The sequence below is a fragment of the Pseudorasbora parva genome, chromosome 14, assembly GCF_024679245.1.
Source record: "Pseudorasbora parva isolate DD20220531a chromosome 14, ASM2467924v1, whole genome shotgun sequence".
Lineage (NCBI taxonomy): Eukaryota > Metazoa > Chordata > Actinopteri > Cypriniformes > Gobionidae > Pseudorasbora > Pseudorasbora parva.
The window spans coordinates 7,293,448-7,569,150 of record NC_090185.1 but is presented as its reverse complement, the minus strand read 5'-3'; the positions used below and the strand labels follow the sequence as shown (position 1 = coordinate 7,569,150).

Below are 275,703 nucleotides of genomic sequence, written 5' to 3'. Positions count from 1 at the left end.
CATCCACATTGCAGTAATGACGTGGATAAGACCTTGAAAACGGTATAACTGTTGGGACAATTGTATGTACGATAGGGCGAGGCAACGAGACGGTGAGAGAGGGAGCGCGGCCTACGAACTCCTTGTGAGACTTGAAGCTGGCTTCTGCTTTTGAAACTGCAAACTATTCTTAAGTAAATTTTTCTTTTAAGTAATTACAATCCTGACTCTGTCTCCATTTCTTCACTACTGGTCCTGGGTCATAAGCTGTTAACCCCTAACAGTTTTGGTGGAGGATGCGGGCAATGATTCCTTGGTGACACCCCTGGCAAAACAACAAATAAGGTAGTAGAAAGCTTTAATTATTTGGTTAGGGCTGTCTGACTGGAAGAGATTGGGTACGGGGAGCGAGAGAGCTTCATTTCGATAGGAATGGGGATTAATTATACTAAGTGTTTGTTTTTTGGGAACAGCATAAGGGTATAAGAAGGTCGCTGAGAGCACGCCACGTTACTACGGGCAACGGCTAACGCGTAGCAGAGAGCGCAAGACACGTGTCTAATACAGGGGAGAGCCCATTGGGGGCCACTGGTGTAGCACCACCTCTACAGGGGCACGTCTCTCTGGTCTGTGATCTGTTTGTCTGAGTTAGAGTCTTAAGAGACGGTCACATGGACCAGGAGGCATCGCAAACCTGCTCTCTCTCTTCCATCTCAGATAGGGGTACCCCGAACTTAGTGAATCAGGCAGTCAGGGAATAAAATATTAGTTATTAGTTAAACAAAATAAAAATTGATTCAGGAGTTGTTTTGCCAGTGATGCATCTGGAACGATCCTGAGTAAAATAAAAATTGTGACCCAAATTGGCACGGACCAGTATGTGTGACGTTTTCGTACAAGTGTCCTTTGCAGTTTCATCACGCAGAAGCCACAGCTGTGTTGGGTAAAGATCGCCGCCTCCATCTCTTGCTGTTTCGGTGAGTATGAACTTTGACTAAAATATGGCTGATAAATTGTGAGATGATCAGTAACTTGATCAGTCTTGATAATATGTTGAAATGAAAGAGAGCAAATGCTGTAACTAGCTTTGCTCTGAAGCCCTCACTTAAAAGAAATTTGCAGAACATAAAAATATAAAAAATAAACATGGCAGTAAGGTTTTAATTCAGACTGAAAAGTTAAATAGCAACTTGACTGGCTACAAACAAAGAGTGCTTATTAATGAATTGGTAGAATGGGTGGGGTTTAACCCCTGAAAGAAAAATCCCAGAAGATTACTGAGGGATAGTATAGTCTAATTGCCAAAAGTAATAAATTGTCTGAAATTACTGGAATTGAGATATAGTCTGAAAAAAAAAGGGCTTGAGATTGTTTTTGAAAAAGCGAAAACACCAAGATGTGTGAGCAGCCAGTCTTATCTGCCCCCTCCCCTCTCGCGCGCTCTTCTCTGACTGTCCGAGCGTTTGCCGCTTTAGGCACCGCCTTACAGACTGGGAACTAGACTGAAACATGCCAGTTGCTAAATGACAGAGAGTTTTAATTGTGGTCAGGAGGGCCATTTTGAACGTAACTGTAACCACCCACCCATAAGGTGTAGAAATGGTGGCAAATCAGCCCATCAGACTTAATTTTGTAGATGAAACAAAGTAAGAAAGTAACAAAGAAGTGGCTTACACTCTGTCTAACAAAATAATGAAAAATGAATTTATCGACTTTAGTTATTATTTTTGAGGGAAAGATCTATGATAATTAATTAAAATTATGAGGTAAAATTAAAGACATTGACTGAAAAACGTGAGGCAAGAAAATGTATAAATAGTAACGTAGAAGTTTACATGACAAATGTATGAAAAAGGTGGTTCCTGTTACTCTAACTCTTGAAAAATTCTAATAATGTTAATTTGCCTCAATGCTGGTAAAAACAGTTTTTATAAGATAAATTGGTGTTAATATGTTAAAAAACCCTAGATGCTGAGGTTTTGGTTTCAAAAGATAAGCTGGTGCAGAGCTGTAATAAAACAATTCGCTTATCTGAATCTGGCCCCCACCATTTCTGGTGCTATGGCCGAACTTGCAAGAGTAACAGAGACTTAATCTGAGAAATTTGTAGTTTCTAAATTAATTGTATGGAAAAAAGACAAATATAAAATTAATTAATGGAAAATGTGATCTCTGTCTAAGGATAGAGTTTAAAGGAAATGTTTGATGTCTTATTTGAAAACAATTTTAATTTCTAGCCAGATCTTATGCTGAGCTAGTGTGAGTATAAAGTTTATGAAAACACAGTGAACCATCCAGAATAACTCAGAGTCTCTCTCTCATTCAAACCCAGCTCAATGCTGTTATCTGAGCTGTGTCATAGGTGATAAGAGATTTATAGTAAAAGCACAGTGCATCAGTTGAAAATCATAGAGACAGTGATTTGTTAAAAAGAGTGAAAGTGTCATTAGGAGGGCAATAATAAAGGTATCAAATGTTTTTAAATACAGAAGTTTAATGAACTGAAATTTTTTAAATAAATTATCCCATGACCAGTAACATCTTTGTCTAATCTGAGCCGCCACCATGCACAGGACCAATGGATCAGGTCAGAGTCAACATGCAGGACATTAAATTGAGTGGACAGTGGTTATGGCTAAATTCACTGAGTATAATCTACGCACTAATATGTTGCGGTTTGAAGGATGTAAAATGGTATCAGTGATTAAATAGTGTTATGATTAACCTGTCTCCATGTTTTACCTATAGTAAGCAGACTAAATGGCTCTGGTGACTCTTGAATGCACTTTCCCCAAGGCTCCAGAAAAACATCTGATCCATTTTAAGGGTCAAAGATTTCAAGCGATGACCAATGTGAATGAGGGTGATTCGCCGAAGACGGGTAAGATCCTCTTTTGGCCAGCGGGGGACGACCTAAGACATGGGGGTCACCGCCATTGGGCACTTCCAAGAAGGGAGGTGTTTTTATGTGAGGTGTGTATGAGAGTTGAACCGATGACTGTGAGGCCAGCAGCATCAGTAAGGGGGGACGCTGTGGTTGTAGGGGCCGAGAGTCCAGACAAGACACAGCATGGCCTGCCCTAATAATGGCTCCTCTATACCGCTCACTCAAGTACCGCACTGTTTGTGAATGCCAGGGAAGACCCTGAGTGAAAGATATGATGGTAAAGGTCATTCAAGAGCCAGGTGAGACCATGAGGTGATTGTCATTAACTTTTGTGGAGACCAGAAAAAAATGTATTAATTGAATCAGTAAAACTGTGATATTGAACTAATATTTCCATATCATGAGTTTAATCCTGCAGGTCATTAGATATGGCAGAGGAGAATTTGGAGGCATGGTGGTGTCTAAAGATAAGGACAGCTGTTGAAGTTTAAACAGGAGGTCTGGATAACAAAAGGTATTTAACTAAAGTAACTTGAAGGAAAAAAAAATCATAGCATAACTTATTTTGAGATGATTATATAGCTCTAATTTGAAAGTTAAACATTTACATTTCTAAACTTTGTAAAGGTTAAAGGTTAATGAATTTAATATAAGAGACTATCCGTGTAAGAGAGAAAGAGAGACTGCTTGAGAAGGAAGAATGGTGCTCTGTCTGTTATCGTCGTGCTAAAGCTGAAACAAAACAAAAGTAATGATATCAGAGCCAAAACAACCCAGCTGACTTCTCTAAAAATGAAGGAATAATGAACAGACATGATTTGAAAATTGGTTAAGAAACCATGTAAGAACTGAGTTTAAATATTTTTTAGTTAAACACTAAAAGCAAATTTTGAGAATGAGCAATTCAAAATTATATGTTTAATGTTTCTGTTTGTTGATGACTGCACTTTATGTTTTGTATGTGTTGGTTTGTGAAACTGTTCTGTCCTGATAGTGTGTATGGGGTCATTAACCTCTGGAATGAGTGTTTATCATTACAGATGGGTTAAGGCAAACGACAACTTTTAAAGAAACTACTAATTCTGAAGGAATCTGGAAAAGTTGATCCAGAACATGGGACGAGCTTTAAGTGGACTGGTATCCAGCTCTGTCTGTTACTGGTAATTATGACTAATTTTGTCATTTATGATGCTGATTTGAAATCATCTCTGGATTAGTTGAAGTGGAATTATAATGTTAAAGATTGCCATTTCTTAATGGGTTAAACACCCGTGTCCAACTTTAACTGAGGGTTTAAATTGAAATAATGTCAATTGATTAGAAATGGTAAACATAAATGTTAGAAACTTGACGGCAGAGACAAAGTGACAAATTGGCTGAAGTCACTATCTAAATTATCCAGAGATTCCCTCATATTTCTGAAGGCAGAAGGGCGACCAAAAAGATAACTTCTAAAAGAAAAAGTTTGATTTTTATTTTTCATCCCTTAAATGGATGCAGGACATTAGATGTCTAGTAATAATGTTAAAGGAGCATGTGACTAAGTTTTTCTGTGTGACTGGGATTGAGAGATAATGTAAAATTATATTTTGGTTTCTGTAGAGCAGTAGAGATAAGACTGAAACAATAATGATCACATGGTGCATCAGCAGACTGACTATTTTTGATAAAGAATAATGTGACAAGTTAAATCAAGAGAGAAATAGCCCTAAAAATTAATGTTGTGAAAATAAAACTTCTGACAAAATTTATTTTACCTGAAGTCAAATTAAATACAATGAATGATTTTCAAAATACAGATTGTTTTAAAACAAAATTGTTTTAAAGAAATTGATGATGACAGTACAAATTTGAATACTTTATAAAGTAATATGGGAGATTATGGAAATGTGTAAATTCTTGGGAAAATTATAACAGTTTTGGTGTAAGTGGCAAAGGAAGGCTAGTGAGGATCTGATGAGAAGTATCACTGCCAGATGACATGAATCAACAGGGTTAAGATTTTGGTCATTTGGAGCTTACGCCTAAAGAGTTTTAATGGACAAGACATTGAAAGAAAAATGTTACTGTAAAGGAAACCCTAATGAATTGATTTTGAATGGTATACTAAATAACATGGGTTTGGAAATGTATTTTGAAAAATAATTTGTATTGAGTATGATTAAGCACAATGTCACAAGATAAAGATGTGAACAAGCTGGTTGAATGTAATACAAATGGATAAATATGTCATTTTGATGAAGTTTTCAACATTAACAATTTTATGGTTATGTTCATTTAAGTTAAATATGATGTGGGCTATCATGAGTGAAAACTGGATTTGATGGAAAAAGCAAGTTTGACAAAAAGGTTTGAGTATGTGGAAATCTATGTGGAAAAGAAAAATATGAGTTATGACAATGGGTTTAACAAGAAGGTTCTTGAGTAAAATCAGGGAAAGCGATTGAAATGGATGTTATGAACATGTTTGGGAAAGAAATGAATAGGATGTGTAATTAAGATGGTACATGTATGTAGACTGTAAACTGAAGGATGTTTTATGCAGAGACTGAATGTAATTGGATGGATTATTATGCCTATTTATTTTGTTTATTTTTATTTCAGACCACTGTTGTTTTTGAAGATGAAGAAGGTCTGTGTTTAAAAGAAATGTATTTAAAATCCCTATTTTTAGATGAGATATCTTGGTATTTCTAATGGGGTGGTATTTAACATGGGGTGCTAATGTAGTATGTCCTCTTGAGGATGAATGTGTGCTTATTGTAATCAATCAAGCCATTGATAAAACCAAATTGGATAAGATTAATAATGGTTGAAGTTAAATCCCTGAGGGGAAAAGAGAATTTCTTTTTTTCAAAGATTATAAACTAAAAAGTGGGGGGATGGAACATTATGAAGCGGCCTAAATTGGTAGACCAACTTTAGGGGGGTCATTGGGACCCTAAAATTGGCCTTTAGGAGGGAGTGAAGGGGGGATTTTGAAATCCACTGCCGCTTCAATATACCTGTATATATTTATATCCTATAACTTCATAATCAAAACCTTAATTAATATTCATCTTCCTATATTACCTATATTATTATAATGATTCTATCCAGATTGATTTTGTTTTAGTTTCTTGTTTTCTAAAGTGTGTATTTGGTCTCTGAGGAGTGACTGAGGGTCTGGCCTAGAGATGTGTGATGTGTCACTAAACACTGGCAACAAGGTCGTGTGTTTGGATTTGAGGTATCACACACCCCTAACATGTCAGGAGTGCAGTAACAGGGTTTGCTCACTTAGCCCGGCTTCCAGATATGAAATATGGATTTGTCTTTCATTTAATTTTATTCCTTTTATATTTTCTTTTACTGAAACACTAAAGACTCAAGATGAATATTGCCTGTACTATTGTGTGTCCCTCTCACTAAAAGAAAGCACATGTTATCAGTATGTTTTGGTAAGAACTGGAGCTTAATCAGCTCCAACCTTGGAGAGACTGTGTATCTGTGTATGTGCGCAATATTCTGTGTTACAGATCAGAATGGTGTACAATGGGCACCCTAAGCGATGGGTGGACTTGTTGTTCTGGGCAAGCTGGCGCCTGCTCCAGATCTGGAAGGTCACTACGGGCCTAATTCTGGGTGAAAGCATCAACAAGTGACACGTCAGTGGAAACGTGCATCAGATTAACTGACATGAGTGGAAATTTACCATGACTGTGCATTGTCTCTGAGCCAATCAGAACCATCCACATTGCAGTAATGACGTGGATAAGACCTTGAAAACGGTATAACTGTTGGGACAATTGTATGTACGATAGGGCGAGGCAACGAGACGGTGAGAGAGGGAGCGCGGCCTACGAACTCCTTGTGAGACTTGAAGCTGGCTTCTGCTTTTGAAACTGCAAACTATTCTTAAGTAAATTTTTCTTTTAAGTAATTACAATCCTGACTCTGTCTCCATTTCTTCACTACTGGTCCTGGGTCATAAGCTGTTAACCCCTAACACATTATACTTCACAACAGCTGCACAACCTAAATAAACACTCCCGCTTGAAAACTATTACATTTGATTGGTGCACTACCCTTGGTATTGCTTGTCGTGCTCGCTATATCCATCGGTCTACAAAACAACGATGGTTCTATGATTACATGTTCTCTTTGTCAATTCCTGTGATTCCTGTGATCTGGTCGCGGAGATCGAAGCGTTACCATAGCAACGTGACTCCTCATCGCGTTGAGACTCTCATACCTTTAGCCAGAGATAGCGTCTATTCGTCGCTCGCTCCCCATCGACACAACTGCGCTCTGTTGAACACTCGTTCCCTGTCTGGCAAAGGTGCGCTGCTGAACGACATTACAACTGAGAGAAACCTGGATTTGTTATTCTTGACTGAAACCTGGCAAGCACCTGATGACTTCGTTGAACTGAACCTTTTAACCCCTCCTGGATATAGTTACCTGACAAAACCCAGACTTGGTGGCAGAGGAGGTGGTCTGGCTGTGATCTTTAAGAACTATTATAAAGTGACTAAAATGGATGTTCTTGGTGTTTCTAGTCTTGAATGTCTATCACTTAAACTAGCTGGTCCTGCTCCACTTCTGATTATGCTGATTTATAGACCCTCGAGATAGAAAGTTCCTGTTATATCTGAATTGACTCAACTTCTCACTCTCGCCTGTGCCCAGCATGATAAAATAATGATGCTAAGTGACTTTAACATACATGTTGATTCTGATTGTACTCCTGGGGTCTGTACCATGATGGTAGATTAACAAACTCAGGGTTACAGGATTAGTTTTGAGTTGACAAAACCAAACCAATCTTTTCAGGCTTTGTTGGTCCCATGATGCTGATCATCAGTTTTCTCTGTCAACTCAGGCTTTAATCCTGAGTTCAGGTGACATCAGCAGTGAACAGCCAATCACACGCTGTGGATCACCGAGATTCACTTCTCACGAGAGAAGCAGCAAGATACATTTTGTTCTTCTGCAGAATATTACATGATTGAAATATATTAAGAATTTACATTTAATTTACACAGCAAGAAGAAAATTACATTTAATTTACACAGCAAATTTACACAGCAAGAAGAAAATAGCTATTTATGAGAGAGGACAACTAAAAGAAAAAATATTATACGTCAATGCAAGTAAAAGTTATGCAGATAGTTTAGTTGATATAGAGAGAGAATAGAACGTTTACGCTCAGTCAGCTTTTTAATAGATTTTTTTAATAGCTTTGTTTATTGATTTTAAAGCTTATTTGTGTGACTATATAGGCTATTAATATTAATTTTAACAAAGTGCCTATTAGTTATTATTTTACTAAAATTATAAATGTGTAATTGATTAAGAGTATAATAATTACATAAATTATATCTAAATCATTCAAAATTAATATTATTATAAATAAGCATTGTTAAAAGCCAGACATTTTACTCTTTAAAAATCATTTGTCACGAAGTGGCCTTTAATTTGGAGCAGAAACAGGGGGAGTGGCTTTACTGAATCAGATGTGTGTAACTTTACTCACAGCTGATTGGTCCAATTTCAGTTTGAGATCTCTTATCCAGAACATAACCTGCCCTGGAGCAGGTTAGCCGTGGAGCGTAAGTTACTATGGCGATGAACACTCCTAAAAGCCAAACCACTTTAATGGTACCTAAAACCCAGGATTGGCACAAACTAAGCTTAAAAATATCTGGCTAGCCAGCTAAACCGGCTTCATGGTATAGGCCCCTGGAAAAGGAAAAAACTTTATGTCTGTTCTGGACTGTTTTGAAGTGTGTCAGCATATTGATTTTCCCACACACTCCCACTCTCATACTCTTGATTTGCTTTGTACTGTTGGGATCGACAATGTGCATGCTCAGGGTCATGACTTGGGCATTTCTGATCATAAATTGATTGACTTCAACTTCTCACTCCTGGTTGTAAAACTTAACACCAAAACTATGATATGTTACCGTAACCTGAGATCTATAACTGCTGACAATTTCTCTGCTGCCATTGCTGACTCTGTTCTTCCGTCTTCACTCAACCTCCTGAATCCTGATGAGATAGTCTCAGCCTATAATGAATCTATTTGTGATGTTTTGGATGATCTTTCACCATTAAAAACTAGAACTGTTCCTTCTTCTCACTCTTCTCCTTGGTTCACTTCAGAACTAAGAGTTTAAAGAAAAATTGTAGGCGTCTCGAAAGACTTTTCAAAAAAACCTCCCTTCTTGTGCATTCCATGGCTTTTTCGGACTCGGTAGTGGAATATAAGGAAGCACTTAAAATTGCACGCTCTGACCGGACCAAAAGCTCTCTTTTCTGAAATAAGCAAACTGGTCAAACCCTCATCCGTAGCTATAATTGGCTCTGTTAATCTGTGTGAAAGTTTTCAGTCATTTTTTAAACAAAAAATTGATAACATTTATAAATCTTTTTCTCCAATTTCGTCTTCCTGTTTAGATCCATGCCTGATAGGTCATTCACTAGACACTTTTTTACTCACTAATACATCTGTGGTTGAACAACTGATTATCAAATCAAATTCTTACACCTGCACACTTGATCCTATCCCCACTTACCTTCTAAAAACACTTCTGCCTTCACTTATTCAACCCATAACCCATATTATAAATAGATCTCTCTCCACTGGTTATGTTCCGCATGATCTGAGATTCAGGCAGAGCAGGAGGCCAGAATGGAGCAGACCGGGCAGATGACCAGGGTGGCGCAGACCACAGAGATGACCAGGGTGGCGCAGGCGACCGGAGCGGAGCCGGCGGTCTTGAAGACCCCCATGGTGGAGCAGACGACCACCACAGCAAGGCAGACGGTCTTGAAGACCCCCACGGTGGAGCAGGCAGAGCAGGTGGTCCAGCCAGAGTCCCCTCTGGACTCGGGGCAGGAGGCGGAGCCCTCTCTGGACTCGGGGCAGGAGGCGGAGCCCTCTCTGGACTCGGGGCAGGAGGCGGAGCCCTCTCTGGACTCGGGGCACGCGCCGGAGCCCTCTCTGGACTCGGGGCACGGGCCGGAGCCCTCTCTGGACTTTGGTCAGTGGCTGGAGGTTCTGGAAGATCCGCTGAGACGACACCAGGCTCTGGAAGGCCACTTGCACGCACTGACATCAGCGGTGAGTCCTCCAGGCTGGATGCCAGTCTCACTTGCATTGGGACCACCTTACTGGTTTCATGCGTGCCGTTTATGACAACCCGGAACTCTGCATTGATGTCCATGATGGCTGAAGGTTCTGGAGTGGTCTCCATCTTGTCCAAAGACACAGCTTCGGCTGCTATTTTGTCAGAGGACACTGGCTCGGCGGCCATCTTGTCAGAGGACACAAGCTCAGCAGCCATCTTGTCCAAAGACACAGGTTCGGTGGCCATTTTGTCAGAGGACACTGGCTCGGCGGCCATCTTGCCCGAGGACACAGGCACGGCAGGTGCAGTGGAAATGTCACAATCCTCCTCCATGACACCCACTGTGAAAGCAGAGCCGCTTACCTGAAGGGCATAATCAAGGAACTCACTCAGGGACCCTCGAGGACCATCACGGACGAGTTTGCTTTGTAACTGCATATTGAGTCCATGGCAAAAAAAGTCAATCAACATAAAGTCCGGGAGGTTGGTGAGGTTTGCAATGTTCAGAAAGTCTATGATGTGGTCCTCGAGTGAGTGAGTTCCCTGGCATAGACAGACGAGACATACTGCTGGATCCATGTTGGCGAAGTCTTCTGTAACGAAACTACTCTGAGACAGAAGGTTAGTGATCCAAACGCAGTATTTATTGAAGGGTAATCCAAAGTCGTAGTCCATAGAACAGGCAAAAGGTCATAACAGGAAATCAGTCCGAAAAGGCAAACAAAACAGAAGGAACAGGCAAAAGGGTAATCCAAGGAGAAGGCAAGAAATCAAAGACCAAGATACATGAAAACAGGGAAACGCTCGCTGGTGATCACGGGCACTCACACTGGTGAATTGTGACACTTTCACAGTTATGCTGATGATATTCAGATTTATTTCACAGTTTAACCCAATTTAACTCATCCTTCTGCTTCTGTTAACTCATGCCTTCAGGAACTTAATACCTGGATGACTGATAACTTCCTACAATTAAATACTGATAAAACGGAAATCTTGTTGATTGGCCCTAAATCTCAAAATTTGCAACATGATGACATTTTCGTTAATATTGATGGTGTACGGATAAACCCTTCAAAAATTGTGCGTAATCTGGGAGTATTGCTTGACTCTTCATTATCTTTTGACTCACATATTGGTCAGACAGTTAAGACATGCTTTTTCCACTTGCGAAATATTGTACGTATCCGCCGATCCCTCAACTTTAATGATGCTGAAACCGTTATTCACGCATTCATAACCTCACGACTTGACTACTGCAATGCTCTATACAGCGGCTTACCAGCAAAGGCTATACATCGCCTCCAAATGGTACAAATCTCTGCTGCCCGAACACTAACGTTTAATAAAAAATCTGTTCACATCACTCCCATCCTCAACCAACTTCACTGGCTTCCTGTGGCCAGCCACATCCAGTTTAAACTGTTAGTTTTAGTCTACAAAGCCATTCATGGCCCTACACCACTATACCTTGCTGAGTTAGTTCACAAATATGTTCCTGCCCGGACCCTCAGATCCACTGATAATCTGCTTGTTGTACCAAAGTTTAAACGCACTACTATGGGAGGTAGGGCTTTTAGTGTTGCTGGCCCTACATTATGGCACAAGCTGCCCTTGACTATCCGTAACGCACCGACTCTACAGTTGTTTAAATCCGAACTTAAAACTCACCTGTTTTCTTTGGGCAGTAAATAATTATCTCTCGCACCACTTCAGCCTTTAAAGTGATCTTACATCTTTTCATGTTATATGACTAGTTGCTGTTAATTGTTCAGTTTGATTATGTAACTTCTTTGTTGTTGTTGTCTATCTGGAGTTGATTGTTGTACACCTGCTTGTTTATGTGTTATCATGAATAGGCCGATTGTTTTTGTACTACATTGTAAAGCGACCTTGGGTTCCTGAAAGGCGCTATAAAAAAATAAACATATTATTATTATTATTATTATTATTATTATTATTATTATTATTATTAAAATAGCCGTCATTAAATGTGTGGTATGAAAAAACGAACAGTGAACTATAGAAAAGTTTGCTTACATCACGGAGCCTCAGCACCAACACATGAACAATAACAACTCAAATTCAGCTTCCTTTTTTAAAATCAAAAATATTGACAAGACAACCAGCAAAAAGGGGTGCCATGCTTCGTCTCATGTGGTTCCGTCTAATATTGAATTCTTTACAAACAGCCACAACTTCATTGCAGATTAGACACACCGGCTTTGCGTTCACAAAACCAGGTAGGATGAATGCGCAGTTGCCCAATTTTCGCTGTTGACTTTCCTCTTTAGACTCTTGGATAGTGCTAGCTTAAATGTTAACATCACTCTGAGTCTGCACGCAAAGTAAGTGTACCTCCAGCACGCAAACAATTAAACAATGCAGTTTAGTAGTGATGCCATGGAATAATTCATAATTCTCAGTGTAACAGTAGGCTATGTCAAAAAGTTATGCTCCATTGTGTAACAAGTTAATTAAAATACACATTTATTATTCACATGAAGGGGTCGTGGGCCGACACCCTTGCCTCTTCATCATATGCCTCTTATTCTTTTGAATGGTTTTTAATAACCTCATGAATTAACTAATCAGTTATTATCCTTTCAAAATGAATAATTATTGACAATCAATTTTATGTGATCATTAATACATTTAACTATTATTTAATATGATTTCGACTCTTATGTCTACTTTGCTTTCCAGAGACGGTCTGACAAAGGCCCCGTCCACACGGAGATGCGTTTAGCTGTATATGTATACATTTTGTACCGTTATCAGCGTTTCGTCCACACGGAGCCGGCGTTTTGGAAGCATGAATCCGATATTTTTTGAAACCGGGTCCCAAAGTGGATAAATCTGAAAACGACCATCTTCAGATTTCGTGTGTACAGTGAATCCGTATATTTTCTGAAACGGTGATGTCATCACACTACGTCCGGCACGGTGAAAGAGTTAAGGGATACAACTATGGGCACTGGGCATGCGCACATCAATAACGCATCATTTAATTACCGTATCTGCATTATTGTAAGGGTATGTTTTGGGTTGGGGTAGGTGTAGGCATTAATAAAATGCTCAAAAAACCTGTCATGCTCAAAAAACCCGTCTCCGGCGCAATAATTCTGATCTTTCATGTATTCATACTCTAGTGTAATCGACGCCCCATCCGAAATAAACCCGTCTCTTCCGGGATACCCTGAAATTTTGAATATTCCGATCTAATATGATTTCTGACCTGTAAGGTTGCCAGAATAATAATCTTACACGGTGTGTTAATAGGCCAGAGGAGAACTGGCACCCCGACTGAGTCTGGTTTCTCCCAAGGTTTATTTTTCTCCATCATGCCCTGATGAAGTTTTGGTTCCTTGCCACTGTCGCCTTTGGCTTGGCTTGCTCAGTTGGGGACGCTAAAATTATGATTAAAGTTATTCAACTAGTTATACAAATAAAATTTATGAATTAGGTTTTATTTAATTCTATAAACTATAATACTGATCTGCCAACATTGTCGCTATATGACAAATTAAAATAAGCGGATAACATCACAGTTTTCTCCAGAATGACTGTACAGCCAAATCTAATTTTGTTGCAATATTATCCTGTTTGACACTGTGAAGCTGCTTTGAAGCAATCGTGATTGTAAAAGCGCTATATAAATAAAGTTGATTGATTGATAAAACACATCTGTTAAGTAACAAATGTATTTATTGTTATTTTATTGTGAGATTTTGGCTCACCTCCGACCACTGCTATACCCCTGCTAGCCACAACTCTTCTTCTCCGTTTTTAGTGTATTTATGTGGCAGAATTACAGCGCCACACACTGGCCTGGCATGCAAACTACATCGTTTTTAGTTGGTTTCGGTAATCTTGTGTGGATGCATATATTTCTTGAAACGAGAAAAAAAAAGATTGGATTGGGAAAGCTCTGGCTTCGTGTGGACGGGGCCTAAGATAGCCTGACCAACAGGGCCTTGGAGAGAAAGTTAGAACTTCCAAGAGGTGAATCCTGCCTGTTGTTAGTAACCCCAGGACAGGAAGGGAAGGGGTGGGAGTATTTGAGTCTCCCAATTGTGATTTCTTCCCATTTATATAGTGTGATTTTTCCCATTGATAGAAGTACATTTTTGTCTTTATATTTCTCTATAGAATGGGTTAGATGATATTAGTCATACTTTTCTTTCTGGAGATTCGTTTGTCATGTGGTGTTGATATCTTGTCCTGTTGATTAGCTCACAGGACGCACCAACCTTGGAGGAGAGATGTGCCCTAGAGACTTGTGTGTGTGTGTGTGTTACATGTTCTGTGCAGGCCTTCCGATTGGATTGGACTGCTTTTTCTCACACCCTAGACCTCTTGGCATCTTTCTAGGACTCCCCCGAAATCAACACTACCCCAATCTTGGAATTGTCTGATGTATACATCCTGATTAACAACAACAACATCTCCTATCTATTCTCACGTGACAAATTGTTTAGATTTTATGCCAATCATTAATATTCCATGTGTCCATAATAATAATAATAATTTGTTACATTTATATAGCGCTTTTCTAGACACTCAAAGCGCTTTACATAGAAGGGGAAATCTCCTCAACCACCGCCAATGTGCAGCACCCACCTGGATGATGCAACGGCAGCCATATTACGCCAGAACGCTCACCACACACCAGCTGATTGGTGGAGAGGAGACAGAGTGATTAAGCCAATCAGGATATGGGGATTATTAGGAGGCCATGATGGACTGAGGCCAATGGGCAAATTTGGCCAGGATGCCGGGGTTACACCTCTACTCTTTATCGAAGGACATCCTGGGATTTTAACGACCACTGAAAGTCGGGACCTCGGTTTAACGTCTCATCCGAAGGAGGGTGCTCTTTCACAGTATAGTGTCCCCATCACTATACTGGGGCATTAGGACCCACACAGACCACAGGGTGAGCACCCCCTGCTGGCCTCACTAACACCTCTACCAGCAGCTACCTGGTTTTCCCATTTGGTCTCCCATCCAGGTACTGACCAGGCTCAGCCCTGCTTAGCTTCAGTGGGAAACCAGTCTTGGGCTACAGGTTGATATGGCTGCTGGCCATGATGTAAATCATGCCCTTGAAATGGGTATAATTGATGTGGTAATGTTGTGTAAGGTAGAGTCAGGCCTGCCACTGCCCTGAGAGATTCTGAAGCTGACTTTACAGATGAAACTGCAAACAATTCTTCAGTAAAATTCTCTCCGAAGATTGAAAATCCTGACTCCTGGTCTTCATTTCGCATATCTGGTCTCTGGGTCTTAAACTGTTAACCCCTAATACACAATATGGAAAGAGGAAATAAAACACAATTTGTAAAGAGCATGAATCAAACATGCCATTAATTGGCTCATTCAAGTCATTTTCTATGTATTTTTTGTGGTTATTATTAGCCATTCTGCATCTACAACATATGTGTGTTTTAGCAAGGCGGTCTGTGTTGGAAGTTAGTGCATGAAGAATGGCCTACTTGCCAGGTTACATGTCACTACTGCTTTATTCATTTATCCAATTTTTAACAGAGTAGACACTGTAACAGTATGTCAGGCAATTCTAGTTGTATTTTTCGTCAATTAATATCTTATATTATCGACTATAATTATTCATTATAATCTGGCCCGCCATCTGGTGGCAACATTTTCTTTGGCCTGCGACCAAATGTACTTGCCGACCCTGGCCTAGAGGAACTCGATGTTGCAACAGAAACTATTTACTCTCTCTTTCCCAGCACTTAAGACATAGTTGCTCCCAGGCACTTAAAGAAGATTAAAGAAAATAATCCAACACCGTGGTACAACGAGCACATTCGGGCCCTTAAAACAGCAGCCAGAAAATGGAACGCAGCTGGAAGAATACAAAACTGGAGGTTTTTCGCAATTTGTGGAAAGAGAGCATGATTGCATGCAGAAAGGCCATACAAACTGCAAGATCTGCTTATTTCTCAACTCTTTTAGAAGAAAACAAACACAACCCTAGGTATTTATTTGATACAGTGGCTAAATTAACAAAAACAAAGCTTCAACTTCTGATGTTTGTAAACAGCACAGCAGTATATAGAATAAAATAAAACCATGCAGCTGTCTACTACATTATTACTTCAGATAGAGCATTGTAGTGTCACTGAGGAAAATTACACTCACTGCAATAGGAGGAGAAGAATTGGCTAAACTTGTTAAATCATCAAAATCAACAACATGTATGCTTGACCCTATACCGACTAGGCTATTAAAAGAGATACTTCCAGAGGTCATAGATCCTCTGCTTAATATCATTAATTCATCTTTGACATTAGGAAATGTACCAAAAACTTTTAAGTTGGCTGTAATTAAACCACTTATTAAAAAAATGCAACTTGATCCTAAAGAATTAGTCAATTACAGGCCAATCTCAAATCTAGCATTTCTATCAAAAATACTAGAAAAGGCTGTGTCTTCACAATTATGTTCCTTTTTTAGAAAGAAATGGTATATGTGAGGATTTCCAGTCAGGATTTAGACCGTATCATAGTACTGAGACTGCTCTAATTAGAGTTACAAATGATTTACTCTTATCATCTGATCGTGGTTGTATCTCTCTATTAGTGTTACTCGATCTTAGCTCTGCATTCGATACTATCCATCACAATATTCTTTTGAATAGACTCAAAAATTATGTTGGCATAGGTGGAATTGCATTGGGATGGTTTAAATCGTACTTCTCTGACCGTTATCAGTTTGTAGCAGTAAATGAAGAGATGTCACACCGATCACAAGTTCAGTATGGGGTACCGCAAGGCTCAGTGTTAGGACCGTTGCTCTTCACCCTGTATATGCTACCACTGGGAGATATCATTAGGAAGCATGGTGTTAGTTTTCATTGTTATGCTGACGATACTCAGCTCTTTATTTCCTCACGCCCTGACGAAACCTACCAATTCACAAGATTAACGGAATGCATAGCTGATATAAAAAATTGGATGAATAGTAATTTCCTGCAACTTAATTCAGATAAAACAGAATGTTTGATTATTGGATAAAAAAGTTCCACAAGTAGTAACCTAGAATACTGTCTAACACTTGATGACTGCTCTGTCAAGCCCTCATCGTCAGTGAGGAACCTGGGTGTGCTCTTTGATACCAATCTTTCATTTGAAAGCCACATTTCTTGCATCTGTAAAACCGCATTCTACCATCTTAAAAATATATCTAAATTACGACACATGCTTTCGAAGCAAAATGCTGAACAGTTAGTACATGCGTTCATGAGCTCAAGGCTAGATTATTGTAATGCTCTACTGGGTGGTTGCCCTGCTCGCTTAATAAACAAACTCCAGCTAATTCAAAATGCAGCAGCTCGAGTTCTTACTAGAACCAGGAAGTATGATCATATTAGTCCAGTTCTGTCAACACTGCACTGGCTCCCTATTAAACATCGCATACATTTTAAAATCATGCTTTTTACTTATAAAGCACTAAATGGTTTAGCTCCCCAGTACTTAAGCGAGCTCTTAACACATTATACTCCATCACGTCTATTGCGGTCTCAAAACTCTGGCCAGTTGATAATACCTCGAATATCTATATCAACTGCAGGCGGTCGATCCTTTTCATATTTTGCTCCTAAACTCTGGAATAGTCTTCCTAGCATTGTTCGGGAAGCAGACACACTAATGTTAGTCTCTCTGTTTATCCCGAGGTTTACTGCAGTCAGCCGGATCCAGGCCATGTCCGGATCGGATGGTGGACCTGCGTCTGGACATGACCAGCTCATCCTGGAGTGTCTGCTGAGATCGTGACAATTGGTGTCTCTTCTGAATTTGCCTCACATCATCCTCAATAAACCCGTCTCCGGCGCAATAATTCTGATCTTTCATGTATTCATACTCTTGTGTAATCCACGTGCCATCCTAAATAAACCCGTCTCTTGCATGATACCCTGAAATTTGATAATATGATATGATTTCTGACCTGTAAGGTTGCCAGAATAACAATCATACACGGTGTGTTAATAGGCCAGAGGAGAACTTGCCCTGATGGCGTTTTGGTTCCTTGCTACTGTCGCCTTTGGCTTGGCTTGCTCAGTTGGGGACACTAAAATTAATATCTAAGTTATTCAACTAAATATACAAATAAAATTAATTAATTAGGTCTTATTTCAGTCTATAAACTATAATATTGATCTGCCAACATTGTCGCTAAATGAATGAATGAATGAATGAATGAATGAATGAATGAATGAATGAATGAATGAATGAATGAATGAATGAAAGAAAAATATCATCCCTAGTCAGGGCCGGCGTTTGCTATAGGCAATATAGACAATTGTGTTAGGGCCGCGAGCGTGCTCTAGTGCCGCCCATTACTTCCCATTAAGCATAGAATCGGAACAAGCGAAATACAACATAATGTTTATTAAACATGATCATCATAGGGCGCCCCCTCAGCCACACGTTTAATTACTTATCAACCTGATTATTAGATTGAACTGATGTTGATTATTGATTATTGGTTCAGGCGTTAGCTAAAGAAAGAAAGAAAGAGAAAGGAAGAAAATCAATAGAAAGCCCAGTATAGAGGTTAGTCTACTTATCTCAGCCAATAAGTTGTCAAACTAAATAAATTTACTTAGTATTATCAATATTATCAACTTATAATCATTTTATAAATATTATTAATATTGTCACTAAGCTATCACTTTATAATTGTTCTACGTATTACTACATATTGCAAACATAACTTCACTGACAAATATAGCTGAGAGCAGCCATTATCGGGGCCATGCGCAAGAAAAGCAAACAAGGAAGCCAGCAGCAGACCAACTGCAAAAAATAAGTAGACATTTGGAGACAATTTATAAGCAAAAAAAGAGATAATTTCATGTTTTGTTTATTTATAGCGCCACCAAGTGGCACAATCATACCAATTTTTTTGTGTGTCCTCAGAGTGAGCCCATAGAAGTATGTGTCAATTTTGGTGGAAATATATCATTTTGTTTTGGAGTTCTAGACATTTATGTGAAAAAACACATACAAAATGACTGACACATGACTTTGATTGGATTTTACTACCCCTTACTATCAATATTTTGAGATTTGGGCATTGGCGTATAGCTATTGACCTATGTTTTCGATTTTCTGACGCTGGTTTCGTCTCGATCGGACTAGCGGTTTCGAAGATATCAGCTAATGTTTTATAAGCACTTAATTACCACACTGCACAAACCGTACATCGAAACCTGACAAATTTGGTATCGTTGGACTCAGCAAGGATTCAGGAGTACAAAAAAGTTACTCTCATCAAAATATGTCAACCACACCCAAAGTTATAAGCGTTTGAAAAAAAAATCTCCACTAGGTGGCGCTGTTTCGAAACTTCTCAGGCTACTTCAGGGCATCGTGGTGATGACCCATACCAAGTTTCGTAACGATCCATTCATGCATTAATAAAATACAGCATTTTAGCACATAATTCAAAATGGCCGACGCCCAAAATGGCCGACATGGTAAAATCTGATATCATTCAACTCGGCATGATGCCCTGAATCTAATGAGACCAATTTTTGATTTTTGGATAAACGGTTCAGAAGTTATAAGCCAAAATAGCCATTTTTGCTATCTCCTGACCAAGCGCTGCATGTTGCCTCAGGTCATGCTTGTGATGACATGTACCATGTTTGGTTTGAATGCGACAAAGTGTTGCGGAGATATAGCCTTTAATGTGTTTTTGCAAGCGCTACATAAAATTTGTTCACACGTTAATCAAAAACGATTTGACGAATCAACTTGAATTCCATAACTTTTTGTCATCATGGTCTGAGAATGATCTGGTTCAATTTTCGTGTAAATCGGACTTATGGACTAGGACGAGTTTGAAAAAGTTGGTTTTCAGTTAATTAAAAATGGCAGGAAAATTTACATAATGGAAAATAACGTGCAATCGAATCGGCTTGAGCCAAGGAATCAGATGAAAAAAGAATTCTGTTTCTATCCCTTATGGTTCAAAAGTTATTAGCATAAACATGAGTGAAACTTTGGACAGTTGGTGGTGCTAGAGTGAAGGGTTTAGAGACTCCAAATTTGGTCTGTTTACTATTGGTACTGACCTCTATCAGTGTACCAAATTTCATAACTTTCCCTCAAACGGTTCTATGGGCTGCCATAGACTCCCATGGCGGAAAAAAAATAATAATAAATATAGCTGCAAGCAGCAATTGTCGGGGCCAAGCGCAAAGAAGAAGACAAGACATGCCAGCATGGCTGGAATTGTCAAACCAACTGCAACAATGAGCCATTAAAGAATTATTAAGTTGATTTTAGGCAAAAAAGCAGTACAATTTTAAATACAGTCAATAATAATGATTTAATGGTTTATCATTTTCGACCAATAGGTGGCACTGTTACTAAACTGATGTGGTGTAGTCAGATTGAGGAGACAATGACACATGCAAAGTTTGGTGTCAATATGTCAAAGCATTGCAGAGATACAGCCTCAAGAGTAATTTTTGCATCAGAGCTCAACTGCGTTGCAGTGGTATATGACAACTGTTTTGTCTATCAACACGAAATCCATAATTATTTGTTCACATGGTCTGAAGACGATACGATTTAATTTAGGTGAAAATTGGACAAACGGTCTAGGACGAGTTTGAAAAAGTAGGTTTTTAACCAATAACAAGATAGAGGGGAGAGAGGTTTGCCAAATATGGGAAAAATTGGTATCTATGTTCTCGGCATGAGCCATAGAATGATTTATAACCAGTCTCATTGCAATAGGCTAATTTAATCAAAAGTTATTAGCATTTTTGTACACTTTATTACAACTTTTGACCACAAGGTGGCGTTGCCCGAAAACTTTTTGAGTACCTTCAGGACATAGAGCGGAAGACACATACTGAGTTTTGTAATTATACACTAATGCATTCGTAAAGTATAGCATATGCATTTTATACCCTAATACCGCATTGAAGTCAATGGGAATTTCATGTTTTGTTCTATTATAGCGCCACCAAGAGGCACAATCCCACCATTTTTTATATGTCCTCAGAGTGAGCCCATACATATGTTTGTCCAATTTGGTGAAAATATCTCATTTTGTTTTGGAGTTATAAACAGTTGTATGAAAAAAACACGTAAAAAATGACTGACACCTGACTTTGATTGGATTTTACTACCCCTTACTATCAATATTTTGACATTTGGGAATTAGTGTATAGCTATCGACCTATGTTTCCGAACTTCCGGTGCTGGTTTCGTCTTGATCGGAATGAAAATATAGAATGAACTACTATTAGATATTACATATTTTAAGAAGTAAAATGAGTTTTAAAAGGAAGGGACATTTAATGGGATTTGTATGTTTCATTTTATTGTTGTGGATTTAATTAGGGCCCGAGCACTGATGGTGGTCTACATGTCAATTTTTAGTCAGTTATATTGTCACCTGTGGGCAAGAGTAAATTGTGATTAACTACTAATTAAGATTGAACCAAAACAACATCATATTTGGTCAGTCTAATAGTTAATAGACTTAATGATGTTAAATTTCAAAGATCTTGAGTTTTGTTGAACATGTCCGTGGTATCCTGACAAAGTCTGATGTTTCGGCAAAATTTTAGTTATTCATAGTGCCACTAGCTGGTCAAGTCGCCTTTATTTATATAGCACTTTTAACAAGTCCAGTTTCAAAGCAGCTTCACAGTTTTAACAGGAAAATAATGCAACAGATTTTGTACAACTGCTCTATTGAAAATGGTGATGTTATCCAGCTAATTTCAATTATCATGTAGTGTCAATGCGGGCAGATCAGTAATATAGTTGAAATTAAGGTGTCCCCAACTGAGCAAGCCAAGCCAAAGGCAACGGTGGCAAGGAACCAAAATTCCTTCAGGGCCAGGATGGAGATAAAAAAATCTTGGGAGAAACCAGGCTAAGTCGGGGTGCCAGTTCTCCTCTGGCCGACGAACAAACAGTGTATGATTATTATTTTGCGTATAACAGTGTATGATTATTTTTTACCTTTTAAACTGGCAACATTACAGTTCAGAAGTCATATTAGATAAATAGATATTCGTAAGATCATTTGATAGATTGGAGTTGTCGTGCCGGAGACAGGTTTATAAGGATGTCTTTTCGAGTCTGCATTTACAGGGCAGAGTTTAATTGACACACTCTCTTCAGATATTTCAGGGATGCATTGGTCATGTCCTGGCACAGGTCCACCCTCTGATCAGAGTACAGCCCAGTAGCAGGAAGTGTGGCAAATACAAATGATTGATATAGTCCTCCTATTTTTATATACTTAAATTCATATTGCCCACCGTGCTCTGTGTTCCTACAACCACAAGGTAGTGGTGGCACAGTTGCGAGGACCCTTTTATTCCTCTTGCAGCTTCAATGTAGTTTTGTATTTTTTACTTTTTGGGACCTCAGGAAGAGTAGTCACTGCCTAGGTATTGGCTAATGGGGATCCAAACAAACAAATAAACTTAGATCATAGATGGGAAAGAGCATTCATGGGTAAATTAAATAAGGAAAAATATAATATCATAGCTTTTTTAGGTGTCCTCAAAGGGGTCCATAAATATATGTCAAATTTGTTGTAAATATCTAATTTTCTTTTAAAGTTATAGCAAAATATATTTGAGAGCATGGGCTGCATTGATTGGATTTTTTTTTTCCTCCAAAATTTTGGCTTTGTTTTGGTCTTTATTGTTTAGCTATTGACCTATGTAAGTATTCAGAATTTCCTATTGTGGTTTTGTTTTAATTGGACTAACTGTTTCCTACATTCGCAAAGGTTTTTTAGGTGCTAAAGTACACCTTTTTACAAACCATAAGGTGAAATCAGGAATGTTTGGTATTATTGGACTCGGCAAGGATTCAGGAGTCTAATGAGGTGAATACTGTGAAAAACACTGGCTTGAAAATTCTCAGGCTCCTTCAGGGCATTGCGCCAATGAAGTATGCTTTGTTTGTGATACGCCATTGTCCTCATAGACTATCATGGCACCAAGGATAAAGACAATGAATGCCCATTTTCATCTGACTAATGTTTGGGTGCGTATATTGCCAGTTTCATGAGTTTTTCCCCTGTTATAGCGCCACCAAGTGATCAATCGTTGCGATTTTTTTCATGTGATCTCAGACTGATCTCACTCACACGTGACCTTAATTTGGTGGAAATATCTCGTTCTGTTCACAAGTTATAGCCATTTTATTAAATAAGGTCCCGGTCACATCAAACATTTTGGCTCCCCTTAGCAACCATAAATCAAAATGTTTTAATTTTTTTGATAATTATTGATAGTCTCTCTCCAGAGAACATTTCTGCAGTGGTTTGGTTCCGATCAGTCAAATAAGCTGGGAGAAATTTGCAAAAGTAGGTTTTTCAAAAAACCTAAAATATCTCGAAATTGGCGCCTGAAGGGTGAGCAAATCCGAGATATGCATTTTGTCCGTCTCGAGCCAAGGATTCCAGCAATATAAGACACTCGAGGCTAAGCCTTACGGTTGAGGAGTTATGAGCCGTTTCGTACTTTTGGTCGCCGTTTCGTACTTTTGATCGCTGTAGCGCCCCCGTCAGGCCGATCGGGGCGGGCTTCGGTGACGTCTGCAGTGGTTGTGAGTACTACCAGCCCTGAAAGTTTCAAGTCTCTACGACTTACGGTTTGGTCTGCCCGAGCAGTTTTAGCTGGAAAATGATGCATCATGGGGAAATGAACAGTTCCAATAGGGTTTCAGCCTGACGCCTGACTTTGATTGGATTTTACTACCCCTTACTATCAAAATTTTGAGATTTGGCCTCACGACTGTGCCTAGCGACCTATGTTTCCGAACTTCTGACGCTGGTTTCGTCTCGATCGGACCAGTGGTTTCGAAGATATCGGCTAATTTTCTTAAAGCGCTAAATTACAACGGTGCACAAACCATACGTCGAAACCTGGCAAGTGTGGTATCGTTGGACTCGGCAACGATTCAGGAGTCTAAGGAGAGGAGTCCCGTGAAAATAAGTCAACCACACCCAAAGTTATAAGCACTTTTAAAAAAAAATCTCAACTAGGTGGCGCTGTTTCGAAAGTTCTCAGGCTACTTCAGGGCATCGTGGTGATGACCCATGCCGAGTTTCGTAACAATCCGTTCATGCGTTCATAAAATACAGCATTTTGGCACATAATTCAAGATGGCCGACAGCCAAAATGGCCGACATGGTAAAATTGGACATCACTCGACTCGGCATGACGTCTCGAATCTGACGAGATCCCTTTTGTGATTTTTGGGCAAACGGTTCAGCAAAAAAAAGCAAAAATAGCCATTTTTCCTATCTCCGGGCCAGTAGGTGGCGCTGTGCCGAAACGCAGCAGGTTGCCTCAAGACATGCTTGTGCCGACATGTACCAAGTTTGGTCTGAATACGATAAAGCGTTGCGGAGATACAGCCATACGTCTGTTTTCGCAAGCGCTACGTAAAATTTGTTTGCGCGTTTAACGGAAAAGATTTGACGAATCAACTTGAATTCCATAACTTTTTGTCGACACTGGCTGAAGATGATCTGGTTCAATTTTCGTGCAAATCGGACGAACAGTCTAGGACGAGTTCGCAAAAGTAGGATTTTGGGGAAATTCAAAATGGCGGGAAACATATAATGTCGGAAATGACGGCATAGGGTGCTTTCGGATTGGCAGGAGCTCAGAAATCTGAGGAAACAAGAATTTTGTTTCTAGCCCTTAAGGTTCAAAAGTTATTAGCATAAACATGAGTGCAACTTTGGACAGGTGGTGGCGCTAGAGGGATTGAGTTGGAGACACCAAAATTGGTGTATTTAATGTTGGGACTGCCCTCTATCAGAATGTCAAATCGTTACAACTTTCCCGCAAACGGTTCTATGGGCTGCCATAGACCTCCATGGCGGAAGAAGAAAGTGCGACAACGGTTTCAATAGGTGCCTCCGCACCTTCGGTGCTTGGCCCCTAATAATAGGAATACTAACGATTTCAATAGGTGCCTGCGCTAGAGCCAGGTAGCCTAGAAATGTAGACGCACCCTAGCAGCAGCAAATCTAATCTGCCGCGAGTGTCGTCTAGCAACTCTCAATGCCCTTCTGAGCTGTATTCGCCTAACTCTTGCTGGGCCAATCACATCGTGTATAGAGTCGGTGGGCGGGGCCATAATGACAACGGCCGAGTTGCGCTTGCGTGCTTCTAGTAAACACAGAAACCAGCGAACTGCGGTCTTTCAAATCAGCTTTGACCGCGACTCTGGAAGACTTGGAGTTAAGCTTTTCTCTGAGAAAAGAACAAAGAACGGCACTGAAGTCATTCTTAAAAAGGGAAGATGTGTTCGGAGTTTAGCTGACCGGATACAGCGAATGTTTAATCTTTCAACAAGCTCTGTTTCACCTTCGTTGCTCTGGTTGGTTTTAGCGCTATCCTATCGCGTGCAGAGGGAGTTTGAAAGACAACCGTTTATCCCGCCCCTCGGATTGAGCTGTCAATGGTGATTGATGTGGGTCTGGCTTGTCAGACTAAGAGCCATTGCCCGGTTGCATAAAACACCTTAAGTTTTTCCCTTAAGTATGATACTTAAGGCGTGATTTCCCCTTATCTAAGGGAATGATTTAAGGGTGTTGCATATAATCCCTTAAACGGTTCTCTTACGTAAGGGAAACGGTTAAGTGTTTCACGACTGCGACCCAGGTTTTACCGTTATAAAATTCTACTGTTGCCCTAGACACACTACGCTGAGAGGCGTATACGTATACGTAGACGTTAGAGAGTGAAGCTGAGATTCAACAAGAGGAATATTACACGGAGTGAGAGAACATTATTGTCTTAAATCAAATAAAAATTATCACTGCTGAGGATAAACGATTTGAAGATTAGACCTTCTCAGCAATCAAATCAGCTTCAACACCGGCAGAGCGCCAGCAGCACGCCAAACCATGCAGCAAAGTGAGGTTTTATTGCTTCTTTGTTAACAATTATTTTAGTCTATTGTTAATTTTACTTAGAACAGCCTCGATATTATTTTTTTAGATTTTTTTCATTATTCCTTCAAAACACTTTTGAATTGCAGAAAGACGCAAATATCGTCTCCAACCGCGACAAGAGAAGAAGTGCTAGAACTGCAAAGAGACGTCCTACAGCTTCAAAAGACAAAACTGCAATTAGAGATCGAAAAACTTAAAAAGGAGAAGGAAAATCAAGACCTTTACAACTTCATTCTTAATAACAAACTAATGCAGCTACAAAGTGAAGGAAAAATAACAATCACATCAATTGACCAATACATTTTTTTATGACAGATCTGACAGGTTTTGTATTTATTTATGAATTTATAATGAATATATTAACAAAATACCACAAATATAGCTAATTAGCTACTAATACATTCATATATAATATTACTACTACTTTAAATTAAATTAGGCTACTACTATAAACTGCTGTAGGCTACATGTTACCATTAACATATCTACTACTAATAGGCTAATAATACATTATTATTACAATTATCAGTATTATTAATATTACTACTACAACTATTGTCCATAGGCTACTAGCTATACTATTTAAAGAATGCATTTACGATGGCATCTCTGACAACAAATCCAGCCCGTTGAAAATCTTGTTGATTTTCTTCATGAGCCTCTTCTGCTTCTGCTTCTTGAGCCTCTTCTTCGACATCATATCATCTCCCTCTTCACAATACATCTTTGACATGTTAAAAAGAACAACGCTGGTGACAATAATTTTGCAGGCCCTCGGAGGCTCAACGCGCAGCTCGCTGTGGAGACAGTGAAATCTGCGTTTAAGCTGTCCAAATTGTCCTCTCAATTATAGACCGTGTGTGTGTCAACGCATTGTTGTATCTTTCCTAGGATCAAACGATGACCATAATTATCAACAAGTCAAAATACATTTTAATACATTGAAAAAATATGTTCAATAAGTTGACAATAGCCTAGCCTATATGTTTTTACTTAATTTTCAACTTTTTAAAGTTAATAGGCTATAGTCTAAATATATATTTTTTTTAAACTCAAGTCAGTTAAAATGTAATTTAAGTTGAAATGATTTGTAAATCTAAGTTGTCTGTAACATTATTAAATACATGCCTGTGCAGCGTTAAGGGGATTCATGAAGGGTGTCATGAGGCACGGTCGGCAGGGGTAACCACTGTCCCCTAGCAGAAGACCACCCCAATAATAACCAACTGCAGAACCGCAGAACCCATATACGTCACTCACAACGGTCTGAGGGCAACAGTGCCACGCCACAGTCTCATGCCGGAAATGGGTGGAGTTAACGAAAACGAAACAATCAGCACAGCGGAAGAAGAGAGCACGGTAAACAGCTGTTTTGTGTTGTGTTTTTAATCTATCAAGTTTATTTGTGTTGTGTATTTGATACGATACAGAACGTGGCTCTTTTTTTCTAATGTGCTCTGCTTTACGATGTCTATCGCATCTGTTGATATGGCCTTGCTTTAAGTAACATAATTGTTTGTGATTTTACTTTTTTTTGGCGCCGTATTTTTTATTTGCTTTTATCTGATACTGACCAGTGTTTTATGTGTTTTTCCCACTAATTAATAGAGGCATTACGATTTGGAGAGGATCAGCTTTACTTCATGTACATCAATGCAAGACATTCTGCAACAGTTTCTACTGCCCAGTGTTTTAAACTGACCAGATGACACAGTACACCTTCAAATTTACTTCAAACAGCAGCTGTCCATGGAGGTATGAAGGTTTTGAGTTATTTGTTTATACACAGTGGCAAGAAATAGTATTTATTTGTTGTCCCTTTTGAATTAGTTGGTTATAAAGTTTCAAGTGTATATATATATATATATATATATATATATATATATATATATATATATATATATATATATATATATATATATACAGTCCCTGACAAAAGTCTTGTCGCTTGTGTACAAATTGACCTAAAGTGCCGCTGAAATTTCTAATCAAGATTTTTTTTTACAAGAAATGGCTCATTTTAATCCCACCAGCTTTTGTGATAATGTTTCAGTGAAAAACTAAACTTTCAAAAAGTATTCTAATATTCACAGCTTGGTAAAGCCCATTGAGTCAATTTTTGCAAAGACATAAGTGTTGTCACCTTGTCATATGAGCTTCATGTAGCAGGTTTATTTGTATACTTATGAATTCCACCCAAAAATATTTCTTTTTGTATTACTGGCAGTTTCGTTGTGGGTTCATTCTGCTTGCGCGTCGGGTTAGTGCAGTGTGTGCGAGTGACGTCATCAGATTGCGCAAGGCTTACCTCAGTCAGAGCAATGCTGGATTTGACTGAGGTGAGTTCACGTCAGGTTTCTCCGATAATAAAACGGATATATAAGTTGTTATTATCACTTATATGTTGACATATCACTGTGTAAGAATGTCTGTGATGATGAGTGAATTTTGCAGTAGTCTTAATGAACTACGAGCCGCAATATTGTGTTTTTATATGTTAAATGCAGTTCGGTAGTTGCTGCAGCACATGGTGAGCTAGCGGTTCTGCAGGCCATTAACATTGTATTGACGTGATGCTATCTTTTTAGATGCTAACCTGATGTCACGCAACACTCATTGCCATATTGTTTATGACCGCAGGTATGTTTTTTTGTGTTTGTGCATATTTGTTTGAGATGACTTAATGAATATATGTGTAGTTTATGTAATGGAATTTTACAATGTGTTTTTCTATTGGGAATATCTGTGATATTTTCTTTGTATTTGTTTTGATTACAAATGTATGTAGCTTTTCTGTATGAAAAGAGGTTAAATGTGGTTAATGTGAATTCAGTCAGAGCAATGCTGGATTTGACTGAGATGCTAGCCTGATGTCACGCAACACTCATTGCCATATTGTTTATGACCGCAGATAATAAACAGCATTGTGACAGCCCGTGCCTCGGTGTCTACTTGAGAACAACCCAGAACACAACGCAGAAAGACAAGGCGGGTTACATTGGTGCCGTGACCTTTTGGATTCTTCGAGTATCGACGCCACCTCGATCGCCGTGGGGACTGCATTGTTTCACCCAAGTATTGCACAATGGACTCAGTGAATACACCAGTGGGTACGGGGGTTTTTGATCAGGATGTGTATGATACTGTGGGGTTTGGGCGGGGGAGGTTATTCAAGGATGAGGTTCAGTCGCCTGATGTGGGAGGGTTGAGAACGCCCATGGCGTGTTCCAGTCGTGTCCAGTTTCCCCGCAGTCTTTCCCCAAGTGAGCAGCGTACCACGTCAGCCTCTAGTGATGATGTAAGAGCCCTCATTACAGAGTTAGCCAGCCAAATTGGCCAGTCTATCGCAGACCAGCTGCAACGTAATAGCGATGTAACAGCACACGACACATCTGTAAAAAGGGGGGGTTCACAGCCGGAACCGCAACCGACAGAGTTTAATTTGTCCGGTGTTAAGCTAGTAATGCAATCTGATGCTAAGGAGCCGCCTATTTATAGGGGTGATAGCAGTGATAAATGCTCTGTGCGGGAATGGGTGGAAATGGTAGGGGCATATTTTCGTAAGAGTAATGTTCCAGTACAACAGCAGCCTCAGGAGATATTAGCTAAACTAAGGGGAAAGGCTAGAGATGTAGTGCGGGTTACTCTACGACATAACTCTACTGACCCGACTCCCGACTTTGTCTATGACATACTGAAACAACACTTTAGTGAGTTGACCTACTCATCCATGCCAATGGCTGACTTTTACAACACCAGGCCACTACGAGACGAAGGGGTGATGGACTACTGGATCAGGTTAAATAACGCCATTGATATCGCTGACGAGTGCTTAAAGAGACAGAGACGAAGTGTTGAAGATCCGGGACGGGAGGTATGCATGATGTTCATCAAGTTTTGCCCAGACCCCATACTCTCTAACAGACTTAGCTTCAAGGCGGCTGAGGAGTGGACCACAAGCGAGGTTCAGGAACGTATTGACGCCTACCAGAGGGAACTCAGGATGCGCACGCTGGCCAGTTCGCATGCTCCACTGAGACACATAGTCACGCACACCCAGTCAGCCATGTCACGAGAGCCAGAGCTGTCTCAACCAGCGCCAACAGAGCCCCAGTTTCAGCTGCCTTCTTCTCAGGGGTTCGTTCTGCCTCAAGCCACTATGTTTGCTAACGCATCAGTTCAGACACCAACATCACAGCTCTCACCTTTAGCAGAGCAGTTTGTGCCCAATTCCCCAGCCGTTCATTTGCCTCAACCATCCCATGCACAGTCTGTTCCACAACATGCACAGTCACCAGCATGCTTTCAGGCTCCCCAGTCCAGTCACGCCACTCCAGCCACTGCCGCAGCTGTTGGTGTGAATAGCATGAATGCACTGATCAATCTCCTAGATCACTTGGTGGTGCGTCAGAACGTCCAAGCCCCTGCACAAGAGCCATCATATGGTCCAATGACCTTTCAGAGGAGGAGCTGTAGAGTCTGTGACGATGTCAGACATTCCACGCTCGCACACTGCAGGAGAGAAAACCTGTGTCTCGCGTGTTTTGCTCCTGGTCACTGGAAGAAGGACTGTGACAAGTATGGACGGAAGCGGGTGGGCCAGGCTGATGCCAGACGAGGGCCGCCGGCGGGAAACTAGGGAGCCCACACTTGGAGAGGGGCAGTGTGGGGGATCAACACGAAACCCTCATTGGAGACGAGGACTTGGAGTTACTTTACGTTAATGCCTGTTCGGCCGTACCAGAAGGTCTTCAGGTCGTGGTTCAAGGGTCTGGAGAGGTGCCAGCTTTCAGTGATTTATTCTACGTTCAGGTTGTGGTTGATGACAAGGTAGAGCTGAAGGGCATGATTGACTCAGGATCCATGGCTTGTACGATGAGTGAGGGGGCTGAAGCATTACTCAAGGTGGCAGGAGTCCTTATTAAAGAGCCTGAATCAGCCGAGAGAATTGTGCTTGTGGGTTGTGGCGGAAAACAGACACGTCCCAGAGGTGTTTATGACTTGACGCTGTCTGTGTATGGAGTGAAGTGTGTTGTTCCTGTTTTGCTTGTGCCAGGCCAGCATGATGAACTCATCATCGGTTCAAACGTCCTCAAACACCTCGCACGTACCATGAAGAGCGATGAAAACTACTGGAGGCTTATATCAGCTGGAGGCAAGAAAGTACCGTCAGACTGTGACCAGTTCCTTGATATGCTGTCCTGCACCACAAGATGGAAGAGCGAGGATGTCCCAGACAAGATCGGCCCTTTGAAGCTGTCTCATGCTGTCACACTGGAACCGCAGCACGAACACCTAGTGTGGGGTAGGCTGTCCAGCAAGGTGCCGATGTCTCCAGGCAGCACAGTCATTGTGGAACCATGCGGTTCCAGGTCAGGTCCACGGGATGTCCTTGTGGGTCGTGTCATCGCTGCAATGTGGGCTGACAGGTGGGTGCCCTTGAAGATGACAAATCTTTCGCCGAAGCCAATCACATTGAGACGTAATGCCATCATCGCTGATGTTTTCCCGTGTCTTGCTGTGGAGGACTTCAACGTTCAGCAAGGTCTGTGTGAGATGGAGGGCTTGAAGCCAGAGAGTGTTATAGTTTCGGCTGTCACAGATGCTGACCTCAAAGCACGCCTGTCCAACCTGGGGTTGAGCGATTTGGACATTGATTCATGCGAGGCCAGCTTTTGGGCAAAGAAACGTCTTGTCGAACTGGTTCAAGAGTATGAAGACATCTTCTCCAGACACTCACTTGATTGTGGCGAGGCGAGAGAGTTTGTGCACAGCATTCGCCTGACAGACGATCGCCCATTTCGCATGCCATATAGGAGAGTTCCTCCTGCACATTACCAACAGCTACGACGCGTGCTTTCAGACATGGAGGAGAGGGGGATCATCCGCAAGTCCATCAGTGAATATGCATCCCCTCTCGTCATGGTGTGGAAGAAAGATGGTGGGCTCAGAATCTGCACAGACTTCAGGTGGCTGAATGCACGGACTTTAAAAGATGCTCACCCACTGCCTCATCAGGCCGACTGTCTAGCAGCACTGGGAGGTAATGCTGTCTTCAGTACAATGGATTTGACTTCGGGCTTCTATAATGTTCCGATGTGTGAAGACCACAAAAAGTATACAGCCTTCACGACACCTGTTGGGTTGTATGAGTATAACAGGATGCCACAAGGGCTTTGTAACAGCCCAGCATCGTTCATGCGTATGATGCTGAGCATCTTCGGCAGCCTTAACTTCACCAGCCTGCTCTGCTACCTAGACGACCTACTTGTCTTTGCGCCCACTGAAGAGGAAGCACTAAACAGGCTCCAAGTGGTCTTCGGTAAGCTCAGAGACAACAACCTCAAGCTGAGCCCCAAGAAATGCCACCTTCTGATGAGGTCAGTAAGGTTCCTTGGTCACGTCATTGACCAAAGTGGGGTTGCGGTGGATCCCAATAAAGTTGATGTCATCTGTAAGATGCCAAAGGAGGCTCTGATGGAGGTGGATGGTCGTACCCCTTCTGTAAAGAGGCTGAAGTCATTTCTTGGAATGGTGTTCTTCTACCAGTCTTTCATCCCTGGCTGCTCAGCCATTGCCAAGCCCCTGTTTGCTTTGACGGCAGGCCAGAAGAGGAGAGGCCGGACTGGTCGGAGTGGTGGAGGTGCGGGTATGTACAGGAAACTGACTGCAGCGGATTGGACTCCTGAGTGCGAAAAGGCTTTCCGGAAGCTCAAGACAGATCTGCTTAACTGTGCTGTATTGGCCCATCCTGATTTCTCAAGACCATTCATCCTGTCCGTTGATGCATCCCTGGACGGGCTTGGTGCTGTGTTGTCACAATTGCCAGCAGGGGAGGACAAGGCTCGCCCCATTGCTTTTGCCAGTAAGACCCTCAGCAAGTCACAGCAAAGATATCCCGCTCATCGTCTTGAGTTTATGGCACTGAAGTGGAGCGTCTCTGAGAAGTTCAGTCACTGGCTGAAAGGGCATGACTTTACTGTGTGGACGGACAACAACCCGTTAACCCACATCATGACCAAGCCCAAACTTGATGCGTATGAACAGAGGTGGGTAGCTAAACTGTCTTCATACAACTTCGACCTGAAATACATCCCAGGCCCAAAAAATATTGTAGCAGACGCACTCAGTCGAGATCCCTTTACCACTTCAGTTAGCAGGCGTCTGATCCAAGAGCCATATGGTAGACTAGTGCAAGAGGCTGAAGGTGCGGAGGCTGAGGAGGTGCAACAGACATTCAGACTGGGCGTCCAACACCTTCAAGCGGTTCAACAGCACGAGCCAACACATTACACAACAGGCTCCTACAGTGCAGCTGAAGTCAAAGCTGCTCTAGCCGCTCACAGCTCCTGGAGGAGTGGTGTGGAGAACAGGGCTCTTTGTCTTGGCCAACATGTCCAACAGCTGCAACCCGCAGGCCAGTGTACTTTGCCCTCACTCACTCTGCGCGAATTGGAAGATAAGCAGCTTCAGGATCCCACAATATCTTCTGTACTCCCGTTTGTGGTCCGCAGACGTCGCCCATCCAGACGAGAAAAGCACAATATGGGCCCCAGTTCATTGGCATTACTGAAACATTGGGAGAGGCTAGTCATCCGGAATGGTGTCTTGTACCGAGAAACGAAGGACCCTGTGAGTAGGATGAAAAGATTACAGTTGCTACTGCCAGCCAGTTTGAGGGGTGAGGCCTTGAGGGGAGTTCATGACTTGGCAGGACATCAGGGACAGGCGAGGACGCTCCATCTGGCAAGACAGCGCTTCTTCTGGCCCAGTATGGAGAGGGACACAAGAGAGCATGTGCGATGCTGTGAGAGGTGTGTACTTGCAAAATCTCCAGAGCCCTCAGCACGAGCCCCCTTGAAAAGTATTAAAACTTCCGCTGCCATGGAACTGGTCTGTATTGATTTTTGGTCAGCAGAGGATAAGAACAAGAATTCTGTTGATGTGCTGGTTGCGACTGACCACTTCACGAAAATGGCTTTTGCCTTTCCATGCAGGAACCAGACTGCCAAGCAAGTGGCCAGGAAGTTATGGGATTGTGTCTTTTGTGTCTACGGGTTCCCTGAGCGCATCCACTCTGACCAGGGCCCTAATTTTGAGAGTGAGCTGGTGTCTGAGTTGCTGCAGCTGTCGGGGGTGGCAAAGTCTCATACAACGGCTTATCACCCAATGGGCAATGGGGGCACAGAGCGCTTTAACCGTACACTGGGCAACATGATACGGAGTCTTCCTCTGAGAGCCAAGCGAGAATGGCCACAGCAGATCCAGACGCTGACGTTTGCATATAACGCAACTGCTCATGAAACAACCGGCTATGCACCCTTCCACTTGATGTTCGGCCGCGTTCCGAGGCTGCCAGTTGATGTTGTCTTTCAGTCTGTTCTGCACGACTTCACTGTGACAGACTTCAGCAGCTACTCAAGGACCCTGCTATCTTACCTGTCTGAGGCAGCCAACATCGCCCAGCAGCATGCCACTAAAGAGCAGGAACAGCAGGCTCATCAGTACAATAAAAAGGTCAGAGGGGTTTCCTTACATGTTGGAGCCCGAGTGCTGCTCGCGAACAAGAGAGAGAAAGGTAAAAAGAAGTTAGCCGACAAGTGGGAACCTGCAGTGTATACGGTAGTGGAGCGGAACCCCAAGACTCACATCTACAAGATCAGCGATGCCTCTGGCCAGAGCAAGGTTGTGCACAGGAACCTTTTGCTTGATGTGAGTTTCCTTCCTATTCAAGACACCCTGGAGAAGCGGTCTCTGGTCAGCTCGTTGGAAGTTGAAGACTCAAGTGTCTGTGGAGATGCGGATAACCTGAGCAATCTGGAACAAGAGTCTTCACTGGCACGGACATCCTCGTGGGTTCTGTCAGACCCAGATCGATCTGCTGAGGCTTCAGCAGCCGAAGAAGCTTCTATTCCAGACCTTGAGGATGAGTCTAACGCTCATGAAGTTATGGCCAGTCCACCTGAAGCGACTCTGTCTGGTCCAGACCCTGTTCAGTCAAATGAACCTACTGACGTTGATACAAGTCTGACTGACTCTACTCCCACTCAAGCCTGCTCATCTGCTGACTCAACTGTGACTCCGACTGCTGTAGTTAGTAACAGAGTTCAAGGCAGGGTTGTCACTAGAACTGGGAGAGTGGTTAGGTCTGTCAATAGGCTTATTGAGAGTATGGTTCAGAGACCTGTTATATGGGGCCTCTCTTTGCCTCAGAAAGTTTGATTTAGAGTGCACATTAAGTTTTTTCTCTTTTCATCTAGTTTCTTTTTGTTGTTGTTTTTTCCATCCTTGAATGTAAAACTGTACTGTGGGGTTTTTCAAGCCAGGGGACCAGATGTTTAGGGGTGTAGGCTGCACCTTTATGTTCCTGAGAGGATGAGGGCCTGATCAACCTTCTTTTTTCTCTTGATCTGTTTTACGGATAGTTTTTTACTGAACTTTGGGATTCGATCTCATTGTTATTTGGTCCGGATACGAGTGTATTTACATTGACGCATCTTTGGTGCTAATAATAGAATTCAAGGGTGGTTTTATTTTGGTGGAATTCAGGGGGGGTGAATGTAGCAGGTTTATTTGTATACTTATGAATTCCACCCAAAAATATTTCTTTTTGTATTACTGGCAGTTTCGTTGTGGGTTCATTCTGCTTGCGCGTCGGGTTAGTGCAGTGTGTGCGAGTGACGTCATCAGATTGCGCAAGGCTTACCTCAGTCAGAGCAATGCTGGATTTGACTGAGGTGAGTTCACGTCAGGTTTCTCCGATAATAAAACGGATATATAAGTTGTTATTATCACTTATATGTTGACATATCACTGTGTAAGAATGTTTGTGATGATGAGTGAATTTTGCAGTAGTCTTAATGAACTACGAGCCGCAATATTGTGTTTTTATATGTTAAATGCAGTTCGGTAGTTGCTGCAGCACATGGTGAGCTAGCGGTTCTGCAGGCCATTAACATTGTATTGACGTGATGCTATCTTTTTAGATGCTAACCTGATGTCACGCAACACTCATTGCCATATTGTTTATGACCGCAGGTATGTTTTTTTGTGTTTGTGCATATTTGTTTGAGATGACTTAATGAATATATGTGTAGTTTATGTAATGGAATTTTACAATGTGTTTTTCTATTGGGAATATCTGTGATATTTTCTTTGTATTTGTTTTGATTACAAATGTATGTAGCTTTTCTGTATGAAAAGAGGTTAAATGTGGTTAATGTGAATTCAGTCAGAGCAATGCTGGATTTGACTGAGATGCTAACCTGATGTCACGCAACACTCATTGCCATATTGTTTATGACCGCAGATAATAAACAGCATTGTGACAGCCCGTGCCTCGGTGTCTACTTGAGAACAACCCAGAACACAACGCAGAAAGACAAGGCGGGTTACATTCACCTGTGACTAATGATGGATCAATTAGGTCTAAAGTGTGTATAAAAAGAACCCCAGTACACTAGACCTTCACATCAACTGCAACTAGACCTCTGCAAACATGCCTAAGATTCACCCTGAGACTTAAGTTTTGATTATCAAGAGGCTGAAGACCAGATCCACTGCTGATGTGGCAGACACCTTCTATGTGTCTCAGCTTCAAGTACAGAGGATAAAAAAAAAGATTTGAAGAGACTGGAGACGTTTTTGACAAGCCCAGGTCAGGCAGACCCCGCAAGACAACTGCTCGAGAGGACTGTTTGTTGGCCCGAAAATCCAAGGCCAGCCCATTTTCCACTGCAGCAGAGCTCCACGCCACCTGGTCACCTGAAGTCCCTGTGTCAACCAGAACAGTTTGTAGGATTCTGTCTCGAAATGGCCTCCATGGTCGAATCAGTGCCCAGAAGCCAGCAATAAACAAAAGACAATTGAAAAACCGTGTGGCATTTGCCAAGGCCCACAGCCTGCTAAAAGGATGGACGCAGGAAAAGTGGCAGAAGGTGGATTTTTCAGATGAATCTTCTGTTGAATTACACCACAGTCGCTGCAAATATTGCAGGAGACCTACTGGAGCCAGAATGGATCCGAGATTCACCCAGAAAACAGTGAAGTTTGGTGGCGGAAAAATCATGGTCTGGGGTTACATCCAGTATGGGGGTGTGCGAGAGATCTGCAGGGTGGAAGGCAACATCAATAGTCTAAAATACCAAGAAATCTTAGCTACCTCTTATTCCCAACCATAAAAGAGGCCAAATTCTGCAGCAGGACGGTGCTCCATCGCATACTTCCATCTCCACATCAAAGTTCCTCAAGGCGAAGAAGATCAAGATGCTCCAGGATTGGCCAGCCCAGTCACCAGACATGAACATCATTGAGCATATGTGGGGTAGGAAGAAAGAGGACGCATGGAAGACGAAACCAAAGAATATTGATGAACTCTGGGAGGCATGCAAGACTGCTTTCTTAGCTATTCCTGATGACTTCATCAATAAATTCTATGAATCCTTGCCAAACCGCATGGATGCAGTCCTTCAAGCTCATGGAAGTCATACAAGATATTACATTTGGATCTCACAGCACCACAACTAAATTTGCTGACATATTTTTGTATTTGCAGTAAATTTGTTACATTTCTGTATAGGCGACAAAACTTTTGTCTTGCCAAAATTTGACCTTTCTGTCTTGGTTAAATGATAAATATTTTTTCTGTGAACATTATTTATTTCAGTGCATTAAACATCATTTGGGAGGGTTTTAGCTTTTCATATGAGCTATTTCTAACACCAATGAATTAATTAAAAGTCAGGTTAATATCAGGTATTTCTAGAAAATAGATAAGCGACAAGACTTTTGTCAGGGACTGTATATCTGTTTGATTTTGTTGCAGTAAATTGATAATCAGAATGTCACCCCAGGATAATGGAAGCTGATCAAAAACAAGGTTAGTTTTAAAAGGCTCTAATAAATACATAAGCTACTAATACAGATAGTGTGTTGTTATATGTCACATTTTCCAGGAATGTTCTTCTATTCTATAATGTTCGAATTGTTTTAGACTGTTCCACAACAGTTGGGTGGCTCTATTGACAGTAGGATCTTCATGTTAACGGTAAGAAAAAGAAGGGAAAGGTAAAACTTTTTTAGTTTAAGGTAAAGGTAAAACACAAGCTTCACTTCATTAGGATAAAAAACATGAGGGCTTGAAATAGTAAACTCCGCTTATACAGAATCCTGGGTTATTTTGCTTCATGTTTCACACTGATCATCATTTACCCAAGATGAACAATTAATCCTGGGTATTCATACACTGCCATTCCACACTGTACTTTAATAAACCATGGGATAACATATGTGCAGTATCAGGGTCACTGACAGACACTGCACTGCACACAATATGTTTTCATAAATGCTCAAGCTTTGCATGTCCTTGTATTACAAGTTTATCCTGAATGGACATTTCAGACTAGCCTATACAATAATTTAAAATGTCTCTTCTTCGCTGCAATTGTTGCGTTTTCTGTTTGCATTTGATGTTTTTCCTCTTCAACGCTGAATTTATTATTTATATAGAGTGCACAGTGTTTCAGTGACTGTCCAAAGCAGGTAAATATAAAAGTGTGAAATGTTACTTTACCCGAGGTTAAAAGTGTGTTTAGAATGACGATAAAAAGCCCTATGAAGTGCTTGCCTTTGATTTCTGTATACATTTTGAACTGAAAATGGTTAATTAATTTGATTGTGACAGGGTATCATTTATGTCAGAAATTTAAACATGAGAAACTGAATTTCACAACTTTATTATACATGCTACATCCTGACTTCAACACACGATATTGTTAAAACACTTCCAACATTTCATCCTATTTTTTTGTACCCTTGTCTCATGAAGGAGTCGCGGATCACAGAAGACCTCTGCACTGCAGTGGAAAGACTGTGGAACAACCAAAAGTTTTCAACAGTTTAGTGGAAGAGCCCTGATTTCTAAAATTTGAAAGTGTAAGACTAGGAAAAAGCCCTTCAACTTTCACAGGCTGAATGGTTGACCGACAACTGGCCAAAGAGACAGTTGTCAATGTTTATAGAGGTTACATTTATTTTAGATTTAATTTATCATGTACCTGCTGTGCAATAACTTTCAACTTAGTTCAATTTATTCCCCTTGGTCTGATTGTGTATTTTTTAAAGTAAACCCAAGCTAGTATACCATTGCTACTTAAGGGGATTTTTTAAGGAACATTTTATAAAATTAAACAATTTCTGTGTGTTTTGGGGTTTGATTAAAGGTGCACTATGCAGCTTTTGTCCACTGGAGGGCGCCTATGCAAAACAAATGTGTGAGCGCAGCATCTTGGGAGATGTGGTCTTCTCATCACAGCCGGTGGAAAATAGGACTCGGGCAGGAATCACGTTGATGCATGCGGTTATTAACGTTACTGTAGTGTAAAGCAGAGCAGGACCGAGTGTTATGGACCTGAGCAAAGCTGCTGTAGCGATTGTTAAACAAATACCCGCATTGCGAATACCGGGACTTTTATTATGACTAGGGCTGCACGTTTTCAAGTTTTTCATTAAAGGGATCCCATGGTGTTGAGACTTGTATGGCTTAATATAACATAAATGATGTCTCTTACTGAATTATGTAGTAGAAAACCCATGAAAGATCTACGTTATTTAAAAAATCGATTTTATATTTGGACCATGGGCGGCGCCATTTTGTTTGCGTTCTAGGTTGATGACGTAGTTTGGTTGAACTCCTCAATCAGCTGGCGTTACCCGTAGCTATTTTTACCACAACGCAACTCGAAAATTGTTTCAGAGTTAAACAAAACCAATGAATTGCTTTGTAATTGTACTTAAAACACACTCAAACATACATGTGCACACAAACTCACCTACACAAACAGATCGGCGGCCGGGCACACACCTGACAGACTGCGTTGTGTCTCAATCGAGATGTTGGGCTGCTCAGTCTCCACGACAGGGGCTGAATCCGAAATCGACCCCCTATACCCTGAAATAGGGCATTATTTGAAGGGACGGCCATTTGTAGTGTTGTCCGACATCATAGTGGACATGTTCGAGTGCAGTCATTCAGTCTCACGTTGCACCGCAGTGTACAGCCGATTTACAACAGCTGTCCGACTTCACGCACCCAAACATACATGTGGACACAAACTCTCTCGCTCACACAGACTCACACACACCCCAACAGATCGGCGCGAACACACACACACACACACACACACACACACACATATGAGGCGCGAACAGATCGGCGCGAACACACACGCACTGCGTGCGCGCATACATCACTATTCCCTGTGTTGATATCATAGATAGACTGTTGATATGCAGTAGATTAACTGTAATGCCTAATGTATCCAGCAGAGGGAAATATCTAGGTAGGATGATGGGATAAGTTAACGTGAGGAAGAGAGGCAGGATGTTTTGGTGATGAAGCATGGGATTGGTTTGTGCATTAAAGTTTGAGCACGCTCAGTGAATTAACCTCAATCTTTAAACTTTCACTTTTAAGACACAAATTACTTTCGCTACTTTTGTCCACTAATACAACTTGAAGGAGTGAATGAAGACGATCGAGTGCGTGAAGTCGGACAGCTGTTGTGTGTAAATCGGCTGTACACTCGGTATTGCGGTGCAACGTGAGACTGAATGACTGCACTCGAACATGTCCCTATAGTGTCGGACAACACTACAAATGGCCGTCCCTTCAAATAATGCCCTATTTCAAGGTATAGGGGGTCGATTTCGGATTCAGCCCCTGTCGTGGAGACTGAGCAGCCCAACATCTCGATTGAGACACAACGCAGTCTGTCAGGTGTGTGTGCCCGCCCGCCAATCTGTTTGTGACTTGTGTAGGTGAGTTTGTGTGCACATGTATGTTTGAGTGTGTTTTAAGTACAATTACAAAGCAATTCATTGGTTTTGTTTAACTCTGAAACAATTTTCGAGTTGCGTTGTGGTAAAAATAGCTACGGGTAACGCCAGCTGATTGAGGAGTTCAACCAATCTACGTCATCAACCTAGAACGCAAACAAAATGGCGCCGCCCATGGTCCAAATATAAAATCGATTTTTTAAAATAACGTAGATCTTTCATGGGTTTTCTACTACATAATTCAGTAAGAGACATCATTTATGTTATATTAAGCCATACAAGTCTCAACACCAGGGGATCCCTTTAAAGGGGGGGTGAAATGCTGTTTCATGCATACTGATCTTTTTACACTGTTAAAGACTTGGAATCCCATACTAAACATGGACAAAGTTTCAAAAGTTAAGGTGGACGTTTGATGGGAGTATTTCTTTGTCAAAAATACTACTTCCGGTTAGTCATAAGTTTCGGCAAGTTTTTTGAGATCATGCGTCCCCTTTGACGTTAATGGGGGCGGAATTTCCTTGTATGGGCCTTACGGACAATTCTACCGGAAGCGTGTGAGAGAGAGAGAGGGAGAGAGAGAGAGGGAGAGAGCGAAAACAACAGGCTATGCCCATCAAAGCGATCGTAGGCTGCGCTGCACAGGTAATGTGCACAATTAACAATGACATCAAAAAGTGCGTTTTTGGTTGCCAGACCAAGACAGTCCTGCACAGATTCCCCCAAAACCCGCGGTAAGGCAACAGTGGATGTAATTTGCTTTTCCGGATCAGCAACTGAGTTGCGCGAATGTTTATATGTGTTCGCTGCATTTCGGTGCCGACTGTTTCATAAACAAGGCCCAGCTTGACGCCGGATTTTCCAATCGCCTAATGCTGAAGGATGGAGCAGTCCCAACGTTAGAACCGCGGGCGGTGAGTAAGACTGCTTCAAATGTCTGTGTCTATGCTCATCAAGTAGCCCAAACATGATCACGTATAGTTACTATATATATTACTATATATAGAAATTGATCAATGGAGCATGCGATGTGTAGTGCGTGTACATTTGTTTAGCTGGCCACTATATGTGTAACTTTATGTTTGTGTATTGTAAAAGCACTCAACAATACACAAAGAGGGGGGAAATATGTTGAACTAAATAAGCGCGCTTCTTCATTCAAATGCGCTACTATTCCGTGTCTTTCTATGTAAACACTAACTTAACCTGTCTACACAAACCACGCGTAAACACACAAACACACGTGCACAACTGCACTTCCCACATGTACACCTTCAAAGACAAAAATACGACGATATAATTCAAGTATAAATATGTAAATAACACAAGTCGCTAAGCATATTATATAGTTAGTGTATAACTTGTACCACATAGAGACGTCCTGCTCTAGTCGTTTTTGCTGCTGCTCCTGTTCAACTGCAGCCTCTGGGTCTGATTCCGGATCATAGATGTATGGCTGTATCTGATTAAAAGCCATATTTTTATTTTGAATAAAGTTTTTTTCCCGCTGTTAGGGATGACACAGCTTTACGACGCACTCGACTCAACTCAACACAATAGCAGCAGCGAGCACACGTCATTATTTAGCTCCGCTCACACGACACGCCACCCCGTTGGGCTTTTTTCGGAAAGACTCGGAACAGCGCATCTTTCTTATATAATTATAAAAAAAATAAAGACTTTTCGGAGATATGCAGGATGCAATGCTACTCTATAGGTACTCAAGATTGACATGACACTGACTGAAACTGAGTGTTTCACCCCCCCTTTAACCGTTAACCGAGGCCCTTAGCGGTTAATACTCGGTTAACCATAGTGTGCGTCAGGGTTATTTTTATCTTATTAATTTGACGACCCATCTCCGTAGTGAACGCGCCTATAGAGAGAAATGCACATCATGGATTACACAATCAGAGAGTAGCCTATTTCTTTTCGTTTTAAATTGTTAAATGACATTTCAAGTTTCTTAAGATCTATTTCATGTCTGCGAGGCGTACGCTGAGTTTCGTTAAATTAGGATGAGATGCGCTCCAGTTCACGAGCAATGCGAGTGGCCGCGAGGGCGCCTGCATGATTAGGGCATGTAACGTTAGTAAAATATGCAGCCAAGAAGGATTCACACAGACACAGCGTTTGACTCGCTGTTGACTCTAGTTTGACTGAGCCTCTCCCGGCAGAGAGTTCAAGCATCTGTGGACTCGTTCCTTCAGCTCTGGCCATCTTGCTCTTAGTCCGCGATTAGCTTTTTTGTTTTCTTCATTACAGTTAAAGTAACATCTGCTTTTCTCTAGTCCCTCACAAGTTTCTCACTTCAAACTTTCTTTCTTCTAATCCGTTATGCACAGCGCGCGTGGCTCGCGCTCTGCTTCTGCCCTAATGCGACTTTTAGTCCAGTGCGACTTATGTTATTTTCCTCTTCATGACGCATATTTTGACTGATGCGACTCATACTCCGGAGCAACTTATAGCCTGAAAAATGCGGTAAGCACTGCATTGCAATACTTGCATTTTGCCCCGTCACTCTCATTTTTAAAGTGCTCCCACGCTTTCTTTGCCCGCTTAGAAAGCTGGTCATGACTTCTTCTTGTGGGTATTACACATGTCTGGGAGCGCTCTGGTGGTCTCTAGGGGTGCAAACATATATTACAACTAAATTCAAGGCACGTCATTGACGCCACTTAACCGAGCAAAATGTTTCACTCGGTTACGCAATTTTTAACGGTTAATCGGTCAATCGGTTAACCATGGACACCCCTAATTATGACGGGACGGGACTCATTTGCCGGGCGCCTGCACAGATCCGCTCTTCCGGTTATGATTTTGAGGTAATGGAGCTCTGTTTATCATATTAGATACATTTAAGTGTGTTTAAAACAATGTTATGACGTTACTCCGTGCGTTCACTTGTTCACACTGCTAAGAGTAAAGCGCTCCTGCCAAATAAAAGCCGAAACCGAGGGTAACGCAGATATGACGCAATTGACAGGCGACTCTCTCAAATGCAATGCTGCAACGTCCCAGTCCTTAGTTAAAATAGCAATTTTCTCACAATTTACAAATAGTTGGAAACATCTGGGATATTGTAGGTACTCAACTGAACAAAATATATAACACTGGCCTAGTGGTTTTTGGATATTTTACTGCAAAAATACTACATAGTTCACCTTTAATCTGAATCATGCATAACAGTGTAGAATTGTGTAATGTATATTATGTACTAAGAAAAAAAGGTTTATTCTAAGATGCTTGAGTAAAAAAAATGTATATTGTGTCATAAAAATAAATGTTCAAATGCTCAATCTTTGTTTTCATTTTTTGTGTGTTAAGATTTGTGTTCAGTTTATCTAATATAATATTTAAGACATAATATAAATAATAATAATAATAATAGCAACTTTTTACTTTAAAAACGTTACAATGTTTTTTATATATACATTTTTTTACATAAATTATTTTATTTTGTATTAATATCCAGTATTGTTTATTTTAAAACATATTTATATGATTTAACTATGAGTGAGTATATCTATCTATCTATCTATCTATATCTATCATCTCTCTATCTATCTTCAATTAGAACTTATTAATTAAATACTTGACATTATTAACATAGTTTAAACTTTGGGCTTGAAACGCTCCAAATAGAGCAATGTATACGAAGATAAATCAGCTCCGTCCACTTCCGGCATGAGACTGTGCCGTTCTGCGGTTCTGCAGTTAGACCTGTCTCGACCACCGTGCATCCCAGCCTCAAAATCTCTTCCGATCTTGCTCTCTTTCAAAATCCAAGAGTCATGTGTACTCCCTGGCCATGATGCAACAACATTTCTAATTCTGCACAGATGGTCTAGCTGCACATTAACAGAATGGTAATGTTTTCTGTTAACATACTGATCTTCATGCGTGCGGGGAGCCTGAATTCTGACATGTGTGCCAACAATAGGGCTTGGGCACCGCGTTGCATTCTGGGACGTCGCGGCCATGTTGATGGCCTCGCGAATGTAAACATACAGCAAGTCGAATGAGGAAAAGCAGAGTTGGGAGAAAGAAAAAACATGTTAAAATCCCAAAAGGGATGTGGAATTTACCGGGATACGTTAAATAGGGAAGGCAGGGACCGCTATAGAGACAAAATCGGAACTATTAAAGTTTTGGATCCACATGAATTTCCAAAGAAAGAGCAGAGCACCGACGACGACGAAAACTTTATTTTGTTGGTCCCCAACAGACATTCTACTGACTATAAGTAACTTTGCAACTACAATTCAACTTATTCTACTAACCCGAACCCCAACACATATAACCATAACCTACAAGTCAACTAATACTCTAATTAGTGTTAGTTGACATGCTGTTGAAAACGTACAGTTAGTAGAATGTTTAAAGTGGACAATCGAAATAAAGTCTAACCGAAACGTATATTATTATTATTATTATTATTATATAAGAAATTGCTCTGCCTCTGTTTTTATTTGTTATTGCAGTGTTATTGTTTACTATATTTATAATTTGCACTTCCTCCATTTCTGTATCTTTTGTTGTTATTTTATAGATACCTATTTATTTGCTTATATAGTATTGAAATAATTTATTTTTTAAAAAGTGTATTTATTATTGTTATATAAAGTGCACTCCGTTATATAAAGTGCAACAACTTGCACTCCGTTTTCTGTGTTCATTTTTTATTTGTAACCTTTTACCTTGAAGCATTCCACATTTCTGTGTTCTCAGGTTGCACTACTTGCAAATAAACACTAAAAAACCATCTGATTGTGTGACAATTCTTGCTTTTTGCACATCGTACTGTTATTACTTCTTGTCCGTGGTTGCGCCTCCAAACATGAAAGCGGTGGAAAGTTAATCCATTTTCGACATTTCCCATGGTGATTATGTGTTGCGCTGTTACACCCCAAAATGCAGCAACGGTTTACCATAGTTGAAATAACGCCAAAATAATCAAATTAAGACACACGACTGAGAGGGAGTACGTCTATAAACAGTGCACAGTAGTCCGAGTAGTAGTAAAGGATGCCATCAACATGGCCGCCACGCCAAGTAATGACGTCATGACGCCCAAGCCCTATTACACCACTTATTCGAGGAAACCCCGCTTTCCGAAAAAAAGGTTTGAATGGCATCCAGTTCAACACGCGATGGAAATGTCACAGTTTGGCTTAAATGACGGCAGAGAGCCCCTGCAACCCGGTGAATAACTCTACTAACTGACGATTTATGAACATGGAAAACATCTCCCACTACAGACTGGAAACTCCCAGTTGCAAAGAACCGAAGTGCTAAGCAACTGTAACAGGGTAGTGGTTGCGCTGGGTAACATGATCAAGATCGCCTTCCAGTTTGTTAGCGATCTCATATATCCCGCGGCGATCAAATCTATATTCGCGAAGCAGTTTTTCATCGCTAAGATGGTCCAGAGGATTCTCTCTATCGTGAAAAATTCGCCTTGAATGTTCGTCAACTCTTAAGGTAAAGTTTTCCTAACCCTAAACTATACTTAGGAAAATGACAGTTAAGGGGCTTTATCAGCTTTATGCAACACTTAACGGTTTTTAAGGGATCACTTAAGTGAAAAATAGACATTTGGGGATAATTCTAAGGGTTTATGACGTTTCAGGTTAAGAAACCCTTAAGTGACACTTAAGGGTTATTTTCTGCAACACCCTTAAGTTTAAGGGAAACCTAAGGGTGATCTTAAGGGACATTTTCACTTAAGGTGTTTTATGCAACCGGGCACTGGCCTTTCCCTAGTAAATATCATCTATTGCTGTGCAAATAGAATCTAGTTGCTATTAACACTTGGTGTAAGTGGCATCTATCGCTATTTGCATTTAGTGTAAATAGCTGCTGCCAAATCTTTAAGTCTAATTAATGCAGCTGAATTTCAGGATCTTTACACAGTTAACAGTGATACAGTAAGTTGTACCTTCAGATGGACTAATATGCCAAGAAGATAAAAGAAGACACCTGACAGTGACAATGACTCAAACAATAAAAACATCTTTATTACTCACCAAACAGATGCCAAAAGCACGTACAGCAAAAAACAAATGAGAAAAACATTTTCTTCATCAGCAGGCTCTGAAATCCTTTCTCTGAAGACATTTGCAAACACGATATGAGACCTTTCAACTGTGTCAGTTAACCTAGCATGTGTGTGTGAGTGATAGTGCATGTGTGTGTTTCACAGCTGTTATTTTTTTAGCATTATTCACACCCTGTTTTTTTTTCTCACATATATATATATATATTTTTTTACAGGCTGCTGTTGATAGAGCATCGCATTTAGACCTAAACTCTTGTTTAGACTGGATTGTATATGTAGAATAGAAATAGGCTACATTCTCACATGCTGCTGCTTTTAGTGTCTTTCTTGAAAAACTACACAATAACTGAAGATATTAATGTAAGTTATCTAAACTGTAAACACTATAGCATATTTGAGACATGTGACTTTCCAGTGGTCTTTCTATAGTGCTTGCTCCTCCTTTTTACTTGTTTGTGATTCCATTTATTGATTTCCACCATATAATGCATTATTTACTTTTTACGTTTTTAATTCCTACTCAAGATGGTGTCAGCGCCATGTCTCTTTGGTTGATCTTGATCTTATGAAAGCATCCTGTCTCTTGTCTTGTTCTTATGTGAACAAACAGTTTTAAGGGTTCTTCTCTGGGCCGTGTGCCCAATATCTTTGTTTTGTGTGTTCAGGGCATGGTTTCTGGGTCCTGGCCCACTGTCTTGTCTTCCTGTCTGCCTTGCCAGATTGTTGTTCCGTGCTCCAATCCTGCTGCGGCCAGCTAGGACTGTTTCGCCCCCTATAGGTAGATGTGTTTTCTTTTGACCTTACAATAAAGACCATTGCTCACTCTGCATTTAAGTCTTTGCCTGTATTATTATTTATATTTGAGACTGACAGCTGTATGCACAGGTGTGAACTCATATCTTCTTAAAGGAATAATTCAACAAGAAATGTAAATTCTGTCATTTACTAACCATAGTGTCATTACAAACCTGTATGAGTTTTTTTAATTCTCAGAAGAAGAAGACCATGGTGGATCTGCCAGTGTATCCACCTTGGCTCTTCTCTATGCCAACAGATGATCTTAAAAAAAAACAAAAAAAAAAAAACAAGTCATTTCCTTACTATCATGTTTTTTGACCAGTCTTTTTTAGGCCCCGTCCACAAGGAGACACGTTTAACTGTATACGTTAAAAAAAAAAGTTTTGTATTTCGCCCAGATGGAGCTGGCGTTTTAGGCATTTTTATTTTTTGAAACTGGATAAATCTGAAACCAACATCCTTCCGTGTGTACAGCCAATTCGTATATAGTGCCACGTGAAATTCAAAATAAGATTCAACTACAAAAACGTAATTATGGTGTACCCTTGTCAAAAAATCCTATTGGAATTTCACTTTGTCTTGTAGGATCTTATTGGATTCTTAAAATCCTATAGGACATTCTGATTTATTTTAATGGAATTTCACTTTTCAATGAAAAAACACTGAGATTGGCTTAATACTGTTATGTAACCAAAGCAAAGCGTTTGCATAGAAAAACAATCACACTTTCAAATGAAATAATTAGGTTGCGTGTTCCTATAATAATACAAAATACATTCATATAAAATATATATAAAAGTGCCATTTTGTCTCACTATATAGTGGGTGGCATTTTGCACCTATGAATGGCTCATATATGACTAAATTAATTTTAAAATGGCACTTTTATATATATTTTATAAGAATGTATTTTGTATTATTATAGGAACACGCAACCTAATTATTTCATTTGAAAGTGTGATTGTTTTTCTATGCAAACGCTTTGCTTTGGTTATATAACAGTATTAAGCCAATCTCAGTGTTTTTTCTTTGAAAAGTGAAATTCCATTAAAATAAATCAGAATGTCCTATAGGATTTTAAGAATCCAATAAGATCCTACAAGACAAAGTGAAAGTCCAATAGATTCTAAGAATCCAATAGGAATTCCAATAGGATTTTTTGACAAGGGCAATTAATGGCATCTTATTGGGCAAATTTAAAAGGACAGAATGAGGATCACGCAATAAGAAAAGTAATTAGTCCTAGTTGGGAATTTGAGGGGGAAAAAAAGAATGTAATGTTTTGGATGGAGTGTGGGAAAATTAGTAAGAGATACGAGATTGGAAGAGGTTGGATATGCTCCATTAATTTAAAAATAATACATTTAGAAAAAGTTGGCGGTACATATCTGTTTGCGATCCGCCGTAAAACAAGAAGAAGAAGAAGAAGAAGAAGAAGAACAGCAAACGTAGGATGGGGCGGATCATAGGGGGCGATACGCACACAAGATGCAAAGCGCCAAAAAACTGAAGAAGAAGAGGAGGAAGACGAAGTAGAAGCTGCGGCCATTGTGTCCCTGCGCTTTTTTACTTTCACTGTATTGAACGATTCAGACTCGTGATTAGTGCAGATATAATCAGGAAAACACTCCAGTAGACTAGATCCTGTCAATATTAAGACTCTCTGTTGATCTGCAGTCGGCGTTTAGTGAGTTTTTCTCCCGTTAGTCGGTTCGACGAGACTCTGACACACCCAGAAACACAACGGAGCAGATTATTACAATAATACACACGGATAACGACTTCTATTAAGATCTACAGCAATATGAAGAACTTTTTGTTGTTCTTTCTGTTACCACTTTTCATTGAAGGTATGTTTTATCATATTTATCGTCTTAAAAATTTTGGTTTCACTTTGTAAAAACCGGAAATGCTCATTTGTGTTTCGTTTATAGTCTTCCCGCTGATGTGACAACTTACATCAAAATATGAGACAGAATACGTTTTCTTGATATAGCATTTTATCACGTTTTTAAAGTTTATGATACCTATGACTGGATCATAACTCGGTTAATAATAATAATAATACATTTTATCTGTAACACACTTTATATTAAAGGTGCCCTAGAATGATTTGAAACAATATTTTAAATTGTTTTCTGCTATCTAAATAGAGGGCATGTGGCTTATTTAAAGGTTCCCTAGAATGAAAAATTGAATTAACCTTGCCATGGTGAAATAATAAGAGTTCAGTACATGGACATCACATACTGTGAGTCTCAAACACCATTGCCTCCTACTTCTTATGTAAATCTCGTGAATCCATAACGCAACAGAAAAAAAGTGCTTCTCAGGCCATCCTTAAAAATATTTTGGTTTGCAGTAACAGTAAAAAAAAAAAAAAAAAAGTAGGTAGGTCTATATATTCCCCTAAATTTTTATTAAAAAAAAAGAAGTACATTTTTGGTGATGGTGATTACGTAGGTATGAATTTAAACTGACTGGGTCTTCAAGCCGTGCCTTCGGGCGCATAGGCTAATTGCAGGCTATATAGACCACAAACAAATTGAAATATTTGTCAAAACATGTTTATTGCATAAATTTCAGGTGCAATCTTTAAGAAAAGGTTCGATCCAACCACCAGCTAGCTGTCATTGACTCAAAGCTGTCAACCCTCCCTTTTTTTTCTGGGTTTCTTACGTATTTTAGCTCTTTTCCCGCTGTCTTCCCATTTTAGTATTTTCCCATGATATGTTTCGTATTTTTACGCTCGATTGTGTTCACTCAGAACACGCAACTATCTGTGTCTCTGAAGTGGCTTGCACTTGTTGCCAGACCAACGCATCTTCAGGGGGATATGAGGGGGGAAAGCACAATCATTTGAATATTCTCCAGGGTTTCTACTGATACAAAGCCATATGCTAATCACTGAAGTAACCCTTTAATTAAGTAGCTATAACCAACTCTTTACTGGTAAATATTATAGTAAACAAACATCACAGACAATGGCAGACCATTTTTTTCAGACGTTATTTTATTTTTGTAATATTATGTATTGTCTCTCAGTTTTTTTGAAGAGACACTGCCCCTCTTTCCTCCTTCTTGGCAGCCTACATTTAGAATAATAGATTTGATTAACGTTAATGATGAAAAAGGTTAAAAAATCGTGATTGTTTGGATTGTTTTTCCTGCTGTCGAGCCAGAGCCGTTCACTAAATCAGTGTTTACCAACCTTTTTTCAGTCATGGCACCCTATGAAAATGTTCTAATTTTGTGGCCCCCCCCATACATACGTTATGCTAGCGGTGTAACAGTACAGATTGATCACGGTTCGGTTTGTATCACGGTTTTAAGTTCACGGTTTTAGTACGGTTCGGTATTTGCCATGCTCAGGGACAGAAAGAGCTACTGTCAAATAAAAATAAAGAAAATAAGAACACAAAACTTAAATACAAGCAGCAGCACAAATAAATTCTATTGAGCAAAGATACTAATAAAATAAACAATGCTTTTCAGATTTTTCCGGTAGGTCTAACATTAGTTTTTAGGTAGAGAAATTGAATAAATTAATCAAATGTAAAATAACTGCACATTTAACTGTTTAAATTAAAAATTAATCCTTATTAAACTTTCAAAAGCTATTCAATCAGAGCAGTGAGTGAGTCCTTCTCTTTTGTTTGACAGACAGCAGTAAAGGCTACTGCCCCTTTAAGACCTAATACAGGGATATGCTCATTTGTCTTGACTGAATACAGTTCACTTAAGGCATCAGACTATGTCTGCTTGGATACTCATCAAGATCAACATGTTGACAAACTGTTTGTGTGAGTTTGTCCGTTCATGCGGAAGACTTGAAAGAACTCAATATTTGCGCGCTGTGAGACGTGTGCGCGCTTTTGGACGAGCGCAAAGAGACAGTTTCTCACACTGCAGAGAGTTCTCATTCGCGTCTTCTGCCGAATATACCCGGGTGATGAAAATTCCCTCATTTTTTTTCCAAATTTGTTTAAACTTTCTTTATATACTTTATATATTCTTTAAAATAACTGTGTATTTAACTGTTTAAATTAAAGGTAGGGAAGGTAGGAATGATCTAAAACACTTGTTCAAATTTGTTTAAACTTTCTTTATATATCAATACATAATTTTAATCAGTGATGCCAGTAATCTAATCTGACTACTTTTTTCCAGTAACGAGTAATCTAATGCGTTACTATTTCCAAAAAAGTAATCAGATTAAAGTTACTTATCCAAGTCACTGTGAGTTACTATTTTAGTCATTTTCCTTAGTAAAAACCGACAGCTTATCAAAATTCTCAGCCCGAGGGCTGGAGCCAGTGTTTTTTTAGTTATTTATTTACATTGTTGCAGCCATTAAAATAGTTCAGTTTTGTTTTTAATGTCAAAGTAGTTATTTTTCGTTTCGTTTCTTTTTTAACCTAATTTAGAAAAATGTTCAGAGCAATTTTTTGTTTGTTAAATTAAAGTTTATATAGGCAAGACAATTCAAGAGTTGGTTTGAGAGACTAGGCTATTAAACATGGGGTTAACTCACTGGGTCGTTACATAAAAAAATTAAAACTTTAATTTAACAAACAAAAAATTGCTCTAAACATTTTTCTAAATGAACTTAATAAGAAACTAAAGCAAATATAACTACTTTGACATTAAAAACAAAGTAGGCTAGCTATTATACCACCACTAAGGCATTTTTGACGAGCTGAGGCAGGCTGATAGATTAGCCTACTGCTCGCAACGGCGCTCAAAAAAACCGAAACGGGCTACACAATCTAAAAAAAAAAAAAAAGTGCATGCAGGTTGTCTTATTGCCTACCTTACACTTCAGCAAAATTAATATAAATCCGATCTTCAATTCCCACGGTATATGCTCATTTAACGGAGTTCACATCAAAGCAAAAGATTCTAGCATTTTATTCAGCAGCCCATTTCAAATTCAAAGATCGCAATATGAGAGAGAGTGACCTAAGCACTGGTAAGATCATTTAGTCTCATTAATTTATATTGAAGATGATTGTGTTTTGTGTGACTTATTTTAAAGTTTCATTTATGGCCATATGCGTTGGCTTGCTTTACTCATTTGCAGCGATGTTGCAGTATAGCACCATCATATCTATCTGACTACAACATAACACGCTCTCACACATTTATTTTTTAATTATTTGCCAGGAGTAAAATGTACACATGTGGTTTAAACAACCAGATACATTTACATTTGTCCGGTTTCGTCTGAAATGCTTTCATACACCTTCTGAATTGGTTTGTTTGAGTGATCGGAATTAAATACGTCTCGAAAGACTCTCGGAAGGCATTTAGGCCTAGCTACTCCTGGTCATTTCGCAATCAGATAGATACCTGGTCAGAGAAAATGAATGAAGGAACCAGTTGTAAAAAGGCCATAACTCTAGCAGCTGCACTGAAGAAACGGACTCTTTAACCCTGCGCGAGCCATATCTTGACAGTGGCGCAAGCTATCATGGTCTCATGTTGTTTCCACCAGCACATCTCATTGTTCCTTTTAATTATTAAAATAAATATAAAACGAAGGAGAAGCCTAAAAAAAGGGGCGTAAAAAAGTCGGGCCGTCAGGCTAGGGCATAAATGCAATAAAGTGTGGTGCCAAAAACGGTTGTCATTTCTATGTTGAGGCGGCAGGGGTGTTGTCGGCAACTGCTGAATGTAACTAATAAAGTAACTTGTAATCTAATTTAGTTACTTTTAAAATCAAGTAATCTCTAAAGTAACTAAGTTACTTTTTAAAGGAGTAATCAGTAATCAGAAATCAGATTACTTTTTCAAAGTAACTGTGGCAACACTGATTATAATGTAAGTTGAAACTCTGAAAAAGAAAGTATAAAAATTGAGTGTCTGTAGACCTCTCACGACTGTTTTAAAGACAGCTCATTATTTCCATTCACTCCACCTTCTCCCTTCTGGGCTCTTTCCAAAGCCACGCCCCCAAAACACATGAACACACTACACCGGCCGCTCTGGAAGACGCATTATTGACCTCAGACGAGCGTTGTGCATGTAGTGACATGTCAGAATCACATGTAATAAAACATCTAACTTTATCAGTATGAATATAAACAAATAAGATGTCTTTTAGTACTCTCTATCAAGCTAGAATACCGATACTGGTAAAGTGTAAAATATATTTTTGTTTGATTTGGTAACGAGCTAGTTATATTTATAAGGCAAAGAAAACGGGTAGCATCATGTTTTTTCAATAACATCAGTTATACTGTCATGAAGATGAATTTCGTGTAAGATTCATAACATACACTGTGTTTTGTATGTAAGAGTTTCCATGATGAAAGCATTGTTGATTAGCAGCAGCTAAAGCTAACTTAGTTCTTAAAAAAGTTCCTGAATGCGGTGTACTAGCTTTTACACATGCATTTTGTTATCTAAAGTTAAATTTTGCGAAATTCAACAAACAGCGATCAACTTTGAGTATTTATCATCTCTACTAATGGCTAAGTGTATAATATTGTAACTTTATGCTAAGTAATGTTATGTTAGCTATATTAGGCAACTTCATGTGCTCTTGATACATGCTTCATTAAAACATAAACCAAAAAAATGTATAATCAAAATGAAAGATTACTTGTCCAGCAGAAATACAGCCAGCAATGAGTCGTTTTTCAGGTCCCTCAGTTCTCGCCATTGTTGAAAAGCCACGCAGATATTTACTCGTGTTTGATTTCTTTGTTTAGCCAAAGACTTTCTGTGCATTGCCTTTTCTCGTACTGTCTTCCTTTTTTTGCATTGTTTGCCTTCGCTGACTGTAAAACCCTGCACTGTGAAGTTTGAATGCTCTTTCTCTGCCATTATTTCGCCTGGGTGTCTTGCCTCTTGAACTGCTCAAATCAAACGAGCGCGCGCATGTGGGCAGATCCTGTAGCGAAAGCGGTGGTCGCCATGGTAGCGAGAGAGAGTGACAGTCGCCCAAGCCAATCATTTGTTTCGTCCCGAACGAAAATAACGAGCGGTGTTTACTGCAGATTAAAAAGTCTAGAGTCACTCGGTTTTTATACTCTCCTTTTCAGAGTACTTACATTTTAATTATGTATTGACATATAAAGAAAGTTTAAACAAATTTGGACAAGTGTTTTAGATCCTTCTTACCTACCCTACCTTTAATTTAAACAGTTAAATATGCAGTTATTTTACATTTGATTACTTTATTCAATTTCTCTACTTAAAAAGTATTGTTAGGCCTACGCCTACCTGAAAAACCTGAAAAGCATTATATATTGTATTAGTATCTTTGCTCAATAGTATTTATTTGTGCTGATGCTTGTATTTAAGTTATTTGTTCTTATTTTCTTTATTTTTATTTGACAGTAGTTATTTTTTCCCTGAACATAGCAAATACCGAACCGTACTGAAACCATGAACCTAAAACCGTGATACAAACCGACCTGTGAGCAATCTGTACCGTTACGCCTCTAGTGTAACGTATGTGAGGGGCTGCCACAAAATTTAAAACTTTTTGAAAGGGTGCCATGACTGAAAAAAGGTTGGGAAACACTGTTCTAAAATATGTTTGGCGCCTGATAGAAAACAGACCACAGGTCAATATATTGTGTTTCTTATTTCTTCAGTGCTATTATGCGCATAGCCATAGTAGCCAGCTATGAGGTACCGAGGTCCGGACTTCGGTAATTTTTGTAAAGAAAGTGTTTTTAATACAAAAAAAGTCAACCTTCAAATAATTATGTTCAGTTATGCACTCAATACTTGGTGGGGAATCCTTTTGCAGAAATGACTGCTTCAGTGCGGCGTGGCATGGAGGCGATCAGCCTGTGGCACTGCTGAGGTGTTATGGAGGCCCAGGATGCTTCAATAGCGGCCTTAAGCTCATCCAGAGTGTTGGGTCTTGCGTCTCTCAACTTTCTCTTCACAATATCCCACAGATTCTCTATGGGGTTCAGGTCAGGAGAGTTGGCAGGCCACTTGAGCACATTAATACCATGGTCAGTAAACCATTTACCAGTGGTTTTGGCACTGTGACCAGGTACCAGGTCATGCTGAAAAACCAAATCTTCATCTCCATAAAGCTTTTCAGCAGATGGAAGCATGAAGTGCTCCACAATCTCCTGATAGCTAGCTGCATTGACCCTGCCCTTGATAAAACACAGTGGACCAACACCAGCAGCTGACATGGCACCCCAGACCATCACTGACTGTGGGTACTTGACACTGGACTTCAGGCATTTTGACATTTCCTTCTTCCCAGTCTTCTTCCAGACTCTGGCACCTTGATTTCTGAATGACATGCAAAATTTGCTTTCATCCGAAAAAAAGTACTTTGGACCACTGAGCAACAGTCCAGTGCTGCTTCTCTGTAGCCCAAAAGTGTCTTGACCTGAGGAATGCGGCACCTGTAGCCCATTTCCTGCACACGCCTGTGCACGGTGGCTCTGGATGTTTCTACTCCAGACTCAGTCCACTGCTTCCGCAGGTCCCCCAAGGTCTGGAATCGGTCCTTCTCCACAATCTTCCTCAGGCTCCGGTCACCTCTTCTCATTGTGCAGCGTTTTTTGCCACACTTTTTCCTTCCCACAGACTTCCCACTGAGGTGCCTTGATACAGCACTCTGGGAACAGCCTATTCATTCAGAAATTTATTTCTGTGTCTTCCCCTCTCGCTTGAGGGTGTCAATGATGGCCTTCTGGACAGCAGTCAGGTCGGCAGTCTTACTCATGATTGCAGTTTTGAGTAATGAACACTTTTGTGAGTTAAACACAATCAACTAAATACAGACTTCATTATAAAGAAAAACAACAAATAACAAAAATATATAAAATCACAATCTATGACAAAAATAGCCTACTACTATAGATGGTGAATAAATTAGATTAGTGGATAATTCAGCAGCAAAAGTTACAAAATCACGAGTGCACAATAATTGTATAAAATCTAAACATTTTGTGGGGGAAAAATAAAGGAAACCACAAAAGTGAATAAGTATAGCTCTAAATCTGGTAAAATGTTACACAAAATATATTCATGAAAAACAAGGCCTATATACTAAGAAATTACATTTATTTTAAATGTATAGCACATCTTTTTAATGAGGCAGCAACATATTAAAGATAGGGCAGAACAAGAAAGCCTTATTAATAGCCTTTCATAACGCAAAATATTATAATATAGAGCGGCTCAAAGCGTGCATGCGCATCCCGTGCGCAGGACGATGCGCTTGAAGCAACACGGAGTCACATGCTCACAGTGCTCCGCGCTCCGTCCACATTGAGAAGTTTACAACGATATAGATGCGTAGTATATCTATTCAGTATTCTTATAAGCCGTTTATTTTACCAGTTTAAAATTTTAGTTACTCTGTGTGAAGAACAATACAATAACTAGTCCAGTGTTGTGATCTAACAGACACCCGGTAGAAGGTAACACGGTTTACAGCAATAAACTCCAGCAAGATAAAGTCATTTTATGAGAAACCATAGAGCGTTATCTACAGATCAAGCATAATAACAGAAACATTGAATAATATTGAAAATAACATTTTTAGTTAGCCTATTGAATCCTCTTTTTTAAAATATGTTTTTTGTTTTGCTATTATCGTTTAATCACTGAGAAAACTCGGAGCACTTCAGTGACTCTCTCTCTCCTCACGTGACATCCTGAGCTTGCGCAGCATCCTGAACGTTCTATAGCCTAACCGTTATATCCAAAGCCGTTGAAAAACAGAGTTACGACACTCTCATAGACTGCCATAGGAACTGAGGAATGCGGAAGTAATGCGTGCACAGAGCGACCAATAGTTCCAAACAGCCAATAGTTCCAGCACTGAACCCCATTCATTTCAGTGTATCTATTGACATTAAGATATGTACCAAAAACTTTTAAGTTGGCTATAATTAAACCACTTATTTAAAAAAACACAACTTGATCCTAAAGAATTAGTCAATTGCAGGCCAATCTCGAATCTACAGTTTCTATTAAAAATACTAGAAAAGGCTGTGTCTTCACAATTATGTTCCTTTTTTAGAAAGAAATGGTATATGTGAGGATTTCCAGTCAGGATTTAGACCGTATCATAGTACTGAGACTGCTCTAATTAGAGTTACAAATGATTTACTCTTATCATCTGATCGTGGTTGTATCTCTCTATTAGTGTTACTCGACATCCAGCAACAATATTCACAAATATTCTTCTGAATAGACTTGAAAATGATGTTGGCATTAGTGGAACTGCATTGGCATGGTTTAAATCGTACTTATCTGACCGTTATCAGTTTGTAGCAGTAAATGAAGAGATGTCACATCGATCACAAGTTCAGTATGGAGTACCGCAAGGCTCAGTGTTAGGACCGTTGCTCTTCACCCTGTATATGCTACCACTGGGAGATATCATTAGGAAGCATGGTGTTAGTTTTCATTGTTATGCTGACGATACTCAGCTCTATATTTCCTCACGCCCTGACGAAATTTACCAATTCACAAGATTAACGGAATGCATAGCTGATAAAAAAAATTGGTAAATTAGTAATTTCATAACACTTAATTCAGATAAAACTGAATTTTTAATTATTGGACAGAAAAGCTCCACAAGTAGTAACCTAGAATACTGTCTAACAATTGATGACTGCTCTGTCAAGCCCTCGTCGTCAGTGAGGAACCTGGGTGTGCTCTTTGATACCAATCTTTCATTTGAAAGCCACATTTCTTGCATCTGTAAAACCGCATTCTACCATCTTAAAAATATATCTAAATTACAGCACATGCTTTCAATGCAAAATGCTGAACAGTTAGTACATGCGTTCATGAGCTCAAGGCTAGATTATTGTAATGCTCTACTGGGTGGTTGCCCTGCTCGCTTAATAAACAAACTCCAGCTAGTCCAAAATGCAGCAGCTAGAGTTCTTACTATAACCAGGAAGTATGATCATATTAGTCCAGTTCTGTCAACACTGCACTGGCTCCCTATTAAACATCGCATACATTTTAAAATCTTGCTTATTACTTACAAAGCACTAAATGGTTCAGCTCCCCAGTACTTAAGCGAGCTCTCAACGCATTATACTCCATCACGTCTATTGCGGTCTCAAAACTCTGGCCAGTTGATAATACCTAGAATATCTAAATCAACTGCAGGCGATCGATCCTTATCATATTTAGCACCTAAACTCTGGAACAGTCTTCCTAGCATTGTTCAGGAGGCAGACACACTCTGTCAGTTTAAATCTAGACTAAAAACACATCTCTTTACTATGGCATACACATAGAACATTTTTACCTTTCATTATTCAGATCAATTGACTGATTGTTAGGCTGCATTAACTAGGTCAGCCAGAACCGGGAACACTTCCCATAACACCTGATGTACTCGTTACATCATAAAAAGAGTGGCATCTATGCTAATGTTAGTCTCTCTGATTTTCCCGTGGTTTATCCCGGATCCGGGCCGTATCCGGATCGGATGGTGGACCTGCCTGGACATGACCAACGCATCCTGGAGTGTCTGCTGAGCCGTGTCAATTGGTGTCTCCTTCGAATTTGCCACACCGGCACGTCATGCTCAAAAAACCTGTCTCAGGCGCAATAATTCTGATCGTTCATGTATTCTTACTCTTGTGTAATCGACGCACCAGAAAAGAAAAGTTTGCACAAAAGAAAAAAAACAGTAATAGCTGCCATACAGTTCCAGTGACGCGTTACACTAGAAGGTCTGTATGCTCTAGTTGCTTCCAAGTTCTTAAAGAGATTCAGGACAAATCCATCTACAGATTTGAGGGCATACATCACTTGCCATTTTTCTATTGCTGGATGTCTATTGTCTATTTGCATATCAATAAAGAATTTAGTACAATGCACATTGAATTTGTCATTTTCTCTAACTTTTATAGCACTTAAATTGTAAAAATTGTGTGCCTGACTTCTTCTTCTTATTATTATTATTAGCACTCAAAGTTTTAGGCCTATTGGCTGACATCCATTTAAAATGTAGGCAATGGGATATGTTTTCCATATCCACTTAAGTTTCTCAGCTTGCACACTTGTAACACTTTGTGTGGTTCAGGTAGCTTTACATAAAAAATGGTTGTTATTTGTAAGGCTACTTTTACTTTTATAATATAAGTAAGTAAACCAAGTCTGTACTTTGTTACTTTTACTTAAGTAAAGAAGTTAAATCATTATTTCTACTTTTACCAGAGTATTTTTAACACAAGTATCTGTACTTCTACTTGAGTACGGGGACTGAGTACTTTTCCCATATCTGTTGACTCCTGTTGCTTTTTCAAATGCATGTTATAAGCGACTCATACTCACAGTCTTTCAGATGGAGCAGTGTTTGCTCCTGAGCCGCTCTTCGCTAACACACTGGGAATTTATTTATTTAATTAAAATCACAGCCTTTGAGCATTCATAATCGCATTTTACCCAAATCACGATTGCGGTTCGATTTCAATTAATCGTACAGCTCTATGGTCAATGTCATTGATTTATAAGGTTTGTCATGCTGACCAGAAAGACCTTCTTTTTTAATGATATTTTTGTTTATTGACAAACATTATCTTAAAAACACTTTGACTTTTCTTAAGTCACTATAGAGCCAAATGTTATATCATTTGAGTTCTAGATTTTACTATGGATATTTATTTTATATATTCCATTTATTTTAATAATATTCTACTCTATTAATATTGCTTTTATTAGTAATAAATAAATCTACCTCAGTTTTAATAAATTGTTCACTTGTTTGGGAAGTGTTTATGTTTTGACAATAAAGGATAGTTTACGACTGTTTTCTACATCTTTCACTCAGGAGCAAAAATATGCCTTTAAACTTTAAAGAAATAAAGATTTTACATTTATCATGATATATAAAAATATACTGTGATAATTCTTTTGGGCCTTAGTTCCAGCCCTAGTTCTCCCTGTAAGATAAGAAGAGAACCAGTTGTGGACAGAGTCAGAAAGACTGATGGTGGAATGTAAACGGTGAAGGAGGATGTTAATTGCTAATTAATGAAAAATGGTGGTCTTAATTGTTAATTGTGTTTAATTTTTTATTCTACAGTTAGTTCTCTTTCATCATCTCGTTTCGAGATCCACCTATGGGAAGGGCATCCGTACCTGACCTCTGCAGAAGCATCCAATTGCACCAAGTCTGACAAGACAGGCAGGAGCGCGCAGCCAATGCCCAGTAAGGCCCCACCCCTTACCAGCGGGCATATATGGGCTGCATACGCTACTGTACATCAGTTGACATTCGCTTCTCGCAATCTCTGCACTGACACAGTTCAGTTAGATTTGCGCTGCTCACTTATTGTCTGCAGGAGGAAATATCGCCAGATCAGCCTCCACCGGGCGTGACAGTTCTATTCTGCCACATTCTGTGTCTGCATTCGGAGCCGCTCGCGCTCTCGTCCGTCTTCCTGTTCCACGGCTGCCGCCACGGACCTTTCTAAGTTTTTCGCGGGTATGTCGCTCTCTCAGTCTTCTCCTTCTGTGTCTAGCCTATTACGGGCCTGCCCGGCCGCGTGTGGGTCTCTTATCGCCGCTAAGGATTTTCACCCTTTCTGTGTGGTCTGCTTGGGCCTCAAGCACGCAGAGGAGGCAATAGAGAACCCGGAGAACTGCAGTTACTGCCTGGTACTGCCTAAGAAACTCCTGCGACACCGCCTTAAAGTTGCCGCTACTCAGTGTGGCGAGCTCGACTTGTCGTACTCGGATATGGAACACGGTGACGACAGCGCGCTACCGGGGACCTCCAGGGGCGCGCCGGCTCTTGTTTTGGCTGACCAGCCCAATCCTGAGTTCCCCGAAGAGGACATCTTCACGGGTAACCTCCCGCTCGCCGACGATCTTGCCGGGTCCGGTGATTACGACGACGCGGGCCTTCTTGAAATTTCAGAGGACGAGGAGGCCATCCCGCCCTCTGTTATTCCCCAGGCTAGCGCCCCCGCGGCCTTGCCTCAATCCATCCTCCTGGATGTGTGTGAGCGAGCGGCCGCTCGTCTCAACATTAAATGGCCGGCTCCACAGAGCGCCACCCACCAGGAGAGGGATATTTATGACGGTAAAGTGTTGGGAGCCCCCCCCCGGCCCGAGGAAAGAACTCTTTCCCGTTCTTCCAGCATGCGCTAAGCACATGAGGCACTACTGGAACGACCCGCTCGATCTTAAACACGGTCTCGCGGGGCTGGAGGTTAAAGATATGGCGGCTCGCGGCATGGGCGAACCGCCTGCCATTGAGCCCTCCATTGCCAGACAACTCAACCCAGTCCAGGGAGGGCTGCCCGCCCCCCCGAAGCCGGTCCTCCCTAACAGGATGGACCGTTTTTCTGCCTCGGTGCACCAGGCCGTTTATAAATCCTCGGCCTTGGCTGTTAGGACTCTGAATGTCTCCTCCATCCTTTCCGCTTACCAAGCGGAGATCCTGGACGATCTGGGCCAGCAGTTAGATAAGGGATCTTCTCCCTCTCCTGCACTGTGGAAGTAGATCATCACGGTTAACGACCTCGTTCTCCGTAATGCTCGTCAGGTCGTCCAAACCTGCGGGCGCTCTATGGCGCTTTCCGTGGTAGGAGAGCGCTCGCTCTGGCTCAACCTGTCTGGTCTCCCGGATAGCGATAAGAAACGTATCGCAGGCGCCCCGGTAGAGCCCGGCCGGGCTCTCTTTGGCCCCGCAGTTGCTATGATGCAACAACGATGCGACGACAAGAAGGAGCACGAGGCCTTCATATTGTATCTTCCCAGGAAGACGGTCCCACGCCAGGGGATTTGTTTGCCTAACCCCCCGGTCCCGGGACGTAATTTTAATCAGGTCAAGGAAAAGCCTCGAAAGAAGTTTTCTGGGCTTTCTTCCTGCCCCAGAATGGGTATGGAGCGGGCGAGTTTTCCTGTCGTTAAGGCGCGACTCATGTTCCGGGAATTCTGAACAGAGGTGCGGATCTTCTATCGAGGGGGAACCCGCTCTTCGGAGATTGGCACCTCCACCCTCAGATAGTAGACATGATATGGATGAGGCTACGGGCGCCCGTAGATCTGTTCGCCTCGCGCGAAAACAGCCATTGTCCTATGTTCTTCTCGCTAAAGGACTTGGACGCGCCCCTCGAGGTGGACACACTAGCCCACCCGTGGCCCAGAGTGCTGCTGTATGCCTTTCCTCCCCTGTGCCTGATAATTCTCACACTGGCCAGGGCGAGAGAGGGGGGTTTTTCTCTCATCCTGATAGCACCCAGGTGGCCCAAAGCGCCGTGGCTGGCAGAGATAATCCCTCTGTTGTATGCCCAGCCGTGGTGACTCCCCCTCCGCACAGACCTATTGTCTTAAGCGAACGGGGAGATTTATCACCCACACCCGGACAGGGTAGCTCTCTGGGCTTGGCCCGTGAGAGGACGAACCTAAGCGCGTTAGGGCTTCCCCCGCGTGTGGTGGCTACTATACAGAATGCCAGGGCCGTTTCTACACGGTCCTTGTATGGCTGTAAGTGGCAGGTGTTCGATGAGTGGTGTGATGGGCGGGGTCTCACGTCATATCAGTGCTCAGTCGCTGATATCTTGTGTTTCCTCCAAGACCTTATGGATAAGGGCAGGTCTTTTTCCACTATTAAGGTCTATCTGGCAGCTATCTCTGCTTGTCATGTGGGTTTTGAGGGCTCAACGGTTGGGCAGCATTCTCTAATCCGCAGATTTATGAAGGGCGCCCGTCGCTCCTTGCCAGTCATTAGGAGAACGATCCCTGAATGGGATCTCTCCATGGTGCTGGAAGCTCTGTCTCAATTCCCTTTTGAGCCTCTGGGGAATATTCCCCTTAAGTTGCTGTCCTTCAAAACAGCCTTGCTCTTGGCCCTTGGCGTCAGCCAAACGTGTCAGTGAGTTACATGCACTCTCGGTCCACCCCTCGTGCATCAATTTCTCTCTGGGTGGAGATAAGGTTTTCCTCAAGCCTAATCCAGCATTCATGCCGAAATGTTTCCCTGCGTTCACATCGGAGGTGTTGGAGCTATCCGCTTTTCACACTCCGCCCTTTTCCTCCGCAGAGGATCAGAGGCTAAATGCCCTGTGTCCAGTCCGTGCGTTACAAACGTATGTGTCTAGGACCAGCACGTTCCGGAAGAGTGACCAACTCTTCGTTTCATGGGCTCCTCCTCGCAAAGGGGATCCCCTGTCTAAACAACGCCTCTCACATTGGCTTGTGGACACTATAATCTTGGCATATGAATCAAAGGGAGTGCAACCCCCAGGGAACATCAGAGCTCATTCCACGAGGGGCTTGGCCGCCTCTTGGGCTCTGTTCAGGGGAGTATCACTGCAGGATATCTGTTCTGCGGCCAGTTGGGCTTCTCCCCATACGTTTGTGCGTTACTACAGGCTGGATGTCACCAGAACCTCAGTAGCACATTCGGTCTTGGGGGTGGGGTCTTCCTAACCCTGCCTTCTTTATGTGTGACACACATAGCCTATGTTTCATGTCCTGCTTCACACCGCAGTTACGCGGTTGCGTCGGTGTGGCGAGTTCATGATTATGAGACGCGTCGTGCACCGCCCCTCGGGGTGACCGTCTTTTTCTGGCTAACAGGACCTCACTGTGAGTGTATTGGGCAATCGGGGAGCTGTCCATGTCTCTCCCATAGGTGGATCTCGAAACGAGATGATGAAAGAGAACAATAGGTTACTGTCGTAACCCCGGTTCTCTAAAACATCGAGTGGAGAGATCCACCAGCTTTGCCCCGCTTACCGCACGAGAAGCGAATATACTTACTGATGTACAGTAGCGTATGCAGCCCATATATGCCTGTCTTGTCAGACTTGGTGCAATTGGATGCTTCTGCAGAGGTCAGGTATGGATGCCCTTCCCATAGGTGGATCTCTCCACTCGATGTTTCAGAGAACCGGGGTTACGACAGTAACCTATTGTTATCTTAGTGTATAGTTTTGTTTTTTGACCTGAATATGAAATGCAGTTCCACATTAAATATATCACTTCACCTTTATTAATGAAATAAAACTGTCTTAAAGAGATGAGGTTTTTTTGTCAGTGTTTTGTCACTAATATTATTTTTTGTTTGTGTGACTGTTGCTCTTTGTTCTTCAGGTATGTTTGGTGAGTCAGTGACAGTGACAGTGACAGTTGGAGATTCAGTCACTCTTCACACTGGTCTCATTGAAATAAAGGAAGAGGATTTGTTAGAGTGGAGGTTTGGAGCTCAACGTGACCGCATAGCCAGAGTAAGAAAAGACAGTAAACCAACAACATATGATGTTCCTGATGGGAGATTCGGAGACAGACTGAAAGCAGACGGTCAGACCGGGGATCTCACCATCACAAACATCACATCGGAACATGCTGGACCTTATGAAATATCAAACAACACCAAAGTCATTATAACGTTCAAATTCGTAGGTGAGTATTCAATCCATTTTAGTTATTATTGTTATGTTTTGGCTGCACAACGATAACAAAGAACAGTCTCTAATTCATTGCATCTGTCCAAACAGGGGGATTTTGAAAAATTGTTTTATTAAATTAAAATTAATGGAAAAATCATTTTGAAAAATTATGAAGTTTGTGTATTATTATTCATAAAATGCTAACATAGTAGAGATTATAAACAAGAAAGAACTTAAGTATTGAAACCGCCAGTAGACGGCAGCAATTCACTGTTTAAATGAGAGAGCCACCTAAATCGTTCATCCATCCAATTTGTTCAAAAGTCAGATTAATTTAGGAAGACAACAAACACTATGTGAATACTATTGTCATTGATAATTACAGACACTATTGTAAAATGAACTAGCAAAACGGACGGCTGCTTTGGTAACTTATACTGATAGTTATAGCTAAATACATTGCAATGGATGAGCTAGCTAAAATATATGTGGTGTGTAACGTTACTTAACTATTACACAATATTCTTATACCTCATTCTCAGTACATGCTTTTTTTGCATCCCTCTCTGACCAGCAATTAAATATAATCTGCTGTGCAGCACTTCTCTTCATTTTTGGCACTAACGTTACCCGTGTGCTCTTCCAAACATCACTCGTGTTGTTTTGGTGAAAGTGCGACTCATTGGTTGGGCGTTACCAATTGGTTCAATGGAGGGGGAGTATTTTTTGTCAGATTTATTATGACAAACTCATATTTGATTAGGAACAAAATTATTGTTACAAAATAAATGAATTCTACATATTTTTCATTTGATCTACTGTGATTTTCATGTTGAAATATTAGGGGGTTGTAACTGATGGATTTGAATCCATATATATTCCTGGTGTCTATAAAAGCTTTTCTTTGACTAACTAGGTAGTTTTCAGCTCTGAAATTTAGAGGATATTCTTATATTACCATGACATTTAATTAATCATTAAAATTAAAAGAAATAAACATTTGAAATATATCAGTTTGTGTGTATTGAATGTATATTATATACAAGTTTCACTTTTTGAATGGAATTAGTGAAATAAATAAACTTTTGGATGATATTCTAATTATATGACCAGCACCTGTATTTTTCGGATTGGTTATTGCAGCATTTTGGGCAGTAACTAAAGTCTGATTGGTTAGCGTTAAGCTTGGAACATACTTTGCAAGAACAAAAAAAAATTGTTCATTTTATCAAGGTGGCAAGAACAAGAACAAAGTTCGTTCTGGCCAGTGCATTCCATACTTCACGCCGCCCAAATCGTCCCAATGGAGGTTAACGATCGGCGGGTGAAGGTCGCTGCGCGTTCTGTTTTCAGTTGGGCATTAAGGATTGAATTCCAATTCTTCTTAATCTGGCTACATTTAATCATAATTTAGAATTTAGGTTAGAATGCCAGTTGGTTATTTGGTCATTTATATTTAATAGTTTAAGTACACATTTAATTATTCCGTTTAACCCATTGTTGAAATCATGTCCGTTCATAATAATTCCAGAGCAAGTCAGAAACAATCAAAGTGTAACAATTTATTAACAGTCAGGTAAATGTATAATGTCAATTACAATTCAAAGGTAATCCATCAAATACTCTGAAGTAAAAAATGAAATGTATACCTGACTTATCAAGGTTACATAATGCTGCATGGGTTAAAACGTCCAGCATTACGGGCTGACCTGAATACAGTATCGAGCCCTGAGCTCTTTGCAACATTTCCTTAAATACCCAGAACCAGATACATACCCAGAACCATTTGAAACTCTTTCAAATGGAAACACCAGTTCACAATAGGAATTTGCATTAATCAAGTCCTGTAGACTTGAGAAGAAGAGAGGCCAAATGGCTGAAAGCCACACCAACCATATACCAAGGAAAGATATCTTTAAACTCTTAAAACGTTTAGGATGTTCTAGTTAACTTCTGTGGAGTAGAGATATTTGTACCAGTCGCACTGAGACATTTCAAACGATATCAAACACATATAATACTGTATTGTGAGGATTGACATTGTAACAAAGAGATTTCTGGTGCATTTCAGGTGATCTCAATATGAGGGGCATCAGGAGTTTGGGGGAATTTTCATGTGAAAGGAAAGACATGTAAATTAGAGTCATTCATAGATGGTTAACTCAGTGTGATGTCGTCTCGGACAGAGACGCTAACTGTATGAATGAGTTCAGTTGCTAATTTCCTTTGTTTTCTCAGAGCGATTAGACATTACGGCATCTACTAGGTTTTTCCAGCCTTACAAAAGCGTCATCTGCGTTTCTCCGCATTAACCCCATCAACTTTAAGTGTATGACCAATCACACAATAGTTCTCGGACGCTCGCAAGAAAAAAGTTCTGCTCAGGCGATGTGTCAAGAACAAGCTGCGAGAACTCCCAAACCAGGGCTGCGAGAACAAACTGATGTAATTTTGTTCTCGCAGCCCTGGGTGCGAGAACTTTTTTTCTCTGTTCTTGTGTAGTATGTTGAAGCCTTTAGACAGCACGCCTTCCAGACCGCAAAATAAAGTGAAACTGAAGCGCGCAGTGATGCCTGGAAGCACGGTGAATTATCATGAAATGCAGTGCAAGATGTGCAGGGCCAATCTGTCATATACACAGCATTACAATGAGAACACACACACGCTCAAATCCTACGCCAGCTCAGGAGGTGGTGTACGCACACACACACACACGCTCAAATCCTACGCCAGCTCAGGAGGTGGTGTACGCACACACACACACACACACACACACACGCTCAAATCCTACGCCAGCTCAGGAGGTGGTGTACGCACACACACACACACACACGCTCAAATCCTACGCCAGCTCAGGAGGTGGTGTACGCACACACACACACACACACGCTCAAATCCTACGCCAGCTCAGGAGGTGGTGTACGCACACACACACACACACACACACATACACACGCTCAAATCCTACGCCAGCTCAGGAGCTGGTGTACGCACACACACACACACACACACACACACACACACACTCAAATCCTACGCCAGCTCAGGAGGTGGTGTACGCACACACACACATGCTCTAATCCTACACTAGCTCAGGAGGTGGTGTACGCACACACACACACACACACACACACACATGCTCAAATCCTAAACCAGCTCAGGAGGTGGTGTACGCACACACACACACACGCTCAAATCCTACGCCAGCTCAGGAGGTGGTGTACGCACACACACACACACACACACACGCTCAAATCCTACGCTAGCTCAGGAGGTGGTGTACGCACACACACACACACACACGCTCAAATCCTACGCCAGCTCAGGAGGTGGTGTACGCACACACACACACGCTCAAATCCTACGCCAGCTCAGGAGGTGGTGTACCCACACACACGCTCAAATCCTACGCCAGCTCAGGAGGTGGTGTACGCACGTTTGGAGTGAGTGTGAAAATGCTCAGAAAAACAATTCCTAACACCACAAAACGCACTGACAAAGATATGCTAGCCTATATTATGACCCACTGTAAAAAACAACAATATGGTATGTATTCCTCCAGTTTGTTGGCTCGAAAATCCAAGGCCAGCCCATTTTCCACTGCAGCAGATCTCACAAGGCCTGGTCACCTGAAGTCCCTGTGTCAACCAGAACAGTTTGTCGGATTCTGTCTCGAAATGGCCTCCATGGTCGAATCAGTGCCCAGAAGCCAGCAATAAACAAAAGACAGTTGAAAAACTGTGTGGCATTTGCCAAGGCCCACAGCCTGCTAAAAGGATGGACGCAGGAAAAGTGGCAGAAGATGGATGTTTCAGATGAATCTTCTGTTGAATTACACCACAGTCGCCGCAAATATTGCAGGATACCTACTGGTGCCCGAATGGATCTGAGATTCACCCAGAAAACAGTGAAGTTTGGTGGCGGAAAAATCATGATCTGGGGTTACATCCAGTATGGGGGTGTGCGAGAGATCTGCAGGGTGGAAGGCAACATCAATAGTCTAAAATACCAAGAAATCTTAGCTACCTCTTATTCCCAACCATAAAAGAGGCCAAATTCTGCAGCAGGACGGTGCTCCATCGCATACTTCCATCTCCACATCAAAGTTCCTCAGGCGAAGAAGATCAAGATGCTCCAGGATTGGCCAGCCCAGTCACCAGACATGAACATCATTGAGCATATGTGGGGTAGGATGAAAGAGGACGCATGGAAGACGAAACCAAAGAATATTGATGAACTCTGGGAGGCATGCAAGACTGCTTTCTTAGCTATTCCTGATGACTTCATCAATAAATTGTATGAATCCTTGCCAAACCGCATGGATGCAGTCCTTCAAGCTCATGGAAGTCATACAAGATATTACATTTGGATCTCACAGCACCACAACTTAATTTGCTGACATTTTTGTATTTGCAGTAAATTTGCTCAATTTCTGTATAGGCGACAAAACTTTTGTCTTGCCAAAATTTGACCTTTTTGTCTTGATTAAATGATAAATATTTTTTCTGTGAACATTATTTATTTCAGTGCATTAAACATCATTTGGGAAGGTTTTAGCTTTTCATATGAGCTATTTCTAACACCAATGAATTAATTAAAAGTCAGGTTAATATCAGGTATTTCTAGAAAATAGATAAGCGACAAGACTTTTGTCAGGGACTGTGTATGGTCTCAAAAATCCAAATGAATCAAATAAGATAGACTCACAAGTCAATGAATGCATGTGCAGCACCGTTTCCACAAATGCACATCTTACTTGTTGCACGCACAGATTAATCATCTTAATACTAAAATCATCTCATAGATGAACACCTCACATCAAACGTTGTACAAAAAAAAGGAAAAAAAAAAAGAGTTGCACGAGTCAGAATTCGGATCAAAATCGGACGCAATTCCCAGTGTATGCCAATCTCAAGAAAAAAGATGATTACAAATATGATACGGTTTGGTGAAAAACAAACTGAAACTCAATGTATTAAGATTATCCTGGCCGTTGGTTGTGTACGAGGGCGTTGACGTGACTATTATTAACATTGCAGTTCACTCTGACTCGCTCAGGAGAAGCACACAAGTTGTAAAACATAAAGATGAATAAAAATACTAAATTAAAATTGAGATGCATTTTATAATTCATCCCAGGCCTACTTACCTCTAAAAAACACGGTTGTTGTCCTGTGTCTCTTTTTCACGATTGAAGTCTGTTCAGCTCCGCTTCCTTTGATCTGATTGGTGGTTGTCTTGAAGGTGCATTACCGCCACCTACTGGATTGGATTATGGCGCATTGGATAATACAGGTCCTACTAAAAAAAATAGGATATTGTGATAAAGTTCATTATTTTCCATAATGTAATGATACAAATTAAATTTTCATATATTTTAGATTCATTGCAAACCAACTGAACTATTTCAGGTCTTTTATTGTTTTATAAATTCTCAAAAAATTAGCATATCATGAAAAGGTTCTCTAAACGAGCTATTAACCTAATCATCTGAATAAACTAATTAACTCTAAACACCTGCAAAAGATTCCTGAGGCTTTTAAAAACTCCCAGCTTGGTTCATTACTCAAAACCGCAATCATGGGTAAGACTGCCGACCTGACTGCTGTCCAGAAGGCCATCATTGACACCCTCAAGCGAGAGGGTAAGACACAGAAAGAAATTTCTGAACGAATAGGCTGAAAAGCTTTATGGAGATTGTTTTTCAGCACGACCTGGCACCTGTTCACAGTGCCAATACCACTGGTAAATGGTTTACTGACCATGGTATTACTGTGGTCAATTGGCCTGCCAACTCTCCTGACCTGAACCCCATAGAGAATCTGTGGGATATTGTGAAGAGAAAGTTCAGAGACGCAAGACCCAACACTCTGGATGAGCTTAAGGCCGCCATCGAAGCATCCTGGACCTCCATAACACCTCAGCAGTGCCACAGGCTGATCGCCTCCATGCCACGCCGCACTGAAGCAGTCATTTTTGCAAAAGGATTCCCCACCAAGTATTGAGTGCAGAACTGAACATAATTATTTGAAGGTTGACTTTTTTTTGTATTAAAAACACTATTCTTTTATTGGTCGGATGAAATATGCTAATTTTTTGAGATAGGAATTTTGGGTTTTCATGAGCTATATGCCAAAATCATCAGTATTAAAACAATAAAAGAAATATTTCAGTTGGTGTGCAATGAATCTAAAATATATGAAAGTTAAATTTCTATCATTACATTATGGAAAATAATGAACTTTTATCACAATATGCTAATTTTTAGAAAAGGACCTGTATAATCGCGCCAGGATTTTGACCTTCTTCGACGGAATGGCGCTGGGAAATACTAGATGAGATTTGGATGATATGAGGTAAAAAATAACAAATACTGTTGGGTTCCTTGCAGAAACCCCTCGTTTCGTGTCTTAAGACATCAATGTGTCGCCATGAGCCACAGGGTTTAATATGAATCCGTATGTCTGTGTGTTTGAGCAGTGTGCTGGAGGAAGAGAGGGCAGGCAGGCAGCCTGCTGTTAGACATTTTTGAGGGAGATGCTCATTTTATTATTAAAAAAACAAGGTTTGAATTTCTCTGTGACACTTTTCTCCTACTTTGTAAACAGTAAATATATTAAAATAACAGTTGAGTCAAATAATGTAGCCGCAATGTGACTTTCTGGAAAACGCTATCACTAGGCGGATGCCAGGTGGACACAGCATTGAATAGAAGCGAGAGCATGAGCGCGGGTGTTTATGCATATACAGAAATGATTAGTTCTTAATCTTTGTGCTTTCGCACCACATGTCGATGAAAGTTGGAAGTTGTTCCCTTTGCTTCGGTAATTGATGTATCGCCGAATTTACACATCGCAGAATGTTTTTTTAGAGTCTTAGTACATATGAACTCTTTGTGGCTCTTATATGCAAACTGAATGTCTTAAGACATCAATGTTCAAAAAGTTCAATTTTGGTTTCATCCGACCAAAGCACCTTCTTCCACATGTTTGGTGTGTCTCCCAGGTGGCTTGTGGTAAACTATAAACGAAATGGCTTTCTTCTTGCCACTCTTCCAGAAAGGCCAGATTTGTGCAGTATACGACTGACTGTTGTCCTATGGACAGAGTCTCCAACCTCAGCTGTAGATCTCTGCAGTTCATCCAGAGTGATCATGGGCCTCGAGGGTGCATCTCTGATCAGTCTTCTCTTTGTATGAGCTGAAAGTTTAGAGGGACGGCCAGGTCTTGGTAGAATTGCAGTGGTCTGATACTCCTTCCATTTCAATATTATCGCTTGCACAGTCCTCCTTGTGATGTTTAAAGCTTGGGAAATCTTTTTGTATCCAAATCCGGCTTTAAACTTATCCACAACAGTATCTCGGACCTGCCTGGTATGTTCCTTGTTCTTCATGATGCTCTCTGCACTTTAAACGGACCTCTGAGACTATCATATTTATAAGGAGACTTGATTACACACAGGTGGATTCTATTTATCATCATTAGTCATTTAGGTCAACATTGGATCATTCAGAGATCCTCACTGAACTTCTGGAGAGAGTTTGCTGCACTGAAAGTAAGGGTTCATCAAACCAAAAAGTTCGATTTTGGTTTCATCTGACCAAAGCACCTTCTTCCACATGTTTGGTGTGTCTCCCAGGTGGCTCCATTTCATCAAACCAAAATTGAACTTTTGGTTTGATGAAATTAAGCCCTAATAATATATATATGTAAAATATATTATTAGGGCTTAATTTTAACCACACTTATTTTTGCACCACGGAACGTTTTTCAATGAATGAGTTTCGACGGACCGATAATACTGAAATACCAACTAGCGTTCATGAGTCACGACAATCATGACCAAAGAAGCTGATGAGACCGCTTTGCTTGGCCCCGTGGATGGGAAATTTTGTTTTAAAAAACGAGAGGATGGAAGCGTCGTCAAAGAGCATGGTTATGTGCATGCTATACAACAAGGAATTCGCGTATCACCGCAGCACATCGAGCCTCAAATATCACAAATATGCTTTTGCTACACTTAATGGCTAACATTGCACTGCTGGACTGAAATAAATAAACAATATTTTGTTGATTAAGCTTATGTATTCAGTCATTATTCAATGGTATACTAAAAATCCATGTGAAAAATTACTTCTCACTGTTCTCAGATCAAATATTTATATGCAATTAAAATGCGATTAATTTCGATAAATTAATTACAAAGCCTCTAATTAATTAGATTCATTTTTTTAATTAAGCCCAGGCTTATAATTATAACCCAACTAAATGGGTTATAACCAATACCAGTAGGTTAAGACGCGATGCTAGCGGCACTTCCATGTGCGTCTCACATGGCGAACTAATAATCATAAAGATCGCGAAACACCCGCGAATAAGAGGCTTAATACTAGAGACAGTCTCTGCAGTATAAACATCTAGCATTACCAATAATACAGTCAGGAAATGACCTTACGGCGTCAATAACTTTGTCCTGCACTCAGAGATGCTGCACAGGTGGAAAATGCGTCATATATTTACAGCTCCGTGCACGTACCGAAGAACGCATCACTTTTGCCAAAAACGGTATCCACTAAAAATTGCATAGTACGTTCCTACCTTATGTATTAAGTATTTTACATAATAACCCCGAATATATAAAATACAGCTGTATATAATACTGAAACCCATATAAGTAAAGAATTCACAAAAACACACACAGTGCCTTGCAAAAGTATTCGGCCCCCTTGAACTTTGCAACCTTTTGCCACATTTCAGGCTTCAAACATAAATATATAAAACTGTATTTTTTTGTGAAGAATCACCAACAAGTGGGACATGACAAGTCAATCATGAATTGGAATGAAATGTATTGCACTGTAAAAAATATCTAGTGCTTTCAACTAATTATTATTTAGTAACTAGTTCCACAGATTTTTTACGTTCAGTCAATTTTGTTCTAGAAATTTTTACCTGAATTAATATTTTTTAATTGGCTCAATCTTGACTTCAACATTAAAATGTACGTTTGCTCAATTATTTTTAAAGTTAATTGAATTAACAATTTTTAGTTGGCTCAAACTTGACTTCAACTTTAAAATGTACGTTAACTCGAGCTGTTTTTATAATTAATTCAACTAAAACGTTTTAATTAGGGGTTTCATTTTGAAATGGTTTTAATTGTTACTAGAAATTGCAGGTGAACTAGTTACATGTTATAGCGAGGATAAAAATAAATTAAAGCACATTGTATCATCTGCATTTATAACATTTGGCATACAAACAATACATTTTCATAAGAATTCATTTCAAATGAAAAAAAATGACCAAAGCCCTTGTCACTTTTCTTTAATATCTTTAATATACCTGGAAAAGGGATAGTTCACCAAAAATGAAAATTCTGTCCTCATTTATTCGCCCTCATGTTGTTCAAATCCTGTTTAATTTTCTTTGTTCTGCTGAACACAAAATAAGATATTTGGAAGAATGTTTGTAACAAAGCAGATAGAGCAACCATTTACTACCATAGTATTTTCCCCCTACTATGGTAGTGAATGGTTAACCATCTGCTTGGTTACAAACATTCTTCCAAATATCTTATTTTGTGTTCAGCAGAACAAAGAAACTCATACAGGTTTGGTACAACATGAGGGTAAATGACATAATTTTCATTTTTGGGTTAAATATCCTTTTAAGAAGAACTGACTGGCTTGGATGAGAAACTTTGCAACGACAAGGCATCAATGGATATCTTGGTCACACCCTGTTGGAGAAAGAGAAAAATGAATAATAATAAAAATATATATTCTTTATACATCTAATCAATATTAAGAATTTACTTGCATGTGTAACTAAACTAAAGTTTAGAATTCGTCCCACTTGTGAGGACGATGAAATGAGCGCCATTTTATCATAGTATTCATGGTTATGTTGTTCCCTTAATTTACGGGACAATTTCAAAAGTTGGAACGCGAAAAAAATCACTTTCAACACAACCACGTAACCCTAAATAGCGTACATTATTTGGCCAACATTAAGTTACACGTTTGACATGTTTCAGTAAATTTGCACGTATAAAAATCACCACAGCACCTTGGCCTATAGCTAATGAGAGAAAGTTTGTGTGACACAAAAAATAGCACACAACACGCTGAGATTAAATCTAAAATACATTATATAGTATTATAGTTTAAAACAAAATTATGTATTATTACTTAAACATGGTTTAAGACCACATTAACGTAACGTAAATCATTTATTCAATGAGGAGTGAACTTGACGTTGACATCACTTAGGCCTAAATAATCCCTATTTCCCTTGGATATATTTACTTCTAATTTACTTCTTAATTCACGTCTAATGTTAAATATCCACACACAAGCCTAATATGTTCGACATATTTGTCTGCAGTTTAATCATTAACACTTACCTGACGCGTGAACTGCATCCTCAAAATAGCTGCTACTGCCTCTCTGGTGAACCTCGCAAAGTCCTTTGATCTCAATCCTTCCGCGGATCAAAGTACTCCAGAGATGCTTCCGCGAAATCAAACGAGCAATACAGATCCTTTCGCGTAGACAAACAAGCTCTTGTACGTATTCATTAAAATTAGGCAGATTAAATGCCACAATTAACTACATATGTTCATGAATTATATATGTATATTAAATATGTAATATGTAAGTGTTGTAGGATCCATCTTCTCATTATAATGCATATACCCTCATAAACAAAACATCGAAAATACATCTTATTTCACAAATATTGTTCTGATATAGGCTATTTTATCAAATGTTTCCAACAGCCCAAAATAATTTTGTGCCATTAATTGCAGCGGAATATCATAATTCAGCATAATTTTGTCTGATATTAACATTTGTCAATGTGTTTTTTATAATTATTTGAAAATTAGAAAAGGATATGTTTGCTGTGCTGTGTTAGTAGTACCTGTTTTGTCATGGTATCACACTAAAACTGCAGTTAGCATCAAATATGTCTTGTTGAGTGATTTATTAACTTATTCATTCAAGTTCAAAACTGCTGATTCTCTTAGAAACAAAGCAAGTGGCGGTTTTAATAATAAATTATTAAATCGTTCACTCAAATGATTCGTTCCAAAACAGATTTATTCAGGAACAAAACACTGCAGTTTCGCTTTAATAAGCTCTGCTCCGGCTTTGTTAAAACGTTTTGTTTTTGTTTGTTTTTGTAGAAAAAGAGCAAAAACAGACACACTCATGTCTAAAGTGTAATTTTTCACTTTATGTAATTTATTAATATTTTTTTGGACTGTTGTTTAAAATCAATTAAATTATCATCACATTATTGGGGGAAACATCTCCCTCGCTGTTGTGATATCACGCATTTTAAACTTTCAGTGCGTCCCCCACCCACTTGAGTAACCAAGTCAGAACAACAATTACGATATTATAGCAGACAATAATGTAAATGTCACACCTAGCTTTGTCTTTGGACAAAAAAAAGGACTTTTGAACGCTTCCCTCAGTCCAGATAGACTGAGGTAACCTTAAAGGACAACTCCGGTGAGAAATGAACCTAGGGGTAAATAACAGATGGTTACCGAGTAGATCGTTCTCTGGGATGCGTTTTAATGAAAATCGAATGTAAAGAGTTTTATCTTTAAAAACAGATTCGCTTATAACACTAGTCTATGGGGCACAGAGTAGACACAGGGTGGTAAAATTAAATCTCTAGTTAATACCACTAACAAGGCTCAAAATAGCCTCACACTAACACGGCAGCATAATGAGGGTCCCTACATGCAAACCGAAGCATTGAGAACTTTGTAAGAGTACAAACAGTTTAATAAGAAGATACTTTATAAACATAGTGCCTTACGCGTTCACGGACAGGCGCCATCTTGGAAAACAGTCTCGACTAATCGATCCACGAGCGCTGTGCTAAGTGAGCTGGTCGATAGGAATTAAGTTTGTGAAATGTAATAACATGGACATTTTTAGTTTTATTTATTTATTTTCTCTGTTGTGTTCAGTGTTTTCTTCCGGAAACAACGGACCATATGAGATTCAGTCACAGTTCATCACTTAGCAGAGCGCTCGTCGCTCGATGAGTCGAGACTGTTTTCCAAGATGGCAGTTCAGGTCATTAAAGACGTACAGAATAAAGTTGTGATTGAGTTCTTCATAAAATGGCAGCTTGATGTTATCTTTCGCGGTCATTTCGTACTACTGTATTTAAATGAACAGTATCATGTTCCGAACTACATTGTACACAGCGTATAGTAAAATGTTGAGAAATAAATTCAATATCTAAATCGTGGTACACCCCAGGAAACATTATAAAACAATAAAACAACCCATGCCATTGGACCTTTAAAATTGATGGGAAGATGGATGGAGCCAAATACAGGACCATTCTGGAAGAAAAATTGATGGAGTCCGCAAAAGACCTGAGACTGGGACGGAGATTTGTCTTCCAACAAGACAATGATCCAAAACATAAAGCAAAATCTACAATGGAATGGTTCAAACAGTCAGACAGTCTAACAGTCAGACAGTCAGAGCTACAATTGGGGCTGTTGCTGATTGCTGGCAGCCACTGAGAGGACGTTGTTCGTCGTTTCAACCGCTTCTCTAATGTTTGTGTTTGAATTGCTGCGGTTGGTTCTGGTTTGGAGGACATTTGATGTTTCTCGCCGCGACTGCTCACTGGTGGTCTCCCTTGGGCTTAAGCTGCATGGTGGCTGAAGTTTGCACCAGGCTAGCGTCATCCGGGCCATCGTAATCGGCGTCCGGCATGATGTTGGGATGTTCCGCTTCTCGGCTGCGCCGCTGTTCCGTCCTGCATTGCGGCCGTGGAGCGGCTTGGACTTCTGCGCCGACCCCGGTGTGTCCACAGAAGTGCCCGGAAAAATGTTCTGCCTCCTGCATGGTGCTGCGGCGATCCCCATCGTTTGAATCATCATGAAGACCCATCATCTGGTCTTCAGCTGTCATGCCTCGGCGATGTCATCGGGACACTGCCGCTGGGAGAAATCTGAAACATGGAGTGGACAACAGTGTGCTGCGGAGCTAACAGAGACTTCCACCATCAGCTGTTTTCTGTTCACCATCAGCTCTGTTTCTGTTCACCATCAGCTCTGTTTCTGTTCACCATCAGCTCTGTTTCTGTTCACCATCAGCTGTTTTCTGTTCACCATCAGCTCTGTTTCTGTTCACCATCAGCTCTGTTTCTGTTCACCATCAGCTGTTTCTGTTCGCCATCAGCTCTGTTTCTGTTCACCATCAGCTCTGTTTCTGTTCAACATCAGCTCTGTTTCTGTTCACCATCAGCTCTGTTTCTGTTCACCATCAGCTCTGTTTCTGTTCACCATCAGCTCTGTTTCTGTTCACCATCAGCTCTGTTTCTGTTCACCATCAGCTCTGTTTCTGTTCACCATCAGCTCTGTTTCTGTTCACCATCAGCTCTGTTTCTGTTCACCATCAGCTCTGTTTCTGTTCACCATCAGCTCTTTCTGTTCACCATCAGCTCTTTCTGTTCACCATCAGCTCTTTCTGTTCACCATCAGCTCTTTCTGTTCACCATCAGCTCTGTTTCTGTTCACCATCAGCTCTTTCTGTTCACCATCAGCTGTTTCTATTCACCATCAGCTCTGTTTCTGTTCACCATCAGCTCTGTTTCTGTTCACCATCAGCTCTGTTTCTGTTCACCATCAGCTCTGTTTCTGTTCACCATCAGCTCTGTTTCTGTTCACCATCAGCTCTGTTTCTGTTCACCATCAGCTCTTTCTGTTCACCATCAGCTCTTTCTGTTCACCATCAGCTCTTTCTGTTCACCATCAGCTCTTTCTGTTCACCATCAGCTCTGTTTCTGTTCACCATCAGCTCTTTCTGTTCACCATCAGCTGTTTCTATTCACCATCAGCTCTGTTTCTGTTCACCATCAGCTCTTTCTGTTCACCATCAGCTCTTTCTGTTCACCATCAGCTCTTTCTGTTCACCATCAGCTCTGTTTCTGTTCACCATCAGCTTTGTTTCTGTTCACCATCAGCTCTTTCTGTTCTGTTATGTGTTGGTTGATTGTTTGTAGTATTCTAGTAGTATTTAATATAAATGTAGTATTTTTTTTTCCCTTTGTTGCACTTTGAGATTCTTCGGAATGAAAAGTGCATTATAAATAAAATCTATTATTATTATTATTATTATTATTATTAAGGTGGACACCCAACGTATTGTATGAAACTTACCATCTCACTCTAACCATGCCATGTCAACAAATGGAAAATTCACCCAGATATGTATCATCATGTTAAATAGGGTGCCTTTTGCCCGAAGAGCAGGGGTGCCTTTTACCCCAGATACCTTAAAAATATTCTTCTGTTATTGAAAAAGTGTTGCTTAAATTACGAAACAGTCAAACATTAACAGTACACAATCTGCCAGCAATCACTTCAAAGATTAGCCAAATTTCCACGTGCATCTTGAAAAGCCCCAATTGCTGAGGCAAATCAAAGGAGCCTTTTACCCCATGGAGCCTTTCGCCCGGTTTTATAGATCCGTAAATTTCCCCTGACATGTTGAAATATTCTTATGTCTTTAATGTTTTATTTAACATGATGACAGACATGAGAAATGAAAAAAATCTGCACTATTGATTAAGCTATGTTTTTACATCACTGGAGATTAATAAATAAACACTCAACATTTGATCGCAAAATAGAAAAAGATTCTCATATATAAAATTAAGTAATTAAATAAGCAAATGAATGAGTAAAGGAACAATAATATCGCATATTGCCGATCTCACAGGCTGACGATATGACTATGGAGCATAACGCCAGACACTAGCACAGAACTATATGAGGAACTACAAAATTTGTCATTTTGGAAGCTTTGTTTTAATAAAGATAAATGTAAATATTAATCTTTTTATAGTAGACCTTTTATATGTCAAAAGATCAAAGAACATATTATTTCTCCATTCATAACCCCTTTAAAATATTCAAATAAAAAAGTAGGTACAGGCTATTACACAAAGTATACGTAAAGATGCCTTATACATCACTCTTTTGACGAACTGTTTGTATTTCTGGTGTGTTTGTTTGATTCGACCAGATTGGAGTGCAAATTGTCAAGCTGACATTGTTTAAAGCACTTCTCATTGTCTCCTTAGGGTGAATGTAACTCGATCACTATGAATCCATTGTCTTCTAAATGTTGTGTATTGTCACTTTATCAAATCTCCTTCCAGACTCAAAATGTGATTTTGGACTAATGAAGATTTGAATAGATGCAGTATAAGTCTTAGTAACTATTCCTGTTTCTTCTCCAGTTGTGTCTGCTGATAAACACCCGTCAGTGCTCGTGGGAGAGTTTGTCACTCTACCCACTGGTGTTACTGATACAAAGACATATGATGTGATGCGCTGGAGGTTTGAAGATCAAAAATCTCCTATAGCTGAAGTCAATAGAATGACTGGAAACGTCTCGTATGATGGTGCTGGTGAGAAATTCAAAGACAGACTACAGATGGACTATTGGACTGGATCTCTGACCATCACAAGCACCAGAAACACAGACTCTGGAAAATATGAAGTTGATTTAATCAAAAGCAGCAAATACACCATACACAAGTCATTCACTGTGACTGTCCGCGGTGAGTCCATCTTTTCTTTCAGTGCAATAATGCATTTATTCAGGTTAGCATTGTGTGAACAATTTAGATTAAAATCTGCCGGTTTGTGCTGAATTACATTAATAATAGTATCCTACTGTTTCTTCTAAGAATATTAATGAAAATATATTATTAAATTACATTAATAATAGTATCCTACTGTTTCTTCTAAGAATATTAATGAAAATCTATTATTAAATTATTGTCATAACAATCTTCAAAAATAATGTGTTTGTTTAATGCTTGTTCTGTATTTAGTGATCACTTGATCACCTGCACTGTCATATGATCTTATGAACACATTTCTCTCTGGGAAATGTCCTGTTAGACCTAAAAATCATCTTCCTCAGAAGGAAAAGTTGCTATTGAATTTAATCTCAAACAAGACTCAGTGAGAGTAAACTAAAATTATGTGTGTGTGTGTAATTAACCTCTAATGAGTAGCTGTTCATCAATGTTCTATGTGTGTTTGTTGTTTCAGGTGAAATAAAGTCAGTGTCAGTGAAGGAGGGAGAGTCTATCGCTCTAAACACTGATTCTGAAATACAGAGGCATGATAGCGCAATGTGGATGTTTGAAGATAATATCCTTGTATCAATCCAAAATAATTTTATAAATCTTGGTCCTGATGAGAGATTCAGAGACAGACTGCAGCTGGATAGTCACACTGGATCTCTGACCATCATGAACACCAGAATCACAGACTCTGGATATTATACACAGACGATCAGCAGCAGCAAACGCATCATACACAATAAATTCAGGGTTACGGTCAATGGTGAGTAGATCAAATCTGTCAATAAAATAATGATCATATTTAATATTTTGAACACATACAGTATTTATTACATTTAATTGTTATTTTAAGGGGTTGACCAATACTTTTACTTACCTGTATGTGGTTAAAAGGGGATCCATCAGATTTGGGTGTCAGTTTCTCAAAGAGATTTGGCCAAAATACTAAAAGATATTTGTAAAGGAAGAACTAGTTTAGGGTTAACTAAAACAGTTATCTGATTTGAGAAGCAGAGAATAGTGAAGATAAAGTTATTTCTCTACCTTAGTGGGACCTCTGGCACTGGGAGGAGGCAGCTAGTTTTCTCGTAGTCGGAGTTGGTTGCAAGCCTTAAGCAGGCCACAAGGTGGTCATCATTCATGTTTATTATGTATTTAATTAATCGTAACTAGTTATGATCAAATTATAAATCTCTAAACCTAACCTAGGTATTTAAGCTATATATATATATATATATATATATATATATATATATATATATATATGGTTAACAACAATGGATTACAATTAACAAGTATGTGTATATATATATATATATATATATATATATATATATATATATATATATATATATATATATATATATATATATATATATATATACATATACATACATACACAGTCCCTGACAAAAGTCTTGTCGCTTATCTATTTTGTAGAAATACCTGATATTAACCTGACTTTTAATTTATTCATTGGTGTTAGAAATAGCTTATATGAAAAGCTAAAACCCTCCCAAATGATGTTTAATGCACTGAAATAAATAATTTTCACAGAAGAAATATTTATCATTTAATCAAGACAGAAAGGTCAAATTTTGGCAAGACAAAAGTTTTGTCGCCTATACAGAAATGTAACAAATTTACTGCAAATACAAAAATATGTCAGCAAATTAAGTTGTGGCGCTGTGAGATCCAAATGTAATATCTTGTATGACTTCCATGAGCTTGAAGGACTGCATCCATGCGGTTTGGCAAGGATTCATACAATTTATTGATGAAGTCATCAGGAATAGCTAAGAAAGCAGTCTTGCATGCCTCCCAGAGTTCATCAATATTCTTTGGTTTCGTCTTCCATGCGTCCTCTTTCATCCTACCCCACATATGCTCAATGATGTTCATGTCTGGTGACTGGGCTGGCCAATCCTGGAGCATCTTGATCTTCTTCGCCTTGAGGAACTTTAAAGTGGAGATGGAAGTATCCGATGGAGCACCGTCCTGCTGCAGAATTTGGCCTCTTTTATGGTTGGGAATAAGAGGTAGCTAAGATTTCTTGGTATTTTAGACTATTGATGTTGCCTTCCACCCTGCAGATCTTTTGCACACCCCCATACTGGATGTAACCCCAGACCATGATTTTTCCGCCACCAAACTTCACTGTTTTCTGGGTGAATCTCAGATCCATTCGGGCACCAGTAGGTATCCTGCAATATTTGCGGCGACTGTGGTGTAATTCAACAGAAGATTCATCTGAAACATCCACCTTCTGCCACTTTTCCTGCGTCCATCCTTTTAGCTGGCTGTGGGCCTTGGCAAATGCCACACGGTTCTTCAATTGTCTTTTGTTTAGTGCTGGCTTCTGGGCACTGATTCGACCATGGAGGCCATTTCGAGACAGAATCCGACAAACTTTTCTCGTTGACACAGGGACTTCAGGTGACCAGGTCTCGTGGAGCTCTGCTGCAGTGGAAAATGGGCTGGCCTTGGATATTCGAGCCAACAAACGGTCCTCTCGAGCAGTTGTCTTGCGGGGTCTACCTGGGCTTGTTAAAAAAACGTCTCCAGTCTCTTCAAATCTTTTTTTAATCCTCTGTACTTGACGCTGAGACTCATTGAAGGGGTCTGCCACATCAGCAGTGGATCTGGTCTTCAGCCTCTTGATAATCAAAACTTTAGTCTCAGGGTGAATCTTAGGCATGTTTGCAGAGGTCTAGTTGCAGTTGATGTGAAGGTCTAGCGTACTGGGGTTCTTTTTATACACACTTGAGACCTAATTGATCCATTATTAGTCACAGGAGAAGCTCATATGACAAGGTGACAACACTTATGTCTTTGCAAAAATTGGCTCAATGGGCTTTACCAAGCTGTGAATATTAGAATACTTTTTGAAAGTTTAGTTTTTCACTGAAACATTATCACAAAAGCTGGTGGGATTAAAAGGAGCCATTTCTTGTAAAAAAATCTTGATTAGAAATATATTTCAGCCGCACTTTAGGTCAATTTGTACACAAGCGACTTTTGTCAGAGACATATATATATATATGTGTGCGTGTGTGTGTGTTGTTTATCTGTGATATCAATTTCTTAAAGTCTGTCTTTAATATGAAATATGAACCTCTTGTGATCCACTGTGGGGGGAAAAAAACTCCTGTACATTGAAGAAAAACATGGATTGTCCAATAAATTTATATATTTTTAAGTTTATTAAGTTTCTTATTATTAATTACCCAAAAGTTTTAATTCATACTGAAAGCCAGAGGGCGCCCTCGAGCGGAAAACGCCACATTTGCCTCAGAGAAGTAATTGACGTTCGTTTTCAGGAAATCCATGATGTGAAGCTAGACGTGCCGATTTTCGATAATGCGATTTATCACGATAATGAAAATGCACGATATTGTTATGGTGGGCACTTTAAAATATCGTAAATAATAATTTATTAACAATTTATCATTTTTTTATAATGCACTCAAGAATACTTTGCCCATCAACCGTATAAATGCTCAACACCACTGTATTCTGCGTCAAAGGGACACGCGCTCAGATATAAACAAGCCCAACGTGCGTTTGCACATGACTGAGCCGGTGAAGGAGACGCGCTGCTGAAGTGCCGCTCAGCGACAGCAGAGGGCGCTGATGAACTGCAGAATGCAGCCGGTTACCCCGGAAACCAGCAAACAAACAAAAAAAGGCGTGTAGTTTTTAAAATAGCCGTTCGTTTTTGTAATCTCAGTGTTGTTCAGCACAGAATACTTAATAATTAAAGACTTAATAGGCTATTTATTTTCAAATTTAAACAATTTTATGTTTTAATCTGGACTACAACATGCCCTAATAATTAGAACTGTTCTAATTATTTGTTATTGTTCAGTAAAACTTTGAGATACAACTTCATTAGTTAACATGTTAATTCATTATTACCAAACTGACAATGAAAAATACTTAAAAAAAAGAATTCATAATTCTATGTTAATTTCTTAGTTACTTTCTAATAACATTAAAATCAAAATCAAAATAACTTTGTTAATGGACCTAAGATAAAACTAACAATGATCAGTATTTCTTAACTAACATTAACAAAAACATTATACTTTCTGTGCCAAATGTAGCTATTGCTCAATCTTAGTTAATGCATTAACCAATGAGACCTTATTGTAATTTGTAAGCCTACCTGTTGTTCTTTATAGCCTAATTCTTTTGCACTTTAATCTGTTTGAAAATTGTACTTTTACAGCTCTGAAAAAAATTAAGAGACCACATAACATTGATTTCTCAAGAGGGGTCTCTTAATTTTTTTTTCCAGAGCTGTATATATTTTTGGTGCATTATTGTATTTAAATATTCAGTTATTTTTGTTCTTACAAAAATAGTTCTTAAAGCTGTTATGCTATGGCAACACTTTTTTTGCAACTTTTTCAATATCGTGATAATATCGTATATCGTGATAAAACTTCATCAATTAATCGCAACATGAAAAATTGATATCGGCACATGCCTATGTGAAGCTAACGCTGTAAACAGAAGATAGAGACGCTTTGATAAACATGACGACAATAAACACAACTGCAGCAAAATATGGTGTATTTGAGTTCTTCAAGCCATCAAGGGTATTTTCATAATAACAAAGTGTATTATAATGCAGTGCTGATTGACATAGAATACTATAAAATAACGCATCGTCTGCCTCACTCTGTGATGAGAAGCCACATCAGCTCACACACACACTCGACTGTCGATATGAAGTGAGGTAAAACATGTTATTAAATGTTGTCTTTTGTTGAACAGGTTTATGAACGCTTCACTAGTTTGTGAAGATGTTTGACTCGTGTTGTTTTTTTAAACACACGTTATAAGTGACTCAAACTCGCAGTCTTTCAGACGGAGCAGCTTTTATCACAGAGCCGCTCTTCGCTAACACACTGGGCATTTATTTATTTCATTAAAATCGCAGCGTTCGAGCTTTCATAATCGCACACAAGCCAAATCGCGATTGCGGTTTGATTTCGATTAATCGTGCTGCCCTAGTGAGCCGCAACAATGACAATCAAACGTGGATACAATGGTTTTAATAATTGATACTACGAAAACATACGACTAAATAAAGAATACAAGTATATACAGGATAACAAAAAGTAACGAAAGGAAGAGAAAGAGAGAATGAAGATAAAGGAAGGGTCCAGAATGCATGGGTCAATGAATTGCATGGGTTGCTTTGTGTTGAGTATAAAAGAATGCGTGAGTCCTCTCAGAGCGTTCTGTAAGCTGGAGCACTCTCTCTCAGTTCTCCCAAGTGATCGTGTCTCTGATCCACGGGAAGTTTGAAGGTAGTTTGAGGGCAAATGTTGCCAAAAGGGGGAGGAGAAAGGTGACGAGGCCTCATGATATTCAGGTGTGATTTATCACTCGGCGCCGTTTCTCATCATTTCAGTGTCCCTCCTCTGTCTCTCACCCACACCAGTCGAGAACCTGGCGAAGGATGACAATTTCAGCTAATCAAGGTCTTATTATGCATACTAGAAACTTTCAGATATGGGTGTTGAGGCAACTTGGAGCTAGACTGCAGGACAGTGACCCTTCAGGACTGACTTTGGACACCCCTGGTCTATAAGCTCAAAATTAAATTAGATATGTATAACAAATTTGACATGCACACATATGAACATACTCTGAGGACACCTAAAAAAGTTGTGGAGATTGGGCAAGATCTGGTGCTATAACTGCCAAAAAACGTATACAAATTTTAATAAAAAAATATTCCTTAGTAAATTGCCTTTAACCTCTTAACCCTCGCCCTGTGCTGAGAAATAAATAAAAAAATGACATACTCCAAATAAAAATGTCTGCAGCTCTTAAACCCTATGGTCTATATCCATAAATGTGGTCTTATTTTAAACTAGACACTTTAAATTATGTTACCCAAAAGTCATAATAACTCAAATAGTATAGGGACAGATTAAAACAAGGGGAAATATGCATGTAAGTGACTCACGTTTTTATTTTTTTATTATTCCCTTATGGAAAAAAATATTAGATTTTAATTTTTATGCCCTGAAAATAACCTAAATATAAAACTGAATGTCTGATCATGCTTTGATTAAAATTTGAGGACGATTCTCTCAAAAATGTAGCTTCTGTAAGCTTTTATGTCAAAAAAGACTGGGCGTCCTTTCAATAAAGTCCAATTATATTAGAACATTTGTGTAATAGTAAAGAGTAGTTTTTATTCAAATAAATCTGCAATAAACTGCTAATTATAATGCATTTGCAGTCCCTGATAACTAAAACAACTATTTACAGAATTTACAAGTGTAAAAAAACTCATTTAGTTGATAAAAACAGTCTCTTATTTAGTCTGCGCGTTGTGTGTAAGTGTGTGCGCTTACACTGGCAGGCGCTGGATACGATGAATGAATACTGTGGAGACGACGCTAAGTAACAGCTAAGTAAGCATGAGGTATTCACCAATGCTTCTTACGACGTCTCTTACAGAAACTACGCAAAATATTGTCTTTTGATTCGTTACTACATCCATCAATCAAATCTATGCTGGCTATGCATTGGCTAGGCATTGAATGGCTTATCCAACTAAAACAACCGGCGAGTTTGACTGACAGATGCATCACCCAGTGACGCGCTCCCTTTCTATTTATGTGTCCTAGTCAGCTTTTGATTGAAGGAGAGAGACCTGGGAGGGTTTAACAAGACCGGAACAGTCCACAGTACAAGGGAGATTGTCAAAATAAGGCTTACAATCGCTATTTCATTGAAAATGGACATGATTGATTACTCTTAACACAAAACGCTTATGCAAACAACGGAGGATTTTTAGTTTTTTCCCCTTATTTTTTCGTTGTTTTGGATTAAAAGTGGGATGCATTTTGAAGAGTGGACTCTTACACAGACATGTATGCTGTTGTTTCGTGGATTCGTCCGATCTGATCTGAACGTCAGGAGATGAAAGATGAGTACCGCGTTCATTATGCTAATGTTTAAATAGCCACTGCTTTAGCATTTAATTTAACCCTTTCCTCTCTGGTGTATTTATTGCAAAAACGAGTTCAGAACATGAATCTTGAGTGTTTTAGCTTTCAAATGATGCATAGTTTGTGATAGTTGATTGAACAGTTTGTATAAAACAAAAGTAATTATAAGTAGAGACACGCCCACTTGCGTCAGACGCCCCGCCCACGATCCGGTGCGGATTAAGAAGTTAAATGGTCTTTTTTCACCTATGATCTAAGTTTATTTATTTATTGTGATACCCATTATCCAATACCTAGGGCAGTGGCTACTCTTCCTGAGGTCCCAACAAGTAAAAATACATTAATCCATAACAATCAAAAGTGAATGAAACATACAAATCCAAAATTCATTCCAAATATCAAAATCAACAATTTGCTATTGTGTCATTAAATGTCCTTTAAAGATTTTTGTTTAACTTATTTTATTTTTACTTTATTTTACTTCAAATATATTATATGTAATGTCATATGTTATATGTAAATCATTCCATACAGGTCCTTCTAAAAAAAATAGCATATTGTGATAAAGTATTGTGATACAGATATTGCACTGTAGTGAGTTTTACTTTTGTCCACTCAAGGACACTAAGTAAGAGAGTGATTGGTACTCACATCACCGCTGACGTTGTGAATTTGGATCACATGTCACCTAAGGTGTGGTTATGAGTACATCAGATGACCACCTTCCCCCCTCTTAGTTTGGGACACTAGTCAAGGCCTTTTACTTTGGCTGTATGAGAACACTCCGCACAGGAGGCTGCCCAGTCATTTACAATGAATGTAAAGGGGGGAGAGTTGGTCAGCTGATTTATCTGAAAGATTGGTGAGATTTCTAACTTGTAGAGCCTTTTCTACTTTATCAGCACAAGGAAGACACAATTGTAATAAAATAGATTTTATTAACAAAAGATAAACAGAACAATTAACACAACTACTAAATTAATACAATGAATGATAAAGGAATAAAGTGCGTAAAATGCATAAAATACATGTGAGTAAGTTAAGTGTGGCTATAGAAGAGTTGTTTCTCTGAAACTAAGGTGAAGAACCTTATTATGCATTAAACAAATAAACGAAAGATTATTTGTTATTAGCTAGCATCAGTTATATTACCGCTAATGTAAATTAGAAAATCATACTGATAATATACAATGCCAAGGTCTCTAGAAAGAGGTTTGGTTAAGTGATATTTACGTTCCACGTGGTTGAGTAAGCAGTCCGATGGTGATGACTTCTTCCACTGGTTTTGCTGGGAGACAGTGCAGTGAAGAAAGGAGCTGGAATCTGTTTCAACAGCCTTGAACACGAAGATCTGTTGGATGCTGATCTCCTGGGGCACCAAAGGGTCCTAAAATATGGAACACGCAGATGAGGCCCTGAAGTAGGTGCAGAAGGTCCTTAATCTGGAACACGAGATGAGGCCCTGAAGTAGGTGCAGAAGGTCCTTAATCTGGAACACGCAGATGAGGCCCTGAAGTAGGTGCAGAAGGTCCTAAAATCTGGAACACGCAGATGAGGCCCTGACGTAGGTGCAGAAGGTCCTTAATCTGGAACACGCAGACAAAGGATCCTTGAACTGAAGGTTTGCTCTCCTGAGCTTAACCTTGTTGCAAATGTCTCTGTGTGTCTTCTGCCTCTTTGGACCAGACACTCGGAAGTTGGTCAATCTGCTCTGGTCTCTTTAGCATGGAGACTCGGGACGTGCTGTAGTCGTCTCGCTGGACTATAACTCTGAACGTAGTGTTGGTTAATGTCTCTTTCCTCACAGGCTGGAGGCTCAGAACGTTGTCGTATCTGTCACTGCCTCACAAACTGTAGATTCAGATCCTCGGATCTTGTGTTGTCTCTCTGGTTAAACCCAAGGCTCAGAACTTGGTTGCTCTGTCACAGTCTAATCCTCGGCGGACAGACTCAGAACTTGGTGAACTGTTTGTCTCTCGGATGAGGCGACTCAGAACCTGGTTGCTCTGTCACAGTCTAATCCTCAGCGGACAGACTCAGAACAAGGAGTGTCTATTGAAAGGGTACCTTTATCCTTTTCCGAATAGGAGGAGATTGCAATGTGCCGCTTCTCCGTTCCAGTGTTGCTAGTGGCTGCTGGCATCAGAGAGGGCACACAGTGTGGCCCACCCTTCTTTCCCCTGTGGAACTCATTTGCATACTGTAGAAAGTTCGAAGTCTTTAAAGTGTCTTTAAAGTTTATCAATGCATTTCTCACTTTCCAAACCACCATCAGAATACCCTTGGCAATATACTAAACAAATAGAAACCAAACATGATGGAAAAAGATTGAACTGTCATGTATTCATTCATTTGTTCATTAACAGCTGAATTTGTGGAAGATGTTGCATTACAAATAGCTGTCACTGAGAATACTTATTTCTCTGAATAAGTATGAGATGGATGTGTGTAGTTTACACCAGAATGGATTTGGATGGATCAGTTTTGGTCTTTCTTCATTTCACCCACTTCTGCTGAGGTCCTGAGGAATGTTTATGGCAGTCACAAATCAGGACATTAGGGATCAGTCTCTAGGTGGGTGAAGGGCAGAAACTGCATGTGGACCAATGAGAAGTCCTGTCCTTCCTGGGCTTGGTACTAGAGGTCTTCTTCTTGCCCTCAAAGAGGTGTCTGGATGTTGTCCAAGCATCTTTATCTGATGGTGTTGGACATCTTTTTTGTGCTAGTCCAACAAGATCCAATCAAAATGCAGCAAACCTTTGTCCACTGTTACGGGCAAAGAGGGGCCCGGCCATAAACTGAAATATTTCACCAACTGAAATATTTCAGGTCTTTTATTGTTTTAATACTGATGATTTTGGCATGCAGCTCATGAAAACCCAAAATTCCTATCTCAAAAAATTAGCATATTTCATCCGACCAATAAAAGAAAAGTGTTTTTAATACAAAAAAAAGTCAACCTTCAAATAATTATGTTCAGTTATGCACTCAATACTTGGTCAGGAATCCTTTTGCAGAAATGATTGCTTCACTGCGGCGTGGCATGGAGGCGATCAGCCTGTGGCACTGCTGAGGTGTTATGGAGGCCCAGGATGCTTCGATGGCGGCCTTAATCTCATCCAGAGTGTTGGGTCTTGCGTCTCTCAACTTTCTCTTCACAATATCCCACAGATTCTCTACGGGGTTCAGGTCAGGAGAGTTGGCAGGCCAATTGTGCACAGTAATACCATGGTCAGTAAACCATTTACCAGTGGTTTTGGCACTGTGAGCAGGTGCCAGGTCGTGCTGAACAACCAAATCTTCATCTCTATAAAGCTTTTCAGCAGATGGAAGCATGAAGTGCTCCAAAATCTCCTGATAGCTAGCTGCATTGACCCTGCCCTTGATAAAAACACAGTGGACCAACACCAGCAGCTGACATGGCACCCCAGACCATCACTGACTGTGGGTACTTGACACTGGACTTCAGGCATTTTGGAATTTCCTTCTCCCCAGTCTTCCTCCAGACTCTGGCACCTTGATTTCCGAATGACATGCAAAATTAGCTTTCGTCCGAAAAAAGTACTTTGGACCACTAAGCAACAGTCCAGTGCTGCTTCTCTGTAGCCCAAAAGTGTCTTGACCTGGGGAATGTGGCACCTGTAGCCCATTTCCTGCACACGCCTGTGCACGGTGGCTCTGGATGTTTCTACTCCAGACTCAGTCCACTGCTTCCGCAGGTCCCCCAAGGTCTGGAATCGATCCTTCTCCACAATCTTCCTCAGGCTCCGGTCACCTCTTCTCGTTGTGCAGCGTTTTTTGCCACACTTTTTCCTTCCCACAGACTTCCCACTGAGGTGCCTTGATACAGCACTCTGGGAACAGCCTACTCATTCAGAAATTTTTTTTTGTGTCTTACCCTCTTTGCTTGAGGGTGTCAATGATGGCCTTCTGGACAGCAGTCAGGTCGGCAGTCTTACCCATGATTGCGGTTTTGAGTAATGAACCAGGCTGGAAGTTTTTAAAAGCCTCAGGAATCTTTTGCAGGTGTTTAGAGTTAATTAGTTGATTCAGATGATTAGGTTAATAGCTCGTTTAGAGAACCTTTTCATGATATGCTAATTTTTTGAGATTTTGGGAATTTTGGGTTTTCGTGAGCTGTATGCCAAAATCATCAGTATTAAAACAATAAAAGACCTGAAATATTTGAGTTGGTGTGTAATGAATCAAAAATATATGAAAGTTTAATTTTTATCATTACATTATGGAAAATAATGAACTTTAGCACAATATGCTAATTTTTTGAGAAGGACCTGTATTTCCATTCCTCTGTTACAGTATGTTGTTTTACAGTAGTTTTTGAAACAAGAAGTAAAAAACATCCCTTTGATTCATGCCTAGTGTTGAAATTATGACTAGTACTATATAAAAGTTGGCATTACAGGACATTAGGAACTCTAAATTATTTCTAATAAAACAAAGCAGAGAGGCAATCTTTAATTATCTTTAATTAATAATCTGAAATAGTTATTATAATAGTATTACTGGCTTTGGGGACAGATATTACGCTGATTTATGGATCACCCAAATACTTTTGGTTTTAGTCAAGTTTACAACCAACTTATTATTCTGTACCACTTTGATCAATTTTAATTCCTCATCCAAAGCTGTAGACAACTGCTTAATTGATGTTGCACTTAAATATAATGTTTCATCTACATACATACCTGTCTGTGCACACTTTAAAACAAGAGGAAGTTTATTGGTAAAATAGAAAATAGTAATGCTCTTAAACCACTTCCTTGAGGCATGCCACATTGCAACTTTCACATCTGAAAAACATAAAAAATTGCTATGTGCTCCATTAAATACAAGTGCAATACTAGGCATGGATCTACTCAGACAAGTACATCTAACTTTAGACATGTCCTCAGAATCTACTAGCATAACAATTTCCTCAGTACAAGTTTCTACCAATGGTTCAACCCCTCTTGAGTATGCTTTCTTACAGAATCACCCAATTTGGGCTAAAGATAAGGATGATTGTGGGTTTTTGACAGGCGTAGAACCAGTCAAATTGACAGGAACTCCACCTCCTGTAACCAAACAATATCCAATCAATAAGGAAGCTATACAGGGAATCAAACCTATTGTAGAAAAGTTGTTGCAGCAATGAGTGCTAGCTAAAACCAACAGTCCCTGTAACTCACCTGTATGGCCCATAAAACTCACCATAGACTACAGAGTAGCCAATAAACATTGATAAAATCACCCCTCTTGTAGCAGATCCATCTACAATTTGTAATGGCTTACCATTAGATTGTAAAGTTTTTTCAGTAATTTATATGTCTAATGGATTCTTTTCTGTACCCTTGCACTCTGACAGCCAGTTATGGTTAGCTTTCACAGTTGACTATAAACTATTTAAGTGGACACGGTTGCCACAGGGATTTCAGAATTCCCCAACCATATACCATCAGGCTGTCAGATGTGATTTGTGTGACCCAGAATGTCCAGTCAAACAGTCCACCATGATTCAATATGTTGATGATATTTTGATTGCCTCTACAGATCACTAGGTACATCAAACTGACTTGAAAGCATTGTTGAACTATTTGCAGGTAAACAGGGCACAAATGTGGCTTTCACAAAGCTCAAATTGCTAAAAACCTAGATCAGCCTGTCAGATTCACTCACACTAATGGCTGTCTTTATCTGTTTCAGATTCAGATTCATATTGATATTTATCAGACTGTCAGATTCACTCACAGTAATGACTGTCTTTATCTGATTCAGATTCATATTGATATAGATCAGACTGTCAGATTCACTCACACTAATGAGTGTCTTTATCTCTTTCAGATTCAGATTCATATTGATATAGATCAGACTGTCAGATCACTCACACTAATGACTGTCTTTATCTGATTCAGATTCATATTGATATAGACCAGACTGTCAGATTCACTCACACTAATGACTGTCTTTATCTGTTTCAGATTCATATTGATATAGATCAGACTGTCAGATTTACTCACACTAATGACTGTCTTTATCTGTTTCTGATTCATATTCATATTGATATAGATCAGACTGTCAGATTCACTCACACTAATGACTGTCTTTATCTGTTTCAGAATCAGATTCATATTGATATAGATCAGACTGTCAGATTCACTCACACTAATGACTGTCTTTATCTGATTCAGATTCATATTGATATAGATCAGACTGTCAGATTCACTCACACTAATGACTGTCTTTATCTGATTCAGATTCATATTGATATAGATCAGACTGTCAGATTCACTCACACTAATGACTGTCTTTATCTGATTCAGATTCAGATTCATATTGATATAGATCAGACTGTCAGATTCACTCACACTAATGACTGTCTTTATCTGATTCAGATTCATATTGATATAGATCAGACTGTCAGATTCACTCACACTAATGACTGTCTTTATCTCATTCATATTCATATTGATATAGATCAGACTGTCAGATTCACTCACACTAATGACTGTCTTTATCTGATTCAGATTCAGATTCATATTGATATAGATCAGCCTGTCAGATTCACTCACACTAATGACTGTCTTTATCTGATTCAGATTCATATTGATATAGATCAGACTGTCAGATTCACTCACACTAATGACTGTCTTTATCTGTTTCAGATTCATATTGATATAGATCAGTCTGTCAGATTCACTCACACTAATGACTGTCTTTATCTGATTCAGATTCAGATTCATATTGATATAGATCAGACTGTCAGATTCACTCACACTAATGACTGTCTTTATCTGTTTCAGATTCAGATTCATATTGATATAGATCAGACTGTCAGATCACTCACACTAATGACTGTCTTTATCTGATTCAGATTCATATTGATATAGACCAGACTGTCAGATTCACTCACACTAATGACTGTCTTTATCTGTTTCAGATTCATAATGATATAGATCACACTGTCAGATTTACTCACACTAATGACTGTCTTTATCTGTTTCTGATTCATATTCATATTGATATAGATCAGACTGTCAGATTCACTCACACTAATGACTGTCTTTATCTGTTTCAGAATCAGATTCATATTGATATAGATCAGACTGTCAGATTCACTCACACTAATGACTGTCTTTATCTGATTCAGATTCATATTGATATAGATCAGACTGTCAGATTCACTCACACTAATGACTGTCTTTATCAGAATCAGATTCATATTGATATAGATCAGACTGTCAGATTCACTCACACTAATGACTGTCTTTATCTGATTCAGATTCATATTGATATAGATCAGACTGTCAGATTCACTCACACTAATGACTGTCTTTATCTGATTCAGATTCAGATTCATATTGATATAGATCAGACTGTCAGATTCACTCACACTAATGACTGTCTTTATCTGATTCAGATTCATATTGATATAGATCAGACTGTCAGATTCACTCACACTAATGACTGTCTTTATCTCATTCATATTCATATTGATATAGATCAGACTGTCAGATTCACTCACACTAATGACTGTCTTTATCTGATTCAGATTCAGATTGATATAGATCAGACTGTCAGATTCACTCACACTAATGACTGTCTTTATCAGAATCAGATTCATATTGATATAGATCAGACTGTCAGATTCACTCACACTAATGACTGTCTTTATCTGATTCAGATTCATATTGATATAGATCAGACTGTCAGATTCACTCACACTAATGACTGTCTTTATCTGATTCAGATTCAGATTCATATTGATATAGATCAGACAGTCAGATTCACTCACACTAATGACTGTCTTTATCTGATTCAGATTCATATTGATATAGATCAGACTGTCAGATTCACTCACACTAATGACTGTCTTTATCTCATTCATATTCATATTGATATAGATCAGCCTGTCAGATTCACTCACACTAATGACTGTCTTTATCTGATTCAGATTCATATTGATATAGATCAGACTGTCAGATTCACTCACACTAATGGCTGTCTTTATCTGTTTCAGATTCAGATTCATATTGATATTTATCAGACTGTCAGATTCACTCACAGTAATGACTGTCTTTATCTGATTCAGATTCATATTGATATAGATCAGACTGTCAGATTCACTCACACTAATGACTGTCTTTATCTGTTTCAGATTCATATTGATATAGATCAGTCTGTCAGATTCACTCACACTAATGACTGTCTTTATCTGATTCAGATTCAGATTCATATTGATATAGATCAGACTGTCAGATCACTCACACTAATGACTGTCTTTATCTGATTCAGATTCATATTGATATAGACCAGACTGTCAGATTCACTCACACTAATGACTGTCTTTATCTGTTTCAGATTCATATTGATATAGATCACACTGTCAGATTTACTCACACTAATGACTGTCTTTATCTGTTTCTGATTCATATTCATATTGATATAGATCAGACTGTCAGATTCACTCACACTAATGACTGTATTTATCTGTTTCAGAATCAGATTCATATTGATATAGATCAGACTGTCAGATTCACTCACACTAATGACTGTCTTTATCAGAATCAGATTCATATTGATATAGATCAGACTGTCAGATTCACTCACACTAATGACTGTCTTTATCTGATTCAGATTCATATTGATATAGATCAGACTGTCAGATTCACTCACACTAATGACTGTCTTTATCTGATTCAGATTCAGATTCATATTGATATAGATCAGACTGTCAGATTCACTCACACTAATGACTGTCTTTATCTGATTCAGATTCATATTGATATAGATCAGACTGTCAGATTCACTCACACTAATGACTGTCTTTATCTCATTCATATTCATATTGATGTAGATCAGACTGTCAGATTCACTCACACTAATGACTGTCTTTATCTGATTCAGATTCAGATTCATATTGATATAGATCAGCCTGTCAGATTCACTCACACTAATGACTGTCTTTATCTGATTCAGATTCATATTGATATAGATCAGACTGTCAGATTCACTCACACTAATGGCTGTCTTTATCTGTTTCAGATTCAGATTCATATTGATATTTATCAGACTGTCAGATTCACTCACACTAATGACTGTCTTTATCTGATTCAGATTCATATTGATATAGATCAGACTGTCAGATTCACTCACACTAATGACTGTCTTTATCTGTTTCAGATTCATATTGATATAGATCAGACTGTCAGATTCACTCACACTAATGACTGTCTTTATCTGATTCAGATTCATATTGATATAGATCAGACTGTCAGATTCACTCACACTAATGACTGTCTTTATCTGTTTCAGATTCATATTGATATAGATCAGCCTGTCAGATTCACTCACACTATTGACTGTCTTTATCTGATTCAGATTCATATTGATATAGATCAGACTGTCAGATTCACTCAGACTAATGACTGTCTTTATATGTTTCAGATTCAGATTCATATTGATATAGATCAGACTGTCAGATTCACTCACACTAATGACTGTCTTTATCTTTTTCTGATTCATATTCATATTGATATAGATCAGTCTGTCAGATTCACTCACACTAATGACTGTCTTTATCTGTTTCAGATTCATATTGATATAGATCAGACTGTCAGATTCACTCACACTAATGACTGTCTATCTGTTTCAGAATCATATTGATATAGATCACACTGTCAGATGAACTCACACTAATGACTGTCTTTATCTGATTCAGATCCAGATTCATATTGATATAGATCAGACTGTCAGATTCACTCACACTAATGACTGTCTTTATCTGTTTCAGATTCAGATTCATATCGATATAGATCAGACTGTCAGATTCACTCACACTAATGACTGTCTTTATCTGTTTCAGATTCAGATTCATATTGATATAGATCAGACTGTCAGATTCACTCACACTAATGACTTTCTTTATCTGATTCAGATTCATATTGATATAGATCAGACTGTCAGATTCACTCACACTAATGACTGTCTTTATCTGATTCAGATTCATATTGATATAGATCAGACTGTCAGATTCACTCAATTAATCACTGTCTTTATCTGATTCAGATTCATATTGATATAGATCAGACTGTCAGATTCACTCACACTAATGACTGTCTTTATCTGATTCAGATTCATATTCATATTGATATAGATCAGACTGTCAGATTCACTCACACTAATGACTGTCTTAATCTGATTCAGATTCAGATTCATATTGATATAGATCAGACTGTCAGATTCACTCACACGAATGACTGTCTTTATCTGTTTCAGATTCAGATTCATATTGATATAGATCAGACTGTCAGATTCACTCACACTAATGACTGCCTTTATCTGATTCAGAATCATATTGATATAGATCAGACTGTCAGATTCACTCACACTAATGACTCTCTTTATCTGTTCCAGATTCAGGTTCAGGTTCAGGTTCAGGTCTGTCTGCTGTAGCTGCAGGGATATTTGCTGTTTTTTTTGGAGTTGCAGCTGGTGTTGTGATTTACCAGTACCGCCGGATCTCTAAACTACAAAGACAAATCCGTAAGTACAGTTGATAAAGCAAGATAAAAATCCTGAGAATTATTATGCTACAGTAAAGATTTTTAAATATAAAAATATGTTTTTGTTTTATAATGAAGGACTTTAAATACATTCTTATAACATCAAAGACTTATTTTATTGTGTGTGTAGCAATAAAATGCACAGGCTTGGGTTCGGTCACAGTATTTATAACTAGCTTTACCAACAGAAGCCTCTGCAATACCTCCATTTAGATCTCAAACTAATTTAGACTGTGCACTTTACATCTGGTCAGGTTCAGCTCAGGCTGGTGATGATGCATTTCATACTAAAACATATAGAATAGAAATTTTAAAATGTAATATATTTTAATATTTATTATTAGATTAGATTAATAATAAACAGAACCATATCACACACAACTTAATGAAAAACAGAAATAAAAATAAAAATACAAAAGCCTTCTCTGACTTCTCAACATTTACACATTTAGTAGATACTTTTATTTAAAAGGAAGCATCAAATGACGAGTACAACACAAAACATGAATATTCAAAAACTATATCAGACAATATGTTAGTTTATATTTTATATTACAGTCTTTACAGGCTTTAATGATCAGTCATTGAGCAGGGTCAGATGTGGACTCTTGTGGTGTGTGTTTGTGTGTGTGTGTGTGTGAATGTGGTTGAGTGTGTTCAGGCTTTAATGATCAGTCATTGAACATGGTCAGATTTGGACTCTTGTGGTGTGTGTGTGTGTGTGTGTGTGTGTGTGTGTGTGTGTGTGTGTGTGTGTGTGTGTGTGTGTGTGTGTGTGAGTGTATGTGGTTGAGTGTGTTCAGGCTTTAATGATCAGTCGTTGAACAGGGTCAGATGTGGACTCTTTTGGTGTGTGTGTGTGTTTGTGTGTGTGTGTGGTTGAGTGTGTTCAGGCTTTAATGATCAGTCGTTGAACAGGGTCAGATGTGGACTCTTTTGGTGTGTGTGTGTGTTTGTGTGTGTGTGTGGTTGAGTGTGTTCAGACTTTAATGATCAGTCATTGAGCAGGGTCAGATGTGGAGCAGTTGATCATGATGATTTTCTTTCTTTCTGCTTTCATTGGTGTTTTTCTCCAGCTAACGTCTGTTTTGTGTTTCTCTGTCTCTGTTTGACATAAAGAGGAGACACTGCCTGGGACTGGAGAATCTGAAGGTACTGAAATATATAACACTGACAACATACACTGGGAGTTCCGAGGCTCTCTTATAGTTTATATTTATTATTTTACTGTCTTTACAGGCGTTAATGATCAATCATTGAGCAGGGGTCAGATGTGGACTCTTGTTGTGTGTGTGTGTGTGTGTGTGTGTGTGTGTGTGTGTGTGTGTGTGTGTGTGTGTGTGTGTGTGTGTGTAACTATAAATGATTGTGTTAATATTAAATCGAAATGCAATTTAAAAGAGAACTTTTCTTTAATATGATCTGTCTTGTGTGTTTTCTTTCAGATCTCAAATTATGACAGAAATAACCCAAAGCCAGAAGGGGGGAGCCTTTGACGCATTTTTATGTTTCCTGACTCCTGTCTGTGGCATTATCAACATTCAGAATCAATCCAGATCAGATTTCTCCTCATGTGAGCATCTGAAATCCCATTATGAACGAGCTCTCGCTGTGTGTGTGTGTGTGTGTGCGCGCTGTTGAGCTGTGCATTTGAACTATAAAACACACAAACATTTCATTTACTGATCTTTAGACTAACGCTCATCTTTATTCGATCCTCTCGTGTATATCTGATCAAAATCTCACATTTCATAATCATTATATAACACACACTGGACTAAACTCTTGTTCATGCAATTATTAGCCAAAATATATGATGATCTGTCATGTTTCTATATTAGAGCAGAATGTGTGGACTAAACCAGTGTTTCTCTGACTGATGTGTGTGTGTGTGTGTGTTTGCGTTGCACAACATCAGGAAGATAAGACCGTTCCTTATGCAGCATGCAACACCACTTCTTGTCCAAGCCCTGGTCATTTCTAGACTTGACTATTGCAATGCGCTTCTGGCTGGACTTCCATCTTGTGCAATCAAACCGCTGCAAATGATCCAGAACGCTGCGGCACGTCTTGTATTCATTGGCTACCACTCGCTGCCTGGATCAAATTCAAAGCTCTGACTCTTGCTTATGGATCTTCCACAAGCTCAGCACCCGCATACTTCGACTCACTCCTACGAGTCTACACCCCCACCAGAAGCCTTTGCTCAGCTAACGAGTCTACACCTCCACCAGAAGCCTTTGCTCAGCTAATGAGTCTACACCTCCACCAGAAGCCTTCGCTCAGCTAATGAGTCTACACCTCCACCAGAAGCCTTTGCTCAGCTAATGAGTCTACACCTCCACCAGAAGCCTTCGCTCAGCTAATGAGTCTACACCTCCACCAGAAGCCTTCGGTCAGCTAATGAGTCTACACCTCCACCAGAAGCCTTCGCTCAGCTAATGAGTCTACACCCCCACCAGAAGCCTTCGCTCAGCTAACGAGTCTACACCCCCACCAGAAGCCTTCGCTCAGCTAACGAGTCTACACCTCCACCAGAAGCCTTCGCTCAGCTAATGAGTTTACACCTCCACCAGAAGCCTTCGCTCAGCTAACGAGTCTACACCCCCACCAGAAGCCTTCGCTCAGCTAACGAGTCTACACCTCCACCAGAAGCCTTCGCTCAGCTAACGAGTCTACACCTCCACCAGAAGCCTTCGCTCAGCTAACGAGTCTACACCTCCACCAGAAGCCTTCGCTCAGCTAACGAGTCTACACCTCCACCAGAAGCCTTCGCTCAGCTAACGAGTCTACACCTCCACCAGAAGCCTTCGCTCAGCTAACGAGTCTACACCTCCACCAGAAGCCTTCGCTCAGCTAATGATTCTACACCTCCACCAGAAGCCTTCGCTCAGCTAATGAGTCTACACCCCCACCAGAAGCCTTCGCTCAGCTAATGAGTCTACACCTCCACCAGAAGCCTTCGCTCAGCTAATGAGTCTACACCTCCACCAGAAGCCTTCGCTCAGCTAATGAGTCTACACCCCCACCAGAAGCCTTCGCTCAGCTAATGAGTCTACACCTCCACCAGAAGCCTTCGCTCAGCTAATGAGTCTACACCTCCACCAGAAGCCTTCGCTCAGCTAATGAGTCTACACCTCCACCAGAAGCCTTCGCTCAGCTAATGAGTCTACACCTCCACCAGAAGCCTTCGCTCAGCTAATGAGTCTACACCTCCACCAGAAGCCTTCGCTCAGCTAATGAGTCTACACCTCCACCAGAAGCCTTCGCTCAGCTAATGAGTCTACACCCCCACCAGAAGCCTTCGCTCAGCTAATGAGTCTACACCTCCACCAGAAGCCTTCGCTCAGCTAATGAGTCTACACCTCCACCAGAAGCCTTCGCTCAGCTAATGAGTCTACACCTCCACCAGAAGCCTTCGCTCAGCTAATGAGTCTACACCTCCACCAGAAGCCTTCGCTCAGCTAATGAGTCTACACCCCCACCAGAAGCCTTCGCTCAGCTAATGAGTGAAGTCTTGTGGTACCATCACAGAGAGGCATGAAATCCCTCTCCAGGACTTTTTCTTTCATTGTTCCTGGTTGATGGAATGATCTTCCATCCTCCAAACACAGAATCACTTGCTTCATTCAAAAGACAAGTAAAAACTCGTCTCTTCCATAAGCACTTAATCTTACAAAAAAAAACAAAAAAAAAAAAAAAACTCTTCCTCCTCTATTTCTCTTTTCTTCTTCCCCTTTTCTGTTTTTTGCTACTCTGAGCGTTATACAAATCTTGGTATTTAGGGCACATTTTGCGTTTTCTTTGCCTCTTCTTGACGGATCGCTTCCTGTACTCCTGAGTTGTAAGTCGCTTTGGATAAAAGCATCTTCTAAATGCATAAATGTAAATGTGTGTGTGTGTATGTGTGTGTGTAACATGTTCATGTTTAATCCTCATCAGATCAGTGACACTTTAGTCTCTTCACTTCTAGAAGTTTCTACACACACGAGAGTTTGTGTTTAAATGAAGACGCTTCAGTGTCACTTTGACTGTTCATCTCTGTGTGAAAACTGTGTGTGACGCTTTTATTGCAGAAATTATCTTCACATTTATATTTCTTCAGTATTATTTAGCTTTACAGGTTTTGCTCGTTATAATCTGTGCCTTGTTTTTATTACACATAATTCCACTTCTATTGTATCATCTGTATTTTGTATTATCTGAAGTAAATCTCTCTGATCAGATGAATGTGAAGTTGTAAAATCTGAAGATTTTTACTCTTGTGTGACTACTGATTTCTGTGTTTTTATTTTATCAGAGAAGCTTCAGCTGGAATCTTTTGTATTTGCTCTTTTGAGCCGAACGCACAGCGTTCACTTCATGTTAATGTTCATCCTTTTTGAAAATGTTACAATTTCTGGTTGTTCTTTATTTTATCAGAGAAGCTTCAGCTGGAATCTTTTGTATTTGCTCTTTTGAGCCGGACGCACAGCGTTCATTTCCTGCCGTCACTGAATAAAACAATAAAAATGACCCACAGAAAAATAACTGAGGGCTTTTGTCTGGTTTATGCTCATCCTCATCCTCCCAGATTGCACAATTAAAAAGATTGAGACACTGTTTTAGTTCTTCAGAATGTCACACTGATGTATAAAGGAGTAATAAAGCTGCTCCGAATAAATTAAAAGCCGTTTGACTGGTAAAAACTAAAGTATGATGTGAAAGAACTGGCTGATAAAACTATAATCCAAATATATATATATAAATGTGCAATAACACAAAATCCTAAGGAGAGGATCCAACATTCAGAAAACATTTTAAAATCACTTGTATTAGATTTACACAAAAAGCCCATTCTGTTGTTCAGGGGGAGAAATATTTATAATGTAATATTTCATTCTCTGCTTGTGAGTTAAGTGTTATTGTGAGTTATAAACATTTTAAGCATCAGTTTATAAGGAAACTGCAATGAATGCGGGTTGGTGCTCATCCACTAGTTGGTGCTCCTGCAGTACAAGACAAATCTGATTTTAAAGTAATCTTCTATCTGTTATTTAGCAGTTAAGATGTTTATTTTACTGAGGTGAAGCAGTGATTGACTGATAGACAACTGCTCTGTAAGTGTTTGTAACTTTTCTCATTTGATTGTTTGTTCATTTGTTGTTGGATAAGTGTGTCTGTGCAGTGCAGGGGTGTGTATTATTAGTTTTGGTGTATTCTCGCAGTGTGTGTGTGGAGGAGTTAGCATTTGTTTGGTCATTGCCACGTTTGTGAGTGAGCATTTGTTGGGGGCGTTCCCAGCTGCTTTCAATAACGATACTCAGGTGAGTGTAAATAGCGTGATAGTCCGCGTAAGCGGCAGTGTGAAGCCCTCCTTGTGTGCAGACCGACGAGTGTAAAGACTTCAACTCTTCCCTGTGCAAGACTGACGAATGTAAAGACTTCAACTCTTCCCTGTGCAAGACCGACGCATGTAAAGACCTCAACTCTTCCCTGTGCAAGACTGACGCGTGTAAAGACCTCAACTCTTCCCTGTGCAAGACCGGCGAGTGTAAAGACTTCAACTCTTCCCTGTGCAAGACCGGCGAGTGTAAAGACCTCAACTCTCAATTCAAAATTCTTCTTCTCACTTTTAAGTCTCTGCACGGCCTTGCTCCCCCTTACCTCTGTAACTTGCTTCTCCCCTTCAACCCTACTCGCTCTCTACGATCTGCTGATTCCAACTTTCTGGTTGTCCCTCGGCATCGCCTTGCTTCAATGGGGGGCAGATAATTCAGTGTAATAGCACCCAAATTATGGAACTCTCTACCCCGATCACTCCGTTTTGTTGCCACTATCTCTGATTTCAAATCCATGCTCAAAACACACCTCTTTTCTGAATGTTATAGGTCTTAGAATTTTTTTTTTCTTTTTCTCCACTCCGATTTCTCAATTATTGTACCTGCACTCTCAATTGCCTACTGTTGTTCTGTCTACTCTGTTTGTCAATTGGCTTTATTGTTGTTTGTTTATTGTAAAGTGTCCTTGAGCTCTGGAAAGGCGCTATATAAATAAAACGTATTATTATTATTATTATAACTCTTCCCTGTGCAAGACCGATGCGTGTAAAGACCTCAACTCTTCCCTGAGAAAGACCGACGAGTGTAAAGACTTCAACTCTTCCCTGTGCAACTCCGCCCGAGCAAGGACCCCGACAAGGCACTTGAGTATCATTTTCCTTTTCATTATTTGTGTTCGGTTTTTCTAATTTCTATCCGGCCTTTTCTCTGATCTGTATTCACCATGTGCTTTCAAATCTCAACTATTAATACTAGCACTCGTAAATCACGCTTTGTACGCGCGAGACGCCGCAATCCTAATAATTTGTGCAGTCTACAGAAATCCTCTGCTACTTTACTCTCTATTCCAATTGGTCTCTGGAATTGCCAGTCTGCTGTAAACAAAGCAGACTTTATTTCATCTATTGGGACTCATTCTCAGCTCAGCCTTATTGCCCTAACTGAGACCTGGATCAAACCATAGGACACTGCACTCCTGCAGCCTTCTCAACCAATTTAACTTTTTCACACACTCCTCGGCCTATTGGGAGGGGTGGGGGTACTGGTTTGCTTATCTCAAATTATTGGAAATTTGATCCATTACCATCTCTATCAGCCAGTTTACTTGAATCACACTTAATCACTATTACTCACCCTGTTAAAATCCATGTGGTAGTTGTCTATCGTCCTCCAGGTCACCTCGGTAACTTTGTGGAGGAGTTGGATGTGTTACTTTCTAGCTTCCCTGAGGATGGCACTCCACTGATTCTGCTTGGTGACTTCAACATCCATCTTGATAAACACCTAGCCACAGACTTCAGCACTCTACTGACTTCATTTGACTTTAAGTTAGTATCTACTACGGCTACTCACAGATCAGGTAACCAATTAGACCTCGGCTACACACGCAACTGCTCCACGGACAACACTTTAGTTACTCCATTGCACACCTCAGACCACTTTCTCATCACTCTTAACCTCATACTGACTCCTGATACAACACATACTCCTACACAGATTACCTTTCGGTGTAATCTACGTTCACTCTCTCCCTCTCGCCTATCCGCTATGGTTTCATCTTCACTCCCTCCACCTGCTCAGTTCTCAGCACTGGACACTAACAGTGCTACCGACACTCTCTTTGCTCCACTCTAACATCCTCCTTAGACAGTTTTTGCCCCCTTTCATCCAGACCAGCCCGCCCCACCCCATCTGCCCCCTGGCTGTCTGATGTTCTCCGTGAACATCGCTCTGGACTCAGGGCGGCAGAGAGGAAATGGCGGAAATCTAAAAACTATACTGACCTTACCTTTTATCAGTCTCTTCTCTCTTCTTTCTCTACAAATGTCACCACTGCTAAAACAACATAATACCACAACAAAATCAACAATTGCTCTGACTCTCACACACTCTTTAAAACATTCTCCTCTCTCCTTTGTCCTTCTCCTCCCCCTCCTTCATCAACTCTTACAGCTGATGACTTTGCATCATTTTTCACAAACAAAACATCTCTCATCAGCAACCAGTTCTCCTCACCACAAACTGACACGCACATCTCAACAACTAACACGAACACGCTTCCATCCTTCTCTCCGCTCTCCGAGGCAGATATTCCTAAACTCATCCTTTCCAATCACCCTACTACCTGTCCACTTGATCCTATACCCACTCACCTCCTTCAGGCTATTTCTTCTTCAATCACTCCTGCACTCACTCACATTGTCAACACTTCTCTTCACACAGGAACCTTTCCCACAGCATTTAAGCAGGCTCGGGTAACCCCACTGCTTAAGAAACCCTCTCTGAATCCAGCACTTTTAGAAAACTACCGACCGGTATCCCTTCTGCCTTTCATTGCAAAGACCCTTGAGGGAGTTGTGTTCAATCAACTCTTTATGTTTCATGAACGGGACAACCTCCTAGACAACAACCAATCTGGCTTCAAAAGCGGCCATTCGACTGAGACTGCCCTGCTCTCGGTAACTGAGGCATTGAGACTGGCAAAAGCAGCTTCCAAATCCTCAGTGCTCATTCTGCTGGATCTGTCTGCTGCTTTTGACCCAGTTAACCACCGGATCCTCCTGTCAACACTTAAGAAGGCGGGGATCTCAGGATCTGCTCTCCAGTGGTTCAGGTCTTACCTCTCTGGTAGATCCTACAGGGTGTCATGGAGCGGTGAAGTGTCTAAGTCACATCATCTAGCTACTGGGGTTCCCCAGGGCTCAGTGCTTGGACCACTTCTCTTCTCCATCTACATGTCATCATTAGGTTCTGTCATTCAGAAACACGGCTTCTCCTATCACTGCTATGCTGATGACACTCAACTCTACTTCTCATTTCAACCAGATGATCCTACAGTCAGTGTTCGTATCGCTGCCTGTCTGACAGACATTTCTGACTGGATGAAGGAGCATCACCTTCAACTCAATCTTGCAAAGACAGAATTACTTGTTGTCTCAACCAACCCAGCACTTCATCAAAATTTCTCCATTCAGCTTGGTTCATTGACCATAACTCCATCAGAGACAGCCAGGAACCTTGGAGTTGTGATTGATGACCAGTTAAACTTCACTGACCACATTACTGCAACAGCCCGGTCCTGCAGATTTGCTTTATACAACATTAGAAAGATTAAACCCTTCCTATTAGAACAGGCTGCACAACTCCTGGTTCAAGAACTTGTTCTCTCCAGACTGGACTATTGTAATGCTCTTCTGGCTGGGCTTCCAGCATGCACTATCAAACCCTTGTAGCTGATCCAGAATGCAGCGGCGAGAGTGCTCTTTAATGAGCCGAAGAGAGCTCATGTTACGCCTCTCTTCATCAAACTGCACTGGTTGCCAATGGCTGCTCGCATCAAATTCAAGGCACTAGTTCTCGCCTACAAAACAACCACTGGCTCTGCACCAATATTCCTAAACTCACTTGTTCAGACTTACACACCCTCCAGAAGCTTGCGTTCTGCGAGTGAGTGACGCCTAGTGGTTCCATCACAAAGAGGCATGAAATCGCTCTCACAGACATTTTCCTGGACCGTTCCCACCTGGTGGAATGACCTGCCGATCTCAATTCGTGCTGCAGAGTCTGTAGCCATTTTTAAAACACATCTTAAGACACATCTCTTCCAATTGCACCTGACCAATAAAGAATAGCACTTAACTATCCATTAATTTTTGTTTGTGCCAAAAAAGAAAAACAAGTGTACTGAGCTAATTAATTGAGACTTCTTACAGCTCTTACAGGTTGTTGGCCTTGTTTGTTTCGTTGCTTCTATTGCTCTCCCCTTTTTTGTAAGTCGCTTTGGATGAAAGCGTCTGCTAAATGATTAAATGTAAATGTAAATAAGAATTTGACAGCAACGTAAAATGTTTTGCATGTCTTATTTTAGGAGGTGAGGAGCATTAGCATATATATATAATTTATTTATTTTAATTTTAATTTTATTATTTGCCATTCTGTTAGCAAAAATTGGTTAAAAAAATAACTCCATGTTCATAATAGTCAAGACATATTCATCAATAATTATTTTGTTATTGTTTCAAGAATAAAAAAATACTATGATGGCATAAGGGACATAGAACTGTCCAAGAAAAGCTTGTTATAGTTTAACGTTTACATTATCAACATTTTGTGATTAACTCTGTATATGTCCCTAACAGGGTGGAATACCTTCACAACCAGAGTCTAAACAATGAAACTGCCAATAATTATAATTTATTTAGTTCCTGAACGTGACCAATATGTATTCCTAATAGTTAAACATGTCACTATTTTGGCAGAATGCATAAAACATGAAAAACATGCAACTTTTCCCCAAAAAAAATTATGACGCCAAAATAGGCACCGACATAAAGAGCCATTCAGGAAAGTAGATCGGAAACAAAATCGCAAAGGCCAGGGCAAGAATAAGATGGCATTTATTGACAACAGAAAGAAACAAAAACAAACAAAGATATAAATATATACCAAAACTTAAAATAAGAACTGCTGAGCTAACTAATCTATAAATCATCCCTTAACTATGGAGACAAATAACAAACACAAGATAACACACAAAAGGATCTTCCGGCTCAGCTTACTTACCCTCTATTCTATTATAACTAAACAAACAAAAAAAAACTCACTATATTGTACAAAAGAAAAGGAAAAACAAACTCCAAAACCACAAGCTGATGTGGTTCCTACGGTGGTTCCTGAGGTAGCCCAAAAATCAAGTGCTTTCAGCCTCAGGTGTTAGGAATAATCAGGCTCACAAGTAAAAGAGCAGGGGCTTAAAACACAGTGCGGGAACATTTGACAAAACTAGAGTGCGCTTATAATAAACGGAGCATTACTGTACATTGGTGTGAATGATAATATGGATAGCTTTATAGCTATAGCTGCAGTGTGAGCTTCTTTTCTGTTAATATGCCAGGTGTGGAATAAGACAAATGGTCTCTCAGTATTACTTGATCTATTCCACCATCTCAGTTACAATTAAGAACAAATTCATTGTATTCAGTTGTGTTGTGGGCATTAAAACAGTTTGTCAAACTCAGGGCCGTGCAAAGACATTTTGAGGGGCAGTGGCCCAAACCAAAAAAGGGGCGGCGGGGTGGGGTGGCATTGGGGGCGAGGATTGGATGCTTACAAATGATCCATCTTACTCACACTATTCCTTTACTGACAGCCGGTAACTGTCTGATCTGATGCTCATTTCTAGAGACAAACTGACAAATGATACTGATATCATCAGGTGTATGATATTGATTGGAATGGACTGATAAATTGTACATTTCAGGCATCTTCACTTTACTTAAAACCTACAAGTTAATTGAGTGAATTCTATGACAAAATCTAATGTATTTTATTTTTTTATTTTTATAATGACTTCAATTAAAATATGGGCAAATAAATATTCATATGCTTGTACATAAGTCATAAAAATGTTTACCTTTCAGATGAATATCTTTTAATGGGATTCAGATTTTTCAGTTCAGTTATTCAATTATTGTACTAAATTGTCCAAATAAAATGTTAAGTAGAATATTTTAAAATGCTGAGTAGAATTAAAAGCTTTGTTTTTAGCTGCTTGTTCTCAAAAAGAAAACTGCAACAAAACAAAATAAAAAAACACCAGATGGCGCAATTTATCCGTTCAATCAATATCATACACCCGGTGATCCAAGTAGAAAAATGTAAATATCAGTAGGCTAGAATATATCAGTAAAATCCTTTGTCAGTTTGTCTCTAGAAATGACAATCCTGCTCATTTATTTTACTGTAAAACCTGTCTCTGTACATTAAACTTGAATCTTTTTCTTTAACTTAAAACTTTAAGATTTTAGGAGTCATCATTTGACTCAACACAATCCTGAACATGGTGTCAAATGTAATAATAATAATAATAATAAATATATATATTTTATGTGGAACTATTTTTAAATGGAGGTAATCTGGAAAAGGAAATTCCTTGTTTTTTCCCCCCTTTACTTTATTTGTAGCCTACATTTCAGCACATATTATAAGCTTTTGCAACTTTAAAAATAATGTGGTAAACATAATTGTGGATCGTTTTACAAATAGGTCAAATTTGATACCATGGTAGAATTTTATGTTTTTTTAATGACAATTTACTTTTAAAAATTGGTGAAGGCCTACCTAATATCTTTAAAATGAGGAAATGGCATTCCTGCCATGTAAATGTCACATTACAGGCGTCGTTTATTCTCTGAGAATTTGACTCGTTCTTTGTTATCATTTCTGAGGGTGTTTGCTGTCTTGGGTTCCAGCTTTAAGCTTGACACACTTCACACGCTTGATTCCGAAAACGTTTACTAAGAGGTTGTAATATATTGTAGTGTCATATTTTTTGATCAATTGTTTTTGTTAATAGCGAGTGCTCATCGTGTGTTTACATCTGACTGCGCGCCGCCATTTTCGAGTGACGTCATATTCATCCGCATCTCTGTCACAAAAGATATGGACTTCCGCATGAGTTGTAAATCCGATTTAAGTGGCGTTATATTGCAATTTTCTTGGCAGAAGTTGGACAGTCACGTTGTGAGGTGGGCAAATTAATAGTGAACCTAAAAAATAATATTGCACAGTTGAGTTAATCGTAAGAACAACGTGATTTGACGAGTTCCCCCGTTGGACTTAAACAGATGAAACATTCCCCCAGACTTAATGGAATGAGTGACCCGAGCAATATCATTGCTTTGGCTCTTTAGACAAGTAAACAACCACCTAGCAACCACACAGAACACCCTAGCGACCGCATAGTAAGGAACTGAGAGCTCAGAGCACCTTGACAGGTAGTTTCAGAGCTGGAGCAGGTGCGGATAATCTTCATCAGTCCCTCAGAAGTCTGTCAGGAGTTTGGCGCCATCAAGATTCCTCAAGGTGAGATTTATTTTCATATACTTTTGAAGGTTCTGATTTAAGTAAAGTTGCTGTACTATCACAGATTAGAATTTCTCGGATCAATAACTCGTGATATACGCTGTACATATAAAAATACATCTTTTCAATCGCAGTAACGTAGCCGCAGCTACAACTTAATTTTCCTAAAAACAAGAATATCCTCCGTAGTGGACAAAACACTGATCCCTATGAGCAGATTAAGGGACTGTCTGCAAAGTGCAAAACCCGAAAAGCGTTATTACAAACATCATTAAGTGTCACCAAATTCAGTTCACGTATGCTGGTTATACTACAACGCTTATTTTGGGGATATATGTATGTGTATATTGAAATTAATAAGGAATCTTTGAGAAAACTTCAAGTATCATGTATATGTATGATAAATATTCTTGTTTTGTACACTAGAGGGATTGCTGGGTCCCAATTCGCCTACTTATACTACGTCCTAAAAGTATGTTCTCTTTTTGTGAAGAAAAAGTATATACTTTTTAGTGTGTAGCAGAAAAGTATACAAGCTTCGGGACATACTACTTCGCCATCTTTAACGGACTCTGTCGCTTAGTTACGTGCATCTCGTCACCAATTATCTGCCCTGTCAATCATCGTCAGATTCGTCACAGTTCAAATCCTTCACATTCAGTTTAATCTCCTACCGTATCGGAGAGAAATGTAGCCGCTCGTTGATCTGCCATGTGTGTGTCTTTAATGCAGAGACTCTCCTCATATATTTACAGTTTAAATATAATGATGCATTTAAAAGTTAATGGCCAAACATGTCATTACAAAAGTTCACAATGCTGCTGCATGTGAAATATAATATGGACAACACTGAATAAATATATTTTTGTCAGGTTAAATATTGATAGGGTCACTCAAACCCCTTTATCTAAACTTTTCTACTTAACCGTCGAACTCGCACATCCGTCATGTTTGTAGTTTTTTAACGCTTTTTATCCGCGTTTGTAGTTCTAATCGAATCCTCGCATAGACAGTAAAAGAAATGGACACAGCGACCCCATTGACGTCTACGGCGAAATAATGAAGTCAACCTAGGGGCACTCACTTCCTGATGGCTGAGCGAACTGCGCAGGCTCAGACTGAGCTTGACGACGTAGATGTGACGTGAGCCTCCTGTCGGACCGCTGTAGGTCTTCTAGTAGATGTGGAAAGCGAAAGCTGAATCACGTTGTTTAAATATTTTCTCCCGTTGCTTTTGGCTCACTATGGGCTTCTACCCATTCTTCCCCCTTGACTTTATCAGACTAGTCTCCAGGACATGTCTCCACGTCCCCCCGACTGTCTCATAGACAGTAAAAGATTGCCTGCGAGCGTCTCCTCAGGTCTATACGGTAATTTCTCAACTGTGCGACAGGGTCGCGTTGGTTATGACGCAATCGTTAGCCTATTTTTACAAAAACAGCTTCTGCGGGGCGATAGTGTAAGATACAAGGTAATGGAGCCTTTTATACATTGTCGTGTTTCTTTAGAAATAAACAATGGACGAATGGAGTCTTTAAACGCCTCAGATGTAAAGTTATTCACTGTCAAAGTGACTCAAAAATGAATGGGAGTCAATGGGATGCTAACAGCAGGTGATGGCTTGGTTAGCAATGGCAGCCCCTAGGGGTGGAACGCTTTCCGAGCGCTAGATTACCCCCTTGAATCCTCGTCCAACTCGCAATGGGTTGTGGGCAATATCAGCCGTTAGAGTGCCCATACTGTGAATTCGGACCGGAAATAGTAAACCATCCGGGAATCTTTGGAATACTCTTTTCAACATACTACGATTTGGGACATACTAATTCTATTTTCGAATACTATTTAGGATGGATAGTATGCGAATTGGGACGCAGAAGGTATCCTTCCCTGCATCCCTCTAGTGTTCAAAACAAGAATATTTATTTTATCATAATATATATATATATATATATATATATATATATATATATATATATATATATATATATATATATATATATATATATATAGGTAGTTGACAAATGACTAGGAAAAATTACCTTTTTTGAAAAACATAACTTTTTAAGAAAAAATATATATGTGGCGTATGAAAACTGCAGTTTCAGAAAATAGTAGTGGTCCCTCATTTTGTCAATGACTTCACATATTTTTTTTCACTTTTCACTCAACAGTACTGTAAATGTGTCCTATGGTGTGACATTAAAAAAGTACTAAGAAATTATATTAAATAACAAAAAAAAAAATACTTGAGACAGAATTGTTCACATTATTAAAACATTATTTTCTTAAAGTGAAATTTAAATGAAAGTACTAATTAGAATAATTTTCACCATGAATAGATGAAGTTGATAAACTTTTCCCTACGGATGTCAATAAAACTTTTTCGCCAACCTTAAAAAACTGTTTGAAATTGTACCTATCTAAGAGGAGATATTATTGTAACTCCCCTATTCCCACACTTGACTCTTAAAAAAAAAAAAGATATTTTAAAATAAGGGTATTTTTGTTGTTTTATGTTTGTCACACCATAGGACAAAACGTCACACCAAAGGACAAAGATAGTCATTGCATAAAAAGAGTACTAAGAATATGTAGTGTTCATTGTATCATTTACAAAGGAGGACATTTGTTTTTATTTTTCAACAATATAAACTGCAAAACATAACACACCAAAAGTAACTTTGATACTTATATGCATCAATAAGGAAACACTGATGCATATAGTATCTTTGAGAAATTCAGAACATTTCAAAACAATACTGTGACATTGTCAAACTGCAAAATGATTCAGTTAAACCAGGGGTCCCCAGACTCGGTCCTGGAGGGCCACTGTCCTGCAGAGTTTAGCTCCAACCCGAATCAAACACACCTGAACCAGCTAATCTAGGTCTTACTAGGTCCTATAAAGGCATTGATTAGCTGTTTTAGGTGTGTTTGATTGGGGTTGGAGCTAAACTCTGCTAGCCTGACAAGCCAGACCCACATCAAGATGTTTGGTCTGGAAACTCCCCATTGACAGCTCAATCCGAGGGGCGGATAAACGGTTGTCTTTCAAACTCCCTCTGCACGCGATAGGATAGCGCTACACCAACCAGAGCAACGAAGGTGAAGCAGAGCTCGTTGACAGGTTAAACTTTCATCGTATCCGGTCGGCAAAACTCAGAACACATCTTTCCTTTTTAAGAATGACTTCAGTGCTGTTCTTTTCTCAGAGAAAAGCTTAACACTGCGTTCACACCAAACGCGAACTGAGCGTCAAAATCGCGTCGTCCGTTTAGTTTGACGCGAGAACATTTTGAATCCATTCGCGCGTCCGCAGCTAATTGGATGCACGTAGAAATCGAGCATTTGAAGCGAAATAGACGCGCGTTAAAGGCGCTCCAGGTGAAATATATTAAGCATTAACAGCCATACATGTGGTTCAGCCAACGCACTACCTGGATTATCTTCACTGCATGTATTTTTAAATAAAATATAAAGTTATGAAACTTCACTTTACCCTCATTCAAAATGATTTGGTAGGCAACAATAGATTAATTGGATCAAAGATCGCCCATTAGATGTACACAAGACGAAACATACGTCATGTTAACATCCGAACCAGCGGCAAACACCAGAAGGACTGGCCGAGGAAAGGCTGATCTCGCTGGGGTTAACGAGTACTGAGCGCTCGGAGATCGCCTGGATCTCACAACTCCAAAAACGCAAGAGTGTTCTTTTTAAATAGGTGCTGTCTTTGTAAACCACATATTTTAGCTTCAAACAACTACATTATCATCTGAAAAGCATTAAAACTACATTTAGTGACAAAATATCAGTATTTTTTTAATTGCAGGGTTTCTCATCACGTCACTTTACCACGTGACGGCAGCAAGCAGGCTCCTCATTGGTTAACGCGGCGCAAATGCCAAAGTTAAAATTTTTCAACTCGGGGCGTAGATGCGAATTCGCTTCGAACGCCTGAATGCACAAAAAGCACCACTCGCGCAAGACGCTCAATTCGCTTCAAATTCGCGTTTTTCGCGAGAACGAGGCGGAATCGCGTTATTCGCGCAAACGAGGCGGAATCGCGTCCATCGCGTCCATCGCGCCGCACGAAACGCATCTATCGCGCTGCAGGACCTCCAGACGCGCGTCAATGCACATTGCCATGCCCATTGACTTAACATACAAATCATTCGCTCCAGATGCTCTATTCGCGTTTGGTGTGACCGTACGTTAACTCCAAGTCTTCCAGAGTCGCGGTCATAGCTGATTCGAAACACTGCCGTTCGCCAGCTTGTGTTTACTAGTAGCACGCACAGGGCCGGCTCTAGCTCTTAGGCCGGAGACACACTGCAAGCGTGGCGTTTCTGCTGCGTGTCAGCCGCGGGGCGGCTGCCCGGCGTTTTCTCTGTCTTTGCACACCAGAAGCGTGTCTGACGCGGCGCTGCTGCTGCTGGGATGCCCTATACTTCATGTTAAATATAGTTATACTGCCTATTGATACAGCATAGACAACGTCGGCAGTAGCCTATTGACCATACATATCTATGGTATTGACGGCAAAATAGGCTACAGAATATTTCGTTCTGTATTGACAGGTTTAATATTTCAAAATCGATAATTATGTTGTTTTTTATTATTACAAGTAGGCCTAAATCTGCCTAAAAATTTATGTTAACCTACAGATTTTTAAACATGAAAATGTCATTTATTAATATGTATTCGTGTCAAAATGGCATATAAACATCTTTTCCTATGCTATTTTGCCTAGAAACGCTTCCAACACGCTCCGCGTGTCGCGTAAAAAAAAAGGCTTCTCTTCTATTTGAAGCATGCACGCGTTTTCCACGCGGCTGACGCAGGCAGTATGCAAGCGCTAACCGGTTATCATGGGAGCCGAAATCAAAACGGACACGCCACGCAGCCGAGACGCTCACGGCACGCTTGCAGTGTGTCTCCGGCCTTAGGTTGCCCTAGGCGAGATGGAGTTTTGCGCCTAATTCAGCACATGTCTGTTTACCTACCCCTAACCGAGAAACACTTATTATTAAACACGTTAAACATTTTATTTCCACTTTTCTAACATTTTCTTACTTTTTATTGAAAATAAATGGCTTTCCGATCTGAAATGTAATGGGAAAAGAAGGGAGTAGAGTGAGTGTGGCAAAAAGCGGATTCGAACCTCTGATCGATTTGCATCAAAACTGAATGACATGCGTCTTACCCCTACACTATAGCCATGGTTGATTTTGCGATTTGCGAAATCACAATTTGGCGATTTCCGTATTTTTTTCTGGCCCAATCAATCTTAAAGTAAACAACAGTATATTTGAGTTTAATGTAAATATGGCATCTATCGTTACTCCAGTAAAAAAAAAAAAAAAAAATAGTGGCCCCACTTTTTATTGTCTTTCCGACGCCCATGTAGAGAGCATTTGTACTTTTCATAACTAATATATGATACGTTACCCACATTTATAATGCACTAGACTTTTGATATTTAAATGACATCCATGTAGGTTATTGTAGATTATTGTCAGGGAAGTTATGTTTGTAGCCTAATACGTAGTAATACGTAGAAAACTAGCAAGTGAAAGCTTAGTGACAATATTAATAATTTTAATAAAATTAATATTAGTGGATAATATTGATAATACTAAGTAATTTTATTTAGTTTGACAACTTATTTGCTGAGATAAGAAGACTAACCTCTATACTGGGCTTTCTACTGATCTTCTTCCTTTTTTCCCCCTTTCTCTTTTTCTGTCCTTGTGCATCCATGGGTTTAGACGCCTCGTTTTTGATGAACGCGCAAGAGATGAGCACTTGCCTGACCTAACGCCTGAACCAATAATCACCATCAATTCAATCTAATAATCAGATTGATAAGTAATTAAACGTGTGGCTGAGGGGGCGCCCTATGATGATCATGTTTAACAAACATTATGTTGTATTTCGCTTGTTCCGTTTCTATGCTTAATGGGAAGTAATGGGCGGCACTAGAGCACGCTTGCGGCCCTAACACAATTGTCGCCCTAGGCAACCGCCTAGCTCGCCTATAGCAAACGCTGGCCCTGAGCAGGCAAACGCAACTCGGTCGTCATTATGTTAAGCCCCACCCATCGACTCTATACACGATGTGATTGGCCCGACCAGAGTTTGGTTTTTACAGCTCAGAACTGTGTTGAGAGTTGCTAGACGACAATCGCGGCAGATTAGATTTACTGCCGCTAGAGTGCGTCTAGATTTCTAGGCTAAAACTCTGCAGGACAGTGGCATTCAGGACTGAGTTTGGGGACCCCTGAGTTAAACAGTAACAGTGACAATTTTTAGGTACTTTTGAAAAAAACTACTTTTACCAGTCATGTATGACATTTCTATTATAAAACAATTCCAGGAACTATATTTTTATCAGATGCTTAACAACATATTCAATAGTGAGGAGGTCATCTTAGCACGTGGCAGCATTCATCAATCAAGAATTGAACATCAACCAGTCAAGGGGTTCAAGTCGAGCAGCACGGCTCAGGTTCAGATATGACATATCTCTGTTCTAAAAAAAAAAGTTAACGTTATAGTTGTTTTAGTAACACTTCAGAACATTTCATGTAGTTTCCAAAAACAGCAATAAAGTCATTATTGAATTTAAAATCACCAAAACTGGTCAAAAAAGAATGAAAAGTATGTAAACAAACTTTATCTATTTGCTTTAATAGCTTCTTAAAGGACAACTCCGGTGAGAAATGAACCTAGGGATAATTAACAGATGGTTACCGAGTAGATCGTTCTCTGGGATGCATTTTCATGAAAATCGAATGTAAAGTTTTATCTCTAAAAACAGATTAGCTGATAGCGCTTGTCTATGGGGCACAGGGTAGACACAGGGTGGTAAAATTAAATCGCTAGTTATTACCACTAACAAGGCTCAAAATAGCCTCACACTAACACGGCAGCATAATGAGGGTCCCTACATGCAAACCGAAGCATTGAGAACTTTGTAAGAGTACAAACAGTTTAATAAGAATATACGTTGTAAACATAGTGCCTTACGCGTTCACGGACAGGCGCCATCTTGGAAAACAGTCTCGATGAATCGATTCACGAGTGCTGTGCTAAGTGAGCTGGTCGATAGGAATTAAGTTTGTGAAATGTAATAACATGGACATTTTTATTTTTATTTATTTATTTTCTCTGTTGTGTTCAGTGTTTTCTTCCGGAAACAACGGACCATATGAGATTCAGTCACAGTTCATCACTTAGAACAGCGCTCGTCGCTCGATGAGTCGAGACTGTTTTCCAAGATGGCTGCTGTCAGTGAACGCGTAAGGCACTATGTCTATAAAGTATCTTCTTATTAAACTGTTTGTACTCTTACAAAGTTCTCAATGCTTCGGTTTGCATGTAGGGACCCTCATTATGCTGCCGTGTTAGTGTGAGGCTATTTTTAGCCTTGTTAGTGGTGTTAACTAGAGATTTAATTTCAGTACTCTGTGCCCCATAGACTAGTGTTATAAGCTAATCTGTTTTTAAAGATAAAACTCTTTACATTCGATTTTCATGAAAACGCATCCCAGAGAACGATCTACTCTGTAACCATCTGTTAATTATCCCTAGGTTCATTTCTCACCGGAGTTGTCCTTTAAGGATGTCTTATCCTATTGGGTGACATCTGTGTCCTATGGTGTGACAGGCTAAAGTGTCACATCATAGGACATTTGAGCTTTTGTGGCAGTTAATAACAATGCTAATACTAGCTGAATTGTTAATAGCAAATAGCATGAGACATTTGCATAATATTGCATAGTCCTGCTGTTAAAAATACACATTTGAATAAAACAATTAAATTTAGGGGTGTCACACCAAAGGAAAAAAACACTTAACAACTTCAGTGGTTGTTAAGCTCCGAAATCATCTTCCCTTTTTAAGAATGACTTCAGTGCCGTTCTTTGTTCTTTTCTCAGAGAAAAGCTTAACTCCAAGTCTTCCAGAGTCGCGGTCAGAGCTGATTCGAAAGACCGCCGCCATTCGCCAGTTTCTGTGTTTACTAGAAGCACGCAAACGCAACTCGGCCGTCATTATGGCCACGCCCACAGACTCTATACACGATGTGATTGGGCCTGCCAGATTGTGAGGAATACAGAAGGGTATTGAGAGTTCCTAGACGACACTTGCGGGCAAATTAAATTTGCTGCCGCTAGGGTGCGTCTAAATTTCTAGGCTACTGCTCATGGCCTTCATAGGGGTCTTCAGTCACATGACCTTGAATGGGGTCTTTTAACTAAATGTAGTTGTCCATGATATTGCCCAAATTCATATCAGGTTTTCGCATAACATCAAAGGACATTTTTTTTTCTGTGACAAACTTTATGAAATTCCAACACTTTTAGAAATATATATAATGATAAATATTATTTTTTTGTACGCTAGAGGGACAGTGTAAGAACAGGGTATCATTCATGACTCTGATAACGGGGTTTAGCCTTTCTTTTTACTGTGTATGGGTTTAGCAGGTTAGCACAGCCTTGTTAGCGCCTACATTAGGGTGACCATATTTTGATCGAAAACCAAGACACTCGGCCCGGCAATGAGATACTCAAATGATACTTGAAGTTTTCTCAAAGATTCCTTATTAATTTTAATACATTTAAAGTATGCCCCCGAGGTATGGATACACTGTAAAAAAAAAAAAAAAAAATATATATATATATATATATATATATATATATATATATATATATATATATATATATATATATATATATATATATATATATATATATATATATATATTTGAAAATAAGTTTCCTTAAATTTGAGTTTATTGAAATAAAACAAATTAGTTAATAGAGTGAACATTTTTGATAACGGACACCCTTTATTCAAATATTATTAAAAGATTTTGTAAGCATATTGGGTAATTGTGTGTGTTTTATTTGTGATAATGCAGTGAATCATGCCAAATTGTGCTATTTTCAGGATTTAGATACAAATACTATTTTTAGTTTCTATTTATTAAGCCAATTTCCTTCATTGTATCAACTCAAAATTTTAATTTCAATAAACTCAACATTTTAAGGCAACCAGGTTACTTATAAGTTAAACCCACACATTTTTTTTACAGTGTAGGACATTTTTATATTGAGGGCAGGACAGGACTTGAAAACAGGACGTTTGGTCACCCTGCCCTATATGTACTGTAATATCTTTCTATTGATAGCTATGCAAACGTTTTTCGAAGGCTCTTAACAGTGTAAAAAGGCCGTGTTTTTTCGAAGGCTCTTAACAGTGTAAAAAGGTCGTGTTTTTTCGAAGGCTCTTAACAGTGTAAAAAGGTCGTGTTTTTTTCGAAGGCTCTTAACAGTGTAAAAAGGTCGTGTTTTTTCGAAGGCTCTTTACAGTGTAAAAAGGTCGTGTTTTTTTCGAAGGCTCTTAACAGTGTAAAAAGGTCGTGTTTTTTCGAAGGCTCTTTACAGTGTAAAAAGGTCGTGTTTTTTCGAAGGCTCTTAACAGTGTAAAAAGGTCGTGTTTTTTCGAAGGCTCTTAACAGTGTAAAAAGGTCGTGTTTTTTTCGAAGGCTCTTAACAGTGTAAAAAGGTCGTGTTTTTTCGAAGGCTCTTTACAGTGTAAAAAGGTCGTGTTTTTTCGAAGGCTCTTAACAGTGTAAAAAGGTTGTGTTTTTTCGAAGGCTCTTTACAGTGTAAAAAGGCCGTGTTTTTTCGAAGGCTCTTAACAGTGTAAAAAGGTCGTGTTTTTTCGAAGGCTCTTAACAGTGTAAAAAGGTTGTGTTTTTTCGAAGGCTCTTAACAGTGTAAAAAGGTCGTGTTTTTTCGAAGGCTCTTAACAGTGTAAAAAGGTCGTGTTTTTTCGAAGGCTCTTAACAGTGTAAAAAGGTCGTGTTTTTTCGAAGGCTCTTAACAGTGTAAAAAGGTCGTGTTTTTTCGAAGGCTCTTAACAGTGTAAAAAGGTCGTGTTTTTTCGAAGGCTCTTAACAGTGTAAAAAGGTCGTGTTTTTTTGGAGGCTCTTTACAGTGTAAAAAGGTCGTGTTTTTTTGGAGGCTCTTAACAGTGTAAAAAGGTTGTGTTTTTTAGGAGGCTCTTAACAGTGTAAAAAGGTCGTGTTTTTTCGAAGGCTCTTAACAGTGTAAAAAGGTCGTGTTTTTTCGAAGGCTCTTAACAGTGTAAAAAGGTCGTGTTTTTTCGAAGGCTCTTAACAGTGTAAAAAGGTCGTGTTTTTTCGAAGGCTCTTAACAGTGTAAAAAGGTCGTGTTTTTTCGAAGGCTCTTAACAGTGTAAAAAGGTCGTGTTTTTTTGGAGGCTCTTAACAGTGTAAAAAGGTCGTGTTTTTTTGGAGGCTCTTAACAGTGTAAAAAGGTCGTGTTTTTTCGAAGGCTCTTAACAGTGTAAAAAGGTCGTGTTTTTTCGAAGGCTCTTAACAGTGTAAAAAGGTCGTGTTTTTTTGGAGACTCTTTACAGTGTAAAAAGGTCGTGTTTTTTCGAAGGCTCTTAACAGTGTAAAAAGGTCGTGTTTTTTTGGAGGCTCTTAACAGTGTAAAAAGGTCGTGTTTTTTCGAAGGCTCTTTACAGTGTAAAAAGGTCGTGTTTTTTTGGAGGCTCTTAACAGTGTAAAAAGGTCGTGTTTTTTCGAAGGCTCTTTACAGTGTAAAAAGGTCGTGTTTTTTTGGAGGCTCTTAACAGTGTAAAAAGGTCGTGTTTTTTCGAAGGCTCTTAACAGTGTAAAAAGGTCGTGTTTTTTTCGAAGGCTCTTAACAGTGTAAAAAGGTCGTGTTTTTTCGAAGGCTCTTTACAGTGTAAAAAGGTCGTGTTTTTTCGAAGGCTCTTAACAGTGTAAAAAGGTTGTGTTTTTTCGAAGGCTCTTTACAGTGTAAAAAGGCCGTGTTTTTTCGAAGGCTCTTAACAGTGTAAAAAGGTCGTGTTTTTTCGAAGGCTCTTAACAGTGTAAAAAGGTTGTGTTTTTTCGAAGGCTCTTAACAGTGTAAAAAGGTCGTGTTTTTTCGAAGGCTCTTAACAGTGTAAAAAGGTCGTGTTTTTTCGAAGGCTCTTAACAGTGTAAAAAGGTCGTGTTTTTTCGAAGGCTCTTAACAGTGTAAAAAGGTCGTGTTTTTTCGAAGGCTCTTAACAGTGTAAAAAGGTCGTGTTTTTTCGAAGGCTCTTAACAGTGTAAAAAGGTCGTGTTTTTTTGGAGGCTCTTTACAGTGTAAAAAGGTCGTGTTTTTTTGGAGGCTCTTAACAGTGTAAAAAGGTTGTGTTTTTTAGGAGGCTCTTAACAGTGTAAAAAGGTCGTGTTTTTTCGAAGGCTCTTAACAGTGTAAAAAGGTCGTGTTTTTTCGAAGGCTCTTAACAGTGTAAAAAGGTCGTGTTTTTTCGAAGGCTCTTAACAGTGTAAAAAGGTCGTGTTTTTTCGAAGGCTCTTAACAGTGTAAAAAGGTCGTGTTTTTTCGAAGGCTCTTAACAGTGTAAAAAGGTCGTGTTTTTTTGGAGGCTCTTAACAGTGTAAAAAGGTCGTGTTTTTTTGGAGGCTCTTAACAGTGTAAAAAGGTCGTGTTTTTTCGAAGGCTCTTAACAGTGTAAAAAGGTCGTGTTTTTTCGAAGGCTCTTAACAGTGTAAAAAGGTCGTGTTTTTTTGGAGACTCTTTACAGTGTAAAAAGGTCGTGTTTTTTCGAAGGCTCTTAACAGTGTAAAAAGGTCGTGTTTTTTTGGAGGCTCTTAACAGTGTAAAAAGGTCGTGTTTTTTCGAAGGCTCTTAACAGTGTAAAAAGGTCGTGTTTTTTTGGAGGCTCTTAACAGTGTAAAAAGGTCGTGTTTTTTCGAAGGCTCTTTACAGTGTAAAAAGGTCGTGTTTTTTTGGAGGCTCTTAACAGTGTAAAAAGGTCGTGTTTTTTCGAAGGCTCTTAACAGTGTAAAAAGGTCGTGTTTTTTTGGAGGCTCTTAACAGTGTAAAAAGGTCGTGTTTTTTCGAAGGCTCTTAACAGTGTAAAAAGGTCGTGTTTTTTTGGAGGCTCTTTACAGTGTAAAAAGGTCGTGTTTTTTTGGAGGCTCTTAACAGTGTAAAAAGGTTGTGTTTTTTAGGAGGCTCTTAACAGTGTAAAAAGGTCGTGTTTTTTCGAAGGCTCTTAACAGTGTAAAAAGGTCGTGTTTTTTCGAAGGCTCTTAACAGTGTAAAAAGGTCGTGTTTTTTCGAAGGCTCTTAACAGTGTAAAAAGGTCGTGTTTTTTCGAAGGCTCTTAACAGTGTAAAAAGGTCGTGTTTTTTCGAAGGCTCTTAACAGTGTAAAAAGGTCGTGTTTTTTTGGAGGCTCTTAACAGTGTAAAAAGGTCGTGTTTTTTTGGAGGCTCTTAACAGTGTAAAAAGGTCGTGTTTTTTCGAAGGCTCTTAACAGTGTAAAAAGGTCGTGTTTTTTCGAAGGCTCTTAACAGTGTAAAAAGGTCGTGTTTTTTTGGAGACTCTTTACAGTGTAAAAAGGTCGTGTTTTTTCGAAGGCTCTTAACAGTGTAAAAAGGTCGTGTTTTTTCGAAGGCTCTTAACAGTGTAAAAAGGTCGTGTTTTTTTGGAGGCTCTTAACAGTGTAAAAAGGTCGTGTTTTTTCGAAGGCTCTTAACAGTGTAAAAAGGTCGTGTTTTTTCGAAGGCTCTTAACAGTGTAAAAAGGTCGTGTTTTTTTGGAGGCTCTTAACAGTGTAAAAAGGTCGTGTTTTTTCGAAGGCTCTTTACAGTGTAAAAAGGTCGTGTTTTTTTGGAGGCTCTTAACAGTGTAAAAAGGTCGTGTTTTTTCGAAGGCTCTTAACAGTGTAAAAAGGTCGTGTTTTTTCGAAGGCTCTTTACAGTGTAAAAAGGTCGTGTTTTTTCGAAGGCTCTTAACAGTGTAAAAAGGTCGTGTTTTTTCGAAGGCTCTTAACAGTGTAAAAAGGTCGTGTTTTTTTGGAGGCTCTTAACAGTGTAAAAAGGTCGTGTTTTTTTGGAGGCTCTTTACAGTGTAAAAAGGTCGTGTTTTTTCGAAGGCTCTTAACAGTGTAAAAAGGTTGTGTTTTTTCGAAGGCTCTTAACAGTGTAAAAAGGTCGTGTTTTTTCGAAGGCTCTTAACAGTGTAAAAAGGTTGTGTTTTTTCGAAGGCTCTTTACAGTGTAAAAAGGTCGTGTTTTTTCGAAGGCTCTTTACAGTGTAAAAAGGTCGTGTTTTTTCGAAGGCTCTTAACAGTGTAAAAAGGTCGTGTTTTTTCGAAGGCTCTTTACAGTGTAAAAAGGTCGTGTTTTTTTGGAGGCTCTTAACAGTGTAAAAAGGTCGTGTTTTTTCGGAAGCTCTTTACAGTGTAAAAAGGTCGTGTTTTTTCGAAGGCTCTTTACAGTGTAAAAAGGTTGTGTTTTTTTGGAGGCTCTTAACAGTGTAAAAAGGTCGTGTTTTTTCGAAGGCTCTTTACAGTGTAAAAAGGTCGTGTTTTTTCGAAGGCTCTTAACAGTGTAAAAAGGTCGTGTTTTTTCGAAGGCTCTTAACAGTGTAAAAAGGTCGTGTTTTTTTCGAAGGCTCTTAACAGTTTAAAAAGGTCGTGTTTTTTCGAAGGCTCTTTACAGTTTAAAAAGGTCGTGTTTTTTTCGAAGGCTCTTAACAGTTTAAAAAGGTCGTGTTTTTTCGAAGGCTCTTAACAGTGTAAAAAGGTTGTGTTTTTTCGAAGGCTCTTAACAGTGTAAAAAGGTCGTGTTTTTTCGAAGGCTCTTTACAGTGTAAAAAGGTCGTGTTTTTTCGAAGGCTCTTAACAGTGTAAAAAGGTTGTGTTTTTTCGAAGGCTCTTTACAGTGTAAAAAGGCCGTGTTTTTTCGAAGGCTCTTAACAGTGTAAAAAGGTCGTGTTTTTTCGAAGGCTCTTAAAAGTGTAAAAAGGTTGTGTTTTTTCGAAGGCTCTTAACAGTGTAAAAAGGTCGTGTTTTTTCGAAGGCTCTTAACAGTGTAAAAAGGTCGTGTTTTTTCGAAGGCTCTTAACAGTGTAAAAAGGTCGTGTTTTTTCGAAGGCTCTTAACTGTGTAAAAAGGTCGTGTTTTTTCGAAGGCTCTTAACTGTGTAAAAAGGTCGTGTTTTTTCGAAGGCTCTTAACAGTGTAAAAAGGTCGTGTTTTTTCGAAGGCTCTTAACAGTGTAAAAAGGTTGTGTTTTTTTGGAGGCTCTTAACAGTGTAAAAAGGTCGTGTTTTTTTGGAGGCTCTTTACAGTGTAAAAAGGTCGTGTTTTTTTGGAGGCTCTTAACAGTGTAAAAAGGTTGTGTTTTTTAGGAGGCTCTTAACAGTGTAAAAAGGTCGTGTTTTTTCGAAGGCTCTTAACAGTGTAAAAAGGTCGTGTTTTTTCGAAGGCTCTTAACAGTGTAAAAAGGTCGTGTTTTTTCGAAGGCTCTTAACAGTGTAAAAAGGTCGTGTTTTTTCGAAGGCTCTTAACAGTGTAAAAAGGTCGTGTTTTTTCGAAGGCTCTTAACAGTGTAAAAAGGTCGTGTTTTTTCGAAGGCTCTTAACAGTGTAAAAAGGTCGTGTTTTTTCGAAGGCTCTTAACAGTGTAAAAAGGTCGTGTTTTTTCGAAGGCTCTTTACAGTGTAAAAAGGTCGTGTTTTTTTGGAGGCTCTTAACAGTGTAAAAAGGTCGTGTTTTTTCGGAGGCTCTTAACAGTGTAAAAAGGTCGTGTTTTTTCGAAGGCTCTTAACAGTGTAAAAAGGTCGTGTTTTTTCGAAGGCTCTTTACAGTGTAAAAAGGTCGTGTTTTTTTGGAGGCTCTTAACAGTGTAAAAAGGTCGTGTTTTTTTGGAGGCTCTTAACAGTGTAAAAAGGTCGTGTTTTTTCGAAGGCTCTTAACAGTGTAAAAAGGTCGTGTTTTTTTGGAGACTCTTTACAGTGTAAAAAGGTCGTGTTTTTTCGAAGGCTCTTAACAGTGTAAAAAGGTCGTGTTTTTTTGGAGGCTCTTAACAGTGTAAAAAGGTCGTGTTTTTTCGAAGGCTCTTTACAGTGTAAAAAGGTCGTGTTTTTTTGGAGGCTCTTAACAGTGTAAAAAGGTCGTGTTTTTTCGAAGGCTCTTAACAGTGTAAAAAGGTCGTGTTTTTTCGAAGGCTCTTAACAGTGTAAAAAGGTCGTGTTTTTTCGAAGGCTCTTTACAGTGTAAAAAGGTCGTGTTTTTTCGAAGGCTCTTAACAGTGTAAAAAGGTCGTGTTTTTTTGGAGGCTCTTAACAGTGTAAAAAGGTCGTGTTTTTTTGGAGGCTCTTTACAGTGTAAAAAGGTCGTGTTTTTTCGAAGGCTCTTAACAGTGTAAAAAGGTTGTGTTTTTTCGAAGGCTCTTAACAGTGTAAAAAGGTCGTGTTTTTTCGAAGGCTCTTAACAGTGTAAAAAGGTCGTGTTTTTTCGAAGGCTCTTTACAGTGTAAAAAGGTCGTGTTTTTTCGAAGGCTCTTTACAGTGTAAAAAGGTCGTGTTTTTTCGAAGGCTCTTAACAGTGTAAAAAGGTCGTGTTTTTTCGAAGGCTCTTTACAGTGTAAAAAGGTCGTGTTTTTTTGGAGGCTCTTAACAGTGTAAAAAGGTCGTGTTTTTTTGGAGGCTCTTTACAGTGTAAAAAGGTCGTGTTTTTTCGAAGGCTCTTAACAGTGTAAAAAGGTCGTGTTTTTTTCGAAGGCTCTTAACAGTGTAAAAAGGTCGTGTTTTTTCGAAGGCTCTTAAAAGTGTAAAAAGGTTGTGTTTTTTCGAAGGCTCTTAACAGTGTAAAAAGGTCGTGTTTTTTCGAAGGCTCTTAACAGTGTAAAAAGGTTGTGTTTTTTCGAAGGCTCTTAACAGTGTAAAAAGGTCGTGTTTTTTCGAAGGCTCTTAACAGTGTAAAAAGGTCGTGTTTTTTCGAAGGCTCTTAACAGTGTAAAAAGGTCGTGTTTTTTCGAAGGCTCTTAACAGTGTAAAAAGGTCGTGTTTTTTCGAAGGCTCTTAACAGTGTAAAAAGGTCGTGTTTTTTCGAAGGCTCTTAACAGTGTAAAAAGGTTGTGTTTTTTTGGAGGCTCTTAACAGTGTAAAAAGGTCGTGTTTTTTTGGAGGCTCTTTACAGTGTAAAAAGGTCGTGTTTTTTTGGAGGCTCTTAACAGTGTAAAAAGGTTGTGTTTTTTTGGAGGCTCTTAACAGTGTAAAAAGGTTGTGTTTTTTAGGAGGCTCTTAACAGTGTAAAAAGGTTGTGTTTTTTCGAAGGCTCTTAACAGTGTAAAAAGGTCGTGTTTTTTCGAAGGCTCTTAACAGTGTAAAAAGGTCGTGTTTTTTCGAAGGCTCTTAACAGTGTAAAAAGGTCGTGTTTTTTCGAAGGCTCTTAACAGTGTAAAAAGGTCGTGTTTTTTCGAAGGCTCTTAACAGTGTAAAAAGGTCGTGTTTTTTCGAAGGCTCTTAACAGTGTAAAAAGGTCGTGTTTTTTCGAAGGCTCTTAACAGTGTAAAAAGGTCGTGTTTTTTTGGAGGCTCTTAACAGTGTAAAAAGGTCGTGTTTTTTTGGAGGCTCTTAACAGTGTAAAAAGGTCGTGTTTTTTCGAAGGCTCTTAACAGTGTAAAAAGGTCGTGTTTTTTCGAAGGCTCTTAACAGTGTAAAAAGGTCGTGTTTTTTCGAAGGCTCTTAACAGTGTAAAAAGGTCGTGTTTTTTTGGAGGCTCTTTACAGTGTAAAAAGGTCGTGTTTTTTTGGAGGCTCTTAACAGTGTAAAAAGGTTGTGTTTTTTAGGAGGCTCTTAACAGTGTAAAAAGGTCGTGTTTTTTCGAAGGCTCTTAACAGTGTAAAAAGGTCGTGTTTTTTCGAAGGCTCTTAACAGTGTAAAAAGGTCGTGTTTTTTCGAAGGCTCTTAACAGTGTAAAAAGGTCGTGTTTTTTCGAAGGCTCTTAACAGTGTAAAAAGGTCGTGTTTTTTCGAAGGCTCTTAACAGTGTAAAAAGGTCGTGTTTTTTCGAAGGCTCTTAACAGTGTAAAAAGGTCGTGTTTTTTCGAAGGCTCTTAACAGTGTAAAAAGGTCGTGTTTTTTTGGAGGCTCTTAACAGTGTAAAAAGGTCGTGTTTTTTTGGAGGCTCTTAACAGTGTAAAAAGGTCGTGTTTTTTCGAAGGCTCTTAACAGTGTAAAAAGGTCGTGTTTTTTCGAAGGCTCTTAACAGTGTAAAAAGGTCGTGTTTTTTTGGAGGCTCTTAACAGTGTAAAAAGGTCGTGTTTTTTTGGAGACTCTTTACAGTGTAAAAAGGTCGTGTTTTTTCGAAGGCTCTTAACAGTGTAAAAAGGTCGTGTTTTTTTGGAGACTCTTTACAGTGTAAAAAGGTCGTGTTTTTTCGAAGGCTCTTAACAGTGTAAAAAGGTCGTGTTTTTTCGAAGGCTCTTAACAGTTTAAAAAGGTTGTGTTTTTTCGAAGGCTCTTAACAGTGTAAAAAGGTCGTGTTTTTTTGAAGGCTCTTAACAGTGTTAAAAGGTCGTGTTTTTTCGAAGGCTCTTAACAGTGTAAAAAGGTCGTGTTTTTTTGGAGGCTCTTTACAGTGTAAAAAGGTCGTGTTTTTTCGAAGGCTCTTAACAGTGTAAAAGGTCGTGTTTTTTCGAAGGCTCTTAACAGTGTAAAAAGGTTGTGTTTTTTCGAAGGCTCTTAACAGTGTAAAAAGGTTGTGTTTTTTCGAAGGCTCTTAACAGTGTAAAAAGGTCGTGTTTTTTCGAAGGCTCTTAACAGTGTAAAAAGGTCGTGTTTTTTCGAAGGCTCTTAACAGTGTAAAAAGGTCGTGTTTTTTCGAAGGCTCTTAACAGTGTAAAAAGGTCGTGTTTTTTCGAAGGCTCCTAACAGTGTAAAAAGGTCGTGTTTTTTTGGAGACTCTTTACAGTGTAAAAAGGTCGTGTTTTTTCGAAGGCTCTTAACAGTGTAAAAAGGTCGTGTTTTTTCGAAGGCTCTTTACAGTGTAAAAAGGTCGTGTTTTTTCGAAGGCTCTTAACAGTGTAAAAAGGTCGTGTTTTTTCGAAGGCTCTTAACAGTGTAAAAAGGTCGTGTTTTTTCGAAGGCTCTTAACAGTGTAAAAAGGTCGTGTTTTTTCGAAGGCTCTTAACAGTTTAAAAAGGTCGTGTTTTTTCGAAGGCTCTTAACAGTGTAAAAAGGTCGTGTTTTTTCGAAGGCTCTTTACAGTGTAAAAAGGTCGTGTTTTTTCGAAGGCTCTTAACAGTGTAAAAAGGTCGTGTTTTTTCGAAGGCTCTTAACAGTTTAAAAAGGTTGTGTTTTTTCGAAGGCTCTTAACAGTGTAAAAAGGTTGTGTTTTTTTGAAGGCTCTTAACAGTGTAAAAAGGTCGTGTTTTTTCGAAGGCTCTTAACAGTGTAAAAAGGTCGTGTTTTTTTGGAGGCTCTTTACAGTGTAAAAAGGTCGTGTTTTTTCGAAGGCTCTTAACAGTGTAAAAGGTCGTGTTTTTTCGAAGGCTCTTAACAGTGTAAAAAGGTTGTGTTTTTTCGAAGGCTCTTAACAGTGTAAAAAGGTCGTGTTTTTTCGAAGGCTCTTAACAGTGTAAAAAGGTCGTGTTTTTTCGAAGGCTCTTAACAGTGTAAAAAGGTCGTGTTTTTTCGAAGGCTCTTAACAGTGTAAAAAGGTCGTGTTTTTTCGAAGGCTCCTAACAGTGTAAAAAGGTCGTGTTTTTTTGGAGACTCTTTACAGTGTAAAAAGGTCGTGTTTTTTCGAAGGCTCTTAACAGTGTAAAAAGGTCGTGTTTTTTCGAAGGCTCTTAACAGTGTAAAAAGGTTGTGTTTTTTCGAAGGCTCTTAACAGTGTAAAAAGGTCGTGTTTTTTCGAAGGCTCTTAACAGTGTAAAAAGGTCGTGTTTTTTCGAAGGCTCTTTACAGTGTAAAAAGGCCGTGTTTTTTCGAAGGCTCTTTACAGTGTAAAAAGGTCGTGTTTTTTCGAAGGCTCTTAACAGTGTAAAAAGGTCGTGTTTTTTCGAAGGCTCTTTACAGTGTAAAAAGGTCGTGTTTTTTCGAAGGCTCTTAACAGTGTAAAAGGTCGTGTTTTTTCGAAGGCTCTTAACAGTGTAAAAGGTCGTGTTTTTTCGAAGGCTCTTTACAGTGTAAAAAGGTTGTGTTTTTTCGAAGGCTCTTTACAGTGTAAAAAGGTCGTGTTTTTTCGAAGGCTCTTAACAGTGTAAAAAGGTCGTGTTTTTTCGAAGGCTCTTTACAGTGTAAAAAGGTCGTGTTTTTTCGAAGGCTCTTAACAGTGTAAAAGGTCGTGTTTTTTCGAAGGCTCTTAACAGTGTAAAAGGTCGTGTTTTTTCGAAGGCTCTTTACAGTGTAAAAAGGTCGTGTTTTTTCGAAGGCTCTTACATGACTCACTCACCTCGCTCAAGTAGTTGGTGTCTGTCATGCTGCACTGCTAGTGGTTGAAAAAAGTTTATTACTGTTTAAAACAACAATTGTGTTATTACTTTCAGGAAGACACAAAATAGATAGAAACAAAATAATCACTTCATGCATCATACACACAAAATATTGCAACTGGCAGTAAATAAGACATTGCATTATTATTATTTATTTTTTAAATGATTAATTTTTTTGTTTTTAAAACTGACAAACCAACATGCAAAAAAGATAGATGGCCTTAGGCGTGCTGTGTTGCTGGAGCTGCAAATAACAGCTGAAACTCACACTTCTTATCTGCAGAATCACAGCATCAGAGTATGAGTCTAAGGTCATGGACATACAGAGAGACGCACATACAGATCAATTTTATTCTTATATTTTGCACATAGTCTTAAATGATAAATTTTAATATTTCACATTCACACACACACACACAGTAAGATCTCACTAAGTTTATTTTTGTCAAAGTCTGTACAATTACATTTCGCAGTAAAACCTTGTTTTGCATAAAGAGGAAGTTAAAGTGTGGAAGTTCATCAACTCCACAAGATTCACAGAAACACACTCGTGTAACACTGATGCACAAAACATTTAAGATTTTAAGATTCAACATTTGACCTTTTCTCGCGTTGACTAGCTGTCCAATCAAGTGTAATTTAAAAAGCTTTCCGTTTCATGTATTTTTTTTTTATTTTTATTTTATTGAATGGTCGAGCTAATTTTGGAAAGTTGAAGTCCAGGGGCTGTGTTCACAAAACATTTTATCTTAGCCCTAAGAGTTCTTCTAAATAGCAGTAAACGTTTTCTCTTAACCTATTCACAAAGCGGCTGAGAGCAACTTTTACTAATAGAGAGAAGTCTTAGGCCGGGGACACACTGCAAGCGTGTCGTGAGCGTCTCGGCTGCATGGCGTGTCCGTTTTTATTTCGGCTCCCATGTTAACCGGTTAGAGCTTGCATACTGCCTGCGTCAGCCGAGCCGCGTGGAAAACGCGTGCATGCTTCAAATAGAAGAGACGCCTATTTTTCACACGACACGCGAGCGTGTTGGAAGCGTTTCCAGGCAAAATAGCATAGGAAAAGATGTTTATATGCCATTTTGACACGAATACATAATAATAAATGACATTTTCATGTTTGAAAGTCTGTAGGTTAACATAAATGCAGATATAAAAAGGCCTAATTGTAATAATAAAAAAACAACATAATTATCGATTTTGAAATATTAAACCTGTCAATACAGAACTAAATATTCTGTAGCCTATTTTGCCGTCAATGCCATAAATATGTATGGTCAATAGGCTACTGCCGACGTTGTCTTTGCTGTATCAATAGGCAGTATAATTATATTTAACATGAAGTATAGGGCTTCCCTGTACATTAATACCAGCAGCAGCGCCACGTCAGACACGTTTCTGGTGTGCAAAGACAGAGAAAACACCACGCAGCCGCCTTGAGAGAGAGACCACAGATGCTACACAGTGATTTAATCGTAGAAATAGTGTAGAATGAGGTATCATGTTGCCATATTCAAAGATTTAATAACATCAGATGGTGCTCTGCTTTAAACTATATTGACCCCATTGAGTTTCATATGGAAAAAAATACTATGGAAGTAAATGGGGTCGACTGTTCTGTTACCGCATTCTTCAAAATATCTTCCTTTAAGTTCAACAGAAGAACTACAGGGTTGAAACAACTTTGTTTGAATAAATAATGACAGAAATGTCCCTTTTAGTTGAACTGTATCCTTTGAGGTCTGATGGCGTGAATCGTTTAGATCAGCTTTCACTAAAGAGACAGAACATGCAGAGAACCAGTTGAGCCTGAAGACAATCATTTGAAACCAAACCAATGCGTTGTCTATCAGTGATGAATAAGGTCTTTGTTAAAGGATTAGTTCACTTCAAAATTAATTGAAAATCTATCTATTGAAAAATAAAGATTTTATATTTTTTAACCACAAATTTGTTCAGTGTTGTGATTCTTCTTCACTGCATATGACGTCATCACGTCTGAAAGGTCACGCATGTGACGTAGGTGGAAGTACCGACCCCCGTTTTAAAATAAATGTGCAAAGACTAAATCAAACGGCTTTACAAAAAAAAAAAAAAAAAAAAAAAGGTTAAACAACCATGTCAGACATGTTTTAAGTTGGAGGAGAACATGAGATGGAGTTTCAGCACTGGGTCAGTCCATGTGCATAACAGCCGTGACCTTTCCAACGTGAGGACGTCACATGCCATTAAGAATCAGTAAAATGTTTTTGTTTTTTTCTTTAAAATGACAAATGGCTTGTCTATATAAAGCCTTATTCGGACTAGATTAGTTTAACATGGGGACGTGGGGGTAAAGTAATTATTACCAGAGGTTCTCTGTGATTTTAGTCCCGTCCGAATGTGCCATCTCGGTAATCATTACGGTCAATGTCAGTAAAGATTACCGAGACTTTTACCTTCTGTAAAAAGGTCCGGAAAAATGACCTCGGGTAATACTAATCCCGTTCGAATAGACCCGCTGTAAAAATGTATGGTAAAATTCCATCATTTCCTGTTTAAAAGTTAAAAAAGAGCACTTTTTGCGACCATGGAGGCGCTTGAAGCATTCGGTTGCGTTGTAGGTGGTGGGACAAATCTGTGGAAAATGTCCAGTATTTTCCGCATATCATTTAAAGCAAAAAGAAGATCAAAAGCACTTATTAGAGGCACAACACATTTTAGCTCTAGGAAAGTGTCTATTACCAACACAATCCAATCATAATCGTTAAACTGGACCTAACTGTTTGTTAAAACACACATATATATTGGAGACGGAGTTCAGACTGGCGCTCCGGTTGTGTGTTTGCTCACGTGATAACGGTAACGTCATACGCACATGACGTCAAGGAGGTGCGTAAAGCGAGTTACTCCTCCCACTTCTGCTAGTTTTACTGAGATGTCTTATTCCGTGCGAATTGGCCATTAATATTACAGACGTCCTGAGGTAAAATGACTTTACCCCCATGTCCCCATGTTAAACTAATCCAGTCCAAATAGGGCTTTAGACCCTATTCCTCTGGGATCGTGCAGAGCCTCTGAAGGCTTTCCTTTGAAACTGCATTGATTTAGGCCTTCAACCGCTGGTTCCCATTGAAGGCCACTATGTGGAGAAAAATCCTGGAATGGTTATCTCCTAAAGCTTAATTTATTTTCCACTGAAGTAAAATATCAGGGAATTTTCATTTTGAAGTGAACTAATCCTTTAAAGGGATAGTTCACTTTAAAATGAAAATTGTCATCCTTTACTCACCCTCAAGTGGTTTCAAACCTGTATGAATTTCTTTTTTTTTCAGCTGAACACAAGGATATTCATTGAAGATATTAAGATATTTTGAAGAATGTCAGTAACCAAACAGTTAAGTGGAGCCATTGACTTCCATAGTAGGAAAAAAAAATACTATGGAAGTTAACTGTTTTGTTACTGACATTCTTCAAAATATCTTAATATCTTCAATGAATATCCTTGTGTTCAGCTGAAGAAAGAAATTCATACAGGTTTGAAACCACTTGAGGGTGAGTAAAGGTGACAATTTTCATTTTAAAGTGAACTATCCCTTTAACCTGGACTTATTTGTGAACGACTCTTTACTGCAGATAAAACCATTTTTAGACTTGAACATGTAAAATAAAAATAAATAAAAACTATTCAAATATGTAAATTATCTGTGACTTTTTTTGTAAATACATTTTCCTAAAGTTATATTCAAACTCTCATTGGTGAGCTATTCTTATAGAGGTAAATTCTTGTTTTGAACACAAGAGGGCTGCTGTCTGCTGAAGGAAGTTTTCCTCTAGAGCAGGGGGACCCCAGACTCGATCCTGGAGGGCCACTGTCCTGCCGAGTTTAGCTCCAACCCCAATCAAACACACCTGAAACACACCTTTATAGGACATCGTGAGACATTGATTAGCTGGTTCAGGTGTGTTTCGTTGGGGTTGGAGCTAAACTCTGCAGGACAGCGTCCCTCCAGGACCAAGTCTGGGGACACCTGATCTAGAGCGATCGATCGCGTGATTCACTCAAGTGTTTGGTGTCAGTAATGCTGCACTGCTGATTGAAAACCATGTTTGTTACAGTTTAAAACAACAGTTGTGCTAATGAAAAATGTTTTTTTGTAAGAAACTCCCCAAAATGGATGAAAACAAAATAAATAATTACCTGATGCATCGTAAACACAACATATTGCAAACACAATAAATATTACAACTGGCAGTGAATAAAGCATTGCATTATTTTATTTTTTATCATACACTTGTTTGTCTTTGACAGTTTGACACTGATATGTTTTTAGAAAAAAAAGATAGACAGATTAGGTGTGATGATAAGAAGAGTGGAAACTTCTCAGAAATAACGAAGTGTTGCTGGGGCTGCAAATAACAGCTGAAACTAACACTTCTTATCAGCAGTCACAGCATCAGAGTATATGAGAGGACATACAGGTCATGGACATACAGAGAGACGCACATGCAGATTAATATTATTCTTATATTTCACATACACAATCGTATGAGATGCATTTTAATATTTCACATAAAGAGGAAGTTAAAGTGTGGAAGTTCTTCACCCCCACAAGATTCACAAGAACACACACACACTATTCTCGCCTTAAGACGTTCAAACACTGATGCACATTAACCACAAGCGTCCAGAGATAAACCACACACACACACACACACACGTTCTCTACCCAACAGATGAAACTACATCCAGATCTAAAATGAGGCCTTCTGTGGTTTGAGTCTGTTGAAGGAAACACTGTACACATACACAGAAGCATCTGTTTGCTGATAATATTAATCACTAAATATGTACTGTTCTTCTGCAGTTTTATCTACATCAATCAGTGGATTTTGATCTAAAAGCATAGAGAATGAGCTGCTAAAACATTAAAACGGCTCATTAAAGTCTGCTGGGATTTCCTGAGCATCCAAAGTGTAAAACTGAAAAATACCCTGCTCTAAATAAACACTTGAGAACAAATATCTGAGCCGTTCACAAGTGAACTCTCACAACAGTCACAGTTATGAAGTTTTATATCATGTTGTCTGTCATTTGCTCTCTACCCCAGATTTTGTTAAATTCAGTTCATGTACAATAACCGTCTGGTAAATGTGGATGAGTTTTGGGTTTGTTGAGAATCATCACATGAGGGTTTAAAGAGCTCAGAGGAAACTATTGACTCACAAATCAAATTTGTGTTAAAAATGAGAAACTCTTGAATAAAATCCAGTTAATCTCCCATGATGCTCCTCTATCTCTATGGGATTGTTTGATCTTTTAACCTTCACTATAACTGAAATACAAATTAACATGCAGGATCACAATAAACAGAAAAGGTTAAAAATAAAAATATACACTGCACACAACACAACTAAAAACATATTTGATAATATTACATTAATGTTCAGAGATTACATGCACTTAAGAAATTGAAATGCTGTGTTAGCAACATGCTCTTAACCTTCATACACAATGGCCAATATCAGTAATCAGCTTTAACCAAACCTTTATGGCACTTTATATTTATCTCTCATACTCATACAGTAAGAATGCAGCTTATGTGTGTCTATGGCCATGCAGCGGCTGATAACACACCACATTTAATCATGAGCATCGCTTTTGAATCTTAAACAGATTTGTACAATGATCTTTCAAAGTGTGCATGTAAACTCTAGAGATAAGAACATCAGTAATGAGGAAAAGGATCACAGATCAGTTCATTAACGTCTGGTGACGACACCTGCGTATATCACCTCATCCTCCTGCTTAAAAGAAAGAAAACACAGAACATACAAAAAGACAGATTATCATAGAATACAATGCCAGCATTAGTACAAAATTGCTAATAAAATAGAGAAATAGTGTTTTAAAGTCCGTGGCAGATTTAGGCATGGGCACATGCTTGGGCAGCCCCATTATGACAATAATCATGATTATTTTGGTCAATATTGCAATCATGATTATGATCAAATGAGGGCTGTATAACCAAAACCTTATATGAGTAAATTATTTAACAATTGTGTGTGTGTGTGTGTGTGTGTGTGTGTGTGTGTGTGTGTGTGTGTGTGTGTGTGTGTGTGTGTGTGTGCGTGTGTGTGCGTGTGTGTGCGTGTGTGTGCGTGTGTGTGTGTGTGTGTAGAGGTCCTTCTCAAAAAATTAGCATATTGTAATAAAGTTCATTATTTTTCATAATGTAATGTTGATAAAAATATTTTTTTTTTTATAGATTTTAGATTCATTGCACTCCAACTGAAATATTTCAGGTCTTTTATTGTTTTAATGCTGATGATTTTGTCATACAGCTCATGAAAACCCACAATTCCTATCTCAAAAAATTAGCATATCATGAAAAGGTTCTCTAAACGAGCTATTAATCTAATCATCTGAATCAACTAATTAACTCTAAACACCTGCAAAAGACCCCTCTTTGAACTGTCACCTTATCGTGGTGGAGGGGTTTGAGTACCTGAATGATCCTAGGAGCTATGTTGTCCGGGGCTTTATGCCCCTGGTAGGGCCTCCCAAGGCAAACAGGTCCTTGGTGATGGGTCAGACTAAGAGCAGTTCCCAAGCCCATTATGATGACATTAAAAACAAGGGCCGAGACGTCGCCCGGCATGGCGCAGCCTGGGCCCCACCCCCACCAGGCCCAGGGTTGGGGCTCGTATGCGAGCGCCTGGTGGCCGGTCCCTCCCCCATGGGGCCCGGTCGGGCTCAGCCCGAAAGAGCGACGTGGGGCCGCCCTCCTGTGGGCTCACCACCTGCAGGAGGGATCATAAGGGGCCGGTGCATAGTGGATCGGGCGACAGTTGAAGGCAAGGCCCCCGACGACCCGATCTCTGGACACGGAAACTGGCTCTAGGGACGTGGAATGTCACCTCGTTGGCGGGGAAGGAGCCTGAGCTTGTGCGGGAGGTCGAGAGATACCGACTAGAAATAGTTAGGCTCACCTCCACGCACAGCTTGGGCTCTGGAACCACACTTCTCGTGAGAGGCTGGACTCTCTACCACTCTGGAGTTGCCCATGGTGAGAGGCGGCGGGCTGGAGTGGGTTTGCTTATAGCCCCCCAGCTCAGTCGCCATGTGTTGGAGTTCACCCCGGTGAGCGAGAGGGTCGCTTCCCTGCGCCTTCGAGTCGGGGATAGGTCTCTCACTGTCATTTGTGCCTACGGGCCGAATGGCAGTGCAGAGTACCCGGCCCTCTTGGGGTCTCTGGGAGGGGTGCTAGAAAGTGCTCCGACTGGAGACTCCATCGTTCTACTGGGAGACTTCAACGCCCATGTGGGCAGTGACAGAGACACCTGGAGGGGCGTGTTTGGGAGGAATGGCCCCCCTGATCTGAACCCAAGCGGTGTTCTTTTATTGGACTTCTGTGCTAACCATGGCTTGTCCATGTTCAAGCATAAGGGTGTCCATCAGTGCACATGGCACCAGCACACCCTAGGCCGAAGGTCGATGATCGACTTTGTGGTCATCTCATCTGACCACCGGCCGTATGTCTTGGACACTCAGGTGAAGAGAGGGGCGGAGCTGTCAACCGATCACTACCTGGTGGTGAGTTGGATCCGATGGCGGGGGAGGAAGCTGGACAGACTCGGCAGACCCAAACGTACTGTGAGGGTCTGTTGGGAACGTTTGGCTGAACCCCCTGTCAGAGAGATCTTCAACTCCCACCTCCGGCAGAGCTTCGACCAGATCCCGAGGGAGTCTGGAGATATTGAGTCCGAATGGACCATGTTCTCCACCTCCATTGTCGACGCGGCCGCTCAGAGCTGTGGCCGTAAGGTCTCTGGTGCCTGTCGAGGCGGTAATCCCCGAACCCGTTGGTGGACACCGGAAGTAAGGAATGTCGTCAAGCTGAAGAAGAAGTCCTATCAGGCCTGGCTGGCTTGTGGGGCTCCTGAGGCAGCGGTACAGGTATCGGCAGGCCAAGCGGACAGCAGCCCGGGTAGTTGTGGAGGCAAAAACTCGGGCCTGGGAGGAGTTCGGTGAGGCCATGGAGAAAGACTATCGGTTGGCCTCGAAGAGATTCTGGCAAACCGTTCGACGCCTCAGGAGGGAGAAGCAGTGCCCCACCAACACTGTCAACAGTGGAGATGGGCAGCTGCTGACCTCAACTGGGGATATTGTTGGACGGTGGAAGGAATACTTCGAGGATCTCCTCAATCCCACCGACACGTCTTCCTTTGAGGAAGCAGAGGCTGAGGGCTCCATCACCCGGGCTGAAGTCATCGAGGTAGTTAATAAGCTCCTCGGTGGCAAGGCGCCGGGGGTGGATGAGATTCGCCCTGAGTACCTTAAGTCTCTGGATGTTGTGGGGCTGTCTTGGCTGACGCACCTCTGCAGCATCGCGTGGCGGTTGGGGACAGTGCCTATGGACTGGCAGACCGGGGTGGTGGTCTTCGTGACCACCACCCCACCACCACCCCGAAATCACAATGTCACGTGATCATTGATCGATTCACCGATTCATGAACCGTTTGAATCTTTTTGGAGGAACACGGAAGAAAAGACAATGCTGAATGAAGTCGTAGTTTTTGGTATTTTTGGACCAAAATGTATTTTCGATGCTTCAAGAGATGCTAATTAACCCACTGATGTCTCATATGGACTACTTATACATATGGACTCATATGTGCATGTACTGCATATGCTTTGGGAATAAATCTAAAATATCTTAAACTGTGTGTGAAGATGAACAGAGGTCTTACGGGTGTGGAATGACATTAGGGTGAGGAGTTAATGACATCAATTTCATTTTTGGGTGAACTAACCCTATAAGGCCTTTCAGCACATATGAATAAAAATATATTTTATTTAGCAAGCATTTCTGCAAGAAATTCCATTCCTGATAATCATAGCGATCAGCCGACTTCAGATAACCATACATTTTGTTAAAGACAAGCTATGAAAGAAATAAAAGGATAAACCAGATTTGGAAAGGGCTTAAACCCAGCTTTCATATATCAACACCTGTAAGAGGTCAAATGTCACCATGTGTTGGGTTTCCATAAATATATCCAAATGTATTTGTAGTATACTTAGCATAAAATAAATGTATTTTAAATACATTTTAGTATATTTATTTTTTACTCAAGTAAATATTTATCTAATGTATAAATATTAATTTAAACATCACCCTCAACAATGTGGGTAGCGTTGGGATGTCCGTTACTATATTGGGGCATTAGGGGTAATAGACATGTGAACTGCTACTGAATCTCAAGTGCTTGGGTAAGGATTTACTTGGTGTTGTGATGGTGTCAGCAGATTGGGATTGGGAACTAAACATTTGTTTCACAATTTTCTTTACCACTTATTTTTGGGCGGACTTCATTGAACTGTTGAACATTCGTGCTGCACGATTTTTTTCTCAGAACTATATTTATTTTTAGTGAATGTATGAAGTCATTTTTTCCAGGGAAAACACCCAGTGACAGAAACAAAGACCAACTTTAAATCCTAGATTTCAAACCCTGGTGCACCATATTCAACTGGTTGTGTCAGAGTAATGTCATACTTTTAGTGGTATAATTTTTGAAGTAACCCTAATCAAAACTAGTAGTTTTTATTTTGATTAATTTAATAATAATAAAAAAACAGGAAACATACCCGTTACAACTTGTACAAGAACACTAAACACATCTATTTCTCCTGACACAGATTGAATTGAAGATATTGAACATGCGGCCAATGGAAAGACTTCAATTTTGCAAAAACTTCCATATAGTGCAAAAAAGTTTTTATGTTTGCGTTTTTTCAGGCAATTCGAAAAAGGAATATGTTGCAGAACTGCAATGTTTTTTTGCATTTACAGGTCTGGCGTACGTATAAGTCACTTGATCATTATTTAGAGATGGCATGATATGATTGGACAGAAGATGAGACAGACTTCTTTATTAAACTCATAAAAGATAAAATAATTATGGGAATACTGCAATTTAAACAACAAACTGCCACAATTTATCAAGATCTCGAAGCAGATATTAGGGAGAAGCACCTCATGCGTGACCGCTCCCAGTATAAGGGGCTTTCCTTGCCTTTAATGCTTGGATAACCATCGTCTCCTTCAATTAAAAAGAATGGCTGATGCAGTGGCTGTGATATACTCAAACCTATTGCCTGTAGCCATGATTTTTGAAATTACTTATCACAAGAAAAGGAAAAAAAAAGTTTTCATCTCATAACATCGGTTAATGGAAACATTAACCATTTTGCAATAGTTTTTTATCGACATTTAGAAAATATTGCAAGTTTTAATGGAAACCTGGCTATAGACATAAATGATCTTACCGGTTTCTGTTCTCTTATTTTGAGGAACGTCGGAGCAGCATAAGTGATCTCTTCCTCACGAGTCTCAGCTGTTTCTTCTGTAATAAAGGATACATTAAATCAACAAAGTGGAATCACTAAATACATTTTCATCCTAAAAATACATTGTTTGAGAGCTGTATTATTAAAGTGTATTATTAATCTTTATAATACTCAATACATTTTTACAGTTGTATCAGTAGGCACACTTGCCTTCTTGATCAGTTTTTCTCTGCTTCCTGCAGATCCAGATAATTCCCACTGCAGCTACAATCAACAGAGATCCAGCAGCAGCAGCAGCGATCGGCACAATGAGAGATGGAGGATCTGAAGGAGAACCTGAAGGATGATCTGAAGTTGAAGGTGGGTCAGGTGTTGTAGTGGCTAAAGAGAATCAGTCAGTAGTGTGAGTGAATTATTAGGAGAAAGTAGTAGATCTGTGTAAGGTAGCTGACATTGAAGCAAACAAAGATAACGGTGTAGAGGACCCTGGTGCAGTTTACAAAGTAAATAATACAAGAATGTGAAACATGAACTACAAACTTGTTTTACATGAAGCAAAAACCTGCTTCATGTGCATTAAGAACTTGACTGATAACAACCTGACTTGTGGAACAATTGTTGAATACACAACAAAGTACCATGGCGAACATAAGGGCTTATTGCTGCCTTCAAATGTTATTGAAATTATCGTACGAGATTCCTAGGTAAAATTTGCACATGAAGTTCGGAAATACCTAATTTTGATACCCAAATTCCAGAGACAATGTAGTGCATGTCTACATATAGGAGTAATCATTTGAGGCATATTGTATGTTTTATACTAGGGATGGACGATTAATCAAAGTATTTTAAATCAAAGTCACGTTTTAATTCAATTTAGTCACGTGACTCCGCCCCATCGGTCACATCAAGTGCAATTTGCACACAGAAAAATTCAGGAGTAGTTATCTTTATGTATACTTTCTGGATGCTCAGAATTACTATGGTAATTGTATGTTTTACCCAGTTCATATAGGTAAGTTAATCGCTGTTCTTATTGCGCTGCTACACACACACACACACACAGATGGCGCACGAAAGCCCTGGCGCCGTGATCACTTTCACTTGAGTCCTCATGAAATTTGTCATTTAAATGAGATTAAACCCTTGCCAATTTGAACATTCAAGTGATTTGAAACTATTCAAGAACAACATGGCAAACATCTCCATTCAGTGCTCGTGAGCCGAGTCGCGTCGTGTCTCTGACAAACGTTTGTCCTGAAGCCGGATAACTTGCACTTGCGTCCTCACAAATCTTTTGTCAATTGTATGTGCTTTAAGACCTGCTCGTTTGAACATTGAAGCAGTTTTACACCATCGGATGTGTTTTATGTAGGGCTGGCAAAGTTAACGCGTTAATAACGCGTTAACGCAAATTAATTTTAACAGCACTAAATTTATTAACGCTCGTTAACACAGCGCACATTTTCTGTTTGATCCGTAGTTGGAAAAATCGGGATAAGCCATAGATGTAAAGGATGCAGCAGCAAACATTAATAGGGAAAGAAAATGGTTATCATTAATATTCTAAACCAAAAGTGCAGTTATTGCTTATGAGCTACCATATTTTCTGTTTAACCATAGACACCAGAAAGTAAAGTCTGTTTACATTGAGCACATTCTCTGCAGTCCGAGCGCGATGCGTGAATACACTGAAGCTCACTCTCACACATGTCTGAGGTAAATCATTGACACCACCACTTACAGTACGTGTGTTATATTGAACTAAATGCATTACAATCTGCTAAAAATGAATGCACGTAACTCTTCTGAACAAGAACGCTCCGTGTCTCATTCTCACACTCTTCACGTGAATCGAGGCATAGTTCAGCGCGCACACGCACAATACCGAAAGTTCAATAGAGAGCGCAACCTCTCTTATAGGGGCAGCACTATATTCCTACTCGTGGAATATGGACCTCCTCCAGGTATGGTGTGGTTCTGGTGTGCTCACAGGTCCGCATGACAGCTTTCACATTACCAGTTTTTCAACTGTGCTCTTTTCTGAACTAAACTGCCAGTAATACTACCTTTATTTATATTCTTAAAATGAGAGAAATCACTGCTTATTCTGAATTTTTAAGCTAGGCTTAAGAGACATGAACAAGTTCTTTGATAAACATCTATGAACTTTGATACATATCTAGTCTTCATGCTGTTTTCTTGATTATTATTGTATAAGTATTATATGGTTTCACTAATAATAAACATACATTTGCATAAAGCATGCATATTTGTCCATATACCATGTTGATTAGAGTATAAAAAACTTAATTCAAACTTAATTTAAGATACATTTACAACAAATAAAAATCTGCGATTAAATCGCGATTAAAAAAATTATAATCGTTTGACAGCCCTAGTATTATGTTGAATTAATGCCTGATGTACTGTGGCACACAAACACTCATACAGGAGCTCGCACATCACGTAAAGATCGCACAGAGCGCAGAAACTCATTGTCAACACTGTCCTGTGATTTATCACTAAAGTAGTTTAGAAACTCAACTGTTATAGCATAGGTTTGTCTACCTTTAAAGTAACTACAAACCACAGCTACATAATTAATAGAGATGGCATGACCAATTCACACACACACTCTCATTAATGCATTCAAATAAATGTAGGCCTAATGTGTTAATTTATCTGTATCTGATGTACAACAAACAGAAATCTGTAATATTACAACTCATAAACAATAACTGCTGAAAGTGACAGACAGTACTAATGAAACAAGAACCCATGAGTACATGATGTATGAAACCAAGGAACCAATGAAAACAAGGCACATGAACATAGGAAGCACATGACAGGATCACATCAAGGGAACTAGGAGACTAAATTCCAAAATAAAACACATGAAAACACGAACAAAACCTAAAACGGACATGACAATATGTAACACGAACACCATAAAATAATTACGCTATGAGTTAATTGGGATGTCAGTTGGTGAGAGTTTATTGTAAAGCTAAACTGATGTGATGTGATCATTTCACAATACATGTTCCTCTCTTTGTCTAACCATCTGAATGAAATGCTCGGTTCTGAAGCTGATTCTCGATTAAGTTTTCAAAGTAAATCTAAATAATAGAAACCCATTGAATACAGTCCTTTATGGTATAACACTGAAAAAAACATGAGACATGTCCCATGAAATAGAGAGCAACAATTATATTGATAGAAAATTAAAGAAATGTGTCTTGTTTTAGCAACTCGTAAGAGCACTGTTGGGTCTGTATAGTGTCTGTCCTGTTCTTATCTCTTCATCTACTGGGCATCAGTCAGTGGATCATGGAGACGATTATTTGTTAGTGTTGACGTCACAGCAACTCTACTTTCTCCACATTATGACGATATACTATGGCATAATGGAATGTCACAATATTGTAGTATGATTTTAATACATTTGTTCAAGTGAGGTTTTGAGGCCTGAAACGTAAAATATGTTTTTATAATACAATGATTTTTTTAAATTTCAAACGATCAAACACAATTCCAGGTGGTTAGTTCAGGTCCCAGCTAAAGTGGCCAAGGTTACCAAACAGATGAAATATGATTCTAAAGTTCAAATCTTTCTGTAAAACGCTCCCAGAAGCTGTTCTGTCTGAATGAAAGTCAATGGAGGAGATGCCTCAGTATACGAAAATAAAACGCCCTTTTGTGGAGGCAGTTCATCATGAAAGTATATGGCTAAGTTTGCATGAAATATCATTTGGACTGAGCTATATGGGTTTTTATTTTATATGTAAAATTATAACAGAATGACAGGTTTTTATATATGACACTAGAGTCGAGAGGATTGTTTCACGGTCAGTTTTCAGTGTTTTTATGGATTCATATTTTTAATGGAATTACAGTGACAGTGAAATATCAAAGATCACAAATATTATTATTTTTGTAGTATTAAGAAGAATTATAACAATGAAATGCCACATCTGTAATATATAATAGAATGAGCTGTAATTGTCTACTCACCATAGACAGTAACATTGAATCTGTGTTTAGTCACTGAGCTGCTGAGGCTGATCTCAGCTTCATAAACTCCACTGAGTTCAGTTGAGATGTCTGTGATGGTCAGAGATCCAGTCTTCTGGTCCAGCTCCAGTCTGTCTCTGAATCTCCCATCGAGAACATCATCAGGGAAAGAATTGGTCACTCCATTGGTTTTAGCTATAAGAGGCCCTTTAGTTCCAAATGTCCACAGTATCTCATCATCTGTCTGTAGTTCAGTAACATTAATCTGTAGAGTGACAGATTCTCCCTCCATCACTGACTTCAGTTCATCACCAAACACACCTGAAGAACAGACACAGACACACTAACAGACACAGACACACTAGTCTCTCACTAAAGTTGTTTTAATGAAGCTTTAACTGAAGTTTAACCTGTTAATCTGAATCCCAACTTTTGAAAAAATCCTAAGAAATGCATATTCAGACTAAAACAAATACAGTTTGTGAATCCTTTGCACTAAAAGCATAATTATGGTCTCATTTGAAAGCAGACACTGGGCGTCTTACTGTAAAGTCAAAATTTTTTTATAATCAAAAAAGCTATAATAAGCTTCAAAGTTTTGTAAAGTTATTAGAAATTTATTTGTATGAAACATCTTTATGAAAATAAAATTGAAGTTGGCCTTGTAGCAATCTAGAAATGCACAACAGCTAAAGCCACAAGTCTGACCATGTTATATTTCAGATCTGAAGATGATCAGTCTAAAACTCTGAATTTTATTAAATGTTTTACAAGATCGTTTCATGTGATTTTATTTTGAGATATCTCTAAAATATCAACTGATGTTTATTGCCATGTCTTCTCAGCTTTCATTCACTATATTGCCTCTATTGTTTAGAGGTGCAAACTGCCCCATTCAGTTTGTCTCCCCGGCACACATTCACACTTCTGCGGACTGGTTATGGCTCTAATTATTATTCTTTTGTCTGCATTATAATTACTAACGATTCTCTATTCAAACTGTTCTATTCAAACCTCATTTCTAAATCAAACCTCGATCTCACTTTACCCTCACTGAGACTCTATTGAATGCATTTCGTCCAAATAAGCATTTCAGTAGTTTTACATTTAGAAAATGTTCATAAAAATAAAGTAACGTTATTTGCTCAGTGGCAGGTGCATAGGGCAAGCTAGCATGTTAGCTTAGCACACCAGCAAAACAACAATTTATAACATTAAAATCATGTTTTATTCAAAACTTGCTTCATATCACTTTATAATTTATAAGTCGAGTGTTTTATATAACAATATGTGATCTCATATAGCTTCGGGTCAAAAAAACTGAAAGAAAATATACAATGCTAAAAGCTATGTGGAATAGCATTGCATTATAAATATAATCTCTTATGAAAACACCCAACATGGCATAAAGAACACAGCTGTATATTGCCATAACAACCAACCATATATTCCTGCGATTGTGTGTTTATGGTCTTAAAACGTGTCTATCTGCATGAAATAGCGATCTGACGATCTCTGGAAGCAGTTTTGGTCATGTCAGATACTTCCTGAATGTCACATGGTGTGTCTGTTCTTCATCTATTCCACATGGGGTGAATTTTCAGTAGTACAGCTTTCCAGCGCCCTCCGGCTGCCAGAATGAATTGAAAACACAGCACATCACAGTATACTGCGCTCATAATGATACATCCGCGGATTTTGGATAAAGATTTAATAAATAATACTTCTCTGTATAGAAATTTGACTCAAACGTGAGAATCTGTCAATATTTCTCCACATCTGCACACTTTTGAAGTAAAAGCCCTGAGGGAAGTTGTTTTGTCGAGAGTCTTCATGACGACCACAGAGGAGTTTTTTATGAATGGGAGCAAATGACGCGCATATTACAATCAAAAGGTAGACGCCGATGATCATATTCATAACTCCTGGCACATATTAAAGGTAGGGTAGGTAGGACTGATCTAAAACACTTTTGTCCAAATTTGTTTAAACTTTCTTTATATGTCAATACATAATTAAAATGTAAGTACTCTGAAAAGGAGAGTATAAAAACCGAGTGACTCTAGACTTTTTAATCTGCAGTAAACACCGCTCATTATTTTCGTTCGGGACGAAACACATGATTGGCTTGGGCGACTGTCACTCTCTCTCGCTACCATGGCGACCACCGCTTTCGCTACAGGATCTGCTCACGTGCGCGCGCTCGTTTGATTTGAGCAGTTCAAGAGGCAAGACACCGAGGCGAAATAATGGCAGAGAAAGAGCATTCAAACTTCACAGTGCAGGGTTTTACAGTCAGCGAAGGCAAACAATGCAAAAAAAGGAAGACAGTACGAGAAAAGGCAATGCACAGAAAGTCTTTGGATAAACAAACGAGAGTAAATATCTGCGTGACTTTTCAACGATGGCGAGAACTGATGGACCTGAAAAACGACTCATTGCTGGCTGTATTTCTGCTGGACAGGTAATCTTTCATTTTGATTTAAAAAAAAATCGGTTTATGTTTTAATGAAGCATGTATCAAGCGCACATGAAGCTGCCTAATATAGCTAACATAACATTACTTAGCATAAAGTTACAATGTTATACACTTAGCCATTAGTAGATATGATAAATACTCAATATGTTTAACTCAAGTTGATCGCTGTTTGTTGAATTTCGCAAAATTTAACTTTAGATAACAAAATGCATGTGTAAAAGCTAGTACACCGCATCCAGGAGCTTTTTTTAGAGCTAAGTTAGCTTTAGCTGCTGCTAATCAACAATGCTTTCATCATGGAAACTCTTACATGCAAAACACAGTATATGTTACGAATCTTACACGAAATTCATCTTCATGACAGTATAACTGATGTTATTGGGAAAACATGATGCTACCCGTTTTCTTTGACTTGTAAATATAACTAGCTCGTTACCAAATCAAACAAAAATATATTTTACACTTTACCAGTATCGGTATTCTAGCTTGATAGTGAGAACTAAAAGACATCTTATTTGTTTATATTCATACTGATAAAGTTAGATGTTTTATTACGTGATTCTGACATGATGAGCACACTGCTCCTCTGAGGTCAATAATGCGTCTTCCAGCTGATCTCTTAGATCTCTTAGCTGGTCAGTGAGGCGTGTTCATGTGTTTTGGGGGCGTGGCTTTGGAAAGAGCCCAGAAGGGAGAAGGTGGAGTGAATGGAAATAATGAGCTGTCTTTAAAACAGTCCTGAGAGGTCTACAGACACTCAATTTTTATACTTTCTTTTTCAGAGTACTCACATTTTAATTATGTATTGATATATAAAGAAAGTTTTAAAAAATTTGGAAAAAAAGTTTTTTAACCAATTCCTACCTAATAATAAATAATTCATTACATTTATACAGCGCTTTTCAAGGCACTCAAAGCACTTTACATAGAAGGGGGAATCTCCTCAACCACCACCAATGTGCAGCATCCACCTGGATGATGCGGCAGCCATATTGCGCCAGAACTCTCACCACATACCAGCTGATTGGTGGAGAGGAGACCGAGTGATGAAGCCAATCAGGATAGGGGAAAGATTAGGAGGCCATGATGGACAGAGGCCAGTGGGCAAATTTGGCCAGGATGCCGGGGTTACACCCCTACTCTTTATCGAAGGACATCCTGGGATTTTTAACGACCACAGAGAGCCGGGACCTCGGTTTAACGTCTCATCCGAAAGACGGTGCTCTTTGACAGTACAGTGTCCCCATCACTATACTGGGGTGTTAGGACCCACACAGACCACAGGGTGAGCGCCCCCTGCTGGCCTCACTAACACCTCTACCAGCAGCTCCGAGTTTTCCCAGTTGGTCTCCCATCCAGGTACTGACCAGGCTCAGCCCTGCTTAGCTTCAGTGGGAAACCAGTCTTAGGCTACAGGGTGATATGGCTGCTGGTGGCCTATCCTACCTTTAACACATTATGGTCACTATAAGACTTTGAGAATAAAACAGAGATAAAAAAATGTAACTTTAGTCTTAGATCTTTTTAATGATGTATAGTTTGTCAAGGTAATTACTTACATCTGATAGTAATTTTGAGCTAATTTAAGCAAAGAGAGCTTCAGCACGTCCTCGTGAACGTTAAGAGGTTTAAACCCTTAAGTGTCACCCCCCATTTTGAAAATATACATGAAAATTCACTATCCAAACTTAAATGGTTGCAATTCAAGAATGCTTTGGAATATAGACATAAGTTTGGTCTCATTTTAAAGAAGACAGTCAGCAGAGTATTGCTCAAGTGAAATCACTTCATAAAATTTAAGTTTAAAAAAGTTATGGAAGTTTAAATGTACTGTAAATCAAATATACTGTACTAGATATTTAATATTTAATATAAAATATATATGTTACAAAATAATGTGGACTCTAAAATTACTATCAAATCAAAACCATATGTCTAATCAATTTGTGTTCCAAATTTGAAGTTGATATCACAAAAATTGAAGTTCCCATGAGATTTTGTTTAGGCGTTGTACCACAAATAGCCACCGGGTGTCATTGAAATTCCATTGATTTTTTTAAATGCAATTTCCTGTGTCAAATGTATATATTTTTGTGTAAATATCACAAAACAGTTTGCAGATATAGAACCGTGAGACTAAGACCTTTACGACGATATGCGTTTTGTCAAGATTAGAAAAGGTTTTTATTATAAATTAAACAAATATGTTAAATAAATATGAAACATGACAACGCCACTTGGGGAGGAGCCCGCTAGAATAATTTAGAGCACCGTTTCCATGGTAACGCAAGGTCCGATTTCAAATCGGTTTGCACAGGATGTATCTTGAGTTCGTAAGCTTTCAAATGATATATAGTTTGTCAACATTAGATTAGGATAAATATAGGATATATTGTTTTAAACATGCAGTGGCAAATGGGCCCACCGGTGGGCCAGTGACACTTAAGGGGTTAAAGTAGTTTTGAAAAATGGAAAGACAGAAGCCACAGCATGGGAAACAACGGCAGGAAGGAAAGCACGGATATCAGAGTTCACACACCTTCATATAGCTTACAGTTTATGTTTTTGTTTAGTGTTATCAGTTACATAAGTAAATACTTTTCATAGTCTCATCTACAGCTCATAGTAATATGTGGGAATAATCTTCTATCTGATTTACTGATGTACTATTGATATAGACTAACTTCTACCATAACCCCAAAAAAGTTTGTGACTTACCAATCAGACGGCAATAGTACAGCCAGAAAAAAACATGTGTTTTTTCTTTAAACATTTTCTTCGAGCAGCTCTGAGGTTTGAAATGGGTGTTATCAGAGCGATGCGGACTGTGGTAAAATCATGTAGGAAAAGTCTACCTCTACTTCTGTCTTTGTGTCTCAGCTGAGTGAGCATGCGTGTAGCGCGTTGGCGCTGTAATTCAGTTTCACAACAGTGATATTTTTTCACATTTTCATTGGGCTGTGTGTCATTGTGCCAATGAGGCTGTGCTGATTCACACCAACACAATCTTGGACTGGACAAATAACAGGATCAAGAAAACATGACTATTGAGAGTTTGCATTTCTCCTTAAACATTTTGCAATATTTCGGCAAACTGGAAGCAATGGAAGTGGAACAAAATTAGACATCCCTTATGGAACAAAAATATATGGAAATATACTGCAAAATATAATGCCAAATTTGGTGAAAAATGTGTAAACTAAATAAAGTAGTACATTTTAAAGCAGTGAAATCAATTACATACACAGTATGAACTGAATAAATGTAAGTAAAAAAAATTAAGTACATCTGCATGAGTAACTGCATTTGGTACAGTAGAAAAAAATGGAGAAAAATATTTTAAAACCAATATTTATGTGTAATATTAACTGTTTTTATTTGTGTGTAATTCTAATTTCCTCTAAACCTTTGTAAAATACTCCAACCACACTTATTAACATTGGCTTTTATTGTCCATGAGTAATGTTACAGCGATGCAGCATATATTACATTGTTTAAATCCAGTAAACTTAATACATTTCTTCAGTGTTTAATAAATATTAATAATCTTGATTTGAATTCTCCATTATCAAATATTTTGATAAAGAAATTTCCTAAATATATTAAGTATAGGTCTATTTGAAATAAATAATTGGTTATTCAAATACTACATTATTTTAGAGAAAAAAACAAATATAACTAAATTTTATACAAAATGAACTGGAATTTTAGTAAATTTGGGTATGTTCAACTCGAGACATCAAGTAAATGATATTTAGAGATTTTATTAAGTTAATACAGTTAATTATTACCATGATATTTACTAAGCGACTGAATTAATTTTTTAGATTGTAGTCTTTTTGCTAAATACTTATAATATGAAGTATTTATACTGTAAGTAAATATAAGACATATATTGCATTATTTCTCTATAAATGTGTTTATACTGCATGAGTTAATGTATCTGCAGTATATTACACATCCACTACCATATCTGATCATATACAGGTCCTTCTAAAAAAAAATTGCATATTGTGATAAAGTTCATTATTTTCCATAATGTAATGATAAAAAATAAACTTTCATATATTTTAGATTCATTGCACACCAACTGAACTATTTCAGGTCTTTTATTGTTTAAATACTGATGATTTTCTCAAAAAATTAGCATATTTCATCCGACCAATAAAAGAGAAGGGTTTTTAATATAAAAAAAGTCAATCTTCAAATAATTATGTTCAGTTCTGCACTCAATACTTGGTGGGGAATCCTTTTGCAGAAATGACTGCTTCACTGAGGCGTGGCATGGAGGCGATCAGCCTGTGGCACTGCTGAGGTGTTATGAGGCCCAGGATGCTTCGATAGCGGCCTTAAAGGGAGTAAAAAGTCCCGGCCGAAACATCTTCCCTCACATCTCCCTATTGACAGAAATGAGAGAGTGAGGGGGAGATGTGAGGGAAGATGTTTCGGCCGGGACTTTTTACTGCGCCGAGCCGAAGTACTCTCAGAAGTGCTAATCCGCCATACATTATAGTTCTCCTTTTTAATCCGATTAGAGAAGTGCCACGTTTTATTTTGTCACCATACTTGACCGTTCAACTATTCGTGTAACTGTATTTAAATAGGGAAAAGATGGAGGTGTTTGGTCCCTTCTAACTTGATCTCTGTTTGGTACCATAGTGAATGAACTGGGCTTAGTGGGTTAAGCTAAATGCTATCAGATCATCACCGCGCGTCAGAGAGATTAAGTGCACGCACTGAGACGAGAGAGGTATGTATCAACTCGTTTAAGTTAAGGGAATAACATAGTTTAATATGAAAAAGTGGTGAAGTTACCCTTTAAGCTCATCCAGAGTGTTGGGTCTTGCGTCTCTCAACTTTCTCTTCACAATATCCCACAGATTCTCTATGGGGTTCAGGTCAGGAGAGTTGGCAGGCCAATTGAGCACAGTAATACCATGGTCAGTAAACCATTTACCAGTGGTTTTGGCACTGTGAGCAGGTGCCAGGTCGTGCTGAAAAACCAAATCTTCATCTCCATAAAGCTTTTCAGCAGATGAGCATGAAGTGCTCCAAAATCTCCTGATAGCGAGCTGCATTGACCCTGCCCTTGATAAAACACAGTGGACCAACACCAGCAGCTGACATGGCACCCCAGACCATCACTGACTGTGGGTACTTGACACTGGACTTCAGGCATTTTGGCATTTCCTTCTCCCCAGTCTTCCTCCAGACTTTGGCACCTTGATTTCCGAATGACATGCAAAATTTGCTTTCATCTGAAAAAAAGTACTTTGGACCACTGAGCAACAGTCCAGTGCTGCTTCTCTGTAGCCCAAAGTGTCTTGACCTGGGGAATGCGGCACCTGTAGCCCATTTCCTGCACACGCCTGTGCACGGTGGCTCTGGATGTTTCTACTCCAGACTCAGTCCACTGCTTCCGCAGGTCGCCCAAGGTCTGGAATCGGTCCTTCTCCACAATCTTCCTCAGGGTCCAGTCACCTCTTCTCGTTGTGCAGCGTTTTTTGCCACACTTTTTCCTTCCCACACACTTCCCACTGAGGTGCCTTGATACAGCACTCTGGGAACAGCCTATTCGTTCAGAAATTTCTTTCTGTGTCTTCCCCTCTCGCTTGAGGGTGTCAATGATGGTTTTGAGTAATGAACCAGGCTGGGAGTTTTTAAAAGCCTCAGGAATCTTTTGCAGGTGTTTAGAGTCAATTAGTTGATTCAGATGATTAGGTTAATAGCTCGTTTAGAGAACCTTTTCATGATATGCTAATTTTTTGAGAAGGACCTGTGTGTGTGTGTATATATATATATATACTAAATATATTGAAAATATATTTTTGTGACTATATATTTACTAATATATATATATATATATATATATATATATATATATATATATATATATATATATATATATATATATATATATATATATATATATATATATGTATATATATATTAGTAAATATATAGTCACAAAAATATATTTTCAATATATGAAAAACAAATTTAATATGTATTATTCAATATATTAATACAATATATTATTCTGTATATTTTTAAATAAACTCTTATATAATTTAATATACTGATCATTCATATAGGGAAATATATTTTTGTTTCACTAAGAGATGATTGATGGGCTTTTGATATCTTAGACTTAAGTCACGCTTGTTCATGAAGTCCACGTGAATTCAGGGTGTTTCATTGGTTTTTTATGATCCTGCAGTAGCTGTGTGCCTTTTTTTTTTACCTGAGGCTCCTCCCTATTTTTACTTGTCTGCCCTGTTGCTGTTTTTTTTTTTTTTTTTTACCCTGCCTGTTTTTGAGAACGGTCTCTTCTCTATTGTTTGCGACTACGTCATTACTGTATTAAGACTGAACTGGCTTCTGAATTTAGATTTTTTTTGACAGCAGTTTTGAATTGACTGTTTATGCAAATAACCTTAATATATTCTTAGTAAGTTTGAGTCCATTCTGTCTTACACAAAACACGGACGTTATGTGATTTTGTGATTCATTCATTTAAAGGACGAATGTGTGTGACAGACTGTAAAGGATCCATCCATTATCTGTCAGTGGTTGGGATTTCAGCATAACACCTGGTACACAATTACATATTCCATGTGGTTGCTGTGCTAAATGATATGGGGATTTTTTTTCTTCAGAAGTGTGCCCTCTAATGGTGACAGTGTGCCAGAAAAAAGCATAACAAAAGGATGAATTGAAGGCTCTCTTACCAGTCAATCATTTTGTGCATTCTGATAAATGTTTGAGACAGGTTTTGTGTGTGTGTGTGTGTGTGTGTGTGTGTGTGTGTGTGTGTGTGTGTGTGTGTGTGTGTGTGTGGTTGAAGGGGCGTAGTCTAATTCTGTTTGGCTGAAGTGAACAGCCAGAAACCGGTTAACAGCCTCTTCTCGACACATCTTTACTCCAGACTCACTCAGGTTTTCAGATTTGACTGAAACTATTTCAGACCTCTGAACTGATGAAGATGTTTTACTTCTTTGTTTTTTGCTGTTTGTGCTGTTGCCGTCTGGTTGGTAAGTTATAGACATGTAACATAACTCTTCTTCCACTACTTTTTCTTTTTTCCTTCCCTTTTCTGTTTTTTGCTACTCTGGTAGTATACATGCATGTTTTGCAAATCTTGGTATTTAGGGCACTTTTTGCATTCCGTTGCCTCTTCTTGACAGATCCCTTCCTGTACTCCTGAGATGTAAGTCGCTTTGGATAAAAGCGTCTGCTAAATGCATAAATGTAGATGTAAATGTGTCAGTTTAACACAGAAAGAATCGGTTACATGTTTTTTTACAGTTGCATGTTATTTGTGTGAAGCTCTAATGAACTTCAGTTCCATCATCAATTAATAAAAATGTAGATGTTTTCTAACTGTTCACTTATGTTACTTATAACACTAAACCAAAACATAAACTGTAAGCTATATGAAGGTGTGTGAACTCAGATATCCATGTTTTCCACCCTGTCGTTTATTTCCCATGCTGCTGTTTCTGTCTTTCCATTTTTTAAAACTACTTTAAACTCCAGTTAAAGCTTCATTAAAACAACTTAAAGTTGAATGTGTGTCTGTGTCTGTTCTTCAGGTGTGTTTGGTGATGAACTGAAGTCAGTGATGGAGGGAGAATCTGTCACTCTACAGATTAATGTTACTGAACTACAGAGAGATGATGAGATACTGTGGACATTTGGAACTAAAGGGCCTCTTATAGCTAAAACCAATGGAGTGAACAATTATTTCCCTGATGATCTTGATGGGAGATTCAGAGACAGACTGGAGCTGGACCAGAAGACTGGATCTCTGACCATCACAAACACCTCAACTGAACTCAGTGGAGTTTATGAAGCTGAGATCAGCCGCAGCAACTCATCGCCTAAACACAGATTCAATGTTACTTTCTATGGTGAGTAGACAATTACAGCTCACTCTATTATATACTACATTACAGAAGTGGCCATTTATTTTTATAATTAAGATGATTCAGCTTTATTGTGATTGTAAAAGTACAGATATTATAAAATATTAAAATGTGGGACGGGTTCATGCAGTGGACAAATCACACAGTGATGCATATTGTTAAAATACTTTCAGTGGTGAAGCAAAATAAGTAAAACAGGTTCTAGAGGGGATTGATGAACATTTACTCAAGAAGACACATTTGTCACATTTGTAAAGACACATTCTTTTTTTAACTTTGCATTTCATAGAGAAAAGTTGTGAAATTGGGCATGGTGAATAAGGACATTCTGGACAGTCTCCAGACCAACTTTGAGGTCTGTCAGTCATATAACAGCACAAACTCCTCAAATAAAAGCTAATAAAAGCTACAAGCAGCGATGAAAGGGTTCTCAGACCCGTGTCACCACCACTCAGTGGCTTTAGGAAAACAGAGCATGGAGGGCAATATGCATTTGAGGCCCTGTCCCATATGGCACCCTAAACCCTCGCGGTCTTCCTCTGAGTCTGCACTTTCACAATGTAATGCCGCTTTGACTGCCGGTAAGAAGTCCTCTGTAATCCGCAACAGTGCAGACTCAGCTGAAGTGTTCATCGAGGGCGCATATCAACCTTAAAGGGGTCGTTCGCGAGCACCCTTCTCAGACCTAAAATTACAAACGGGACACCTTGCGGTCTTGTGGACACGCGCTCGAAGCGGCCATTGTAAGTCCACAAGACCGAAAGTGCACATGAAATGTGCCATTTGGGACAGGGCCTAAGTATCCACAACTTTCCTGCAAGTCTTAGTGGGCGTCGCCATGACACTCAATACTTCCGGTTGACGGTATCTCAGTTCCGGTTTAGCACACATAACCGTTATGCTGCTTACACCAGACGTGAATAAATAGTGCAATTCGTGCGAAGTTGGACGCGTAAACATTTTGAATCCATTCGCTTCATTCACTACACAACAGACGCGAATTTGCGTCATGGAAGGGGCTTCTGCCAGGCAGCGGCAGTCGTCAGAAGGACGAGCCGAGTTAAGGCTGCTCTCGTCGGGGTTAATGAGGGCTGAGCACCGCTGAGCTGTGGGTCTCACACCTCCAAAACCTTGCTTCCATAAACCATGCAACATAAACGGACCCGTTTGACATGTTGCCTATTTACAGGCGCATGGACGGAAGGTAATTCTCGCGTGGATCATAGGAACAGCCGAGCCTACCACACAGTGGCAAAATGTGTGCGCCGCATATCTCAGATGAACCGCTCAGTGCTACAGATATTAGTAAGTTCTTGTAAGATAGTCAGATCCATGCGACCATCTGGGACATGTGATCATTTTGCCTGAAGCGTTGTTGTAAAAGTCTACTCCTGAATCCTGATAATACAACCAACGTTTAGCTGATAACAGTAGACTAACGTAAACCGGAAGTTCGTTACCGGCATGTTCTACGTTGCCATAGCGATCATGGAAAAGGTCAGAGTTCGGGAAAGTTTTGGATATAAAAAATAGGAGGACTGTCAGTCATTTGTATTTGCCACACTTCCTGTTACCTGCAGGTGGAGCAGGTTTTAGATTTCTAGGGGAGAAAGGGAAATATTTTAAAGGATATTTAATAGAAACAAAGAAGGTTTAAATGTTCTCAGTCCCAGCACTCACTACACAATATAAGATTTAAATAGATTTATTTACAATAAATGAGTGAAAACATAAGTAAAGTGCCAAAGGAACAAACGAAACACAATCCAACATAACAAGGGGAAACATGTTCAAGAGTGGGTGCGGCCAAAACAACAAACAAAAGATTACTGACTAGTGGTATAGGATCTAAGTAACCTGCACAAAATAAATACAAATAAACAACAACACGCTTACCTTACTTCACTACTAACAAAAACAGGAGAGAATGAGAACAAAAGAAAAATGGCCCCCGTCTCCCTACTGCTTCAACATAGCAGGCAACTAACTTAAAAGCTGGGCACACAGCCACAACACATTTAAGTTTGGTTTTAAGTTTAAGCTTAACACATAAAAGCTGCACACTACAGCAATGACACCAATTTAAGCTTAAAACACAACAAGAGCAACACTCTGGGACTGGCAACGTGAGAACCCTCTCATGCTCCTGGGAGAAGGAATCTCTCTCTGGACCGCTCTCCTGTTCTTCTTAAATACTGGCTCCTCCTGACAATGATGAGCAGCTGGTAGATCCAATCACCTAGATTAGGACAGGAAGGAGCACAGGAAATAGGGCAGAACACACATAAAAAAAACTACAATTGCCAGCAGGCCATTCTTGGGTCCATTGGCAAGAACACAGTACATCAATAAATGACACAAACACCATAATTATAAAACATACACGTACGTCCTGGGACGTAACATATGATTATGGCTGCGTCTTCTTTTGAAGGTTTTGTCCTCTGGAGGTTGCATTTAAAGGCTGCACGCATCATCGAGGTGGTCTCATTTAAGAAAAGTAACCGTTTGTAACAGCAAAGTAAATGTTTCTTGCAAAGTAAGAAGGAAATGACAGTATTTTTGCTCCTCACAAGGAATAAAATGGAACAGTCCATTTTAGATCAGACTTGAAAACTCAAGATCTTCACAATTCAACATCGCAAAGGCCTTAATATGCCAGTTTAGCAATGTAGAAAAATTGTTGGAAGTGTGGCTCAGTGGATAGACCTTGGCTCTCATCTTTTTTTTGTCTGTATAAATCTCACAGATTGTTTGATCTGCTTCTATATTCATTTGACTCATTGCATTGTGCTTTGGGGAATGTAGGCCATGCTTGGCTGTATAACTGGTGCTTGGAGCTACAATTTATTCTTTTTTCTGTCTATTCTTTCATGTGTTCCAGCTCGTCTGCCCATTCCTGTCATCATCAGTAAATTTTCAAACTGCTCATCATCATCATCATCATCATCTTGTTCACTGCTTTGTTCAGTGGTGAATGTGAGTCATGTGACTCTCTCCTGGTTCAAAGGAAACAGTTTATTGTCCAACTTCAGTATGTCTGATCTCAGCATCAGTCTCTCTCTACCTCTGGAGATCGAGTGTCTGGATGATTCCTACAGCTGTGTGGTGGCTTATTCATTTAGTAACCAGACTTCACATCTCAACACGGAACTCTGTCAGACATGTCCAGGTAAGTCAGCAGTGATATTAGTATAGTTATTTACTGATATTTAGTATACATATCTGTGATATAGCCACTGAGCCACTGATCATATGGCCCCTCCCTTAACACTATAATAACTGTCGATGACCCACCGGAGCCACTGAGCATATGGCCCCTCCCCTAACACTATAATAACTGTTGATGACCCACCGGAGCCACTGAGCATATGGCCCCTCCCCTAACACTAATTACTGTTGATGAGTCACCGGAGCAACTGAGCATATGGCCCCTCCCCTAACACTATAATAACTGTTGATGACCCACTGGATCCACTGAGCATATGGCCCCTCCCCTAACACTAATAACTGTTGATGAGTCACCGGAGCCACTGAGCATATGGCCCCTCCCCTAACACTATAATAACTGTTGATGACCCACTGGATCCACTGAGCATATGGCCCCTCCCCTAACACTATAATAACTGTTGATGAGTCACCGGAGCCACTGAGCATATGGCCCCTCCCCTAACACTATAATAACTGTTGATGACCCACTGGATCCACTGAGCATATGGCCCCTCCCCTAACACTATAATAACTGTTGATGAGTCACCGGAGCCACTGAGCATATGGCCCCTCCCCTAACACTATAATAACTGTTGATGACCCACTGGATCCACTGAGCATATGGCCCTTCCCCTAACACTATAATAACTGTTGATGAGTCACCGGAGCCACTGAGCATATGGCCCCTCCCCTAACACTATAATAACTGTTGATGACCCACTGGATCCACTGAGCATATGGCCTCTCCACTAACACTATAATAACTGTTGATGAGTCACCGGAGCCACTGAGCATATGGCCCCTCCCCTAACACTATAATAACTGTTGATGACCCACTGGATCCACTGAGCATATGGCCCCTCCCCTAACACTATAATAACTGTTGATGAGTCACCGGAGCCACTGAGCATATGGCCCCTCCCCTAACACTATAATAACTGTTGATGACCCACTGGATCCACTGAGCATATGGCCTCTCCCCTAACACTATAATAACTGTTGATGAGTCACCGGAGCCACTGAGCATATGGCCCCTCCCCTAACACTATAATAACTGTTGATGACCCACTGGATCCACTGAGCATATGGCCCCTCCCCTAACACTATAATAACTGTTGATGAGTCACCGGAGCAACTGAGCATATGGCCCCTCCCCTAACACTATAATAACTGTTGATGACCCACTGGATCCACTGAGCATATGGCCCCTCCCCTAACACTATAATAACTGCTGATGAGTCACCGGAGCCACTGAGCATATGGCCCCTCCCCTAACACTATAATAACTGTTGATGACCCACTGGATCCACTGAGCATATGGCCCCTCCCCTAACACTATAATAACTGTTGATGAGTCACCGGAGCAACTGAGCATATGGCCCCTCCCCTAACACTATAATAACTGTTGATGACCCACTGGATCCACTGAGCATATGGCCCCTCCCCTAATACTATAATAACTGTTGATGGGTCACCGGAGCCACTGAGCATATGGTCCCTCCCCTAACACTATAATAACTGTTGATGAGTCACCGAAGCCACTGATCATATGGCCCCTCCCCTAACACTATAATAACTGTCGATGACCCACTGGAGCCACTGATCATATGGCCCCTCCCCTAACACTAATAACTGTTGATGAGTCACCGGAGCCACTGAGCATATGGCCCCTCCCCTACCACTATAATAACTGTTGATGAGTCACCGGAGCCACTGAGCATATGGCCCCTCCCCTAACACTATAATAACTGTTGATGAGTCACCGGAGCCACTGAGCATATGGCCCCTCCCCTAACACTATTATGACTGTTGATGAGTCACTGGAGCCACTGAGCATATGGCCCCTCCCCTAACACTATAATAACTGTTGATGAGTCACCGGAGCCACTGATCATATGGCCCCTCCCCTAACACTATAATAACTGTTGATGACCCACTGGAGCCACTGATCATATGGCCCCTCCCCTAACACTATTATAACTGTTGATGAGTCACTGGAGGCACTGAGCATATGGCCCCTCCCCTAACACTAATAACTGTTGATGAGTCACCGGAGCCACTGATCATATGGCCCCTCACTTAACACTATAATAACTGTCAATGACCCACTGGAGCCACTGAGCATATGTCCCCTCCCCTAACACTATAATAACTGTTGATGACCCACCGGAGCCACTGATCATATGGCCCCTCCCCTAACACTATAATAACTATCGATGAGCCACTGAGCATATGGCCCCTCCCCTAACACTATAATAACTGTTGATGACCCACCGGAGCCACTGAGCATATGGCCCCTCCCCTAACACTATAATAACTGTTGATGACCCACTGGAGCCACTGAGCATATGGCCCCTCCCCTAACACTATAATAACTGTTGATGACCCACTGGATCCACTGAGCATATGGCCCCTCCCCTAACACTATAATAACTGTTGATGACCCACTGGATCCACTGAGCATATGGCCCCTCCCCTAACACTATAACAACTGTTGATGAGTCACCGGAGCCACTGAGCATATGGCCCCTCCCCTAACACTATTATAACTGTTGATGAGTCACCGGAGCCACTGATCATATGGCCCCTCCCCTAACACTATAATAACTGTTGATGACCCACTGGATCCACTGAGCATATGGCCCCTCCCCTAACACTATAATAACTGTTGATGACCCACCGGATCCACTGATCATATGGTCCCTCCCCTAACACTATAATAACTGTCGATGAGCCACTGAGTATATGGCCCCTCCCCTAACACCATAATAACTGTCGATGACCCACTGGAGCCACTGATCATATGGTCCCTCCCCTAACACTATAATAACTGTCGATGACCCACTGGAGCCACTGATCATATGGTCCCTCCCCTAACGCTATAATAACTGTTGATGACCCACTGGAGCCACTGATCATATGGCCCCTCCCCTAACACTATAATAACTGTCGATGACCCACTGGAGCCACTGATCATATGGTCCCTCCCCTAACGCTATAATAACTGTTGATGACCCACTGGAGCCACTGATCATATGGCCCCTCCCCTAACACTATAATAACTGTCGATGACCCACTGGAGCCACTGATCATATGGCCCCTCCCCTAACACTATAATAACTGTCGATGACCCACTGGAGCCACTGATCATATGGCCCCTCCCCTAACACTATAATAACTGTCGATGACCCACTGGAGCCACTGATCATATGGCCCCTCCCCTAACACTATAATAACTGTCGATGACCCACTGGAGCCACTGATCATATGGCCCCTCCCCTAACGCTATAATAACTGTCGATGAGCCACTGAGCATATGGCCCCTCCCCTAACACCATAATAACTGTCGATGACCCACTGGAGCCACTGATCATATGGCCCCTCCCCTAACACTATAATAACTGTCGATGACCCACTGGAGCCACTGATCATATGGCCCCTCCCCTAACGCTATAATAACTGTCGATGACCCACTGGAGCCACTGATCATATGGCCCCTCCCCTAACACTATAATAACTGTTGATGAGTCACCGGAGCCACTGAGCATATGGCCCCTCCCCTAACACTATAATAACTGTTTATGAGTCACCGGAGCCACTGATCATATGGCCCCTCCCCTAACACTATAATAACTGTCGATGAGTCACCGGAGCCACTAATCATATGGCCTCTCCCCTAACACTATAATAACTGTCGATGAGTCACCGGAGCCACTGAGCATATGACCCGTCCCCTAACACTATCTGTTGATGAGCCACCGGAGCCACTGAGCATATGGCCCCTCCCCTAACACTGTAATAACTGTTGATGACCCACTAGAGGCACTGAGCATGTGGCCCCTCCCCTAACACTATAATAACTGTCGATGACCCACTGGAGCCACTGATCATATGGCCCCTCCCCTAACACTATAATAACTGTTGATGAGCCACCGGAGCCACTGAGCATATGGCCCCTCCCCTAATACTATAATAACTGTTGTTGAGTCACCGGAGCCACTGATCATATGGCCCCTCCTCTAACACTATAATAACTGTTGATGACCCACTGGAGCCACTGATCATATGGCCCCTCCCCTAACACTATAATAACTGTTGATGACCCACCGGAGCCACTGAGCATATGGCCCTCCCCTAACACTATAATAACTGTCGATGACCCACTGGAGCCACTGTGCATATGGCCCCTCCTCTAACACTATAATAACTGTCGATGACCCACTGGAGCCACTAATCATATTGATGGAGAGCTGAGGATCACCACCAATACCCACCTATGCGGTGATCATTTTACATATTTTACAACAACGTTATTAATAAGTTATGCTTTTGGAAACTGAAATCTTCATAGATTTTCGTTGATTGTTTTGTCAGGAGATACTCCATTAAAAAATAATCCACCATCAAAAAATTCAACATCACCTTACTGTCAACTTTTGTTTTCATTGAAAATAATGTGACACATTTTGGTAACACTTTGCGGTAAGGGTACATGAATTATCATGAATTCATGCATTGCTACATGCATTAATATCTCATGAATCATCAGGATCTAACAGGAATTCAAAGTCTTTCATTCATGACTTCATGGATGAACAACACCTTAATTAAAACATTAACTAAGGTGAGTACATCATAATGAATTATGGTTTATTACACATGATCATGATATTTTCAGTGTTCACAAAAAACATTGATCTAATTCATGCATGTAAGACTACTTTTAATTATATTGATCGGGAGGAGCACATTCAAACAATTAACCTAATTAATTGGCTTTACCCTAGTTGTGTGTCACAGACACACCAGGCTCCCACAGCTTCACCACGCACACCCTCACCAGAGTTTTAATCACCTGAATCTGCAGTCTATCATCACCACAATCAACACCAGCACAAAAGACACACACACACCTTCAGTCACTATCAGGTCTCATTTGCACTAGGTACATTCTCCTGCTGCCAAACCAAAGGACTCCATAGACTCTAGTTCGATTCTCCAACGCCTTCTTCCAAGTCTCCCAACATCTCCATCGTCTCGTGTGTGTGTGTGTGTGTCCAGTGTGCTCCTGTGTTACTACCCTCGTCTCTCCTTCGTTGTGTGGAACTCCCCATCGATCATCGCAAGTCTCCAAAGCCCATCATCTCTTCACTGCACTCAGTCTACACTCAGTAATCTCTCCTGGTTGCTCAAATAAACTGTTGTGATTGACCATCTTGTCTCTGTAACATAACAAGACCGGACCACAACCGCAAGCACCAGGATGAGCCATCCAGACCCCTTTCAAGAATCCACCAGCACCAATTCTTCGGCACTCCAATACGCCAGTCCCATGGCCAAGCCAGCGCCCTTCTCTGGTTCGGCGGAGGACTGCAACGGATTTCTCCTACAGTGCTCACTGGTCCTGTAGATGCAACCGCAGCTGTACCCCGACGATCGCTCCCAGGTAGCCTTTATTGTGTCACAAATAAACGGCAAGGTTTACGTTGGGCGGAAACTTTATATGCACAGAATAACCCCATCTTACAATCAAGGTCTAGTTTCGTAGCCCACTTCAAGGATGTGTTTGGGAAACCTGCCTGGGATGCATCGATCGGTGAGAGATTATATCATTTAAAGCAAGGTAAGATGTCTATTGGTGAGTATGCTCTGCAGTTTCGAACCCTGGCGGCGGCTAGCGGATGGATGGAGCAGTCGCTGTTGACCACCTATCGTCAGGGATTGGATCCCAGTGTATGGTTGCATCTAGCTGCATACATCATCGCCAAGTGTTCCATTCGTCCTCCTCGTCCCTTGGTGAGTGCAATCTAACCTTCAGAATATAAGAGTCAGCCGTTAACCACTATTGTGAACCTTATCACTGCCGATGTCTCCCTGCCAGTCTCTGTCCTCCTCGACTCCGGTTCCGCAGGGAACTTCATCTTTGGCGCCCTCTGTCGTCCACCTCAAGATGATTCATACTCTGTCCTGCTACCAGGTCGAATCCATCACAGGATGTACGATCCATTGCCAGTCCCGTTCAACTCCAAGTCGTAGTCTTGCACGTTGAGCTCATACATCTACTGGTTCTGGAGGATTCCACCGCTGACGTGATCCTAGGGCCCCCATGGCTCGAACAACACGATCCCATCATCTCTTGGAAGTCTGGTGAGGTACTCAAGTGGGGTGAAGGTTGTTTCTCTCGTTGCCTGTCTACTCTGCCTGTTCCGTCCATGTCCTGTTCGCCAAAGATTCCAGTGTTTGCCACTTCCATTGAGAGTCCCATTGAGCAACGATCTGTGGATATCCCGTCCTGTTATGCCCCCTTCCGGGATGTCTTTTGTCCTTACCGGGCTTCCAAGTTGCCTCCACATCAGTCCATGGGATTGTGCCATCGATCTGCTTCCGGGTGAGCCAGTGCCCAGGGGAAAGATCTATCCCCTATCCCTGTCGGAGGAGAAGGCCATGGAGGAATACATCCAGGAAGCGCTCGCCCAGGGATACATCCGGCCGTCCATGTCCCCTGCTGCATCCAGCTTCTTTATCGTGGCCAAGAAGGATGAAGGCTTGCGGCCCTGCATCGATTACCGAGCACTGAATAAACTAACCGTCAAGTTCCGCTACCCCCTTCCTCTCGTCCCAACCGCGCTGGAACATCTCCGTGGTGTCACTGTTTTCACCAAGTTGGACCTCCGCAGCGCGTACAACCTCATCAGAATATGTGAGGGGGACGAATGGAAGACCTCCTTTGTGATGCCCACCGGGCACTATGAGTACCAGGTCATGCCTTATGGATTGGCCAACGCCCCCTCCGTATTCCAAGATTTCATCCATGAGGTGCTCTGGGAGTTCCTCCACAAGACTGTCTTAGTCTACATCGATGATATCTTGATCTACTCCCGCACCCTGGCCGACCATCACCGTCACATTGCGGAGGTCCTGAAATGCCTGAGGGAGTTACAACTCTATCTCAACGCAGAGAAGTGCTCCTTTCAACAGCCCTCAGTGCAGTTCCTTGGCTACAAGATCGACCGCAGTGGCATCCGAATGGACGAGAGGAAGGTGGATGCCATCCGGTCTCTGCCCATTTCATCCACCATCAAAGAACTACAACGCTTCTTTGGGTTTGCAAACTTCTACCGCTTTTTCATCCAGATTTACAATATAATCTCCAGTCCACTCACTCAGCTCCTGCGCAGTTAGCCCAAGTCTCTGTCCTGGAGCCCCACGGCCATGAAAGCCTTCCAAAACCTCAAAGAAGCCTTCACCACCACTCCCCTCCTGGTTCATCCCGATCCCACCAAGCCGTTCATCGTAGAGGTTGATGCTTCCACCACAGGAGCGGGAGCGGTGCTGTCCCAACAGCCGGGGATACCTTAGAGATGCCAAGAGATTGAACCCGCGTCAGACCCGGTGGGCTCTTCTTCACCAGGTTTAACTTCTCGATTTCCTACCGGCCTGGGTCAAAGAATGTCAAGGCAGATGCCCTCTCACGCCTGCATGCGGCAGAGGAGAGGCCAGAGAAGAATGAATCAGTTCTACCAGAGATGATGTTCGTCAGCCCCCATCACATGGTCGGAAGAGACCCTGCCCTCCTCCAATGCCTCTGCTACCACTCCGCCGGGTTGTCCACCAGGGTCACAGTACATCCCACGGGCACGTCACACTCCACTCATACACTCTGCTCACTCATCGGTGGGCACTGGCCACCCAGGGGTCAATGAAACCCTCTCGCTGCTACGCAATCGCTTCTGGTGGCCAAACATGGTAGCGGACGTGAGAAGGTACGTGAAAGGGTGTCGGGAGTGTGCCATCTCCAAGAGTCCCTGACACCTCCCTGCCGGCAAACTTCGTCCTCTGCCCTTTCCCAACCGGCCATGGTCCCACCTAGGGGTAGACTTCATAACAGATCTGCCCGTGTCTGATGGCCACACCTGCATCCTCGTCGTAGTGGAAAGATTCTCGAAGTCCTGTCGTTTAATTCCCCTGAAGAGTCTGCCGATGGCCATGGAAATGGCAGAGATAATGTTCAACATAATCTTCAGATACTACGGGATCCCGGAGGACATCGTATCGGGCCGCAGACCGCAATTTATCTCCCGGATTTTTGGTAATGCGATATATTACGATAATGAATGTGCACGATATTGTTATCGTGGGTACTTATAAATATCGTAAATAATAATTTATTAACAATTATTAAACTTTTTATAATGCACTCAAGAAAACTTTGCCCATCAACCGTAAATGCTCAACACTGCTATTCTGCGTCAAAGGGACACACGCTCAGATGTAAACAAGGCCAACGTGCGTTTTCACATGACTGAACGGGTGAAGGAGACGGGCTGAATGAAGTGCCACTCCGTGACAGCAGAGGGCGCTGATGGAACAGCAGAATGCCGTGATTACCCCGGAAACCCTGCAAACAAAAGCAAACGCGCTAGTTTTAAAAACTTCTTCACAGCCATTCATTTTTGTAATCTCAATGTTGTTCATCACAGGCTCAGCACCAAATACTTAATACTTAAAGACTTAATAGGGTATTTATTTTCAAATTTAAACATTATGTTTTAATCTGGACTACAACATGCCCTAATGATTCAAATTTTTTGGATTTTTTGTCCAAAAGACATACGACTTCATTACTTAACATGCTAATTCATTATTACCAAACTGACAATGAAAAATACTTATAAAGAATTAATTATTCTAAGTTATTCTATGTTCATTTCTTAGTTACTGTTTAATAACAAAATAAGATAAAACTAACAATGATAAGTATTTTTTAACTAACATTACCAAAAATATTATACTTTCTTTAACAAATGTAGCTATTGCTCAATCTTAGTTAATGCATTAAATAATGAGACCTTATATTAATTTGTTACCTGTTGTTCTTTATAGCCTAATTCTTTTGCACTTTAATCTGTTTGAAAATTTTACTTTTACAGCTATGGAAAAAATTAAGAGACCACTTAACATTGATTTCTCTTAATTTTTTCCAGAGCTGTATATATTTTTGTTGCATTGTATTATTGTATTTAAACATTCAGTTATTTTTGTTATTACAAAAATAGTTCTTAAAGCTGATATGCAATGACAACACTTTTTTTTGCAAATTGCTTATCATTGCTTATTTCAATATTGTGATATCGTATACCGTGATAAAAGCTTCGCAATTAATCGCAAAATGACAAATTGATATTGGCACATGCCTAGTTGTGATTGACCATCTTGTCTCCGGAGCCTCTGTACCATAACATTGTGTAATGCAAGTGAGACATTGTGAATTATTAAAGGAATATTCAAAAATCAAGGTTACCTTATGCATGCACAGGCTAGACCAGTAACGTTATATCAATTAATGTGATTAACTAAAGTGTTTTATTAATCATGATCTCTGAGTTAAGCATGTTCATGTCTTCTTTATAGTAGCCTGCAGGTAAATGGTCAGACCTCAAAACTGGCCACAGGCTCAGCACATAGCACATGAATTCTGTTGACATTATAATACAGTAGTCATCATTAACTAAGCATTAGCTTCTCATGACTTCATTATGTTTGTGGCCCCTCAACTAAAGTGGTGACATGGTCCTTTGAAACAATGATGATGTGTTATTAATGATGGCATTGTGAAATTACACGGATATGTATATGAACGTTCAAGCCTTTACACACAGTTATCGTAACCTTTTTCAAAGTTTAATGTGATGTACAAATGAATATTAAAGTCGATAAATTCAAGTTCACGTAAACTTTTCCCCTCCCTCTGCTGCGGCGTCGCGTTATGACAGTCAACACGATGATGATTCAATATTCCTGTTATTATACTTCAAATAGTTTACAGAAAAGGCTAACAAACTATTGCATACATAACCTATATTAAGCCTACAGTACGCATAAATATCTCTTTCCTTTGTGCGTTTCTTTTACTGTCTATGGTTTAATGTTGTGAAGCGGAAGCGTTGCCTCTGCACGTGTGCGTGATATGACTCCATGTTGCTTCAAGCACATCATTCTGCACACGGGATGTGCATTAGTGCATACACGCTTTGTGCTGCTCTATATTGAAGTCTTTCATTCACTGTTGCGCAATAAAAGATTATCATTTCTTTTTCAGTCCTGTATATGAATATATTTTTTGTAGTTTATTTATTTATTTTGAATCAACAAAGGCACATTACAAAGGCCTATTATGTTTTAAATTATCAAAAGATTTGACTACACTGCAAAAAATGCTCTTCTATTTGGTATTTGTTTCTTGTTTTCAGAAGAATTCAAATTAAGTGAGTTTGTGCTTAAAACAAGCAAAATGATCTGCCAATCAGGTGTACGGACTTATACGGGAGCCATTGCATGGAGGTTCCAGTGAAGTCTCAACAGCCGACTTCCACTGGGTATGTAACAGCGTAACACCCTGCCTCTGTGTATGCAGCTGATAGGTCTGCATACTTCTCCTTTTTCCTCTCAAAAGCAGACTCTAGGCCGTCTTCCCAAGGCACAGTCAGTTCAACAATAATAACCGTTCTTGTAATGGTAGACCGGAGCACAATGTCTGGCCAGAGGGAGGTTATGGTGATCTGCTGTGGGAACTTCAGTTGGTGATCAAGATCAGCTTTCAATTTCCAGTTGCCTCAGAGTGACAGTAAGGACCACTTCTTTGAGGTGCTGCTTAATGCCTCACCCCCTTACCTCACAAATTGGATCACCCCGTAAGTTGCTGCTGGGCTGGCCCTGTTGGCTTCCAATCTGCGTGCCTCAATGACTTCAGCTACTTTTCGCAGGACCTGGTCGTGGCGCCAACCATAACGTCCTTGGGTCAGTGCCATTTTGCAGCTGGATAGGATGTAATGTAAGCTGGGGTTCTGATGTCCACAAAGCTGGCAGGTCTCCTCTGAGCCATACCAAACGTACAGATTCTGGGGGCTTGGTAGGGTATTGTAAGTGGCCCTGATTAGAGCCTTGCCTGAGGCATCCTCCACAAATCAGCATCACAGCCTTGTCAATGACAACCTCCCAGGTTGTCCATCTCCCTTATTGGCATTGGCTCATGGCTTTGATTTTGTTCCTCACTCACAACTTCAGAGATCACCAGGTTTTTTCTCTCTACCTTTGAGGCTTTGGACCCCATCTTTAGGTGGTGTTCCCCAAACAAAGCCTGCCCTGCCATATTGCACCAATCCGACAACCTCCTGGTGTTGTAGGCAGGTAATGGCCTGGTGTACTGACTGACTGTGATGCTTTCCATTTCCTTCCATTCTACTTTTGGGCCTTGGTGTATTCCACTGCCGGATCCAGTGAGTCGTTCTGCTCGAATACCAGACGCACCTTCTCCAGCTTGTAGTCCGAGGTGGATTTCATTGGGAGCCTCAAGGAGTTTCTTCAAACAGGGCTACATTTGAGACACATCGGGAAAGGCCAAGCCACTTACAGATATAGTTGTTAGCTTTGAGTCCATCTTCTGGACTGCTGATATGCCGATGTCAACAGGTTGAGGGGCCACATCAAGCAATGGTAGAAGGTAAACTGGTAAAATCAGACGTTCATTTTGCCAGGTAACAAGCTTTGGTCAACCTTTCAAGGCATTCAGAGAGCTGTAGGGTGAAGGAGGCGACCATGTACTTGTCAGACAGGTCTGCGGTGTAAAGCCTTCCCACACTTCTAATAAATACAATAATTACATTTTCTAATAACTAATAATAAAAGAGAATAAATATCTATAGGTAATTTGGTATAGGTAAAAACCACATCAAGATGTTTGGTCTGGAAACTCACCATTGCCAGGGCTCAATCCGAGGGGCAGATAAATGGTTGTCTTTCAAACTCCCTCTGCACGCGATAGGTTAGCGCTACAACCAACCAGAGCAAGGAAGGTGAAATGGAGCTCGTTAACAGATTAAACATCCGCCGTATCCGGTCAGCAAAACTCTGAACATATCTTCCTTTTTTAAGAATGACTTCAGTGCTGTTCTATGTTCTTTTCTCAGAGAAAAGCTTAACTCCAAGTCTTCCAGAGTCGCGGTCAAAGCTGATTCGAAAGACCGCAGTTCGCCAGTTTCTGTGTTTACTAGAAGCACGCAAACGCAACTCGGCTATCGTCATTATGACCCCGCCCACCGACTCTATACCTGATGTGATTGGCCCAACAAGAGCTTGGCGTTTACAGCTCAGAAGGGTATTGAGAGTTGCTAGACGACGCTCGCAGGCAGATTAGATTTGCTGCCGCTAGGGTGCGTCTAGATTTCTAGGCTAGGGACCCCCAAAACCAATGGCTGTTTTGGAGCTTATGGCCTGCAAGTGTTCACAGATCTCCAAGCTTCCCCCGACTGTTCCTGTCTTGCCAACAAATTAAAGTGCACAGAAATGTGCAAGCTGCAATCAGAGGGAGGAGGAGGATACTAATGTCATGAAACAGGTTGATGATGATGATGATGATGATGATGATGATGATGATGATGATGATGATGAATAAACAGAAACAGTTTGCAATAACCAAATATGTACATAAACAAGGAAGAATTATTTTGTTTTTTCTTTGTATGACATGTTCTGTTCAAATAGTTACAAGACTTTTTCATTCTTTAGCTCAACGATTAGTGTCATTGAAGGCTATTTTTTGTGAAAAAACTACCACTAACAAAAGGTTATCATGTAGTAATATCATCTAGAGATATGGATTAAAACAAAAAATCAAACTAGAATTTGCCACCTTGGGTGGTACCAATTAATGAAAACTGTGGCCTGAGCTCATGGACTATTAGGACACAGACACTACATCAGCGAATGTGTAGTAGTGAATGTAGACGTAAAAACTTGTGTTAGATAGTTAAAAAGACATTCTAATGGTGTGCGCTTGCTGTGTTATGGACTTCTATAGCCACTCTCATGAACTGCGTGGGGGGAAAAAAACCCTCAAAGCATGCACTGGAACTAAAAGCACGCCGCCGTTGTTTCTCCTTTTTGATATTAGGTTTACCTCAGAAGCAGTTTGTGATTTGTTGGTTGCTTGGTAACAGACCTGAGAGTTGATTACCAAACTCGATTGAGCTGTTTAAGATTACCTAACTACAGATAAGATGAGATTTTGTAAGATAGGATAAGAATCCTGAATCAAGTTAAGATTTGCTTCTGTAATACAAAATTGTGAAAAATCCTAAATTAACTTCATCATTAAAATGAAGTTTAAAATCATATCTTAAAGGGATACTTCACTGCCTTTTCATATTAAACAATGTTATTCCCTTAACTTAAACGAGTTGATACATACCTCTCTCGTCTCAGTGCGTGCTCTTAATCTCTCTGATGCGCGGTGATGACCTGCTAGCATTTAGCTTAGCCCACTAAGCCCAGTTCATTCACTATGGAACCAAACAGAGATCAAGTTAGAAGTACCAAACACCTCCACATTTCCCCTATTTAAATACAGTTACACCAATAGTTGAACGATCAAGTATGGTGACAAAATAAAACGTGGCGCGTTTCTAATCGGATTAAAAAGCAGAACTATAATGTATGGCGGAATAGCACTTCTGAGAGTACTTCGGCTTGGCGCAGTAAAAAGTCCCGGCCGAAACATCTTCCCTCACATCTCCCTATTGACAGAAATGAGAGAGTGAGGGGGAGGTGTGAGGAAAGATGTTTCGGCCGGGACTGCGCCGAGCCGAAGTACTCTCAGAAGTGCTAATCCGCCATACATTATAGTTCTCCTTTTTAATCCGATTAGAGAAGTACCACGTTTTATTTTGTCACCATACTTGATCGTTCAACTATTCGTGTAACTGTATTTAAATATGGGAAACGTGGAGGTGTTTGGTACTTCTAACTTGATCTCTGTTTGGTACCATAGTGCAGTGGTTTTCAAACCCTGGGTCTTAAAAAATGGGTCGCCAGGACAATTAAGAAAAAGGGAGTTAGCTTACATTAAAAATTTTAAAATATATATTTTTTCAAAAAATCATTCCATAGGCCTATATAAAACTAATAAATACATGAAATATATATTGACTTAAATAATTAACAGATTAACAAACAAAAAAAGGAAAAGAAATGTGTGACAGTTGCTGCTGACTGTTTCATTATCGTGAGGCTCCTCCAAACAAGTTCACGGAACGGAAACCCAGAAGACAGAAAGCAAATCTTGTTTTCTTTAGGCTATTTTATAGCAAAATGTAAGCAAACACTTTTGCTATTTTAAATAATGTCCTTCTCTTATGTATGACTATTACAGATTTTATTTGTTTTCTCTGCTCTTACGCACAGGCGCCTCGATCACGCGCACACAACATGCGAACTGTGATGGCATTGCAAACTTGACATTGCAGCCAGTTCATTATCAAAATAAAATAGCCAACCTAATATATAAAAAGTTACACAGCTCAGTTTAAACAGCCAGTAGCCAACACTTCGTGCCATTCAGCGTGAGCACTGCTCCTGAGGTGTTTCCAAGTAGACACCCGCTCGCATGCATGTTTTGTCCAGCTCCTGTCCGCATGCAAGTATAAATAGTTGTTTTTTTCTGCGTGGTTTGGCGTGGCAGAATACGTGCAAAGTGCGCTCGTAATTCCAAAAAAAGCTCTCATCTCAGTTCAACGCGATCTCACAAAGCTCTGTTATCAATAAAAATGACTGCACAATCTTTTTTTTATAATGTCTAAACTTTCTTTGTTATAATCAAAGGATTTGTCAGCATACAGAATTCAGCACTGCACAGAAACTCTTTTGAGCGGTGAAGGGATTTTTCTCTTAAATGAATCTGTTTGGCCATTGCGTTGTAGAAATAAACATTTGTTGTATCGGCTTTGTTTAACCAATTCCCGCGCCGCACTCTATATGCGTTGGGTTCCGCGAGTCCCGCGGCGCACTGTTACGCTTGGCTTGACTTATTTGAATGTAAATGGTTGTAAAGCTTATATATGGGTCGCGACAACAAAAAAACAAAAAAAGAGGGTCGCTTTAAAAAAAGTTTGAAAACCACTGCCATAGTGAATGAACTGGGCTTAGTGGGCTAAGCTAAATGCTATCAGATCATCACAGCGCGTCAGAGAGATTAAGAGCACGCACTGAGACTGAGAGAGGTATGTATCATCTCGTTTTAGTTAAGGGAATAACATAGTTTAATATGAAAAAGCGGTGAAGTAACCCTTTAAGATAAGACCTAAGATAGAACATTTCTGTAATACGCCCCCAGGAGATTGTCTTGACCAGCACTGCACCCCTAAATGCATTGAAGCAACTGCCATGTGATTTGGTTGATTAGATAATTGCATTAATGAGAAATTGAACAGGTGTTCCTAATAATCCTTTAGATGAGTGTGTATTTAATATGAAATAAAAGCAGTTTCAGAGTATTTAAGGTTCCTTCTTTAAGGTTTAAAGTTCTCTCAGGTGAAATGCTTTTGCTGTCTAAAAGTACTGTTCTGATTCATGTTGTTCTTTTATTTCCTCAGATTGTGCATTCTGTTGTCATGTTTCTGAAGCTGTAATCCGATTGGTCGTCTCTGCTCTGGTGGGTGTGGCTGCTGCTTGTATTGTGACGTACGACATCACATCCAGAAAAGTTGACCAGGACAGAGCATAACAGACATCATCATCATCATCATCATCATCATCATCATCATCATCATTATTATCATCATCATCAGACCCAGATATAGTGTCATGCAAGAAAAAGGAGGGAATGTGGTTTTGCCAGAACATTTTTAAATTCCCACAACAAACTGGTTATCAGTTAATCTTGAATAGCCTTACTGTTGGAAGTTCAGTTCTTTCAATAATTAATCATTTTCCTTTTAATACTGTTTATTTTAAATAAACCAAGTAATTTTTTGTTGGTTTTGTTTTTCTGATTAACATTCTTCATTATTAAGTATCAAACAACTATTATTATTACTCTACAGGTCCTTCTTAAAAAATTGGCATATTGTGATAAAGTTCATTATTTTCAATGATAAAAAATAAACTTTCATATGTTTTAGATTCATTGCACACCAACTGAACTATTTCAGGTCTTTTATTGTTTTAATACGGATGATTTTGGCATACAGCTCATGAAAACCCCAAATTCAATCTAAAAAAATTATCATATTTCATCCGACTAATAAAAGAGAAAAATGTTTTTAATACAAAAAAAGTCAACCTCCAAATAATTATGTTCAGTTCTGCACTCAATACTTGGTCGGGAATCCTTTTGCAGAAATGACTGCTTCAATGCGGCGTGGCATGGAGGCGATCAGCCTGTGGCACTGCTGAGGTGTTATGGAGGCCCAGGATGCTTCGAGAGCGGCCTTAAGCTCATCCAGAGTGTTGGGTCTTGCGTCTCTCAACTTTCTCTTCACAATATCCCACAGATTCTCTATGGGGTTCAGGTCAGGAGAGTTGGCAGGCCAATTGAGCACAGTAATACCATGGTCAGTAAACCATTTACCAGTGGTTTTGGCACTGTGAGCAGGTGCCAGGTCGTGCTGAAAAACCAAATCTTCATCTCCATAAAGCTTTTCAGCAGATGGAAGCATGAAGTGCTCCACAATCTCCTGATAGCTAGCTGCATTGACCCTGCCCTTGATAAAACACAGTGGACCAACACCAGCAGCTGACATGGCACCCCAGACCATCACTGACTGTGGGTACTTGACACTGGACTTCAGGCATTTTGGCATTTCCTTCTCCCCAGTCTTCCTCCAGACTCTGGCACCTTGATTTCCGAATGACATCTGAAAAAAGTACTTTGGACCACTGAGCAACAGTCCAGTGCTGCTTCTCTGTAGCCTAAAAGTGTCTTGACCTGGGGAATGCGGCACCTGTAGCCCATTTCCTGCACACGCCTGTGCACGGTGGCTCTGGATGTTTCTACTCCAGACTCAGTCCACTGCTTCCGCAGGTCCCCCAAGGTCTGGAATCGGTCCTTCTCCACAATCTTCCGGTCACCCTTTTCTCGTTGTGCAGCGTTTTTTTTTTTTTTTTTTTTCCACACTTTTTCCTTCCCACAGACTTCCCACTGAGGTGCCTTGATACAGCACTCTGGGAACAGCCTATTCGTTCAGAAATGTCTTTCTGTGTCTTCCCCTCTCGCTTGAGGGTGTCAATGATGGCCTTCTGGACAGCAGTCAGGTCGGCAGTCTTACCCATGATTGCGGTTTTGAGTAATGAACCAGGCTGGGAGTTTTTAAAAGCCTCAGGAATCTTTTGCAGGTGTTTAGAGTTAATTAGTTGATTCAGATGATTAAGTTAATAGCTCGTTTAGAGAACCTTTCCATGATATGCTAATATCATGAGCTGTATGCCAAAATCATCAGTATTAAAACAATAAAAGACCTGAAATATTTCAGTTGGTGTGCAATGAATCTAAAATATATGAAAGTTTAATTTTTATCATTACATTATGGAAAATAATGAACTTTATCACAATATGCTAATTTTTTGAGAAGGACCTGTATGTGAAGATGGTGAATTAATCTGTGCATGTAGCAAAGCTGTTTAACAATACAGCCTGGTCTCATCCTTAATACGTAGGTATTAATACGTTACTTTCAAAGAGACTAAACGTACGTCTTAGTACGTTTGGAGAAGTGCTAAAATGTAAAATATAGACGTATTTGCAACATTTAAACGTAGTATTATTACATTTTTACAGCTAAAAAACGTAAAATATTTACGAATCCATCATGAAATCTTTTTTTTTAAGAATACAAAACTTTATTCTGGTAAAAACATTTTTTTTTTTTTGTTGTTATATCATAAAGATATCTATATAATTTCCCTTTGACCATTTTATTGATTAATGTACGATCCCTTAACACTACCCCAAACCTAAACCTACCAATTTAATACAGAATATAAAGAAAATAAAAGGTAAAACGTTGGAAAATGACGATTTTGGTAACAATATAGCATTAAAAAAAATATTTTGAACGGCTAATCCTACACTTACCCCTAAACCTACCCATTAGCATTTATTAAAACAACGTACTGTTATAAATCGAAGCATAACAGACAGACCAGTGTAATCACAATAATTTATTTATTGCAAAAATGTCAAAAGCGGTACCAAAAGTAGTTCAAATGAAGATGTGTTGCAGTCGCAGTCCTCTCTGGTGGTATATAACGTTAAAAGTTTTGTATGAGGTACAGAGCAGAATGTTAGCTATTAATCAATGAAAATATTAATCCGGCTTCTCTCCGTGAAGTTGCGCGTTTCCCATTTCAAATACAAATCGACTGAAACACGGCATGTCAAAATCTGTGACGAAGCAGGCGAGAGCCAATGAGCGTTCGATGCCACTGCCGTAAATCATGTCGTAACGCTTCATGAGGGCGCGTTTTTAGGGCCCAAGCCCTGAAAGGGCGAAGAGCCCTATTGTTCTTCTAAGGATTATTTGTTATTATTATTAGGGCCCAAGCCCTGAAAGGGCGCAGAGCCCTATTGTTCTTCTAAGGATTATTTGTTATTATTAGGGCCCAAGCCCTGAAAGGGCGCAGAGCCCTATTGTTCTTCTAAGGATTATTATTATTAGGGCCCAAGCCCTGAAAGGGCGCAGAGCCCTATTGTTCTTCTAAGGATTATTTGTTATTATTAGGGCCCAAGCCCTGAAAGGGCGCAGAGCCCTATTGTTCTTCTAAGGATTATTATTATTAGGGCCCAAGCCCTGAAAGGGCGCAGAGCCCTATTGTTCTTCTAAGGATTATTATTTTTTTTTGTTATTATTTATTATTTTTTTACGCGACTATTTGGGCATTTTTGGGGCCCTTCCCGTGCTCGAAAACTCTTGAAACTTTGCACACGCATCAGAATGTGCGGCCATCAGGGCCGGGCTGAGGCTGGGACCCGGGCGTGGCAGGGGGGCTCAACAGCGCCCCCTAAAGTGGGGTCTGAAAACGTGGTCTATAAATCAAACACACTTGCATGTAGATATATGAAACTCGGTACACATATAGAGCTCATCGGGCCGAACAACTTTCGTGCTCTAAGTTATGTGTCAGCCCAACAGGAAGTGAGCTATTATGGGTTGTTCGGAAAACGCATGCTCTGGAATTTGCGATACTCCTCCTAGACGATTCACCCGATCAGCACCAAACTCGGTCACCATGAAGTCAAGACACTGAGGATGCTAAATTGCGAGCAACTTTTTGATATCTCAAACGGTTTGGCTGTGGCGAAGAGACGAATTTATGGCGAGAAAAAGGAAACAGGAAGTGTGTTATAACTTTTGCATACATTAATTCATTTTGATGAAACTTCAGCTGTGTGTTCGTTGTAAGAGGCCGATCACATGGATATGACTTTTGTGAGTCAAAGTTATAGCGCCACCAACTGGCAGCAGGAAGTGTCACTTTTGTCCAAAGTGGGGGGTTAGTTTTATCTACATTCACCAAACTCGGTATATATATTGTACTTTTCGAGCCGGACAACTTTCTAATTTACAGTCATTAGCTCTGACCAACAGGAAGTCAGATAATTTGATTGGAAGATAACACAAAGTGGAAAGCGAGCTCTGAGTTTTTACCTTCTCCTCAAAAGCGATTCATTCAATCTCCTTCAAACTCGGACAACATGAAGTAAATATACAGAAGATGCTAAAATGCAAACGGTTATTGGATATCTCAAATGGTGTTCCCGTAGCAAAAGGCTAAAAAAAGACAAAATAGGGACACAATGCGTGGTTCATAAATAAGGCTATACTCCCACCTGCTGGTTATTCTATATATCACACTGTTTTTTTTTTTTTTGTTTTTTTTTCAACACTTATGCTCTCACTTAAATGACCAGTAGAGGGCAATATTGTATAAGTTTTCAAGCAAAAAACCTTGCATCTGTGTGTGTGTGTGAATGGTTTTCTTGCCTGGTGGGGACTTAAACCTGAATGCACACAGACTCATGGGGACTTCCCAATGGGTACAAAAGCTTATAAATCAGACAGAATGAGTTCTTTTGAAAATGTAAAAATGCAGAAAGTTGTGTGATGGGTAGGTTTAGGGGTAGGAGCAGTGTAGGAAGACAGAATATATGGTTTGTACAGCATAAAAACCATTACGTCTATGAGTCCCCAAAAAGATTGTGAACTAGACGTGTGTGTGTGTGTGTGTGTGTGTGTGTGTGTGTGTGTGGAGAGAGAGGGAGGGGGGCTGATTTCTACCTTCAGCTTACTACAGTGTGTCTGTGTGTGTGTGTGTGTGTGTGTGTGTGTGTGTGTGTGTGTGGAGAGGGGGGAGGGGGGGGGCTGATTTCGAACTTCAGCTTACTACTGTGTGTGTGTGTGTGTGTGTGTGTGTGTGTGTGTGTGTGTGTGTGTGTGTGTGTGTGTGGAGAGGGGGGAGGGGGGGGGCTGATTTCGAACTTCAGCTTACTACTGTGTGTGTGTGTGTGTGTGTGTGTGTGTGTGTGTGTTGTTCTAGCCTGGTGAGGACTTCAACCTGAATGCACACAGACTCATGGGGACTTCCCAATGGGTACAGAAGCTTATAAATCAAACAGAAGGAGTTCTTTTGAAAATGTAAAAATGCAGAAATGTGTGTGATGGGTAGGTTTAGGGGCAGGTCACTCTCTCTCTCTCTCTCTCTCTCTCTCTCTCTCTCTCTCTCTGTGTGTGTGTGTGGAGGGAGTCTCTCTCACTCTGTGTGTGTCACCTTGTCTCTTGTGTTTTCATAATTTAACCCTTTCATATCATAGGCTATCACAAAAATCTATCACTTGTGAAAAATAAGTAAAAAACTAAAACATATATTATATCTTTAATTAAATACTGGTCTTCTGAACTTACAAAATTTCGAGCTGCAAAAAATACATTTGCACATAATTGAACATGATATCCTAATACTTTTAATTGTTTTCTATGACATGGGCTTTAAAGAAGGTCATGTGCTGTGTTTGCAAAGATCACGTATGACACCTGTTTAAACTAATTATTTATTGATAGAATTCAAATGGATAAATTTTTTTAATTTCACATGATTTTATAAAAGTGGCTGTTTATTATAAACTTCCATAAATTATATGCACGCATATTACTCTTCCCTGACACTGATATTAAAATCATTGTTGCGGTCTCTGTGATTTGGCTTATTTTTAAGAGAAGTGTCAGGATAATACAACTTCAGCATTTGGACCGTATTCTGCACTCATTTTGAAATTGACATTTGACATCATCTGACATAAAATTAATGAATAAAATGTAATTGATCTCATAGATGTGAGTGTTGTGGTTCCTGGTCATAGCAGCACCAGTTGCTGCAGTTAATGAGGTGAATTCAAATGACTTTGACAAAGTCTCTTTATTTATTTTTTCTCATATTAAATGCCTATTGGCCTGCTGTGCACAGTTAAGCTGATGCCACCGGGGTTGCGGTGCCACCGGCTTGGGCCCGCCATCGCTGCTCGCAGCTTTAATTTATTATTATTTTTTTTACCGACTATTTGGGCATTTTTGGGGCCTTTCCCATGCTCGAAAACTCTTGAAACTTTGCACACGCATCAGAATGCGCGGCCATCAGGGCCGGGCTGAGGCTGGGACCCGGGCGTGGCAGGGGGGCTCGACAGCGCCCCCTAAAGTGGGCTCTGAAAACAGGGTCTATAAATCAAACACACTTGCACGTACATATATGAAACTCGGTACACATATAGAGCTCATGGGGCCGAATAACTTTTGTGCTCTAACTTATGCGTCAGCCCAACAGGAAGTGAGCTATTATGGGTTGTTCGGAAAACGCATGCTCTGGAATTTGCGATACTCCTCCTAGAAAATTGACCCGATCAGCACCAAACTCGGTCAGCATGAAGTCAAGACACTGAGGATGCCAAATTGCGAGCAACTTTTTGATATCTCAAACGGTTAGGCCGTGGCGAAGAGACGAATTTATGGCGAGAAAAAGGAAACAGGAAGTGAGTTATAACTTTTGCATACATTAATTCATTTTGATGAAACTTCAGCTTTGTGTTCGTTGTAAGAGGATGATCACATGGATATGACTTTTGTGAGTCAAAGTTATAGCGCCACCAACTGGCAGCAGGAAGTGTGTCACTTTCAAAATTGCTTTAAATCCCCATCTTATTTTCACCCGATTTACTTCAAACTTCATCAGTATTATGTCAAAACATGGCAGATATAGACATATAAATGGATTCCTGATTCTAGAAAAACTGTTGTCATGGCAACGTGTCAAAGTCTAATAATCTTTTTTGGTGTTTTTGAGACTCTTCACATGCTTGAAATTGCATGAAACTCAACACACACATCAGACATGCTGTCCAGAAGATGCAAGCAAAGATTCAGAAACGGGCGTGGTAGAGGGGCTCAGTAGCGCCATCTTTTGTCCAAAGTGGGGGGTTAGTTTTATCTACATTCACCAAACTCGGTATATATATTGTACATTTCGAGCCGAACAACTTTCTAATTTACAGTCATTAGCTGTGACCGACAGGAAGTCAGATAATTTGGTTGGAAGATAACAAGAAGTCGAAAGCGAGCTCTGAGTTTTTACCCTCTCCTCAAAAGCGATTCATTCAATCTCCTCCAAACTCGGACAACATGAAGTAAATATACAGAAGATGCTAAAATGCGAACGGTTATTGGATATCTCAAACGGTGTTCCCGTAGCAAAAGCCTAAAAAAGATAAAATAAGCACACAAGTGCCTGGTTCATTAATAAGGCTATACTCCCACCTGCTGGTTATTCTATATAGCACACAGTTTTTTTTGTTTTTTTTTGTTCAACACTTATGCTCTCACTTAAATGACCAGTAGAGGGCAATATTGTATAAGTTTTCAAGCAAAAAACCTTGCCTCTGTGTGTGTGTGAGAATGGTTTTCTAGCCTGGTGGGGACTAAAACCTGAATGCACACAGACTCATGGGGACTTCCCAATGGGTACAAAAGCTTATAAATCAGACAGAAGGAGTTCTTTTGAAAATGTAAAAATGCAGAAAGTTTTGTGTGATGGGTAGGTTTTGGGGTAGGAGCAGTGTAGGAGGACAGAATATGGTTTTTACAGCATAAAAACCATTATGTCTATGGTGAGTCCCCAAACAGATAGTGAACCAGACATGAGTGAGTGTGTGTGTGTGTGTGTGTGTGTGTGGGGGGGGGGGGGGGGATGGGCTGAACTGATAAGAGTTGCCTGCAGCATACTTTAGCATTACTAGTGTGTATGTGTGTGTGTGTGTGTGTGTGTGTGTGTGTGTGTGTGTGTGTGTGTGTGTGTGTGTGTGTGTGTGTGTGTGTTCTTTTTTCTAGCCTGGTGGGGACTTCAACCTGAATGCACACAGACTCATGGGGACACGTGTCACTGATTTCTACAGTGAGTGTGTGTGTGTGTGTGTGTGTGTGTGTGTGTGTGAGAGAGAGAGAGAGAGCCACTCTTCTGTCTAAAAAGATTACCTCTCAATGCTGTGCTTTGGCCTGCATTAAAGGATTAAACATATTATTCTGGGTTTGAATAAAAAAAATCATGTATAAAACCAGTTTATTTGTAGGGCATTGACAATATTGTTTTATATAATTAGTTAAATAATTGTGTTAATACCAATAATTATTAATAAAAATATATAAATATAAAAAACATTACTAACAAAAGAAAAAACACATTTAATTGTCTTTAAAAAGAAAAGGAAAAAATAAGTAGTGTGTGTAACTTAAAAATGAGAAGAATAATGCCTTTTGTTTAAGGACAAAAATGAGAACCAATGAGCTACCGGCATATAGAATAACCAGAAGGTGAGAGTGTAGCCTTGTTTAGTAACCAGGTTGGATATGTCCTAGGAACACTGCTTTGAAGATAAAACTATTGTTGTAATTGCAAAACAGTGAAATAAAAACAATGATCTCTCACTGTTTAGATTTTGTGTCTGTCATTCCCCTTCCCCCTCACTCTCCCTCTCTCAGGATCACTCTATGTGTGTGTGTGTGTGTGTGTGTGTGTGTGTGTGTGTGTGTGTGTGTGTGTGTGTGTGTGTGTGTGGAGGGGGTCTCTCTCACTCTGTGTGTCGCCTTGTTTCTTGTTTTTCATAATTTAACCATTTCATATCATAGGCTATCAGCAATATCTATCACTTTATTGTGAAAAATAAGTTTAAAAAAATGTATTATATATATATTGAGCTGCAAAAAATACATTTGCACATAATTGAAAGTGATGTCCTAATACTTTTAATTGTTTTCTATAACATGGGCTTTAAAGAAGGTCATGCGCTGTGTTTGCAAAGATCACGTATGACACCTCTTTAAACTAATTATTTATTGATAAAATTCAAATGGATAAAAAAAAAAAATTCACATGATCTTATAAAAGTGGCTGTTTATAATAAACTTCTATAAATTTTATGCACGCATATTACTCTTACCTGACACTGATATTAAAATCATTGTTGTGGTCTCTGTGATTTGGCTTAATTTATTTTTAAGAGAAGTGTAAGGATAATATAACTTCAGCATTTGGACAGTATTCTGCACTCATTTTGAAATTGACATTTGACATCATCTGACATAAAATTAAAGAATGAAATGTAATTGATCTCATAGATGTGACTGTTGTGGTTCCTGGTCATAGCAGCACCAGTTGCTGCAGTTAATGAGGTGAACTCAAATGAATTTGACATAGTCCCATTATTTATTTTTTCCCATATTAAATGCCTATTGCATGCTGTGCACAGTTAAGCTGATGCCACCGGGGTGGCGGTGCCCCCGGCTTGGGCCCGTTATCGCTGCTCGCAGCTTTAATTATTATTTATTATTATTTTTTTACGCGACTATTTGGGCATTTTTGGGGCCCTTCCCATGCTCGAAAACTCTTGAAACTTTGCACACGCATCAGAATGCGCGGCCATCAGGGCCGGGCTGAGGCTGGGACCCGGGCGTGGCAGGGGGGCTCGACAGCGCCCCCTAAAGTGGGGTCTGAAAACGGGGTCTATAAATCAAACACACTTCCACGTACATATATGAAACTCGGTACACATATAGAGCTCATCGGGCCGAACAACTTTCGTGCTCTAAGTTATGTGTCAGCCCAACAGGAAGTGAGCTATTATGGGTTGTTCGGAAAACGCATGCTCTGAAATTTGCGATACTCCTCCTAGACGATTCACCCGATCAGCACCAAACTCGGTCAGCCTGAAGTCAAGACACTGAGGATGCCAAATTGCGAGCAACTTTCTGATTTCTCAAACGGTTTGGCCGTGGCGAAGAGACGAATTTATGGCGAGAAAAGGGAAACAGGAAGTGTGTTATAACTTTTGCATACATTAATTCATTTTGATGAAACTTCAGCTGTGTGTTCGATGTAAGAGGCCGATCACATGGATATGACTTTTGTGAGACAAAGTTATAGCGCCACCAACTGGCAGCAGGAAGTGTGTCACTTTCAAAATTGCTTTAAATCCCCATCTTATTTTCACCCGATTTACTTCAAACTTCATCAGTATAATGTCAAAACATGGCAGATATAGACATATGAATGGATTCCTGATTCTAGAAAAACTGTTGTCATGGCAACGTGTCAAAGTCTAATAATCTTTTTTGGTGTTTTTGAGACTCTTCAAATGCTTGAAATTGCATGAAACTCAACACACACATCAGACATGCTGTCCAGAAGATGCAAGCAAAGATTCAGAAACGGGCGTGGTAGAGGGGCTCAGTAGCGCCATCTTTTGTCCAAAGCGGGGGGTTAGTTTTGTCTACATTCACCAAACTCGGTATATATATTGTACATTTCGAGCCGGACAACTTTCTAATTTACAGTCATTAGCTCTGACCAACAGGAAGTCAGATAATTTGGTTGGAAGATAACAAGAAGTCGAAAGCGAGCTCTGAGTTTTTACCTTCTCCTCAAAAGCGATTCATTCAATCTCCTCCAAACTCGGACAACATGAAGTAAATATACAGAAGATGCTAAAATGCGAACGGTTATTGGATATCTCAAACGGTGTTCCCTTAGCAAAAGCCTAAAAAAGACAAAATAAGCACACAAGTGCCTGGTTCATAAATAAGGCTATACTCCCACCTGCTGGTTATTCTATATATCACACTGTTTTTTTTTTGTTTGTTTTTTTCAACACTTATGCTCTCACTTAAATGACCAGTAGAGGGCAATATTGTATAAGTTTTAAAGCAAAAAAACTTGCCTCTGTGTGTGTGTGTGAATGGTTTTCTAGCCTGGTGGGGACTTAAACCTGAATGTGCACAGACTCATGGGGACTTCCCAATGGGTACAAAAGCTTATAAATTATACAGAATGAGTTCTTTTGAAGAAAGTTTTGTGTGATGGGTAGGTTTATGGTAGGAGCAGTGTAGGAGGACAGAAAATATGGTTTGTACAGCATAAAAAGCATTACATCTATGCTGAGTCCCCAAAAAGATAGTGAACCAGACGTGTGTGTGTGTGTGTGTGTGTGTGTGTGTGTGTGTGTGTGTGTGTTTGTGTGTGTGGAGGGGGGATGGGCTGATTAATACCTGCAGCTTTCTACAGTGTGTGTGTGTGTGTGTGTGTGTGTGTGTGTGTGTGTGTGTGTGTGTGTGTGTGTGTGTGTGTGTGTGTGTGTCACTTTCTCTCGATGGTAATAATTGAACCCTAACATATCATAGGCTAATACAAATGTGAAAAATAAGTTAAAAAAAAAAAAAACTCTACAAATACTTTGAATTAAATACTGAAATAAATACAAAATATTGCGCTGCAAAAGATAACTTTGCACATATTTGAAAATGACCTATTATATCCCATTACATTAGAATTCATCTATATTTAAATTACATCATGAGTGTGGCTTGAAACTTTTCCCCACCGTTTAGACTTTACTATTTTTGTTTTGTTGAAAATCATGTTTAATCTCTCTCTCTCTCTCTCTCTCTCTCTCTCTCTCTCTCTCTCTCTCTCTCTCTCTCTCTCTCTCTCTCTCTCTCTCTCTCTCTCTCTCTCTCTCTCTCTCTCTCTCTCTCTCAGTGTGTGTGTGTGTGTGTGTGTGTGTGTGTCTGTTTGTAGGGGGATGGTGCCAGCCTCATTTTGATAGTGTGAGTGTGTGTGTGTGTGTGTGTGTGTGTGTGTGTGTGTGTGTGTGTGTGTGGAGGGGATCTCTCTCACTCTTTGTGTGTGCCACCTTGTCTCTTGATTGTCATAATTTAATCCTTCATATCATAGGCTATCACAAATAACTATCACTTTAGTGTGAAAAATATGTAAAAGCAACAAAGAAAATACTATATCTTAATTAAACACTGGCCTTCTGAATTTACAAAATTTTGAGCTGCAAAAGATGCATTTGCACATAATTGAGAGTGACCCATTATATCCTAATGCATTAAAAAAAATCTATATTTAAATTTCATAATAGGTGTGGCTTGTGGTCAAAGTGGCACCAGCTGCTGTGATACATGTGGCATATTAGAGCAATTTTCAAATATTCTCCTGTTTATAAAGTTCTATAAATTTTATGCACGCATATTACTCTTACCTGACACTGATATTAAAATCATTGTTGTGGTCTCTGTGATTAGGCTTAATTTATTTTTAAGAGAAGTGTAAGAATAATACAACTTCAGCATTTGGACAGTATTCTGCACTCATTTTGAAATTGACATTTGACATCATCTGACATAAAATTAATGAATAAAATGTAATTGATCTCAGAGATGTGAGTGTTGTGATTCCTGGTCATAGCAGCACCAGTTGCTGCAGTTAATGAGGTGAATTCAAATGACTTTGACAAAGTCTCTTTATTTATTTTTTCTCATATTAAATGCCTATTGGCCTTCTGTGCACAGTTAAGCTGATGCCACCGGGGTGGCGGTGCCACCGGCTTGGGCCCGCCATCGCTGCTCGCAGCTTTAATTTATTATTATTTTTTTACGCGACTATTTGGGCATTTTTGGGGCCCTTCCCGTGCTCGAAAACTCTTGAAACTTTGCACACGCATCAGAATGCGCGGCCATCAGGGCCGGGCTGAGGCTGGGACCCGGGCGTGGCAGGGGGGCTCGACAGCGCCCCCTAAAGTGGGCTCTGAAAACGTGGTCTATAAATCAAACCGACTTGCACGTACATATATGAAACTCGGTACACATATAGAGCTCATCGGGCCAAACAACTTTCGTGCTCTAAGTTATGCGTCAGCCCAACAGGAAGTGAGCTATTAGGGGTTGTTGAACGCATGCTGTGGAACGCATGCTGTGGAATTTGCGATACTCCTCCTAGACGATTCACCCGATCAGCACCAAACTCGGTCAGCGTGAAGTCAACACACTGAGGATGCCAAATTGCGAGCAACTTTTTGATATCTCAAACGGTTTGGCCGTGGCGAAGAGACGAATTTATGGCGAGAAAAGGGAAACAGGAAGTGTGTTATAACTTCTGCATACATTAATTCATTTTGATGAAACTTCAGATGTGTGTTCGTTGTAGGAGGCCGATCACATGGATATGACTTTTGTGAGTCAAAGTTATAGCGCCACCAACTGGCAGCAGGAAGTGTGTCACTTTCAAAATTGCTTTAAATCCCCATCTTATTTTCACCCGATTCACTTCAAACTTCATCAGTATAATGTCAAAACATGGCAGATATAGACATATGAATGGATTCCTGATTCTTGAAATACTGTTGTCATGGCAACGTGTCAAAGTCTAATAATCTTTTTATGTGTTTTTGAGACTCTTAGCATGCTTGAAATTGCATGAAACTCAACACACACATCTGACATGCTGTCCAGAAGATGCAAGCAAAGATTCAGAAACGGGCGTGGTAGAGGGGCTCAATAGCGCCATCTTTTGTCCAAAGTGGGGGGTTAGTTTTATCTACATTCACCAAACTCGGTATATATATTGTACTTTTCGAGCCGGACAACTTTCTAATTTACTGTCATTAGCTCTGACCAACAGGAAGTTAGATAATCTGGTTTGAAAATGAGAAAAAGTTGAAAGCGAGCTCTGAGTTTTTACCTTCTCCTCAAAAGCGATTCATTCAGTCTCCTCCAAACTCGGACAACATGAAGTAAATATACAAAAGATGCTAAAATGCGAATGGTTATTGGATATCTCAAACGGTGTTCCCTTAGCAAAAGCCTAAAAAACACAAAATAAGCACACCAGTGCCTGGTTCATAAATAAGGCTATACTCCCACCTGCTGGTTATTCTATATAATCACAGTTTTTTTTCTTTTTTTTCTCAACACTTATGCTCTCATTTAAATGACCAGTAGAGGGCAATATTGTATAAGTTTTCAAGCAAAAAACCTTGCCTCTGTGTGTGTGTGTGTGTGTGTGTGTGTGTGTGTGTGTGTGAATGTTTTTTTAGCCTGGTGGGGACTTAAACCTGAATGCACAAAGACTCATGGGGACTTACCAATGGGTACAAAAGCTTATAAATCATACAGAATGAGTTATTTTGAAAATGTGAAAATGCAGAAAGTTTTGTGTGATGGGTAGGTTTAGGGTAGGAGCAGTGTAGGAGGACAGAATATATGGTTTGTACAGTATAAAAACCATTAAGCCTATGGTGAGTCCCCAGAAAGATAGCACACCAGAGACCAGACATGTGACTCTGACTGTCTGTGTGTGTGTGTGTGTGTGTGTCTGATGGGGGATGGGTGCCAGTTGCATTTTGATGAGGAAAAGATTAGCTCTTTTATTGCTGTGTGCTTTGGCCAGCATTAAAGGATAAATATATATATATATATATATATATATATATATATATATATATATATATATATATATATATATATATATTTCTGGGTTTGAATAAAAAAATGGAAAAAGTATAGAACCAGTTAATTTGTAGAGCATTGACAATACCGTTTTATATAATTAGTTTAATAATTGTGTTAATACAAAGAAGGTGGGAGTATAGCCTTATTTATGAACACGGCTGGATAAGTCTGAGAAAAATGTATAAAAATAAAACACTTGGCTAGTTTTATCTATAGTCACCAAACACAGAAAGAATAAAAATGTAAAATGAATGTACTTTTTGTATTTTTTTTAATCAATATATTGGTTTTCTTTAACATTTTGTATTTGAAGATTAATTCTTAAAACTAAAATACTAACATAAAAAAAACACATTTGAGTTTCTTTTTCAAATAATTTTCTCCGACCATTTAGATTTTATTATTATTTTTTGTTTCAAATCTTGTTCAATATTCATGTTTTTCTAGCCTGGTGGGGACTTCAACCTGAATGCACACAGACTCATGGGGACTCGTGTCACTGTAGGGACCTAAATTGAGGTCCCAATGGGTACAAAAGCTTATAAATCACACAGAATGAGTTCTTTTGAGAATGTAAATTTAATTTTTTGTTTCAAACCTTGTTCAATCGGAATCAGACTATGCCTCTCTCTTTCTGTCTGTCCTTACCCCCCCCCCCCTCACTCTCTCAGGCTCACTCGGTGTGTGTGTGTGTGTGTGTGTGCGTGAGTGTGTGCGTGAGTGTGTGCGTGAGTGTGTGCGTGTGTGGTGGTGGTGGGGGGGTCTCTCTCACTCTGTGTGTGTGTGTGTGTGTGTGTGTGTGTGTGTGTGTCACCTTGTCTCTTGATTGTCATAATTTAACACTTGTATATCATAGGCTATCACAAATATTAAATAGCTATCACTTTAGTGTGAAAAATAAGTTTAAAAAAACAACACAAAATATAACATATCTTTAAAAAATATACAGGCCTTCTGGACTTACAAAATTGTGCATGTATATTACTCTTACCTGACACTGATATTAAAATCATTGTTGTGGTTTCTGTGATTTAGCTTTATTTATTTATTTGTATTTAAAAAAATATTGAATGCCACACATATTGAAATAAAAACATGCATGCTTTTTGCTGCATAAAATTGGTGAGCAATCACAAGCTACAGGAAGGTCAAAAACACATAAAGAGAAGTTTAAGGATAATACAACTTCAGCATTTGGACAGTATTCTGCACTCATTTTGAAATTGAGATTTGACATCATCTAACATAAAATTAATGAGAAAAATGTAATAGATCTCATAGATGTGACTGTTGTGGTTCCTGGTTATAGCAGCACCAGTTGCTGCAGTCAATGAGGTGAATTCAAATGACTTTGACATAGTCCCTTTATTTATTTTTTCCCATATTAAATGCCTATTGGCCTGCTGTGCACAGTTAAGCTGATGCCACCGGGGTGGCGGTGCCACCGGCTTGGGCCCGTCATCGCTGCTCGCAGCTTTAATTTAAATTTGAATTTACGAGCGCGAGATTTGATGTTTGCCGTCGCGCTACTGAGAGGAGATGAAGACTAATGGAGATGCAGATCACCGGGCTCAATTTTAGATTTGTTTCTCGCAAACATATGGATTCTAACGATTTGGATTACAGCAAACGAATAAAGTGTTGCGTTTTGTGAATTGATGTTGTGTTTTGGTGTATATTGTGATCGCCAGTTGCTGAATAGGAGAAAATGCCTTTTTATGTCTCACAGCAAACAACAAGCTAAATACTACAAAATGGTTGGCAAGAATGTTATTCATCTGACAGTTTTAAAATTCAGTCTTCTTTTAACATTATCTAGTCACCCGAAATGAGTTTGTAGTGATGTCACGAGAGCAAAATGTTATTTTATTATTGTTATTTCTGTTATTATATATTAGGTTGATTAACTTAGTAAAATATATTTAATAAATGTGACTGAAAACATGTATTGATGTGACTATTGGATATAAAATAAACAATATTAATGCCACGATTTATGGGAGCCGGTGGCTGGCTGCTTACACGTTAACAGATACGTCGATAAATTACATTTTAGTGCTGTTAATACGTCAATATTGTACATTTTAGTGCTGTTAATAAGTCAGTATTGTACGTTTTATTGTGTGTGAAAACGTTAGTAAATGTACGTGTAGTAGAATCACACTTTACGTAAAAATACTCACGTATTTTCATGAGATCACGTTGAACAATATATAGCAGGGAAATATCGCTGTTTTTAAAGGTCCTGTTCTTTGCGATTCCATCTTTCAAACTTAAGTAAGTGTGTAATGTTGCTGTTGGAGCATAAATAATACCTGTAAAATTATAAAGCTCAAAGTTCAATGCCAAGTGAGATATTTTATTTAACAGAAGTTCCCTTTCAAAGCCTACAGCGAACGGCCGGTTTGGACTACACCGCTGCACTTCCTGCTTTAATGACATCACTAGAACCATTTGTTGACTAACCCTCCGCCCACAAGAACATGCAAAAAAGGGGGTGTGGTCTTGTTGCTCTCCCACGTGGAGAAGAGGAAGTGTTGCGTTTGTAGAGTGTGTTTAGGTGTGTTCGACATCGGCTGCATGCATGCGATCGGCGAGAGTAGCCATGTGTTGCACTGCGTTTGCAAACTTGATTACAGCTGAAGTTAATTAAATGCGATATTTCTCAAATACACAGATGTTTCAAATGACATTTTCATCCAATACTATATGTACTGTTTAATAAAGCGTCTGTTTGGACAAGATTAATGTTCAATATATAAACCTACACTATCAATGAAGTGTTGTCAACGGTTTTTATCAGTTTTTGTTTGATAAACATGACAATATAACATCGCGACTGCATGAAAAGAGGTTTTACTGTTATAAATAAATGATTTGTGAGCATTAGCGTAACATAAGGTTTTAGAATAAACATGAAACACACGTGATCACGGTCATGCGATGAATCCGGCCAATCGTGGATCAGCTGTGTCGTCATCAGAGCTCGAGCAGCCTCCTGCAGTCCCCCTTGAGAATCTGCAGCGGCTGCATCAGCCGCCTGCTCTCAAATCGCTCTCGCGGTACTTTGTTGACATACGTCACAGTCACGTGCAGTCGGCGCTGTCTCAAGTCGGACAGAATTTCTAACCGGCATGCACTGCTTCAAGTCTGCCGCCGATTGGTCTGCGCATCGCTGGGTGAAGTCGAACAAGCCTTTTGTCGCCATGTCGTCGAGACGCTGCATCTCCCCATTATGGTGAGAGGCGGGACCTTTCTGGGCAAGGTGTGCTAAGCTGCTGTCTAATCACAACACTGGAACTGCTGGCCCAATCAGAACTCAGTATACAGAGTTTACAAGTAAACTGTGGGGAAAAGACTGTTTTTTTACACATGAAACATGAACTTATGTTATATTGCACACTGTAAACATAATTAAAGCTTCAAAAACACGAAAAATGGGACCTTTAAAATAATAATAGACTTTCAGTTTAGAGTATTTTATTGAGTGAGGCACTGTTGACAAGGCTCTCTCTTTCTGCCTGTGCCCAATTCGGCTTTCACTCAGCTGCTGAAATTCATGTTTTCCATAGATATTATAATGTATTTTGGAAAGGGAAAAAAAAAATGCTTGACCAGTGTTTTTTCTTCTGAGTGTTTTTATCTATGACGGGTAGCCAAAAAATTTGTACATAACATAATCAGTAAAAATACCAGTAAATTACTGAAGTGATTCAGTGGCTAAGGCCCTTGTACAAATGGCACCTTAAAAACTCCCAGTCTTCCTCCGAGTTAGCTTTGACTTTGACTAGAAGTCTGCTGCAGAGCTCACCTCAGTTTGGGTTTGAATTTCTTGTAAACGATTGGATAAATCTAAAAGGATATGGAGCTAGTCATCCAACCAAAAGAATACTGCAAGCTAACTTAAGAAAGCACAAAAGTTAAGCTTTGGGTGTAGGATACAGCAGCTAGAGAGGGAGTATATGAAAAGGAGCAGGGCCATGCACAGGGGGGTGGCCCGGTGGCTAGAGCCACGGCCCCTCCGCCCTCATTGGCTAAGGAGCCCCTCTTGCCCCCTTCCCTCCCTCACCCTCAGAGGATTCCCATAAAAGCATTCTGTTCCGCTAAAAATCCACTAATTCCGCTAATCTGTTCCATGTTTTCCCGCTCACTCTGCAGCATTGCTCAAAGTCTGTGGCTGTGTCCGCTCTCTGGCAGTTCCAGAATGTCGTCCCATTAACAGGTATATTACAAACTACAATCGACATTACAGACAGTGGTTGATCCGCGGAATTAGTAGTTTGTTTGTTTCAACATTTGTTTGTTGCAAACATGGATTCAAAGTTCCAGCATGCCAGCATGTATATCGTCATATACTGTATAGGCCTACTGAATATTTAACTGACAATTTGTCACTCTTTAAAGGGTTAGTTCACCCAAAAATGAAATTTATTTCATTAATGACTGAACAAAGTTGTATTTTTTTATATTTTTGGACCAAAATGTATTGTCGACGCTTCAAAAGAGTCTAACTAACTGTTACGTTCGCTGGTGGAAAAGAGACAGAGAATCCAGGTGCGAGAATTAACAGTTTATTATACTCAATTTCAGGAAGAACACAAGCAGTTCACTGTAAGACGCGAGACGAGTACTCAGGAACACAATGGGATAGACAGGCTGAAGATCAGGCACCAGCAGTTTGGAAAATGTAGCTTCGGCTACACCAGACCACCTGAACGCCGTCTTGGAGGAGGTCAACGCAGTCAGAGGCGCAGCTAGTTGGCTGTAATTATGAATAAAACGTCGGTAGAAATTGGCGAACCTTAAGAAACCTCTGCAGGGCCTTATGGGAATCTGGGGTTGGCCAATCCACCACAGCCTTAATCTTATCGGGGTCCATGCGCACCCCCTCGGATGACACAATGAAACCCAGAAAAGGGACCGACTGTGCATGAAACGAACATTTCTCCGCCTTGACAAAAAGCCCATTCGCCAGCAACCTCTGGAGCACTAGCCTGACGTGCTGAACATGTTCCTGGAGAGAAGAGGAAAATATCAATATGTCATCCAGGTAGACATAAATTAACTGATCTACCATGTCTCTCAGCACGTCATTTACAAGTGCTTGGAAAACGGCTGGGGAGTTAGAAAGCCCGAAGGGCATGACTAAATATTCAAAGTGACCCCTAGGGGTATTAAATGCCGCTCTCCCTTATGCGGACCAAATGATAAGCATTGCGCAAGTCCAATTTTGTGAATATGGACGCTCCCTGCAACCTCTCGAAAGCTGAAGACATCAACTGGCAAATGATAGGTATTCTTCACCATGATGTTGTTCAACCCTCGGTAATCAATGCAAGGTCGCAGAGATCCGTCCTTCTTACTCACAAAAAAGAACCCCGCCCCCGCTGGAGACGAGGAATGACGAATGAGTCCGGAAGCCAACGAATCAGAAATATATTTCTCCATGGCCTCCCTCTCGGGATTGGAAAGAGAGTATAACTTGCCCTTAGGCAGAGACGTACCTGGCATAAAGATCTATAGCACAGTCATAGGGACGATGCGGAGGAAGAGAAGCAGCCCGGGACTTACTGAACACTTCCTTTAAGTCAAGGTACTCCGCCGGCACGTTAGATAAATCCACCGTCTCCTCCTGAAACACAGAACTAGACACAGACGAACAGGCAGACACAAGACAAGAGGCATAGCACTGACTACTCCAAGTGGAAATCAATCCTTGACCCCAGTCCACTCTGGGATTGTGCTTCATTAACCAGGGGTGACCAAGGACGATGGGGTTGAGGGTGGAATCAGTGATAAAAAACTTAAGTGTCTCTGTGTGATTGCCCGCAACAGTCAAAGTGATGGTGTCCGTGGTGTGTGTGATCGTGGGAAGTTACTGACCATTGAGTGCGTGAACTGCAATGGGATGTTTATACTCAAGTTCAGGAAAAACCCAAACAGTTCGCTGTAAGACGCGAGACGAGTACTCAGAGTGGGCAGGCAGAAGGAGCACGCCGGGATGTGACGTAGGGCTGAATGGGCTATCCAAATTGGTGGGAGACGGGACTCCGGAGCGACGAGAAGAACATCCAAGACAAACATGGGAAACAGGAACACCACGCAGACAGGACCCAGACGAACTGCAATAATCTGACAGCAAAGGAGAGTGAGAACCTCATATAAATAGCCCCGGTGATGAGTGCAGCAGGTGTCCGTGATCAGAGTGAGAGTAATCAGAAACCACGCCTCCAACAAACCCACACACACAGAAAAGGTGAGACGATGCATTCACCCAACGTGACACTAACCAACTGATGTCACATGGACTACTTTGATGATGTTTTCATTACCTTCTGGATGTGGACAGCAAGTTGGCATACACTTACATTCAAAGGACAGAAAGACCTCGGACTAAATCTAAAATATCTGTGTTCTGAGGATGAACAGAGATCTTACGGGTGTGGAACGACATTGGGGTGAGTCATTAATGAAAGAAATTTCATTTTTGCGTGAACTAACCCTTTAACTCCTGTAAAATATTTTTCCGATTATAATACTGTACATTTTATGAGTTAATACTAGTATCTACAGGTCCTTCTAAAAAAATTAGCATATTGTGATAAAGTTCATTATTTTCAATAATGTAATGATAAAAATGTAACTTTCATATATTTTAGATTCATTGCACTCCAACTGAAATATGTCAGGTCTTTTATTGTTTTAATACTGATGATTTTGGCATACAGCTCATGAAAACCCAAAATTCCTATCTCAAAAAAATTAGCATATCATGGAAAGGTTCTCTAAACGAGCTATTAACTTAATCATCTGAATCAACTAATTAACTCTAAACACCTGCAAAAGATTCCTGAGGCTTTTAAAAACTCCCAGCCTGGTTCATTACTCAAAACCGCAATCATGGGTAAGACTGCTGACCTGACTGCTGTCCAGAAGGCCATCATTGACACCCTCAAGCGAGAGGGTAAGACACAGAAAGACATTTCTGAATGAATAGGCTGTTCCCAGAGTGCTGTATCAAGGCACCTCAGTGGGAAGTCTGTGGGAAGGAAAAAGTGTGGCAACGAGAAGAGGTGACCGGACCCTGAGGAAGATTGTGGAGAAGGACCGATTCCAGACCTTGGGGGACCTGCGGAAGCAGTGGACTGAGTCTGGAGTAGAAACATCCAGAGCCACCGTGCACAGGCATGTGCAGGAAATGGGCTACAGGTACCGCATTCCCCAGTTCAAGCCACTTTTGGGCTACAGAGAAGCAGCACTGGACTGTTGCTCAGTGGTCCAAAGTACTTTTTTTCAGATGAAAGCAAATTTTGCATGTCATTCGGAAATCAAGGTGCCAGAGTCTGGAGGAAGACTGGGGAGAAGGAAATGCCAAAATGCCTGAAGTCCAGTGTCAAGTACCCTCAGTCAGTGATGGTCTGGGGTGCCATGTCAGCTGCTGGTGTTGGTCCACTGTGTTTTATCAAGGGCAGGGTCAATGCAGCTAGCTATCAGGAGTTTTTGGAGCACTTCATGCTTCCATCTGGTGAAAAGCTTTATGGAGATGAAGATTTGGTTATTCAGCACGACCTGGCACCTGCTCACAGTGCCAAAACCACTGGTAAATGGTTTACTGACCATGGTATTACTGTGCTCAATTGGCCTGCCAACTCTCCTGACCTGAACCCCATAGAGAATCTGTGGGATATTGTGAAGAGAAAGTTGAGAGACGCAAGACCCAACACTCTGGATGAGCTTAAGGCCGCTATCGAAGCATCCTGGGCCTCCATAACACCTCAGCAGTGCCACAGCCTGATCGCCTCCATGCCACGCCGCATTGAAGCAGTCAGAATCAGAATCAGAAAGAGCTTTATTGCCAAGTGTGCTTTCACACACAAGGAATTTTTTTTGGTGCTGAAGCTTCCAGTGCACATAAACAACACAATACAACACGGTAATAAAAAATTCTAAGAAGAAAAATATGAAGAAAAATATGAACAGTATAAGGTCACGGTTACGTTTAGTCAGAAGACGTAGATTATGAGCATTTACAGTATTTGGGTGGAGAGAATAAATATAAGTAATAAATAATATAAGTAATATAGGTAATCACCTGAGTTTAGGAAATATTGCACTAAAAAGTGGGAATAATTGCATTTACAGTTACACTTACACCCAACATTTGCCTGGGGGGGGGGGGGGTTAACTGTTCAAGAGGGAAATGGCCTGTGGGAAGAAACTGTTCCTATGCCTAGATGTTCTAGTGGCCAGTGATCGGAGTCGCTGTCCTGACGGTAACAGTTCAAACAAGAGGTGTCCGGGGTGAGTGGAGTCTCTGATGATTTTACCCGCTCTCCTCCTCACTCTGGAAGAGTACAGGTCCTGGAGGGTTGGCAGTTTGGCATCAATAACCCTCTCTGCAGTCCGGATGGTACGTTGCAGTCTCCTGATGTCTGATTTGGTAGCTGAACCAAACCAGACAGTGATGGAGGTGCATATAACAGATTCAATGACAGCTGAGTAGAACTGAATCAGCAGGTCCTGTGGCAGGTTGAACTTCCTCAGCTGACGAAGGAAGTACAGTCTCTGCTGAACCTTTTTCACATTGGAGTCAATGTGATAGTCCCACTTCAGGTCCTGAGAGATGGTAGTTCCCAGGAACCTGAATGACTCCACTGCGTCCACAGTGCTGTTCATGATGGTGAGTGGGGGGAGTGCTGGGAAGTTCCTCGTGAAATCCACTATCATCTCCACCGTTTTGAGCGCATTCAGCTCAAGGTTGTTATAACTGCACCAGACAGCCAGCTGTTCAACCTCCAGTCTGTAAGCAGACTCGTCACCGTTCTGGATAAGGCCGATGACAGTGGTGTCATCTGCAAATTTCAGAAGCTTGACAGAGGAGTCTTTAGAAGTGCAGTCATTGGTGTACAGGGAGAAGAGCAGTGGGGAGAGAACGCACCCCTGGGGGGCACCAGTGCTGATGGTAAAAATGCTGGATGTGAGTTTACCCAGTCTCATTAGCTGCTGCCGGTCTGTCAGGAAGCTAGAGATCCATTGACAGATTGAGGATGGTATGGAGAGCTGGGTCAGTTTGGCTGTGAGGAGATCAGGTCTTTCAAATGACTTCATGACAACAGACGTGAGAGCAACAGGTCTGTAGTCATTTAGTCCAGTGATTTTGTTTTTTTGGGGACGGAATGATAGTGAAGCGTTTGAAGCAGCTGGGAACTTCACACTGCTCTAATGATCTGTTGAAGATCTGCATGAAGACTGGGGCCAGTTGGTCAGCGCAGGCTTTCAGACAAGCAGATGAGATGCCGTCTGGGCCTGAAGCTTTCTTGGTCTTCTGTTTGTTGAAGACTCGGCTCACGTCCTCCACACAGACCTTAAGCTCAGGTTGGATGGCAGGAGGGGGGAGAAGAGGGGGTGCAGGAGGTGATGGTGAGGGTGTGAAGTGCAGATCAGGGTGGGTGTGAGGTGTGAGACTGGGCTTTTCAAACCTGCAGTAGAATGCATTCAGATTGTCAGCCAGTTGTGGATTCTCTACAGCTCGGGGGGATGATGACTTGTAGTTGGTGATGTTCCTCAGGCCTTTCCAGACTGATGCAGGGTCGTTGGCTGAAAACTGTTTTTTCAGCTTTTCAGAGTAGCTTGTTTTAGCAACTCTGATCTCTGGTCTCTGATCTCTGATCTCTGATCTCTGGTCATTTCTGCAAAAGGATTCCCCACAAAGTATTGAGTGCAGAACTGAACATAATTATTTGGAGGTTGACTTCTTTTGTATTAAAAACACTTTTCTTTTATTGTTCGGATGAAATAAGCTAATTTTTTGATATAGGAATTTTGAGTTTTCATGAGCTGTATGCCAAAATCATCAGTATTAAAACAATAAAAGACCTGAAATATTTCAGTTGATGTGCAATGAATCTAAAATATATGAAAGTTAAATTTTTATCATTACATTATGGAAAATAATGAACTTTATCACAATATGCTAATTTTTTGAGAAGGACCTGTATAAGATGTGTCATATTAATGATATTTTATTAAGGCCATATTAATCGTATACACAATTAAAAAAAGATGATAAAGTCCATTATAAATATAAATGAGTTGTATCAGGGTACAATGAAAAGAAAATGTGCTTTTAATCATGTCTAAGTTTATACTTTTCCACCATATAAGTTAAAACGACAGTCATTTGACAAGGCTATTCATTTTGTAAAAATATAAGTTAGATATTTATATTTTTGAGAACTGAAGTAGGCCTATGATGTTTTTGCATGCTTGTATTTCATCACAGTCACTGCGTAACGTTAGCCTACATTGTGACTAACGTTATATAAACGTATAAACGAGAGAGAGATAGCTCACATTCATGCGGTTGCCAGATTGGACATGTTTAGGTAAAACACCGGAGAGTATACCTGTTCTTTTCACAGAAAAGCTCTGTTTGGGGGGGATTTAAATGATTGAAATCTGGCAATCGCAAGCAAGCAAGCTCTTTCTCGGATGATTTAAGGATGATTTACATTAATGCATTTGGCAGACGCTTTTATCCAAAGCGACTTAAATTGCATTTTTTAAGGTACACATTTTACATTTTTGTCAGTTCTTGCTTTCCCTGCGAATCGAACCCATGACCTTGACGTTGCTAGCGCCATGCTCTACTGTTTGAGCTACAGGAAAGCCTATAGGTATGATCTGAACAATAAACAAGTAGGCTGGAATTTTATATCAATCTCCATTTGAGATGTTTTGCTTAAAGTGTCATTCAGTCGGTCTGTGTTCTGTCAGGAGGGTCAGGACTCACGAGCTGAACAGCTAAACTGCTATGAGCTGCTGAAATAAGCCAATCAGAGCAAGCTCAACATTAATATTCATGACTCTTCCAAATAAGGCAAAAACAGAGCATTACATCCTAGGGACAATTTATAGGGTTGTAAATGGACCTGTAAAACTGTATCTGGACAATTTCTGCCCTTAAATAAGCCACATACCCTCTATGTCGATATCAGAGAACAATTTAACATATTGTTTCAAATCATTCTATTGGCACCTTTAATGCAAGTCAAAACAGTACGCAACAGTACAGATCTGGCATTTTATTGATTCAGGGTGGGTTGCACCAACAAGGATTAAATTAAGCTCAGTTTACAGCTAATCTAGGATTTGTTGATCTAGGCTTTAATTTAAATCTAGTTGTGTTGCACCACTTAATTTTAAACCAAGATTAACAAATCTGGGATTAGCAGTATTTAACCTGCGATTAAAACCTCAATTAATTTTCGCCGCCATGATGAGCCACTGACAGCAACAATACTAACATTCAATTTCCTTCTTTATTGAACACCAGAAACACTCTCTCTGACATAAGGAGCTCTCGCTGATAAAGGAAATAAACTTGTAAAATGTCCTCTGTCTTTATAAAGTGCTAGAGAGAGACCGTTACTGATCAAGCAGGCAATGTAAACACTGCGGATTTCACAAGCATGGAAAATACATTAATGATCCAGTGTAACTAAACAGCAGCAATGTAAATGTTTCACTTACACTCGAGTGAATACAAAGGTCTCGCGCAAGTAAAGGAACTGTGAATTTAAAAAACAAAAGTCCGTTATTATTAACGATCATTCGCATAACTGACAAAATGGCACAGCGTAACAGAAGCTCTAATTTTACAAGCCACGGAAAAAATGTATTACATCTATTAATGGAGCAATTTGGAACAAAAATCGAAGACAAAAGAACAGATAATATGACAATTAAAAAGAAAGAAGACGCCTGGGTCCAGCTAACCGCTGACTTCAATGCTTCTGCGGGGATTAATGACAAGAGAGATGTTAGAAAACTGAAAGCCTGTTGGAAAAACCTCAAAGAGAAAGCAAAAAAAGGATGCATGTCATGTTCTGTAGGAATATTTTGCGTTTAGTTTGTTACTTTCTCCCCCTAGTGGGCATCTAAGAGTAATTCATTGTGTTCATATATAATTCTTACATTGCTTTCATTGGTTGATTTTATCACATGGTGCAGTCGTATCAGGAAACAGATTAGTAGTTATATTCCATGCGGTCAGCTTGCAGCTCTAGTCACCTTATCCTGTCTCATATCCTGTTTGTGCCTTTGGAAAGCATCGCTTGTAAGTTATATTTGAATTTATAGTTAATTACATTGATTCACATGCGTCATGTAAGACTTTCTGTGATGTTACTTGAATATTTATTTGTTAATGTAACTACTGTAATGTGCTACTGTATAGCATTTCATATATTGATAGTTTAGCTATTGAGCTGCACGTACTATATTTAGATGTTATTCACAGCTAGTGATGGCCAAATGAGGCTTCCTGAACCACTGAGGCTTTCCAGCCCATTGGTTCACCAAAAGGTTCATTTACCTGAAGCCTCATGAAACAGTGTGCTCCCTAGTGACACCTGCTGTGCAAAGCAATGCATCGCACACAAATCTATTCATCCTGAGCAACCAAATTATCATAGTGTGGGCACACCCTTTTTCTATTGCCTGTGTATTATGAAAGTATTTTACTCTGCTTGTATTAACCTATGCACACACAACTCACACAAACACACAACTTTGTGTTCAACTATTCAGTAGTTCTTTGGGTTAGTGATGAGTGAATGCCCAGAATGATTGTAAATAAATTATTGTGAGTGCAGTGCTTATGGGACTGGAATTGTGGAACAGCAAACTGCAACAGGGATGGGAAAAGCTTTCCCTAATACAGTCTAGTCTTATAATAATATTATTAATAATAATAATAATAATAATAATAATAGCAATAATATATATATATATATATATATTAATAACACTAGGCCTACTACTAATATATATATATATATATATATATATATATATATATATATATATATATATATATATATATATATATATATATATATATATATATGTATATATATATATATATGGGTGATTCTTCAATTGGGGGAACTTTTATGTCCCCGGGTTATACATTCATGTTAAAAAAATATATAATATATATTATAATTATTATTACGTAGTATACACACTACTAGATATACAACTAGATATAGGCTAATTTACTCTATTAATCTACTGAACTATGTATAATTTACTCTAATAATCTACTAAACTAAGTAAAATGTAATATAAAAAATGCAAATGCCTACTGCAAACCCCACAAGAGGCGCGAGGTTTCGAATCACTTTTATCCGAAAGCGATACTCCGAATGAAGCAATGACGTATTCAGCAGAAAACGAGGCCTCGTTTGTCATCGTCACGTGATTTTCACTGAAACGATACAAGCCTCGAATCGGGGCTTCATCTGGAACGCCCCTTTTTGCTCGACACAAGCTCCGGAGCCTCGCTTCAGATGTCCCATCACTATTCACAGCTATAAACATACCAGCTAAATGTTATATGTTACAACTTTGTAGCTTAAAGGTATATTATTTTATGTCTGTTAATTTATGACGTGTTTTCATAGCATTCAGTGATTGTACTATCTTTCTGTATCATTTCAGTTTTACAAAGATTCCTTCATGAGAATTACGACAACAGTAAAGAGCATTGAACTTTACTTCAGCCTCTGACTTTCTCTTGAAGCCTGTTAGCTATCTGTCGATTTGTGTACAGTCACACACACTGAGGACAGAATAGTAAAAAAGCGACTTCACAGCGGGCAAAACAACAACGAGAAGATTAGGAACTGAGCCAGTACATTATCTCAAGCATACTAAGGCTTCTTTATATATCCCTTCTAATACATCTTGGAGGATCGTTAACCATAATGTCGCAAACCAGTGAAGCAGGAGTGGGAAAAGCGTCCATCACTGACGGTGGTGCTAAAGAGCAAGAGACAGCACATGAAGCAAGATCACAACGTTCCATCTCATCAAGCACATCTAAAGTATCCTCAGCTAGCAGGGCCGCTGCTAAGGCCCGTGCTAAAGTTGAAGCTGCACGTGCACGCGCCACGTTCGTTCAGAGAGAAGCTGAACTGAAGATAAAAGAGGCACATCTAGCAGCTGATTTGAAGGTCAAGGAGGCATGTATAGCCGCCGAGTTATCAGCTTTGGAGCATGAGAGGGAGATTGCAGTAGCCTTGGCTGAAGCTGAAGTTCTTGAGGCAGCTGTAGAGAACGAAAGTTCACAGGGCAGTAAGAGTCTCCACGATTCAGTTCAAGTCGCCATTCAGTGCACCCGTGAATATGTCGAACATCACTCCCAACTACGTCTTAATGAGGAAAACCCCCCAGTACAGCTCAGAGAGTTGGGAGACCTGCTAAGGGAGTTGGCGTCTACAAAATCTGAGGGTTATCTGCCAGGGCTCTCATATTTGGACACCGCCAGGGGTGTCAACCCCATCGTTGAGAAGTTGCCTATTGGTCTGCAAGAGAGGTGGTTAGCTCAAGGCTCACAATACAAGGAGCAACACAACGTATGTTTTCCTCCATTTGCATACTTTGCAGACTTCATATGCAGTGAAGCACGCCGAAGAAATGACCCAAGCTTCATTCTCTCAACAGCCACTGTAACCCCATTGAATAGTTCCCACAGGTTTGCTACAGGTCCATCAAAGCCTGAACGAGGGGAAAAGAGACCAGTATATGGCAAAAGCTATGTCTCTGCTCACAAGACTGGAATTGCATCGCTTCAAACAGCTTCTCAGGCAGACAGTTCAAACAGCAGGCGAGGAAAAATAGACAAACAATGCCCTATCCACAAGAAGCCACATCCTCTGAAAAAGTGTAGAGGTTTTCGAAGTAAGTCACTAGAAGAGCGCAAGGCTTTTCTTAAGGAAAATGGGATATGTTTCAGATGTTGCTCTTCTACCATTCACCTGGCAAAGGACTGTGAGGTAGCTTTGAAGTGCACAGAATGTGAGAGCAACAGCCATATTGCAGCACTTCATCCTGGACCCCCACCATGGGAAAGGAGAGGTCCCTCCTCAGAGCATGGCGGGGAGGGTGAAAGAGAAACACTTTCGCTGGCAGTCACCTCTAGGTGCACAGAGGTCTGTGGTGAGGGTAAGGAACCTAGATCCTGTTCCAAGATTTGCCTAGTGAAAGTTTATCCTAAATCACGCCCTGATAAAGCTGTGAAAATGTATGTCGTTCTGGATGACCAGAGCAACAGGTCCCTGGCCAGGTCAGAATTCTTTGACCTCTTTAAAATTGAAGGGTGAAACTCGCCATACACTCTGCGCACATGTTCAGGGGTCACTGAAGCATGTGGGAGAAGAGCCACAGGGTTCATGGTGGAGTCACTGGATGAAACAACAAGTTTGATGCTTCCTACACTCATTGAATGTAATCACATGCCAAATGACCGCACAGAGATTCCAACTCCAGCAGCTGCACAGCACTACACACACCTGAAGTCCATAGCCCATAAGATACCACCACTAGATCTAGAGGCCCAGATACTCCTTCTTCTGGGACGCGACATCCTCCAGGTTCACAAGGTCAGAGAACATCGCAATGGGCCACCTAGAGCACCCTATGCTCAAAGACTAGACCTTGGCTGGGTTGTTATAGGTAACGTCTGCTTGGGCTCAGCTCACAGGACAGAGTCTGTGAATTCTTTTCGGACTAACGTGCTTGAAAATGGACGACCATCTCTCCTTACTCCATGTCCTAACTATATTCAAGTCAAGGAGAGGTTTGGGGACAAAGGAATATACTGCACATCTCTTCCTGGCCTTAAACACCACACCCCAGTACTCCATGACTGCAGCCTTGGCAGTGGGATCTTTGAGAGAACCAAGGATGATGACAAAGTTGGTCTCTCCATCGAAGATGAGCTTTTCCTGGAGCTTATGGACAAAGAAATGTTTATAGATGAGTCCAACAGCTGGGTGGCGCCTCTTCCATTTCGATCACCACGGCGACAGCTGCCAAACAATCGAGAGCAAGCTCTTAATCGCCTTGCCGCTTTGTGTCGCACATTTGAAAGAAAGCCTGAGATGAAAACTCACTTTGTCAACTTCAGGCAGAAGATCTTCGATCACGACCAGGCAGAGTTAGCTCCATCGCTGCAAGAGGGAGAGGAACGGTGGTACTTACCCATATTCGGTGTCTACCACCCTCAGAAGCCGAATCAGATCCGAGTCGTGTTTGATTCCAGTGCCCAGCATCATGGGATTTCTCTCAACGATGTGTTACTTAAAGGCCCAGATCTGAATAACAGCTTACTTGGAGTTTTACTACGCTTCCGCAGAGAGTCAGTAGCAGTGGTAGCAGACATTGAGCAGATGTTTTACAGTTTTACTGTCAGAGAAGACCATCGAGACTTCCTTCGGTTCCTCTGGTTCAGGGACAACGAACCAGGCAAAGAGATTGTTGAGTACAGGATGAAAGTCCATGTGTTTGGCAACAGCCCGTCGCCAGCGGTAGCTATCTATGGTCTTCGTCGCACAGCACAACATGAAGCAAAGGAGTATGGCTCAGAGGCCCAACACTTTGTGGAGCGCGACTTCTATGTCGACGACGGCCTCAAGTCTCTACCATCAGCTGTTGAAGCCATAGATATGCTGAAAAAGGCACAGGAGAAGCTTGCCAGCTCAAACTTACGTCTCCACAAGATAGCATCGAACCACTCTGACGTTTTGGATGCCTTTCCACCAGAAGACCACGCAACGGGTTTGCAGAACCTGGACTTCAATGATAGTTCAGCCCTCATTCAACGCAGTTTAGGGCTCAGCTGGGATCTTAAACATGACATTTTCACCTTCAGAGTAGCATCTACCGAGAAGCCTTTTACCCGTAGAGGTGTTCTAGCCACCGTGAACAGTCTGTTTGACCCTCTCGGATTTATGGCGCCAATCATTATACAAGGGAAGTTCCTATTACGAGAACTCACTAGCATTGAAGCCCTCGACTGGGATAAGCCTCTTCCACACGAGAAACAAGCTGAATGGAGAATGTGGAAAGACTTGTTGTAAGACCTGAGTGAGCTCAAAATTCCAAGAGCTTACACACCTACCACCCTTAGCACTACTCAAAAGAAAGAGCTCCATATCTTCTCAGATGCCTCAGTGAAGGCCATTGCCGCTGTAGCTTACCTCAAGGTGATCAACGATGATGGAGAGTGTCACGTGGGATTTGTTTTGGGAAAGGCAAAACTGGTGCCCTCATCTACTCACACTATCCCAAGATTGGAACTCGGAGCAGCGGTATTGGCAGTAGAAATGGCAGAGTTGATAGAGAGTGAGTTGGACATCAAATTAGACACATTGCGGTTTTACACAGACAGCAAGGTCGTCTTGGGGTACATATACAATCAGACCAGGCGGTTTTATGTATACGTTTCCAACAGAGTCCAGCGAATCAGGAAGTCCACCAAACCTGAGCAGTGGCACTACGTCTGTACCACGCAGAATCCGGCAGATCATGCTACACGTTCTGTGCCTGCGGCAGAGTTAGCTAGCACAACCTGGCTCACAGGGCCTCCGTTTTTGTCCCTTCCTGAAGGAGTAGCCACTTCAGAAGAGGAGTCATATGGACTCATTGATCCGGATGCAGATGTTGATGTGCGTTCTCATGCCACCACTCTCTCTACTTCATCATTTAGTTTGGGATCTCATCGGTTTGAACGGTTTTCGTCTTGGAAGTCTCTAGTCCGAGCTATAGCATTCCTGACACACATCAGTCAGTCTCAAAGAAGTGCAGTAAAAACCAAGGTTGACATCTGTAGTGGCTGGCATTGATGCGAAAAACCTCACAAGGCAGAAGAGCTGTCTAAGGCAGGAACTCTTATTGTCAAGTGTGTGCAAAGAGAAACTTACAGCAAAGAGTTCACCTGCTTGGTTGCTGGGAAAGACATCTAAAAAAAAGATAGTTCATTGAGAAAGCTGAACCCCTATGTGGATGAAGAGGGTCTCCTGAGAATAGGAGGCAGGCTCAAACATGCAGAACTCGACACTAATGAAAAGTTCCCTCTCATCATTCCAGGTCGCAGCCATGTTGCAACATTGCTTGTGCATCATTACCATGACAAAGTTAAGCATCAAGGTCGTGTTTTTACAGAAGGCTCTGTCCGTGCAGCTGGATTCTGGATCATTGGAGCTAAGAAATATATCAGCAGTATCATTCACAAATGTGTTACATGTAACAAGCTTCGGGGGAAAAGCGCTGAACAAAAGATGGCAGATCTACCCACAGATCGTCTGAGTACTGAGCCACCCTTCACTTAATAATAATAATAATAATAAATTTTATTTATAATGCACTTTATATTAAACAAAATCTCAAAGTGCTACAGAATTTAAAAACAAAAACAAAACAATCAACAACAATAAATAAATAAAACCGAAAAATAAAATAAAATAAATTAAACAAGTAGCAAGTCAATTAAAAGTCAATTAAAAGCTCTGCTAAAAAGGTGGGTTTTAAGACCACGCTTAAAAGTATCTATAATCTGTGGAGTCCGCAGGTGGTCAGGGAGAGCATTCCACAGACTGGGGGCTGCAGAGCAGAAGGCCCGATCCCCCATAGTACGGAGATTGGCTGTGGGAGTTTTGAGGCGATACAGCGAAACAGAGCGGAGGTTACGAGTGGCTGTTTGTGTGGTGAGGAGTTCCTTGAGATAGGAGGGAGCATCACCATGGATGCACTGGTGGGTAAGGAGAGAGATCTTGTACTCGATCCTGAACGACACAGGAAGCCAGTGGAGTGATTTTAGAATGGGGGTGATATGGTCGTATTTGCGCACCCTCATGAGGATCCTAGCAGCGCTGTTCTGAATACACTGCAGCCTCTGGAGATTTTTGCTAGGGATGCCAATAAGGAGCGCATTGCAGTAGTCCAGCCTGGAGGAGATAAAGGCATGGACAAGCTTCTCCGCATCAGCCAGTGATAGAATGGGACGAAGTTTGGCAATGTTTCTGAGGTGGAAGAAGGAGGTCTTGCACAGGTGTTTGATGTGCGCTTCAAAAGTAAGCTGTGATTCCATTCTGACCCCCAGATTCGTGACTGAAGTGGAAAGAGGAATGACCTGATCAGAGAAAGCAATGCTGGTGATAACGGACTTCTGGACCTGAAGTGGAGTGCCGACTAGCATAGCTTCAGTTTTGGAGCTGTTTAGCTGCAGAAAGTTTTGCTTCATCCACGCCTTTATCTCATCCAGGCAAGTGATCAAAGTGGAAGGTGTGAGGTCAGCAGAGGGAGATGAACTTGTCCTAAAGTAAAGTTGAGTGTCATCAGCATAGCAGTGAAAAGAAATCCCATGCCGGTTGATGAGTCGGCCAAGGGGGAGCATGTAGAGTATGAACAGGGTGGGTCCGAGCACAGAGCCTTGAGGGACACCGCAGGTGACATTGTGTGACAGGGATGTAGCTTCTCCTAACGCAACATATTCAGTTCTCCCAGTGAGATAAGAAGAAAACCAGTTGTGGACCGAGTCAGAGAGACCAATGGTGGAATGTAAACGGTGAAGGAGGATGTTATGGTCAACTGTATCGAAAGCTGCAGTTAAGTCCAGGAGGATGAGAAGGGATGGGGAACCAGCATCTGCCGCCATCAAAAGATCGTTTGTGACCCTGACCAAAGCTGTTTCTGTGCTGTGTCCTGAGCGGAAACCAGACTGAAATTTCTCATAAAGATGGTTATGCTCCAAATGGACCTGAAGCTGTGCAGCAACAACTTTTTCCAGCACCTTAGAGAGGTATGGGAGGTTGGAGATGGGCCTGTAGTTGTCATTAACATCTGGGTCTAAAGTAGGTTTTTTCAGAAGTGGTCTGATGATAGCAGTTTTAAGAGATGAAGGAACATGGCCAGCCTGGAGGGAATTATTAATAATCTTGGTAATGAATGGACTTAAGACACTGAGGTTAGATTTTACCAAGGCTGTAGGAAAAGGATCCAGTGCACAGGTGGATGGTTTCATTTTTCTGATGATGTCCTCAACCTCGAGCTGTGTGATGATGGAGAAGCAGCAGAGATGTTGGAAGGTCCCTGGCTGTGGATCAACAGACGGGACAGGCAGAGCGGAGGTGCTAGATAGGAGCAAGTGGATGTTGTCTACTTTGTTCCTAAAAAAGGTCATGAACTTATTGCACCTCTCTTCTGTGGCTTCTGAAAAAGAGTGAGTTTGCGGTTTGAGGATGTGATTAATAGTGGAGAAAAGCTTCTTGGAGTTTCCAGGGTTATTGTTGATGATGCTAGAGTAGAACTGTGACTGAGCATCTCTTAAACACCTTGCGTAGGCCTTCTGATGATCTCTATAGGCTTGCCTATGAACAGTGAGTCCTGAGAGCTTGAGACACCTCTCAAGTACGCGCCCAACCGTCTTCATCTTCCGCAGTTCGCCGGTGTACCAGGGTGCTGAGCGCGAGAAGGTGACCATTCTAGTTATGACAGGTGCGTGAAGATCTAGAAGGCTGCTCAGAGACTTGTTGTAGAAGTCAACCGACTCAGAGACTGAGGAGAGATCAACAGAGGAGAATTGCTGAAGGTCTGTAGTTAAAGAGTCTTGGTTAATCTTTTTCAGGTTCCTGAAGCAAATTTGACGGGAATCTTTGGTAAGGGAAGAGGGGCGTGGCAGCTCCAATGAGATGGCCTGGTGGTCAGACACACCCAGATCATACACCAAGAGGTTTCTAATATGAGGAGAGTTGGAAATGACCAAGTCCAGAGTGTGCCCCCTAGAATGAGTGGGTCCATCCATATGCTGTTGGAGATTGAGGCAGTCCAATAATTGCAGAAACTCAGCTGCCAGGTGGCAGGAGGGGGTATCTACATGAATATTAAAATCTCCTAATATTAAAATGTTGGCAGAAGTAGAGCAGAGTGTTGTGAGAAAGTCATGCATCTCAGAGATAAAAACTGAATTTGTTTTTGGGGGCCGATAAATGAGCAGTATTGTCAACGAAAAAGGGGGTTTACATTTAAAAGCAAGGTATTCAAATGATGACACTGTGGGCAGAGGGAGAAAAGACAGCTCCAATGATTGTCTATGAATTACAGCTAAGCCACCACCACGACCAGTGTAGCGGGCTTTCTCCAGATAGCTGTAACCAGGAGGACAGGCATCATTAAGTGCTGCGTAAACTGCAGGCTGATGCCATGTTTCCATTAAGCACATAAGGTCTAATCTCTTATCAATGATGTGGTCTTGGATGAAAGATGACTTATTTGTGAGGGATTGTGCATTAAAAAGTTCTATTTTGAGCGTTGATGGGGTGGTGAATCTCGTTATTGGCCGTAAAACACTAAAATCCACTCCACGTTTTCTGTCATGCGCTGTGCTAAAATATCTCGCGGTGTTTCCCGTGCAATCCAGTTTAGATTGGTGAGATCTCGCGGTGATTCCCGTGTTTCCCGTGTTGCCAAAACGGAGAGCAAAACTGTTGTGATGACGCGGCAGATGTGCGACGGAGGTCCAGATGGATGGAATGGCTGATGCAGAGTTTTCAGGCTGATGATAAACTAGCCCGCGACGAGAGCCTCTATGGATGTAACGCCGTCTGCGCAGAAGTCCAAGTTCCTTAATGACCGCGATGCACGCCGGAAATGTGCGGTCGTTGAAATTTAGCAGCTGTGGGATGGAATATTTAAGCTTCATGACGGCCGCTGGAAGGTTTTGACTAGCGCTATGCATTATAGAAACACAGAGCTGAAACACTGTCAGGCACAGCGAGATGATGGTCCATACCATAGCAGAGTGTATGCGGCAACTCCCAGCAATTTCAGCAAACAGCCGATGTTAGAAGAGATAGCAGGGGTGAGTAAAAGTCTTTGAAATTAGGAGAAAAACCGTAAAAATCCGTACAAAAAAGGTTTTAGATGTATAAAAGTCCTCTCCTGTCATGAGGGAGTCCATTCAAACTGCCAACTGTCAACAGCCAACTGTCAACAGCCGAGAAGAGTTATCCGAGACGATAAGAGCCAAGCAATATGTCCCAAAATTAGCACTGACTGAATGTACTAGTTACTGACAAAAAATAAAATTAAAATAAAGTTTATAATTAACGTATATAAACTAAAATCGGGTGGAAAAGCGGCGAACAGACAACGCCAGCGTCCTCTCCCCCTCGTTGCTAGGCAACTTACGTTGGGCTTGATGTTTTCGGCCCATGGGCTGTCACCACAAGAAGAACCCGCTGTGGACAGGCTAACAGCAAAAGGTGGGCTGTACTTTTCACCTGCATGAGCACACGGGCTGTGCACATAGAGCTGATAGAGGCGATGGACACGTCAAGCTTCATCAATGCATTGCGCCGATTCTTTGCTCTGCGGGAGCCTGCTAAGCAAATCCGTTCAGACTGTGGAACCAACTTTACAGGTGCCTGCAAGGAGTTGCACATACTCCTTACCGATCCCAAAGAGCCCAGTGTAAGGAGGTACTTGGGTGAAGAGGGTTGCTCTTGGATATTTGACTCTCCACATTCCTCCCACATGGACGAATGATTGGTTTCGCCAGACGGATACTCAACTCCATGCTTATGAAAACCAACCCTTCATGCCTCACTCATGAGGTGTTGTCTACTTTAATGGCAGAGATCACGGCAATTATTAATGCTAGGCCACTCGCACCTATTTCTTCAGACCCAGAGTCACCCTTTCTCCTTACCCCTGCTACACTTCTGACTCAGAAGATGTCTACTTACCCTCCTCCTCCAGGAAACTTTGACAACACAGACCTTCACAGCCAGCAGTGGAGAAGGGTGCAGCATCTGGCCAACACATTTTGGAGCAGATGGAGACGTGAGTACCTTCCTACACTGCAAAGCCGAAGCAAGTGGCAGGACGTACGACCTAATATTGAGAAAGGTGACCTGCTTCTGCTTAAGGATAACCAGGCGAAGCGGAATGAATGGCCCATAGCTCTGGTTACAAGGACATTCCCTGATGAAGATGAGAAGGTCAGGAAGATCGAACTCAAGGTCACAAGATCTGGGTCAGCGAGGACCTTCTTGAGACCCGTTTCTGAGACAATCCTTCTCAAGAGTGCTAAGGAATTAAACTGATTTAGTTCCCCATTAATCAGATTCAATAAGATTATTCAGATAGTGGTATTTAATCAATACCAGATGGGGAGTGTCATGTTCTGTAGGAATATTTTGCGTTTAGTTTGTTACTTTCTCCCCCTAGTGGGCATCTAGGAGTAATTCATTGTGTTCATATATAATTCTTACATTGCTTTCATTGGTTGATTTTATCACATGGTGCAGTCGTATCAGGAAACAGATTAGTAGTTATATTCCATGCGGTCAGCTTGCAGCTCTAGTCACCTTATCCTGTCTCATATCCTGTTTGTGCCTTTGGAAAGCATCGCTTGTAAGTTATATTTGAATTTATAGTTAATTACATTGATTCACATGCATCATGTAAGACTTTCTGTGATGTTACTTGAATATTTATTTGTTAACATGTGAAAACTGCTACTGTGTAGAATTTCATATATTGATAGTTTAGCTATTGAGCTGCACGTACTATATTTAGATGTTATTCACAGCTATAAACATACCAGCTGAATGTTATATGTTACAACTTTGTGGCTTAAAGGTATATTATTTTATGTCTGTTAATTTATGACGTGTTTTCATAGCATTCAGTGATTGTACTATCTTTCTGTATCATTTCAGTTTTACAAAGATTCCTTCATGAGAATTACGACAAGAGTAAAGAGCATTGAACTTTACTTCAGCCTCTGACTTTCTCTTGAAGCCTGTTAGCTATCTGTCGATTTTGGTACAGTCACACACACTGAGGACAGAATAATGCAGCACAGGAGAGAAGGGAAACATTTCTAACCGGTGGAGCTCCCCCTACTGGAGAAATGGATTCACTGTCACAAAAAATTATACAGCTATCTCCAAATACTCCTCGCTGTAGACTGTAGCGCGGGGGCGTCATGAATATTGCATCACATAGTTGTTAGCGCGCATGCGCAATGTGACGTTTCGTCTGTATTTAATACAATGATGTCGATGATGTCACTTTGTGTATTCGCGCATGCGCGTATATTCATTTTCAACTTCAATCACCTGAGGATGATGTTAGCGTTCGCTCGAAAGGTATGGATTCCATGGCAGTAAGTCAATAAGCAGTGTATTTATGTTGTTTTTAACAATTGTGTGTTTGTGTTAACAGCTTTTAATTGTTAGGGATGCCATATAGAGCATCATAAATGTTTAATTTATTAATGTTTAACATGTGTGCCTCTAAACAAATTAATGCTTTGAAGATGTCTTAAAATAGAGCAGAAAGACTTAAATTAATGAAGTCATGTCATTGATTATTGCATACATTGCAAAAAAATAAATAAAAAATCCTAATTTTTGTCTTGTTTTTCCAAATAGATATTTAAACATCTTTAAACAGAGATGCATTTACATGGAATGCATATGTAAATTGGAGTCTCAAAAGAATGAATAAAATTATGGGAATTTATGTTGAAAACAAATCAAATATCTGTCAATGAGTAATAAAACCTTTCCTTTGAAATAGGTTGGTTTTCTCAGCTTTGATAGATGATATTTGTTATTATTTTAATTATAAACTCACTTTATATTATCAATTTCAAGAATTCGTATTCGTATGTCATTTCGTATCTTCAGTAAATGGATCTTGGTTAAAAAAAACTTTAGACACTTGTGAAAACTACTGAGGAACAACACTTTTTTGCAGCATGATCAGATCGTACTGTAAAAGGTATGTTCCTGTATGTACTGTAGGTTATGTTACTTTTTTTTTTTTTGGTAAAATAAATTGTGTGTGTGTATATATATATATATATATATATATATATATATATATATATATATATATATATATATATATATATATATATATATATATATATATCTGTCATGCCAGTCTGTAATATCTGTCTGTAATGGCTGTCTGCCTGCATGTCATGCCAATCTGTAATGTGTCTGTCTGTAATGTGTCTGTCTGCATGTCATGCCAGACTGTAATGTGTCTGTCTGTAATATGTCTGTCTGCATGTCATGCCAGTCTGTAATGTGTCTGTCTGTCTGCCTGCATGTCATGCCAGTCTGTAATATCTGTCTGTAATGGCTGTCTGCCTGCATGTCATGCCAATCTGTAATGTGTCTGTCTGTAATGTGTCTGTCTGCATGTCATGCCAGACTGTAATTTGTCTGTCTGTAATATGTCTGTCTGCATGTCATGCCAGTCTGTAATGTGTCTGTCTGTCTGTCTGTATGTCATGCCAGTCTGTAATATGTCTGTCTGTAATGTGTCTGTCTGCATGTCATGCCAGACTGTAATGTGTCTGTCTGTAATGTCTGTCTGCCTGCATGTCATGCCAGTCTGTAATGTGTCTGTCTGTAATGTGTCTGTCTGCATGTCATGCCAGTCTGTAATATGTCTGTCTGTAATATGTCTGTCTGCATGTCATGCCAGTCTGTAATGTGTCTGTCTGTAATGTGTCTGTCTGCATGTCATGCCAGTCTGTAATATGTCTGTCTGTAATATGTCTGTCTGTAATGTGTCTGTCTGCATGTCATGCCAAACTGTAATGTGTCTGTCTGTAATGTCTGTCTGCCTGCATGTCATGCCAGTCTGTAATGTGTCTGTCTGTCTGTCTGTATGTCATGCCAGTCTGTAATATGTCTGTCTGTAATGTGTCTGTCTGTAATGTGTCTGTCTGGATGTCATGCCAGTCAGTAATGTGTCTGTCTGTAATGTCTGTCTGTCTGTCTGCATGTCATGCCAGTCTGTAATGTGTCTGTCTGTAATGTGTCTGTCTGCATGTCATGCCAGTCTGTAATGTGTCTGTCTGTAATGTGTCTGTCTGTAATGTGTCTGTCTGGATGTCATGCCAGTCAGTAATGTGTCTGTCTGTAATGTCTGTCTGTCTGTCTGCATGTCATGCCAGTCTGTAATGTGTCTGTCTGTAATGTCTGTCTGTCTGTCTGTCTGCATGTCATGCCAGTCTGTAATGTCGGTCTGTAATGTGTCTGTCTGTAATGTCTGTCTGTCTGTCTGTCTGTCTGTCTGCATGTCATGCCAGTCTGTAATGTGTCTGTCTGCATGTCATGCCAGTCTGTAATGTCGGTCTGTAATGTGTCTGTCTGTAATGTCTGTCTGTCTGTCTGTCTGTCTGTCTGCATGTCATGCCAGTCTGTAATGTGTCTGTCTGCATGTCATGCCAGTCTGTAATGTGTCTGTCTGTAATGTGTCTGTCTGCATGTCATGCCAGTCTGTAATGTGTCTGTCTGCATGTCATGCCAGTCTGTAATGTGTCTGTCTGCATGTCATGCCAGTCTGTAATATGTCTGTCTGTAATGTGTCTGTCTGCATGTCATGCCAGTCTGTAATGTGTCTGTCTGTAATGTCTCTCTGCCTGCATGTCATGCCAGTCTGTAATGTGTCTGTCTGTAATGTGTCTGTCTGCATGTCATGCCAGTCTGTAATGTGTCTGTCTGCATGTCATGCCAGTCAGTAATGTGTCTGTCTGTAATGTCTGTCTGTCTGCATGTCATGCCAGTCTGTAATGTGTCTGTCTGTCTGCATGTCATGCCAGTCTGTAATGTGTCTGTCTGTAATGTCTGTCTGTCTGCATGTCATGCCAGTCTGTAATGTGTCTGTCTGTGTCTATCTATTTATCATATTTTTGTTTCTGATAGACTGTAAACTTTCAGTTTGAAAACTACTTTGAACTACTGAATCTTCAAACTTCATAGCTTTTGAAAATATTTGAAACTTTCAGGCTAGGCTTTCTCAATCTAAAGTTTGCCAATAACACCAATAACACTCAAGCATATCTTTGTCTAACTTCTTCCAATAATGCATTTTAAAATATTTTCCTGGTATGACCCTGTACCATGTTAATGCCTTTCTTCAAAATGATTCAACATTGTTTGTGCTATATTTTATCTAAATTAGATGTCTAGAACTGGTGTGCATTTTCCACAGAACACAAACAAGAGTTTGGGGTGCCCTGCTCATTGACACTGTGCTTGCTCTGCACTATCCAAGGACTGCCCACCCGGGTCTGCTCCTGATGGCGGATGGCGAGTCCTGAGGTGATTTCATCCAGATAAGGAGGATGAGGGCTATTGCTCGGGTTGAATGTTTTTTTAATGATGGAGGGAAATTTCAGGCTGAGTAGATTTGAATGGATTGTTTTGTGTGTATGCGATATAAAAAATTATAATGTTTGTATATGTGTGTGTGATAATCTGTATGTGTACATAATTCTGTAATTATAATGATAAAAGAGAGGTCTGCTTTGTTTTGAAATAAAAGAAAGTGTTCTGTTTTCTAGACTGACAGACCAAGACGAGATGCTGCCACATCACATGCACTTTATTCAGGGCCGGCTCTAGCTCTTTGGTTGCCCTAGGCAAGATGGAGCTTTACACCCCCCAACCCACTCACTTTTATCGTCTCTAATTCAGAACATGTCTGTTTACCTACCCCTAACAGAGAAGCACTTATTATTAAACACGTTAGACGCTTTATTTCCACTTTTCTAATATTTTCTCAATTTTTATTTAAAAGAAATGCCTTTCCGATCTGATATATGATGGGAAAAGGGAGTAGAGTAAGTGTGGCAAAAAGCGGATTCGAACCTCTGATCAATTTGCGTCAAAACTTGATGGCATATGCGTCTTACCCCTACACTATAGCCAAGGTAAAAGATTTGGTGATTTCCGTAATTTTGTCTGGCCAAATTAATCGTTTAGTAAACAACAGTATATTTGTGTTTAATGTAAATAATATGGCCTCTATCGTTACTCCTGTAAAAAAAAAAAAAAAAAAAAAAAAACAACAACAGAGGCCCCACTTATTATTTGCTTCCGACTCCCATGTAGAGAGCATTTGTACTTTTCATAACTAGCATGCATACGTTATCCACATTCATAATGTACTGGACTTTTGATATTTAAATTACATCCATGTAGGTTATTGTAGTTTATTGTCAGTGAAGTTAAGTTTGTAATACGTAGGAAACTAGCAACTGATAGCTTAGTGACAAAATTAATAAAATTAATATTTTATAATATTAATAATACTAAGTAAATTCATTGTGTTTGACAACTTATTGGCTGAGATAAAAAGACTAACCTTTATACTGGGCTTTCTTTTGATCTTCTTTCCTCTTTTTCCGTCCCTGTGCATCCCGGGTTTAGACGCCTCATTTTTGATGAACGCGCAAGATGAGCACTTGCCTGACCTAACGCCTGAACCAATAATCAATAAATCACCATCAATTCAATCTAATAATCAGGTTGATAAGTAATTAAACATGTGTCTGAGGGGGCGCCCTATGATGAACATTGTTTTATTTCTTTTTTTCCGATTCTGTGCTTAATGGGAAGTAATGGGCAACACTAGAGCGCGCACGCGCCCCTAACACAATTGTCGCCCTAGGCAACCGCCTAGCTCGCCTATAGCAAACGCCGGCTCTGACTTTATTGAACTTCCCATTCACCCCGCATACACCTGTGACTCATGTCATTATCTCCGATGACCACTAGATGTCCTCATAACCTCATATATGTATAACATATACAATATGTTATAGAAAGTTGTCACTCTTATGAGTTTGAAATTTTTTAAAAAGTTGGTTTGTATAATATGGGATATAGACACTGAAAATGTACTGTATGTAGTCAGTTTAACATCAAACTACTTTATTGGCGTATTGTCAATGCAACAGAAACTGTCCAAAAAAATATAATACACAAAAATAAAGAAGATCAATGTAGGCTACAACATAATGTGAAAATAACACATTTATACCATCTGCCATTATTTTATACAATTAACGATCTATGTACATTATGTTACTAAGGGTGGTTATTTATTTATTTAGTGATATTACTTATTTATGGTCTTAGCGTAATTAGTTTATACGTTTCAGGGCTCTACGCTAACTTTTTTCTTGAGGAGCACTTGTGCTCCTAATTAAAAAAATTTAGGAGCACAGTCAAAAATTTAGGAGCACGTTCTAATCGATCAAACACATTCCAATTATAACTTTCCTATTACAGGACGATATTTGTCCTTTAATGTCCAGGGTCCTTTTTACCATTATAAGAGCAATGTTTTCTAATCTTATTAAATGTAAGTGTTAAATCTGTCAATTTCTTAAATTCAACATAATTCTGACATAATATTATCATTAACTTCTGAGAGTACAGCACAAATACACACACACACACACACACACACACACACACACACACACACACACACACACACACACACACACACACACACACACACACACACACACACACACACACACACAAAGCAGAACTGGACTTCATACAATCAAACACCTATGCATTTAATGCATGAGTTAATGTTGTATGAATGTTTTACATATACGTTTTTGAATTTAGAAATATGTATAAATTAAACTTTAAAAGTTTAATATTTTAAATAAAAAAGTCCATGCAAAGTATAAATATGAAAATAAAAACCGCCAGTAGGTGGCGGCAAGTCATTCAGTCAATAGTTCAAAACACAAGATTCATTTGAATCGAATCGCTTGGAGATGCGAATCAGTTCTGGTGTGGCTTTGATTTTCACAAATAGACAATGTTGTGGCTAAACGTTTGTTACTTAATATCAACTTGTCTATTAGATTGTTGTACGAGATCAGTATCACACATGCAATCATGCCAATACTCGGAGCTTTAGCAAGCTGTAACTTTTGGCGCTCTGGCGCTTCATAAACAGAACCGCATGCGTCTCGCGGGAGAACATTGCTACCGGATCTACTACTCTGTTTGTGGTGAGTCACGCAGATATTGTGCTAATCCGCAGCGGGAATAATTTATTTTGTGTGTACAATGATTCAGAATGAGACAAAAACCCGGTTTGGAAAAAATCTTCATGATATACTCGCTCATTATATGCATTTAGTATTTTTTTTAAACAGCATGTGTGATTCACACATGCTGTTTAAAAAAAAATACTAATGTGATAAAGATTAACTCAAGGGCTTTTTAAATGTATTAATACATTATTGTTTGATGGCATTTATGCCCCAAGCATCCGCCAATTTCTGGGCTTCTTTATGATAATCCAAATGTGGTATCTCCTGTGGTAGTTAATTTTGATTTGGCTGTAAATAAACAGCGCAAGGCGTCTGGTAAAGTGCGCATGGCTGCGTCGTCACACGTTTCACTTCAATCGTTATAAACAATCGTTGTTCGAAGTGCTGCCTAGTCCGTCGCGCACGTTTTTGCACTTCTTCTGCTGACTGAAGGCATGCAAAGCAGTTGATTGCAGTAGGAAACATAGCCTAACAGTTTCTCAGTGTTGATTCACTCAGTGTTTTAGTTTTTATTCCGATTGAACACATCCATTCATGAGAATCGATCAGGTCACTCGCACCGGTGCGCCTAAATATTTTTTCACAGTCGAACGCAATAATTTTTAGGCGTAAATGCGCCCAAAATGGGCGTTATGTAGAGCCCTGCGTTTGTAATGCATGGGGCATGTAATTCTTTCAAGTTTCTTCGTGTGTTTGCTGTATTGAATTGGGAATTCAAATTAATAATTTTTGTGAGGCTGAAGATGAATTTACACCTGCGTGGACAATAAAGAGTTGTAATCTAAACTACACTTAGTTTAAATAAAATACACAGCCATTACAAAGTATACTCTGTAATTCCTTATAATTATATTGTTTTACCTCAGGTGGCATGGTCAAAACCAAGGATATGTGTACTCCGTTTTACTGTTTTTATTACTACTTTAGCGTTTTTAACATTCTATCAACCTAATATGTCAAGTTTTCTCATGCATTTTAAAGACGTGGGACGTCAAACAAGACATCAAAACACGTGACATCACCGCATAACGCAAATAGTACACGCATGCGCAGTCACCACGTTATGGCGCATGCGTTTTAAAGATATGCGATACGTAATATACGTGACGTATATTTGTGACGTCAGCGCGCTACAGTCTGCAGCGAGGGGTGTTGTTCGTTGGTAGGTGGCGCTGTAGAGCCTCATTCTGAGAAAGACGAAAGGAAGATTCAGCCATTTTTGGAAAGGGGACTGGGCTTTTTATTGTTTTTTTAAAACAAGAAGCAATATAGAACAGTTTCTTTCAGCATAATAGAAATCATGAAGATATACTTCACCAATTAATCGTCGTAAACGTTTCTTATGTGAATAGTTTTTGTTTGTTGTTAGTCGAGCCGTGTAAGTTCTCTGGCGAGGGCGCGGCTGAAGCGGATCGCTTACGCACACCTAGAGAAAGGAGACTACTAACTCCATGATCATCTACAACCACTCAACTCTACAGCACTATGAAGAGAGCACACATATATGTTCTCTTCTTATTATGTGCGATATGTAAGTGTTTTATTGCTGTTTTCTTTTTTCTTTTTTTTACATAGCTGCAGCACTTTCGGTTTCGTACACACCGGAAAGTTGCATTTTCTTTTCAATATTCTTATTCTTTGAGTTTCTCAGTGTAATAACTGTGATCTAGCTAGGTGTAGGACACATTTTGTACAGTGCACAATAGCAGTGACTACATCATATTTTAGTCATAGGCCTACTGAGTAATATTTATAGACAGTATATTTATAGTAGACAAGACAGTTCACACAGGGCTCAGCGTTTTGAACCCCTTTTTGCATAGGTCGCAGTTTGGTTAATATAATGCATTGAATTAAATAATCATCAAAGAATCTCAAATATATATAGCATTTTATAATTGTTTACCCATATAATTTGTAGGTAATTATATTTAAGATTGAGTTATGAGTTTGGCTTCCTCAAATGCAAATGTTTGCCAACTGCTGCCACATACTAAATATTTTTTATCACTATATATTTATTTAATTTGTAAACCAGTCTGATGTTCCAGGTTGTTTATTTAAATAATTAAAATGGATATAATCTAAGCAGAACAGGTATGGAGGACCAAATAACTCAAAATGAAATAATGAAATAAATAATAAATTCAATAAAACAACAATTAAATGTACCAGTTTATTCTGAAATAATTAAATAATTAATTTAATTATTAAATAAATAATGTAATTAAATATTAAGCAAATAAATGTATCTATTTATTTTGTAAAATTACATGAAATTGTTTAATATATTTCACAATTACCTCTTCCACACAAGCTGTTGCTATGTTTAAAAATCTATTTTTTCATATTTTAATGAGCTTTTTCAAAAAGACGGTTTTCATAATAATATGCCGCATTTATGAATCATGCCTATTTGACGAATCATGCATTTCCAAAGCACCATTTTCCCAAAGATTTTTTTTCATAATAATAGAGGACATTTCACAAATGCCAATCAACAGGCAGTGGGCGGAGCTCGTCTCTGATTGGTTTGAAGTTGAAGAGTCGACAGATCGATCTGTGTGTGGTGGGATGACATCACGCAACACCAAGGGTGCTTCCTATTTCTGATTTGTGACTGAAAATATATTTTTACTTTATGGCATTTTCTAAAAACTTGAAAACTATGAGAAATGTGGCTGTGTTCAAGGCAGTGCGTTTTTATCTTGATCAATTCCTACCGCAATATTAATTTCCAATCAATTCCCCATTTCCCCTTGCCACTTACCAGACCCAGACAGAAAAAAGTAATCAATCTGAAAAGATTATCCAATCAGCGCCAAGCTCCGCCCACTGCCTGTTAAATGGCCTTTGTGAAATGTCCTCTATTATAAAAAAATCTTTGGGCAAATGGTGCTTTGGAAATGCATGATTCGTCAAATAGGCGTCATTCATAAATGCAGCATATTATTATGAAATTATGATATTATTATGAAAAATGTATTTTTGAAAAATCACATTAAATAATGAAAAAATAGATTTTTAAACATAGTGTGTGTGGAAGAGGTAATTGTAAAATATATTAAACAATTTCATATAATTTTACAAAATAAACAGATACATTTAATTATTTAAAGGGGGGGTGAAACACTCAGTTTCAGTCAGTGTCATGTCAATCTTGAGTACCTATAGAGTAGCATTGCATCCTGCATATCTCCGAAAAGTCTTTTTTTTTTTATAATTATATAAGAAAGATGCGCTGTTCCGAGTCTTTCCGAAAAAAGCAGAGCGGGTGGGGGCGTATCGTGTGAGCGGAGCTAAATAATGACGTGTGCTCGCTGCTGCTATGTTGAGTCGAGTGCGTCGTAAAGCTGTGTCATCCCTAACAGCGGGAAAAAAACTTTATTCAAAATAAAAATATGGCTTTTAATCAGATACAGCCATACATCTATGATCCGGAATCAGACCCAGAGGCTGAAGTTGAACAGGAGCAGCAGCAAAAACGACTAGAGCAGGACGTCTGTATGTGGTACAAGTTATACACTAACTATATAATATGCTTAGCGACTTGTTATTTACATATTTATACTTGAATTATATCGTCGTATTTTTGTCTTTGAAGGTGTACATGTGGGAAGTGCAGTTGTGCACGTGTGTGTGTGTGTGTTTACGCGTGGTTTGTGTAGACAGTAAGCGGACTATAAAAAACACAGACATTTGAAGCAGTCTAACTCACCGCCCGCGGTTCTAACGTTGGGACTGCTCCATCATTCAGCATTAGGCGATTGGAAAAATCCGGCGTCGAGCTGGGCCTTGTTTATGAAACAGTCGGCACCGAAATGCAGCGAACAGATATAAACATTCGCGCAACTCAGTTGCTGATCCGGAAAAGCAAATTACATCCACTGTTGCCTTAACGCGGGGGTTTTGGCGAATCTGTGCAGGACTGTCTTGGTCTGGCAACCAAAAACGCACTTTTTTTGGTGACATTGTTATGTGCACATCACCTGTGCAGCAGCCTACGAGCCAGCGCTTTGATGGGCGTAGCCTGTTACTTTCGCTCTCTCTCTCTCACGCGCTTCCGGTAGAATTGTCCGTAAGGCCCATACAAGGAAATTCCGCCCCCATTAACGTCAAAGGGGACGCATGATCGCAAAAAACTTGCCGAAACTTATGACTAACCGGAAGTAGTATTTTTGACAAAGAAATACTCCCATCAAACGTCCACCTTAACTTTTGAAACTTTGTCTATGTTTAGGATGGGATTCCAAGTCTTTAACAGTGTAAAAAGATCAGTATGCATGAAACAGCATTTCACCCCCCCTTTAATTAATATTTAATTAAATTAATTAATACATTAATTATTTCTGAATAAACTGGTACATTTAATTGTTGTTTAATTGAATTCCTTCTTTATTTAATTATTTAATTATTTAAGTAATTTGGTCCTCCATAAAACGGTGTAGACTCAGATTTAATGCAGCAAGTCATTAAAGATTTATTTTATTCGGCAAGACATGATTTCTGAGTGTTTTATGAGTTTAATTTCTGACTGATTATGTTTCTGTTTATTCTCCAGGTGTATTTGGTGATGCAGATAATGTAGAGACAGTATCACTGAAGGAGGGAGGTTCTGTCACTTTAAACACTAATGTTAGTGAAATAAAGGGTATTGATGTGATAGAGTGGAGGTTTAATGGAGATCGCATTGCTAAAATCAGTGATGGCTCCTCCAATACTTATGGGCCAATCAAAGACAGACTGCAGCTGGACAAACTGACTGGAGATCTCAAAATCACAAACATCAAAACCACAGACTCTGGAGAATATAAACTGAACATCAGAAACTCCCAAGGGTCCCCAGAGAAGACATTCAGTGTCAGTGGTGAGTGTCTCACAGTTTTCTTATTTAACCTGTTAACCGTCACGAGGACGTGCTGAAGCTCTCTTTGCTTAAATTAGCTCAAAATTACTATCAGGTTTAAGTAATTACCTTGACAAACTATACATCATTAAAAAGATCTAAGACTAAAGTTTAATTTTTTACCTCTGTTTTATTCTCAAAGTCGTATAATGACCGTAATGTGTTATTATGTGCCAGAAGTTATGAATATGATCTTGGGCGTCGCTACCTTTTGATTGTAATATGCGCGTCATTTGCTCCCATTCATAAAAAACTCCTCTGTGGTCGTCATGAAGACTCTCGACAAAACAACTTCCCTCAGGGCTTTTACTTCAAAAGTGTGCAGATGTGGAGAAATATTGACAGATTCTCACGTTTGAGTCAAATTTCTATACAGAGAAGTATTATTTATTAAATCTTTATCCAAAATCCGCGGATGTATCATTATGAGCGCAGTATACTGTGATGTGCTGTGTTTTCAATTCATTCTGGCAGCCGGAGGGCGCTGGAAAGCTGTACTACTGAAAATTCAGTCCTAATATGGCTCATGCAGAACAGACACACCATGTGACATTCAGGAAGTATCTGACATGACCAAAACAGCTTCCAGAGATCGTCAGATCGCTATTTCATGCAGATAGACACGTTTTAAGACCATAAACACACAATCGCAGGAATATATGGTTGGTCTGTGTTCTTTAGGCCATGTTGGGTGGTTTCATAATAGATGATATTTATATATAGAGTCTCAGTGAGGGTAAAGTGAGATCGAGGTTTGATTTAGAAATGAGGTTTGAATAGAACAGTTTGAATAGAGAATCGTTAGTAATTATAAAATGCAGACAAAAGAATAATAATTGGAGCCATAACCAGTCCGCAGAAGTGTGAATATGTGTTGGGGAGACAAACTGAATGGGGCAGTTTGCACCTCTAAACAATAGAGGCAATATAGTGAATGAAAGCTGAGAAGACATGGCAATAAACATCAGTTGATATTTTAGAGAGATCTCAAAATAAAATCACATGAAACGATCTTGTTAAACGTTTAATAAAATTCAGAGTTTTAGACTGATCATCTTCAGATCTGAAATATAACATGGTCAGACTTGTGGCTTTAGCTGTAGTGCATTTCTAGATTGCTACAAGGCCCACTTCAATTTTATTTTCATAAAGATATTTCATTCAAATAAATTTCTAATAACTTTACAAAACTTTGAAGCTTATTATAGCTTTTTTTGATTATAAAAAATATTATAATTTTGACTTTACAGTAAACTGCTAGGTGTCTGCTTTCAGATGAGACCATAATTATGCTTTTAGTGCAAAGGATTCACAAACTGTATTTGTTTTAGTCTGAATATACATTTCTTAGGATTTTTTCAAAATTTGTAAGTCAGTTTAACAGGTTAAAGGGTTAGTTCACCCAAAAATGAAAACGTGATGTTTATCTGCTTACCTCCAGGGCATCCAAGGTGTAGGTGTGTTTGTTTCTTCAGTAGAACACAAATGTACATTTTTAAATCCAACCGTTGCTCATATAATGCATGTCAATGGGGTTTTTCTATAAGAGCCATTATGAGAGTAAAAAACACATACATACGAGTCCATATTAAAACCCTGCGGCTCATGATGATACATCGATGTCTTAAGACACGATTGGTTTCTGCGAGAAACACAACAGTACCTGTTATTTTTTTAATCTCATACCAGGCAAATCTCATCTAGTATTCCCAATGCCGAAAAGGTCAAAACCCGGCGCAATCATAGATATGCATATAGATGCCTCGTTCGACCAATCCGCATCATCCGCACAGACACTAATGGGGAATCTATGTATATCTATGATTGCGCCGGGTTTTGACCATTTCCGGTTTCACGATCGGGTTGTTTACTTACGATATCCTAGCCTGGCTCTGCCCTCCTACGTACTTCCGCTCAATTTTCATTTTTCTTCATTTTCCTTCCTGTACAAATGAAATGTACGAGAGTCTGGTAAGACCAGGCTAACGACATCCAACTACACACAGACATTTGAAGCAGTTTTACTCACTGCCTGCTTCCAAAGAACGACCATAACCTTTATCGTGACCGCTCCATCAAAAACACACTTCTCTGGTGACATTTGATTTGGTAAAGTCCTGAGACAGCAGTGAGTGCAGTGTTTATGGGCGTCGTGCATTTGCTCTCTTGCTCTGGTCGCTCTCGCGCGCACCCTTCCAGGAGAAGAGCCCGTACGGCTCATACAAGGACTTTCCAACCCGTTGACGTGAGGGCTGGGCAATAAAACGATAACGATAATTATCACAATATAATCTTTAATAATCAAGTTTGATCAATTCTCGTTATAATGCTTACGCGCTATGCGTAATGCTGCGCATGCATATTGCAGACCAGGCTTCTGGGTGTTGTTTACAGTCAGTGGCTGACAGGCTTGAGGATTGGAGTGAAGTGGAGCGATAAAAATGAGCAATAGTGAAGAAAACTCAGAGCTCACGACCAGCTTGGAACTCACAAATATTGTTGACAAGTTGGTTCGCTCAACTTCAGTGGTTTGGAGATATTTTAGCGATCCCATCCGACATAAACAGAGCGACGTGCATGGACTGGACTGCTTATCATAGGTTCACGTTCACCACATGGAATTTAGTTATTAAATTATCGTGTTTCTTCAAAGTTCTTCCATAAAACATTGAGCCCACCACAGCGGTAAATCTACATTAACTACATTCACACACAGGCTTATTACCTTGTTAGTGGTGAGTGACTTACAACAAACTATAATCACTAAAACATCGGACTTGTACAGGTCCTTCTCAAAAAATTAGCATAATGTGATAAAGTTCATTATTTTCCATAATGTAATGATACAAATTAAACTTTCATATATTTTAGATTCATTGCACACCAACTGAAATATTTCAGGTCTTTTATTGTTTTAATACTGATGATTTTGGCATACAGCTCATGAAAACCCAAAATTCCTGTCTCAAAAAATTAGCATATCATGGAAAGGTTCTCTAAACGAGCTATTAACCTAATCATCTGAATCAACTAATTAACTCTAAACACCTGCAAAAGATTCCTGAGGCTTTTAAAAACTCCCAGCCTGGTTCATTACTCAAAACCGCAATCATGGGTAAGACTGCCGACCTGACTGCTGTCCAGAAGGCCATCATTGACACCCTCAAGCGAGAGGGTAAGACACAGAAAGACATTTCTGAACGAATAGGCTGTTCCCAGAGTGCTGTATCAAGGCACCTCAGTGGGAAATCTGTGGGAAGGCAAAAGTGTGGCAAAAAAACGCTGCACAACGAGAAGAGGTGACTGGACCCTGAGGAAGATTGTGGAGAAGGACCGATTCCAGACCTTGGGGGACCTGCGGAAGCAGTGGACTGAGTCTGGAGTAGAAACATCCAGAGCCACCGTGCACAGGCGTGTGCAGGAAATGGGCTACAGATGCCACATTCCCCAGGCCAAGCCACTTTTGGGCTACAGAGAAGCAGCACTGGACTGTTGCTCAGTGGCCCAAAGTACTTTTTTCAGATGTCATTCGGAAATCAAGGTGCCAGAGTCTGGAGGAAGACTGGGGAGAAGGAAATGCCAAAATGCCTGAAGTCCAGTGTCAAGTACCCACAGTCAGTGATGGTCTGGGGTGCCATGTCAGCTGCTGGTGTTGGTCCACTGTGATTTATCAAGGGCAGGGTCAATGCAGCTCGCTATCAGGAGATTTTGGAGCACTTCATGCTTCCATCTGCTGAAAAGCTTTATGGAGATGAAGATTTGGTTTTTCAGCACGACCTGGCACCTGCTCACAGTGCCAAAACCACTGGTAAATGGTTTACTGACCATAGTATTACTGTGCTCAATTGGCCTGCCAACTCTCCTGACCTGAACCCCATAGAGAATCTGTGGGATATTGTGAAGAGAAAGTTGAGAGACGCACGACCCAACGCTCTGGATGAGCTTAAGGCCGCTATCGAAGCATCCTGGGCCTCCATAACACCTCAGCAGTGCCACAGGCTGATCGCCTCCATGCCACGCCGCACTGAGGCAGTCATTTCTGCAAAAGGATTCCTGACCAAGTATTGAGTGCATAACTGAACATAATTATTTGAAGGTTGACTTTTTTTGTATTAAAAACACTTTTCTTTTATTGGTCGGATGAAATATGCTAATTTTTTGAGACAGGAATTTTGGGTTTTCATGAGCTGTATGCCAAAATCATCAGCATTAAAACAATAAAAGACCTGAAATAGTTCAGTTGGTGTGCAATGAATCCAAAATATATGAAAGTTTAATTTTTATCATTGCATTATGGAAAATAATGATCTTAATCACAATATGCAATAGTGCTGCAACGACGCGTTGACGTCATCGATGACGTCGACTACGGAAATACGCCGACGTTCGTGAAATGCGTCGACGCGTCGTGTCAGACGTTCATCTCGCGTAATGTTGGCTTCTGCTCCTGGTTCTATCACAAAAACCTAGACCGCGAATATCAAAAGTATGGGAATACTTTAAACAGAGGCCAAACAGTGTTTCCCACACATAGACTAATTTGTGGCGGACTGCCACATAATCAATAACGGCCGCCACATTCGTCATTCATTCATTTTTACGCTATTTAAAAGACGCACGCATATTCGTTTAGCTGCATTTCCTTAAGTTCTCTCTCCGCCCTTTTGCGCGTCTCTTACTCACACACACATGCGTTGCATTCGACCGTAAAACAAGTTTTATTGTATTTTGGCGCATTTAGTATGACATTGCTTTTAAAACCAGAGCAGTTGAATAAAAGAGTTGCGACACGCCTTCATCACGCGGCAGCGCACGGTCACGGCGCTCATATAATTCTAAAAAAACCAGCGCGGTGTCAATCAATACAGACCAGTGTTTCCCAACCGGGATCCCGAGCAAAAGTTGCGGGGACGCACTTACACTTCGGTTCATCTCGCATCTGATGACGCATCTTTAATATGGGTTGTAACTTGAAAATAATGCTGTATGTATGTTTCTGTCGATGGATACACGTGCTGACTCCTCAGGGATACACTACAACAACAGCGATAATAAAAGAAAAACGTGGGCAAAACGGTCTCTCTTTGTAAACTTTTTAAAACGCATGGACGTACGTGCTGCTGTACGTCCGAATATGAGCAGTCATTTTCACCGTCATCCCCCCCCCCCCCCCCCCCGTGTAGCCAGGAGACGCGAATGAGAAGATCTGTCTTTGTGCACTCGTCCCAAAGCGCGCTAATATTCAGTTATCTTTCAAATCCTGTGCTTAAACGGACAAACTCACAAAAAGTATGTCAAAATGTCATAGCCTACTCTATGCCTTAAGTGAACTTTATACAGAAAATACGACGACTATCCGTGGGTCTTAAAGGGGCAGTAGCATTCACTGCTGTCTGTTTAATGTCAAACAAAAGATAAAGACATCACTCACTGCTCCTGACTGAATAGCTTTTGTAAGTTTAATAAGGATTATTTTTTTTAATTTTAAACAGTTAAATGTGTGGTTATTTTACTTTTGATTAATTCATTGCATTTCTCTACCTAAAAACTAATGTTAGACCTACCTGAAAAGCATTGTTTATTTTATTCTCATCTTTGCTCAATAGTATTTATTTGTGCTGCTGCTTCTATTTAAGTTATCTGTTCTTATTTTCTTTATTTTCATTTGACAGTAGTCCTTTTTCCCCTGAACATAGCAAATACCGAACTGTACTGAAACGTGAACCTAAAACTGTGATACATAGCGAACTGTGAGCAGTCTGTACTGTTACACCTCTAGCGTAACTTATGTGAGGGGGTGCCACAGAATTGTGAAAAATTTCAAAGGGTAAAAAAATTAATCGTTAGATTAGTCGACTAATCGAAAAAATAATCGTTAGATTAGTCGACAGAAAAACTAATCGTTAGTTGCAGCTCTAATATGCAAAAAAAAATTAGGACCTGTAGTTTTTGAAACTGATTTCTTTAAAAGCAAATATCTTGCTTTGTTTTAAACTTTGAACCTTGTAACTTTGCAGATGTTGTTTATGCTCAAATAGCAACATTACACACTAGCTGAAGTTAGAAAAGTGAAATCGTGTTTTATCACCCCTTTAAGGCAATCTTTCTATGATTAACTCTGTGTGCTGTCCTTTGTTTTCTCAGAGTCGCAATGTTCTACAGCTCTTACAATATCTCCAGTCTTACACTATTATTTATATATATATATATATATATATATATATATATATATATATATATATATATATATATATAATATATTAGGGCCGGGACTCGATTAAAAAAATTAATCTAATTAATTAGAGGCTTTGTAATTAATTAATCGAAATTAATCGCATTTTAATCGCATATAAATATTTTACCTGAGAACAATGAGAAGTAATTTTTCACATGTATTTTTAGTATACCATTGAATAATGACTGAACACATAAGCTTAATCAACAAAATATTGTTTATTTATTTCAGTCCAGCAGACCAGCGCAATGTTTGCCATTAAGTGTAGCAAAAGCATATTTGTGATATTTGAGTCTCGATGTACTGCGGTGATATGCAAATTCCTTGTTGTATAGCTTGCACACAACCCTGCTCTTGACGACGCTTCCATTCTTTCGTTTTTTAAAACAAAATTTCCCATCCAAGGGGCCGAGCAAAGCGGTCTCATCAGCTTCTTCGTTCATGTTCACTCATGCCCTGCGTCTCAATCAGCTCCATAGTTACCTAGTCAGGGCACTGATCAAGACATAAGTCAATGGGCTGACTCCCTGATCAGTGCCCTGACTACTGAACTAGGGAGCTGATTGAGACGCACCCAAGGCTTGTTGTTGTCTTGACTCCGGAGCGCTAGTTGGTGTTCCAGTATAATCGGTCCGTCGAAACTGATTCATTGAAAAACGTTCCGCGGTGCAAAAATAAATGCGGTTAAATTTTTTGCGTAATTAATTAGCGTAAAAAGTCACGTAATTAATTAATCTTAATTAACGCGTTAAAGTCCCGGCCCTAACATATATATATATATATATATATATATATATATATATATATATATATATATATATATATATATATATATATATATATATATATTTTATACATAGCTCAGACAAAGTACTTGCATGTTTGTTATTTTGGTGGAGCAATTAATTATTAATATTATTAATTATTTTTATGAACAAATAATGGGTATAAAGCAAATATAGATAAACAGATCACACACTTGATGCTGTTGAAAGGCCCACTTACTCATTTTTTTTAATCCAGCAATGTAATGCAACGTCATATAACTTGAACAACCAGAAAATAATACAAAATGGGTCACAATGGATTTACAAACAAACAAAAACAAACTATATATATATATATATATATATATATATATATATATATATATATATATATATATATATATATATATATATATATATATATATATATATATTTTTTTTTTTTTTTTATATTAACAAAACAAACAAGAACAGTAAGGGAAACGTCTCGGTTATCTATGTAACCCTCGTTCCCTAAAGGAGGGAACGGAGACGTACGTCAGACTTAGACCGACGAATAGGGATCACTTTTGGGAGCCCCTATCAGCTTCGAGATTTAGAAAGTGGGCCAATGAACATTGGCGTGCGTGCTTTGCATATCGCACCCCGCCCCGCTGCGCGGGTATAAAGCGGAAGTGATCACTACGCAACATTGTTTTTCACTGAGGAGCCGATACAGAGACTCGAACTGCAGTGATGGTACAGCAACCGCAAGCCCGTTGTACGTGGCACCCCAGCCGATGGATGAGGCATCCGTGGAGACAATCGGATGCCTGGATACCTGTTCTAGGGGCACCCCCGCCCATAGAAACACAGGGTCCAACCATGGGCTGAACATTTGGCATCATCTCGGTGTAACTAAGACACGGAGGGGTCCGCTGTGCCACGCCCACCTTGGGACTCGGCCGTGTAGCCAGCGCTGAAGTGGTCTCATATGAAGCACCCTGAACGATGCGACCGCCGCTCTGGGTGCCATATGCCCCATTCAAATGCAGGATGGCGGTCTCTGAAATTGTTTCAGTGGGACCGCCATCCTGCATTTGAATGAATTCAAGCAGTTCAACACTGACTGGACGCGCTCCTCGGTGAGATGCGCTGTCAGGGCGACCGAATCCAGCTCCATACCGGGAAAAGGAAACCTCTGCGTCGGGCAGGGTTTGCTCTTCTCCCAGTTGACCTGAAGCCCCAACTGGCTGAGGTGCTCGAGCACCAAAAGCCAGAAGGGTGGGACCTCGTACTAATATGCTCGTTAGCCGAACACAGAGCACGGAAGAACCGAGACATGAAAGTACGCGTCCTTCAGGTCGATCGCTACAGGGCAATCTCGGGGACAAATGCGTCATAGGACGCGTTCCTGCGTTAACATTCTGTGAAGCTTGGGGGGACTCCGGACGAACTGAATTGCAGGCCACAGGACCTATAAGCGGAGGCGGACATCGGACACAGTTGCATCGCGACCGCCCGCTCCACCAGCAGGAGATCCTCATACCCCCTGGCCCACTTGCCATCAAGGGTAGTGAGGGGGGAGGAGCCACTAGGTCGTCCACGGGCACTAAACGGTGCTTTCCACGACCTAGTCAGCTCCTCATGCACCTCCAGGAAGAAAGGCACCGGGGCGGGACGCTGAGAACCAGCGCAGCCTGCCTCGAGAAACAAATCGTCCAACCTAGAAGGTTCGGGATGTGGTGGAGGGTTCCACTCAAGCCCGACCTTTTCGGCAGCCCGGGAAAGCATAGCCATCAACTCCGGGTCCGACTCGACCGTTGCTACTCTCCCAGAGGGAGGCAGTACAGTCAAATCTTCATCCCCAGAGGACTGAAACTCCCCCTCCGATGCAGCGATCGACATCTGTTCATCCGCGGGTGCCCCAAAAGACACAGTCGGCCGCGCATGTGGGGGGCCGACGGGGTTTCCCGGAAGCACCACCGGTTGCGCCGCTCGTGAGGGATTAGGGTCCCGCGGAGGCTCACTCTACGGGTTTGTCCTAACCGTAATCCTCAGGTCACCCCGGCCATCCATCAAAGTAGGTCTATTCTGCTGGGCAGGAATAGACCTAGATTGAGCTATGGGTAGAGGGACTCCACCTGCCCGGAGGAAGGCGAGTCTCGACCTAAGTGCCGAGATAGTCATGTTCCCGCAGTGAGAACACAAACTATCCACAAACGCTGCCTCTGCGTGCTGTAAGCCCAGACACGTGATACAGCACTTGTGACCGTCAGCGGGCGACAGGGAACGACCGCATCCAGAAAAGCACGCGTGGAAAGACATCCTGAAAAGGACGGCACGTCACCCGTGTAGCTCTTTTTGTGAGGAAAATCTGCACTTTTAGGTGTTGAAGCACCCAGGGATCGACCGTGGCAGAAATGACAGGGTTTGTGTGCAGCCTGTTTTCTGCTCTCACCAGAAAAAGGAACACGCCCACCGATCAAACTGTGTGTGGTGTGTGTGTGTAAGTGCAATTTGCTCTGTTTGCTGTTAAAACAGCAGCTCTCTCAGCAGCAGTGAGATCGCGATCGCCCTGTCTTGTGCTGTCTGGCCAACACGAGCGATTTCCCTCGGCACACGCTTTCTCTCTCTCTTGCTAGATCGCAGGCAGTCAGATGCTTCATCAACGCCGTTCGGCTCCGAAGTGAATGACAATGGTGTGTGGTGATCATTCTGTTTTATACCCGTGCAGCGGGGAGGGGTGCGATATGCAAAGCACGCACGCCAATGTTCATTGGCCCGTTTTCTAAATCTCGAACCTGATAGGGGCTCCCAGAAGTGATCCCCATTCGTCGGTCTAAGTCAGACGTACGTCGAACGTGACCGACTGAAGGGGAACTGAAGCGGCCTGACTACACTTGTTCTCCTGGACAGATCTAACTACCAATGGTGAGTGTTCTGGGTCTGTGCTTCCCTCACTGAACTTCTTAAATATCAAAACGTGAACTGAAAAATACGTACACTACCTGTTACTGATAAGAGATGAAAATAAAGAACATTTAATGTCGAATTAGGGTCAAAAGGTTCACAGAAAACACCAAAACACAAATTAAGCTATAATCAAAGCATGAGGATCCAAATCAAAGAGAGAGACGCCATTGATGACATCAAAGCTTATATAAAAGAAATCCCCAATGACATCACTCTGTGTTCAAGGACTGACGATTCCCTCTCACAATGCCACCTGTGGACTAAAATAAATGTGACCCACAGACACATACAACAGGGTTTTTCTGAAATTCTCTTCCAGATGTTGTTTGTTGTTTTATCTAGAAAACATTTTTCCAGACATGAAATGTTTTTTTGTTCAGTGAAGATCTGAATGGTGTCAGTATGATTCTTAGTAACTATTTCTGTTTCTTCTCCAGTTGTTCCTGTTGATGATGCAGTGAAGAAAGTGTCCGTGAAGGAGGGAGATACTTTAACTCTACAGACGGATGTTCCTGATATACAGAGTTATGATTTGATAGGATGGAGGTTTGAACAAAGCTTTCTTATAGCTGAATTCAATAGAAAGACTAAAAACTTCCCCACATATGATGGTCCTGATGAGCAATTCAAAGACAAACTACAGCTGGATAGTTCGACTGGATCTCTGATCATTAACAGCATAAAAATGATTCACTCTGGACTTTATGAAGTTGAAATCAGCAAAAGCAGCAAATTTACCATACACAAGTCATTCAGGGTGACTGTCAGCGGTGAGTAAAGTAATAATGATTTTATTTAGATCCGCACTGTGTGAATAGTTTAGATTAACACCTATTTGCAATGAATTGAGGCTAAGAAACAATTTTGTGGTACTGTTATATAATTGCACACTAATTGACATTTTATTATCTCAAGATGACTCGCCGTACCTGCTTCAGCGTTCTGTGATCAGTAGGGCTGGGTTTTGATTCAAATTTCAAGAATCGATTTGATTCTAATTCTCAAGATCTTGAATTGATTATCATTATTATATCCGATCCGATCTGATCCGATCTTCGAGATTTAGATAATTGTTTTTGAAGAAAGCATTATTTTTTCCAGCTGTTACCTGAATTACAGGACTGTAGTTATGCAACATATTGATACTATTATTATAGACATTCAACTGCAAATTAATGGAGTATTGATGGTTGTAAAGAACAATCCCCCTTCCAGAGTGCTCTAGTCAGCGAACGCGCGCTGTAGAGAGGGCGTGCGCTATCATGACATGGCAGCCATTACAACTTCCTGGCAGTAAGAGCGTGCTGCAGTGAGAACGGCTGTGACGTAAGCCACGTTTTTGACATATCCAGCAGCCCGAGTTTACTCATCTACCGTACTCTAGTATTCTCTGTCCTCCGCGGTTCTTACAGCAGCGGAACGAGAGAAGAGGAAGAGTGAGGAAAACTAGGTCTGTCCGCTGCGCTTCTTCAGCACGGTGGCGGCGGCGGCATAGTGATGAGAGCTTCGGCTCGAGTTTGTTTATCTACACTAGTATTCTCTGTCCATTGCGTTTCTGGAGTTTTCAAAGCTGCCATGTTCATTGTTTTAATGTCCTTCCACCTTGCGCGCATGCGTGAATTCAGTGACGTGGCAAATTAAAATTTACGGGGAAAATATAGGCCTATTATTAAATCGATCCTCTGAGTTACAGCTCGATCATTAGAAATTAATATGAAAATCGATTCAGAATTGGTGAATCGATTTTTTCAACACAGCCCTAGTGATCTAGCCTGACAAGCCAGACCCACATCAAGATGTTTGGTCTGGAAACTCACCATTGACAGCTCAATCCGAGGGGCGGGATAAACGGTTGTCTTTCAAACTCCCTCTGCAGGCGATAGGATAGCGCTACACCAACCGGAGCAACAAAGGTGAAGGGGAGCTCGCTGACAGATTAAACATTCACCGTATCCGGTCTGGTAAAACTCTGAACACATCTTCCCTTTTTAAGAATGACTTCAGTGCCGCTCTTTGTTCTTTTCTCAGAGAAAAGCTTAACTCCAAGTCGTCCAGAGTCGCGGTCAGAGCTGATTCGAAAGACCGCCGCCGTTCGCCAGTTTCTCTGTTTACTAGAAGCACGCAAACGCAACTCGGCCGTCGTCATTATGGCCCCGCCCGCCGACTCTATAGCCTGCCTTACACGATGTGATTGGCCCGGCAAGAGTTAGGGGAATACAGCTCAGAAGGGTATTGAGAGTTCCTAGACAACACTTGCGGGCAAATTAAATTTGCTGCCGCTAGGGTGCGTCTAGATTTCTAGGCTACTAGTGATCAGTTGTAGTGGTGGTTTTTGTGCAATGACAGACACTAGATGGCGCAATTGAAGAATCAGAATTGCAGGGAGCCATGTAAAAATATAAATGAATGATGCATGGTTCTGCACAAAGCATCTGGCGAATTAAATGAAAAGCGGTGGTTCCTTCCCTTTGTCCATGAAAAATGTCGTTTTTCTCTGCTCACTTCTTGGCGACTGCTTCCTTTCAGCACAAGTTTGGTTTTGTTGTAAAGTGCAGCATTCCAGCTTTATGAATATTCATAACAAATTCTCAGTGGCATGACTCTGAACCAATGAAATGCGATTTTCAATCTCATGCTGATGTAATAAGCAAAACAATCTGAATAAATATGGTGATTATCTCTAAGGCGCAGACCCAACTTAATATATAGTACTTACCATCTGATAGGGGTGTAACGATACACTTGTGTCACGATTCGATATGTATCTTGATACTAAACTCACGATGTGATATGTATCCTGATATTTTATGGCAAAATAAAGTTTTTATAAAGTTTTAAAGCTAACTCTGTTGTGTGCCCAGTAGGGCTGGGTGATATATCGAATATTAGCAATATATCATAATTTTGACCCTTACGAAAGGAAAATATATTTACCAATATATTACTTAAAAAATATTTTAATATATGGAATAATATATTGATGGTATTATAAAATATATTATATATTCATGTAATATATATCAAAATATACAAATGATTGCCACTTTCAATATATTGCAATATATTGGAAAATATAAGTATTAAATCCCATATATGTGAATATATTGCCTAATGTATTGCATGATATTTTCCAATATACTGCAATATATTTTTGTTTCGTAAGGGGACGACGATGTAAAATTTGAAAATATTGTGAATATCGAATATTTCAAATTCCAGCATAGGCTACTTTCCCAAAGAACGTTACCAGATAATGCAGATAGTGCAGAGGTCTGCTTCCACCTAGAGTTATAAATACTATATGTGCAATGCATGACAAAGAAAGAAACAGAAACATGTGCGCAGCGCGGGACGTGCTCGAGCTGCCGGACCTGAAGCGAAAGGCACACGCCTTTCAGACACCATATGATCGCGATTCAGATCTTTCATGGATTATTGGGCTTGAGTTTGGGTTTAAATGGTCTAAAATATGTAAAAAGGCATGGAGAGTATTCAGGTAAACACATTAAATATTAAAGGGGGGGTGAAACACTCAGTTTCAGTCAATCTCATGTCAATCTTGAGTACCTATAGAGTAGTATTGCATGCTGCATATCTCCGAAAAGTCTTTAGTTTTATTATATTTGTAAAAGAAATATGGGCTGTACCGAGTCTTTCCGGAAAAAACCGAGCCCCTGCAGGCGTATCGTGTGGGCGGAGCTAAAGAAAGACGAATGCGCAAAGCGGTGACGTCCTCAAGTGTGGAGAAACCCTTGCTATCGATCTCAGCTAATAGATATGATCCATTGATCCAGAATCTAATTCGGAGGCTGAAATAGAAACAGCAACAGCAGGACGTCCGTCTCTGTGGTATGTACAGTCAACATTTGTCTTTACTCTCAGTGTATGAGGACATGATTCGGTTTATGGACTATTGTATGAGACTAGACCTTAGAAGTAGCAAGCAAAACGGTTTTGCACATCAGACTAGTCTAACGTTATACAGAGAACAACAATGGAGTAACCGTTAGCGCATTTGAATGACGAAGCACGCGATCGTGTCGTTTACTGATGTTTACTCACGCGACGATAGCCAATAGCAGAGACATTTGAAGCAGTTTTACTCACCGGCTGCTTCCAAAGCAGGACCGAACCTTTATCGCTGGGACCGCTCCGTCAAAAACACACTTCTTTGGTATGATTTGGTGAAGTCCTGTGACAGCAGTGACCGTGGAGATCCACTTTGCGATGCGACTGAAGCATTTCTGCGTTCAAATCGGTTCAAATGCAGCGCTGCCTTCCCGGAATGCTGTGCTGAAGCGTTGAAGTCGCTCGACGTCACCCATAGGAATAAAGAGAAGCGCGGCGCTGACTATAACTGACATTAGTGTTCACGGACGACTGGATCTGCACCTGAGAGACTGTTTACGGCGTGCATTTCCTCTCTCTCCCTTCCATTCTATTAACGTCAAGCCGACCCATACTCGAAAAAAACTCTCCGAAACTTGTGAGAAACCGGAAGGAGTATTTTTGACACAGAAATACTCCATCAAACGTCCAACATTAGTTTTTGAAACTTTGACTATGTTTAGGATGGGAATCCAAGTCTTCAACAGTGTAAAAAGCTCAGTATGCATGAAACAGCATTTCACCCCCCCTTTAAGAAACATTGTATAGTTAATTTAAAGAGTGAAGACTAAGTAGTTTTTTTATATATATTTGATTATTTAATTTCTTTCTTGTTAAATAGACCTATAGCTGAAAAAAGCACAGTTTTTGTCATATTGTTTGTAATTTGTATGTTTTGCTTATTTTAAAGGGATACTTCACCGCTTTTTCATATTAAACTATGTTATTCCCTTAACTAAAACGAGTTGATACATACATCTCTCGTCTCAGTGTGTGCTCTTAATCTCTCTGACGCGCGGTGATGATCTGATAGCATTTAGCTTAGCCCACTAAGCCCAGTTCATTCACTATGGTACCAAACAGAGATCAAGTTAGAAGTACCAAACACCTCCACGTTTCCCCTATTTAAATACAGTTACACGAGTAGTTGAACGATCAAGTATGGTGACAAAATAAAACGTGGTACTTCTCTCCCTATTGACAGAAATGAGAGAGTGAGGGGGAGGTGTGAGGAAAAATCTTTCAGCCAGGACTTTTTACTGCGCCGAGCCGAAGTACTCTCAGAAGTGCTAATCTGCCATACATTATAGTTCTCCTTTTTAATCCGATTAGAGAAGTACCACGTTTTATTTTGTCACCATACTTGATGATTCAACTATTCGTGTAACTGTATTTAAATAGGGAAAAGATGGAGGTGTTTGGTACTTCTAACTTGATCTCTGTTTGGTACCATAGTGAATGAACTGGGCTTAGTGGGCTAAGCTAAATGCTATCAGGTCATCACCCCGCGTCAGAGAGATTAAGAGACGAGAGAGGTATGTATCAACTCACTAAATTTTCAACATTGAGTCCATAAAGCAAATAACAGCTTAACATCCAACATACTACTCTCTGAACACCTTCTTCTCTCTCCCTCTAAAACACACTAAACTTTGTTACATTTGTTTTTTTTTCTCTCTCTCTCTCTCTCTCTCTCTCTCTCTCTCTCTCTCTCTCTCTCTCTCTCTCTCTCTCTCTCTCTCTCTCTCTCTCTCTCTCTCTCTCTCTCTCTCTCTCTCTCTCTCTCTCTCTCACTGTTTTATGGGGACATTCCATAGACATAATGGTTTTTATACTGTACAAACCGTATTTTCTATCCCCTTACACTGCCCCTACCCATCACACACACACACACACACACACACACACACACACACACACTGCCCCTAAACCTACCCATCACAGGAAACATTCTGCATTTTTATTTTCTCAACAAAAAAAACAAAAAAAAACTCCTTCTGTATGATTTATAAGATGTTTTCCTTATGGGGACCAAAAAATGTCCCCACAAGGACAAGGATTTCGGATACTGCCATGTTTATGGCGGTATTCTCTCTCTCTCTCTCTCTCTCTCTCTCTCTCTCTCTCTCTCTCTCTCTCTCTCTCTCTCTCTCTCTCTCTCTCTCTCTCACTCACACTCACACTCACACTCACACTCACACACACGCTCTCTCGCACGCACGCACGATTTTTCCCACTCACTTAGCTCACTAACTAACCTTTTTAGGCAGACTGGCTCTTCAAATGACGGATGATATTGGAGGTTGTCGTCTGGCTGTCCGTCCGTGATTTTAATGTTGCATGTCTTGAAACATGCAACGTTCGTGTGTGTAACTTTCGTCTCTTGCCATCTTGCGAATAATTGATGAAGCCGAAAGCGATGACCCTCGGTATCCCTCTGGGCTGGCTGACATGTTGATGTGATATCTGATCTAAGTGGGCGTGGTGTGCATAAGGTACCAGAGGGCATGACTGATGATAGTGTCGTGATCCAGTCATGACAGCACTATTCTCTATTCTCCAGCTGGGCCAACTTTGTGTTTATTAAATAATTTATATATTTTATATTCAAACTGAAAACATGATGTGATTAACACTCAAGTCATTCAAGTCATTCAAGTCATCGTGTCTCAAGTCAAGTCCCGAGTCTTTAACTTCTAAGTCCGAGTCAAGTCTCAAGTATTTTCTATTTTGTCAAGTCAAGTCACAAGTCATAAAAATAGCAACTCGAGTCCAAGTCACCATGTCTCAAGTCCCCATGTCTGGAAACCGCAAGTCCGATTGAGACGAAACCAGCCTCAGAAGTTCGGAAACATAGGTCGATAGCTTAATGCTAATACACAAATCTCAAAATATTGATAGTAAGGAGGGGTAGTAAAATCCAATCAAAGTCAGGTGTCAGTCATTTTTTACGTGTTTTTTTAATATAAATGTCTATAACTCCAAAACAAAAAGAGATATTTTCCCCAAACTTGACACACATATGTATGGGCTCACTATGAGGACACATAAAAAAATTGGTGGAATTGTGCCTCTTGGTGGCGCTATAATAAAACAAAACATGAAATGCCAATTGACTTCAATGCAGTACTATGGTATAAAATGCTAATGCTATACTTTATGAATGCATTAGCGTATCGTTACAAAACTCAGTATGTGTCTTCCACCTCATGTCCTGAAGAGACTCAAAAAGTTTTGGGGCAGCGCCACCTTGTGGTCAAAAGTTGTAATAAAAATGCTAATAACTTTTGATTAAATTAACCCATTGTAATGAAACTGGTCATAATACATTCAATGGCTCATGCCGAGAACACGGATACCAATTTTGCAAACCTATCTGTCCTCCATCTTGTTATTTGTTAAAAACCTACTTTTTCAAACTCATCCTAGGCCGTTTGTCCGATTTTCACCAAAATTGAACCGTATCGTCTTCAGACCATGCCAACAAATTGTTATGGTTTTCGTGTTGATAGACAAAACAGTTTTCATATACCACTGCAAAAGAGTTGAGCCATGATGCCAAAATGACTCTTGAGGCTGTATCTCTGCAATGCTTTGACATGTTGACACCAAACTTTGCATGAGTCATCTCAATCTGACTACGCCACATCAATTTCGTAACAGTGCCACCTATTAGTCGAAAGTGATAAACCATTAAATCATTATTATTGACTGTATTTTAAATTGTACTGCTATTTTGCCTAAAATCAACTTAATAGGTCTTTAAAAAAAAAAAAAAAAAAAAAAAAAAACTATTTTGTAAATACACGTAGAAAATATGAAAACAGCCTCTATAAAATGGATTTATATTCCGCAATTTTTAATGTAAGTAATAATAGCAAAAAATTTTATAAATAAATTTCTTCCAGAACTTCATTTCTTCACTGTTAGTAGCTGCGAGGTAAATTATGGTTGTGCTATATTGACAAGTTTGTAGTTTCCACTTTACCCCATCATGTATTTACATACTGATTTACATGTATTCAGCTGATTCACCACAGAACCTGTAATGTTCAACCTTTAAGTTTTATCTTTTTAGTTTTGTCATTATATCTCCCTTTGACCTGGCTCCTAATTTTTAAATATAATTTCTCCTGCTTTTTTTGAACAAAGGTCGGTACTTGTTGTTCTTCCCTTTTTGCGTCTCCCTTTTCACTCTTACTTTTGGCTTTATAATTTTTTCCACTCAATGATTCAGTTTCTCTGCACATAACTATATCAAATGTTCTCTCAGTTGGTGGCCATCTTTTTTGTCCTTTTTCCCTATTTTTTGGAGGCTGTCCTATAGCATCTCTGCATAATTGATGTCTTGACCTTGGCATCTCTAAAGGTGTTGATGTCATTATAAAAATCTAAATTATTATCACTATATTTTTCACACCTTTTTAGTAGGCGATACCTTTCTAATCTCAGCTTATGTCTTTTCTTAATTATCACAAGGATGATCGGACAATATTAAGATATTTGATTAGTCTTTCTCAGGTATCTTACAATGCCAGTTCCTCTATTTAAGGTCCACTGTTGGGGATGACAGTTACCAATAAAATCTATCAAAGTGTTGATCAAAGTGTATGTTGGAATGGATTTCCCAATTTCTGGTTTATAAAATAGTCATAAATAAAAGGTGAACTCTTTCTCTCCTTCCCCTTCTTCTCTCACTCTCTCACACACCTTGGTTTCTCTGTGGTCTTAGTTCAAATACCAGGCAGTTGAGTATTGCCAATGTTCGTGTGGCAGTTTAGTGCGAGTTAAACTATTTTCTCCCATGTCCCTATTCAATCTACATCTCCAGTGAAGCCAATATAATAGTTTGTCCCTCAGATAAACCTACTGCTCATGGTTGCAAGCACTGATAATATAGCTGGATCTGCCAGCAGCAATTGTTCAATTTGTCGCCCTTCTTGCCTTCCCAAAAGCCTTGAACAATAGTAAGCTCCTACTCCCACAATTTAACTTTATTCCACAAAGTTGTCATGGAACGGGGAATAAACAGACGGCAGGCAGAGAAGCAGGATCCAAATGCAAGGGAAATGTAATAACCAAAAACAATAAAAAATCAAGAACAAAATAACACTGAGCAAACGAAAAGAAAACACGGGGAACAGAGAACTGCGAAATACCTGCATAACAGCAAACATTGACCGACAGAGAACAACTGAATCACAGAGGTATAAATACACACCAGGGAACAATGCTAACAAGATAACAAGGGGAGTGGTAAATGGGAAACACCTGGGAAAACTAATCAACATAAAAAAAACTACAAGAACTACAAACTCCACAGGAAACAAGGAACAATACACAGATACCTTCAATATAAAAGTCTCACAGAGTGCCAGACACTGAACAGATGTGACAAAAGTGTCTGCTGATCCTAGCCCTTGCTCTTCTACTGAAATTGGAACAGCTCTTGCCCACGGCACACTAGCTCATCCTGCATTCATCTTTATTAGGCTATATCTTAATCGTTAATTTGCACAACAATTTTACTACAGTATAATCTTCTTTAAAGCTTTTTACAACCTTTTATATTATCTACAAAATTATACAAACTTCCACCGCTATTTATTTGGGTCTGCCCACTTTTCACAAGGCTTGCCCTATTCTTTTGACAACCCAGCCTTTCCTGTGAATTACACTCTTAAAAATGCTGGGTTAAAAACAACCCAAGAGGGGTTGAAAATGGACTAACCCAGCAATTGGGTTGTTTTAACCCAATGGTTGAGTTGTTTTAACCCCGCAATTGGGTTGTTTTAACCCAATGGTTGGGTTAAATGTTGCTCAAGACAACCCAATTGCTGGGTTAGTCCATTTTCAAGCCAACTTGGATTGTTTTTAGTCCAGCCTTCAATTCAACACTTTAAGAAAATCTCTCAGAGTTGAAGTTCCAGGTCTCAGAAAATATTAACTTTTTTGTAGAAAGAATAAAGTGAGATGCCAGCTGAACATCTGACCATCTCATTCTCAGCTCACACGTTTATACAGTTTAACCAATCATCTCATTTGCAGGTGCTCTTCTACCTTTCTCGTTTTGGAATATCCCAAGTACTCCCCAACACATTCGCCACAGTTACTTCATTGATTGGCTATCTTGTTCTCTTTTTAAGGGTGGTCGACTGACAACTTCTCTTCAAAAGCATTTTTTGATTGGTGTAACTTCTCTCAGTCATGTAGGCAATAAGGCCTCAGAAAAATTCTAAGCAAATTAATTCTACAATTGTTTTCTATAGGGGTGTCCCAGAGTGCTCCCAGGCATTTGTAATATCCACAAGAAGAAGTCATGACCAGCTTTCTAACATGAAGCAGGCAAAGAAAAGTACAGCGTGGGAGCACTTTAAAATTGAGAGTGACGGGGCAAAATGCAAGTATTGCAATGCAGTGCTTACCGCATTTTTCAGGCTATAAGTCGCTCTGGAGTATAAGTCGCATCAGTCAAAAAATGCGTCATGAAGAGGAAAATAACATAAGTCGCACTGGACTATAAGTCGCATTAGGGCAGAAGCAGAGCGGGAGCCGCACGCACTGTGCATAACGGAGCAGAAGAAAGAAAGTTTGAAGTGAGAAACTTGTGAGGGACTAGAGAAAAGCAGACGTTACTTTAACTGTAATGAAGAAAACAAAAAAAGCTAATCGCGGACTGAAAGCAAGATAGCCAGAGCTGAAGGAACGAGTCCACAGATGCTTGAACTCTCTGCCGGGAGAGGCTCAGCAGCCGCGCGAGTCAAACGCTGTGTCTGTGTGAATCATTCTCGGCTGCATATTTTACTACATGCCCTAATCATGACGGCGCCCTCGCGGCCACTCGCATTGCTCGTGAACTGGAGCGCATCTCATCCTAATTTAACGAAACTCAGCGTACGCCTCGCAGACATGAAATAGATCTTAAGAAACTTGAAATGTCTTTTAACAATTTAAAACGAAAAGAAATAGGCTACTCTCTGATTATGTAATCCATGATGTGCATTTCTCTCTATAGGCGCGTTCACTACGGAGATGGCAGTCGTCAAATTAATAAACTAATAATAACCCTGACGCACACTATGGTTAACCGAGTATTAACCGCTAAGGGCCTCGGTTAACGGTTAATGAAAATCTTGAAAACGTGCAGCCCTAGATTTCTATAGGATAAATAAAATATTCATCAACATCTCTGAAAAATAATGTAAGCCCTGTTGACTTCATTTATATATTATATTGTATATTTACACCTTTGTTTTTATTTTATTATTATATCAATGATAAAATAAATAAATAAATAAAATACTTTGGCCTAAATGGTTTATCATTCTTGTTTTGTTTTAGATATTTTATTACCTTGTAAGGTTCAATTTCTAAAATAGGGAAATTAGTATATCTGTACTGCTCAGTCACTCGCCAATAGTCCTAAAAACCAACATGAAAGTGAATCATGATAAGATCGGGAATCGTGGTCATGCCTGAAAAAAAAAATGGTGATATAATATTTGTGCCGCATAGTCCACCCCTATTGACAAGTATGTCTCTTATTTGTACCACAAGTGTTTCTTAGTTAGTCTAGGAAATGTTAAAGTAAACTGGAAGACACTGATGATTTATGTTAGTTATCTATGAACATGTCAGAGTCCATGACATCTGCAGTGAAAGCTTTAAGACTGTTGACACATTTCTGAAGGTTCTTAAAGGGGGGGTGAAATGCTGTTTCATGCATACTGAGCTTTTTACACTGTTAAAGACTTGGATCCCCATCCTAAACAAAGACAAAGTTTCAAAAACTAATGTTGGACGTTTGATGGAGTATTTCTGTGTCAAAAATTCTCCTTCCGGTTTCTCACAAGTTTCGGAGAGTTTTTTTCGAGTATGGGTCGACTTGACGTTAATAGAGCGGAAGGTCCTTGTATGAGCCGTACAGGCTCTTCTCCCGGTAGGGTGCGCACGCGTGACTAGAGCGAGAGAGGAAATGCACGCCCATAAACACTCTCTCAGCTGCAGATCCAGTCGTCCGTGAACACTTATGATGCGCCACGCTCCCGCTCCACTTTATTCCTATGGGTGACATCAAGCGACTTCAACGCTTCAGCACAGCATTCCGGGAAGGCAGCGCTGCATTTGAACCGATTTGAACGCAGAAATGATGGGAAGCTTCACAACATTGCGGATTTCCACGGTCAATGCTGTTACAGGACTTAACCAAATCATACCAAAGAAGTGTGTTTTTGACGGAGCGGTCCCAGCGATAAAGGTTCGGTCCTGCTTTGGAAGCAGCCGGTGAGTAAAACTGCTTCAAATGTCTGTGCTGTTGGCTATCGTCGCGTAAGTAAACATCAGTAAACGACACGATCGCGTGCTTCGTCATTCAAATGCGCTAACGGTTACTCCATTGCTGTTCTCTGTATAACGTTACACTAGTCTGACGTGCAAAACCGTTTTGCTTGCTACTGCTAAGGTTTAGTCGCATACAATAGTCCATAAACCGAATCATGTCCTCATAAACTGCGAGTAAAGACACACAAATGTTGACAGGCCACTAAATACAGTCCATACCACAGAGACGGACGTCCTGCTGTTACTGTTTCTCCTGTTCAATTTATTTCATCCTCCAGATCTGATTCTGGATCACGTATTAGCTGAATCCGATCGATAGCATACATGGGTTTCTCCACGCTTGAGGACGTCACAGCTTTATGCACGCTTGTGATTCTTTAGCTCCGCCCACACGATACGCCTCCAGGCGCTCGTTTTTTTCCGGAAAGACTCGGTACAGCCCATATTTTTTTTAATAAATATAATAAAACTAAAGACTTTTCGGAGATATAAAGGATGCAATACTACTCTATAGGTACTCAAGATTGACATGAGATTGACTGAAACTGAGTGTTTCACCCCCCCCCTTTAAACTGTTAAATCTGCATTTACTGCTTGTAATGTTTTAATGAAAGCAGTTCTATGTTGACATCAAACTCCTGCTGTAACACACAGTAATACAGGAGATGAACACAGAGAATAAGAGAATCATGATATCTGAAGTTACATTAGAGGATCATTTATGATTCACTCCTCACAGATTCATATTCATATTGATATAGATCAGTCTGTCAGATTCACTCACACTAATGACTGTCTTTATCTGATTCAGATTCATATTGATATAGATCAGACTGTCAGATTCACTCACACTAATGACTGTCTTTATCTGTTTCAGATTCATATTGATATAGATCAGACTGTCAGATTCACTCACACTAATGACTGTCTTTATCTGATTCAGATTCATATTGATATAGATCAGACTGTCAGATTCACTCACACTAATGACTGTCTTTATCTGATTCAGATTCATATTGATATAGATCAGACTGTCAGATTCACTCACACTAATGACTGTCTTTATCTGATTCAGATTCATATTGATATAGATCAGACTGTCAAATTCACTCACACTAATGACTGTCTTTATCTGATTCAGATTCATATTGACATAGATCAGACTGTCAGATTCACTCACACTAATGACTGTCTTTATCTGTTTCAGATTCATATTGATATAGATCAGACTGTAAGATTCACTCACACTAATGACTGTCTTTATCTGATTCAGATTCATATTGACATAGATCAGACTGTAAGATTCACTCACACTAATGACTGTCTTTATCTGATTCAGATTCATATTGATATAGATCAGACTGTCAGATTCACTCACACTAATGACTGTCTTTATCTGATTCAGATTCAGATTCCTATTGATATAGATCAGACTGTAAGATTCACTCACACTAATGACTGTCTTTATCTGATTCAGATTCATGTTGATATAGATCAGACTGTCAGATTCATTCACACTAATGACTGTCTTTATCTGATTCAGATTCATATTGATATAGATCAGACTGTCAGATTCACTCACACTAATGACTGTCTTTATCTGATTCAGATTCATATTGATATAGATCAGACTGTAAGATTCACTCACACTAATGACTGTCTTTATCTGATTCAGATTCATATTGATATAGATCAGACTGTCAGATTCACTCACACTAATGACTGTCTTTATCTGATTCAGATTCAGATTCATATTGATATAGATCAGACTGTAAGATTCACTCACACTAATGACTGTCTTTATCTGATTCAGATTCAGATTCATATTGATATAAATCAGACTGTAAGATTCACTCACACTAATGACTGTCTTTATCTGATTCAGATTCATATTGATATAGATCAGACTGTCAGATTCACTCACACAAATGACTGTCTTTATCTGATTCAGATTCATATTGATATATATCAGACTGTCAGATTCACTCACACTAATGACTGTCTTTATCTGTTTCAGATTCATATTGATATAGATCAGACTGTCAGATTCACTCACACTAATGACTGTCTTTATCAGATTCATATTCATATTGATATAGATCAGACTGTCAGATTCACTCACACTAATGACTGTCTTTATCAGATTCAGATTCATATTGATATAGATCAGACTGTCAGATTCACTCACACTAATGAATGTCTTTATCTGATTAAGATTCAGATTCATATTGATATAGATCAGACTGTCAGATTCACAGACACTAATGACTGTCTTTATCTGATTCAGATTCATATTGATATAGATCAGACTGTCAGATTCACTCACACTAATGACTGTCTTTATCTGATTCAGATTCATATTGATATAGATCAGTCTGTCAGATTCACTCACACTAATGACTGTCTTTATCTGATTCAGATTCATATTGATATAGATCAGACTGTCAGATTCACTCACACTAATGACTGTCTTTATCTGATTCAGATTCATATTGATATAGATCAGTCTGTCAGATTCACTCACACTAATGACTGTCTTTATCTGATTCAGATTCATATTGATATAGATCAATCACTTTGGGGATGATATGCACTAGATGTACGGTGTGTGATGCCTAGTGACTTAAAAACTTAGTTAAAGCTTTAACAACTACCTTGGCTGTAATCTTACGTAGAGGAATAGCCTCTGGATACCTAGTAGCAGTACACATGATTGTAAGCAGAAATTGATTACCGGATTTTGACTTTGGTAATGGCCCTACACAGTCCACTATCACGTGTTCAAAAGGTTCCCCCAACACAGGGATTGGAATTAACGGAGCTGGTGGTATCACCTGGTTAGGTTTTCCTGCGTACTGACACACATGACAGGTCTTACAATACTGAATCACATCACGTTTAAGCCCATACCAAAAAAAATGTTGCAGGACACGGTTATAGGTCTTGGTAACACCTAAATGACCTGACAACAAATGATCATGTGCCAACGACAAAACTTGTTGACGAAAAACAGTGGGAACTACTACCTGATAGACTATTTTAGGGAGACGTAACAATCAGTCTGTCAGATTCACTCACACTAATGACTGTCTTTATCTGATTCAGATTCATATTGATATAGATCAGACTGTCAGATTCTCTCACACTAATGACTGTCTTTATCTGATTCAGATTCATATTGATATAGATCAGACTCAGATTCACTCACACTAATGACTGTCTTTATCTGTTTCAGATTCAGATTCATATTGATATAGAACAGACTGTCAGATTCTCTCACACTAATGACTGTCTTTATCTGATTCAGATTCATATTGATATAGATCAGACTCAGATTCACTCACACTAATGACTGTCTTTATCTGATTCAGATTCATATTGATATAGATCAGTCTGTCAGATTCACTCACTAATGACTGTCTTTATCTGATTCAGATTCATATTGATATAGATCAGACTGTCAGATTCACTCACACTAATTACTGTCTTTATCTGATTCTGATTCAGATTCATATTGATATAGATCAGTCTGTCAGATTCACTCACACTAATGACTGTCTTTATCTGTTTCAGATTCATATTGATATAGATCAGACTGTCAGATTCACTCAAACTAATGACTGTCTTTATCTGATTCAGATTCATATTGATATAGATCAGTCTGTCAGATTCACTCACACTAATGACTGTCTTTATCTGATTCAGATTCAGATTCATATTCATATTGATATAGATCAGACTGTCAGATTCACTCACACTAATGACTGTCTTTATCTGATTCAGATTCAGATTCATATTGATATAGACCAGAATGTCAGATTCACTCACACTAATGACTGACTTTATCTGATTCAGATTCAGATTCATATTGATATAGATCAGACTGTCAGATTCACTCACACTAATGACTGTCTTTATCTGATTCAGATTCATATTGATATAGATATAGATCAGACTGTCAGATTCACTCTCACTAATGACTGTCTTTATCTGATTCAGATTCAGATTCATATTGATATAGATATAGATCAGACTGTCAGATTCACTCACACTAATGACTGTCTTTATCTGTTTCAGATTCATATTGATATAGATCAGACTGTCAGTTTCACTCACACTAATGACTGTCTTTATCAGATTCAGATTCATATTGATATAGATCAGACTGTCAGATTCACTCACACTAATGACTGTCTTTATCTGTTTCAGATTCATATTGATATAGATCAGACTGTCAGATTCACTCACACTAATGTCTGTCTTTATCTGTTTCAGATTCATATTGATATAGATCAGACTGTCAGATTCACTCACACTAATGACTGTCTTTATCTGATTCAGATTCATATTGATATAGATCAGTCTGTCAGATTCACTCACACTAATGACTGTCTTTATCTGATTCAGATTCATATTGATATAGATCAATCACTTTGGGGATGATATGCACTAGATGTACGGTGTGTGATGCCTAGTGACTTAAAAACTTAGTTAAAGCTTTAACAACTACCTTGGCTGTAATCTTACGTAGAGGAATAGCCTCTGGATACCTAGTAGCAGTACACATGATTGTAAGCAGAAATTGATTACCGGATTTTGACTTTGGTAATGGCCCTACACAGTCCACTATCACGTGTTCAAAAGGTTCCCCCAACACAGGGATTGGAATTAACGGAGCTGGTGGTATCACCTGGTTAGGTTTTCCTGCGTACTGACACACATGACAGGTCTTACAATACTGAATCACATCACGTTTAAGCCCATACCAAAAAAAATGTTGCAGGACACGGTTATAGGTCTTGGTAACACCTAAATGACCTGACAACAAATGATCATGTGCCAACGACAAAACTTGTTGACGAAAAACAGTGGGAACTACTACCTGATAGACTATTTTAGGGAGACGTAACAATCAGTCTGTCAGATTCACTCACACTAATGACTGTCTTTATCTGATTCAGATTCATATTGATATAGAACAGACTGTCAGATTCTCTCACACTAATGACTGTCTTTATCTGATTCAGATTCATATTGATATAGATCAGACTCAGATTCACTCACACTAATGACTGTCTTTATCTGATTCAGATTCATATTGATATAGATCAGTCTGTCAGATTCACTCACTAATGACTGTCTTTATCTGATTCAGATTCATATTGATATAGATCAGACTGTCAGATTCACTCACACTAATTACTGTCTTTATCTGATTCTGATTCAGATTCATATTGATATAGATCAGTCTGTCAGATTCACTCACACTAATGACTGTCTTTATCTGTTTCAGATTCATATTGATATAGATCAGACTGTCAGATTCACTCAAACTAATGACTGTCTTTATCTGATTCAGATTCATATTGATATAGATCAGTCTGTCAGATTCACTCACACTAATGACTGTCTTTATCTGATTCAGATTCAGATTCATATTCATATTGATATAGATCAGACTGTCAGATTCACTCACACTAATGACTGTCTTTATCTGATTCAGATTCAGATTCATATTGATATAGACCAGAATGTCAGATTCACTCACACTAATGACTGACTTTATCTGATTCAGATTCAGATTCATATTGATATAGATCAGACTGTCAGATTCACTCACACTAATGACTGTCTTTATCTGATTCAGATTCAGATTCATATTGATATAGATATAGATCAGACTGTCAGATTCACTCTCACTAATGACTGTCTTTATCTGATTCAGATTCAGATTCATATTGATATAGATATAGATCAGACTGTCAGATTCACTCACACTAATGACTGTCTTTATCTGTTTCAGATTCATATTGATATAGATCAGACTGTCAGTTTCACTCACACTAATGACTGTCTTTATCAGATTCAGATTCATATTGATATAGATCAGACTGTCAGATTCACTCACACTAATGACTGTCTTTATCTGTTTCAGATTCATATTGATATAGATCAGACTGTCAGATTCACTCACACTAATGTCTGTCTTTATCTGTTTCAGATTCATATTGATATAGATCAGACTGTCAGATTCACTCACACTAATGACTGTCTTTATCTGATTCAGATTCAGATTCATATTGATATAGATCAGACTGTCAGATTCACTCACACTAATGACTGTCTTTATCTGATTCAGATTCAGATTCATATTGATATAGATCAGTCTGTCAGATTCACTCACACTAATGACTGTCTTTATCTGTTTCAGATTCATATTGATATAGATCAGACTGTCAGATTCACTCACACTAATGTCTGTCTTTATCTGATTCAGATTCATGTTGATATAGATCAGACTGTCAGATTCACTCACACTAATGTCTGTCTTTTTCAGATTCAGGTTCAGGTCTGTCTGCTGGAGCTGTAGTAGGAATCTGTGTTGCTCTTCTGGGGTTTGGAGCTTTAGCTGGAGCTGTGATTTACTATCGCCGCCAGATCTATAAACTACAAAGACAAATGCGTAAGTATTACAGCAGATAAAGCAAGAGAAAAATCTTGAGCCTTATTATGTTTCAGTAAACATGAAAAATATAACAAAAGGAAATGTTGTTTTTGTTTTATAATGAAGGACTTTAAATACATTTTATAACATTAAACACTTATTTTATTGTGTGTGTAGCGATGAAATGCAAAGTTTTGGTTTCGGTCACAGTATTTATAACTAGCTTTACCAACAGAAGCCTGTGCAATACCTCCATTTAGATCTCAAATAGATTTAGACTGTGCACTTTACATCTGGTCAGGTTCAGCTCAGGCTGGTTATGATGCTTTTCATACCAAAGAAATGGAAACATATTTAAAATGTAATCTATTTTAATTTAATATTTCTTAATAGAAAAGTTATAGATTTATTTTATCTGATAAGAAATGCAGAGCAGTAGCTGCAATGTCCTAAATGTCAAAATAATAAACAATCATGTCTCACAAAACTGGATGAAAAACAGAAATGAAAAATAAATATACAGAAGCCTTCTCTGACTAAACTGCAAAAAAACTGCTTTTCTTACTTAGTATTTTTGTCTTGTTTCTAGTCTAAATATCTAAAAATTCTTACATTAAGAAACATTTACTAGACAAGTACAAATTATTGTCTTGTTTTGGGGAAAAATAACTCAAAATTAAGAGAGTTTTTGCTTAAAATAAGCAAAATAATCTGCCAGTGGGTTAAGTAAAATAATCTTGTTTTAAGATTATTTTGCTTACCCCATTGGCAGAAATATTATTTTTGTATTACATGGCCTGCCCGATCGGTGGATATAAGTGCGAACCTCGAGCACAAACGCCCAGATCAAAAAAATAATATTATTTCACTATTTGAGGTTCACCGGCCTGCCGATGGGCGTACATTTTGGTAGCCCGTCTAAAAAAAAAACATAGCCCCGGAACCCAGGTTGGGTGATATGGCGCAAAAAATATATCTCGATATATTTTGCCATATCTCTATATAAGATATATATCTTGTAAGGCTGCCCAAATCGTCCCAATGGAGGCTAACGATTGGCGGGTGAAGGTCGCTGCGCGTTCGTCTTTTCAGCGGGGAAAAGGGATTTTATTCCAATTCCTCGTTATCTGACTCCATTTAATGATAATTTAGAATTTAGGTTAGAATGCCAATTGGTTATTTGGTCATTATATTTAATAGTTTAACTACACATTTAATTATTCCGTTTAACCCTTTGTTGAAATTATACCCAACCTGAATAATTCCAGAGCAAGTCAGAATCAAAGTGTAACAATTTATTAACAGTCAGGTAAATGTATAAAGCCAATTACATAGTCAATTAAAAGGTAATCCATATATAACATCAAATACTCTGAAGTAAAGAATGAAATATATACCTGACTTCTGTTTAAAGTGTCAAGCCCTGAGCTCTTTGTAACATTCCCTTAAATACCCAGAAACAAATGCACAAACTCTTTGAAGTGTAAACACGAGTTCACAATGGGAATTTGCATTGATCAAGACTTGTATTGATGTAAAGGCCAAATGGTTGAAAGCCACACCCACCAAACTAAGATAAGATATCTTTAAACTCTTAAAACATTGATTATCTTTTGGTTAACTTCTGTGGAGTTGAGATATTTGTACCAGTCGCACTGAGACATTTTAAACGATATCAAACACATATAATACTGTATCGTGTGGATTGACATTGTAATATAGAGATTTTGTGTGTATTTTCAGTGATCTCAGCATGAGGGAGGGAAGGAATTGGGGGAGAGGGGGTCAACAGGGAAAGATGTAGATTAGCTGATACTGAGGTGAGACTTGCGTCTCCAGTGGTGTGTGAGGGACAGCTCAGATGTTAATTTCCTTTATTTTCTCAGAGAGTCCTTGTTCCTCATTCAGACATTTCGGCATATACTAGTTTTTTAGTCTTACAATCTCGATATCTTTACAGGAAAAATAACCCCCCAAAAACTACTGCAAAAACAAATATGCCAAATACCACAAAGTCTTTTTTTTATTACAGTGCAAATAGGTAGGCAAGAACAAAGGGCTTTTGCGACATTTAAAAAAAATCCCTGTATACAAAAATTATATTTTAACTGTAAAATAAAGGAAGAGATATTGCCTTCTTTTCATTCAAAAATAAAACAACTCAACTTAAGGTTGGCTGTGCAAATAGGAACAAAGTGCTTCTGCGACATTTAAACGGTACTTCAGCGCTGGGAAGATGAATCTGTATTTAAAGAGCATATTGCAGTTTAAAAAAAATTGAGATAAACATATAACCTTGTATGAAAGTGCCATATGAAAAGGTAATGCAGGATTTAAAATGTTTTTAAAAGACATAAGAGCACAAATTTAGCAGATAAAGTGGCCGTTTCGTTGGCTGTTTGTAAAACCGCTGTTTTTTTCAACATCGCGTCATATTACGTCACGAGAGGGAGTCGTCTGCCAAGCTCTGCATTGGCTCAGTGCAGAATAGGTTGGTATTCTGTAGTAATCAGTGTATTTTCGGTAGTTTTTCTATTTAAATTTATCATTGTCATTGAAAATTATTGTATCCAGCCTGTCAGGACATTCCACAGGTTTCCTAAAAAAAAAGTTGAGAAAGCTGCATTGTGGCGTTTTGTGCAGATGTGTGTGTGTGTGTTCACTTTACACCGCGGATTATCAGCGATATGATGAAGTTTAACATTGCAATACTCATGTAGTTAAAGGATAATATTAAATGATTAAATACTCACACGCAATGCTTCTTGGTTATTGTTTTTACATGAATCAATTTCAACATTGATTAACAAAGTATGTAGGATACATAAACACAAATGCATAGTCTCACACTTTAACAAAAAAAAGTCAGGAATTATGTGCTGATGTATATATAATATGTATACATATTTTATTCAAGCTATGTACATCGTTCACTCAAATACATCCTCACACTATCGACGGTGAATCGGCACAAAATAAACCCATAACACAGAATGAGTGAATAAAGGATCACAATAACACGTTATACTGTCTGTGGCTCGGCCGCGGCGGAGTGTGACGGCCGGTCGCGGATCCGTCAGACGATCAGCTCGGAGAAACCGCGTGAACTGAGCACTGTAACTGAGGCGATCCGGGCGAACACACACACACGAGCGTTCGCGTTAAACAGAGACTGGAGACTCAAAACAGAGACTCAATATTGCTGCTAGCTTTAGATAGAAAACATTACTTGTGTGCAAATGATTTGTTGAAAAGCATAGAACAGCAGCCTTTTCAACAGAAACAAACAGAGAGGGCGAGGGCGCACGTGCGCAGCGTATGTATGTGTGTTTATGTGTGTGTGTAAAAAGGCACTGTAATGGTTGCAGCAACTGAGCTATAGCATAATAATACTCATACATCTAGCCTGTGACATTTTTGTGCATGATTTGGCAATAGGGGACAGCCATGCTGGTGAAAATCAAGGTGACTCCCGAATTTTTTGATTTTGTATGTTTAAAAAATATCATGAGATAGGGAGGTGAGAAACGTGCTCGGCTCGTCGTGTTTTTCCTCACATGCTGCGAGCCACGACCATAGGAGCATCCACAATGTCCACGCGAGGGAAAAACATCGTCTGCGAACTCGTAACGTTATGTCAGCAAAAACAGCACCGGGTAACGTTTCGCCCGCGCTCGGCTTTAACGTCTAATGTGGACTGCGAGTATGACTTAAGCCAGATGGTCTGAACTTATTATTAGTTTCTGTTATTGGTATCAATACTCCTAGATGACCAATAGCAGCTTTGCGATTGCCTGATACATGATAATTATCTGCGAAGTATTGTAATCTGAGCACAGTGTTAGCGTATGAGACTCTCTCACCTGCTCTGTTTTCCACTGTTTCTCCTCACACAACAACTCAAATCCTCTCTTCTGATCGTTGTTCTGTCCAATCCTGGCCTGTCCCTTATTGTGTGTCATAATTGCATGGCTGTGGTCTGCCATATGAGTATTAATAAACATTTATAATTTCCTCAGCGTCCGAACTGTCATTGCGATCCATTGTTTTCCTATGGTTGAAAGTCACGGCACTCCCTCTCGTTATGTCACTTCCGGTTTGCGCATTTTTAGATGCGGAAATAAAATTCTCTCACAAAAACGACTCAAAAAGCCTTATTAGCGTATTTACAAGTATATTTCAAAGAATCTAGGTCCTACACAGCAAATTGCCCGGTGTTCATTTAACTCCTCTGGTGTACATTTTACACTTCTCTGGTGTATATATAGGTCCCATTAGCCTGGTGTTTAAGTAACACTTTCAAAAGTGTTGAATATATACCCCTCGACAGTGTACATTGTTTTACACCAAAAGTGTACTATATAATCTAGTGTACACTGTGTATTACTCTCTGCAAGAGTGTATTATACACCAACTTAAAAGGTTATTTTTTACACTAATCGGGTAAAAGCCTACCACACAGGTTTATTCTAAAAATGTAGAAAGATTAATTGTGCTTTTAGCAGTCTGGAAATAAAGAACATTTCTATATTCCCAAACGGTCACCATTTTGCATTGTATATGTATATATAATAAACAGATCACACAAAAAAAAAAACTTTCAAATCACTGTATTTATTTTCTCAGATTTACCAGGCCACAAAGAAATGCAATACAAATTGTTCAAAATAAGTTACAAAAAAGCAGAATGTTTTAACAAGTTTAAACATTCAATTAGGCAGCTTCAGAAATAGGTATCTTCTAATAACCCTTAAACAAGTATACTTTTACACACCCACCACATATATTCAAATAAACAAATGTTCTACATTATTTTCCGGGAGAATTTGCAACACGTTAAAAATATTTCATGTTTTTAAAATGGAGGTGACAACAATACACTATATTGATGAAGCTCCTTTGCAGGATGTGGATCAGTTGTGTCCAGTTGCTAACAGTACAGTTCAGTGCATAGTTGTTGTTTCACATGCAGAGCAGGGAAGGTAGCCTAGAAATCTAGACGCACCCTAGCGGCAGCAAATCTAAATCTAATCTGCCTGCGAGTGTTGACTAGCAACTCTCAATACACTTCTGAGCTGTAAACGCAAACTCTGGTCGGGCCAATCACATCGTGTATAGAGTCGGTGGGCGGGGCTTAACATAATGACGGCCGAGTTGCGTTTGAGTGCTTCTAGTAAACACAGAAACTGGCGAACGGCGGTCTTTCGAATCAGCTTTGACCGCGACTCTGGAAGACTTGGAGTTAAGCTTTTCTCTGAGAAAAGAACAAAGAACGGCACTGAAGTCATTCTTAAAAAGGGCAGATGTGTTCAGAGTTTTGCCGACCATATACGGCGAAAGTTTAATCTTTCAACGAGCTCTGCTTCACCTTCGTTGCTCCGGTTGTTGTAGTGCTATCCTATCGCGTGCAGAGGGAGTTTGAAAGACAACCGTTTATCCGCCCCTCGGATTGAGCTGTCAATGGTGAGTTTCCAGACCAAACATCTTGATGTGGGTCTGGCTTGTCAGGCTACAGGGAAGGTTGTGCAGGTCCAACTCTCTCGAAAAATCCTGGAATGCAAAACCAGAACAATTACAATTAATATTATTTGTATTTTATAAATACAGCAAGTTTATGGTGGAAAAAGTTCCATCATCTTAGACTTTGGTGACTCAAACAAGAAACTATTTTGGTTAGAATTGACTGATTTCCAAGTACATTAAAGGCTTACTTACTTCATCCAAAAATGTTACTTCTGTTATTAATTACACACCCTCATGTTGTTCCAAACCCGTAAGACTTTTGTTCATCTTCAGAACACTTAATAGGGCTGCACGGTTTCAAGTTTTTCATTAACCGTTAACCGAGGCCCTTAGCGGTTAATACTCGGTTAACCATAGTGTGCGTCAGGGTTATTATTTTTAGTTTATTAATTTGACGACCGCCATCTCCGTAGTGAACGCGCCTATAGAGAGAAATGCACATCATGGATTACACAATCAGAGAGTAGCCTATTTCTTTTCGTTTTAAATTGTTAAAAGACATTTCAAGTTTCTTAAGATCTATTTCATGTCTGCGAGGCGTACGCTGAGTTTCGTTAAATTAGGATGAGATGCGCTCCAGTTCACGAGCAATGCGAGTGGCCGCGAGGGCGCCTGCATGATTAGGGCATGTAGTAAAATATGCAGCCGAGAATGATTCACACAGACAGCGTTTGACTCGCGCGGCTGCTGAGCCTCTCCCGGCAGAGTTCAAGCATCTGTGGACTCGTTCCTTCAGCTCTGGCCATCTTGCTTTCAGTCCGCGATCAGCTTTTTTGTTTTCTTCATTACAGTTAAAGTAACGTCTGCTTTTCTCTAGTCCCTCACAAGTTTCTCACTTCAAACTTTCTTTCTTCTGATCCGTTATGCACAGCGCGCGCGGCTCCCGCTCTGCTTCTGCCCTAATGCGACTTTTAGTCCAGTGTGACTTATGTTTTTTTCCTCTTCATGACGCATATTTTGACTGATGCAACTCATACTCCGGAGCGACTTGCCCGCTTAGTAAGCTGGTCATGACTTCTTCTTGTGGATACTACCCTAACCCTATGGATACTACAAATGTCTGGGAGCGCTCTGGCGGTCTATAGGGGTGCAAACATATATTACAACTAAATTCAAGGCACGTCATTGACGCCACTTAACCGAGCAAAATGTTTCACTCGGTTACGCAATTTTTAACGGTTAATCGGTCAATCGGTTAACCATGGACACCCCTAGTGGCGGAGCGTCTGATGCCAGGTCTAACACTCGTATGCATTGGTGGAACTTGTGTTAGGCTGGGTTCCATATGTTGTGACCCCCACGGCGGTCCCATATGTGTATTTTCCACGGTACGGCTCCCTACAGCGAGCCCGTGTCTTTCTCTCGGCAGAGCGTCTCAGTGCGGTGTTGTTACCCCACCTAAGAGGGCCGGGGCCACCCCTGGGACTTCCGTATGTTGTACTGCCCTCGGCCAGTCCATACGTGTACTCTCCACATGGTAACTCCCTCTGGGATAATGTGGCTTCCGCAGCGGCCCCGGGGCACGCTTTCCCAGCGTCATCCAATAGTCCTCTGAATGGGTCTTGTAGAACAGCAGTGTGACTCTTCCTGCAGGAATTCCCCGCCCGTTCAGACGGGGTCTGAGGGACTCTGGCAGGGCGCTGGAAGTGGTAGTAACTGTGGCGTTTTCCATAGGGATCCCAATTCGTCTGTCCTTCCAACGTACGTCGAAGTGACCGACTGAAAGGGAATGTCTCAGTTACGTATGACAACCCTCGTTCCGTGAAGGAGGGAACGGAGACGTACATCCCGTCGCCTCAGTGTCTGTACCATCACTGCAGGCCGGATCACTAGTTCAGCTCCTCAGTTAAAAAACAACAGTACGTGTCGATCGCTTCTTTTTATACCCACACCACGGGGGCAGGGTGCGATATGCAAAGAATGCACGCCAATGTTCATCGGCCCGTTTTCTATATTTCGAAGCTGATAGGGGCTCCCAGAAGTGATCCCAATTCGTCGGTCCTTCCGACATACGTCTCCGTTCAATAGAAAAATTAGATCAACAACTCTCTTAAGCCCCTTCTGAAGTACTACTTAAAAAAGAGTGGAACTTAAAGAACAATATGATCAAAATAACAATTGAAAAAAACTCAACTAAATTTGCTTTGGTCTAAAGGGATTTTTTATGTACATGGGGAGAAGGCAGGCCATTTATTAGCACGTTATATAAAAATGTCAGCCTTCTAGGTAAATCCCACATATTCGTAACCCATTGCAGCAGTTGACAGTGGACCCTAAAGAAATTAATAAAACTTTTAAAAAATACTATACAAATTTATACACTTCAGAGTCTTCTGGAGACACATTAGGTATGTTAAAGGGGTCATATATACATACATATTGTATAAAGGTCTGATTGTATGGAAATGTGCGTTGGCAGTGCCTGTACACAACCATCCTATAATGATAAAAATCCATCAAGTGTTTTTTTTTTTTAAATCTCCTTATATGTTTTCCCCTGTCTCAAATCGAGCCGTTCGGCCGACACCCCTCCCACGACTGTTGATTGACAAGCAGTTTCATCTCAGACCCGCCCTGAGCGAGCTCTGTCACAGTCTGTCATTGTGAATAGGCTGTAAAAATTACTTTTTGCTGTAACTCAGTAGTGTAAGGTATTACTAATCAATTTCCAGTAATATTTTACTCGGAACATTTTCAGTAATGCTTGCGTTACCCCCACCCCCCAAAACAATACAATAAAACGAAAAAGGAAAAGGAAAAAAAGACGCCATACATTAACGCATGAAAAATGCAAGTTATTACCTGTTCGTGGTCATTCAATAGCCGCGTGTGGTGTCCAGGTTAGTAATTAAATACTAAATGACAGCTTCTGATATATTTTTGTATAGTGATTTACTTCATTTTCCTTCAATTCAGTACTTCAATTCATCTCCCTCTTGGTGTACATTTGGATATTGTGTGACATAGTCCAGTGAAGGCGTACGTGTTTATTGCGTATTTTACAAAAGTGCCGCAGGCATGATTTCAGCCTCTGTGCTTGCGCTGGCCAGTGGAAAAGTGATGATTCTGAAAACTGATGTGTCGTCCTTGCATAAAGCCAGACTGACTATCATCTATAAGTGTATCTAAGCATAACTTTAGTCTTTGTGCGAAAATATGAGCCAGTAGTTTTGCATCATTGTTTATCAAGGTTATGGGCCTCCAATTGTCAAGAAGCAGACAATCCGTATTGGGTTTAGGTAACAATGTAATTAAGCCTTGACACATAGATGATGGGAGTCTACCATTTTCTATACCCTCCTTAAAAAAAAAAGTGATAAAAATTCTGAAATATAATCTTAAAATACTTTATAAAATTCACCTGTAAGGCCATCATTTCCTGGGGATTTATTATCTTTTAAACTTACTGAAGTCCTTCTAGGGATATATCTTGATCACATATGTCCTTCTGAGATTCATCAATACCTTGTGCCACATTTTTTATGTGCAAAAGGAAATTTGAGCTCTGACTATTGTGCTCAGAATATAAGTTTTTATAAAATTCTCCCACAAAATTGGAAATTTTTGAGGGGTCTTCAGAAATCTGCTCATTAATTTGAAGTTTGTATATACCGTTAACACTAAAATTTCTTTTTTCTAAATTATGAAAATATTTCATATTCTTTTCACCATGTTCTATCCATTTTCGCCTGGAACGAATAAAAGCTCCCCGTGCCAAATTTTCATAGATATTGTCCAACTCAGATTGTAAATCAATTAAAATTTTGATATCAGCTTGTGATTGCTCATTCTTTTCAAAAATAGAAATTATTTCCTTAAGTATTCTATCTTGTCTCATTCTTTTTTCCTTGGATAATTCTTTTCCCCTTTTTATGGCTATATTACGGATCTGAAATGTTGTATATTCCCAATGTTGGCCATATGTATTGTCTTTTTTTGCTTTTGTAAAGTTTTCATTTATAATTTGTTTGGCTTTTTCTCTGAAGGTCTTATCACTCAAAAGTGTATTATTTAATTTCCAATAATTTGGTTTATATTTTTTTGATTGATTCCTTATACATAAAACTAAAGTAACAATATTATGATCAGAAAATACAGAGGGTTCTATTTTGGTTTCTTCCACACTGTCTAGTAACTCATTTGAAATGAGCCAGAAGTCTATCCTGGATCTCTTAGATAAGTCTTTGCTATTCCAAGTGAACTGGATTTGATGTGGATTTTTCAGTCTCCATATGTCACAGCAATTTAAATGCAGACAAAGATTATTAAACTCTTCATAAGTGCCTCTTAAAGATCTTTGAGGTTGACAGTCTTTGATAGGGTCACTTATGCAATTCCAGTCACCCCCAAAAATTAGTTTAGCATTGATGAAAGAATTCAATAATGCATGTATTTGTTCTTCAAATTCCATAAACAAAAGTGTTTCTATGACTATTATTATATGTTACCCAAAATAAAGATATCCTCCATATATTCAATAACCAAAATAATCCATCTTCCTGCATCATGAACTAAATTTTTAAGAATTTTCCCCTGAAAAGAACCTTTTAATATGGCAACGCCAGCCGATTTGCTACTTCCATAAGACATCCAGATGTTGTCTCCCCACTGATTCTTCCAGAAATTAAAATCTGAGGCTAAGGCATGAGTTTCTTGTAGAAAATAAAATTCCGCCTTGAAAGTTTTGCAAAATAAAAATACAGCTTTCCTCTTAATCTGATCTCGTATACCCCTTACATTAAGTGAATAGATTGACAAAGACAAGTTGAACGTTAGAACAAGAAATAGATTCATAGAAAAATTAGAAGAAAAAACTGAGCTTTATGTAGAACAAAGAAACCAAATGATTTTCTACACCTTTTAAGTGTTTAATAGAACAAGCAAACATGGACTTATAAATCTCTGACCTTTTAGCTTTCAAACATATAGCAGCATGTCGCTATATAGCTAATTTAAAACACTGAACTTCTTAAAGGGTGTTGTTTTCCTTTAACCTAATATCACTTCAGGGCAATCATTACATTCTTATTTCTTTACCCTCAATGATGGCTTTGGCTCCGACAAAGAAAGCTTTTTTCCCTTGCTTTCGTGCTTCTTCAATCTGTGGCCATAGTTTAATACGCGTCTCTTTGTCTTTAGTAGTTAAGTCTTCGCCGAACTTTAACTTCTTTGTTTTGAGGAATTCCGAATTCTTTGCAGATTTCCATACCTTTTCTTTGATTGATCTGAATGCAAACCTTGTAATCACTGGCCGATTTTTTCCATACTCTCTCCGTCCGATCCTATGGCTTACGTCAATGTGGGCTCAAAGATCCTCTTCGGGATCTTGAAGGACTGCCTTATAGATGTCAATCATGTCAAATACAACCTTTTTTTAAAACCGAAATAACTATCTCGCAACTATGTCGCAACAATAAGAAAAGAACAAAGTTATTGTCATAACTTAGAGTTTACACAGATCTGTTGTGTCTATGAACAGACCTAAGCTATTCCCAGATATTGCCAGATAATCACTTTACCTCTAAAATAATACTTATAACAGAGTTGGATCGTCATGATTTCTTGCATTGTCTTGAGCATTCACTTTTTTGCCAATTCTCTATTGTTAGTCTGGATAGCCCATGTCATTATGCTTCATCATATCGCCTTCTACTGGATGTCAAATGCTCTCTGCCTACATTTTAGAATGTTTAGAGCTACTTCTGTAGTTGTTTTGGTGAAAGTAACTCAAAAGTAATACAGGAGTAATGTAACGCATTACAATTCTGAGACAGTGATATTGTAATGTAAAGAATTACTTTTAAATAGCAGTAATAAGTAATCTATAATATATTACAGTTTGGAAGTAACTTGCACAACACTGAAAATGGATAAAGCGGTTGAGTCTCATTTAAGATGCTCAAAACGAATAAATAAAGAGAGGAGTAGAACCTAGCCAAGAAGCATCTGTTACTATTCTGACTTTAAATCAGTACTAGGTAACTTTTGCTCTCAGGGTCCCCCTACAGTTGGGAAAAAATATTCCCCTTTACAACTGTCGTAAACTCTGTCATCCTACATCAGGTGGATCAGTGACCCAAATAAGACATCATATCAAACGACAAATAGGCGGTTACACGCAAGTAGGCTATATGTAACCTTCTCTGGTCCGGATAGGCTTAATGTGATGAGATATTAGTGAGGCCCGTAGCTTTCTGTTTCTGTGGTCAGCTGTATAAACATAAACGTGTAGTTCTTCAATGAAAAAAAATAAATCTCAATTAGTTCTCTAATACAATTCGTAAAACAAAGTGCTGCGTCATTTACACTTCACGTGAATAACATGCGAGACATCATAAACCTAGGATAAATGCATAATATAGCAGCTGTTCTTTTACAACTAAAGAAATATCGTATTGATCCATCTAACAGCATATCACCTAATGATTATCACACTGAATAATGAAATAAAACACTTACAGTCTGCAATGACGCACTTAAAGGGTTAAGTACCACTCTCTCATTTCTGTTAATAGGGAGATGTGAGGGAAGATGTTTCGGCCGGGACTTTTTACTGCGCCGAGCCGAAGTACTCTCAGAAGTGCTATTCCGCCATACATTATAGTTCTCCTTTTTAATCCACTTAGAAACGCGCCACATTTTATTTTGTCACCATACTTGATCGTTCAACTATTGGTGTAATTGTATTTAAATAGGGGAAACGTGGAGGTGTTTGGTACTTCTAACTTGATCTCTGTTTGGTACCATAGTGAATGAACTGGGCTTAGTGGGCTAAGCTAAATGCTATCAGGTCATCACCGCGCGTCAGAGAGATTAAGTGCACGCACTGAGACGAGAGAGGTGTGTATCAACTCGTTTAAGTTAAGGGAATAACATAGTTTAATATGAAAAAGCGGTGAAGTAGCCCTTTAATGGTATTCATTCAGCATAAATTCCACCGACCATCAGAGCAATCACTCAACATTAACCGGCTATCACATCTGAAAGTACCAAACTGCTCAACATCTGAGTGTTCTATGATCAATATGACTTTAAAGGTGCCATAGAATGATTTGAAACAATGTTAAATTGTTCTCTGATATCTACATAGAGGGTATGTGGCTTATTTAAGGGAAAAAATTGTCCAGATACAGTTTTACAGGTCCATTTACAACCCTAGAAATTGTCCCTAGGATGTAATTCTCTGTTTTTGCCTTATTTGGAAGAGTCATGAATATTAATGTTGAGCTCTGCTCTGATTGGCTTATTTCAGCAGCTCACAGCAGTTCAGTGAAGCGATTCGTGAGTCCTGACCGTCCTGACAGAACACAGACCGACTGAATGACACTTTAAGCAGAACATCTCAAATGGAGACTGAGATATTCCAGCTTTATTGGCATTTTCAGATCATCAGCGCACAAGAAAGAGCTTGTGCTCGTGTGGTTGTCAGATTTCAGTAATTAAATCCCCCAAACAGAGCTTTTCTGTGAAAAAAACCTGTATGATATCCAGTGTTTTACCTAAACATGTCCAATCTGGCCACCATATGCACACAAGCTCTTTCTCGCGTGCCGGTGAACTGAAAACACCAATAAACAAGAAAGCTGAATTTTTTCAATCTCCATTTGAGATGTTCTTCTTAAAGTGTCGTTCAGCCTACATTTTAGACTTGTCTTTTTTCGTCACCGATATTGCATGTTTATATAACGTTAGTCACAATGTAGGCTAACGTTACGCAGTGACTGTGATGTAGCCTAATCTGAAATACAAATAGGCAAAAACATCGGGAAACACCTAGGGCTGGACAATAATTCAATATCAATATATATCGCGATATAATTTTTCTCAATAACGGTGATATGATTTTTAAACACATTTCCGATATTTCGATATGATTGACGTTCATGGCGCAGCCATCAGAAAGAGCAGAACACGATTGGCTTCTTGAGCGATGACGTACACCACGGACACGCAGCCAGTGCTCAGCAGTAGGCTGATAGATCCAACGCAGCACGTTTTAGCTACAAGTTTCCCTGACCGCAACACAAATGTGACTGAACGAGCTTCCAGAAGTAAGGAGAAATAAATAGTTGATAAGAGAAGAAAGACTTTCTTTCTAACTTTCTTTAGTGGCGTGGAAGTGGTTCGTCTATCTAAAGCACTATTCGCACGGGATAATTATCTAGGGACCTGTGATTTAGAAATTACTCCCCCACATCTGAGTTTTGCATGGCGCATTCGCACGGGATAAGCTAAGCCTGTGATTTTACTCGAATTCTCCCGGATATGATGTCAAGACTTCGTTATAGCTGTATGAAATCATAAACAGGCATCCATATCGTTTTGATTATTTTACAGTAGCCTAATAAATAAATATAATTTTGTTCAGTTAGTGAACAGACGCCATGAACTGATCTCAGACCAGCGGCAGGAATCAGATTTAATTTATCACGAGTGAGAAGCTTACAATAGCCTATACGGCGGAAGATTCAGTTTCAAAACTAAATGTAAAAGCGCCTATTTAAACAAGCTTGTCATTGTACTGTACTGTTCTGTTATGTTTTTCATTAAGAACAGTATTGATGTTAATATTAAACACACCATTCAATCAGATTACTCTCAAATTGATACTCATTCTAAAGTGAAAGTATCCGCGTGGGCGCGGCTGCACGGGGATTTATAACGGTGAGCATTAATGAATGCAGACTTTATTCTTCATGAAAGATAAAGATAGAAATGCTCACAGGAAGAAAAAGCTTGCAAAAATTATATACAATCCGCCTAATCCTGGCCAAATCACAGAGATGTCGATTCGCACGGGACTAATATTATCACAGGAACTCGGTGTTCGGCGAAATATGGTAGGTCATTTGCGGGGGAATTTTTACTTTACAAATTACAGACATGGCCTTTTCGCACGGGATTAAGATCACAGACAACCTCTGCAATTATTACAAATCACCAGAGGTCCCCAGATAATACTAGTCCCGTGCGAATGGGGCTAATATTAAACTTCAGGTTTCAGTGTGCTGCAAAATGTGCCGGAGAGTTGCCGACTAGGGGTGTGAATATACATCGACATAGACGCATCAATCTAATGTCTAACAATACGATGCCAAGCGTTAAAAATAATCCATGTAGACTTTTTTTGTAAGAGGCAAGTGGCACATTTGTTTTAATACTTTCCACATTTGCACACAATGTCATGTATTAACACCAACGCGTTCATTCTCGTTTAAATTACCTTTCAAAGCTTGTGAAAGACGGTCAGACATGGCTTCACGAAAATGTATCATTTGCTCGTGTTTAAAGCCTTGCCAAAAGCAGCGTGCACTCATCTCAAACAGCACAAATAGGCCACTGAATTGAGTCTTATTTTATTTATTTTTTGTGCATCAGTAGATAAAGGTATAGTTTTGCATAAAAGGAGAATATAGCGCTATGAATCGTTCTTCACTGAAATTTAAAACTTAAAAGAAAATGCTCAATAAACTGCGTCTGCGAAGTGAGAGTCTTATGTTTATTTGACAGTGATTTCACATTTCTTGTTCGTATAAAGGCTAAATACATATAAAAGGTGAACATTAATTTATTTGTACCATTTTTATTTCTAAAATATTATATAGTTTTATAGGAGGAGGTTTCATAGACTTGGCAAATTAATTTTTCAGAAGTTTGTAGGTACAGAAATCCTACAAATGGTAGTTTTTCTAAAGCTTTTATATAGTTCATATCGATATCGAAATTATATCGTATCGACCAAAATTAAGAAATATATCGTGATATAAATTTTGGCCATATCGTCCAGCTCTAGAAACACCATACTTCAGCTCTCAAAAATATAAATATATAACTTAAATTTTTACAAAATGAATCGCCCTGTCAAATGACTATCGCTTAAACTTATATGGTGGAAAAGGTGCCGTTTGCTAGAAGGATCGAGTGAACGATCTGTAAGCAAAGTATCTTCGGTTGTATATTTTAATACTAAATAATATTACCCTTTGTCATTAGACACACTATTTAGTTTTGTATGGTCCTTGGTGTTTCCTATTGTTACTGTACTAGCATCTTGTGTTATCTAGACAATGCTGTCGCTCTAAGAAAGTTTCAATTGAATCAGAAATTGTTTAAACAGTCAATAAGTGGATAAATCGCAACTTACTGCTTGCAGGAATACAGTTGTAATTGCCACTTTCTTCAGTTTAAGACGCTGAGTGAAGCTTGCTTGAAATGACCCGAACAAACGAACGATCTTGAATTAAATTGTTGTGGTATCCGATTATAAACATCAACCATGACTGTTGACATTTTTTTATCTGTGGGAAGGGTAGAAAAGTCTTCCTGCACAGTCTGGAACATGAAGTGTTCATTTGCATATAAATGATCCCCAACGCTTGCGTCACGGTTGGTTTTATGTTGAGAAGCACTTTTTTCCCCCTTGAGTTTTGGATTCACGAGATTTACATAAGAAGGAGGAGGCAATGATGTTTGAGACTCACAGTATGTGATGTCCATATACTGAACTCTTATTATTTCTTCATGTCAAGGTTAATTCAATTTTTCATTCTAGGGCACCTTTAATCATATTTAATTTAATCATGGAGACCCTAGAATTGGTAAAGAGCTCCTTGAAAGGAAAAAATCCCACGGAGGCTTAGCTCTTCCTAATCTTATGGGCTACTACTGGGCTGCAAATCTTCAAAAAATTATTTGCTGGTTCACTTCTCTAGAGGTTGATTGTTGTAAGGTGGAGGCAAATACTTGTATCTCTACATCGCTTTCTGCTCTAATAACAATGCAGCTACCTCTTCCTACCTCTAAATACTCCTCAAGCCCAGTTGTACGTTTAACGCTCCAAATATGGTCACAGTTTAGACAAAGACATAAACTAAGTAACCTTTGTATGCTAAGCCCAATTTGTAATAATCACTTGTTTCCTGGAAAAATAGATTTCATGTATGCAAATTTGCAGAGGATAGGTTTGGCCAAGTGTAGTGATTTTTGTATAAACAACACTTTTGCCAGTTTCAACGACCTCTCAGAGAAATTCCAACTGTCACAATCTAACCATTTTCGGTATTTTCAAATCCGCCATTTTATTCAATTCAGACTTGCCACCTACTTCACTACTGGAGACAATCTTAGAATCTCCTATTGTTCTTAAAGGTCAAACTGCATTAATATATAAGATAGTGATGTCCCCAAATAACGGTTTAATTGACAGAATTAAAGATGTATGGGTAAAGGATAGGGGTGTAAGAAAATATCGATACACGTGAATATCGCAATATTATGTTTGGCGATACTGTATCGATTCTCAAAAACGCTGTATCGATGTTTATATATTTATTTATTTACATCCAAGATTCGTGGCTTTGTGTTCGGTTTAAACCACAGACTGTTTAACACCCAACCGCTAGATGGCAGTGTTATCTCAGAAAGTATAATGGACGCGGAGCCGGAGAAGCGCAAGGTGAAAGTGCGTGCATCACTAGTGTTTACATTAGCAAACCCAGCTCTCAAGACGATAGCATTATTCCGCTCCTGCAGTATACAGAGCTAAAGTGTGGACTCATTTAGGCTTCAGCTAAAAAGAAGCCACTAAGGAAATCGACAAGAATCATTTTGTTTGCAAAATAGGCCAAGTTATGATCTAATACTCGGGAAACACATTGAAACAGAGAGCTCGCTTAACATCCTGATGTCACCCGCGCTGCTGAGAAGCATTTCGATAGAATAGACTGCACGTTTTCCTCTCAGTAACAAAATAAACACACTCCAAAACTGACAGCAGTGGCAGGAGAACGAAAGATAATAGCGATGTGGATATGGATGCACCAGCTCTGCAGTTCAGTTCTTGAAATAGCTCTTTATACAATAGACTGCTTTATAGAAAACAGCTTTAGGGTCCGATCACACAGAACGCGTTTTTCAGGTTCGAAAACGCGAGGCGCACTGCACTCCCTTTTTTGGTCTGTGTTTTTTCATTCAAAAATGAGCAGTGCGCTTTAATGTTTCTAGGCAACCCCCGAATCACCTGTACTGTCAGTCAGATCAATGTAACGGTCAACACAACAGAAGGCCCGCCTCTTCATTCATTTGATTAGACAATAGGAAATAAGCGCGATGATGTTGCACGCTTTTCTGCTCAGTTGACTTTTTTTCAACTTCATGCGCTCGGAGCGCTCCTTTAAAAACGTGAGGCGCCCAGGCCGCATAAGCAGCGCGCATAACGCTCTCTGCCAAACGAAATCCATTCAAAAAAGAGGCCTCTCGCTGCAAAAACACGTTCTGTGTGATCGGGGCTACTCTGTTAAATATAAAACAAACTTCACTCCATTTCATTCAGTCATGAAATGGACTGCACTTTCTGTTGTTAAATAGCCACTGCTATACTGTGAACCTTTAAAACATATACACATAAAGAATCCTGCAGTAACTTTACATTTCCCTCAACTTAGATTGGACATTGCATATGATTAGTGATATAAATTATAGGCTGTATTAATTAAATTAAACACTTTGTCTCGTGTTTTATGCTTATGGTTATGTTCTTTATTCTTTTAAATTATTAAAACAAAAACACACAAAAACAAAATATCGCAATATATTGCCTCTCTTACAATATCGCAATATATTGCAATATATCGTACCGTAACCCCTGTATCGGGATACGTATTGTATCGCCAGAGTCTTGGCAATACACAGCCCTAGTAAAGGACATAGGAGGTGATATACCTGACAAAATTTGGGATGAGGCTCTGATTAGAGTAAAAAAATCAACCTCTTGTGCATGCCTAGGTCTTACACAATTTAAAGTCCTCACTGTGTTATATAAAACACAGTGTTGAATTGGCTATTTTTGGAGTTCCAGAACATAGTTAGATTAACAAATAAAGTTAAAAATGTTATTGCTTTTGCCACCTTATTAGCAAGGGGAAGAATATTACTAGAGTGTAAGTCAACAAACCCGCCTAAAACTTCAATGTGGATATGTGACCTGATGTCATATTTAAGTACTTTGGCGAGAAGGGCTACTGTGGGGGAAAAGGAAGAAAAAATGTATAACTGTAATTGTACAATACCTTCTGTTAATGCTTTGAAAGATTTATAAATAAAAAACATTAAAAAATATAAATGAAGTATCACAGATTCCTAATATTATGATCTGAAGAAAGCTTATGCAGCGACTGTGTTCTTCCACAATATCCTGCCATTTTCTTCGGCATGTTTATTGCTGCTGGCTAGCATGAGGCGGTCTGCTCCATGAGTCGGTGGGCAGGGCTGCTGAATTACACGTGCTTATTATTCTGTAGAGGTGTGTGTTTCGTCACTAGATGACGTAAGTATAAAGCACATGATCGTTTTCTGGGCCTGGTGTCTATAAAACTTTTCTTTGACTAACAAGAAAGTTTTCAGCTCTGAAATTTACAGGATATTCTTATATTACCATGACCTTTTATATATCAAAAGCTCAAGGGAAAGTTGATTTCTCAATTCATCACCCCATTAATTGTAATAATCCATTCCAGTGAGATTTTTGTATGCAGAAGGAGTCTGACAACAGCTGTTTTATCCACATGGAGATCTAATCTCACCATCATCGAGTCCGTCTGTGATTACATGAAGAAACTGAAAAAACTGAGACAAAATCCACAAGAACTGAGACAACATCTCCAAGACGCTTGAAGAAACCCTCCTGCAAAGCTGCCTGAAAAACTATGAGCAACAAGTGTACCAGACAAAAGCTGTTTAAAACGCAAAGGGTAGTTATTAGGAGTTCATTGATCAACTAAATCTATTTATGACATTATTTTTGAAAGCATTCCCACTTTTCCACAAGTGTCTAAAACTGTCCACAGTCCTGTAGCTTTGCAGGAGGGTTTCTTCAAGCGTCTTGGAGATGTTGTCTGAGTTTTTTTCAGTTTCTTTATGTTTACAATTACAATTAATGGCAAAATAAATGTTTGAAAATGTAAACTGATATTACTTACTGACACTATTGCAAAATATATAAATAACTGGCTTAAAAACATTTTTTGGGGGTAAAAATACGAACGTGCCTAAGACTTTTGCACACTACTGTATATACAAAAGTATTTACAAGTAATATTTACAGAAGTCTGGAGCAAATCAAGCAAAATCCAGAGTCGATCGTCAAACAGGCGTGGGTCAAGTAAACAGGAAATATCAACGATCAAAATACTACAGTCACACTCACGAATACAAAACCCAAATAATCACTCACAATCAATCTCTCTGGCACGACAGTCTAGACTAACAAATGATACGAATAAATTGTGAGATGCGATCAAAGACACAATGGCACAATGATGGCCCCTTCAGTGTGTTTGGAGCTGTCTTTATATCTGGATCAGGTGAGGGGGAGAACCAATTGCAGCCTCCAACAGGTTAGCACAAGTCACCGCCGGTAATACAAACATGCATAGATTAGGAATATACAAGGAGAGAGAAAATTCACAAGACAAACACAGCCCAATAGGATAGGATAGATAAATAAATAAATAACTCCTCATAACTGTGTGTGAATGTGGTTGAGTGTGTTCAGTCTTTAATGATCAGTCATTGAGCAGGGTCAGATGTGGACCCTTGTAGTGTGTGTGTGTGTGTGTGTGTGTGTGTGTGTGTGTGTGTGTAGGCTTTTATAATCAGTCATTGAGCAGGGTCAGATGTGGAGCAGTTGATCATGATGATTTTCTTTCTTTCTGCTTTCATTGGTGTTTTTCTCCAGCTAATGTCTGTTCTGTGTTTCTCTGTCTCTGTTTGCTGCTGTGACATGAAGAGGAGACTGTGGCCGTGATTCAGGGAGAATCTGTCTTTCTAATCCATGATGATGGTTTTAATATACAAAAAGGTGACATAGAGTGGAAGTATGAAGACAGTATTATAGCTGAAAGAAGAGGATCAAATGGAGAGAGCACTCTACATGAGGATGTTCTTGATAAGAAATTCAAAGGCAGATTGCTTCTGGACAAATCTAATGGATCGCTGAAAATCGAAGACGCCAGATTCACAGACTCTGGACGTTATGAACTACGGATCATCAGATCGGGACATGAATCAGTGAAGACATTTATTGTTTCTGTTTGTGGTGAGTAACTCAAATCTTTGTGTAATAATGATTTAATGTTCGGTCAACACTGTGTGAATCCTTTAAATGAAGGACTGTGAGTTTAAATGACAGCAGATGAATCATGTGATCAGATATTATCTTAGTAATGACTTGTTTTTGCTCTTTTATTTTCACTCTCGCTCTGTACTTGATTCAGTTATAGCTCATGTGCAGTATTCAGCACAAGCATTGAAACATAATGCAAGATATTATGCTGTATATAAAGGCAGTTTTATCTCAATTCACTTTTTAGTATTGATCAACTCTTTCCCCCCTCAGTGTAAAAAAAGAAAAGAAAATAGTTGCCAGCCACTAGCAGCATTTTTGATCATTTTCACAAAGGTTTCATGGAACCCAGAATATGTAAGCCTGATGTGGTCATACTCAATTCTAGTCAGAATATGAGTCTGATGCTCCATTGGGCTGTGATTATGGGGCGTGTTTCAACCAAACCAGGAAAGACCTCGATTGGATAGACCTACAACCAATCAGAGCAGCAAAGCGACGCATTGTCAAATGTCAACCGAGCTCAACTGCACTGTGTTGCCAAGTCCACGTTTTCTTTCGTGGGTTGTTTTCAGTGTCCGCCGGTTGAAGCGACTTTTATATGATATATAGACCCATGAGTGTGAATTTTAGCAGGCAATCTTGCCAAAATAACACACATTTTACCCCTCAAACTCCCCCCAATCACTCCTCTATGGATCGTGGCCAAACCAAACCGCCTGACCTAAAAATTTTGAGGGCGGAGCTAAGTTCGGCTGGCATCCAGGCTAAGAATATGTAGTTGTATGGCTCATGGCTGTATGAATATATGAACATGAAATATATCAAAAAATGTAAACAAAAAATATGGAGTGTTTTCAGATGTGTAATAGCGCTCCCTACCATATAACAGTGAAAACACAAAGTTAATTTTTTTCAGAAAAGGTTTGCACTAAATCAGATCCATGCATTGTGTGTTTGTGAGCCAATTTGACAGCTAAACATGTAGTGATGGCATCTTATTAATGATAAACACTTAGGGTAACGGATGTAGACCAGTAAGAGCTGTGAGTGTAAACCTCACTCCCCTGATCTCAAGGGACTGACACTAGTGGATGCGTCCTTGTTAGCGCACCAGACTCCAACGCCAGAGACCACGGTCTGAATCTTCCTAGGGCGAGTAGAACTGGTTACGTTAGCAAAACAAAATCATTGAATTAAATTGCATCCGTTTTTTGATAGAAAATATAATTTGTCAGCAATTTCCTAAGCTCACCACTTTAAATATATAAAGTGTAGATTTAATCAGAATAAAACCATTAGACTGGAACATCCATCATCATCTTCCGCTTATCCGGGTCGCGGGGGCAACAGTCTAAGCAGAGACGTCCAGACTTCCCTCTCCCTAGCCACTTCCTCCAGCTCCTCCGGGGGAACGCTGAGGCATTCCCAGGCCAGCTGGGAGACAATCCCTCCAGCGTGTCCTGGGTCTTTCCCGGGGCCTCCTCCCGGTGGGACGTGCCCGGAACACCTCCCTGGGAAGGCGTCCAGGAGGCATCCGAATTATATGCCCGAGCCACCTCAGCTGGCTCCTCTCGATGTGAAGGAGCAACGGCTCTACTCTGAGCTCCTCCCGGGTGACTGAGCTTACAAACATACAAATAAGAGAAAAAACAAAGAGGAACCTCTAGTGTCAGTCGCTAGAGCAGGGGTCTCCAACACGTCGCTCGCGAGCTACCGGTAGCTTGTGGCCTGCTTGGTAGCTCGCTAAGACGTACTTTTCATCTAATCAGAGTGAGCTAATATAGACACGTATCCCACCCCCTCCAATGCAAATCAAGTTTGACGTACCGGCTGTGAGGCTATTATTTTTTATTTATGAACAAATGTAAATGTAAACATGCAAATTTAGGAATGTCACAAGTACCAGCACTTCGGTACCATGTTACGGCATTAAATGATCCCAGGATAATTGGTAATAAACAACTTACATTCTTGTCATTAACTCACTCACATAAGTCCGTTATGTAAATGGTTGTGTTAATATTTAAAAAATCGAAATGCAATGAAACATTCAAAATAAACTTTTCCTTACTGTATATTCAAAAGAGAAGATTTTCTTTAATATGATCTGTCTCATGTGTTTTCTTTCAGATCCCACCGACCCAGGGGAGATGCTTTTGAAGGGTCTTTCTGCCCAGTACCAGTGACATTATCACCATTCACAATCAATCCAGATCCGATTTCTCCTCATGTGACCGTCTGAAATCCCTGTATGAACGAGGTCTCTCTCTCTCTCTCCCTCTCTCTCTCTCTCTCTCTCTCTCTCTCTCTCTCTCTCTCTCTCTCTCTCTCTCTCTCTCTCTCTCTCTCTCTCTCTCTCTCTCTCTCTCTCTCTCTCTCTCTCTCTCTCTCTCGTCTGTGTGTGTGTGTGTGTTGTTGAGCTGTGCAGTTTAACAACTGTATAAAACACTAAAACATTTAATTTACTGATCTGTAGACTAACTCTCATCTTTATTTGATCCTCTCGTGTATATCTGATCAAAATCTCACATTTCATAATCATTATATAATACACACTGGACTAAACACTTGTGTGTGTGTGTGTGTGTGTGTGTGTGTGTGTGTGTGTGTGTGTGTGTGTGTGTGTTTAACATGTTGATGTTTAATCCTCATCAGATCAGTGACACTTTAGTCTCTTCACTTCTAGAAGTTTCTACACACGAGAGTTTGTGTCTAAATGAAGACGCTTCAGTGTCACTTTGACTGTTCATCTCTGTGTGAAAACTCTGTGTGACGCTTTTATTGCAGAAAATATCTGCACATTTATATTACTTCAGTATTATTTAGCTTTACAGGTTTTGCTCGTTATAATCTGTGCCTTATTTTTATGACACATAATTTCACTTCTATTGTTTCATCTGTATTTTGTATTATCTGAAGTAAATCTGCCCATCTGTGTCTCTGATCAGATGCGAAAAATGTGAATGTGACAATTTCTGATTGTTCTATATTTTATTTGAGAAGCTTTAGGACACACAGCGTTCATTTCCTGCTGTTACTGAATAAAACTAAAAAAATGAAAAATAACTGAGGGCTTTTGTCTGGTTTATGCTCGTCCTCATCCTCACAGATTGCACAATTAAAAAGATCAAGACACCGTTTTAGTTCTTCAGAATGTCACACTGATGTATGAAGGAGTAATAAAGCTGCTCCGAATAAATTAAAAGCCGTTTGACTGGTAAAAACTGAAGTATGATGTGAAAGAAATGATCGACTATAAACCAAATATATATAAATGTGCAATCACACACTGTAAAAAAGTTTTTTGTTGGTTTAACTTAAAAAAGTAAGTAACCTGGTTGCCTTAATTTTGAGTTTATTAAAATTAAAAATTTGAGTTGATACAATGAAGGAAATTTGTTTAATAAGAAGAAACTCAAAATATTTTTGTATCTGAACCACATAAAAAATCATGAAAATAGCACTATTTGGCATGTTTCACTGCGTCATCAGAAATAAAACACACACAATTACCCAATATGCTTACAAAATCTTTTATTAATATTTTAATAAAGGTTGTCGAATCTCAAAAAAATGTCATTGTATTAACTCAAAATTGTAAGGCAACCAGGTAACTTTTTTTCTAAATATTTTTTTACAGTGCACAAAACCCTAAAGAGAGGATCCAACATTCAGAAAACATTTTAAAATCACTTGTATTAGATTTACACAAAGCCCATTCTGTTGTTCATGGGGAGAAATATTAATACTGTAATATTTAATTCTCTGCTTGTGAATTAAGTGTTAATGTGAGTTATAAACATTTTAAAGGGGGGGTGAAATGCTGTTTCATGCATACTGATCTTTTTACACTGTTAAAGACTTGGAATCCCATACTAAACATGGACAAAGTTTCAAAAGTTAAGGTGGACGTTTGATGGGAGTATTTCTTTGTCAAAAATACTACTTCCGGTTAGTCATAAGTTTCGGCAAGTTTTTTGAGATCATGCGTCCCCTTTGACGTTAATGGGGGCGGAATTTCCTTGTATGGGCCTTACGGACAATTCTACCGGAAGAGCGTGAGAGAGAGAGAGAGGGAGAGAGCGAAAGTAACAGGCTACCCCCATCAAAGCGCTGGCTTGTAGGATGCTGGACAGGTGATGTGCACATAACAATGTCACCAAAAAAGT

The 275,703-nt window shown here is 39.8% G+C and overlaps 4 protein-coding genes across 8 annotated transcripts; 3 read left to right on the top strand and 1 right to left on the bottom strand.

Annotated features, from left to right (window-relative positions):
* The first annotated feature begins 49,200 nt into the window (after nt 1-49,200).
* LOC137040001 (uncharacterized) lies at nt 49,201-100,849 on the top strand. 3 transcript variants are annotated; one of them, XR_010897796.1, is made up of 8 exons: nt 49,201-49,518; nt 64,739-65,047; nt 80,325-80,648; nt 81,148-81,444; nt 98,075-98,203; nt 99,343-99,375; nt 99,669-99,796; nt 100,142-100,849. XR_010897796.1 is itself a non-coding variant. In XM_067415400.1 (7 exons), exons 1-7 carry the CDS (start codon nt 49,473-49,475, stop codon nt 99,680-99,682), a joined length of 1,152 nt encoding a protein of 383 aa, XP_067271501.1. In that variant the 5' UTR covers nt 49,201-49,472; the 3' UTR covers nt 99,683-100,840. The 3 variants fall into 3 exon arrangements, 2 of the variants coding, with proteins under 2 accessions (XP_067271501.1, XP_067271502.1); XM_067415400.1 differs by having other exon boundaries at nt 99,669-100,840; XM_067415401.1 differs by lacking the exon at nt 81,148-81,444 and having other exon boundaries at nt 99,669-100,839.
* A 16,970-nt stretch (nt 100,850-117,819) lies between these two features.
* LOC137040008 (SLAM family member 5-like) lies at nt 117,820-174,826 on the top strand. 2 transcript variants are annotated; one of them, XM_067415414.1, is made up of 5 exons: nt 117,820-117,934; nt 140,554-140,671; nt 154,403-154,720; nt 157,620-157,907; nt 173,371-174,826. In XM_067415414.1, exons 3-5 carry the CDS (start codon nt 154,432-154,434, stop codon nt 173,499-173,501), a joined length of 708 nt encoding a protein of 235 aa, XP_067271515.1. In that variant the 5' UTR covers nt 117,820-117,934; nt 140,554-140,671; nt 154,403-154,431; the 3' UTR covers nt 173,502-174,826. The 2 variants fall into 2 exon arrangements, with proteins under 2 accessions (XP_067271515.1, XP_067271513.1); XM_067415412.1 differs by lacking the exons at nt 117,820-117,934; nt 140,554-140,671 and adding an exon at nt 153,706-153,841.
* LOC137040015 (uncharacterized) lies at nt 134,237-149,881 on the bottom strand. 2 transcript variants are annotated; one of them, XM_067415421.1, is made up of 5 exons: nt 149,526-149,881; nt 144,329-144,649; nt 140,522-140,692; nt 140,291-140,367; nt 134,237-135,762 (listed from the first exon to the last, which is right to left on the bottom strand). In XM_067415421.1, the coding sequence occupies exons 1-5, from the start codon at nt 149,578-149,580 to the stop codon at nt 135,718-135,720; spliced, it is 669 nt and encodes a 222-aa protein (XP_067271522.1). In that variant the 5' UTR covers nt 149,581-149,881; the 3' UTR covers nt 134,237-135,717. The 2 variants fall into 2 exon arrangements, with proteins under 2 accessions (XP_067271522.1, XP_067271523.1); XM_067415422.1 differs by having other exon boundaries at nt 134,237-135,759.
* Nucleotides 174,827-218,508: 43,682 nt separating the features above from the next.
* LOC137039998 (uncharacterized) lies at nt 218,509-274,600 on the top strand. Its single transcript, XM_067415397.1, has 6 exons — nt 218,509-218,882; nt 221,913-222,218; nt 232,652-232,984; nt 250,780-250,905; nt 271,196-271,504; nt 273,665-274,600. The coding sequence occupies exons 1-6, from the start codon at nt 218,837-218,839 to the stop codon at nt 273,718-273,720; spliced, it is 1,176 nt and encodes a 391-aa protein (XP_067271498.1). The 5' UTR covers nt 218,509-218,836; the 3' UTR covers nt 273,721-274,600.
* Nucleotides 274,601-275,703: the final 1,103 nt, after the last annotated feature.

Excerpts from the sequence above, each read along its gene's own strand:
- LOC137040015 (XM_067415421.1), bottom strand. The coding sequence starts at position 149,580 with ATGTTTAAAGAAAAAACACATGTTTTTTTCTGGCTGTACTATTGCCGT. Across the intron at positions 140,368-140,521 it reads GAGAAAAACTGATCAAGAAG|AAGAAACAGCTGAGACTCGT; the intron begins GCAAGTGTGCCT and ends CCTTTATTACAG. Across the intron at positions 135,763-140,290 it reads AAATAAGAGAACAGAAACCG|CAGGAGGATGAGGTGATATA; the intron begins GTAAGATCATTT and ends CTTTCTTTTAAG.
- LOC137040008 (XM_067415412.1), top strand. The coding sequence starts at position 153,787 with ATGAAGATGTTTTACTTCTTTGTTTTTTGCTGTTTGTGCTGTTGCCGT. Across the intron at positions 153,842-154,402 it reads GTGCTGTTGCCGTCTGGTTG|GTGTGTTTGGTGATGAACTG; the intron begins GTAAGTTATAGA and ends TCTGTTCTTCAG. Across the intron at positions 157,908-173,370 it reads ACTCTGTCAGACATGTCCAG|ATTGTGCATTCTGTTGTCAT; the intron begins GTAAGTCAGCAG and ends TTATTTCCTCAG.
- LOC137039998 (XM_067415397.1), top strand. The coding sequence starts at position 218,837 with ATGAAGAGAGCACACATATATGTTCTCTTCTTATTATGTGCGATAT. Across the intron at positions 218,883-221,912 it reads CTTCTTATTATGTGCGATAT|GTGTATTTGGTGATGCAGAT; the intron begins GTAAGTGTTTTA and ends TTTATTCTCCAG. Across the intron at positions 222,219-232,651 it reads GAAGACATTCAGTGTCAGTG|TTGTTCCTGTTGATGATGCA; the intron begins GTGAGTGTCTCA and ends TTTCTTCTCCAG.
- LOC137040001 (XM_067415400.1), top strand. The coding sequence starts at position 49,473 with ATGAAGAACTTTTTGTTGTTCTTTCTGTTACCACTTTTCATTGAAG. Across the intron at positions 49,519-64,738 it reads GTTACCACTTTTCATTGAAG|GTATGTTTGGTGAGTCAGTG; the intron begins GTATGTTTTATC and ends TTTGTTCTTCAG. Across the intron at positions 81,445-98,074 it reads ATTCAGGGTTACGGTCAATG|ATTCAGGTTCAGGTTCAGGT; the intron begins GTGAGTAGATCA and ends TATCTGTTCCAG.